Here is a 288,358-nt window from a genome sequence, read left to right as displayed (position 1 = left end):
CAAGAAACATCGATGCCCTGCTTTGAAGTTAATGAGAAAACTAGATTAAGCCTCCCAACCTAGCACGTATGCCTTGGAGAGAGCAATCTATCTTATCAAGCTGCATTAGGGCTACTAGAGAGTCTTGTTGATCTATTTACACACGTGCACAATGGGATCATTTGCTGCAACTTCTTTGGATGTCCTCCCTCCCTATCATGCTACTTCACATCAACATTGCCTCATCCTCTATAGTGTATGATAAGATTTTTCTTACTATTTCTATCAGTTCTACTTCTTTGATGGAGTTGATATCTAGTATTAAATCACCAACTTAGCTTAGATGTTGCTTTACACTAAATGTTTTTTGTGTTTTGACATGCACCTTCAGACTGAACACAGAGGGAATATCTTCAATGGAGCGTGTAATATCAGTGTCACCAACGTGGGCAAGCTTGCCCTCATATGAAAGTTTCACACCAATGTTGATATGATTGCCACTCCTTCCACATGTTCAGCTATTTGGGAGAAAATCTCTTACCCAACTCTTAGGCTATAGGAAAAGTGTCGAGAGTGATGCAAGTGATAACAAGAGACATTCTAATTGTGAATTTGCTACTTTATCCTATAGTGGTAATCTTCAATCATTCAATGGGAAACAAAACTTGGCAATAGAATGCTTGGATGCACATGTTGTAGTTATCATCACCATGTTGGTAATGGTGCACAATAGGTTTGTCTCGAGGCCCCCTGGGAGATGTGCTCGGTTGAGCTGTACTATCTCTCCTTTATCTTTCCTTTGTGTGTGCCTCTCCTTCATTTGATCTCCCCTCTTCATTCCCTGTTGAGCATTCCTATCCCATCTCCTCAATCGCAATTCATAACAACATTGTCATCTCCTCATTCTGGCACACTCAACTCATCCAGCAGCTCTTTGACCTAGTGCATTATGGAGCGACAGAACCTAGTTGAGTGTAGGGTTGCTAGGCAGGATAGTGCTTCCTAGCACCTATGCAGGCCGATTAAAAGGAGGTTATGCTAGGAAAAAGAGATAAGGAAGCAATGGGAAGTGCAAAATAAGATACATTGTGATGGAGGCTTGTTTTAAATTCCAAGGGACATGCCGACGATGAATCACCATTGTAAAATGCTTTGGGCAAGGCACGGATCATCCTTCTTCAAGACACGTGGCAACTCTCCTCCTCTCACTCATCGCCACTATGTCTTTCTTTTATTTTTTTCGTGTCCATGGTTAATAGGTAATAGATATGTTATCAGTATCTATTTGAAAGATGTATGAATGGTTGAAGCTACAAGTGTATGGAAGGATCAATCAAGCATTTTCTTTTATTATATGCTTTTAAAGTATTTCATAATAAGCATTAAAGTTTGTAATGGTAAATTTGAAGTTTGAAGTCTAGATAGTTTATCAAAACATTCCATAATATTTCTTGAAGCCTTATATATCATTTGACACTTGGAGATTTTATAAATATTCAAGAGGGCACATGAGCATTAGCCCAGCAGCCATGAAGAAAGGGTGCAGCACGTGCAAGAGAAAGTGACCTATATTTTAGAGATTTCTAGCCAAGCTTGAAGTGATGTTACTTTGATTCTCAAAGGCAACCAAAATTCTAAGATGGAAAACACATTTAGAAATGGTATGTGCTAATAGAGTGACCACACCGTAGGAGAAATATAGTTATGGAGAGAATGGCTTCCTTCTTTGGGAGATCTCCTATTATTTTTAAAAGGAGGTGTGATAGTTGTGGAGAGAATGGCTATCTTCTTTGGGAGATCTCATGTTATTTTTAAAAGGAGGTGTGATAGTTGCCATATCAAGAGGCTTTCCAACCTTGCAATAATGAAGAGTAATACCCACATAGCCTATGTGAATATCTAGAGTAGAAAAACCCATAGAAAGGATGCCTTAAGGCTTAAAGTAGCATGTGTCATTGCTTGCCATGTCTATCTCTCCACATAGATTTGTGTCTCATTGGTGTTAGCCCATGAGACAAGTTCATGGTATGCAAGTGACAAATTCATGGTATGCAAGTGTTACCTATTCCTCTAAATTCCAAGTATAAGAAAGAGAAAGATCCACAATTTACCCACACTGATAAGGCAGCCAAGAGGTTCTCCATATTTTGATATAGGAATGACACATGGAGGGTGTAATGGAAAAAGAAATAGTTATATGGTGAATGATAAGTCCACCCATAATTTTTGAATAGCTCACAAAGAATTGCAAGTTACCAAAATGTCCGTCCCAACATGCATAGTACAAGCCTTTGATAGCTAAAGGCTAAGAGAAATTATGTCTGGACATTATCAAGTATAATGTGAATTCAAGGGTTGCTGGCATAATTGTTTTGAACACCATGCAAAGCTCGAGGCTTTTACTCCACGAGCATATAGTCATTCTAAATAGCATGTAGAGCTCAACATGCGAGCTCTAAGTATAGTCATTCTATATACCATGCAGAGCTCAACACTCCACACCTTTGCTAGGGAATATACTATGTGACAAGTGATGGACCATGGAATAATGATCGCATTGGTTCTTGTGTGTGACGATCATTTAGCATTTTTAAGGATATTTAAAGCCAACATGGTGGTCATGCTTGCCCACCATGCTATTTTAACTTTTTTCATTTGCTATTTTAGTCAGAGAAGTAAATCAACTACTATTTTCCCAAAGCTATCTTATACTTACAGCAACATACATTTTTTAGAATTTTAGAGCTCTTCTAGTGCATGCTCATGATCGTAGAGACACTAATATTTAAGAATTTAAGAGCTTTTTTTGGGTCTCTTGATTGTATCAAAAAGAGATAAAAAACTACACTATCACATGCATTCAAGAGGTATATTGGAAATCTCTTAGTTTCTCAACCATGACTATGGCTAGAAAGCATTTTCTGGGCAATTTTGAATACTTTTAGGGATACATGTTTGCCTAGGAATTACAAACTGGTAATACTTAGACATAGCTTAGACACAGGCATAAAAGAGCACCCTCATCTCCATGTGGATCATTATTTCTCCACTACTCATTGGCTATTTTCCAACTTTCATTGGCTCCCCTGTTCACCATGATATGAAAACTCTTTCTCATTGCTTTTTACCTATTTCTCTGTTTGCCATGCCTATTGTTAACAACATAATTGCTATTACCAACAATAAGTCTCCTGTTATAAACATCATCCCTCTTCTATCTTCTTCTTTCTACAAGGTGGTCATGTTGTATTGCAAGCATTTTTAAATACCGTGTATCATGCTCAAGCTTTGCATCCTCCAACGGTTTACGAGTTGTTCTAGATGCATGACATCGGCCTATATTTAGTTATTTTCTATGGAGCCAATTTAGATATTGATCTAGGAGTTGGCATTTTTATGGAAGAGTTCATGCATTTTGGTCCTTTTTCTTATTGGCGGTCCTTTTGCATGGCATGGCTATATTCTTTCACAGTGGAACTCCACTAGTGGCCTTGTTTATGTCCAACCTCCTTTGGGATGCGCTACACCTCATCCAATTGTAGGCCCAAAGAGCTCGATATTTTCTTGCCACACTTTTTAACATAAATTTTGTCATAATACAAATATATTTCTCTTCTCTTATATTCTCTTACTAAATGGTGAATCTACTTAGATTGTCATAATAAAAATGTTGTAGCAAAATGTGATTTTGTAGTTGAGTATGGGGTGATAGATTTTGAAGGCAAGAGTAGATGGTTTTGGCCCATTATTGGGGTGTTAAGTGAATTCTAATATAGCTCCTGAATGCATGGGATAGTCTAGTGTTTGACATATAATATGAGTGTCTTTTTGCGATCATGAGCATGCTCTAAAAGTGCTAAAAAGTATTGGCATGTCCAAAATTTAACAATCATAAGTGGACTTTGATCAATTAAAGTCAATATGACCCTTGAGGGGTCTCCTTTAAGATCAAGGGGCAAGTTGATGAGCCATCTATGTCCCAGTGGCATCATTCACCTAGCAAACCATTGTGGTGGACTTTGATTAATTAAAGTGAATATGGCCCTTGAGGGGTCTCCTTTAGGAGCAAGGGACAAGTTGATGAGCCATCTATGTCCCAGTGGCATCATTCACCTAGCAAACCATCGTGGTGATGAGTAACTCCATGTAACCCATCATGGTGGGTGGAATAAGACTTCAACTGCTCTTTTATGCATATGTCTAAATAATCATTAAGTTGCCTGCACTCAATCTAAATTCGAGCTGAATTAATAATGCGTGCCAGTAGCATGTACAAATAATGATGAGCTGCCTTCAATCAATCTAAATTTGAGTGGAATTAATCACACATGCGAGCCCACTTGCATATCCAAATAATCATTGAGTTGCCTCAAACAATCTAAATTCAAGCTGAATTAATCATGCATGCCAACCTAGTGGCATCTGTAAATAATCATGTGTTCAATGCATACTAGCCAGCTGGGCCTCCAAATTAAATGTCCGTGATTGGTAATTAACTACAAGCTCAATGATGCATGTGAGCCCAATGGTGGTTATCGTGGTTGCAATTTCAATCATCATTACATTCTTTAATTGATGAAACCCTTGCATAAACTACTCATAATTAACTACTAGCTCTACATATTATGCATGCAAGCCCAATGGTGCATGCAAGCTAGTGGTGTCATTGTAACACAAAAATTATTAAACGTGCTCAAAATATTTGAAAGAATTAATTACATTCTTAAATTGAGCCATATCCTTGCGTCCAATTATACTAGCTCCATTTGAAGCTGATTTGTGTGGTGTTTTTCATGCATTACTAGATAGTTCTTTTCTCTAGAAAAAAAAGTCTTGCATCCATAGCCAACAAAAGTTCTTCTAATTTGGAGAAACTCTTATGTTATTCTGCCAAAAAAAATTCACAATAGTTATAACTCTCTACTTAGGTCATTCTTGTATCATATCAATGCCTAGAGTCTACTTATATTGGGTTGTATTTCTTGTACTCTATAGCCAATCCCTAGAGTCACATGAGTATCTTTAATGGACAAGATCTTTTGAATGTGGTGTGCCTAAGCCATTTTGTGTTTGCTCCATAGGTAATGCCACCCTCTATGCACCCCCCACATTGCCATCACTCAAGGTATAGAATATAGTTTGTTAGATATGCAACTCTTGAAGGATTGGTAGAGTGGTTGAATTTAATAAATCCTTTGGTGCAGGGTAAAGTTTTTAAAGTAATTGTTTTTTGTGGTGTTACAGATGACATATTGTCACTCCTTTAAATGCTTCCATAGATTTGACACCACAAATTTACTCTTCATTCTAATGGGAATCCTAAAATTCATGTATTTGCTTCCTTGGAGGTCTACTTCTCTACCAAGATATAGTTTTGTAAACATTGTTTTTCCCTCTTCAAACATTGCAACAATGCCTTCTGTTTCCATTTAGATATTGTATCATCAATTCCCCCCCTTTCCCCCTATCTCTTCAACCTCCTCCTTGTAGCTTGATAGGTTCTTATGTTTCTAATCTTTCATCCTCTCTCTAGCACTTCTGCAAGCTATGATAGGATATATTGCACCAATGCATATATTCCTTTAAGGAAAGTGAGTCAAGACTGAAGAGTCTTATACCATCTAGCTTATGAAGAGAAAAAATAGGAATAGATGACGAGTAGATGACCACTTACATGAACGATCCTTCACCCTTTGTGGTTACAACAAATCAAAATCCAAGTACATGCCCTAGGGGAAAGTAGATGGAGAGGTGGAAAAGGAGAACAAAGAGGGGGAATGTTCATAGAGCTAGCAGCTTCATGGAGGAAAAAATGATTTTTAAAAGGGAAAAAAGCAAGGGCAAGGAGCAGGTGCACAAATGAGAAGAGAACAAGATAGATTGTATAGTATATTTGGGAGTTTGAAATTTTAAAGGCAATTTCATACATGTGAAATCAACAAAACACATCACCAAGTCACATTTTCTAGTTTTCCCTAAAACAAGTGCAAAGAGGCCTAAATGATTAAAAGACCAAAATGAAAAATGACATATTAAGCTATGGGTTATGAAATCTTATAGTATAGGCCTCACAAGGAAGTTCACATAAAAAGAAAAGCAATGCAAAATGATAAAATTATGTTGGAGTTATTCAAAGAACATTGCACATGTACGAATTGAATATTTTCAAATACATCCATTTTAGGGTGAATCATGGTATGAATATTACCAAAGATCAATGTTTTAAGACCACCATGAATAACTCCATAGGTATGCAGTGAGTATCTTTGAAATTTTCTAATTTAAAAAAAAATAAAAGAAGCGATGGAGTGTACCCTCAAATTTGTGCACATAAGTTCAATCCAACATTTCATACCCCATAAACTATGGCAAAGGTTGTTTCATCTCCTTTGGTTTCTCCAAATATCATGTGGTGAAATGTTTCACTGAACACTTGCTTGCATATATGTATAGTACAAACTTATGATTTTGTAGATGTGGTATGCATTATGCACTATATTTTAAGATGCAGGCAAGCTGTAGGTTGTAGCATGTTAATATCCTATACAACTTTAGAGACATGTTGATTCACATGTAAAACAACATTTGTGATGGTTCAATGATCTCATTAAAGGAAGAAATTTTGTCATGTTTTGGTCTCATATTCATGTTTGGAATGTGAAGGTTATCTTAGATACCAAGTTTTTCAAGCTCTATTGTGCAACACATAAGTTATGGATTGAGAAATCTCACAACCCATGTGTAATATGTTCCATGATCTTTATGAAAAGTCTAAAATATGGCCCATATTTTGTTTCTACCTGCACCTTTTTTTGTACATATTTCCATTTTTGTACAATTGGGTCCTTTGTTCATGCTTTTAACCCTTTAGATCAATAAAGAGTTGGTATCATGGGGTGTAAGAGATGTGAAAAGAGGTGGCATGGATCATCGATATAAGTGTTAAAATTTTCCAAAAATCAATCGTACATATAAGCATTGATACACTTTTGGTACAAGATAAACTCAAAACAAAAAATTATCTTACCTATTACAGATCTACATGATCATTACTAAAGAACCTCTATTGTATCTACATCATCTATTATGTCAATAGATGGAGTTAGATCCATGCATCAATATGATGGCTAGAAATCACTAGAATCGATTTGCTCTAATGTCAATGAGTCACTAGGATCAATTTGTATTGAGGTTGATGAAAGTGCCACATGCTGAGCGCTTACCATCATATGTACATGATCAAAAATTGTGGATTAATCCATGCAAGCATATGATGCATATGTGTTGAATCTCTCACGAATAAATATGTGGCCTAATTTTTTGCAAAGTATCCAACATGGTGGCTGAAATAATCATCCCCATGATGGTTGTGTTTGCTACTCTGCCAAATCATTATGCTAGTTAATTTTTCAAGGGTTGCACTACAAGGAATCATATGCATTCAAGGGATATTTCAAAAACTCCTCACCTAAAATGATCCACCCAATAAAACCATGTTACTTCAAGAAATGCAACAAAGGGATAAAGGATTGAATTTCCAAAAGCTTTCCTCTTAAGAAATGATAGCTTGGGTGTCAGGTCTATCAATGCCTTGGGGGTAGTGTGTGCCTAACCTTCATAGCATTGAGCAACTTAAGAGGACCACCTTAGTGATGATGTTTTCCAAGAGAACAAGCATGAAACTTCAAAGTCAATTTGAATCAAGGATGCTATCCAATAGAGCTTGGAGCAATGGGAATCTAACAACTTGGCATAGAGATGAAGGATGTAAGTAGCTTATTGGTGATGGCAACATCCACTAAAAATAATCTAATAGCTCAAGTATGTCTAGGTGATATATTCACCTCTCCTATTCCAACCCATTAATAAATTAGTTTTGGTGCATGGAGGCTTAATTAACCTATGTTTATCTATGGCTTAATCTCTTAATGCTTTAATTAACCTATGTTTCTCTTTAGCTTAATTTATTTATGCATTAATTAACCTATGTTTCTCCATGGCTTAATTTATTTTATGCATAACTAAGCTATAAAGTAATATTATATGCCCCATTTCTTATAATAGTATTATAAATCCCCCTCCCCTTTTGAGATGTCCTTTCCTCTTCATTAGTTGTCCCCCCTCCCCAATCTCACACCTCCCGCCCTCTTTAATGCCCCTCCCCCTCTCCCCTTTATTTAATTCAAGCTCTCCCCCTCCCCACATGTGGAACTAATTATTGCCCCTACCTCCCCCTAAATATTTAGCCATCATATACCACCCCCCCTCCCCCCACACCAACTAATTAATTAATAGGGGTTTTTTTCACACTGGGGGGACCAATTTGCATTAACGAAACTATTTTGGCATCAAATCCCAAGAGTATTTTAAAATAAGAATTATCCCCAACAAACTTTAATAATTATGTATATCCCCACATAAGGAGGATTTCTATATGAACCAAATGCGAGCCACATTGTTCAAAAAACCACATCACCCAATTGTTTAACACAATTCTTTTTTAAAAAAATTGGGGTCCAATGTTCCTATGTAATTTAGTAGGAAGTGTAAGCTTTCCCATTGAGATGCACAATATTTATATGCAATGTTATTTTGACTAGATGCTTTTGTTTGTACTAATTTTGTTGGCTCATCTCCCATTCCATGACATAATGCCTATGTTATTAACTTCACTTTCAATGCTACTCAATAGAACATTATCTTTATGCCTATGATTTCAATTGCAGATGTAAACAACATTGTATGATAGAAATGTGTTAAAGACCTCATACTAGTGGTGGATAATATGATCCTACACTAATATATACAATGTTGTTTCGATAGCTAGTTGGGTTTTGTCCCATTTCAATGAATTTGACACAATTCATGTACTATTATATTTAATTCAACTAGAAATTAGATAGCAATTGGATGATCTGATATGATTTTAGAATGATTGATCCGATATTTTAGTGAACATTGCACATTGTAATACCTTGGATATGCAATGTTACATTCTAGTCACTAGATTGACTCATGTCCTATTACCTTATATGTCACATCTTTGAAGAGAGATCATCACAATGAGAGATGATTTGTACTACCACTCATATCGAATCTCAATCCACGCACCCCACATGTCTTTGAGTCTCATCTCCGATGTGTATCCACAAACTATAAGCAAAGATGCTCTGGGCTCTAATGGTTCTCTATATAGAAAGTTATATCTTACTCCATGTACCGTAATTCCAAATAATGCAAGCAAGGGTTTTTGGTGTTTTGCATCTAATAGACCCATACCCCTATGTAGTTGGACCATCAATTGCAATTGAAGGCCTATCAAAAGCCACCCATCTCGAACCATAAACCACTTCCCCTCCTTGTAGGCTATGTCTTGCTATCATAGAAGGGCACGCCTCTCCTCTACCTACAAATGTATGAGGTCCTCATCTAAATGGATTTGAGGGGGGTCTCATAGAAGTGTCCATGTGAGTAGTGTTGCTAGGTGAGCCTAAATGTCCTTGGATCGAATGATAGGAGGCTACTCTCAAGCACGGTTGCATCCTATGCACCATGTGCCCTTAATACCATGATCCAAGACTCTCAAGGTCGAGGCCACAAAGCTGGTCACAATGTCAATCATGGTCATGTTAGAGGTGCAAGGGATCCCCTAGACTTTGATGTTGAGAGCTTTGTTGGCTCTCTATTGTTGCACTAGAATGGTGGCCAAGATAGTAGTCTTTGTAGCCTCCCATTTTATGATGTCCACCCATCTAGATGTCTCTACAATAGCCAATTGCATGGTGGCTAGTGTGCCTCCACTATTGATGCACTACTCAAGGATGTCGCTATGGCAACAATGTCCTTACAAAGCTATAGTACCTCTTGACCAAGGCTATAAATAAAATGTAAGTAGTGAACCTCCATGACAAGATGCTTCTAGCCCTCAGGTGAAATTTGGTGTGCATGATTTAACTCATGGGACTAGTATAGATAGGGTTCAAAGAGGGGCTAAGCGAGTGGGATAGGAGATAGGGTTAGAGTGGTGGGATTGTAGAAGACTAAGAGTAGTATGGGGACATCTAGGAGATGGTAGAGGTGAGTCTAACTATAGAGGGACAAGGTGGCATGTGTGTGCACATGCGCATGCATTCGTGCATGCGTGTGTGTGTGCATGCACGTACATACATACATACATACATTATATATATATATGTATGTATGTATGTATGTCTACATAGACACACACACATGTATTTGTATGTATGTATATGTGTGTGTCTGTACACATACATACATACATACACACATACATGCATGCATGCATGCATCCATACATACATACATACATGCATGCATGCATGCATACATACATACATGCATACATGCATACACACACACACACACACACATACATATACATATACATACATACATACATACATACATACATACATATATATATATATATATATACATATATATATATGTATACATATATATATATGTATACATATATATATATGTATGTATATATATACACATATGCATATATACATACATATATATATATATATATATAGGGAGAGAGAGAGAGGGGGGGGAGAGAGAGAGAGATGCATAGATACATGCAAAGAAACAAACACATGCACAAATGAAGATAGTAAAGAAACAAAAGCATACATATATACACATATGCATACACACCTTGTAGTCTCATATCGGTCCTATTTATATTCTGATATAGCATGGCATTGATTCTTATACTCTCATATGGCTCCAAACAAATCCTTATGGGACCTTATAGTTTCATTACTATTGCATATAGCACCTTCAAATCTATATGGAACCTTATAAATGTATTTTGGTACCTTACCCATCCATAGATACCCTTACATACTACAAGGGTCTGCATGATTTCGGACAAATTTTAATGGGTCCCTCCAATGATATATACATACACCTTTATGGGCCTTAAAGGGTGCTAATATGACTTTATGCATCCCAGTCATATATACATACACCTCATTGTGATTTGTATGGACCCATCTTGCTACAAGGTAGCTAGGATTACAATGGAGATTTTTTGGATCCTTATGGACTTCAAGCTCCTCAAAATTATCATAACAATGTGAACATCACATGGAAAAAAAAAATCTCACACTCAGTCTTGTCTCATTGACTGGGATATTAAGAGTTTCCTTTGAAACTTCTATTTTTTCTCATTGATTTGTCATTGTCTCATCAACTGGGGTAATGAGGAGTTGTTAAGTTCCTTTTCAACTTTTGTTTCCACTATATAAATGAATCTCATTTTCCAAGTAGGTAAATGAGATAAAGACAAATAAATTAGTTACCGACTCTCCTAGCCATCCAAAATCATTGGATGGTGAGTTTAAGCTTTTTGTACATTGAAACTAGTATGTTTGATTGAACATAATAGCAACTACTGACCATCATATATGATATCATAATGTTGCTCACAATATCCTCTTTTAAAGCCACCTTGACTGCTATGAATCTACACAAAGATCCGAACCATATTTAAATAATATTTAAATACTAAATTTCTATGGGAAAAATATTTTAATCCTAAATAAGATACCATGGAAAGCCCTCAAAGTTTGTACAAACAATAAAGCAATTTAAATGAATCAGTGAAGACTCACTCTAAGAGGATGGGGGTCCAAGTACCTAGAGAAATATGTGAACACCATTCACTTGTATTTAATGTGCAAAGGTCTAAGTATTTGATTTTATAATCCAGTGATGAAGAGCTTAAGCAATACGTTACTAAAGTGCCAAAGGAAAGGAAGACCAATATTTGAGGCTTAAAGCATGACTATGGTTATGTAATGAGGAGATGAAAAAGAACGATTCATTTTACTAAACTTCTTTGATGTCTTGATAGCAATGTAATATATATTTTTCATAGTATGATGTTTTTTGGTAGAAGTTCTGTTGTATATGTTAGTAGCCCTGACCTGTTTGAATCATACGTTAGAGTGATATCTTTCCTTTGATATTGACCTATGGATCCATTTGTCAATTTCATTGCTATCCCTTTCTAATGTGTAAATATTCCCTTCAATATAAGTGCATATAGATGATAAAATACTTAATTCTCTTAAGTATTTGACTTTGGTATTAGTGGCTATGTGAATAGGTAGAGATAAAGGTTTGGGTACATGTGCAAAAGATGGAACTTCAAAAAAGTCCACTTTACTTTTGCATAATAATCACCAAGCTCACACTTGAATTTGTGTGCACCAGTTAGATGAAGGCTATAAATTTGAGATTTTATCTTGGAAGAGGTGTATCTTTTCGTAAAACTTTCCAATCAATAATCAATGGTTGAAATTATGACACATGGCAAAATGAAAAGGCAAAGATGTGTAAAGCTCTTTTTAAAAGAAGTTTAATTAATTAAACTTGGGATGATGCCTAATGAGGTTGTTGAAATGGTCCAAAATGTTGGCATGGAAAATGAGTTAGTAGATTTTAATAAAATTCAAGGTAGCACAGTGGATGATGCCCAGTGAGATGGTTGTTGTGGCCCACTAGACTAGCATGGGAGAATTGAATTATTGGCTCTAAACATGGTTACAATCAAGATAGACAATTTCATTGTACTGGATGATGCCCAGTGAGGTATACCTAACAAGGTGGTTAACAGGCACACTAGGTTTGGCGTGGGAGAATCAAATTAGCAGATAGCATGGTGGGCTATTTGACTATTCTGAGTGAGACACTAACATCGATGTGTTCAACTACTATGAACACTAAGATAAACTTAAAATGGGATATGGCTCAAAATATGATTGTAGCTATTGTGGTGGATGACATGGTTGACCAAGATTTCTTGAAGAATGGTTTGATTTAAGCATGGTGATGATGAATCAAATTCCATTTGAGGACATGGATGATGTGCTTGGATTTTGCAAGCATTACATCTAATCTAACCTTAAATGTTGGGCAATCTCAAAAGATAAAAGTAATGATTTAAGCATCTAGAAGATGAACAAATCGGCAATGTGAGGAAGCTAGAAAAGTAGAAAATTATGTCAAAATTAGAGGACTAGAGATAAATTTGATCAGACTAAACAAAATTGTATCTTTGATATTTTCTTGGATTTGTAGGAATTATCAAAGGCCATCAAGTAAGACATGCCTTCAATGCAAGCATGGTTATTCTACACAAGCCTTATGGACAAGATTTATGATGTCTAATGTATTATAGCTCATATAATGAATAAGGCAAAGGTCTACTTGCATGAAATCCAATATGTGATTCACCACCCTCAACGTCCATCCTTGCACTTAATCTCATCTTCCACCCTTATCCTCAAGCTTGTCTTCTAAAATCTCTCCTTCCACCCTCCTCCTCAAGCTTGTATTTCTTAAGCTTGTGTTGCACCCTCATATTTCCACTCATTTGCAAGAATGTAACTAGAATTATAAAGCCTTGCACTTACATGCATAGAGGCTTGTGGCTCCTTAATTTTCTACCTCATGGTTTATTTTGGGCCCATGACTCGTATCCCTCCTTAGATCTATCTATGAGGATCTAATATCACAAAATGCGGGCATGATGCACATATACGTGAGTTAGAGAAACAAGCCCTATACTTGGTGGGGCCTCCTCCTACTATAGTGGACACACTATGTGGGAGCGATTTGGAATTGCAAGAAAGTGACCCTTTAATATTGGATTTTGCAATTTTATGGACCGTACTATTTGAGATCAAATATACATGTGCCCTTTTGAAAAATAAAACCTCAAGAATTACAAGATAAACCCTTCTTCTCTTGTTGTGCACAATTAACAATCCCCAACTAATTGAAGAATATTTTTTGCTAAGTGGGAAGACAAATTGGTCCCTCAATGAGGTCATCAGCTATCGTAGCATTGCATTAAAGAAGCACAATAAATACCTAATACAAGGGGTTTTATTTTGTTAGCATGTGAGCTCAACACAAGGGGTTCAATTTTTGTTTGGAGTTAAAAAACATATACATACATAAGGGGTATAAGGGATACTTGAAGTCTCTTCTTTTGAGTGCACATGATGTGGGGGAATTAGACATATTGAATTCCTCAGGGGCAAATAGAAACATTTGGGTATCTATTGATGCTTTGTCTGATCAGTTACTTTTTTGCAGTGTGATGCTTCCTTTACTTTTTTGTGCACACCGTGTTCAAAGTTTCAACATATCCTCCCTTTTTCCACCTTTGTGATACTCGCCTCTCATGATTCTAAAAAAGGGAAAATGTGGCATATGATCTCCTATTATTAGCACTGTCCTTAAGGGAAAATGTGGCATATGAGCCCCTTCACGATCCATTAAAAAGGGAAAATGTGGCATATGATCCTCCTTGTTATTAGCATTGCCCTTAACATAGAGGTAATAGAAATGTTTTGATAATTTTATCCGGAAGAAATCTTAAAGTCCTCCACCGAATAATAGGTGTCATCATTAGGTTGTTTGCCTCTTCCTATCATATACTCTAGTGCCTTGTAGTGTTTTCTCCCTTCATAAGCTAGATGATCTAAGACTCTTCATTCTTGGCTCACTTTCCTTAAAGGAATATATGTAATGGTACAATGTATCTTATCATAGCTTTTAAAAGTGTTAGAGGATGCAAGATCAAAAATCTAAGAACCTATTAAGCTGCAATGCAGAGATTGAAATGGCAGGGGCAAGGGGGGATTGATGATACAATATCTAAATGGAAATGGAAGACATCATTGCAATGTTTGTAGAGGGATAAAAAATATCTACAAAACTACATCTTTGTAAAGAAGCACACCTTGAAGGTAGACATTAGAGGATGGAAATGCATGCATTTGAGGATTTCCATTGGAATGATGAACACAAGCTGTGGTGTTAAAACCTATGGGAGCATTCTAAAAAGTAACAAGTCATCTATGTGACTACCAAGACCACCTCTTCAAAGACTTTCACCTGAACTAAAGGATTCATTGGATGACCACTCTACCAATCTTGCAAGAGCTGCATGCCTAACAAACTACACTCTATTGAGGGATGGCAATGTGAAAGGGGTGCATAGCTCAGATTTACTAGATGCAAAGAGGGTGGCATGACCTATGGGTATTTTCTATGTAACAAGCACCAAATGGATTAGGCACACAACATTCAAGAGACATTTAAGGTGCTATTGTGACTCTAGGGATTGGTTATAGAGTAGAAGAAATGAAACATAATATAAGAAGACTCTAGGCATCAAAATAATGCTAGAAAAGGATAGATGACCTAAGTGATGAAGTTATGGCTATTGTGAAATTCTTTTGGAAGAATAAGATGAGAGTTTCTCCAAATAATAAGAACTACCTTGGTACCTTAAGAGACTCAAACATAGGAAGTTACAGTGTGCTACAAAATGCACATAGAATTAGACCTAACTTGGGAAGATTTAAAGTTGTTCTTGGAGGAAATAATGGTAAAGGGTCTTTAAATATCATAAGCACATCACGGTGTGTCTTGGAGCCATTGAGGACTAATCATACGCATTGAGGGGTTGGACATGAAGAGGATCAACATGAAGAAGTAGAAGAAGTTATACTTATAGATTCTCTTCTATTTGAGGTTTTCGTAAGCGTGCTAGATATACTATAATCTCTTGAGGATGAGGGTACATAATGGAAAATGGAAATTTTTTGGTGCTAACAATGCAAATAGATCAAGCTTCTTTGTTCATATTCAAAAGAAACCAAATGAGCACTTTGCACGGAGACTTTATGAGGATGCAAAGACAACTAAAACATCTACAACCAGCATCACTATACATCTTATGTTATTTATCAAATCTCAAATTGAGGATCCTATTTAGCTCACTCTTTGAATGCTCCAAGCTTTTAAAACCTTCCCAAAAAAAAAATCTATGGAGTGTACCCTCAAATGCAACATTTTACACCCCGTCTCCTTTGGTTTATGCAAGATCAAGAAGTGAAAATTTTCAATAAACACTTGCTTGCATATATGTATAGTATAAAATTTTCATATTTTTGAATTAATGTTAATAAGCTATATAATTTAAGATACACGTTGATTCACATGTAAAACAACATTTGCAATGGTTTAATGGTCTCATTTAAGAAAGCAATTATGTAATGTTTTGGTCTCGCATTCAAGTTGGGAATATGAACATTAGGACATGGTGGTAGATCTCCCACCCATGCATGCAATTACAAACATGTATCTGATGACTACCTATTGGGGAAAATACATCAGTTTCCATTTTCAAAAGACAGAACCCTCGGTGTATCCAAAAATTTGAACCTCGTACATAGTGTTGTATGTGAGCAATGTGTAAGGTATGGATTGAGACATCTAGCTACCCATGTGTAATATATTCCATGGTCTTGATGAAAAATAGCTACACAATGTCCCACCTTTTGTTTTCACTTGCACCATTGTTTAGTACATATTTGCCATGTCTAGAATTGCGTCCTTTGTTCATGCTTTCAACCCTTTAGATCAATAACTAGTTGGTTGCCATGTACCTAATCATTAAAAAATGTATCAAAATCGACACACTAATTTAGTCAAGATGGAAAAAGAAGACATGGTGAAAGATAAAACATAGAAGAAAAAATACTCAAGATGTGTGCAAAATTGCTCTGGTACTCCAACAACTATGATCAACAAAAAACTCTCCAACTTGGAAGATCCCAATAGAGGAGTCATCCCACTATCTAAGATGTTGACTAAATAAGCATAGATTTTTCAAAATACTTGTTCAACTAGAAGAAAGATATGTTTCATATGGCAAGATTTAAGAGGTCTTTAAAAACCAAATTCCATAAAGCACTATAATAATGGGTGATACTATACAAGGCTAGAAAGAAAGGCTAGCTATACACCTAAACAAGCTTTGTATTAAAAAATCCAAGTCTAGATACTAATTTCAAAAACAAAAACTATAAAAAGAATCTATGTAAGGATACCTTTACAGGTAGAACATAAATCATCACTAGAAAACTAAGAACAAACACGCTTAACTTGGAAGTCAAGAAACCAAAAGAGAAGATGGTAAAAATAAAGCACGTAAGATTAAATGTAAAACATGTGTTAAGGGAAATATGGAAGACACACACTTATTCCCAACATCAATGATCGCACCAAATAACTCTCCAACTTCTACCAAATCAAAGAATGTCATCCCATTCAAAGCAATCACTCACCTAAATGAAAATCTCGCATGGGTACAATTAAAAAGACACAACAACTTAACGACTTCAAGAGGCAAGAAAAGAACTAAACGAACAAATATTCACATTTACTTTTTTCACAAGAAAACAACCAAAGAAGTTGTCACAGGGACATGAAAAGTCCAATGTAACTCATCACGGGGTTAACTATGGTTAATTCAAGTAATAGTTTGGTCGTGAGGGACTAGCTAGAGGAAGTAGAAACTTCCTAGAAGTTCCTAGGAGCAAATTCTAGGTGTACCCACTAGGTGCTAGGGACATGGCAAAGGTATTAAAGAGGGGTTTTTAAGTTGGGCCCAAGGACAACCAACGTTGTCCTTGGTCAGGTGGGTTAGGACTTTAATGAAGGGCCATTTGTCATGCATGTGCATGCCTATGCTTCCGCCACCTACCATCTCTCTCCCTCACTCTCTTGGACCATTCCCTGCCTACAAAGGAGGCTAACAGTGGCTTGCACACATTAATTTTTGATTTTGACATGTTCAGGCAGTTATTCCTCCTGTTGGCATGCATTTTGAGTTGCAGGCTACCTCTCCCACGCTCTAGGCCGGTGCACGCTTCTCAAGGCAGTCCATACAGCTTGTCCCGAATGTTGTATAGTGCACTAACTACGTTGTATGGTGGTGCATTTAAGAGAGGATGTACAACTGTACGGACTATGCAAACCTGATGCTTGCCATTCAAGGCATCTGCACGGACATTTGGGCACTTGTTTTTGAGGTATTGTAGTTGAGGAACAGATCCCGAGGTAGGTCATCTCGAGGACAAACACTTTGGGTGCATTTTAGGGTAGATCTATTGCCCAAACCTCTATATCCCTTTCTTGTCTTCTCTCCGCTCTCTATCTATTCATTCTCTCTTCACCTAGAAGCTGGAAGACTTCTGCACCTTGCTGGGAGCCTGGACAAGGGATAGGTTCGAGGACATAGCTTGCCCCTCTGCCATCAACAACGGTGGGTATTTGGTTCTTGTCTTCGATTTGATTGCAATTTCTTGATTTGAAACTATTTGCATTGCTTTTCTTGTGTTTGGAGTCCTTTATGGTTCCCACAGGCTCAAGTGAGCACTCAGAAGCAAGGGTGTGCCTGGGGAAAGGCTAAAGGGCCATGTTGATGCATGTGATATCCTTGAGGCTACTTTGAGCACAGTTGCAATTGGTTTGGATGCTTTGATGCTTTCAGTTAGTTCATGTCAAGACTCTGAATGCCTAATATTGCCTTGTCAGTTGGATCCCAATGGTGTACTATGGTATAGATGCCCAGAAGATAGTCAGAGGAATTGCAAGAGGAACAGTGCAGGGGTGAGCCCCCTGGTGTAACTCTTTTATGTTTTAGAAGTATAAATAAATATTAAAAGGGGCACCAAGGCATTTGGGACCAGTGGGTGTCTTGTGTACTATTTTACTGAGCAAGGGCACTCTAGCCTCCACACAATTGTTATTCAATTTATTTCTAAGTGAATTTAAGTAAAGGATGTGTTTGGGTGATGCATTGTGGCATTTGACAATTTAGCAAAGGTACACTACCTTTTATTCCTAAAGTCTAGTTACAGAAGTTCACATGGGCAAGGGTTTAAAAGGCAAAAAAATTTGAGTCCTATAATGGGCTATGATGGCACCAATATAATAGGCCTCATACAAGATTGAAAGAACTGGCTCAAAGGCTAGGTAAGCACCTAAACAATTCACCTATAAAAATGTCATGCTTCAAAACTAAACAATTCTCCTACAAGAAGATCATGTAGAAGACATTAGCATCAAGACACACAAATTGTGGCTGAAACATATAAAGCATTGAGGACAAAATATGCAAACAACTCTCTAACTTTAGGATCACAACCAAGACTCCTTGTCCAATCAAAACCGCATTGCACACACTACTATGCAAAAAAAATGTAGAAAAGCAAAAAACATTCACATTTCGATAGGCACTGAAATAGTTCTCAAAATTGTAACCAACTACATCAGTTTTTAGGTCAACAACTAAGTGTCATTCCACACTGAAACTGGTTTGTCATTCTAGAATCCACACTGAAACTAGCTAACTTATGGTTCATCAAATCAACTTTGGAAGGGTGAATGCACAGAGTTGTTTGCTTTCGATTCCCCAAAAAAACAAACAAATAATTGCGCGCTCTTTTCAAAAGAAAATGATCCACCCAAGTCAAATTTCAATTGTAGAAGAAAGCTAGAAACCATTCACATGCATAAAATTATGAAAGATAATGAAAGGAAAAAAGGAGCATGATGAAAAGGCAAAGCCAATATCAAAACTAGAGAGCACATGGAAGAGAAAAAAACTACTGGGACTGACTGACATTACTGTCATTTTTCTTGTGAAATCTGCACTGTGAAATATAACAACTATGTTGTCTAACAACCGAGCCAATTGACATATGATCCCTTGTTTGAAAATCATAGCAGGTAAGAATGTCTTATGTGAAAAGCGAACACTTCGTATGATCCCTAGTTTGAGAATCATAGCGGGTGAGAATGCCTTCTATGAAAAGTGAACACTTCAGAAAAAACTGGAGGAAAATCAAGTGCATTTCTATACCTTTGTAAGACTAGAACATATCCAATCATACAAATTTAAAGAATTTGTTGTTCGGAAGTCCAAAATTCAACAAAGAAAATAAAAGAGAAAATGAAAGAGAAGAAAAAAGAGGTAACAATTTGTTTTTTGAAAAACAAGAGGAAGACATACTTAGCAAGCAAAGCAACTCTTATGTCGTCACTACTGCCAAATCATAAGCAGCTATACTAGGTTTCTAAAGACCCTGCTTACTAAAATATGTCCCAAATAAAACAAAACCAACAAGCAAGAAAACAAGAAATAAAGAAGTAAAAAGGTGACTTAGCATAACTAAACAAGCAAATCAAGAAACAAAATTGACCAAAAAACAAGAATAAAATCTCTCTCTCTCTCATGTAGGAGTGAAAGAAAGAATTTATAGATTGAATGAATTATTTAAAACATATGAACCTCCTACACTTATATACCACTTCCTTAAAGATGCAAAATTACATTTTTACCTTAGAAAGCCAATGCATACTCAATCAAACTCTCTTTTAAAACTAAAAGAAAAACGGGCTGTTCAGCTCCCCACTATTTGTTTTCAGCTTATATTCAATCATTCTAAACATGCCTAAGGCCAATACACCATAGATTAAAAGACTTGATATCTAAGATTGTGTGTACTTACTTTTTTCATTTTTTTTCTTGGATTATACCTCTTGTGTATTAGTAAATTGATCAAATTACTACATTAATTGATACAAAGGCGGGAAAATCTATGGAATTGGGAAGAAATCAATTCATATTTTGCCAAATCAGAAATGTTTTGAGTCAATGTGAAGCATTTTTATAATGTGTAAACCAACCTCTAATCCTACAGTGGATTGAGAAATTCTAAGATCGAAGAAAACACAAGAATCCTCTCTTGAAGTGCACTTAGGCATTTATATATCATTTTTGGCAAATCCAAGACTTCAACATAGACACTTGCACTCAAGCATCGAACAGCTGCAATGACTTTCATGATTTTCTAAAGGATTCCAAGGCCCCAAGCACCTCAAAGGTAACAGAATCATCACCCAGGTCATAATTGAAGCTGCCAACGGTTGTGCAAGTGTGCATAGGTGCATGCATGCATGAAAAGATCATGTCAAGCCTAGACCAAACAAAGAAAGGGCCATATTGATTTCGTCAAACTCATCCAATCATAAAGATCCCATCACTCATCATAACAACGAGTGGGCATATGTGAAATCAATGTTTGTACATTGATACCCACGTTGGTAAGTCATCAAAAAAATGGGAAGACTTGTCCATAAGAGAAGCACGAAATACTCATCCTCCTCTTGTAGGCTAGAAAGGGTGCAATTTTTACATGTCATTATGAGATCAACTCTTTGCTCTAAAAAAATTAACGAGTCAAGTATACACAATGAGAAACCTGATCACGATGACACATGCTCCTAACAAGTACTTAGTACATAAATCTTCCACTACAGCAGCAGGCCTGTATTCATCAATGTTCTTGTACAACACAAAATCCAGAACACTGATGAATATAGGCCTGAAGTTATTGTATGCACTCTTTGAGAAGCATCAGAGTGCCACACAGACGGAAATAAAAAGAATTGATTCAACAGAAATTAACATCGTTACAACTTTTTTTAAAGCCCATCTCTATTACATTATTACCCATTTGACGAGTGCTATAGAATCCTTTTGAAGTCCGCAGTCAAATCAGAAGCCTCTGCATGAGACACATCTTAGTGTCAAATTATGATTTACATCTTTTAAAGGGATCAACCTTGCTATAGATATATGTACTGCATAATCCAGCTTGTGCAAGCTTCTTGAAAGGAAACAGGTCTTGTAAACTATTGTACACTTCCAATATGACTATGATCACAATAGGGGAGGCCATCCCTCAACTGTTCAACAGTTAGAGAACTCCTTCCCCTTGGATGGTGTAGCACACTCGTGAGAAATTGACTCCTACAAATACAACGTTTTTGCACCCGTGCAAACACATCCCCTTGAATATAGCAGAGCCGTAGCTGCCGTGGACACAATACATACCATACTAATTTGCAAAAAAACTACCTTTTTGCCAAAAGCAAAAATGTCAAGAGGAATGATGGGGCTCCCATTATCCAGCTGAGAAAAGCCATTGCAGCTGCAGCCTCGTATTTTCCACAGTGGTTTTGATTGCATTCATTCAAATCATTGTCAATAAGAACTGTTATGCCAGCAGTAGCACATGCTGCTGCAAAGGTTAATGTTGAAGTGACCTGTCAATTGGACTTCTATTAATAAAAAGGATTTAGTTGTAACTTACCCAGGAAGAGAAAGGCGGGGGGGGGGGGGGGCATGATCTAAGAAGCATGAAAGACATAAGATTGCAGATATTCCTTACCCCATCGCCGACTGCAAAGAGGCTGACCAAAACTGAATGGTGCAGACTCCTCCTAACTAACAAGGCATATATGTCTATAGTAGCCAAAATCAAGCTCCACAGGCATTGAAGAACAGTTGCCGCAATAAGATAGCTGCAAACACATTATACTTCAGGTATGTTAATATGCTGAAAACTTTCAATGCAGTCAGGCTTGGCCTCAAACGGCACTTATGAACAAGATATTTATCTTATCTCGACTTGAGTGACATCCACATGCTCAACTGTATGTTTCTCCTCTGCATAATACAAGCAGAGAGTTTGGAACACCCAAATTTCAATAGCTTGAACGACTACCAAAGCCTTCATTTCCTCCTCATTAACAATGACATTGAGACAAAAACATTGAAAGCAATCTCTACAGCCTAAAATGTAGTTCTCCTCCCTGCATCATGTATGCTCTTCGAACAAGTACAGGTTTCGAAACACCCAATTTAAAGCCAAAACCAATTGACTTCATCCAACCATTTCACATTTACCCACCTGACTTCATCTCTCCTTCAAGAGGAGAGAACATAACCATCATGCTCGGTAGACCATTCGACCTTTAAAAACAGAGTTCAACAAACCCTCCTTGCTAACACACACTCTTGCCTTTTGGTATCTATGCTTCATACCTTATATTACCCGATCGCATATGCAGCTAAAGTAAAAGCCGCTAGCAAAGAAAAATTGCAGACAAAATCAACATAGTTAACTGTAAATTTCAGTTCATGTAACTATCTGTATTATTTTCCCATAATTTCCAAACGTTTGCTAAGACCTTATATATACCTTTGTAAGACTAGAATAAGTCCAATCATACAAATTTAGAATTTTTGTTGTTCTAAAGATCAAAAATCTACAAAGAAAATAAAAGAGAAAATGAAAAAGGAAAAAAGAGGTAAACAAAAACTTTCATGAAAAACAAACGGAAGACATACTTAGCAAGCAAAGCAACACTTATGTCGTCATCAGTGCCCAAGGATAAGCGGGTTTCTAAAGACCCGCGGAGTCTCTTGGGCAAACCCAGTGCTTACTAAAATACGTCAACTAAACAAAAGAGAATGAAAACAAGAAATAAAGAAAAAAGGAAGCTGGTGACTAAGCAAAAATAAACAAGCAAGTCAAGAAACAAAAACTTCCAAAAAACTAGAAACTCTCTCTCTCTCTCTCTCTCTCTCTCTCACTCTCTCTCTCTCTCTCTCTCTCTTATTTAAAATATAAAAAGCTAAATGGCCCTTTACACTTATGTATCGTTTCTACAAAGAGGCAAAAATACATTTCTAACTTAGAAAGCACAAGTATACTCAAACAAACTCTCTTTTGAAACAAAAAGAAAAACGGGCTATTCAGCTCCCCGCTTTTTGTTTGCTAAGACCTTAAATAGAGTTCGTTGTATAATACTTTTAGCATCAAGCTATCAAGGGAAAGGAATTTGCCACTTTATTAAAAAAGAAATCACCTGCAAGTTGAAGATTGGATCATGGGCCTTACTGTAGTTCCAATGAGGTTATTTATATGATAGCTAAGGTAGACACAATTGTTGGAATGGTCACCTCCCCATCTGTAAGCCCCCATATGAGGAGAGCGTGGGGGAGGGAGACCTAGGGCAGAAGATGCCCAGAGAAGAGAGAGGGACGGGGCTGCCACATGGGCAGCACCTCACAGCCAATAGAGGAGGATCCCTAAAGGAACAGTACGGGACCTGCAGCAGCCTGATTGCGGAGGGATTTCCAGCAAGGACAGATGGCGCTTCAGTACGGAGAAGGTACGGAATGCATACATGGCTGTACTGGGTTGGTATAGGCCTGGCAGGAGGCAAGGATGCTGCAGCAGGTAGGCGCCTGCATGAAGAAAGATGCGGGGCAGATGGGAGAGGCCATGGGCAGGTGTGAGGCCTGCAAAAAGGCCCTGAATCTAGGGCAGTAGGGCCCTGGCCAGTGGCGCAATGCCACGTGGCAGGTCGGCCCTGCAAATGGCCCTGAAGGGGCCTAGTTTTGTGAGCCCATGGGGAGGGCTGCTGGGTTGGCCAGTGGACCCCACAATGGGTCAGTTTTGAGCAGACTGGTCGGCCACTAAGGGGCTGCCAGTCGGTCACTTCAAGGGGCCCGTGAGGGCCTATAAAAGGAGAGGCGTCGGGCCTCATTTATCATCCAACAGTCCAGCAAGTTCAAGAGCAGCCAGAAGCCACTCCCTTGGGCCTCACACTGGGGGTGAAGGAGAGTGGAAGGTGAGCTGCAGACTGAGTTCCCTAGAGGCTGGACCTTGGCTGCCTTCTAGGGCAGCAAGGTGTTGTGATCATCATATCTTCTGGAGCAGCCATTCACAAGCAGGTTGGAGCAGCGGAACAGCTATCTTGGGGCCTACATTCAAGAGGACCAAGGGGACCTGTGTGCTGCAGACAAAGCTTGGCAAGGGCTGCCCACCTAGGCTGATTCACAGGCAATAAGGTGGAGAAGAACACACTAGACAGAAAGTCTACAGACGCTTGAGGTGGAGCACGCGGGCTCGAGTCTAGAGATAGCCAGCAAATAGGAGAAGTACCTTGTGGTAAGATCAGAGGACCACACCATTGGTGGGACTCTGGATCTATCTCTTTTGTATTGTGTCCATAGTTTTGGACGGAAATATATCATTTTGGTGGTTTCTCTATCTGGCTGGTTCATTGTCTATTGATGAGTCTGCACATCTATTTTATGCACATAAGTTAAGAAGTTTGTGATTCCACATCCCACACCACACTGTGTGAGCTCCTAGGCATTACTATCAGTCTTCCGCTGTGCGTACCCTCTGTTGGGTCATTTCTAACAACAATAGTTGTGGAACTAGACTAATACATAGGTAGTACCCACTTGCAAGAGGTTATTTATATGATAGCTAAGGTAGACACAATAGTTGTGGAACGGCATCGTTTTGTGTGCAATGACCCCTCTTGAGCTCGTCCTCTCAAGACATCTGTTGGAAGAGGAAGATCATTGGAACCAAATGGGTGTACAGAATTAAGTACAAGTCTGTTAAGGTTGAAAAACAAGCTGACAATCAGATAGCTCTTGGAACATGCTGGACTCCCACCTGCTAGCCTGCTCTTCTTCCCTTTGGCCACCTCCTTCCCTCTACCACACATTCTCTTCCCACATGCCTTCTCTCCGTTTCCTTCCCAGTCCCAGCCCTTGACAAACAGTTTACAATTCCATTTCAGCATATTAACCAGCCTGTTTCTTCTAGCCACCCCCCGCCTCTGTTTTTGCCATCCTTGGCTGGCCTTTCAGCCCATTTTTTCGGCTTTGGCAAGCCTTGGACAGGGTCTCCCCCCTGCGCTGCCAGGTACCAGTACAGCCCCCCACACTGGTTGGTATGGCATTTCAGCCCTATCAGCCCTTTTTGTGACCGCAACCCTACCATTCATTCCCTTCTGCCCCTAGATCAGTTTTGCCAACCCTAGGGCTCGTCCTTTTGCCCCTCTTCGGACAATGTGCAGGCCTGTCATGTGCACGGATTGGTATCTGACGTGTACTGGGTACACAAGACTAGCTCAGGTAGCCTGGGGAGGCTTAGAGCTAGGCAGGCTTGATTCTCGGGTTGAGTGGCAAGGGTACAAACCAGTTAGAGGTCTTCGCTATTTTTGGCGCTTGGGGACCAAGTCTATATAAGGGGCCCAGAGGTTCAGTTCTCAGAGAGCCGATGGGAGCAAGTTTCGTTCCCAGGTGCTAGGTCTGATCCTGGATTGAGTCGCGGACGCGCGCCTGCATCATAGCGTAGCCCAAGGCCCAGTAGCAAATCCCAAGCTTCACAGCGCCACCTGGTGGTATGGGACACCAGGCTGGTTAGGAGTTCGTGCCAGTAGCTCAGCTCGTGGCTCGGAGGGGACATCTCCTAATTCGGGATCACATCTCGTAGATGTCATGGTTGGGTGGTGGAGCACCCTGCTTTGTTTCCTCGCATTGGTGTGTTCTTGTGTTTGCTTGCAGATCAGAGGTTTCAGGAGTGCTGGGGATGTGTTAGTTGGTATCAGAGCCAACTCCTGAGGTAGGAACTTCTGTTGCGAGAATTTTGGACGATTTTTTCTCCAAGTATGCCCTAATTTCGAAATTCGTGCTCAAACCCTGGTTTTGGGAAGTGGTTAAGATTTAGGGAAAGAAGGAAGGAAGAAGAGAGAGAGGGTGAATTCGAGGCTGATAAGTGGGGTTAGGTGAGAGAGAGTGTGAGGTGTAGCTAGGAGAGAGTGGAGAGGATTGTAGGAGAGGCGTGAGAGGGGCCGTTAGGCAAGCGATGGGTTGAGGGGAACCCTAGGGGATCCCGTGTACGGTCAGGGCTGCGCAATGATTAGGTGACGCATGTAGGAGAGTGTAGAGGGGTGCGCCATAGGCTGGAGCAGGATTGCAGCCAGGCTGCTGTTCGGGGAGGCTAGATGCTAAAAAAAGCACCAACCCTCCAAGTTTGGGAGAGTGGGCATGCTAAAAAAAAGCACCAACCCTCCAAGTTTGGGAGGGTGGGCTATGTGCTATCCTTTTGGTGCCAAGGATAGTGGGGCTTTTTTACAATGTGCTATCCTTTTGGTGCCAAGGATAGTGGAGCTTAGGGAGGTGTTGGCATGGCCATTGAAGATCAAGGATGCACATTGAGTGCATTTGGACCGCGTGTTAACATGCGGTCCAAATGCACTCAAAATGCTATCCTTTTAGTGGCCAAGGATAACACGCGGTCCAAATGCACTCAAAATGCTATCCTTTTAGTGGCCAAGGATAGTGGGGCTTAGGGAGGTGTTAGCATGGCCATTGAAGATCAAGGATGCATGAGCTTGTAGGCCATCTTCTGGTGGTTCTAGTGATGCCCTATAGGCAGGCCATGGTATGTGCCTTGTAGGCATAATTGTAGGCACTTATAGTGTTAGTGCCTTTTAGGCCACATAGGACACTTAGTCCTATGTGACACCTAGGACACTTAGTCCTAGGTCTAGGTACAAGTACTTTGTACTTGTGTGTTATCATCTATCTAAAGTTTGACGTGACTATTGATCTATTGACTCGTTACGTACTTGCACTCTCTTCGTTCCATACCTTCAATGGTATCAGAGCGCTACTGGACCTATTCCCCTGCCTCCGGATCTGCATCACTCACAGATTTCAACAGCCTGCGCTCCATCCGTACGATTGTACGGAGTTCCGTACAGATCCTGAATCTTGCCGCCCAGCTACGTCGCTAGCTGTTCTGCCCATCACACCTGCTCCGTACAACAACACCTATAGCGATAAATCCGTCGTACAATGATACCTGCGCCGTACAACCGTACTTGCACAGAAACTTCTCAGTACAAGGTGCCTACGTCGTACAACTGTACCTGTGCAAAAACTTCTCTGTACAACTGTACCTGCGTAGGAACTTCTCCGTACAAGGTACCTGCACCGTACCTATTCCGTACAAGGTACCTGTTTTCCGTACGATCTTCCGTACATGTATACCTACAGATCAGTCGTCAGCAGCTTGTACCAGCTTTCCGTACACATGTACATGTAGAACAGATGATCGTACAGCTTGTACTTGCTCTGGGTATTCCGTACAGTTTCACACGTGCGAATCTACCTACAGGTTCCATTTTGGCATTGGCTATGAACCAAGTTCTTGGTTCCTGCTTGCTATAACCCTTTTGGGTCTCACTGCAGTCATCTACAAACATTTGCAGTTTTGGGGCTTCTGCAGGACATTGGCAAATTTGGGGCTTTCAGTTCTTTTCACCTCCTTTGCTTGCAATTTCTTGCAAAAATATTGGAGTTTTGGGATTTGGTCTGCAATTTCTTGTTTAGATTGCAGTACATTGGGTCAGATTGCAGGACATTAAGTTACATTTGCTGGACATTGAGTCAGATTTGCAACATTGGGTCACATTTGCAAAAATTTCAGCAAAATTTGGGGCTTTTCTGCATTTGCCCTCTTTCTGGCCTACTTGCCCTCAATAAATTTGGGGCTTTTGCCAAAATTGCTGTTTTTGCAGTGAACATTGCCTGTCACAGTCACATTTGGGTCAGATCTGCATTTGCCCTTTGATTTGGGTCTGAAATTTGCAGATATTTGCTGTCATTTTTGGGACAGCCAGCTTTTTGCAGTGATAGCCTTGAGGCTTTTGGGTTTTCAGGTCTTTTTCAGGGTATCACAGTTGCTATGGCTGGGAACAATCAAGATTTATTCGGAGTTCTTCGTGAAGATGATAAGTTGGATGGCACCAACTATCCAATGTGGTCTTATTTCATGAAACATATTCTTGTTGCAAAGCATTTGTGGAATATTGTTTCTGGGGCTGATCTGAGGCCAGCCAATGCTACAGTGGTTGTTTCTACTGCTGGTCCTTCTGCACGGGGTACTCCTCCTGATGCCTCTTCCTCTAGCACTCCTGCCGCTGCTCTTCCAACTCAAGAACAATCAAGATGGGTTGCAAGAGATGCAAATGCACATTCATGCATTGCTTTATCATGCAAGAGAATCATTATTCCACACATCCGGTCTTGCAGGACAGCAAAGGATGCTTGGGATAAATTAGCTTCTCTCTATAAGATTCGCAATGAAGCTCGTGTTGCATATTTGAGAAGGCAATTACAGGAAGTGAATATGACTGAAGGTGAGTCCATGGATGCATATTTGACAAAGGTCAAGGACCTCATGGAACAGCTTGCCAACATTGATGAGGTGGTGCCAAATTCACAGCTTGTCAGTACCACATTGAATGGACTGCCAGATACATATCAAGGGTTTGCTACAACCCTTAGATTAGTGGCCATGGGTAATCCAGACCACTATTCTTTTGACCAGCTAGTTACTTTGCTTTTGCAGGAAGAGCAAAGTGCTTCACGCGATTAATCACCTGAGGAGTACAGCTAAGAAATGTAAATGATCTTACCCTTGCATTGACACGGCCCTAGAGCTGAGACAGGTTCTCAGCCTCCTGCTCCGGGATGCCAAGGTCTTTCGCAAGGGGATCTGGTCGGGCAACACCTATAAGGATGAAATCTGCCAAATCATATGACTAACACAGGCTCCAGCATCACCAGCCAGACGCTGTAATTGAGCCCATCCAACTGCCGGTCTACAGGGAATGTGGGCAACACTGGAATTCTTGTCTTGTTCTTCTAGGGCAGCCATGTGGAAAAAACAGGAGAGAATACAGAGAGTGGTTGGAAACAATACTGATACAGGCAAGAAGAGAAGTGAAGGGGCTGTCGAGGTCGTTGGAGAAGAAAATCTGCAGCAACTCCACCCTCTTGTCCCACCTCTAGATCTCCTCACGCTGAGAGCCTCTAGGCGCCTCAATCTCTGACACTCCCAAACAGTCCACTGCTCAATCAATCTCACCTTGAACACCACACTCTGCTGGTCTGCATAGATCTATACAAGGAGGGAGGAGACAGGGTGGAAAAAGAAGAGGTTTCTGGCCGAAAACAGCAGCCTCTGTAACGCCCACTCTTAAGCCCGTGTCTCCCTCGCAAATCCTCTACACAGAAAACCGACCCAGCCCAAGGGGGGGCTGACCCGCATCTGCTGCATGGCTGACTGCTCCTCCTGGCCACTATATAAGGCCCACCAGGGGCTGGCCTCCACCTGCCCTATAAGGGGCTGTGCTCCAGCCTAGGTGGCCGACCAAGAGGTTGGCCCACCTCTGCTAGATAGCCGACCTGTAGGTCGGGCTATCTGCCCCAAAAGGGTGGCCAAACTGGCCCCTACACAAGCCCATCCCATGGCGCCTCAGAAGGGGCTGCCCCGTGGCAGCAAAGCAGGCCTCAGGAAGGCCCTGAAGAGCCCCGCACATGGACAGCAACCCCTCCAGCACAGGGTATCCTGCCAACAGACCCAGAGGACCCCAACCTATGCCATGAGCCATGCCAAACCCTACTCACTCACTGGGCGGGCACACCCATAAGCAAGGCCCTCTCTCTAGGTGACATCAGGAGATGTTGACCTCTAACAGACACATGCCGTTGAAAGATGCAACATCTGGCAAGGACAAGCAATCTGTCAACCAAGCCACCTGATAAATAAGGCAAAGTGCACAAACAGTCCTCCACAATCTACCTGCTGATCAGAACTGCAGAAGGTCAACTATTTATTTGGCCTGGGAGGTTAGGTGTTCCTCCTTCAGAAAGTTTACTGCACATGGGGCTAATCTACACATTCTGAGACTCTGGTGCTTTTTTTATACTTATAAAGATAATAAGCGACTTCTAGCCCGCAATTTCACAAGGTGAAGGGTGGATAGAACACATTTGCAAAAGGCTAATCAAATAAAGCCCATCTAGCCAGAAAGTACCTTCTCTATGAACAAATCAGGAAAATGGTCTTACACGGATATATTTTCATAAGACTGAAATATATCCAATAAGAATGTACTAAAACGAAGGCAAGACAGAGAATAGACAGATGGACGTAGAGAAGAGGAAAAATGAAAGGAGGACAGAGAGAGAGAGAGAGAGAGACCAGACAACATCAAAAGATGAAACACAAAACTATTTAGTAAGCAAAAGCCAAGGCATGAGCTGCCCTCCTAAGATTAGAAAGATTCCAGAATCTCTTCGCCAATGCTTTATTATAACATGATATAATAAGACATGAACACAAGCACACATATATTTATAATTAGAGCAGTCAATAAGGTTTCGGAGGGTTTGCAAGTCACCATATATTTATAATTAGAGCAGTCAATAAGGTTTGGGACGGTTCGCAAGTTACCATTATATTTATAATTAGAGCAGTCAATAAGGTTTCGGAGGGTTCGCAAGTTACCATTATATTTATAATTAGAGCAGCCAATAATGTTTCACAGGGTTTGAAGTTACCTCTAGCACATGGACACCCCCCGTGTCCGTTTCTTCTTTCCTATTACAAGATACCAATTTTGGCTTCCCCCAAAACGAGGCTTTCAAGCAAGGAATTATCGACTAGCATTTATTTTCATGTGAACGCCGTACATCAACCATTGAAAAATGCAATTAAAATCGCCGGCAGCCATTTTGATCTGGCAAGAAAGGTAATGCGCGCACGCACGCACCTAGAACCATCTCTCGAATATCGAAATATAGATCACCGATACCGGAATTTCGGTTGTGCTTTCCAACAAATTAAAGACGTATGCATACGAAATCCTTAGATCTAACGCAAAAATTGCCTGGAAATTTACCAGAAGGCAGTGACCTGTGAGAAGTCCGGGGTCGAAATCATAACACTGAAAGAGAGTACGGCAAAGCCCAGTTGGCCAAGTCGAAGAGCTAAACTTCCGAGGGTGCCGGGCATGCCTTGGTAGTCTTTCATCCTCACGCGAGGAGGAGGCTGAACGAGGGCTAAAGCGGGCGGGACGCCAACGGGGTGGACACACGGATGGCTACCTTCCATCTGCCAAGATCAATCGGCAATGGGGGGAGGAGGGGAGGACTATGGGAAAGGAGGAGGGGAAGGGAATTGGAATTGTGGAAAGGGGGGAGGGAAGATCAGCATAGCGAGGAGATGGAAGAGGCTGGCTATGGCGACGGAGATGGAGATGGAGATGGAGAAGGGGGGAGAGGGTGGCTACGGCGATGGAGATAGAAGAGCTGCTCGCCTGCACCCAACTTCGCGATCACACGTGTTTTGTCTCCCTGTCTCCTAGTGAGCTCTCACACGTGTTTTGGTGCCTCCTCTCTCTGGCTCCTAGTGAGCTCTACTTCTCGGTCCACTCCTTAGAACATTTAAAAAAATAGTGCATCCATCGTGCACGCTGGACGATCCGTGCGTGGCTCAGGTTGAACAGAGGCTCGCTCTATGGCGATGGAACTAGAGACGCGTGGAAGAGCTCCACGCCTTCTTTGGCTCGCGTTTTAGTGCCTCCCTTTTGGCTCCTAGAGCTAGCCACTTGCTCATCGTCCAGTGCCCAGAGAATGGATGGGCACTGTGTCGTTACACACAGAGTAGACACTAGAACATAAAAGAGAAGTACATTAATCCCGCAAGTCGGGGAATGCCCAAGTGGGAAGAGGCTGGGTACGACAATGGCCTACACCCAAGTTTGCACAAGCTCAAGGTCACACACGCTTTAGTGCCTCTCTTTGGCTAGTTAGTCACTTGCTGGTTTTGTTCTCTTGTTGTTTTTCCTTTTTCTTTTCCTCTCCGACTCACACCCCCAGAAGGACACATTTGCCTCGGGCTTACACTGCCAAGCAGCAGGAGACATCCCGTAAGATTCGAATGCCCCCAACCAGCTCAAGTGTGTGAATGGCCTACTAACTAAGCTATGGCTGCTCCTCTAGCAAGAACACTTATATGTTTTGTGTTGTAATGTGCGTGTGTGCGCATGCACATGAGTGTGTGCACGCGTGCAATCCCTGATCAACTTCATCTTGAACCTAATTGGCATGTGCTCCCCCCCACTCACTCACCCACACACACAAACAACCATCTACGAGGGGCACAATCGCTCATGCCTATGCTAACAGTCTTCCCAAGGGAATCAAATGCAAGCAACCAACTTAGGTGGGCAAACGCCCAAACCGTGTGAGCTGCCATTACTCCACCTCTACCTGTTCGCATTATTGCTCCAAAGTTTTACAAGTTCATGGCAATCGTGCCAACAAGCCAATCACGTTCTTGCTCACTCACTTTTATCATCACCTATTTGCAAACCAGATTCACTTCACATCAATTTTTGTCAAAGCTAATGATGTCCTAAGATTTATGGACGTATGAATAGGCATTCTCGAACTCCTTGTCATCAAGTTTGGCCCTTCTTTGAAGTCTCTAATATTAAATCAAGGAACAAATGGCTAGTACCCGAGTAGATCTCACCAAATCACATGTTGCCACATCAACCTTTTGATTTAGAAATACTCATAGATTGGAACTTAAATGCATAAAATCGTGCAAGTGGGCACTACCTATGTATTAGTCTCGTTCCACAACTATTGTGTCTACCTTAGGTATCTTTTAAATAACCTCATTGGAACTACAGTAAGGGCCTATGATCATGTCTTCAACTTGTAGTCTTACTTCCATCAAATCTAGTGCATGTTCCAACCATACCTAACCAAACTGAGTGCATGTTGCTTGCTCTCTAGTCATAAACATGCTTTAAACTAGTGCCACACAAGTCTTTTGGTTGTCGTCACCTTTCAATCGTATCACCGCTTATTTTAATGCATGTTGAAGGAGTAATTGATAGCGTTAAAAGGAATTTGCACTAACGAGACCTTACATTTTGAATGGCTTTTCTGGACCCTATCAAAGGTTCAAATCTTACACTCTAGTTAGCCTATCATGCTTTAATCTCCCATAACCCACATCTCCCCGCATGAGGGTGCCCCATTATTTAAGGTTCATCTTTGTAGCACTTGCTCATTTTCGACAAACTTGCCAAATGATGCTTGCCTAAGTTGAAAAAATTGCTCATATTTAACTCCTGCCTTTCACATGGGCATCTAATGCTAGTTAAGCTTGTGCACCTAATGCACTAACAATTTCCCAACACACATCCTCTACTCATTTTGCACCATTTTGCTTTTCGTGCTTGCATATATGAATCTTGGGCTCATGTAATCTATGCATTTTAACATGCATGTGTGCTCAAATCCTCAAGAGTTAGGCATGTCCACATAAGTCCTCATAACTAGACCCCTTAGCATCAGGATCCTATTGTTTTGGTTTTCGTTTGTGCTATAAGAAGGTTTAGCTCCTCCAAATATTCCCTTTTCAACCAAGCATTTTCTTAGTTTGCACGAATTGACTTTTTACGTAACCATCCAAAGTATATTATTAATGTATATATTGTATGTGGGGGTCACCTTATAAACTCTATCTCAATTATACTATTATTGCGTTTCATTTTTTTATACATTTTTTTCACCTACTTTTTCCCTAGGTTTTTTGATTATGTAATTTTCCAAATGGATTAGAATTCCTAGATTTGCCTAATGGTCTCTATCTTCAAACCCAATTCTTTGAAACATATTGCATCCTTGTAAACACATACAAAGACAACGATGAACAATGATATTAACTAAAGGTTGGAATAATCTTCTAGAATAGAATACCCTTTACCGTTCATGAATCATACTCTCCATATATACCCATTCTTATTTTTTATACTCTCCATATATACCCACTCTTATGTTATATTCGACTCTTTTTCGAAATTATTCTACCCCCACAATCTCCCTTTGTCCTTGGCTTATTTATGTTATTCATTACTTTCCCTATTATCTCTAGCATTCTTTGTCCTCAAAGTTGACCTTTGAATTGACAAGTAACTCGTCTATTCAAAAAGCAATAAAGATTGTCGATCCTCGTAAATAAAAATTTGATGCTCCAAAGAATGATTGCATGGAGCCTGATAAAAACATGGAGACAATCAGTGAAGATGTTAAAAAGTGCATATTTATAAACCACACATAGAAGAGCTCTAAGAGGGCAATAGAAAGGATAGCTCTTAGAATAAGAAGAAAGTGCACAAACACATCTAGAAGAGGGTTTCTTGAAACAACATGTGTTGAAAATAAGATCTAAAATGGGAGGACACATTTTTTTTAAATGGAGTTTGATTTTAAAGTTACAAGACTTGAAAGTTGTGCTAAGTCTAGCTTTGTGTTGCTTGATAGAAATAAACATATTAATTTAAAGACTTTGTGGGTGAACGTTTTAAAAATAAGGCATTTGATTCATAAGATTGCACATTGGCTTTTAATTAGTGAGTGCAAATCTATAAAAATTTGAGAAACTATTTGAGAGACTTATAGCAAAGATTGTTGGTTCTAGAAATGTGACAGCTTTAGCCCCTAACCTTAATACTAACCTAAAGTTGATGAATCTTTATATTTCCAAGAGATCTTGACAATGCTTGCACCGTAATTGAGTTTTTATTGCAAGGGTCTTAAACCCAGCTAGGATTACACCCTAGGATTTTTGAGTTTTCATTTTAGCCTCTCTTTCTCAATAAAGTGGCTCAACGAGTTATTTTTGCTCCATCGTTTTGCAACTCGCTTCTACTTTTGATAAATTGGTATCAAAGTAGTTTGCCCCTTGCTCCAACGGACTTCTATCACAAAAAATTCACTTTTGTCATGCGGGTCCTCATTGTCTAGCCTTGTTTTATATGCATCAAGAAAGCTGAGGATCCCCCTTTTCCAATAGAACTCGCAACTATTGATAGACCATGCTATGGGATACAAGAAATATGGGTACTTCAACTTGACTCTATGTCCTTAAAAATGGAACACACAACATCAAGCATGAAGTCCTCAATTACAAATGTTCCTCAATAAAGAGAGCTACACACCATCTTGGTCAATGATGGAATACCTTCAACGTAGAAAAAGAATCGAGGCCATGAGATCCAAAGTACAAAAGATATAGGGCTACATGTATTAGCAAAGACAAATAAATTAGCAGAGGGATGCATCATCAAAAGACGTAACACAATCCATCCATCCATCATCCAAAATGGAGAGATTACACTTTTGCAAGATGAATATCCACATATGAACTCTAGTCTCAACTATCTATACTAGTCCAGCTCACCAACATGCCTTATCAACTCAAGGACAAGACTAGAAAAGCTTAGGACAACATGAAAGAAGTTTCTCTATGAAACATTGGTGATCTTGGTCTTGAAAAAAAGAACAAGGATAAAAATAAATAAAGAAGTGGCATGTGGTTAAACTCCATTTGGGGACCGAACCACAAATAACAACATGGTTTCACAACCGTGTTCTCTAGTGACTAAAATTGCAAAGTAGATTCCGTAGAATCTTGCAACTCTCTAAGTTTGAATGCCCAGGCACATACGTTAGGTCCACAAACACATACATGAGCACTTTTACTTTAGACATGGTAGATGCACAGATAAAACCCCATTGAATAGGAGGGGCACCAAAATTTCAAGCACTCAATCTCAAAAATCAAAGCACAATCCTCAGGAGTCCTTAAGTGACTAAGTGTCCATATTGAATATCTATTTTAGTTAGCACAAGACACCAAACAAGCTCTAAGCATGCACTTTCATAGACCTTAGGTGACAATATGAAGTTGATATGAGCACAACATATGATAGTAATGCAAATAAGTACAAAAATAGGTACACTCAACTCAAGTTTATTGACATAATCAATACCAAAAACTCAATCATGGGCTCCAATCCATACATACAAGTTCCAAGCCCCATCATCGATAACCATATCCTTTTCTCTCTTACAAGCATTCCTCTCGACAAACAATGAATCAAATTCCAAGATCCAAGGAGACATACATTCTATATAAATAAGAATACAGCAAGTAAAAGAGTATGTTTTTGTGAGCCAAATTTGATGCCAAATAATGTAATCAAACACAAGGCCTCTCAACATGTGCATCTGAGAGTGCTCTCAACGGAAGCAAGAACGGAAGAAGGAGAGAGAGAGAGAGAGAGAGGGGGAGACAGAGAGCCACACAAGTTTTGGTGGGTGCAGAACCACCCTAATCTTCTTTTTCATTCATTTATATATGTGTTTGAGTATATGTGTTTGAGTATTTTGGTGATATTTTACTCTATTGTGGCATACACATTTGGGTACACCTAGTATTTGGTGTGATTCTCTCTTGCAGGCACTAGCATTTGGGATTTTGTTTCATTTGCATCATGGCATCCTCTTCCACGTCTGAAAAGGAGTTTTTCAGCATTAAAAAGTTTGATGGGACAAACTTTTCTTTGTGGAAAGAACAAATAAGGGATGTGCTTATTCAAAAGAAGCAGATTAAACCCTTGGCAGGGATTGAAGCTAAGCCTGCAAATATGTCTGAGGATGATTGGAATGAGTTGGATGCATTAGCAAAGTCTACTATTAGACTTCATCTTGCAGAGTCAGTTTATTCACAGTAGTAAATGAGCAGACTACTGAAGATTTGTGGAAGAAACTGTGTGCCACTTATGAGAAGGAAACTGCCTCTAATAAAGTTTACCTCATGAAGAGGTTGTTTGAGCTGCAAATGAAGGAAGGGGTCTCCATTGCTTCTCACTTGAATGAATTCAATATTATTTTCAGCCAGCTTCAGGCTCAGAAAATGAATTTTGATGCGGAGACTAAGGCAATATTTCTCTTATGTTCATTGCCATCCTCATGGGATACCTTCCGTACAGCTGTCAGTAACTCTGCACCTGGTGGAGTACTGAAATTTGATGATGTTGTGGGTAGCTTGTTGGCCGAGGAGATTAGACGAAAGTCTATGGATGGCAACAAGCAAGATACAGCCTTAAATGTGCAAAGGGGTAGATCACAGTTCAGGGGGAAGTCCCAAGAAAGAGGGAAGTCTCGTAGCAAATCCAGGGCACGGAACATTGAGTGTTACCATTGTGGCAAGAAGGGCCATATGAAAAAGGATTGCTACAAGCTGAAAAGAGAGCAAAAGGATAAGAAAAAGAATGCAAATTGGGGTGCAAATCAAAAGGAAAAGAGTCCAAGGGAGGACAAAGGAAAAGTGAAGATCGAGGAGATCAATGCAGTCACACATGATAGTGACAATGATGTTCTCTTCATGTCTAGTTTATCTATAGAGTTGCTTACCACTTCAGATGATGCATATTCCCAAGATTGGATTTTGGATTCTGGTGCTTCATTCCATGTTACTCCCCATAGGGAATGGTTCTCCACTTATGATAGTGGAAACACAGGTTGTGTGCATCTTGGAAATGACTATGCATGTGACATAGTGGGAGCAGGTGACATAAAGTTTTCTTTTGCAAATGGGTCTGCATTTGTTTTGAAACATGTGAGACATGTGCCTAAGTTGACCAAGAGTCTTATTTCAGTGGGTCAGCTAGATGATGCTGGTTTTCACACCACTTTTGGCTTTCAAAGTTGGAAAATTCAAAAGGGCTCTATGCTTTTAGCCAGGGGTGCCAAGTGTGGGACTTTGTATCCCTTACATGTATCAGGGGTATTTGATCATGTTGTTGCAATAACCGAGCAGCCAAGCACTTCTTTGTGGCATTGCAGGTTGGGGCACATGAGCCAGAATGGAATGAAACTCTTATGCCGTTTGGGTTATGTACCGCATTTGAGTTTCTCTGATTTTGAATTTTGTGAGCACTGTCTCTATGGGAAGTAGACTCAATCAGCCCATAAAAGAAGGGGAAAGAAAGAGTTTGAAATGCTTGATTTAGTGCATTCAGACGTATGTGGTCCCATGCCTACACGGTCATTAGGCGGGGCTGAATACTATGTGACATTCATTGATGATGCAACTAGGAAAGTGTGGGCTTATGCTATAGCTCGAAAGAGTGATGTGTTCCAGGTATTTCAGAAATGGCTGGCCTTGGTTGAGAATCAGTCAGGTAGAACGCTTAAATGCCTGCGGACTGACAATGGTTGAGAGTATCTCTCTCATGACTTTCAGCATTTCTGTGATAGAAAAGATGAACCGTACCATTCAAGAAAGGTTGCAATGCATGCTTTCCAATGCAAGTCTTTCTGGTGGTTTTTGGGCTGAGGCAATGAAGACTGCAGTGCATGTGATCAATAGATCACCTAGTAAGAGTTTGGATGGTGGTATTCCTGAAGAGGCATGGAGTGGAAAGAAGCCCTCTTACTCTCATTTGCGTATATTTGGGTGTGAGGCATATGCACATGTGCCAAAAGAGCTTCGAAAGAAGCTAGATCCTAAGTCTAGGAAATGCATCTTTCTGGGTTATGGTGAAAGTGGAGAGATGGGCTATCGTCTCTGGGATCCAGAAGCAAAGAAGATCATACGCAGCCATGATGTGGTCTTCAATGAGAAAAAGATGCATAAGGCACCCATGAGGGATGTGGAAATGAGAAAAATAACTTTCCAGGATGTGAATCCACCTACACATGTTGATAGACAGCAAGCTGTCCATGCACCAAATGTGCAAGAAATGGTACAACCAAGTACTCCCACAGGTATACAATCAAGGGTAGATGATGGATCATCTATTGGTGGAAATGATGAGCCAAATGTGGCTGATATGCAAGTGGTACAGCAAGCTGAAATGCCCTTGAGAAGATCATCTAGAGTGTCTAGACCGCCTGATAGGTTTGTTCCAGGGGTAGACTATGTGATGCTTACTGATTGCGGGGAGCCTTCTTGCTGTAGAGAGGCTATGATGTGTGAGGATCAACGCAAGTGGGAGTATGCTATGCAATCAGAGATGAGTTCACTTATGAAGAATAAGACTTGGGACTTGGTTTCTTTGCCACATGGAAAGAAAGCATTGCCATGTAAATGGGTCTACAAAATGAAGGTCACAGGTGATGATGTGCCTAGGTACAAGGCCCGTTTGGTTGCTAAAGGGTTCAAGCAAGAGAAGGGTGTGGACTTTGATGAGATATTCTCTCCGGTTGTGAAGATGACCACACTTAGATGCATGCTTGGACTAGTGGCATCAGAGGATATGGAGCTTATGCAGATGGATGTCAAGACAGCTTTCTTGCATGGGGATTTGCATGAGGAGATTTACATGGTGCAGCCGGAAGGCTTTGAAGAAAAGGGCAAAGAGCATTTAGTTTGCAAGCTAAAGAAGAGTCTCTATGGTCTTAAGCAAGCACCTAGAGAATGGTATCAGAAGTTTGATGCTTTCATTCGGTCCCAGGGTTTTAGAAGGAGTGAAATTGATCACTGCCTCTACACTAAAAGGGCTAAGGATAATAGCCTGATAATCCTGGCACTATATGTGGATGATATGCTATTGGCTAGCAAGAATACTTATGAGCTAGATGCATTAAAGGCCAAGTTGCATGAGGCCTTTGATATGAAGGATTTGGGACTTGCAGGTCATATTCTTGGTATGCGCATCACGCGTGATCGGAGTAGGAAACTCCTTTGGCTTTCACAAAAAGAGTATGTTACAAAAGTATTGCAGCGTTTCAATATGGAGGGGGGGAAGGCAGTGAGTACTCCATTGCCTCCATATGTGAAACTGAGTCATACAGATAGTCCCAAACCCTTCACATCCACACTCCCCCACCCTTTCCCTCATCGCTCTCAATTCATCACTCTGCCCTGTTTCACTGAAAGGGCCATGATGGCCAAGGTTCCTTATGCATCAGTAGTTGGCAGTCTTATGTATGCTATGATAGCTACTAGACCAGACATTGCATTTGCAGTGGGAGTTGTTAGCCGGTATATGGCTAATCCAGGAAAGAGGCATTGGGAGGCAGTTAAGTGCATCATGAGGTACATGAAGGGTACCAAGGAGATGTGCATTTGCTTTGGTAAAGGAGACATGCGTGTACTTGGGTACACAGATTCAGACTATGCAGGGCATGTGGATAGTAGGAGATCCACTTCTGGTTATGTGTTCACCTTTGCACGTGGTGCAGTGTCGTGGATGTCTCGTGCACAGAAGTGCGTGGCTTTGTCTACCACAGAGGTTGAGTATGTTGCAGCCACAGAGGGTTGCAAGGAGGCTATATGGCTTGATCGGCTAGTGGGAGATTTGGGGATTCATACAGGTGTACCGACATTGCATAGTGATTCCATGAGTGCTATTCAACTAGCACGGAATCCGGTCTTTCATGCAAAGACCAAACACATTGAGGTCAGGTACCATTTCATCAGGGAGGTACTTGAGGACAAGCGCATAGAGCTTGTCAAGGTTCATACGGATGATAACCCTGCAGATATGCTGATGAAGAGTCCACCTAGTCAGCGGTTTGAGTATTGTCGTGTATTGATGGGCATTGGATAGTATGCTCACTGGTTGTTCTCCCTTAAAGGCACATTGTCCTTTAAGTGGGAGGTTGTGGGGGTTAAAGGTCACTGTGCCTTAACCCCGGTTATGTACAATACTCAAACACATATATAAATGAATGAAAAAGAAGATTAGGGTGGTTCTGCACCCACCAAAATTCAAAGCTCAAAGCATCAAAAGATGCATCTGACTCATGTGCATATACTATGCATCCATATGAGCAAATCTGGCCCAAAAGAAAATGCCAATAAGTGCCAAATGACTCAAGCATAAACACCGTCCACTGGCATATGCATCAATAATGTCTCATCCAAGAGAGCATAGCACTATCAGTGCATCACCTGCAATGTGTCAAAGCTGTCCCTCAGCATAAAATAGCATCCATGTGCAAAGCGTCCATTAAAAAATAGCATCCCACAAGGCAATTTGGGCCTATCAGCGCATCCAACAAGGACCGCAATGCATCCAAATGGCCTATAAATCATCCACTGCAACCCAATGCATACCACGAATGAGCGCACACTGCTCAAACTGCAACCAGAGTGATCTGCATAAGGTATGCTCAAGAAATCATAGTCCCACGGTAATGAGCGCTACTGAAAATAGAACCTGAGATGCCTCAAAACATGGGTGCCATTACATAATCGTACTCAGCAAGAAAATCTGCAAATATCTCTCTTCTGCCAGAACTCCAAAATCCCAACCGATGAGTGAGAAATGGGAGTCAACACTTATCCACTGCCATGTGGCATAAATCTAAGGTTTCAAAACCTTAGAATGAAAAATGCATAACAGAGAGACGAAATCGTATACACAGAGATCTATAACTCTGAAAATCCTCCACCGAATTGCGCAAGAACTGACAGGTAGGGGTTTTTGGGCGTCCGGAATGCAATGGGACAGACGGTTTTGGAAACCGTGGTCTCAATCACTGGGTCCAACACACGGACTGAAAAACGTTTTTTGAAACAGAGCTATCTGTAAACTCCACCGGAGTGCGAATGATGAGCAACATAGAAGTTTTAGGACCTCCTGAGTCCACCGGAACTGATAGATCTGTAAATGGTTGCTCCAAACTTGAGTTCCAACACCCGGGCAAAAAAACGCAGGAATTGACACAGTGAGTCAGAAATCCAATGAAATGATCCCAGATTCAAGAATGAAGGTGTTTCCAAGCTCCTGAAGTGAAGTGGACACCAAAGGCAAGCAATAGTTGCCTCTACAAGTCAATATGGAGTCTCTGTCATCGAACGGAACAGGGAAAAGCTCAAAAAACGACTTTTTCTTTAAAAGCTCTTAACAGGCTCTCAAAACCACTTTGCAAAGCCAAAGTGACTTTTCCAAAGGTTTCTCCAAGGTCTCTACACACTCGGATGCAAGTAAAGTCGCCCACAAAGCTTCCCACAGAGCTTCTCCTTCCTCCCACAGAGCTGCTGAGCTTCCAAGCATTCACGCACGCTCAACTAGATCACCCGGGCTCTGATACCAGTTGAGAGTGCTCTCAACGGAAGCAAGAACGGAAGAAGGAGAGAGAGAGAGAGGGGGGGAGACAGAGAGCCACACAAGTTTTGGTGGGTGCAGAACCACCCTAATCTTCTTTTTCATTCATTTATATATGTGTTTGAGTATTGTACATAACCGGGGTTAAGGCACAGTGACCTTTAACCCCCACAGCATCCACATGCCACGTACTAGACCAAGAAGAGAAACGCCAAGCACTCTCAAAAGGAAAAATTAGGTACACATGATATTCCATACCCTCAACATCAAGTACCAACATTGTACCACATTGTCAACATACAAATTATTTTTATGCACTCTACGAGAAAAGAGGCAATTTGGACGTACTCAACAACAAGGCAAGAATTACTTCGACGACAACATCACATCAAAAGATGGTATATCAAGCCATTCTCGACAACTGAAAACCTCCATTGAAGGAACAAAATTCCCAAAAAAATCTAGAAGAATACAAGAAGTGCACACAAATTTTGGAGCTTTTCCTACAAAGAGAATCAATACCAAGTGAGATATTCTCCTCCTCTCATAATGTGGAAGATATGTGGCACTACCTCTTATTAGTAAGGAATACAAGAAAAATTAAAGAGAGAGATCAAATTTGGAGGGTATAAGGTATGTCTAATGAGTCTAAACTGTGGTGACTATATCACCTCTATGCATTTAACATCTCCACATATTTAGTTTATGGCATTGTGCACATGTTTGCTCTAAATCTCTTTTGAAATTACATTTGTAAGCTAATTGAAAATGCCACATTTTATCTGAAAAGGAGAATTGATAGGGCTATCAAAAAGGTCACTAAAAATATCCCAAAGTCCATATGTAATACATATATTAAGTATTATCATTTATTCTCCTTTATCATACTCATATATGCATGCAATTTAAGGTGTCTTTTTATGATAGCAAAGCAAATTGGGTATTTTTATGCTATTCTAGATCATTGGACAAGAAAACCTAGCACTCTCTATGGAATTTAAAGGTGGAGGAGTATCAAAAGTTCATCCACTGGTGTTTGCAATATATTGTTGAAGGTACATAGGAACATGATAAAAATATTGTGATGCTACGTTCTAACTTGGCTCATATGTTTTACAATCAATGAGGAAACAAGGATGGAATTGTGAAGACTTGAGTGTGGTGAGGACATTACTTAAATCTCAAAGAATTCTCACTGAAGAGAGGAAATATCCTAACAAAGCCCCATTGCAACATGTTGCAAATATAAATTATTGTAGCATGCTCTTCCCTATGGTATTTCTAGACATTTTCTAAATTCCAATTGATCAACTCTAACCAACTTGGGGTGTCTTACTATGGTTTGTAGGGTTGTTTATTTGTTGTTTTTCATTGTATTGAATGCCCATATTGTATGTGCAATGACAACCTCACTATATGGACCACTTTCCATAGGTGGCTATACTTAGCATAACTTGAGTGCTATTGAGCTCAATATAGCTACTGACTTTTGCAAAATGACTTTTGCAATGATTTCTTTAGAGTTGTTCCAACACTTTTGATTTGACTGCTGCTATAGGTCCCTCAAACTGTGAAGAATGCCTACCATAAGAGCAGTAGTCTGTACCAATTACATGTTCTCTTTGTTAAGATATAATGGGATGGGCATCAATTGCAAAAGCATGCTGGCATCCTACTGTATTCTAAATAGGATAGATGCATGTGACTTATTTGCTTTTTTGACTTGCATTTAAACATTGGACTTAAGCATATCTTGTTTGCCAACTTATTAGTCATATTGATTTATATTATTTGCATAGGAAATGCAGAGATGCTTGATGACATCATGAGACATGAATTGCATGATGTTTATAGGTGTTATAGTTTTAAAAGGGAAGTATCAAGATATTTGCCGATTGCAATAAACAATAGATAGAATGACAATAGCTACCTACTCTATTCTAGACTCTTGCAAGAAACTGAGAAGGATGCAAATGGACTCTTACCATTTGAAAGAGCCTTTATAAAATTCCATAATGCACTTTTATAGCTTGAGTGTGTACTTCAAGAAACTATGGACACACTTTCTCATAGAGCTTGGCATGGAAAATGTGTATAGTGGTTTGGTTTCATCTCAGGGTTTAACACATACGTTATAGAGGTAGCACTTTCCTTACCTTGTTATCTTTGTAAGAGGCTCTTTCAAATAAAAGTATCCTAATATCAAGTACAAGACAAACATGCTGGAAGCTTCTAGCATACACATGCAATACTCAAAGAAATTTGGATGGGTACAAACTTGCATTTCGATGGCATGGAGTAAGAAATAAGAAGGGATATTTTTTAATTTGATAAGATTCTATTAAATGGTGAATTGTACAATGTAGGAGACCTTGTGATGATTAAGGGAGATGGGCTTGAGCCTGGTGCATTGCACACGAGGAGTGCAAATTCATTATTTTAAAATTTTCCTCCCATGAGCATGAAGGTGAAATGGAAGTTATTCTTTGTGGAGAAATGCAAAGACATATAGAAAATATGATGGATGGTGTTTCTAAAGTGTTGCTATATGACGAGACAAGAATGTCATTGTATGCCTAATAGAACTTGGTATGCCTGATTGTGCCCCAAAAAGGCACAATCATGTACACATTGTATTAACTTGTGTGGGTGCAGCACTTGACATAAAATGATTTGTACATGTGCATGTTATTGTTAGAAAGTATGCCTCTAAGAGCCCCAACCTAGGAATGCAATGATGCTTGACTGAATGTTATCCATCTAGGACTTAATGTGTTTGCTACATGGTTTGCATGTAGCCCAAATCTTAGAGTGGGTCAATACGGAGGATTGCCACATGGATGCCTTGCCGTTGTGCCCTCATCAAGGCCCCGCTAGGGGGACTATCATGGGCATGTGTGCATTTGCAACTCATGGCATGCCTCATCTACACCAAGGTAGATGTAGTAGCTATACAGAATCGTATAGAGCCATCCATGGTAGTAAAGTAGTCAGGGCATGTCAGCATTGCCTGATTACCACATGGCAAGTCATGGCATGTGTAGTAGGGTCGGGGGTGCTACATGCCTGTTAGACATCTACAGATTTAGACTATAGTCATAGACTCGTTAGCTAGTTCTATAGATTGGTTGGCTAGTTTCAAGAGGTTGGGGGGGATGGGGGGGGGAATCTTTTGGTAAGCTTTTTTACCATTTCCTTTTTTTTTGCAAGATTTTTGAAAAATCCATACATGTTTTTTTTTTTTAAGATGGGGAGGTTAGAAAAGGGGGGGGGGATAGAGGTTACGTTCATTTTCATAGCATGTGGGAGAGGTGTAAGAGTGGATATTATGCAAAAAGAGGGCATGGGGGGGGGGGGGGGATATGCATGGGAGAAGGAGGGAAAACATATGAAAGGTACATTCATATTCAAAGGAGAAGGGAGGAACTATGGGAGATATGCTCATTTTCAAAGTATATAATTTAATAATTTTGACATCATATTTGGATTCCTTGTTGAATTTTGATCATTTTGAGTACCCACATGAACATATTCCAATAAAAATTGAACAAATGGTGTTTTTTCATGAATTCAATTTTGGCATGTTTTGGGCCTATTTTGAATCTACGCCAACCAATCTATAGAACTAGCTAACCAGTCTCTCTAACTATGGTTCTCTGACTATGGTCTAGAAAATTCATGAAAATTGAAAAAAAACTCGTGACAAAAAGCTCACCAAAAAAGCACACCCAGGCGAGGGGACCTTTAAAAGTAGCTTCTCCCCTCGTTCAGGACTATCAGCAGTAGTCTCACTTCTAGGATTAACAAGAGCAGCATCAGTTTTAGGAGCAATTGGTACAATAGCACCTCTAGAAGCAGTAGTAGTTCACATAGAAAGAAAAATACAATAGCAACACTCTCATCTAACCATATAATATTGCTTAACTAGAAGCAACAGTAGCTCTAGTTGCATCATCCCTAATAGTTATTACAGGAGCAAGCAGCAACATGGCAACAGATGACAACAACCCCAACCTCTACATGTCCTATCCTATCATGGGATTGGTCAAGACTAGATACTACATGTAGCATCTTGAGTTGCAAGTGTTTCCAATGAATGCGTACTCTTCCTTCGATGTGATCCTTTTGCTTGAGGACTGCAACAAGATCTTAGGATAATGCCATGGTGCCCTATAGCAACAAATCTTAGGATAATGCCATGGTGCCATGTAGCAACAAATCTTGTGTTGACTCCTCTGCATCATCATTGTCTTCACTTAGGAGCTGAAATTCCAATTTAGAAATTATTGCCTTCTGATTTTGCACCTCTAGATACTTTTCTTTATACTTACCCAGTGTTGAGGTGTAGGCATGCTTTATATTATTGAGCTTCTTTTGGCTGTCCTAGCAACTAATCATTAAGCATGTAGAGTTGGAGTATCTCTTGTTCTTGAGCATCCAGTTCTACTTTGGCATTCACGATTGTCTCCCTTGATGCTATATCATTCCTTCTCTAGTGCTTGAATTTGTTGTTTACCATCTTTGAGGTTTTTCTGCAACTCATTGTTGATGTCTGTTATGGCATGGAACTGATCCTCTTTAAGTAGTAGGATTTCATTTAAGTGCACCATTTATTTTTTCAGATCATCATAAGAGACTTGCATTTGGGACAAGGATAGCTCAACCTCTTCCTTCCTACTCAAGGCATTAAATAGCTATAGGTGTTTTTCTTGTAGGAAAATTGTAGCTTGTAATGCATCCTTTCTACTTTTTGCTAAAGCATTTTGTACAAGGAGCTATTGTTGCATTTGCTCTTCCATGCTTTCCTTGAGCTTATGAATATCAGCCTCTATACTCTACAACTTTGTAATTTGGATCAATAGGATCATATGTCTTTCCTCTCAGTGCTACTCATCTGATGCTATGCTAGCAAATAATTATGACCATTATTGCAATTGCTAACTGTGATGCTATATGATTTGGAATGTGGTATTGCCTTGCTTGTATTGATCATATAGTTGGATCCCATGCACCTATGTCATACCTTGATCTTTTTTCTAAATAGTAGCCTGTTGTAGAGTGTCACAAGAGATGATTTGTGACTATGGCAAAGGAGCTGTACAATCGCCTCAACATTACTGACTTGTGATTCTTGAAGAGGAACCCTGTCTGGCCCACTTGTTAAGTCATTGTGAGGCGTGGCTCCCCCTTGTATCTTCCCATGAGTCAATCTATTGTGGTAGTATTTCTAAAGTGAGTTGCAAAGCTCTTTGGCAGAGTTCCACATTGTCAACCTCTAGAATTCAATTGGATTGTTAACCATCCATGTGATCCGCATTGAGAGTGGATGGGGGCTCTAGTTCCATTTAGGAGATAATATTAGCATTTCAAAGTCTTCTATTCCTTGTGTTGAGAGGGGTGTAGAGGCTTCCTCTTGTTGTATTGCAAACCCAATTATAATGGGCCAATAGATGGGCAATGTAAAATTTGCCAAATTTATGCATGTAATAGCAAGGATATGTGTTGAGCCCACTTCTGCAATATTTCCCTCCCAATCAGTGTAGCAGTTTTACTTGACATGTAATTTTTTTATACTCCTGTATGATTGAAAATTTTGCCACAAACTTGGCTACGTCTTTGCATTTTGGGTCTATATATATCACGATGTATTTCTCGATCTTGAGACTTTGTGCCAAGTGTGAACCAATCTTGAATTTCTGAGAATTTTGCATCCAAATGCTTCATTGGATATACTTATTATGCCTCTAGAAATGAGAAGGCTTTTTGAATTGTTGATCTACTAAGGTAGATTTGTAATGGCTTTTGATTATGTGTTATCATGCCATACTTAACCTTCTCCAACTCTCTGTTTGATATGATGTTATGAATTGAATGATGTATTCTCTCATAGCAGGTGTTGGTAAGAAGGATTGTAGCTTCTCAAAAAAGTTCCCTAGACTGTTGGACTGCAAGAAGTTGCATGCATTGGGGCTAACATGTTGAATGTTGAGACTCATGGCCATACAAGCTATATTGTTCTCTCTATTGTTAGCTCCTTATTGGCTTGGGCATCACATTGTTCTATGCCTGCATCCTACATAGTCGATGGCTCTGCCTCCAGTTGTCTGCCTCTAGTTGTCCTAGATCTACCTCCAATTATCCTAGCTCTAGGGTCTCTAGGTTCTGTGGCATATCCACTTGGCATGTTGCATTAATTCCCTCATCACGGTCTAGAACCACCAGCCATGGTTGTTTTGGTGTTAACCTCTGGGTTGGTGATCCTAGATCCTATCCTTCTTCAAATCTTTTTCCCATATTATTGAGCTATCTTTAGGCTGGCGTTTTACACATGAATTAGGTCCTCTAACATTGCCATGTGCTAATAGTCCTATGTGATAAGGTTCCATGTGCCAATAGTGAATGTTTTGTTTGCAAGCAGCTAATGTATTTTACTCTTTTTGTGATGACGGTGCCGTGTGTCTAGACCAAAGCAAGTATCTCTTGGGGATTTTATTTGTGCAACTTATTAGTGGTGCTCGAAATGTGTGGGTGATTTATGCAGGACTAGTGAGGTGGGAATTCTTCCTATGTGCTTAATTTGCCAGGGAGTTCATAGGGTAGCTAGGACTCAATCACCACCTCTAAGCCCTAGGTTGAAATCGATTGAAGCTACCTATATGTGTGAAGATGTACATATCCCATTGAGTGCTTGTGATACAATATAATGCTAGCTATGTAAGAATAAGGGTTCCCAAATCTTTATTATTGTCATGGATGACTTGTGTGTTGATGTAGTAGTGCTTTAGTCGACTCCCATTGATTGTTGTGCCATACACCAATTGAAAAGGCATAAATCGGGTATTGACATTTAGTGTGGTTTGATATGTAGCCTATGTATGCTTTTTCTATCCATAAAGCTAGACAAAAGTTATTGGATTATCTCATGTGCCTCTATCTGACACAATTTCAATGGGGCATCCAAATTGTGTAATCACATTTTCATACAAGAGCTTTTTTGTGCTTCTGGCATCTAGTTTTCTTGCTACTTTAGCTTTAGCCCACTTTGTGAAGTAGTTTGTGGTAGCCACAATGATGTAGTGTGATTTTGTTCCATTTGTGAATGCATGTATGGGTCCCATGAAATGAATCCCCCATTTTTCAAATGGTCGTTGAGTAGTAAATGCTGTCAGGGGGTTGAAACCCTTGTGCTAGGTTTTGATTACTTTTTTGCATACATTTTTTTACATAGTTGTAGGCATCTACCCAAAGGGTTGGCCGCAAATATCTGTGTGTGTGTGTGTGTGTGTGTGTAGTTTTTGATGTAGGAAACTTGCTTGTGAAGACAGAACTAGATTTTGATAAATGATCAAGATATTACCAAAATAATGAACAATAGTATTGGAAATTAGTGCAATAATTATATATTTTTTTAATGTGCAAAATGTCTCAAAAATGGTTTGTCAAGGGATCTCCTTGCTGTGAGAGTAATTTTTAGTCTCTTTCTCTCTCTTCTTCTACATTGGAGTTTTCTCTAGAACTCTCCCTCCTCCAAGCCCAGTGCTTACAAGTGGTGCCATGTGTCCTTCATTAGACACTACTCCTCTAGCCCTTACTTGGGCCTATTAATGGAAAATTGAATTACCAAGCATGAAAGGTGAAAATTTCAATGTCCCAAATACTTTCCAATCATTCGAAATGAATCGTTGTCATGTGTGCTTTTTTTGGGTGAAAAAGAAAATGGTTTACTTATGTGGGTATTTTATTAATAGGTCCACCTCCTATCTTCGACATGAAAGGCCATGTGAGAATGATATGTGTTTTTCAGTGCTAAAGACTAGAACATATTATACTTAGAAGTAACATGTTCATGAATTTGAAAAGTGCGTGTAGAAATGCTGAAAAAGTATAATATTGATGGTAAGCTTCCCATTTATTTTTCCCTTACGCTTTATTTATGAAAATTTGTTCCACAAAATAAGGTCCCTTATGTGCAACTTATGCCCTTCAATAACTCAAAATATGCTACCTAATGCCTTGTTCTAGACCATACAAAATTCATATTCCCATGTCTCGTAATATGTTTTTCATGAATAAAGTCCTTTGTGTCATTAGCCTCCATGCCCAATTAGGAAAAATTGAATAAAATATTGCTCCAATCATTGGCTCTTGACACAATAGAATCGATTCAAGCTCTTTTAATGGCATATGCCCTTAAAGCAATATGAGATTTACATTATTAGCATATTGGCAAAACAACTAAAATTTCCCAAAATTTCATACAATGATTTGAATGGGACATCATTTTCAAGTCTACATTTCTACCTTGATCAACATTATAAAAGCCAATACTAAGCCTCAATTTTCATGTCTAAAATTTTATATATGAACCATCACCTAGTACACAGAAAATTGTGCATCCCCTTAGATTTAGGAACTGCAAAATAGTATCATTGTTTTGACTCTTTGGCTTCTAAATCATCACTGTAATCAACAGAGACCATCATTTTCAATTCTTATTTACAACTCCGTTAGACCCTATCTTTACTAAGATATGAATCAGAAGCATGGAGAGCCTTCTCTGTTCGATCCAAATCACCACCTTGCTTAACATAAATACCATTTTCAGCTTTTCTCTATAAACTTTGCACTATTCACCAAAGTACAAAATGACTATCTGATTTGTATAGGGTTGGGTATCCTTTAGAATGTGTGTCCACATCCAATCAAAAACAAGGAGTACATAGTAGTGAAATAGGTGATTTGTATCTTCAAAGTGTTCAAATAAGTATCTATTCATTAAGAAAAGGGTTACAAGAAGTAAAATGACACTCTATCATTGTTGCAGTTCATACCCTTTCAGAGGAAGAAGATGCCAGAAACCATATCATTGCAAAAGAAAAATGCATCAAATTAACATAAAGTTTTCAAATAGTAACACAAAAAGAGGACGGAATTACAACCAAAATTTGAATTCTAACTTGCTCTTGGAATAATCATATAGATGAACATGGATATTCTTTCACCAATAGAATGTTACTATTGTTGAAATACAACAGCTACACACAAAGACCCATCTTAATCATACAAGTACATTTGATTAATAGAATGTTCCTTTCCAAAGAAGTGCAAAATTGCAAGGAAAGATATCATGTAGGCCACGTAGCATCCACATGACCAAACTAATGTTCGAAAGGTCATTAACCCACTTGTGAGCCCCTCATGAGGAAGGTATAGGGTACAGTGATTTGGGATAGGGTGTAGGAGGCTACTTGGAAAAGTTCTTGTAGTACGAACTGTCTTGGATGCACTAGAGACTATAGCATTTGCAGTACAAACTGTCTTGGCTGCACTAGAGACTGTAGCACTTGCACAACTTGTAGGGTTAGTTCATTATAGACATTATCATGGGCATGGTATATGTCATGGTGTGGGTCTTCTATGGGAAGATTTGTTGCTAGACCTGTAGCAAAAAAGCCACACAAACACCCATACTGCCATGTAGGCTACAGTGGGTACAATAGCATTTGTTCCACATGTCACATGGTAGCCACAAAGTTGCCATGTCATTGTGGGGCGGCCTACAAATACCCTTGAGTGGCACACAAGCTGCCATGTGTTAGTGTAGTAGCAAATGGACATTCCAAAGAAGTTGGGCAGCCATAGCAGACAAATGGTCATGTGGCATACGATATCCCTTGAGGGGACCAGTAGTAGCCAAGCCCATCCAATGACTAGGATTCTCTTTTCCCAAGGGAAGTTCCCATCAGTCAAAGGGAGAAATCGGCTCCTCTTAGTTTGCGTTACAGCAGGAAGTGGGCGCCAAAGCCATAAAAGCCCAGTCCCCTTCTTTCTAGGGCATCATCAACCTAGTAGCTCAGCCCCTCAGGATAGCATGCCCCCTCCTTTGCCTCTTCAGGTTTCTATCATCTAGACAATTGTAGCAATGAGACTCATCTCTAGCAATCTGCCTTCAGCCATAGTTAGATACCAAAAATCAACCTTATTAAGGGAAAAGATATATATGCATCGATCTTACCATGGAAATTCTATAGTTGTATTCTTTGGACAATGGATGAATGCTAAGGTCCTAGCTAATGGCCTAATACGAATCATCCATTGAGCACTAATCAATGTGTATGTGATAAGGTTCTTATGTATGTGGATGGGGACCATCTCCTCTAGATAGCATTCACACCTCTGCACTTTGTAGATAGCATGAGAAGGGTGCTCCATCCTTCAATGTCTGTGGCAACTCCAAGCAATCCAAGCAATTCTACTAGAATATGGTGACAATAATACACTCTAGCAAATCCCCCATGGACCTTGCATACAGTACTAAAGTAGATCAAGAATGGGGTCCCCACTCCCTAGGAAACCCACTTCCATCATGGAGGTACCCATCACTCTCAAGAGCCTTGGTCATAGTGCAAATGATCACTTTGTTTGTATTATTGTGGTCACCTCCCCACCTATGAGCCCCCATTGAGAAGGACATGGGGGTGGTGTATCAGGAGAAAGATCTAAGAGAAAAATGGAGGGCTACCACATGGGTTGCATTCAGGCTACCATGTAGGCAGTAAGAATAGAAACAAGTGGCTACTATTAGAGGGCAACACTAAGATGCTGTTGTGCCATAGATGGTGGGAAGAAGGGCCTACTGATGGGGCAGCTTACAAGGGCAATAGAAGCCTTGTACTTAGCAAAGCATAGGTAGGCCCTATAGGCTAATAGTAGTGTAGCAACTTGCAAGTTGGGTTAGTGCCACAATAGGCAAAACCAGTGATTGACTGCCACATGGCAATCATATGGAAAAAATGGAGGGATGCTAAAGTGTAGCAAAATATGTGATAGCAAATGGAGAGCAAGCCTGTGAACTAAGACAACAAAGAAATGAGAATGCAAAGAGAGGAAACTACATAGAAATAACAGAGAAACCCTCTCTTGAAATAGCTGAGATAATTTCCACAGAGGTGCTACAATTTGAAGGCAAAACTATGCTACAAGATGATGAGGTAGGACTGCACCTCACAACTCCCAAGAGTAGGAAGGGAATTGCACCACAAATATGCCAAGACGAGGTTGGGAGTTATGCCAAACAATTACCAAAAACTCCTATAGCAAGTACAAATTTAGGGCTCCAAATAACCCTATTCATAGTGGGGACTGGCAGAGAATTGACCAACTAGGTCTACAAACATGGATGATAGACCAAGTTTGGTTAGGTTAATCAACTTGGTCAAGTCGATTGATTTGACACAGGACAAGGTACTAAACTGGCATCGAATCAGCCTCACTGATTAATTATCCTTAAACCATGATGTATTCATCCAGCAGTTGACCTTAGCAATGTGCCCTGGCCACACCCCCAAATAACTTGTAGAAATACATGAGAAAGGACTCAAATGATACTCCTCTCTCTAGGCGATCACACCCACTTACAAGCCTTCTCTCAAATAATATTCCTCTCTCTAGGAAGTCACACCACTTATAGGCCCTCTCTCAAACCATATTCCTCTCTCTAGGTGGTCACACCCACTTACAAGCCCTCCCTCCCTAATTAACAAATGGGAGATAACTAACTCTGACCCCCCTTCTCAACTCCTTAATGTCGAGTGTAGAACCCAAAGAGCTGGAGTACTTTCATAGCAACTAAAGAAGCTTCATGTCCTTTGTCAAACTCACCTCTTCATGAATTAGCCTTCGTAGCCATGCCATCTCTTTTGCAACTCCATAACCAACTTGGCTCTCAGCCTCCATTGATGACAAGGCTAAAAAATTCATGCCACTCCACGAGATTTCTCTTGGACCAAGGGTGCACCTATTCTTTGCTCTCAACCTTCTTTTGATTGAATCACCTCCCCAATCAAACTCACACATAGTTTGCAACTTCACTCCCACTCGATCATTGGCACTTAGATGAGTACGTATAATAGGAGAGCACAATGGGTTTGTAGATCCCATCATCAAATGCTCCTTCCCATACTACCTGACATGTCAGTTTGTCTCAGATGGCCCCACTAACTCCACATGCTTGCCAATATTACATATTTGATGTACTAACAATAGGTGGTACCCAAGGACTGGTACATTTAGAGATTGGAAGGTATGCTTCCTTCCTCTACCATTGGGAACCATTTGTAATTTGCACTCACCTTCAACTAGAACAAGAGAGTTATGACCAATGCAAATGTCACTTGGTCACCACCGTAGGTCATGGAATTGCTCCTCAAAATGTGTCATTTGCCTAGAAGCACTACTATCCATAATCCACTCTCAGACTCATCAACGATGTGCACTGCCCCTCTCAACGTGAAGAAGAACTCGTGTATCTCTACGTGTATGAATGCTAAGGTTTATTGCAATTGCTGTGCTAATGAACTGGTATCCTTCTTGTGACTTTGCAGAGGGCACTCTCTCCAATAGTGACCCTTCTTGCCATAGTGATTACAACTCTGATTCACCTATAATGCCTCATGATGAGCATCAAACTTCTTTTCAAAAGACATTCCTTTACTTTTGTTGCTGGTAATTCACCCTTATCAAGCGTGGTGACCAAGGATTCCCATCCTCCTCCTCATGAAATTATAGTCGAATCACTCCTCCTGGTCCAACACCATCGGCACCAACTCCTCCCACATGAGCGCTCAGTCTCCCATTCATGTGTCGAATGTTGCACACACAAGGTAAGATGGGGCTGCAACATGATGGCCATATCCTTTGAAGAAAGCTCCTTCCTTGTTTGACGGACCTCCTACTAAAGTGCTTGTAACTTCTTGATATGCTCCCGCATGGTTGCCAACTTTGCAAGGTTCAACACTCTCATTTGCACTTCCAAGGGGACCCTCTTCATGGGTGAGACCCTATTATAGAGCAATGCCAAATACTCCTTACCAGTGTGAAGCACTTCATAGGGTTGATCACCTGAGGGGTACAATTGAAGAAAATGAAGGAACAAATGCAGGCATTGACTCCATCATGAAATTGGGCCAAAGTCTCCTACTCGTTCTACTTAAGAATGCCAATATCCTCTTCCTCTAGATCTGACTTTTTAACTACAATAAGTATTAAATCAGCTAGGTCATATGATTGCAACACTTGCTCTATCATTACTCTCCACACTCCATGATTATTTCCATCCATTTGAGCAGGGATCTTCATTGGCCTCTCAGCCATCTCTTGTTCTCTAGGGCAGAAAGATTGTTCTTGAAACAGGAGGGTGGGCAGTAGAAAGAAGGAAAGGTAGGGTGGGTGGGAAAGAAGAGAACACTAACCAGGCCACTTTGGGACCCTAACTAGGGTTGGTTCAATCAACTTGTCTAGGTCGAGTTAACTTGATAAGACCTAGTTGGGTCAATTGGCTAGGTTTGCAGACCTAGATGGTCAATTCTTTACTAGTCCCCCCCTATAAATATGGTCATTTGGGCCCTAGTTTTGCAGGAGGTTTTGGCCATTATTTATAGTTCCCAGCCTAGTGTTGGTGTGTTTTTGGCACAATTTCTTGCTTACTCTTAGGAGTTGTGAGGTGCAATTTTGCCTCATCATCCAGTGGCATAGCTCTACATTGGAGTTGTACCACTTTTGCATAGGTTTCTCATATATACACCCTAGTTTTCCCTATTATTTTTGTGCGATTCCATCTCTTGCATTCACATTTCTTTGTTGTCTCAGTTGTAGAGCGTTTCCCCATCCTTGGTTCTCATACTATGCTACACTTTGACATGGTATCAGAGCTCCAAGTTGACTTTGAGATATTGTTGCTAGCCATGTGCCACCCACCGTTATAGTGTGGTGACTGTGCATGTAACATCAGAGCACAATTTTTGGTAAAATTTGATCTAGGAGAGCGTGAGGGGAAGACAAAAGTTGCTGTTGATTTCTAAATGTGTGGAAAGCATGGGAAGAAGGTGTACCATTGACAAAGGTGTTCTAAAGGCATGGACAATTCAAGAAGAAGTCAAGCACGTGTGTTGCAGACATGGACAGTGTATGAGAAGGAGATGCACTAAGTGTGGCCTTTACCATGCCCCAAACGAGCCTCAACAATAGACCTACTAACTCACCCTGGCATTGTGCCTTGGCTATAACCCTACCTAAATTGTAGATATACACTAATACAAGACACAAACAATACTCCTCTCTTGGGCGGGTAGACCAACGTAGAAGCCCTCTCTCCCTAACTGACAGAAAGGAGATGACTAACTCTAATAGCAATGTCAGTCAACAATTCAAGTCAGTCGGTTAGCATACTTGGTCAGCTATTTTTTAGGGCATCCAGCCCTTGTCAAGGGACCAGGCCCTACGCCCTCTTATCTATAAGCTGCCTTGCAAAGTTGCAAGGAGACCAAGAGTATTTGGAAGGGCCTCAGGCTGCATTGTAGAGCAGCAAGGAGGCCCAAGAATTTATATATACCTTCATAAGATAGAATATATCCAATCTGACAAATTAAATTTTAAGAACAAGCAAAAGAACAAAGGAAAAAAATTTAAAGAAATTAGCAAATGAGAAAAATAAAAAAGAAGAAGAAGAACTTTGTAAGCAAAACTACAATCAAATTCTCATTAATACCCAAGCATAAGATGCCATTTGGGTTTTGAACGATTCCAACATCTCTTGGGTAAACCAATGCTTACTAAGCTTTGAAATTGCAACCAAACAACAACAAAATTGAAAGCCAAAAGGAAGAAACAAGCGCAAAATTAAAAGTAAATAGAGAGAGGTTGCATTGTAGAGCAGCAACAAGGAGGCCCAAGAATTCATCAATCTAGTCTGCAAGTCACCTTCTAGGGTGAAGAGAAATTCACTGTAGGGGATCATTCAAGGTGTCTTGTGCCTCTTCGATTGGATGCAAACAGAAGCAACAAGGAGTTCAAGAAACCAAAGACGATAGTAACTCCTCTTTGGGCTATCCATTGGAGCAACAAAGGAGGTCTATTTCAAGGGCATCTACTCAGCCCACTAAAATGATCTAGGAGAGCACACGATGAACTATTTTGAAGGTTCTAGGAGGAGATAGAAGAACAATTTTGTAGTGCCAAAGGCCCACGTCTAGGTTTGGGCTAGCACCTTTCTTGCAGCAAGCTTGTTATGTGCATTCAGCTATCCTTTGCATGGGTGGAGCAGGTTGTTTCCTTATGCCTTTTGTGAATGGTAAAGATTATAGGGGTTAGTTGTTGCACATAAGAATCATGAAAACATAAAGTAGGTGAAATTTCTTGAAGTCCTCCTTGTCCTTGGGCAAAGACACATTTCATATACAAGAAGTGAATTGTTTAATAGTTGGAGGTGTGTTTTTGGTAGGTGGATTTGCTCAAGCTAGGATTTTGGAATTTGCAACCACTAAAAAAGTTTTGGAATTTAGCAAAATTGGAAGATGTATTTGATTGGCTTATGGCAAACTAAATAGAGATCAATTGGTTACTTGAGGTCACAATCTAGGGCAATCTTGAATGAGACTTGTGACAATGATGACAAAGGGGACTGCACCTTTCGCACCATGACCTTAACAAATATTGCACACTCTCCATCTGAAGAAGATGATTGATCTCTTGTTGTTTGGGCAACATTGAGGAGCTTGAATTGGAGCAAGTACATACCATAAGGGAAGCTTGAGTCGGAGTATACACAAGGGGAGCTTACAAGAAAGATATACTCCTTTTTTTATTGTGTACATAGGTGAATAAAGATCGATGCCAATAGTTATCGAACTATGCACATGAGAGTAGAGACACTAAATATCTATATTGCTTCTAAGATGTAAAAAACCTTGTACGAAGGTGTGCACAATGTGCCACCATTTAGTAGCTAACAAGCCAAAACTGTTTATCTTGAAAATGATTGAAGCCGATAGTTTGGGTGAACATCTCAGCAACCTAGGAAATTTCTTGCAAGAAGTAATCAACTAGGAACAAAACCATGAAATTTTTGGCAAGAGTTAATCAACTAGGAACAAAACTTACTCCCAGTTTTGCTTATCATCCTCCTTGTCATAGACAAACACTGAGAGTCAACAAACGGATGGAAGAAAAACTTATTTTGACAAAGGTCATGGGATAGGTGGCTTTGTCTTGCAGAGTTGTCATAATTTGACGAGAGATACCTCCATTGGAATATCACTCTAGCTCTCTATGGACGCAAGGTCAAGCTACCATCCACTGCAATACCTCTGTTGGAAATGTCACTCTTAGACGCAAGGTTAAGCTGCTAGTAGATAGATTTCAAATCGTAGTGTTATTGACAAGTTGAAGACAATGGATGCATTAAAGGAATCATGACCAAGGCTCAAGCTAGAATGAAGTTTTATACTGATCAAAAAAGAAGGGGTTTAGAAATTCAAGAAAAGGACATGATGTATTCTAGGCTACATGAACATAGTCGCAACTTTGATACAAAGGCTTTATGGGTCCTATAAAAATATAAAGGTTGCTTTTGCACCCAAATCATGTTTCCTATATTTCTTCGCTCAAGGGCACGTGGGTTGCAATATTAGAGCCTATACATTAACAGCCCATGGATGAGAGTATTCAAATAGAGTATGTTCCTCTGAAAGTCATGAAATTCCATGAGCGTGTGCTCAAAGTGCTTGTTGAATATTGCATCAAAAGGAATACATGCCTAACGAAGGCAACCAGTGCAATTTTACCCCCAACGATTGCACCAGTACTAAACTACTCTCAAAGCTTATCTTTACATAATGAGATCCCACACAATCGACAGTGAACCGATTGTCTTTGACTTGTCTTACACAACCAACAATAAAATAATTATTATGCAGACTTGGTTCCTACGAGATACATTTCCTGTAAATCCTTCATCACTCACAGCATCATATTTTGAGAAGACAATATTCTTCAAGAGGGGAAAGTTCATAAGATATATACCTAGATGAATCTAGGAACATTCCCAAACTCATCCTCTAAAAACACAACATAATGCAATTTCAATCTCACGATAGTCACTCATAAGATTGAAAACCATAAACTCCATCACACATAGCAACTTTGACATACCCACTGAGGCCATCGACGCCCAACAATGGGTGTAGACCATAGTATAAAAATATGCTCTCAACCATACAAATCCACACACCCACACATGCATGAGCATCCTTTTATACAACGTCTTCGTATTGAGTTTCTGTTGGCACTCTGAGGTGAAGGGCAAACTCAGCCATGATGAAGGCTAGCATTAAAGGAGAAGGCTAATCAAAAAGTAGTCCAAAATCTCTTCATTTAAGCTACAACTGCTTGTGAAGTCTAAATGATTTCAGTTTAGTCTCTCCCAAACGAGCATCTAAGTCTAGCTGATAGGGCAACCCACCATTTGAGATAGAAAGAATTATCACAATACCAACATGCCGCAACTTGGACGAAAACTTCATAAGGTGAAATTTGCATGTTTGCTAATACGACAAAAGCATATACCTAGATGAATCTAGGAACCTTCCCAAACTTCATCCTCTAAAAACACAACATAGTGCAATTTCAATCTCACAATAGTCACTCATAAGATTAAAAACCATGAGCTCCATCACGTATAGCAAGGACTAGCTACTATGACATACCCACTAACGTCATCAACACTCGACAGTGGGTGTAGACCATAGTATAAAAATATGCTCACACATACAAATCCACACACCCACACATACGTGAGCATCCTTTTATACAAAGTCTTCGTATTGAGTTTCTGTCGACACTCCAAAGGTGAAGGGCAAACTCAGCCATGATGAAGGCTAGCATTAAAGGAGAAGGCTAATCAAAAAGTAGTCCAAAATCTCTTCATTCAAGCTACAACTGCTCGTGAAGTCTAAATGATTTCATTTTCCCAAACGAGCATCTAAGTCCAGTTGATAGGGCAACGCACCATTTAAGATAGATAGAATTATCACAATACCAACATGCCCAACTTGGACGAAAACTTCACAAGGTAAAATTCGCATGTCCGCTAATACGACAGAAGCATATACCTAGATGAATCTAGGAACCTTCCCAAACTCATCCTCTAAAAACACAACAAAGTGCAGTTTCAATCTCACGATAGTCACTCATAAGATTGAAAACCATAAACTCCATCACGCATAGCAGGGACTAGCTACTATGACATACCCACTGATGTCATCAGTGTGACCAACAGTGGGTGTAGACCATAGTATAAAAATATGCTCTCACACATACAAATCCACACACCCACATACGTGAACATCCTTTTATACAAAGTCTTCGTACTGAGTTTCTGTCGGCACTCCGGAGGTGAAGGGCAAACTCAGCCATGATGAAGGCTAGCATTAAAGGAGAAGACTAATCATAAAGTAGTCCAAAATCTCTTCATTCAAGCTACAACTGCTTGTGAAGTCTAAACGATTTCATTTTAGTCTCTCCCAAACGAGCATCTAAGTCTAGCTGATAGGGCAACGCACCATTTAAGATAGAAAGAATTATCACAATACCAGCAGGCCGCAATAGAAAGTTCATAAGATAGGTTAGCTAAGTGACTTCTCTAAAAGATGTCGCTACATAGGGCGCAGGAGTAAAATAGCTTAGAGTATTCAAGTGTTTACAAAATGCCTCCTGCTATCACCTTACATTTGTATCGCGTGGTAATTCACAAATGACTGATATTTGTACATGCAGCGAAAATGTCCCATATACACATGGACTTTGGTTAACCCTCACTATGTATAAAAGGGGAACCAAACCCACTACTGCACTCAGCAATAGAAAAGCGAGCTTGGACACATGAAAGTTCTTGCTTGTTTTCAAGCCCTTGCTTATGACTACCTAGCCATTGGCTAATGACTGCTGAGTGTTCAATCAGCATCCCTACAATTCAAGAGGTGCTTGAACACCTCCCATCTGTCCTTGATAAGTCATTCTATATTTCCGAATTGCAATGCTAAAAATAAAGAGTTGCAAGCGTTATAAGCACTCTACTTAACAGCAGACCTGATTTGTAGGGCTAATGCTGTTACATTACATAATTTTTCTAAATCCCAAGAGTTCTCATAGATATCCTCAAGCCAGGATGCTAAAATCACACCTTGTGGGCAATTACTTAAAGGTTTGGCGCCGCAGCCACCCTCCTGATTCATAATGGTGTGCAACTATGTCCAAAAGTCATAGGATAGTTGCAGGGTCAAAGAAGACACATGCTTCATTCAATGGGGAAAGAGACAGAGGCTGCCCCACTCATGCGGAAAAGTAAAAGGATGTAGATCTGTTGAGTCCTTACCTCCTCCATTACAAATTACCTCCAATTTATGAGATAATAGGCCCCATCTTTACCCTTGCAGCTCTTGTAGAGGAGGCCGAACATCATAAACAGAAGCACTACTGGTTGCTTTGTCAACATCAAGTCCTTGACTATTTGTTGCAGGGGCTACCCCTGTACATCTAAGGATCCCTTCCCGCCAGCTTTGCACTGCCCGTGCAAGAACCCAGGGCCATACAGGGACAAAAACAAGGAGAAATGGAGATGCCACTCCTGACATATAATTAATTGAGTGGCACACTTCACATGCGCATTCTACTATGCAATCATAAGTCACAACTCATTCTTTTAGGAAGGCATAACATGCTTCGTCCAAATCATCCTAGCCACCTCGGTATACCAAATTACCCATCATAGGCCAGTCTCTCTCAGATTCTTCTCAGAAACAGGTCTTCAAGCGTACATATATCACAGCTCTGATGCCAACTTCCCCTGCTAGGGCAATACAATGTTCTAAAACCTTCTATCTTAACACGCCAACAAGGTCCCAAAGCAAGTCTCAGATGCTCAAGCGCACACAAGAGAGCTACAGTACATAAAACTTAGCCCATTGCATCTTCTTAGACCCTCTAAGATGTCACCTCATCCCCACCTCCTCGAGACAAGTTAAACCCTTAGCTTGGAGATACTGCAGCTTAAAACTGTGAGCTCTCTGTTATGATAGGCACACTTAGGCTCTCCCTTGACCACATTGTATACTTGTTTGTCCTGTAGACAATATTGCGTGAATACCAATAGTAATCGCCCCCCCCCCCTTCTCACACTTTCTGCCTTCTTCTTCACCTAGTAAAATCTCTCTCTTCCCCTTCTTCTCACACTTCCTGCCCTCTTCTTCACCCAGACAAATCTCTCCTCCCCCTTTATTTCAAAGGTCCCACCTCATTGAATTGAGCTGCATGACCCAATCACATGAAAAAGCAATAACACGCAGCTGCTCCAAACCAGTAATAGTGTGTGCCCCTTTCCCACCATGCTACCTGTGGCCTGTCTGCACACTCCCATAACAATAAAATAAATAATAACTGTGCAAATTAAGTTCCCACCCGGACAAGGGATGGGAAACTGGGACAAAATTAATATTTGCATAAGCACTAGCATACTTATCAACTCAAACCACCTCAGTAGACTCCCACCAAATAATAGGGAGCCAAAGACATACTGCATCACATGTAAAGCCTGCACAGCTTGGTTAGAGATCCCAAATAGGAGCCGACAAAAGGAAAACTGCATGGCTTGGCTAAACATCATATAGGAACAGCAACATGTAAGGCCCACATGATTTGGTTAAATATTGCACACGGGTTCATATAGGTTCAACTGCATGTCAACAGCATGTGCTACCAGTGCGATCACTGCTGTACAGAAAAGGACCCAGTATAAGAGCATCAATACAGGTCTCACACCAGCTCAAAAGCATGTAAGCTGTCTGGCCTGCTCTTAAAAACATTACCTCTGCGATCACTGTTGTACCAGAAACACTGCTGTACCAGAAAAGATCCAATATGATTACACATACTTTTTAGTAAGCTGTATAGAACAAACAAGATATTAAAGCTATCTGACCCAACATACCAGCCTGAAAGTACCAAACGGTTGACTTGTTAGTGAGGCATATTGTTATAATGTCAATAATTCTAAACTGCACCTACAAAGTCCACCTGAAGCCTGTGGGCCATCTGTAAATTAAGAGAAAAATTTTATGGACTGTGATGTCTTCAGCTTTCTCAAGAATCTTCATGCCTGTGAGCAGGGACCGTTTGATTACAATTGTTCCAGAACAAAAACGTTTTAACCAAGTATCATACAGCTGATGGGTTGAAATTAAGTAACCATACTCCTATCCTCAAATAAAATAGCCCCTTTCCATTGCACCAACTACAGCAAGCAACTAAGGTCCTGTACAGAGTAAGATATGGACTATAGTGCTTTCTGTTATAATGATAGGCTTAGGGTAGAACCAATAGCCTGAGGTCTCTACCAAGAAAATCAATCGCAGTCTCTACTTCATACAAGTCTAGCAATGATAAAGTTACAGCGTGTACAGTAGTAACAAGGCCTCTCAATCCAGTCAGGGATCCGACTTCAGCTAGATACTTAATTCAGAATAGCCCTACAGTCCGGTCAAGGATCCAACTGCAGCTAGATACTAAATTAAGAACCATGCTTGGAACGAGCTCTTTTCTTTACCGAGCCTACCACACTCCCCGTTCTTCAGAGTTGTAGCTTGCAAAGTCTTCACAACTTTTCAAATATCGGAATGGCCACTCATAAACTGTCCACTTACAGGGGCTGCAACAATGTCAGATGAAACGTCAAATTGATGAATTCCTAAACCAACTAGCTAAACTCCATGTATAACCATCATAGTTCACGAAACACAATAATTGCACAAGGATGTTGCAATCAGATAGCTTTGTGCATTTAGAAGTTACTAACCTAAAATGTTTGGACAGTGTGTAAAATTGCACCACCTTGTTCAGTTTGTATGAACGCTTGACAAATTTCTTATATTATGTCCATAAATGCAGCGGAAGGTATGAGAGGTCATTCTCACACCTTCATGCACTTACTACCTGACAAGAACCGCCCCCATGCCCTCTCTCTCTCTCTCTCTCTCTCTCTCTCTCTCCACGTGCACACGCCTTTGTGTATGTGTGTGTGTGTTATTCTGGTTTTGTGAGGGAAAGAGGGGAGTGGAACGATGGGAGACAAAGAGAGAGCGAAAGACACAAGGGAGTGTGGGTGTGTAAAAAATGTGTTGAGCCACACCACAAACTCAAAGGTTTTATTAGGATTAGGGATTCACCCTATGACTGTCTTAAGACAGTCATAGGGGTCATAACTTTTAAAGGGTGGCAATGTGCCTTTACCCCAACAACCTCCCACCTAAAGGCCAATGTGCCTAAAGGGGAGAAAAGAATAAAAATTACAGCAATATACAGTTACTGTATACAAGACCATAAAATAAGAATGGTCTCATCCTAATCCCATGATGTGGTGACAATGTGCAAACCGCTCTGTAGGCAAGCTCTTAGTGAGCAAATCTGCAAGATTATCATCAGTATGCACCTTCACAAGCTCAAGCCGCTTGTCTTCCAGTACCTCCCTGATGAAATGGTATTTCACATCTATGTGCTTGGTCTTCTGATGAAAGACCGGATTCTTTGCCAACATGATAGCACTCTAACTATCACAATGCAAAACTGGCATATCTCCTGTAATGCCCAAATCTCCCACCAGCCGAGTAAGCCATATTGCTTCCTTGCAAGCCTCAGTGGCTGCAACATATTCAGCTTCAGTAGTTGACAGTGCAATGCATTTCTGCAACCGAGACACCCATGATATAGCACCTCCTGCAAATGTGAAAATATAACCGGTAGTAGACTTCCGGTTATCTGCATTCCCTGCATAGTCTGAATCTGTAAAACCATGCACCAATGCATCCTGCCTACCATAACATATGCACAAGTCTTTGGTACCCTTGAGATACCTCAAGACGCCTTTCACTGCTTCCCACTGCCGCTTGCCTGGATTTGCCATATACCTGCTGATGACTCCCACCGCAAAAGCAATATCCGGAGGAGTGGCAACCATGGCATACATCAAAGAACCAACTGCAGATGCATACGGAACCTTGGCCATCTCAGCCTTATCATCATCTGATCTAGGGCTGTCCTTACTGCTGAGTTTTAAATGAGGAGGCAACGGGGTACTAATTGACTTCCCCCCCTCCATTTTAAACCTCTGAAGTACTTTGTCAATGTACTCCTTCTGTGACAGAAACAAAAGTCCCTTGGACCTGTCACGAATAATCCGCATACCAAGAATATGGTTTGCATCACCCAAGTCTTTCATGTCAAAAGACTTATGCAGTTGCTTCTTCAAAGCACTAATCTCTTGCTGAGATTTGCTGGCAATCAGCATGTCATCCACATATAGAATGAGTAGCATCAAAATGCCATCCTTTGCCCGTTTGGTGTACAAGCAGTGATCGGTTTCACACCTATGATACCCTTGGGACTGCATGAAGGCATCAAACTTCTTGTACCATTCTCTTGGCGCCTGCTTGAGTCCATACAAGCTCCTCTTGAGCTTACACACAAGCTGCTCTTTCCCTTTAACAACATATCCCTCTGGCTGACTCATGTAGATCTCATCATGGAGATCTCCGTGAAGAAAAGCAGTCTTCACATCCATCTGACACAAATCCATGTCCTCATGAGCAACAAGAGCTAACACTGCTCTCAAAGTAGTCATCTTGACTACAGGGGAAAAGATCTCATCAAAGTCAATGCCCTTCTCCTGCTTAAATCCCTTGGCAACCAATCTGGCCTTATACCTCGATAAAGCATTTGAATCCACTTTGACTTTGTAAACCCACTTGCATGGCAAAACCTTTCTGCCTGCAGGTAGTTGCACCAAGTCCCATGTATCATTTTGAAGTAAGGAGTCCATTTCTGACTGCATGGCTTTCTCCCACTTCCTTTTCTCTATTCTTCCCATAGCTTCCCTGAAGCTGGAAGGCTCACCACAATCTGTCAGCATGATAAAATCAGCCACATTATTGGCTCCTGGAACAAACCTGTTAGGAGGCCGTTGTACACGGGTGCTCCTAACAAAATGTTCCGTATTAGGCTGCTGTCTAGCCTGTTCGTCATGCATGACGGGTGGCTGTACCACCATATCTGGCTGTTCTACAGCGCCATTTGCTGGCATATCCAGTGGTGCATCATTGGCAAAATTGTCTGGCTGATTTTCAGCCTGTATACCCTCTTGAACAGGGTTATTTACAGCAGCCTGCTGCTGCATATTAATGGGCATTCTTTGCTGTCCGACATCATCATAAACAACCCTCCTGTATTCCACAGGTTGCATGGGTTCTTTGTGTACACTATCCTCTTTAAAGATGACGTCATTGCTGCGTATAATCTTCCGTTTGATAGGATCCCATAACCTGTACCCCATTTCACCTTCGTCACCGTAACCCATGAAGATGCATCTGAAAGACTTTGGCTCCAGTTTGGTGCGCAGTTCTTTGCGTACATGAGCAAAGCACTCGCAGCCAAACACACGTAAGTGCTTATATGAAGGTGGCTTGCCAGACCACACCTCCTCTGGCACTTTCAGCTCCAAAGCCTTGTTCGGCGACCTGTTAATTAGGTGAACTGCTGTCTGCACGGCTTCTGCCCAAAAGCCATGGGGCAATGCAGCATAAGACAACATACATCGAACTTTCTCCTGAATAGTTCGATTCATCCGCTCACTCACACCATTTTGAGATGCATTATGAGGGGTTGTGAGTTCCTGTTTAATGCCCTTAGCTTCGCATAACTGTACAAAAGCATGTGACACATACTCACCCCCATTATCGGATCTGAGGCATTTCAGCCTGCGTCCTGTCCGATTCTCAACCTGAGCGACAAACTTCTTGAAGGCATCTAAGGCATCGCTCTTATGCTTCAAGAAATAGACCCACACTTTGCGTGTGGCATCATCAATAAAAGTAATGAAATACTTTGCACCCCCTAGTGATAGCTGTGGCATCTCACACAAATCAGTGTGTGCACTAGATCAAGCGGTGCTCTATTCTGGGGAGTTCTCCTCTTATGAGAAGTCATAGAATGCTTTCCAAAAATGCAATGATCACAAGTAGGCAAATCTGAAAATGAAAGAGACGGCAGATAACCCAAACGTGACAGTTCTTGCATTCCTTTAACGGACATGTGTCCCAACCGGCTATGCCATAATGAAACCTTCGGCAGCTCGGTTATGGCAACAACATGATTACCTACACTGGAAACATAAAGAGGGTACAAGGTATCACTCTTATAACCCTCAGCCACTACAACCTGGCCATCAATAATCACCCATTTGGAATCCCCAAATGTGGTGTGGTAACCACTGTCATCCAACAAGCCAGTGCTAATCAGATTTTTCTTGATTTGCGGCACATGGCGAACACCATCAAGCATAAATATGCGTCCATCAGGGAATACTATCTGTATACTGCCAATCCCTGCAATCTGACATGCATAGTTGTTCCCAAGGTGAACAACTCCATGAGTACCTGTGTAGGAAGTAAACCACTCCCTATGAGGCGTAACATGAAAAGAAGCACCTGAATCCAAGAGCCAAGTGTGCATGTCATGGCCATCAACAACCAATGTATGTGCAATTACAGCAGAAGAACATAATACATCATGTCTGTCACTGTCACTGTCACTGTCCTCTGCTGCAACATTCACTGCATCCAAGTCATCTGCCTTTGCCTTTGCTTCCACTGCCTGCATCCTTTGTCTCAGCCTTCTTGGCTTTCTGATCCCGTATAAACTTGAAGCACTTAGACTTCACATGTCCCTTCTTGCTACAGTAAAAGCATTCAATATCCTTTTTGCCACGGGAATGACTGCGGGATTTGGACTTGCCAGCAGATCTCCTCTTCTGCTGAGTCCTACCTCTTTCCTGTACCTGCAAAGCATTGGAAGACTTGCTGCCCATATTGTTCTTCCTGCTCATCTCCTCCATAAGGAGAGAGCTCTCCACATCAGCATACATAAGAGTGACATTTGAATTTGACAGAGTGGTCTTGAAAGTGTCCCAACTCTCAGGCAGGGTACACAACAAGAAAGTAGCCTTGAACTCCTCATTAAGGTTCAATCCCTGTGCAATAAGCTGTGTAAAGATGGCATTGAACTCACTCAAGTGTGAGGTCATAGCTGTACCTTCCTTCATGCGAAGATCGACTAGCTTCTTCAACCAATAAACCTTACTGGCTGAACTCTTTTGGGCATACAACTCTTCTAGCCTCTGCCATAGGCCATAAGAGGTCTTTTCTGCCTGAACATTGAACACAAGAGAATCAGTGAGAGTAAGCATGATAGCTGCCCTTGCGGACAAATCAAGCTCCTCCCACTCATCATCTGCCATCCCAGATGGCTTGACACCCTTCACCCTTATGGGCTTAGAAATCTTCTTTAGCAGAAGTACATTCAAACACTGTTCTGCCCATAATGCATAATTATGTGCCCCTTCCAATTTCTTTATGTTCAGTATTGCGGATTCACTTCCCCCTGATGCCATATTAGACAAGGAAAGTGTCTGACTCCCTGTAAGTCAAAAAAGATGACTAAATAAAATTCTGATTTCTCAGAAAACCTGCTCTATCAAGAGCCAGGAGCACTCACAATAGTGCTGTTTTTTACTGTCAAAAAAAAAAAAATCCTGCAGCAAAACAGAAAATTTTCCCTCCAGTCACTGTACCTTCTGACACACTGTACCGTGCTCAAATAGGCATAAACCAGTAACTACAGAATTGCTGCAGCAGTTCCACAAGTGTTTTATCAGTGCATCATCATCTGACGAAGCACAAAACACTGCTGTCCTGATCACTTCTCCCACCTCAGATGAGGTATTGCACTGATTTTATATGCATAAACCACTTGTCATACACTGTTTTGTCCACTAAAAACAAGCTCCAAACACCTCAGCCTGTCACAAATCTGCAACAAAGTATGGGACCAATCCCAACCAATCACCCTTCTGCCAAGGGGATAAAAGGCATCTGAAGTTCTCAAACAGTAACTCAAGTGCTCACAAGCAAAATCTGGGCAAAAGCCCCTTGATTTGATACCTGTACCAAGTGATAAACACCCTCAACACTGAGGTAGCATACAAAATACAGCGCTCTCCTGGCACTTTCACCTGACAAAGTAATGCATAAACTACCCTGTGTACACAGTAACAACACAGATCCCAACCTACAAACACTAAAGAGAAAATCTTTTGAGCACTGTCAACGATGGACAGTTAGGGACCAAGTAAACTCGATGCGCCCTGGCCAAGCGTGGCTCAACTGAGATTTTCAAAGTGTCGTACACAGAATGTGACCTGCAAGAAATGTCATTGAGTACACTGCGGAAACAAGACCAATGTGGGCACCCTAGCTCCACACTGCCTCAAGGCATACACTGCATACACTTCCAGGCAAAAGCCCTTTGAAATTGTCACCCGAAAACTAAGATTTGCACTTAGCAAAAGCATAAAAGCCCTCTGCAAATTAAGGCATCTGACCTTCCCGAAACAAAATAACTGTGCATCCACCACACACTGTGGCACTAGTCACCTCAAGCACGAGGGACACAAGTGTACTTGCTGTACCTCAAACACACAGTTTTAGAACTGAAAAATTCTGGGAATGCATCAAGAAAAACCTCGTACTTCTGTACTTGCGTGTACTTGCAAGTATCACGCAAAAGGGCAGAGTGCTCTCACTCTTTTCCTTCTTCCCCAAAAAAAAATATGTGCTTGCTGTACCTGCGAAGGATACCTGCTGTACCCTGTACCTGCGAGGGCACGGATCCCAAAAAAATCGTCGAAATTCTGGCTGAGGGAACAGCCGGTACGGCTGTACCTGTACTTGCACGCGTCCTCACCCGCTGATGGAGGTCGGCTGCCTGTGTGCAGCCGGCTGCTGCTGGTCACGCGACCCAGCAGCTAAAAGCTGCACGGCCGGCTGTTCGTCGCGGCGTCCGTACAGCCGGTACGGCTGGCTGTACGGCTGGTCGCGGCTGCTGCCTTGCAGCCGGTCGACTGGCTGTGCGCGGCCGGTGCTGCGCGCTGCGCGCGCTGGCTGCGCCCGCCTGGTGGGCTGCGGCCGCCGGGTAGCGGGTAGCAGCTAGCAGCAGCTAGCTGCTGCTGCAGCTATGGGTGCTGGCGCACCTACTGCGCCCTGCTGTGCCCTGCGCCCTGCTCGCGCTGAGGGCACAAGGCCCGAGGGGAGAGGGAGGGGTAGAGGGAGGGGTAGACCGAAGTGAGAGGGAGAGGGTGGCTCTGATACCACTTGTGAGGGAAAGAGGGGAGTGGAACGATGGGAGACAGAGAGAGAGCGAAAGACACAAGGGAGTGTGGGTGTGTAAAAAATGTGTTGAGCCACACCACAAACTCAAAGGTTTTATTAGGATTAGGGATTCACCCTATGACTGTCTTAAGACAGTCATAGGGGTCATAACTTTTAAAGGGTGGCAATGTGCCTTTACCCCAACAAGTTTTGCCCATCCTCCCGTGAGTTCCTGGATTTTCTTCGACAGCGGTTGAGAACGAGATTCCCAACTCCTACTTTTGGGAAATTCTTCTGGCTCTTTGGTTTTCATCCGCGCACTCAAGAGTTTGATCTTTTCTTTGTTTCCGTTCGTAATTGGGCACTTTGGACTTTATGGATAGACAGGAATTGTAAAGTCTTTGGTGATCCACAATTTTCTTTGTTCGCTTTCTTCAAGTGTTCTCTGCAGCAATCTTTTTTTGATTGTTTGCAGACTCGCTACATAGATCATGATGTATATTTAGCATATACAGAAGGTTTTCAGCTGATGTAATTTATAGCTCCTCGCTTTGAGGTGGCTTTTCTTGTAATATAAACAATCATGGCTTTCACTTTAAAAAATGTGTGTGTGTGTGTGTGTAGTACAGCATATCAAAAGTCTCCATGTTAGTTGCTCACAAATTTTACACCAATATTCCCAGCCTATCATGGCAGTCTGAGTTCAGGAAAGGTAAGCACTGTTGCCCCAATTTAACACTAAAAGGAAACAAAAGAAAGACTTCGTGAACCTGAAGTTAACAAGCAGAGGGCCATGTACACTAAACAGGTAACAGCGCCAGAATTGGATTACAAAACAGAAGATTACCACCTGGTACATACTCTTGTACAAGAGTAAGCTTGCAAAATGAGACTTAAGTCCGCATTACTTGGGGCAGAACAGGGATAAACTTGATAAGGAGACTCACCAAAAGGGTCTGACCTGATTGTTTCTTAGACAGCCGGAATCACAGGACCTATTACTCTACTTTCCAGCACCTCGTTTGGTAAAACAATAGGGAAGATGCGGTGCCACTAAAACAGGGGTTATAGACACTAAACAGCCTAAATAGATGGCCTGACCTCACTCAATAATGTCAGAAATAACTCCAGCACCTACTGTCTTTCCACCCTCTCTAATAGCAAATCTCATCTTCTTCTCTATAGCAACAGGTTGGATCAGCTCAACTGTCATCTTGACACGATCACCAGGCAGCACCATCTTCGTCTCCTCACCAGCATCAGTCTCCACAGTTGCAACCTTACCCGTCACATCAGTCGTCCTCATGTAAAACTGCGGCCTATAACCAGCAAAAAACGGAGAGTGCCTCCCCCCTTCCTCTTTCTTTAAGATATATACTGATGCGACGAATTTCTTGTGCGGTGTGATCGTTCCAGGCTTGGCAATGACCATTCCTCTCTGAATGTCAGCTTTCTGGATACCTCTCAACAAAAGCCCGACGTTGTCACCGGCCATGGCCTCATCCAGCAATTTCTGGAACATCTCAACTCCGGTAACAGTGGTATTTCTCGTATCCTTCAAGCCTACAATATCCACTGTCTCCCCCATTTTTATCTTTCCTCTTTCAACTTTGCCTGTTGCGACCGTTCCGCGACCAGTAATAGAAAAGACGTCCTCAACAGCCATCAAAAAAGGAAGATCAACCTGCCTCTGGGGAACGGGTATGTTTGTGTCCACGGCATCTATCAACTGATAGATTTTGTCCACCCATTCATTCTCTCCCCTCTTTATCTTTGGGTTCTTTTCGAAAGCTTCGAGTGCCTTTAACGCAGACCCGGCGACAACAGCGACATCGTCTCCAGGGAATTCGTACGACTTGAGGAGGTCTCTGATCTCAAGCTCCACAAGCTCAATAAACTCATCATCGTCAACTTGGTCAGTCTTGTTGAGGAAAACAACAATATGAGGAACACCGACCTGCTTGGCCAAGAGGATATGTTCCTTAGTCTGCGGCATGGCGCCGTCCGCCCCAGACACCACCAAGATAGCTCCATCCATCTGAGCAGCTCCGGTGATCATGTTCTTGACATAATCAGCATGCCCTGGGCAGTCCACATGGGCGTAATGCCTGTTGGGGGATTCGTACTCCACCACAGCGGTATTGATGGTGATACCCCGTGCCCTCTCTTCGGGTGCGGCGTCAATCTGGTCGTATCGTTTGGGCTGGCTGCCGAGCTCAGAGGCCATGGCCATGGTGAGGGCGGCGGTGAGGGTGGTCTTGCCATGGTCGACGTGGCCGATGGTGCCGATGTTGACGTGAGGCTTGTTACGCTCGAATTTCTCGCGAGCAGCTCTGACGAAGAAGGAGAGAGGGGGGAAGGAGGAGGGGGAGGGGAGGCGGAAGGGGAAGGGGGAGAGGGAATGACGGAAGGAGGAGGAGGAGGAGGAGAAGGAGGAGGAGGAATGGGAGGAGGATTTGGGGGGGAGGAGGAGGGAAGGGAGGTCGAGGGAGGAGATGGAGCAATGGGTGGCGAAGGCAACAGAGAAGGCCGCCATAGCTGAGCTCCAAGAGCTCAAACAGAGCAGAGCTCAAAAAATGAACAAGATGATCAAAATAATAAAGAAGATGAAGATGATGAAGGTAGAGCTATACAATGCCCCTTCCCTAATCTCCACCGTCCGATCTCTCATCATCCACGGCTCTGGCCTCTCCACGTTGCCTCCGTCAGAGGCCTTTCCCGAGTTCACCAGTTTGTTAGCAGTGCCCCGCTTGCGGCAGGCTGTCGCCAGAGGAACTTGCCCCGTCTAAACCGGACTTGCTAAGATGAGACTTTCCAACTAGAATGCTTGGCCAGCTGCTAAGTATATTGAAAGTAGCTAATAATAGGCCAATTGATCTACCGGCTTAGAATGTGCTACATGGCTTCGTAGGATTTTAGAGTTTCATAAAACGCTCTAGTGTTGGCCAAATAATAAAAAGGAACCATATTTGAGGGCAGTGCGCATGTCATGCCTCTTGTTCTTCTCTTAGTAAAGAGGAGTAAGAAGGAGTTCGTGCAAAATGCTATTATTGTTGACATTGATTGCACTCGGCCACTCATGTATCCTCTAGCATATGTCTACTTTGCTTATGCTCATGCATAAGCATAAGCATGAGCATAAAAGTATGCACCAGTGTGCTTCTAGCATATGTGCGCATGTACAATGTGTATGATAATTTGAGTAGGTCTTAATGAGACTAAGATCCTTATGCTTGATATGGATTAGATATTATTTTCACGGTTGGGCATGAATATTTCCACATTTCTTACCATGTGTCGTGCATGAGTGATAAAAATATGCATCGGTGTGCTTCTAGCATATGTGTGTGTCTCCAATGTGTGACTTACACATTTGGGAAATATTAATATTGTGGCAATGCATAATAGTATGCAAAATATCCAATTGCAAAACAAAGAACTGAGTGTTGCACCCTATCTATATCTGCAAAGACATTTACAGCACCGGACCATCAAAGCTCAATTCATGGATTTATACAAAAGGTATTCTTATTGAGATCAGGCATAGATGTGTATTTCATTTTTGGGGGGAGTAGGTAGTTTATTGGCCTCCCCCATAGGGGGTAGGGTATAGTGACAAGCACAATAAAATTCAAGCTTTTATTTTTTACAAAAATATATTTTGTGATTGGGTTAAGTTACACTTGCTATTTGTATCCCTTAAAGTCCTCATCTTGGTATTTTTACCCCTTGAAATCCTCCATCTCTCTCTCTCTCTCTCTCTCTCTCTCTCTCTCTCTCTCTCAACTTTCAATTCACCCCCTTTTTGGCCTGCCCTGAGGAGGGAAGGCTTTAGTAAAGGCTACTTCCCTTCAAAAAGAAAAATGACAAGGATTTCTGCTATTTTTGTTCCCATTTTTTTCTCCCCCTTTCTCTCTCTCTCCTCTTCTTCTTCTTCTTCTTCTTCTTCTTCTTGCTTGCTATTTTTATCCCCATTTTTTTCTCCCCCTTTCTCTCTCTCTCTCTTCTTCTTCTTCTTGCTTGCTATTTTTGTCCCCATTTTTGGCCTGCCTGTAGGGAGAGGGGAGAGGCTATAGTAATCGTTTTGCACTCTCAAAGATGATAAAAATCCTATTTGGGACTGGCCGGGTGGCAGAATTTGACTGGTGGTGGATTTTCTTTGTTGACTCGTGCAAACGGGTGATTGGCTATACACCGTTGCTATTTTTGTCCTCTGTTCTTGCTATGTTTGTCCCCACTTTTCTCCCCCTTTCTCTCTCTCTCTCTCTCTCTCTTCTTCTTCTTCTTGTTGCTTGCTATTTTTGTCCCCTTTCCCCCCCCCCCCCCCCCCCCTCTCTCTCTCTCTCTCTCTCTCTCTCTCTCTCTCTCTCTCTCTTCTTCTTCTTCTTCTTCTTCTCTCTCTCTCAGCTTCCAAGGCAGGCCTTTTGAATGTATTCAACTTGTTCGCACACCATTTCATGCAAGTTGTCCCTAAATTTTCATCGCTTTTTTGTGATTGGTTGGGACCATGTGATCTCCACCATTCCCTCCCTGTTTTTCTCTTCTTTTTATTTTTGGCAGGCCCAGTGAATGCCATTCACCTTGTTCTTTTTTAGCTAACTTAGACATAGTGGGCAAACCATCCTTTATTATGCATGCATGTTCTTTAAAAATTGTTTCGTTGTATCCACCATTGCCTTCAAATTCGAATGAAGTTTCAAACATCCATAGCAAATGCAAGCATATTGTTGGGTATCTTCTATCCTACTTGCGTGATTTGTAACGCTTTTACATTGTCTACCTCATGCTCATAAGATATAGGGTTGCTGATTATATTGCACTTATTTTCCTCTTTTTTGTTCTACTTGCCTCCTTCATTCGATATATTTTCTTAGTGATGGATTGTAAGGAATGCCTTTGGTGTGGACAGTTTTCTTGTACCAAATTACAAATTGTCTTGTAGTAAACCCAAGCGATGCTTCCAACAACACTACAAGTTCTTTCTCGTGTTGTTCCTGCCAACAAGTGCACACACGCTTCTCAGTTTTCAAGAACAAAGATGTTACAATTGTATGGCCAAAAGACTCCCCTAGTAGAAGTATCTGAAGAACTTTATTTTGGCCACCATTGATGTGCAAAAAAATTGTGCATGTACCTTCGCTATACCATAGTATTTCAAGTGCATGATTAAATGTGATTGCGGAGTGGAGTGTGTAATCATCAAGCAATGCTCGTGAACCAAAGCATTCTCAACCAGGGTGTAGAGTATACTAAGGTGGTGAGGCTTTGATGTTAGTGTTGCTGAGAATGCATCTACAAAGAATTTGCGATAGTGAAACATATGTGCTAGAAGGAAAGAAATTGATGAAACACATTACCACATCTGTGTTGTATCGATGATGCTCCTTGAACATGTTTCTAGAGATCCACAAAGTTATCCATGCTTTGAAAATTGCTACTATGCTGTCAAATCAATTTGCATGCTATACTCACTAATAAGGAAATAATTTGGAGACAATAGATTTCATTTTTTGAAAAAGATTCCCTACCTAGATGAGGATGAGTATGTAATGGCCTTGCGTATGAGGCTTACACAACCCACCTTACTCCTTAAGAGTCAAAATGGTAGACATATTGAAAAACAATTTCAAATCGACATTGTCAAGATTGTTGGGAGCCAATACAAGTGTGCAATTCATATTATAAACCCATATGGTGCTGCCTCATATTGCACTTCATATATGACTAAAGTAGACAAGACCACTAGTGAAGCTATGAAGAATGCCTTGTCACAATGTCTTTAATGGCCTTGCAAATGAATGTGTGTGAAAAATAGGGAACACAATCTTGAACACACAACACATCAAGTGGTATACTTGCCATTGTCATTACCACAATAAGGGAATTTGCTTATGTCAACACTAGCCTACATGATAAGAGAATGTTGCTTTTGAAAATCCAAGAAACTATAGAGAAGATTCTTGACCTAATCAGAGTTGGCATGCAAACTCAACACTATGATCTGACGAGCATAGCGTCAAGGAAACTACCTTTAAAGCATCATGGATACTCCAAAGACAAGTCATGTTTCATTTACAAATCGAGCATATGCATCATCAACTCCTTATAAACCACAAAAAACCATGAACTTTGAAGCAAGCAGATAATCTATTCATCAAGTCGCACAACACCACCTAGAACCCTGAGCTAATAACAAGGGCAATAACTATCAGCCCCCTACCAATCCTTGTTGAGGTGATAACTTTTGATCCAAAAGTCGGATTGATGCATTTGTAGCAAAAAAAGTTGGAGCTTTCAATATTACCTACCATTTCTTTCTAAAACTCATGACAAAATTCAATGTTTGGCTTTAGATATGTTCTCTACACCACTCACCTATCTAAAAAGCTTCATGTACTAAACAACATCCAACAACTCTCTTGCGTCAAGAAGCGATCCCATGTAGCCTTTGGACCTCACAAAACCACCTCTTGTCGAAAAAACATGGGTGCCCCCCAATGGCTTCAAAATTAGCTCTACAGGCAATAAAACTACCTCATATCTATTCTAGTTGACCTACACCTATGCAACCTCCACTTTTTTTGTTTTCGCTAAAGATATCTCCAAGTAAACCACAGGATCACATGTAGCTAACCCACCCTAGCCTAGATGTGCCTAGTAATGCTAATACCACCTACTTATTAATGTTTTTTTGTGTGATATTTACAATGATCAAGAATTCTCAACAAACCTGTCAAAAGTGTATCTAACACACAACAGATAGGCTATGGAGTATATGAACTTAGGAGATACTAAACCTCTCACATTGCATGGATGTGTTAACATATTTTTGCATTTGAATCAAAATTTTCTTAGTGTATCTTGGGCTGAAAGTGCGACTGAAATTGCAGGGAAATTACCCCAAACTTTCAAAAGTAAATTTACATATTAACATATTCATGGGTTTAAATCAGCATTGCTTCAAATTGTACGCTGGGCTAAAAGTCTAACTGACTTTGCTGTAGGTTATTGGGGTTGAAAATCCTTGGGGTTAATTCTACTTTCTACGAGTCCATGTGTGTTATTTGCAAGGAGGCTAAAATTTCAAGGCAACTTGATAAGATCTTTTGTATGGCTTTTGATAAACATACAACATTTCCAAAATTTCCCAAGATCAAGGGTGTTATAACTACAATTGAGGGAGCTAAAATTAAAGTGACATGAAAGATGCTATAGTGGACAAAGTTCTCCAACTATCCTCTCCATTCATACAACTGCTTGAGGAGAATACCCAATACCTTATGTCCCAGCTTTTCACTAACAAAGTGAAGAGTCAATTCCTGAGAAATATGTTTGGTTTGGTGATAGGTTTTATTGCTGCAAAAATTGAGCTTGAATAAAGCTATTAGATGTAATGTTTATCAATGAGCAATTGCTCTTTTTCATTTCTTGGTCACTTCTCTTGGATGTTCTACATTTCGTAAGAAATTGATCTCCATCATCTTTCCCATATTATGATAACAATGTTTTCTTTGCAATTTGGGCATAGTCCACTAAGTCTTGCAGCATTATCTTGTGAGCTTGTTGAAATTTATAAATAGTAATATTACATTCATAGACGTAAAAGCATTGTATATACATGTTTCATGCTATTCACTCAGTAATAAGAGTACTTCCAATTTGAGTTTTATGTTCTTCATTTCTTGAATAGAAAACTCTAAATTGTTAGGATATCATGTTCGATTGAAGACGTGTAGCTTAGGACCTTGGGTCGTATTCGTATGAGAGATGTAGGCTCAAGTGTGGGAAGCAAACATTGCACATGCTTGTGTGAAAGGAACACTCATCAACATGGTTGGAGAAATGAAGGCTTTCACCTCCATTGGGGTTTTAAGGTCAAGAAGGAGTTTCAGGGTTCAAAAGGAGGCTCAGGGTTGAGAGAAGGAGGTTCTAGGTTTCCAAAGGGAGTTCAAGGTTAGAAGGGGGATCCAGGGTTTAGAATAGAGTGCATGGTGGAGAACTCATAGATCATGGAGGTCAAGGGTTGAGGAACTAAGCTAAGACGGTAAGGGTTTAGGGGAAGCATAGGAGTGGGAGAGAAAGAAGGTGTAAGAGCATGGGGGTGGGGGAGAGAGAGGAGAAGGAAAGAGGAGAGGGAGAGGAGGAGTTGCAAGATTGGAGGAGAGGGGAGTGGGAAACAAGGTTAGGACATGCTTTTGGATGTGGAGTGTAAGGGAGCATGGACACTTGGAAACAATTGGATAGAACACCAAAATAGAACTAAACACAATGCCCCAAAGAGTGTGGACTTCATTCATCATGGGATATTTATACAAGTTGAAGAGCTTCTCTCTTTGCATGTAGGAATGGTAGGACTTTCTCTCTCTACATGTAGAACTTTGATCTTTGATAAGCTTGTAGAAGTTGCATGTAGGAGTTTCATGTAGAACTTCCATGTAGGAACTCAGCGGCTAATAAATAGAATTTAGGAGTTTAGCGTCTTAAGGTTGTGTTGTGGATACAATGAAAATTGATTAATTTCATGTTGGTGTTTCCTCTACTGATCGGATTATGTATGAGATAAATCTGTGTGGAAAGATTGCTATTTCTGGTGGTTAGTGATGACCACCAAAATGTCATATGTAGAACTTGAATGTAGAACATGCATGTAGGAATCATATGTAGAACTTGCATGTAGAACATGCATGCAAGATTCCTAAGGGAGATTATTTTAGCCTTATGCAAGTACAAGCAGAGCTTTGCCGCTACTACACATATAGATTCTGTGCTACTTGAGTCCATGTTGACATAGAGTTAACAAATGCTTTAAGTACATGTTGATGGTAGGCTTAATTGTAGGAAATATGCCTCTTGAATCTACTTTTATTAAAAATTAAGGCTACTGCTCTCTAGCATTTCTTGCTTTGTGGATAGCTTCTTTGTAATTTCTCGAGACAATGGGATAAGATCGAGTGTGATTGTCAGATTATAACAAACTGTATGTTCTTCTTACCCACTCAAAAGACCTACCCACTATCTTTGCTTTTCAAGGAAATCTATAAAGCTCTCTTTCTTTTGCTGCAAAAAAAAGCTTTAATCTCCATGGATAATAAAACACTTTCCATAATGGACCTTTCCACTATAGCCAATCACTTTGACTTATATTCCTCTTTCCTGAAGCTGTATCCATTTCAAGAGCACCGATCAAATTTCAATTGTGTATTCTAGAGTAGATCATTTCGTGTTTGCAAGGATTGTTAATATGCCATTGACAACAATAAGATCCCCAAATATTTTACACCTACTCAATTACAAACAAATCATGAAATACCTGAAGTTTCTATATAAACACAATAGAGGGTCTCCAATAATAGCTTTCACACAAATAAGGGAACTCACTTTTGATGGACAACTTGGTGTGAAAGGTAGAATAGTTAATGTTATGGCGGACACTTCTAGAGTACAAAATATGTTACCACTTTTCGTGGATGAAGATGCCAACATTTAGTTGAAATTAAAAAGAAAATGTAGTACAAATCATGTTACATGATTGGTCATGCTTGACCATTGGTTCTAATGTTTGCAATGAAATTAATAGAAACTTCTCTTTACAAAAGCAAACAACGTTATTCTAAACAATGGACGGTAGAAAAATAAAAGACATAGGAAGAGATGGATTATGAAGAAACAATGGAAGTTGAAGAGAATAATGAATTAGAAAATGGCACTTTTGTACACAACCTAATTTATGTAGAGCAGGTACTAGATTATGAGACAACAATCCACTTCATTTCCCCTTGCAAGGGACAAAGGCCTTTAGGAATAATCCAAGACAAGCATAGTGAGGAACTTAATTTTGCTATGCTTTTCTTTGCCCCCCCTAGAATTATTGCAGACAAAAATTTGTCATACATGGACATTGTGAAATGGGAGCTTACCCATGAGTCATTAGAATTCAGTCAAAACATCCCAAATCTATTTTTCAAGTCAAGAAAGGTACTTATCCATCAAGTGATGCAATCCATATGGGTTCACGGCAAGGGATGCCATGAATAGCACAAACATAGAAAAAATTTTGAATTCTCGCATAGGCTATAGAGACTTTGAGTCTCTACGAACTTTGCCATATTATAAAGAAAAGCTTCGCAAAGAAGCATTTGTGATGATGCATAAATTGGGGCCCCCAACTTTTTTCATAGCTTTCTGGGACCCTTTATTGACTTGCTTGAGAACCCACTATGATTTGCATGAAAGAAATCAGGAAGGTGAGGCACTTAGAAGACTCGTTAGATAGCTTGTGCAAGAGAACCCGATAGTGTGCGCAAGAGATTACAACCACAAGCTCCGTTGAATGATTTCCATGCTAAAAAATGATAATGAAATTCTAGGGAACATAAAAGATTACTTCTTTGTTATAGAGTTTCAAAGTTGAGGAAGCCAACATGAGCACTATTTGCTTTGGGTGGACAATGCTACGATTTTCAATCACAATGATGACAATGCCATTTGCACATTCATTGATAAATACATAACATATGACAAAGACCTTCTAAATGACAACATGAAAGACATTCAAACATATAAACATACATCAACATGCACCAAGAGAAACAATAAAGAATGTCGTTTTCATTACCTTAAAGCTCCGCTACCTCAAACGGTGATACTCATGCCCTTGAATTGCCCCATAAAACCTTACTACAATGAAATTTACCGAAGGCTGCATGGCATTGTGGCCTCCACATCATCAACATTCGAAAGAATACATGTGTTCTATCCATAAGATCACAACTAAGAAAGCCAACTTTGTTCAGACAAAGACATGTTCACAAATGCTTTCAATTTTATGGCAATCGAACATCAATATTCAGTTATTATGGATCCATATGGTGCTACATCATATTGTACTTCTTATATCACAAAAATGGATAACACCATAACAACAAACTTGCAACAAATTATGAAAGAATGTGTGCACGAAAGTACAAACACACAAAATCGATTAAGAAGGATGGGAAATGCATTCTCGCACGCACAACAAATAAGTGCACAACTACCTTTTATTTCATTATCATTGCCATTGCACAGAGCTTCATGTGAACTTCAATTTATTAACACAAATGAGCATAACAATAGAGCATTAATATTAAAGGAAGCATCAACTTCAAAAACTATATGTCAATCCAAAGAACATAGCGTTAGGGTATGGAAGAGGTTTGCCTTGCCTCGTTTGCTCCTAAGTACAACCATTCCGCCAAACCTTGCAAGAGAAGATAAAATCCGAAAATAGTAAGATTTGTCAAGTTCAATAGAGCGAAAGATGCAAATAACCATTATAGGGAACAACTTCTACTCTATTGCCCATTCAAAGATGAGGAGTGTCAGCATCTTAACAAATTTGGTTCTTGGAAGGATGCTTACCATATGAACGAAGATATTATAATACACAATAGAAACAAGTTCAACTTCAACTATGATAAACTCTTGAAGAAAGATGAATACATTGATGACGGAGTGGTCCACATGAAGTCGACAATAAAGAGAATGCACCAATCCCAAATGACCCTATAGATGTATATGATGTTGGATTGGATATGCCAATCGTCGAAAAAATTCCATGAATTGACAATTTCGTAATACCCACAAAGAAAATCATACTTTTGCCTAACGAAGAATACTTCATGCGAATTGAAAGTCTTAATAAAGAGCAAAGTGATATATTTGATGACATCCTTTTGCGAAAATGAATACACCCAGATGAAAAGATTTACCTTTTCCTTATCGAAGGAGCTGGCACAAGGAGAACTTACCTTTTGCTTCTTCTTGTTCAAGGGTTGCTTAGGTTTTACAATCAAATCATAATTTCTAACGACATAAATTTACCCAAGGCACTCTTGCTTGCATACATTGGCAAGGCAACTTATATCATAAATGGCACAACCATCCACTCGTCTTGCACTTGCATGTGCATAGCAAAAATCTCACCTCTCTCTCCCGAGAAAGACTATATGCATTGTCTAGCCTCTACAACCAAGTGCAACATCTTGTCTTCGATGAGATTCCCCTTGTTGGACGACGAACCCCGAACTTTCCCAACCTTCGTATGCACTCTTTTAGCATAACTTTGAATATCATTTCAGTCACGGTGATGTAATAACTTGTGGGGATTCTACCAAGCCAAACCTGTGAAAGATGCCTAGGTGTTAAAAAACAACGAGGATACATTAGTCTCCATGGCCAATACCTACTTGATAGATAAAGTCAAATGTTATGAGCTACAAAAAACTATAAGGCAACAAGACGATGGTTTCATCAACAGTTTAAACTCATTCAAGAAGTGTATCCACATAGAACAACAAGTTGACTACATAAACAAAAAATGACCACACCTTCCTACACCTATTATACACAAACATGCAAATGAACATGCATAATGAGTCTATCCTAGAAACATGCAAATGAATATGCATAATGAGTCTATCCTAGAAACAATTCAAGGAAGAAAACATACATTGAATGCAATCGATCATCTCACGGAGTCTCCGTGCAATAGTTGAAAAGTATTGGACGATCCAAAAACAACTGATGGTCTCAGGACAACAATAGAGATCAAAGAAGGAATGCTTGTTGAACTTGCCTGAGGGAACCTAGACCAACATGACGGGCTTATGAATGGAGCTGATGGAGTCTTCCAAGGGATGACAACATACAAAGGGAAAGATATAGTATGGCTCAAGCTCGCAAACGATGACGTAGGCAAACATGCAAGAAACAATAACACAGGCGCCTATAGTGTGAAAATACATCAAGTTGGACACCTATTTTTCGGATTGCAAAGGAAGTTCAAATAGGACCGTCAAAAACTAGCATACTAACAAGGGAGCAATTCCTAATCTAGCCATGAATAGCACACACCATTCGCAAATCCCAAGGACTGACTATGGAGTGAGTGGCTTTCTCACCCAAGAAAGTACGTGGTCACCGACTAGCTTACATTGCCATATCACGTGTTAAAAAGATTGAGAATCTTTACTTGTTGGAACCAATACAAAAGGGACAACTTTCATGTTGACAAAGGTGTCCAACAAGAAAAACAGAGACTTAACAACACAAAAATGGTACACAATAAAAGAACAAATGCCAAAATCAATATACTACTTTCTTGAACCTCTTAGAAGACATAACATAAATCAAAACAAGAAAAATATAGTCCTCGGTGACTTCAACATCCATATGAATAATACAACAACCTCCTCAACAAAGCTACAAAACATTATGCACAAATACAATTTCCACGTGCATATCACTATCCCTACCATAATATACGGTAGCATTTTGGATCACATCTGAGCGAACAAACCCTTGGATGAGACCTCAACAAGAACGTTGTTTGCTTACTGGATTGACCACTCCATTACTTACACATCTACATACACTTGTAAAGTACATGCCACAAATCCCTAACGTCATGACATTTTCATTGGCAGGGCCTCTCTGGCTTACCACTATAATGGAAGACCATTATTGGGTTAAGGCTGGGTTTGCTTAAGCGAGACTAAAGTCAATCGAGATTAATCAAGTGTCTTAAAACTATCGAGCGCCATAGCGAGAGTTCCTTGTTCGCTATCGCCATAGCCGGAGCTCAGCCAGGTTCTTTGTTCTCGATCCATCGACTCCTTCTTCATGGCGGCCGACATCGAGGGCGCTCTCCATACTGCTGCTTCCATCTCCGATCAGCGCCAAAAAATCGAGCAATATAAGCTTCTCCTCTCTTCAATCATCTCCACCAACAATGTTGCCCATGCCAAGGCTTTCATCGACCACAGTAAGATTTTTGCCTTCACGCGTTTTAAACCTTCGTGGCTTCCTGGAATTACCATGCTCAGTTCATGCTGAAAATCATCATAAGATAGGTTGAAGGACACCATGGTAGCTGTGGGTCTTTCTTCGGGTTCCTACAATCGCATGCGGAGGTCCGTTCATGTTTAAATCTCGAAGAGAACAGGGATCAGTTCCTATCAGATTGAATTGCTGCTTCCTGTTCCCTATTCTTTGAAATGTGCTACGATATTTCTCTCACAATTTGAAAGTAGGGACGACCTAATACATACAGAATTTTCGCTCTGCGAGTCTCCGTGTTTTAGCAGAGGTCGCATGGCAGTGAAGCTAACCTACGCCACCTCTTTCAGCTTTATCGGATTACTTATGCTCCTATTTCGCCCATTGCAGTGGTCTCAGATGAGGTCCCTTTGGTCGCATCCCGTCAGCTTCTCCAGACTTTTGCTCAGGATCTAGTGAAATTAGAGCCAGAAGCTCACAAAGATGTCGCTCAGTATGCTTTGGCACAAATTCAACCTCGAGTGGTTTCTTTTGAAGAACAGGTGCGTTATTGCCGTTCGTGTGCTCCCTCCGCAGCTTTGGTGCCCCTTTTTTATTATTTGATCGTTTTACAAATGGTTCCGTCTTAGTGTATGGTCTAATTTATAGTGTTCTCCTTTCTCGTTGAATATCTAATAATACCAGAGATTCTGGTTTCTGCGCCATTCCATGTCATTGTTCTGCTGTGAATGAAGTTTTGGCCTCTCAAAATTGCCGTGACCATTGCGACATTCAAAGTAGCGAGGTAATAAAATGCTACACCGTTGTAGCAATGCAGATGTAAAAGACTTTATGTAACACACCATCCCTAGTAAGTGGACCTTGCCAACGAGCTAAATGTGGGTCACTGTGCAACTTTGTCATCTCATAGTGCGGATTTTCTACAACCCAGGTTTTTGCTCTTCAGATCTCTTCATATGAAAAAGCCTCCAAAACTCTGGGCCTCACACCAGAGCGGAGTTTCTTCATTACTTTTCTTGTATTATAGCCCTTTTGAAGAAGTGATAAGATAAAAGCAAGTGGACCTTCAACTGCAAATCCTCACAGTTAGACTGGTTGCTTCCAAAAGAGCTAGGGGTACAATATATCTATATCAATATCTATATCTATTCTTGGAGGGTTCTACTGGATTGAGATGGCACTATCAGCCACAATCCTTTCTTTTTGGCTCAAGCTTTTCATGCATTGCATGGTGTATCCAGTATGGAGCTTGCTCTAATGGTTTTCTTTAATACTTAATAGAAGTCTCTTTTTGCAAAAAAAAATCTATATCTATATATATCTATATATACAGATCTTCACGAAATTTTGTGTGGAATCAGCTACAAGAGAAAAGAAAAGCTGATTTGATGCTTTGGATGTGTGTATATCAGCTTTAGCCTCCTTGTCATGTCATGTTAGTTGCCTACAAGGTGCTTTTGCACTGTGGTTTTGCATGTTTGCTTGCAAGCCAGCTTCATGGCTATCAATGGTATAGTGAAACACCGGTACAATGCTATCCTCTATGCACAAGCTACCTGGCAACATAATTAGAGGTTAGAACACAAACACAGGGACACACATGTGTAGGCTAGTGTGTCACCATCCAACCACAGAGCCTCGCAAAGTATCACCCCTGAGCTAGAGAGCATGCAACCTGTGACCAGTAAACTCGCAGCTAAGACTACGTGTCCCATACCATGCAGTCTCATGTGCACAGCGATGTCGTTAGGGGGACATAGGCTTTGATAGACTCCATCCTTGCTGGGTATTCTCAGGAGGCCCCACTCCCAAGAATGTCCCACATGAGCTAAGGCTCACACTTCTATGGGCAGAGGGTGTCCTCGGTGTCTCAACCCTAAGACTACCCTAATTGTACTAAAGGTACGTCATGTCCTAACTGTTTCAATGTCGGAGAAATCAATACTTGTGATCAGCATAAAATCGTGCTCTATCTTGAGTATGCTTTCCCTTGCAAATTGCAAGTTGCAACATATCTTGTTGCTGTTGCAATGACTCAGCAGCAGTGTCAACCTCGACTTTTGGCAAGCCACCTACCCATGGGGCTCTAGGTTGGTATCCACATCAGTATGAATGCACTGATTTGGGTGGCCAAACGCTTAGCACTATTACAAGCAAACTCCAAAGGAAGATATTCTTCCCAATGAGATTGCCTCCAGGAGACATAAGCTCCTGGGCAACTTCAGATTATGATCTATTTTCTCAGTCTGTCCATCAGATTCAAGATCATCAGTCAAACTCATACGGAGCCGAGTGTTTGATGTTTCTCAAAAAATGCTTAGTAAACTTAGCATCTCTTTCACTAACTATTTCAGCCGGCAAGCCATACATGTAAAACAACTTTTCAACGAACAGGTGGGCAAGCTGAGTGGCTCAAATGTCTCTCTTGTGGAAATGAATTGTGGCAATTTGGTGAGTCGCTCAACAGTTACCCAAATTGCATCATGCCCAAGAGATGTTCATGGTAATCCTACCACAGTGTTGGAGGTCAACATCTCCTGATGTCACCTTAGAGAGAGAGGGCCTTGATCGTGGGTGTGACTGCCCAGCGAGGGAGGGTAGCATAGAGAGAGAGGGCCTGTGTTGTGGGTATGCCCACCCCCCTGAGAGGAGGACTTGATAGCTTTCCTGCATGCTTTTCTGGTCCATGCATTGCCACGATGGCCATGGAGGCTCCCGGGAGGGGTGCGGGACTGTCTGGGCAGATATGTCCTGTTGTGCAGCCATGGGTTTAGGTGCCCTGTAGAGCAGAGGGTGGAGGTCGGCCACCTTGGCTGGTCTCAGCCCCTTATAGGCTAGGGGAGAGCCTCCCCTTTATAGGGCTGTGGGCAGCGCTAGGGCTGGGTCGTCCCGTCTAGATCAACTGACCAGGCAGGGGGGGCTGCCTTATATAGGCCCCCCATTCTCCTTGTTTTGCACCACCTAAAGGAGCAGCATAGCACTGCAGTCCACTGCCTTGTGGAGCAGCATAGTCTGCCTTGGTGAGCAGTGTTAGGGCAGAGCTGTGGAGCAGTTCTTCCACTCTCCGAGCCTCCCGTTTTCTTGGTTGTTGAGCTGTTTGTCTGAGCTCCTGAGCAGCCTGTTGGCTCCGAGGTTTTCCCCTAGTTGTAGCGGGGTTTTCTCCAGAGATCACTGCTGGTATTGTGATAATTCTTTCTATCTTAAATGGTGCGTTGCCCTAATCAGCTAGATTTAGATTTGGATGCGTGTTGGGGAGAGACTAACATGAAAACGTTTAGACTTCACAAGCAGTTGTAGCTTGATTGAAGAGATTTTGGACTACCTTTTGATTAGCCTTCTCCTTTAGTGCTAGCCTTCGTCATGGCTGAGTCTGCCCTTCACCTCTGGAGTGCCGACAGAAACTCAGTACGAATACTTTGTATAAATGGATGCTCAAGTATGTGTGGGTGTGTGGATTTGTATGTGTGAGAGCATATTTTTATACTATGGTCTACACCCACTGTTGGGCGCTGATGACGTCAGTGGGGATGTCATAGTAGCTAGTCCCTGCCATGATGGAGTTTATGGTTTTCAACCTTGTGAGTGACTATCATGAGATTGAAATTGCACTATGTTGTGTTTTTAAAGGATGAGTTTGGGAATGTTCTTGGATTCATTCAGGTATATCACTTACAGTTCTCTTGTGCCTCTCTCTCTTGCTCTCCCTCTCTCTCTCTCTCTCTCTCTCTCTCTCTCTCTCTCTCTCTCTCTCCCTCCCTCCCGCGTTCATTTCTGCTGCACTTCTCACACAAAGTCTCTGGAAATACTCTGCCATTTCTTCCCAGGTGTCTCTAAAGGATGTAATAGGCCACCATGTCTCAAGCGCTCGGCTTTATCGACTCGGAACTGTTGGATATAGTTCGACATCAACCTTGAGCTTAGGACAAAAGAAGGTTCTTTTGACTACATCCAAAGCTCTTTGTACCCTTGAGTGTCTAGTATTGGGACACTCAAACAACATACAATGTCTTGTATCTCTCATCCCGATGCACAGACCAGCAAACCTTTTTGAGTGGAATACTCTTTAATTTTGCTACTAAGAGGGGCATTCCATCCCACACGTTTGAAAGAAATCATCCTTGGGATGAAGGCGCCTGTAAGAGAGTCATACATGTTGAATATGGGCCTAACAGCCTTGGTACCCCCCTCATGTGGCTTGATTAATTTTAAGGGTAATGGGCTCTCTTGTGTGTTGCGTGACACATGTACAATAGGGAGATTAGTCCCATAGTCATAAGTGCACTTGTGGGGGCCTTGTATGTATATGGGCCTAACACCTTTGGTACCCCCCTCATGTGGCTTGATTAATTTTAAGGGTAATGGGCTCTCTTGTGTGTTGCGTGACACATGTACAATAGGGAGATTAGTCCCATAATCATAAGTGCACTTGTGGGGGCCTTGTATGCATGGCCTTGGTTGAAGACCTCGGTCGACCTTTTGGGGTGTAAGGAGGTGCGGCTACACGGCGGTATGGGACCCGCACCTAGCGCATGGTTACCATGTGACTCACTCTGTAAGAGCTAACAATACAAGTAATCTCTGTGAAGCAAAGTTGATTCCTCTACCAATTTTGGTCAAGGCATCTACTACCTTGTTGGTAGATCCTTCTCGATGATAAATCTTGAAGTCAAATTATTGCATAAGCTCCAACCACCAGGTCTTCTTGTCCCATAGCTTAGAAGTATGCAAAAGTAGATCCATGTAGATAATGTCTTCACTTTTTTAATGCATGAATAATAGCATGTAGCTCTTTTTCATGCATTTGCCACTTATACTGTGGCTCAATTAGCTTTTTGCTTTCAAAAGGTACCGGTCTACCTTCTTGGAAAAATGCTGCACCAATAGCATCCATGATGAGCTGATGTAACCTCATGTTTCAATTGCTTGGAGCGCGCATCAAGCTCCTTAGTCCACACAATCTACTAGTAATTGTTGTATTTCTCTTTTTCCACCCTTTAGACAAGTCTAATAGGGGTAATGCTGTCTTAGCATAATTTCAGATGAAGGTTTACAAATCCCAAAAAGGATTAAAATAGGCCACTCACATACTTTCTCATAGTCAATATGGGATACCATTTATTGAAAGGATGTGTCAGAGGTATGTGAGTTCATGTTTCAAGAATTCATATTTGCTCGATGGGATTATTGAGAAGTTTTCATCACTAAATTCCCAAGAAATAACACTTGTTGGCCCAGCTGTTTGATATACTTTGTTGGATGCAAAGCATCAAGCGCATGACGAGCCTTATCAAAGGCTCTATGAGCATAGTGTTGAAGCTAGAACTAGCCATGATTAAGTAACACTCGGACAAGTATTATTCTCTTTGCTAAAAAAATATTGTAATTTTCACAAAAAATTAAACTTGAACTTCTTATGGACAAAAAAAACTATGGAAACATAACACACCAAGCATCAAAACATGATGTCGGTCTAAGGGACACTACCAATACATGCGTTGCCCATGGGATTATTGAGAAGTTTTCATCACTAGATTCCCAAGAAGTAACACTTGTTGGAGGTGAGCCCCCAACTGTTTGATAGACTTTGTTGGATGCAAAGCATCAAGCACATGACGAGCCTAATCAAAGGCTCTATGAGCATATTGTTGAAGCTAGAACTAGCCATAATTGAGTAACACCTGGACAAGGATTATTCTCTTTGCTAAAAAATTATTGTGTATTTGTTAATTTCTACAAGAAATTAAACGTGAACCTCTTATGGACAACGAAACTATGAAAACATAACCCTCCAACACCAAAACACGACATCGTTCGAGGACACTACCAATACATGCATTGCCCTTTCAGCTAGATTGTCTAAGCATTTTTTTGCTTAGATGCTCGTTTGGGAGAGACTAAAATGAAATCGTATAGCGTTTACTAGTAGTTTTGGTTGAATGAAGAGAATGTGGACTTATTTTTTATTAGCCTTTTCCTTTAGAGCTAGCCGTTGTCATGGCTGAGTTTGCCCTTCACCTTCGGAGTGCTGATAGAAACTTAGTATGAAGACCTTTGTATAAATATATGCTCAAGTATGTGTGGGTATGTAACATGCGGGGACTAACTGTGCGGAATTTAGATGAACATACATGTAGGAGAACTCAAGCATGAGAGATTAGAGATCTTCCTAATCATAGTTACAAAAATGAGCTGAATATTCCCCCCTAACTGCGATTGAGAGAGAGGGAGCTATGTTGCTGAAACTGCTGGCTGAAATGCACTGGGAGCTGAATGCTGAAATGAGGGGCAAACAGCCCCTTATATAGGGCTGCTACATGGGCCGACTTGGTCCCTGTTGAAGGCTGCCCTTGGACAACCTAGTGGCCTGCCAATTGGTTGCCAGTTGCCCCAAAAGGGCTTGCAATTTTGCTGTGATTTGATGGCTGTACAGCTAGTTGTCACTGCCACCGAACTGCTCCGCTGTGGCTTGTGACTTTGAGAACTGGGAATGGACCCCTGTAGCTCGTGCCTAACTTGTCCCTGGACTAGGGCTCACAATGGGGTCACAGCGTACGGCAAATGGGTCAAACTGTGTGTCACAATGCTCCCTAGTGTAGGGGTGCATGTGGCATTCTCTCCTGCCTAAATTCTGGATGATGATAGCTGCTGAGGTTCTGAGTGAATCTGCCAAGCGAATGCGATCTTGATCACCACCAACTAAAATTTGACTGTCCTCTTAAAGAGCTGGGGAATAACAGTCTGGCACTGGGACTGATTCGGTACCGCTCCAAGAGGCGGAGGAACGAATTCTCTGCTATGATAATGCGGCGGGTCAATAAAAACTCCCGAGAACCGGCAATGCCACGAAGACTGGAAGCCGAATTGCTGAGGCCAGTCGTCCCACCATGCTACTACTGCGAACTCCTGATCTTCTGTGGTATGCACTCTGATAGGCTCTTGGAAATATGAATTGCATGTGAATTGCTGAGGACTGACTGGGCTGTTGTTGTGGAGGCATTGCATTGTGGAAGTCCAATGGCATGAAACTAGCTACCAACTGTCGGCATGCATTTTCCTCACTGCAGAAGATCCACTGACATAGAAATGCTGGTGCTACTCCAGGAACTGCTGGGGTGATGATAAAGCCGTTGAAGCTAGGCAACCAAAACTGAAAACCTGGTAACTCCAGAATACTCACATGCACACCTAGAAAGTGTGGTACTGCTGTCTGCATGATTGCAGTGTTGGAAAGGTCACCTCCCCATCTGTAAGCCCCCAAATGAGGAGAGCATGGGGGGGGTGAACCTAGGGTTTGAGTGTCTGTCACATGGGCATCTGATTGGATGTCATGTGGGCAAGAATCAAAGAGATGGTGGGTACCTGGAGCTAGGATGGATCTGCAGTAGCAAAAGGCGAAGCAGTAGCCAGCACAAGGAACCCGTACGGCACAGGACACGTGGCCGGGAAGAGGGCCTGGTAGAGGCACAGACATTGCAGGGAGTGCAGGCCCAGATCTGCAGCAGGAAAAGTGGCTGTCAGTGGGCAGGAAACAGGCCTTTTATAGGCTGGATATATGCCTTGAAAGGAGGGCCAAAGGGCCCTGGAAGTTTGGGCCAGAAAGCCCTGGGTTGTGTGCCTTATAGGGCTGGACCAGCCACAGACTGGTCGGCCAGTCTGTACCAGGCTGGTCGGTTTTTATCAGCCCCCCCTGGGGCCTATATAAAGAGGGCATTCAGGCCTCATTTCATTATCACTTGCAGCAGCAATTCCAGAGCAGAAAGGAGCAGCAGGCAGCCACCCTCTGGACCTACATTCATGAGGATAGAGAGGTGCTAGCAGGGCTGCAGACTTAGCCAGGAGGCTGCCCATCTAGGCTGGTTTCCAGACAGCAAGGTGGAGAGGATCATTCTAGACAGAAAGTTTACTTACGCTCGAGGTGGAGCACGCGGACTCTAGTCTAGAGATAGCCAGCAGATAGGAGAAGGACTTCGTGGTAAGATCAGAGGACCACACCATTGGTGGGACTCTGGATCTGTCACTCTTGTATTGTGTCCATAGTTGTGGACAGAAATATATTATTTGGTGGTTTCTCTATCTAGTTTGGTTCATTGTCTATTGATGAGTCGGCACACCTATTGAATGCACATAAGTAAAGAAGTTTGTGATTCCACACCCACACCGCACACTGTGTGAGCTCCTTGGCATTATTTCCGCTGCGTGTACCCTCTGTTGGGTCATTTCTAACATGCAGTAAGGGAAAGCTGGAATACACGTGCCTCCTCTATTGGCGTGATAATTGATGAGGGTAAAAACTCTGCCACCTCTTGGAATCTGGAATTGTGGAGGTAAATGTTTATCGAAGAACTTGCATGATGCCATAAACTCCGAAAACTATAGCTGACTCTCTGAGAAACTCTGAGAGGTGGTATTATGCATGTCTCCTCAAGGAGCTGAGAGGTGATTGGCATTGTAGAGCACCCCTCCAAGGAGTGGACTGTACTGGCTGCTCTTGAAGGAAGGGAGGAGCTTCTGGGCACCCCTTTAAATCAACTGACTGGGATGCTGCCTGAAAGAACTGTGAGATGTCTGGAACTGCTGGAGAACACCTTGTCTACAATGAATGACTGATATGCCTCTTGAAAGGACTGAGAGATTGATGCTTCCTGAATTGAGCCCGTTCCTTTGAGGTACTGAGGAAGGACCAAGGCTGATGAGCACCCCTCTGATGAATCGACCGATTTGCTGTCATCACCAAGGGAACTGCGGGTGTAGACCAGTCTTCACTGGTACTGCTGGTGGCTCTGATCTGATGGAGAGGACACTGTATGATTAATCTCCTGGAGTGCAAACACAATAATGGGAAGGCCTCGCCAACCTCTCTGCTAACTAGTATTGCAACTGCTGCCTCCCTAAAGAAGTGAGGAAGGAGAGCTGCAGAGGGAACCGCATGACTATCCTCATGGACTGCAGAGGAATCATCAACCTCCGTATTGCTGATAGCTACACCTGTGACTCCAACGATGAGGGTACTCCCTCCTACTAGGCCTCCGGCAAATTCCTGAGACGCCTTCTCTTGCTGAGCATCAAGGCCAACGGGATTGGAAACTGAGCCCACTATTCTTGAACACTTCTGCTGAGAAGGTGAAATGTTAGTCATGCCGACTAAAGCTGATGTGGCCAACAGAGTTGATGAAGAGGCTTGATGGATGGGAGACCCATCACCCTTGTCTATTGCATCTGGGGTGTCCCCTTGGGTGGAAGCCCCAAGAGAACAAACTATGCGAGCTAGACAAACCCGTCCGGTGGTGGACCCAAGAGGCTCATCTTTTGCAACTGCTTAAGGGATGGAAGGCCCATCCTTGATAATTGTGAAAAGTATTTGCTACCCTGATAAGCTGATCCAGCGGGCTGAGCTCCCAGGGTGGAAGACCCAGAGGTACGAACTGGACATGTTAAAGCTGATCCAACGAACTGCGCTCCAGAGCTGGAAGACCCAAATGAACGAACTAGACATGATAAAGCTAGTGGACAAGTAAAAGACCCATCCGATGTAATTGTACGAACTGAATGATCCCCTCAGGTGGGAACTCCAAGAGAATAAATTGCTGAAGCTGGATGATCCCCATGGGTGGTAGACCCAAGAGTCTCATCATTTGGGCGTGCTGCATGAGCTGAGCTGGCCCCAGGTATGGAAGACCCCTCAGAGCTGGTTGTGGAAATGTTTGCACTACCCTTATGGGTGGTAGACCGTGGGGCATTGCATGGAGCTACTGTGGAAATCAAATGGTCCCCTGAACTGGTAGATGCAAGGGAAGCCACTGTCTAAGGTGCTACAAACTATGCTCGGAGATGGAAGACTCTCGAGCTGATAAAGGACGGCCTGCTGATGAAGAACTGTCTGTGGGTATGAGTGATATGATAAGATTGAAACTGGACTGTGTTGTGTTTTTAGAGGATGAGTTAGGGCATGTTCCTGGATTCATATAGATATAGAAAAGCCTTCCACAAATTCAGCTTCCTTGCATCTTAAACCAAGTTTTTTAAGAATCAATCTTGACTATCGGTTCACACATTGTAGACGCAAATGGATGAATAACAATAAACCTTGCATAGATTTTCACACAGAGAATCCACACATATGTGAATAATACATCCCTGTTTTACTTAAGCACATCATAGCCTCTCGAATGATTTATGATTGTATAAACCTGCACAGGTTTCCAAACAAATGTATATTATAGATCCTTGGTTGTCCTAAACGGCCTCTCTAAAAGCTTATGTGAACGTATCCATTTGAGAACATGCTACGTCCTAATGGGAATGTAACACTTCGTTTATTCAACAAGTACTCACGTCAACTCATATATAGAAGCATCATACCAGGCCTGTGTTCTGACAGAAATAGGAGGATATTAGAATCCTAGGCTCTCAGGGTGGCAGTGTTTTGTTCTGTAGGCTTTCAATGCAGTTTCTGCTTAGGTGTACTTGGGCAGGTGTGAACGAATTCTTGCTTTCAGGAAAAATAGCTAATTAAAGTGCTTTGGATTTGAGGGCAAGATGTTCCTGCTCTACTGTAGCGATCGATTCCACCTATTTCTTAGTCACATGGTCTAGTTAGGTGATCATTTACTATGAGCGTCAGCTCCTTGGTTGTTATAGAGCAAGGTATTTCAGTTTATTTTATTCATTGCCATGCACAGAATTATTTTAGGGGTTTCCAAGTATACTTATTAAATGCTCAGTAGCAATACAGGTATCTGTGATTCGTGAGGGATTGGCAGAGCTTTATGTCAATGAAGAACAATGGTCGAAAGCTGCACAGATGCTTAGTGGCATTGATTTGGACTCAGGAATCAGGTTAGTTTGGATATGCTCTCATGTATTTTGTAGAATATTAATAGGCTGATCAGAGGATGGATCAATAAATTTTTGGCTTGAAATTTGCAAAGTTGCTTCTCAATGGAGAGTTACAGAACCAAGAAATTGAAATGAGACCATAATGAACTTTTGAGCATGCTTGATAGAGCTGCATTAAACCAGTTCAAGAATTTCAATTGACGTATCTGTTACAATTCTGCAGGATGTTGGATGATACATACAAGCTTTCTAAATGTGTGAAAATTGCTCTTTTATACCTCGAGGTAGCACATTCTTTTGCTGCTTCATTTATACAAAGAAATATGTTTGATTGACGCTCCCTTGTAGCACAGGACAATTGTTTTCTTGGTGTCATTGTTTACATTATGTGTGAATTTCTAACTTGTTGTGGTAGCATCCTGTGACTTGAGTAATGCTTTATTTTTAAGACATGTCCTGAAAGCTTGCCTCTGCTGTATTTATTTATCAATGAGAGATGCATTTCAGGATGATGATGCAGTAAATGCAGAAACTTTTATCAAGAAAGCCTCTTTTTTGGTTAATAACACCAAAGATGAGGCTCTAAATCTCCAGTATAAGGTGTGTTTCTGATCTGCATTATTATTGATGACGAAATCTTGTTATGTAGGCCTTTGCATGGATATGCATTTGTGCATCTGAAGATGTAGACCTGCCTTGGGGATTTGGGTTTCTTGTTCTCCTTCTGGATAATGAAGTTGATGGTTTCAATCTTATAAGTGTGTATCAGGATTCATGAGATTAAAACTTACCTTTTGTTTTCTGTCAGAAAATGAATCAGGCAATGTGCCTCAATTTATCTATACTATGCATGGTTGCTGTAGGTGCTCTGTAATGTGTTGTCACCTCTTAAAAATGATATACACATGCTTATTGAACTATTTGACAGGTTTGCTATGCTCGTATCTTGGATCTGAAGCGGAAATTCCTTGAGGCGGCCCTTCGATATTACGAGTTTTCACAGCTTGAGAAGCGAGAGTTTGAAGGGAGGTTTGTCATCCTTCATTTCACTGTGATGAGTACGCTATAATTGGACATCTGCACACTGCCCAGTTTTCTTGATTATCACAAGTAACTAGTGTTCTTACTCAGCAGCAGATCTTATCTATTTATTTATTTATTTCGCAAGAAGAGATTTCTATAAAATATAAAAAAACCAGAGTAACTCCTGTGATCATCAACAACATCCCATATGGTAGGTACACATAATCAGTGTGAAAATGAGATTGGCGCAGCCAAGTCAGGTGCCTAAAAATGTCATGAAGGGCCTGTGGGGTGTCTATAAAAATACGGTCCTGACAGTGTGAGCCAGGTGATGGATCTCCATGTGAATATATCACCTCTCCAAATCCTGGCAAACAAGTAAGCAATGCCATGCCAGACTCTGTGGGCCTACGTGCAACTCCATAAGCAATGCTGTATGGTTCAACCATTGTGAGGCCTCGTGGGCATGGGGGATGTGCTCCAAGTACTCTGTCCAAAGTTTCATTGGTAGGTCACCATGCTGAATAACCAGGAAAACCTGGAGATTTGTCTCCTCCTGTGGGATCTCCAGTGACGTCGTTAGAAGTAGGTCTGTAGGGAACAGGTGATATCATGTCTCTTCCAGTGTGCTCTCCTAGTAGGTTTCTACTGCATATTCTGGAGCTGTGATTGCATGACATTCTTGATTGTATTGCTGAAGAATGATAGGGTCCTGAATGGGATTCCGCATCAGTCCTCCACTCTTCTTGGGTCCATGGTAAATGCTGAAGGGGCCAGCTGCCATATAACCAGGATTGCCATAGATGAAAGAAGAATGGGGATCTATATACCAGCGGACCTCACTGTTTGAAAGGTCACCTCCCCATCTGTAAGCCCCCAAATGAGGAGAGCGTGGGGGAGGGAGACCTAGGGCAGGATGTGCCCAAGAGGAAAAGAAGAGAGGGGACTGCCACATGGGCAGCACCTCACATCAAAGAACATGGAAGGTACCCGGAGCTAGGATGGATCTGCATGGCGCTGACATCAGCAGTGTACGGAATTGTACGGCGCTGGAGAAGAGCCTGGCAGAGGGCAGAACCAGCAGGACAGAAAGGCGCTGACATGGCAGGTCAAGAGCGCAGGTGTACGGGGCTGCATGGGGCCTGGTAGAGCAGCAAATGGGGCTGTCAGTGGGCAGTGGCATTTAAATAGGCTGGGCCCCTGCCTTGATTGGAGGGCCAAAAGCGCTAAAAGTGTGGGCCATAAAGGCCTAGTTTTGTGAGCCCTTAAAGGGCTGTTTTGGGGCAGACTGGTCGGCCCAAACAGACCAGCCAGTCGGCCCATTTAGGGCTGGCTGGTCGGTTAGTTCAAGGGGCCCTTGGGGCCTAAAAAAGGAGAGGCTTGTGGCCTCATTTCTCATCCAGCAACCAGCATTCGAGGAGGCAGAAAGGAGCAGCAGGAAGCCACCCTCTGGACCTATATCCAGGAGGTGAGAGGGTGCTTGAAGGGCTGCAGACTTAGCCAGGATGTACCCTGTGTTGGGTATTTTTCTAACACTCACTCTATCCAACAACCTTGCTGGTGTGAAAACAGCATCGTGGATGGCTCTTGAGTAGTCTCCAACTCTCTTGGACTGCATCGAGAACTGTATCACCTTCCTGGTCCCAAAGAATGAACATAACCTGTAGGGGATCTCCTGTGCCATAGAATTTCCCCACCAATGGGTGCATTTCTGTCTCCCTGTCTGGGTGGCCCTCTATATCTTCATCCCGAGAGATGGCTGTATCAATCTGTGGGGTGCAGGCACCAGCGCCTAGAAGCTCCTGAGTGATGAAGTCCCTATGGGTGAAGGCAACTCTCCAGGTACTGCTCTCTTCCACATGTAGCCTGAATAACCCAAAGAACGGTCTCTCATTCCAAATGGCATCCTTGGACATAATGGGCTGCATGTCAATCTCATCCTGAGTCTGTGGCATGGCCCATGTAAGTGAGCATCTGATTTGGCGCCATGAGAGTCACTCGTGGATGTGATTGTGATTGAGAGTGGAGGTGCAGCCTCCACGTATATAGCCCAAGCAAGGGCTAGGCAGAGTTACCAGCCCTGGACCTAGACTGCTGACCCAGCCGACCTGTAGCCAACCGTAGATCGACTAGAACAGCTGATGGCCATGCGGCTGATGCCACGTCATCAATCAACTATGCCACGTGGATGCGCTTTCACTGCTCCATTTGGTGGCCATTCTGCCACACATTCTACCTTCTGATTGCCAGATGCCACATCATCTTCTCAGTTAAAATATATGAGGCTGTATGATCTTTCCCATGGATAGCAGAGAATTGTCCCAACATGTAGCCTCCTCCATCATGGAGATGGGAGGCTGATCCTTGATCCATCTGCATCCCTTCTTCACCTGTGCTACCATGCTCCTAGCTTCTCCCTATGAGGGAGCTTTACAGGTGGGCAACTAGGGCATGGTAAACGCTGACGGGGAGTGGAGCATTGATCATCCGACATACGCTTCTAAGCCTTTTTGCTCAGACATACTCATTTGGGGGAGACACTCAAATGAAGTACTTGTTAGAAATGGCTCAACAGAGGGTATGCACAGCGGAAGACTGATAGTAATGCCTAGGAGCTCAGACAGTGTGATGTGGGGTGTGGAATCACAAACTTCAACTTATGTGCATAGAAGAGATGTGCAGACTCATCAATAGACAATGAACCAACCAGATAGAGAAACCACCAAAATAATATATTTCCGTCCAAAGCTATGGACACAATACAAAAGAGAGAGATCCAGAGTCCCACCAACGGTGTGGTCCTTTGATCTTACCACAAGGTACTTCTCCTATGTGCTGGCTATCTCTAGACTCGAGCTTGTGCGCTCCTTGTTGAGCTTGTGTAGACTTGGTCACCGTGCCTTGATGTCTACACCTTGCTGCCCTGGATGTCAGCCTAGGTGTGCAGCCCTAACTCAGCTTGTCTGCAGCTCTTCAGCCTCCTATACACCTCCTGAATGTAGGCCCTATAGGTGCTGATCTACTGCTCCAATCTGCTGAGGCTCTGCTGCTCCAGATGATTGAGTATGAGGGCCTGGAGGCCCTCCTTTTATAGGCCCCCAAGGGGCTGGCAAAAACCGACCAGTCAGGCTGCCTATGGCCAACCCAAACAGGCTGACCAAGCCCTGACCTGGTCTGCCTATAAATGCCCCTTTGGGGCTCTCTTTTCTAGGGCCTTTGGCCCACACTTCAAGGCCGGGTCCAGCCCCTAGTTCTGCCCAATAGCTGGCCTGGTTGGCTGGCTCCAACCAGCCCTAACCAGCCAGTTCTATGGCTGACACTTCTGCTGGTTCCCCCCGCCATCAATGCGCCATGTGCTGGCCTTGCTGCTGCAGACACCTGTTGCAGGTCTATACCCTGCCCATATACCTTGCCAAGGACCCCGTCATGCAAGCGCCTCTTTTTTTGGATCACCACGCAATCATGCTCCTCATCGATCCTTTCTGCCAGGGCAGATCCAAGACATCCTGTCCCCACCATCTCCCTTTCACAAAGGTGTCTTCTGACGCAGCCATGCTGATCTCTCCAAGTAATTCACTCTTTGTTGTCTGACTAGCACCCACATGGCAGCCAGGATGCTGCCCATGTGGCACTCCCTCAAACCCTAGGTTCACCCCCTCCATGCTCTCCTCATATGGGGGCTTACAGATGGGGAGGTGACCTTTCCAACACCCCCTCTCACCGGCATATCTCGGCCCAATGCCAACATGTCGATGATGATGTTCCAGTAACTCCCTGGTCGTAGTCCTCTGGAACTTTTCGATGTCAAAATCTTTTTCTGGCTTTTCATCTAGGTACTCTCCTGGCTTCAGTAAACTTTGCCATCACTTTCTGGCAATCTGTGTCCGAGATTTGAAGAAGCACTGATACTTCCCCTTCTGCCTTCGAAGAAGGCCAATTCCTTCCAATCTCGTATCACCTGAGACAAATGAAGAGCAGAGTCTCTCCACAGCATGCTATAAAGACTCAAATGTAAAATATCAAGTACATACCAGACTGTTGTACTGCCTGTGTGTTTGCCCTGAAGGCAAACCCTGTACCTTATTGAGGCACCCACCAAGAGCTTGTGTAATCCTTTACTGTCCCCTTTTGAAGTAGAGCATCCATCTGACCATGAGACCCCAGGGCTTTGCATGGAATCCACCCTCGTGTTAGTGTCAACAACCACGCACTTGGAGGGTACCAAGCGCTCCATGCTGTCCTTCACCTTCACAAAGGCATCTGACTCCTCGTCGACCCATATCTCTATGTCAGACATCCTCACTGTTATTTCTTGATCAACATATCCGACCTCGGTAACACTCGGTGATGTCACCAGGAACAACTCTTTGATTACCACATTTGCTTTGGCCTCTCCCTCTGAATCTGAGTTAGACTCCTTTTTGTTTTTCTGATCTACCTTTTTCTTTTTGCAATCCTTTACAAAATGTCCTGGCGTATCACAGTAGAAGCACTTCTTCTACTGCTTCCTCTTGGAAGTCTCCTCGTCGTCAGAGTCGTCTTTCTTGGACTTGCCACCGTTAGGCTTGTCCTTTCCTTTGCCAGCGTAATCCTTCGCCAGCATCGCCTTGTCGTCTTTGTCCTTGTTGTAGAGCTTCTCTCAAACTTCCTCCTATAGCAGTAATGGACCCAACTCCTCAAACGTCAAAGGTTTGGTCCTCTGTCCTGGTGTCACAGTCGTAACAAAGCTCTTGAAACTCCGAGGTAGTCTCCTTAGTACCATCAAGGCCAAATGGCATGAGTTTGTCTTTTGACCAATTGCTGCCAACTGATCCCTCACCACCTTGACCTTCGTCAAGTGGCTATGTATCGTATCTCCTTCTTTCCATATCAAGATTGTAGAGTTGATACTGAAGAAGCAAAATCTAGGAGGTGTTGTCCGTCTCGTACAGATCCTTCAGAGTGACCCACGCCTCTACTGACGTCTCGGCCATCTGGATATGTGAAAAAACAGAGTCCTCCATGGTCCCTATGATTAATGCCAGGGCATGGGCATCTCTGTCCTGCCAAGGTTCGAGCTCCTCTTTGTTTACTGCCATGACTATCTCCCCTTGCCTGTCCACCATGTCCTCCGGCTTCGCCTCCACTCCCGTGGTCAGCTTCCACAATTTTTGAGCCACTAAATGACTCTAGATCTTCACTTCTCAGATTGGGTAGTTGGTCTCATCCAGTTTCCTAGACTCTCCAAAGTTAGGGGTAGTGAATGAGAGAAAACTGGGGGAGGAGGAAGGGAGAGCAGGGGCTGAAGAGGCTATTGAGGTCCACATCTCTGCTGTTTATACCACACAACAAAGTCAACCAAACTCAATTTCAGTAGACCAGAACTCTGAATGCACCTGACTGAACCTGAGTCACCCTCCTTCTCGCAAGGGTACAATCCTCCAGTCGTGGAAGTCGATTCCTTAGAGCCTTGAATCAGGGTTGTCCTTCAGCAAGGTCCCTGCCTTCAGGCTCCCACATCTGTGAGCCTCCTACTTGGGCTTTGATACCATGTTAGAAATGACCCAACAGAGATTACGCACAACGGAAGATTGATAGTAATGCCCAGGAGCTCACACAATGTGATGTGGGGTGTGAAATCACAAACTTCTTCAACTTATGAGCATAGAATAGATGTGCAGACTCATCAATAGACAATGAACCAACTTGATAGAGAAATCACCAAAATAATATATTTCCGTCCAAAGCTATGGACACAATAGAAAAGAGAGAGATCCAAAGTCCCACCAACAGTGTGGTCCTTTGATCTTACCACAAGGTACTTCTCCTATTTGCTGGCTATCTCTAGACTCGAGCCCGCGTGCTCCTTGTCAAGCTTCTGTAGACTTGGTCACCATGCCTTGATCTCTACACCTTGCTGCCCTGGATGTCAGCCTAGGTGTGCAGCCCTAACTCAGCTTGTCTGCAGCTCTTCAGCCTCCTATACACCTCCTGAATGTAGGCCCTGAAAGGGAGTGTAGGGGGAAGAAGAGCAAGAGAGTGAGAGTGAGAGTGAGAGAGAGACACTTAAGTGCGGGTGTGAAAAATGATGAGCCACACCACAAACTCACTTGTGTTTTATTAGGATTAGGTTTACCCTATGACTGTCTTAAGACAGTCATAGGTGTCCTATCTTTTAATGAAGGGTTGGCAATGTGCCTTTACCCCAACAACCTCCCACCTAAAGGCCAATGTGCCTAAAGGGGAGAAAAGAAAAAAAATTACAGCAATATACAGTTACTGTATACAAGACCATAAAGTAAGAATGGTCTCATCCTAATCCCATGATGTGGCGGCAATGTGCAAGCCGCTCTGTAGGCAAGCTCTTAGTGAGCAAATCTGCAGGATTATCATCAGTATGCACTTTCACAAGCTCAAGTCGCTTGTCTTCCAGTACCTCCCTGATGAAATGATATTTCACTTCTATGTGCTTGGTCTTCTGATGAAAGACCGGATTCTTTGCCAACATGATAGCACTCTGACTATCACAATGCAAAACTGGCATATCTCTTGTAATGCCCAAATCTCCCACCAGCCGAGTAAGCCATATTGCTTCCTTGAAGGCCTCAGTGGCTGCAACATATTCAGCTTCAGTGGTTGACAGTGCAACGCATTTCTGCAACCGAGACACCCATGATATAGCACCTCCTGCAAATGTGAAAATATAACCGGTAGTAGACTTCCGGTTATCTGCATTCCCTGCATAGTCTGAATCTGTAAAACCATGCACCAATGCATCCTGCCTACCATAGCATATGCACAAGTCTTTGGTACCCTTGAGATACCTCAAGACACCTTTCACTGCTTCCCAGTGCCGCTTGCCTGGATTTGCCATATACCTGCTGATGACTCCCACCGCAAAAGCAATATCCGGACGAGTGGCAACCATGGCATACATCAAAGATCCAACTGCAGATGCATACGGAACCTTGGCCATTTCAGCCTTATCATCATCTGATCTGGGGCTGTCCTTACTGCTGAGTTTTAAATGTGGAGGCAACGGGGTACTAATAGACTTCCCCCCCCTCCATTTTAAACCTCTGCAGTACTTTGTCAATATACTCCTTTTGTGACAGAAACAAAAGTCCCTTGGACCTGTCAAGAATATGATTTGCATCACCCAAGTCTTTCATGTCAAAAGACTTATGCAGTTGTTTCTTCAAAGCACTAATCTCATGCTGAGATTTACTGGCAATAAGCATGTCATCCACATATAGAATGAGTAGCATCAAACTGCCATCCTTTGCCCGTTTGGTGTACAAGCAATGATCGGTCTCACACCGATGATACCCTTGGGACTGCATGAAGGCATCAAACTTCTTGTACCATTCCCTTGGCGCCTGCTTGAGTCCATACAAGCTCCTCTTGAGCTTACACACAAGCTGCTCTTTCCCTTTAACAGCATATCCCTCTGGCTGACTCATATAGATCTCATCATGGAGATCTCCGTGAAGAAAGGCTGTCTTCACATCCATCTGACATAAATCCATGTCATCATGAGCAACAAGAGCCAACACTGCTCTCAAAGTAGTCATCTTGACTACAGGGGAAAAGATCTCATCAAAGTCAATGCCCTTCTCCTGCTTAAATCCCTTGGCAACCAATCTGGCCTTATACCTAGGTAAAGCATTTGAATCCACTTTGACTTTGTAGACCCACTTGCATGGCAAAACCTTTCTGCCTGCAGGTAACTGCACCAAGTCCCATGTATCATTCTGAAGTAGGGAGTCCATTTTTGACTGCATGGCTTTCTCCCACTTCTTTTTCTCTGTTCTTCCCATAGCTTCCTTGAAGCTGGAAGGCTCACCACAATCTGTCAGCATGATAAAATCAGCCACATTATTGGCTCCTGGAACAAACCTGGCAGGAGGCCGTTGTGCACGGGTGCTCCTCCTAACAAAATGTTCCGGATTAGGCTGCTGTCCAGCCTGTTCTTCATGCATAACGGGTGGCTGTACCACCATATCTGGCTGTTCTACAGCTCCATCTGCTGGCATATCCAGTGGTGCATCATTGGCAAAATTATCTGGCTGATTTTCAGCCTGTATACCCTCTTGAACAGGGTTATCTGCAGCAGGCTGCTGCTGCATATAAATGGGCATTCTTTGCTGTCCAACATCATCATAAATAACCCTCCTGTATTCCACAGGTTGCACGGGTTCCTTGTGTACACTATCCTCTTTAAAGATGACATCATTGCTGCGTATAATCTTCCGTTTAACGGGATCCCATAATCTGTACCCCATTTCACCTTCGTCACCATAACCCATAAAGATGCATCTGATAGACTTTGGATCCAGTTTGGTGCGTAGTTCTTTGCGTACATGAGCAAAGCACTCGCAGCCAAATACACATAAGTGCTTATATGAGGGTGGCTTGCCAGACCACACCTCCTCTGGCACTTTCAACTCCAAAGCCTTGTTTGGCGACCTGTTAATAATGTGAACTGCTGTTTGCACGGCTTCTGCCCAAAAGCCATGGGGTAATGCAGCATAAGACAACATACATCGAACCTTTTCCTGAATAGTTCGATTCATCCGCTCACTTGCACCATTTTGAGATGCATTATGAGGGGCTGTGAGTTCCTGTTTGATGCCCTTAGCTTGGCAAAACTACACAAAAGCATGTGACACATACTCACCCCCATTATCGGATCTGAGGCATTTCAGCCTACGACTTGTCTGATTCTCTACCTGAGCGACAAACTTCTTGAAAGCATCTAAGGCATCTCCCTTATGCTTCAAGAAATAGACACACACTTTGCGTGTGGCATCATCAATGAAAAGTAATAAAATATTTTGCACCCCCTAGTGATAACTGTGGCATCTCACACAAATCAGTGTGCACTAGATCAAGTGGTGCTCTATTCTGGGGAGTTCTCCTCTTATGAGGAGTGACAGAGTGCTTGCCAAATATACAATGATCACAAGTAGGCAAATCTGAAAAAGAAAGAGGCGGCAGATAACCCAAACGTGACAGTTCTTGCATTCCTTTAACAGACATGTGTCCCAACCGGCTATGCCACAATGAAACCTTTGGCAGCTCGGTTATGGCAACAACATGATTACCCACACTGGAAACATAAAGAGGGTACAAGGTATCACTCTTAAAACCCTCAGCCACTACAGTCTGGCCATCAGTAATCACCCATTTGGAATCCCCAAATGTGGTGTGGTAACCACTGTCATCCAATAAGCCAGTGCTAATCAGATTTTTCTTGATTTGCGGCACATGGCGAACACCATCAAGCATAAATGACCGTTCATCAGGAAATACTATCTGTATACTGCCAATCCCTGCAATCTGACATGCATAGTTGTTCCCAAGATGAACAACTCCATGAGTACCTGTGTAGGAAGTAAACCACTCCCTATGAGGAGTAACATGAAAAGAGGCACCTGAATCCAAGAGCCAGGTGTGCATGTCATGGCCATCAATAACCAAAGCATGTGCTATTACAGCAGAAGAGCATAAAACATCATGTATGTCACTGTCACTGTCCTCTGCTGCAACATTCACTGCATCCAAGTCATCTGCCTTGGCCTTGCCTTTGCCTTTGCTTGCATTTCCTGCATCCTTTGTTTCAGCCTTCTTGGCTTTCTGATCCCGTATGAACTTGAAGCACTTAGACTTCACATGTCCCTTCTTGCCACAATAAAAGCATTCAATGTCCTTTTTGCCACGGGACTGACTGCGGGATTTGGACTTACTAGCAGATCTCCCCTTCTGCTGAGTCCTGCCTCTATCCTGTACCTGCAAAGCATTTGAAGACTTGCTGCCCGCATTATTCTTCCTGCTCATCTCCTCCAAAAGGAGAGAGCTCTCTACATCAGCATATATAAGAGTGACATTTGGGTTTGACAGGGTGGTCTTGAAAGTGTCCGAACTCTCAGGGAGGGTATACAACAAGAAAGTAGCCTTGAACTCCTCATCAAGATTCAACCCCTGTGCAATCAGCTGTGTAAAGATGGCATTGAACTCACTCAAGTGTGAGGTCATAGCTGTACCTTCCTTCATGCGAAGATCGACCAGCTTCTTCAGCCAATAAACCTTACTGGCTGAGCTCTTTTGGGCATACAATTCTTCTAGTCTTTGCCATAGACCATAAGAGGTCTTTTCAGCCTGAACATTGAACACAAGAGTGTCTGAAATAGTGAGCATGATAGCTGCCCTCGCAGACAAATCAAGCTCTTCCCAGTCATCAGCTGCCATGTCAGATGGCTTGACACCCTTCACCCTTATGGGCTTAGCAATCTTCTTTAACAGAAGTACATTCAAGCACTATTCTGCCCATAATGCATAGTTGTGTTCTCCTTCCAGTTTCTTTATGTTCAGAATCGAAGAATCACTTCCCCCTGATGCCATATCAGATAAGGAAAGTACCTGACTTCCTGGAAGTAAAAAAGACTGAATAAAAACTCTGATTTCTCAGAAAAAACCTGCTCTATTCAAGAGCCAGAAGCACTCTCAATGGTGCTGTTTTTACTGTCAGGAAAATCTGCAGCAAAACAGTAAATGACCCTGCAAATACTGTACCTTCTGACACACTGTACTGTGCTCAAAGAGGCATAAAAACAGTAATTTCAGACTGCTGCAGCTGCTCAACAAGTGCTCAACAGTGCATAATCATCTGACAAACCACAAACACTGCTGTAAACACTGCTGTACTGACTGTACTGATCACTTCTCCCACCTCAGATGAGGTATTGCACTGAGTTAAATTGCATAAACCACTTGGCAAACACCCAAAAAAAAAAAAGACACTTCAGCCTGTCACATAACCTGCAACAGTAAATGGGATAAATCCCAAGCAATCACCCTTATACCAAGGGGAGAAAATGAATCTGAAGATCTCTGTCGGTAACCCAAGTGCTATCAAACAAAGTCTGGGCAAAAGCCCCTTGATCTGACACCTGAACCAAGTGGAGAACACCTCAACACTGAGGTAGCATGCAATATGAAAATCTCTCTGACACTTTTACCTGACAATGTGCAATGCATAGACTGCCCCTGTGTACTCTGTAACAACACAAATCACAACGTACAAACACCAAGAAGAAAATCTTTTGAGCACTGTCAACGATGGGCAGTTAGGGACCGAGTAAACTCGATGCGCCCTGACCAAGACCAAGCGTGGCTCAACTAAGATTTTCAAAGTGCGTACAAAGAATGTGACCTGCAACAAATGTCACCAAATGCACTGCGGAAACAAAGCAAATGTGTGCTCCCTGGCTACACACTGCCTCAAGGCATATACTGCGAACACGTCCAGGCAAAAGCCCTTTGAAATGGTCACCCAAAACTGAGAATTGCACTCAGTAAATGCATAGAAGCTTCTGCAAAACAAGCATCTGACCTTCCTGAAAGACAAGTAACTGCGCAAACACCACCAGTGTGGCACAAGTCACCTCAAGCGTGAGGGACACGAGAGTACCTGCTGTACCTCAACAAATGCACAGTATATAGCTGAAATGCTTCAGGAATGCATCAGGAACGCTTCATGTACTTCCGTACTTGCGCGTACATGCATGTACCACGCACAAAACAGAGTGCTTCAGCACTATTCCTCTTCCAAAAAAAAATTTGTGTGCCTGCTGTACTTTTCTGTACCTGCAGAGTACTCGCTGTACTTTCTGTACCTGCAGTAGGCACGCTTCCCAAAAAAAATAAATCTGTCGAGTCTTTTCAGCGAAAAATCGAATGCTGTACTTGCCTGGCTCTCTACGCGCACACACGCACGTCAAAGGAGATCCAGCTGCGCGATGCCTCGAGAGGCTTAGCAGCTAGTAGCAGCTGCTATGCAGCTGCTGGCTGCTTGCTTGATGCGGCGCCTCGAGCTGCAGCTAGCAGCTGCTATGCAAAGAGGCCCGCGACCCGTGTTGCCGCCCGTGCCCACGCCACAGCCCGCGTCCGCCAATGCGCCGCTGCCCTGCAGTGTCAGCGTTCCGTACGACTGTACGGATGACGTACGGCCGTACGACGCTCGACGTATGTCCGTACGGAAAGGGGTGGGTAGGCTAGGGAGTGGAGGGGAATGGCTTTGATACCAGTTGAAAGGGAGTGTAGGGGGAAGAAGAGCAAGAGAGTGAGAGTGAGAGAGAGACACTCAAGTGCGGGTGTGAAAAATGATGAGCCACACCACAAACTCACTTGTGTTTTATTAGGATTAGGTTTACCCTATGACTGTCTTAAGACAGTCATAGGTGTCCTATCTTTTAATGAAGGGTTGGCAATGTGCCTTTACCCCAACAGGCCCTATAGGTGCTGATCTGCTGAGGCTCTGCTGCTCCAGATGATTGAGTATCTGGAGGGCCTCCTTTTATAGGTCCCCAAGGGGCTGGCAAAAACCGACCAGTCAGGCTGCCTTTGGCCAACCCAAACAGGCGACCAGGCCCTGACCTGGTCTGCCTGTAAATGCCCCTTTGGGGCTCTCTTTTCTAGGGCCTTTGGCCCATACTTCAAGGCCGGGTCCAGCCCCTAGTTCTGCCCAATAGCTGGCTTGGTTGGCTGGCTCCAACCAGCCCTAACCAGCCAGTTCTATGGCCGACACTCCTGCTGGTTCCCCCCGCCATTAATGCGCCATGTGCTGGCCTTGCTGCTGCAGACATCTGTTGCAGGTCTTTACCCTGCACCTTGCCAAGGACCCCGTCATGCAAGCGCCTCTTCTTCTGGATCACCACGCAATCATGCTCCTCATCGATCCTTTCTGCCAGGGCAGATCCAAGACATCCTGTCCCCACCATCTCCCTTTCACAAAGGTGTCTTCTGACGCAGCCATGCTGATCTCTCCAGGTAATTCACTCTTTGTTGTCTGACTAGCACCCACATGGCAGCCAGGATGCTGCCCATGTGGTATTCCCTCAAACCCTAGGTTCACCCCCCCCATGCTCTCCTTAGATGGGGGCTTACAGATGGGGAGGTGACCTTTCCAACAGTACTCTTCTTCACAAGGAGTTGTAGCTTGAATGGAAGGAATGTCGACTAAGAAACCTGAGCTTTTCCCTGACTCCTTTGGATTCAGAAGGCTTTTTTTGTTTGGTGAAAGATCACAAGTGTACTGCTGCTATCATCAAAAGTTGGTTGTCTGTTGCCTTTCTTCTCGACATTCTGTTTTTCTAGGGTTCATGTGGGTTTCCAGCGATCCTCTTCTTGCTTGCAGATTGCTTGTCACACCCAACAGTTAATCCTGTCCTTAAAAAAAAAAAAAACATTCTGATTGCTTTATTGCAATGTTTCAGACAGATAGATGAAGAAGAGTTGCAACAAGCTCTCACAGCAGCAGTCACCTGCACCATCCTTGCTGCAGCTGGTCCACAGAGATCAAGAGTGCTTGCAACCCTTTACAAGGTTGTCAAATTTGCATGATTTTTGGAACATGTAGTTGCAACATGTTGGATTCTATGGTCAAGTAACTGTGGTGTTTCTAAATTTACAGGATGAAAGGTGCTCCAAGCTAAAGATCTACCCAATTCTTCAAAAGGTCTTTAAAGCAGAAAATTATTGTTACTGGAACAGTGTTGTAGAGATTTGTTAGATGTTGAAGCTATCTCATTTTTCCAAGACCTCCTGAAAATTGGCTGAATGCTTCTGATGGCCTTGACAGGTTTATTTAGAACGAATATTGCGGAAGCCAGAAGTCGATGCTTTTGCTGAAGAACTTAAGCCTCATCAGGTGAAGGGGGTACTGTTAAGATATCTTCTGGAATGTAAAAGGTAGCTCAATTTAATTAGTTTGCAGGTCAATGTTGTCAATAACTGTTTGCTATCACTCCTTGTCCAGAAAGCTCTTCTGCCTGATAATTCTACAGTGCTAGATCGTGCTATGATCGAGCATAATCTTCTAAGTGCAAGCAAACTGTACACAAACATCAGGTTTGCAAGTTATAAAACCACCTCATCAGGCTGATGGTGTTGATGTTCCTTTTGCATTTGTTGAGCTTAAAAAAAAAAGCTGCTCATGTTCATCTACCCTTGCAGTTTCGAGGAGTTGGGAGCTTTGCTAGGCATTGAACCCCAAAAGGTGACTTTAAAGAAATGCAGTTAACTCTTTGTCATGCAGTTAATAATTTTGTTAGATTTGAGAAGGAAGAGTATTCTGCTTTATGTGCAGAACTTAATGTTCGCAATGAGTGCTTTATTGGGATGATGTGGGCTGTATACAAATACTTCACATGGTTAATACATAGTCATCTAGATTTTTTGTTGCATTCTGTTGTGCTGTCTTCCCTCTCTCTCACTCTCTACTGCATCTTTGATGGATCAGAGCTTTGGAGTTTTCTCCATTAAGCTTTGTTTGTGCATAGTTGAGTAGATTTTTTGTTGCTTTCTATAGCGCTGTGTTCCCTCTCTGTCACTCTCTACTGCATTCTTTTCATGGTATCAGAGCTTCAATGTTATTTCCATTAAGCTTAGCCCCGTTTTGAGCTTGCAACACCATGTGTAGTCTTGTGGAGTTGACAATGCTGAGAGAGTGACTTTCATTTTCTATAGCTTGTTAGGAGTACCGGAGGAGGTGCTATCCATGGAATGTGACACAGGACTGCCAGAGAGAGATCTCAGTTGCGTGGATTCCTGTAGGTGCGGTGAGTGTGGGAGCAAGCACAAGAGTCGAGGCTGAAAGGCTGTCACGTCAACTAGATAGAAGAAAATGAAAGTACAAGGTACATGAAGATAGACCCTAGGACTAAGTGTCCTAGGTGTCACATAGGACTAAATGTCCTATGTGGCATAAAAGGCTCTAAAACCCTAAAGTGCCTATAACTATGCCTACAAAGCACATACCAAGGCCCATAGGGCATCACTGCAACCGGGAGAAGATGGCCTACAAACCCCCCTCCATGGTATGGGCTGAAGTATTTTGGAAACATCTCAGAATACCTGGTATTTTCTGGTCATGGTGGCACATGTTCATCCAAAAGGATATAGCCACATATAAAATCAGCACTAAGAAATCAGATCCACTCCCACGGACATAAAGAGTGGGCTCTGTGGGGCTATTCTAAAAACCAAGGGATAGTAAGTGTGCATGAATTTTGGCATACCATGCCTTGGGTGCCTACTTCAAACCATAAAGGGCTTTTCTCAGGTGGCATACCTTGTTTTCAGAACCAACCTCCTCAAAGCCAGGAGGTTGTGTCACATAAACTTCTTCCTGCAGATCCCCATGAAGAAAGGCAGTCTCGATGTCAAGCTGGTGCACTTGCCAATGGTGATGGGCTGCAATGGTAATAACACATCTAATAGTAGTAATCTTGGAAGTGGGAGCAAAAATCCTCAAAGTCATTGCCTTGTTGTTGGGCATACCCTTTTGCAACAAGACAGGCTTTGTGTCGATCTATGCTGCCATCATATTTCCTTTTTAACTTGTAGACCCACCGGGTACCAATGGCATGCTTGTCGGGAGGGAGATCTACTAATTCCCATGTCATTTTTGGCAATGGATTGTAACTCAGCTCTCATTGCATCCATCCACTCTTTGCTGTCAAAAGCATCTTTATGGCACAAAGGCTCTTCATTGCAAGCTGTAGCAAGGAGTGCAAACTCAAGAAAGTGACCATGTATTTGTCTATTCCCTGATCTTGTCCGGGCAGCAAGAGGTTGATCTTGTTTGCTGTCCCTCAATGTGTCAAGAAGCCATCTGAGAACTTGCCTTTGCTATCTATTGACAGCTCTTTCTTCAATCATTGCATCATGAATAGTGGAAGAGAAACGTGCAAATCAGCATGGGGTACTGGCTGATCATTGCTTGTTGGAGGGCTTGCATGAGGCTCATGTTGCTGATCAAAGGACCCTCCCTCTGAGGGAAGCAGAGGTAACCAAGAGTCAAAGGCATCAAACATGTCAATCGGGGGCCTTTGGCTTACATCATCATTTAGGTCACACACTAGACACATCATAGCATTAGATGTGGCTCTACAACACACACACACACACACACACACACGTGACTCCCCTAGATGCACACATGCACCATAGAGCAAGCCCTTGATCATAGTTATCCCAACAAGCCAATCTCTGCCTTTGTTGTTCATTGTAGGCCTCCTTCATTTGCAATTCCTTGTTTGTCTACTAATGAAGACATAATCGCTCCCAGTCCTCTCATGACTGCACTTCTCAATATAGGGCTTAAAACTTTAAGGTTGAGCTAGAAGTTTGTGCATGGAAAATCAGGTTTTTGGTAAATTTGTCCCTTTGTTTGTATTTGTTTGACAATGGTTCTTGATATGTTGCTGCTTATTTAGTGTGAAAAGGGTGTATTTATCTCTTGTTTTTTGGCAGGCTGAGAAAATAGCTGCTAGGATGATATCTGAAGATCGGATGAGAGGTTCTATTGATCAGGTATGTATAGTAGTCATTTGGTCCCTCCCCGTCTTCACCTTTTTCTACTAGTCTCTTTAGTTGCAGTCTTGTCTAGTCTTGTGTTGTAGCTTTACAGGCCTTGGATCCTCTTCTTTCTCTACTTGTTTCTTTGGTTACAGTCTTGTCTAGTCTGTACCTTGTGCTGTAGTGTAGCAGCCCTTGGAAAATGAAAGTTGATTCATCCAAAGTTTGATTATCTAGCATTGGAATTGTGAAAGAATGGGATGTTATCCTGATGTCTATACCTATTGCGAATCTGTATGCTGGTTTAGGGCCTTTGGCTGCATGCCGATTTCTGGGGTTTTCAAATGTGTGCAGTTCATGAGCTGGGGGAAAGGAGCTGCTTTGCTTATTCCTATGCTTAGGTGCAGCCTGTCCATACTAGTACAGACCATCTTGGTAACTTCACTGGCTGATTTTGTTGATTATTTGTGCTGATCTATGGTTTCTGCTTTATAAGTCTGCCGCATATGCAACATTACACCTAGTAAAGCATTGAGTACAGGTGGTCCCACACCCTCCGCCTCCTAGCATGCAGATCACCTTGAGCACCTCTTTTAGCAAACGGTGGGTGGGATGGTGTCCATAGGAGGTATAGGGCTTTATATATGAGGGCAATTTAGATACATCTTTGCACGTGGGACAATTAGAGTCCCCAAATCTACGTCATGCACCACTTTGCATAGGGCCTTTTTGCCACCTTTTCCATTAGTCACATTACATCTATTGATGCACCCAAGGGGGGGCCTCCAACACCGTCCCAATAGGCCTATGCCTGATCAACCTTGTGAGTGACTATCATGAGATTGAAACTGCACTATGTTGTGTTTTTAGAGGATGAGTTTGGGAATATTCCTAGATTCATCTAGGTATAGGCCTATGCCTGATCAAGCTTGGGGTCTCCATGCAGGGTCAGATTTAGCCACCCACTCAGGGCCAGGCCACCCACTCAGGGCCAAGTCATCACAAGTTTGAGATCAGCCACCATGGGTCATCAATTTTGGGAGGAGCTGCTTTCAAGTGCAACAGGCTGGTTTAATGGCCCAGCTGATATCAGCCTGCCACCATGTTTGTCATGTGCACGGATTGGTATCTGACGTGTATTAGGTACACAAGACTAGCTCAGGTAGCCTGGGGAGGCTTAGGGAGGCTTGATTCTCGGGTTGAGTGGCAAGGGTACGAACCAGTTTGAGGTCTTCGCTATTTTTGGCGCTTGGGGCCTGAGTCTATATAAGGGGCCTAGAGGTTCAGTTCTCAGAGAGAGCCGATGGGAGCAAGTTTTGTTCCCAAGTGCTAGATCTGATCCTGGATTGAGTCGCGGATGCGCGCTTGCATCATAGCGTAGCCCAGCAGCAGATCCCAGGCTTCACAGTGCCACCTAGTGGTATGGGACACCGGGCTGGATAGGATCTGGTTGGGAGTTCGTGCCAGTAGCTCAGCTTGTGGCTCGGAGGGGACATCTCCTGATTCGAGATCACATCCCGTAGATGTCATGGTTGGGTGGTGAGCAGCCTGCTCAGTTTCCTCACGTTGGTGTGTTCTTGTGTTTGCTTGCAGATCAGAGGTTTCAAGAGTGCTGGGACGTGTCAGTTGGTATCAGAGCCAACTCCTGAGGTAGGAACTTCTGTTGCGAAAATTTTGGACGATTCTTTCTCCAGGTATGCGAAATTTGTGTTCAAACCCTGCCAGTGTCTATTGGTTCATCGCTTAAGGGAAGGGGTATTAGATGGGGATAGAAGGAAGGAGAGAGAGAGAGTGCAGGGTGATTTCGTTGCAAGAAGTGATAGGTTGAGAGAGTGGGAGAGAGGTGTAGTTAGGAGAAAGTAGTGAGGTCCAGGTAGAGGCGTCAGAAGGGAGTCAGGAGAGAGCGTAGAGTTGGGGCGAACCAAAGGGGATCCCGCATGTCGGCTGGCTGCTCAGGGGTTGCGATGGCAGGTAGAAGGGGAGCGTAGGAAGGTGCGCAACAGGATAGGGCTAGTTTGCAATTTCGGCCAGTTGCTTTTCGGGGGGGGCTGGAAGCTTAAAAAAGCGCTACCCCTCCGTTTTTGGAAAAGCAGGGCTTTACTAAATGCCTGCTCTCCCGCTATAAGTTCGGCCAAATTGCCTTCTTCCATAGTCTGCAGATTGCGCAGAATTCCAGCCCCTCTACACCTTCACACCCGGGAGCCACAACACTTGTACGGCCTGCTACAGCACTTCGTACGGACAGCTAGGAGCGGAGTCCCAGGTTCAAGAATCTGAGCTGAATCGTCAGCTCAGCTCAGCCAGCTTACCTTCTTCATCGACCAGCTTTCCCTTCTTCCATCGCCTCCTTCTTGGCCAGCTTTCACTTCGTTTCTACTTCCTAGCTCCAAGGCCACCTGCTTGTTTCTCTTCTCTAGCCTATCTTCTTCTCAGATCAGATTTCAGTCATGGCTGATTCTGTAGACCCTGAGCTTGCGATGGGAGACCAGGATATGAACTACCATGTGGAGGATGACCAGGGTCTCTACGATGATCTGATTACGAAGAAAGCCTTCAGTGAATTCACCACTGCTCTTGATGGAAAGTTTGAGTAGGTTAACACGAATCAAACGGGGTTGACACAGCAACTCCATGGGATTCAAACTACACGCACACTTTTGACTAGCATTGTTCAGGCGCTCACGCATGTGGATGCCATGGCTTCAGTGTTAGGTCCGAACATCACTCCAGATCCTTTTCCCGGAGATCAAAAGTCTCGTACCAAGGAGGTTGTTGACACTTGGTTGTACAAGTGGCAAGTACACTTTCAATTTCACCCTTATCTGGATGACAAGAAAATACAGCTTGCAGCCGGGTTTATGTCAGGAAAGGCTTCATTGTGGTGGAAGGAACTCCAACCCAAGCTTGCAACATGGATAGAATTCGAAGGGGTCTTTAGGAAAGAGTTTCTGAAGAAGGAGGAAGATTACGATATCGCAGGCAAGCTCAAAGCCCTCGATATGTCCAAGCTGAATTTGACTTTTGAGGTTTATCTTCAGAGGTTTCGGGATTTGTAGACCAGAGCTATAAAGATGGATCCAGTGACCTTGTTAGGTTTCTTTGTGGATGGTTTGCCTGACTCATACAAGTTACAGATCAAGAACAACAAGTGTACCATGTTGCAAGAGGCCATGAATTACGCGCGTATTTATGATGATACCATGGCCAGTGCAAAGGGAACCACAGTTGCCGACACGGGTGGGAAGAACAAGAGGAAGTTCTTCCAGTCTACCACAAGTACCGGGGAGTCGAAGTCTTTAGACAACGCCTCTAAGAAACATTTGACTCAAGCGAAGAATGGTCGTGCTCGTTTTCTTCGTACCTTAAAGCTAAAGAAAGAGGGATGTTGCTTCATCTGCGAGGAGCGGGGCCACACTAAGAATGATTGTCCTAAGCGCAAGAACCAGAAGAAAGCGTCAGGATCGAAGCTCCAGGCATGATTGGGTACCAAAGCTAAGGGAGCTAATCAAGTTTCGATGACATGTATTTTTGTAAATGTCATTACTTGTCGACTTTCTTGTAATTGCACTTTTAATACTTCGTTATTTGGTTTCCATGATCTTTTTCGAGTCTTTGGAGAAGTTAGGGACCAAAGAGTTCACATTCTTTTTGACCCGGGCAGCTCTCACAACTTTGTTAATTACAAACTTGTGCAGAAGATGGGGCTGTCTACGATTCCTAGCGATCACACCTATGAGGTGCAGCTTCTAGCTGGGAAGTTGTTTTGGAATCGCAAGATTGAAGCGCTTTCTATCTGGATTCAAGAATACACAGCGGCTCTTACGTGCTATGTCATGCACTTGGAGCATGTGGACTTGTTAATTAGAATAGAGTGGTTTAAAACCCACGATATTCGGATTGGATGGAAGGATCATACTCTTTCTTTTTTGGATAAGGACACCCAATTTTGTATTCAGTGTGATAATATTCCTTCTTCTCAGGGACCTATTGTATCTGCGATGCAGCTTCAGAATATAATACTTCTCATTATGATGTCTATCAGTGTGTTTTGATTCCGCTTTCTTCATTTGTTGTCTCTCTAAATAACAAGAATGATTTAAGTGTGTTTGAACACCGAGAATTGAGAACGTTGTTAGATGATTTCATGGATGTATTCCCTGCTCAACCGTCGGAAGATTTACCTCTAGAACAGGCAGTAGACCATCGCATAGATATAGTACTTGGGGCTCAACCTATTAGTGTTCCACCTTATAGGATGTGCCAGCTTGAGGAGGATGAGTTAGCTTCACAGCTACAAAATTATATGAATATGGGCCTTGGGGAGCACCTGTTCTCTTAAGAAAGAAGAAAGATTCTACATGGAGAATGTGTATAGATTATAAACGATTGAATAAAGTGACAATTAAGAATCGATACGCTGTATCTTGTTCTGATGATCTAATAGACCGTTTGGCTGGAGCGAAGTATTTCACTAAGATTGATTTGCGTACGGGTTATCATCAAATCCTTATCTATGCTAAACACATAGATAGAACCGCATTCCGAACTAGGTATGGCCACCACGAGTTTCTCGTATTACCTTTTGGTTTGACCAATGCTCCTGCCACCTTCCAGCAAATGATGAACGATTTGTTTCGAGATTTTCTGGGCAAATTCGTTGTAGTGTTCTTAGATGACATCTTGGTATATAGCCGAGCGCTAGAGGATCACATAGGACACCTCCGGATTGTCTTAGTTCTTCTAAGACAGCATAAGCTCTACGCCAAGATGAGTAAATGTGACTTCTTTATGAAGGAGATCATTTACTTAGGACACAAGATTTCTTTTAAAGGTATTAGCATTGATCTGGATCGTATTCAGAAGGTTTTAGAATGGCCTATCCCTCAGACTGCGAAACAACTTCGTTCTTTCTTAGGATTTACGGTATTTTTACGGAAGTCTGTGCGTGATTATTCACATATCACGGCACCCCTAACGAACATATTGAAAGGTCGTGGACGCAGGTCTACCCAGTCGATCTCTTGGAGTGATGCATTGAACAAGGCTTTTGAAACCTTGAAGTTAACTATCAAGGAAGCACCCGTTCTTGCATTACCCGATCCTACCCGGCCTTATGTTCTAGAGGCCGATGCGAGTGATTTTGCGATTGGGGCAGATTTATTCCAAGAGGACAGACCTGTAGCTTTTGAGAGTAAGAAGCTAGACGACACCCAATATCCAATCGTGTATGCACTGAAGGTTTGGAGATACTACTTGTATGGTTCGAAGTTTCTTGTATTGACCGATCATCAGTCAATCAAGTATGTGTGTGATGGGTCTGAATTGAGGGGACGGAAAGCTAGATGGGCATAATTAATGCAAGATTTTGATTTTGAAATACGTTATCGAAAGGGTTCGTTGAATAGTGTGGCGGATGCCTTAAGTTGAGTCAAGTTTGTAAATGCTATGTCATTTACGGAAATATCCTCAGACCTATTTCAATCCTTGAGAGGGCTTTGCGCAATTGAGAGTCATTTCAGTTCTTATTTGCAGAAACTCCAGGATGGGAGCTCCATGGTTGACCAAGACTCGGGGATTGTGCCACCTACGGTATAGGCGGCGGGAGGTCAGTGGATGATTAGATGATTAGGAACTGCTTGCTGTTCCGGAATGGAAAGATTTGTGTCCTAGATGTTCTGGAACTTCGATCCAAGATTCTCTGGGAGTGTCATGATGCTCCTAGTGCTGGACATCTGGGTATACATCGGACTCTGTGTCTTGTGAAGCATACCTTTTATTGGCCTAAGATGCGTGCATTTATTGAAAACTATGTGGTAGGTTGCCGGGTTTGTCAGGTTACTAAGGCAGAACGACTTAGAAGCGCGGGTTTATTACAGCCATTGCAAATTCCAGGTAATAAATGGGAAAGTATTTCCATGGATTTTATTACTGGTTTGCCTCGAACGCGCAAGGGTCATGACTCCATTTGGGTCATAGTCGATCGTTTGACCAAAATGGCTAGATTCTTACCTACTAGAACAACTATTTCAGCTGTTCAGCTGGCTCACGAGTTTGTGAACCACTTGTTTAAGATATATGGTTTGCCCTCTGACATAGTCAGTGACAGGGACTCGAAGTTTACAAGTAACTTTTGGACACTTGTTTTTGAGAAGATAGAAACTACTCTAAGTATGAGCTCCTCAGATCATGCACAATGCGATGGCAGTATAGAGAAGGTCAATCAATTGGTTGAAGATATGCTTCGGGCATATGTTTCCAAGAGATAGTCTTCATAGAAAGATTATCTATCTATGATAGAATTTGCTTATAACAGTGCAAAGCATTCGAGTATTGGCTACAGTCCTTTTATGCTTATGTACAGGTTTCAACCTAAGTCACCAGTTATGGTTGGGTTAAAGGGAATCCAAAATGATGCTGCAAAGACCTTCTTGCTAGATATGCAAGAAATGTTGCAGTTTGCTAAGGAGTCTATTAGAAGTGCCCAAAATCGGGACAGATTTTATGCTACTAGACATCGTTCACCTAGAGAGTTCTCTGAAGGAACGATGGTATATTTGCGAATTCCCAAGGAATCCATAAGCCTAAGTACTGGTTTGGTTCCGAAGTTATCCCACAGATACTGTGGTCCCTTAAAAGTTATTAAAATAATTGGACTAGTTGCATATAGACTAGAATTGCCTCCTGATGTTAAAGTACATCCAGTGTTTCACGTCAGTAGACTGAAAGAAGTATTGGGTGCGGATGATCAACTTCTTTCTCCTCAAGAAATAATAGAAGTTACAGATTTGACTTTTATTCCACACGAACCTGAGTGTATTCTTGAATTTCGTGAAAGACAAATTCGTAATAGAACTATCACGGAATACAAGATCAAGTGGAAGGATCGTGTTGAGGAGGATGCAACATGGGAGACATTACAGAATCTCCAGAGGACATTCTCGGGTTTTTTAGCGAACTCAGGAGTGAGTTCTTAGAGGAGGGGAAGTATGTCATGTGCACGGATTGGTATCCGACGTGTACTGGGTACACAAGACTAACTTAGGTAGCCTGGGGAGGCTTAGAGCTAGGCAAGCTTGATTCTCGGGTTGCGTGGCAAGGGTACGAACCAGTTAGAGGTCTTCGCTATTTTTGGCGCTTGGGGCCCGAGTCTATATAATGGGCCCAGAGGTTCAGCTCTCAGAGAGAGCCGATGGGAGCAAGTTTCGTTCCCAAGTGCTAGGTCTGATCTTGGATTGAGTCGCGGACGCGCGCTTGCATCATAGTGTAGCCCAAGGCCCAGCGGCAGATCCCAGGCTTGACAGTGCCACCTGGTGGTATGGGACACCAGGCTGGATTGGATCTGGTTGGGAGTTCGTGCTAGTAGCTCAGCTTGTGGCTCGCAGGGGACATCTCCTGATTCGGGATCACATCCCATAGATGTCATGGTTGGGTGTTGAGCAGCTTGCTCAGTTTCCTCACGTTGGTGTGTTCTTGTGTTTGCTTGCAGATCAGAGGTTTTAGGAGTGCTGGGACGTGTCAATGTTGATATGCCTGCTGCCATGGGATGCCACCTTCTCCGGCAGCTGTAGATGTTCAGGCTGCAACCTGTTTCTCATCTGATCTGCCCAGTCAACTGCATAGTATGCCATGCTATATAGAGAATCGCCACGTGCTGCCACATTGTGGGTGGGTGCCAATAGTTCTGTCCAGCTGTACACAGTCTGCTGCAGGCTGTCAGAAATGATGGCTAAAACCGAGGTCTAGTACCATTTATAAGTCTGTCGCAGTGTGCCACATGGCACCAAGAAAGTCTTGAGTATGGGGTTACTGCACCCTCTGCCTCCCAGTCACGTGGATTGCCCTTAGCGAAAGGCTGGCGGGATACGCAGTGTAGAAGGTAGCGTTCTTTATCTATGAGAGCAATTAGTACATCTTTGCATATTACATCCATTATTGCACTCAAGAGGTAGAGGTTTAGCTTCATCATGATTGACGTTGACAGTATAATGCTTGCTGCTGCTGCCTATGGACCCACTTGTGGATCATGCTTTTATATCTTGTCTCTGCTGTCTTAGGGTTTTTCAATTTGGTTTCTGGTATGTTTCCTGCAACTAGGGTTTACTTGCCTAACAAATCTGTGAATAACTGTATATAAACATTATATACGCTAAAAAAATGTTATCCTTAATGGAATTAATGCCTTAGATAATATGATTAGAAAGCCCCACTTTGAAACATGCATGGTTTGCAATCAAGTATGCCTTTTGAGTACAAGTTTTGAGATTGAAGCGGCATCCATAATATAGTTTCTTTGCAAAGGATTATTCTTTTTGTGATCATAACATAGGGTTGTTGTCCTGTGATAATGTCGAATCTGAGCTGCAGGTAGAAGGGGTGATCCACTTTGAGAATGATATTGAAGAACTGCAACAATGGGATCAACAAGTTAGTACTTCATTTTGACAATTGCGGTTTTTTGCTTTTGAAGTTCCATTCTGTGACATGGGTTCTAAGAGATATTGGGATTTCCTTTTTTTTATATAAGACTTTCAGGTGATTATTACTTGCAAAACTTTGACTTCCGAGCTATGTGGCTGCAGATTGTCAGCATTTGTCAAGCGCTTAATGATGTGCTCGATAGCATGGCAAAGAAAGGCCTGCCTGTCTCTGTATAGTAGCTGTATGTTTGAAGGGCAAATTTTTAAGCAGAGCCCATATTTTGTAAATCATCAGCCCCGAACAAGGAAATATCAATCTCTCTTGCACCGAATTATTTGTCAGTTCTTGTAGGTGGGTCCATGTAGATGGATGATAATAAATCTGTTGCGTAATGAAGCAATCCTCTAATTTCGCATGCCCTGATTTGGATTAATTGAAAGTGCGTCCCGGTCCCCAGCCCCCTGCCCCCAGCATGGTTAGGATGCCATAGTTGATTGTGTGTGTCGATTTTTATAATTACAAGTATAATTTCCAATTTACGGAATGGGTCATGTTTCTGACTGAAGTTTTGCAAATGACTTTATTCTCACCTGGAACTGACTCTTGACATTTATTCCCTGAAAGAGACATATTCAGTGGCATGTGCTTTTATATTTTGACATTTAGTGCCATTTTGGGAATGAAAATCCTGTGAACAACCATCAGGCATTGCCCAACGGCACATCTTTATTCATTCCAATGAGGCAATATAAATGCTAAATTTCAGTTTCTATTGTAAGTCTAGAAACAACAAATTTCTACTTTTGTCTCTTTATGATGAAAAGGTAGAGTTCAAGCATTGTTGAATAGAGATCTTGTCGGGTTTCCTTAAATCTTTTTTGCTTATGTACAATAAGCAATGGCTTAATATTATTGTACACAAATTTCCTTGCAATTTTGAAGCTAATTTAGAAGACATTAATCTACTTAGAGGTTCAATTCCAAATTACGTTCTTAGTCTATCAAAGGGTAAACTTACTATCTTAGTTTCTCAAGATATGAGCTAAATGATACTGAAATGGCCCCGCCCGCCCCCCCCTCCCCCCTCTCTCTCTCTCTCGCATGTGCGCGCTAGCTCAACATGGTTGGCATGTATATTTCACATCTTGCTAAATGGTGCGTGTTTAGTACACTTGCTATCAATCCTAGTTGGTGTCCTCTCTTTTTTATTTGGGATTGGTTGGTTTTTTGGTTGTTTCCTTGGAGGCCAAGCATATCAAGAGGGGACTTTGTGACATGATAGATCGGGCCACAATTATATGTGGACAAAAATGTGTCAAATACCATTGCATATATCAAACCCAAACAATTTGATTGAAAGATTTATTGAGTGGGAGATAAGGTTGAGATAGTGGGTAAGGTACACCTTGAGTTTGCTTACACTCTCCCCAAGTTGCCCAATAGGCCAAGTCACTCATGGTCGTAGAAGGCACCAACTTGTGAGGAAGGAGTAATGATTTAGTAGGGGAGGACTCAAAGTGTTTGTGATACTCCTCAATGGTTGCCTCTATATGCATCAATCTTTACCATATCTTTTCGAACCTCTCCTCTGACCATTCCAAAGAAGATCCAGAGAGGACTTTTTCTAGTTCAGGTACTTGTGGTTGTATGGTGAGAGGAGGTAACCCCCGTTGGGAAGTGAAATAGAACGTGAAACCATAACAAGCAATGAGAGGAGAATTGGCTCCCTTATCGTGTGCCTTTTGAAGAACAAATTGGTAACTCATAGGTAGTGGCTTGGCCAAGGAGACCCACTAGAGCTAGTCTTGCCAAGGCAATGTGATTGCTTATAGACCCAAACTTAGGTGTGATCTAACCATGACTAGGATGAAGCTTGGGCGAAGCATAGTGGAGGTTCGAATTGATTGATGTTGAAAATTAGCAAAGGAATTGTTGTATTACACCTTTGGATGTAGTGAAATATTAGAATCCCTTGATTGATACGTGTGGTAAGCAAGGAAGATCAATAGCTTTTCTTTTGTGTTCAATTCTCATGAATCTGGGTTTCAGGGAATGTATTGTTGACCTCTTTTACGTCAACAAGATTAGAGAGCTATTGTAGTTTACGAACCAAGGATAGGTCTCTCAAAGAGCTCCCTTCTTTACCACATGTGAACTCCTCATCCAGTTTCCTCTTTTTAGGTGCTTCTTAGATAGAGCTCTCTCTCGAGCCTTTTCCAATGCGTACTCTACATCCTTCTTGTAGTAAGGCTAATGTGTAAGAAAGTTCTCTAATTTTTTGAAGTATTAGGAATTGTCCACAATACCTAGGAGATAGCTTTGGACATTTACCTGTCTCTTTAGCTTTTTGATGATTTTGGCACCAAATTTTCTTTGAACTTTGACTTTCTACATTGGGGGTTTGCATAACTTCTTGTCCTATCTTGAGCCTTTCTAATGCTCTCTCTTGAGCCTTTCTATAGTAGGGTTTTGCATAGCTTCTTGCTCTATGTTGAGCCTTTCTAATGCTATCATTAGCTAAGTTGAGCATATGATTCATATCTTCAAGATAGTCTTTGATTGCTTGAATTTTCTATTTTTTGAGTCCTACCGGAATTGGGGCTTTAGGTTGATATCCATATATCATCATGAATGAACTAAAACTTGTAGTTGAAAGCTCGACACTATTACATGCAGTATGGGCAAATACTATTAGTTTGCCTTCTACTTACATATGCTCGAAGCATATCCTTAATGGCTTGATTGACCCTTTTAGTTTGATCATCATTCTGTGGATGATTCGTAGTGCTCATATTCAAAGTAGTGTCTTGTCTTATGAATATAGTCCTCCAACAATGGTGGTTAAATTTTGCTATCCTAGTCACTAATAATACCGGCTAGAGCCCATACAATCTATAAATTTGCTCTGCAATAGCTTTGCTAATTCATGAGTTTTAACCTCTTCAGTAGTTGGAATAATCTGATCCATCTTGATCAACCAATGTACAAATCAACCACAAAGAGTCGTGCCTCCTCTGTGTCCTAGGTAATTCAACAATAAAATCCATGGAAATACTTTCCCATTTGCTAGATGGGGTCTCTAAATGGGAAATACTTTCTCATTGCTAGATGGGATCTCCATAGCTCACTGATCAAGCGCTCTTGCGAAGGACAAATTGATGTAATGGGGTGTACCTAGGGGTACAAGGTTTGTGTGTGTCACCACATGGTGGTTAGTTGGACCAGGTTAGTTGGTAGAAGGTTCTAGTAGGTGTGATCGATTCATGGGCTTGACTGAGAAATCAGTGGAGTGATTTGTGGATCTAGATGCTCTACTGAGCTCACATATGATGTCACTCTTGGATGCAACTCGTGCATATATATTGGCATATCTCTCATGAATAAACTCCTCCATTTTGCTTCATTTATTGAATGCTTCTTGCTACTCCGACATGTGGTATCAGAGCTTGGTTCACCGTCCTCGAGCCCTCCTTGATTGCCATGTCATCTTCTTCACAATGAAGGATTTCTCTCCTCTTTCCACGAAATTTGCTTAAGCCTGCTCTCCAATATCTGAGCCATTACCCTTGTCCTCTGAGCTGAAGTATCCTTATGTTAGGGAGAATCCATGGCTAGGAGGAATTAGGAATCCTGCAAACATTCTACTTGGTATTTTGATAATCTTTCCTTCATGGCTTTGTATTCATGGAAAGATAGTCTTTGAACATGCCTTCTTTGTGGTTTTAGCAACACTCCATGTGTTAGGAAGATGAAGAAGAAGAAAACTCCAAGATATAACAATAGGAAGGTCACTAAACTCCAAGGCAAATCCCAAGACCCTCACTATTATCAACATGCAAATGACGTTGGCTTTTCAGATTTCATTGCTTGTAACATGCATCTATATGGTGATGGCTCTTTTTGAATTGTAAAGGACTAGACACTGGCACATCAGTGGTAAGATCTTCCCTATGGCCTCCAAAATCAAGATAGATAAGTTTGAGGGAGAGGGTTTTCATACTTGGCAAACCAAATTGAAATTTATTCTCATGAAAAAGGGGATCTAGAATGTGGCTAATGGAAAAGAAAAGAAACCAACCACTAGGGAGGGAGAAGCTTTATGGCTTCCTAAGGATGAAAAAGCAATACCCATAATTGCTCTTGGATTAAGTGATTCTTTCATCCATCACATTGATGGCTGTGAGACTGCTCATGCTGCATGGAATCATCTTATCTTTGGAGCACAGGGAAGGTGTTCCAAGTTTATCTTGCTCATCAAATTCTTTGATCTGAAATTGGATAGAGGAGAATCCATCTCTTCTCATTTAAACTCCATGAAGAGCATACTGACTCAATTATCTGGCATCAAGTTTGATCTTGATGATGACATTGTAATTGCTATCTTACTCAGAAGCCTAGCTTAGGAATTTGGCACTATTGTCACTACTCTCACCAATATACCAGAGATTAGTTTGGTGGAAATTGAGGCATCCCTCTTGGAAGAGGAAATAAAAATCAAACAGAGAAATGACTTCAAAGAACATGGGGCATATTTGGCCAAAAGCAACTTCAAGGGCAAGAGCAAGATGAAGTGCAACTTTTGTGGAAAACCTGGACATTTTGAGAAAGAGCGCTATGCAAAGAAGAAATGTTTAGCAAACCTTGTGGAAAAAGCAAAGACAGAAGAATAAGAAGAACCAGACGATGTTAAAGCTCTCACTGCTTTCACCACCCAAGTCAATCTTGATAAGGGTGATGACCCATATGTTTTCTAAGTTGTTTGTGTGTGTGGTCAATATTGGTTCTCTACCGTGGATAGTCCATTCTTGAATGCTTGTTAGTCCTTTGTTTGAGTCTTAGCTTGTTGGACCCATGGGGGTTTCCATACATAGTCATTGTCTATCTCCTAGTTGTAAACCAAGAGTCTTAGGAGTGAGTCACAGGTTGGGGCCATGTGTGTTGCCACATGATGGTGGGCAAGCCATGGAGCATCCCATGTACTACTGCTGAGGGATGAGGTCATCAATTTGTGGGGGGGAATGAAGGACAAATTGATGTAATGGGGTGTACCTAGGAGTACAAGGTTTGTGTGTGTCACCACATGGTGGTTAGTGTGACCAGGTTAGGTGGTAGAAGGTTCTAGTAGGTGTGATTGAGAGATTCATGGGCTTGATTGAGAAATCAGTGAGTGATTTGTGGATCTAGATGCTCTATTGAGCTCACATATGATGTCACTCTTGGATGTAACTTGTGCCTATATATTGGGCATATCTCTCATGAATAAACTCCTTCATTTTGCTTCATTTGCTGAATCCTTCTTGCTACTCCAACAAATACATAATCTTAGACATCCTTGCCTATTCCAAGCTAAAAGATTTGTCTTTTAAGACATACATATGATTATCATGACATCGGGGCCAACATGACACTCAAAAAGAATTTGGTGCCTAATGTCATTATGATGTCGGATACATACTATATCTTTATAGAGTAGGTAGCCATCTTTAGTAATAAAACTTTTCACTTGAGTTCTTTATCACCAATTTGTGGTGTGTCACCATTTCCACGTGACTCCTCAATGAAAGCTACTAGACCTATTGGATCCCTCCTCATAATTGCTTTCCATATTTCAGAAAAGTGAGGATTAAACTAGCATTTTTCTTTTAAAGACTCTAGAAAATCATTTTGGAATTGACTAAACCTCAATTCATTAACCATTGGCATTCGACTTAGGGAATCTACTATCACATTAAATTTCCCCTTCCTATATGTTAATCGGATATCAAACTCTTGCATTATTGCAGCCCACCGAGCTTTTCTTACTTTAAGCTCTGGTTGATTGCAAATCCATTTGATACTTTCTTGATAAAAGATGATCTCAAACTTAGCACCATACAAATAGTGTCTCCATGTCTTTAAAGCATAACTATAGCATACAGTCTTCTCATATGTCACATAATTTTGTTGAGCATGGTCTTTTTTCATTCAAAAGCTCCTAGTTGACCCACTAGCATCTATTTCAACCATGAATGGTTCATTGGGATCCACTACCTTTAAGTCTGGAGCTACTACTATTGCTACTTTTAACTTTTTTGAGGTTCATCCCATATGAAGGTACTTCCCTTTCCTTTAAGTTGATCTGTCATTGAAAAAAATATTTTAGCATATTATTGGATGAATTTCCTATTATATCAAGATAAAACCAATAATATTTGTAATTCTTGTAGTTTTGTAGGATTTGCTCATTCCAATATGGCCCTTGCCTTATTGGCATCCATAAAATCTCTTTTTAGGATATACTATGTCCCAAGTACCTTAGTTCTTTTGCAAAGAATCGGATACTCATATTTATTCTGATTTATTTAAAGCTCGATATTTATTTTTTCCTGTGATTTATTTAAAGTTCGATAAACTATGCATAAACGCACAGTACCATCCTTTTGATTTACCAATAATACTAGACCAAGGTGAGCTACTTGGAGGAATCTAGCCTTTCTACCTCACGTTCTTTCATTTGACTAAATTTAAACGAGGTTTACAAATAGGGCTAAATCGAATAAATGTATCTATCTTGTGATCTATTTCTCTCTTAGGGGCTAAACCATCAGGAAATTCAAACAGAAAAACATATTTAAATTCAACCATTAAATTATTAAAAGAGGCTTATTGCTTCTCAACAACATCAAGTAAAAGTTTAATTCTTTCAAATCTAGAAGAAATAAAATCATCATCTAACTAAAAACACAAATATGTATCTCGCATTCTTGTTGGTGTGGAAGTCATTAGAACAAATAAGTGGAGACATTATGTTCCCCTTGGATCTAGAAGGCCGGCCCTACCATGTGTTTCAAGATGAAGGAGCCATTTAAATCACTCTATTACGGGCAATGCCCAAAACAACAAATATTATGTCGAGATGCATAGTTTGGCAATACAAGGCATCTAGATAACCTTGAGTGTGGTGTCTCTTGCAAACGGTAGTGATTAGAAACTTTGGGACACCATGGTGCAGAGAAGGACATATCTATGGGCAATTGGATGCAACTTAATTTCTTAACTAACAAGTAGTTTGAGAAATTATGTGGCACATAATCCTTACTTTTTTCCCCTTAATACTTCCATGCATCCTCATTAAATCATGAGGACCAAAGGTGGGCTACCACATGACCGATAATAGGCAACACGTATGGGTATGCTCATAAACTCTACTTTTATATACTTTTCAATACCTTTAAGCATAATACTTTGTGAGTTCAAGCAGAATGTTCTTGCCTAGATATTTAAAACAAATATTTTATTACTTAGCCTTCTTATAATCCTCTCTTTCAATCCTTCTCATAATCATAAGGTGTTTGAATTTAAGAACCGCCTCCCTATGATTATACATCTTAGAATTATCCCATGCTTCCCATGCACTTTCCAACTCATTTTCAAATAAAAATTCACTAAAAAAATTTGGTTCAAACTCATCCCAATACTTTGGAATTCTATTGGTTTCTCTAAGGTTTATCCACCATTTATACACTTTATTTCCAAGGGAAAGAATGGCTTCTATGACATGTTTTTTAGGAGGGGTACTCTTGAATTGGTGGAAATCTTGCCATTTTTGCAAGAACATATTTATAGCATTCTTGTTTCTTTCTTTATATTCCTTGTTATAAATTAGCGGCTTTAAATCCTTTAAAATATTTGAGGTTTCTCTAATGTGGGAGGTAGATGTATCAAATTAGCATGGAGGAGTTGGTGATTTTATGATAGGAGTGATCAATTGAGAATCTAATAACTGAGACATGGATTCAGTTAGAGTTTTTTTTAATGAATCATTAATAGACTCTAATCGGGTTTCTATATTTAGTATTCAATTTTCTTTTTTGTGAATTTCCAATAAGAAATCTAGAAAATATTTGTGTGTGTCTCCTCTCCAACAATGGACTTTACTTTCCTTGCCCTTTTCCCCACTTTCAGTAATTATTCTCTCTCTTTGGACTTGTCATTATGAAATGAGATTTTTTCAAAATAATAAAGCAAAGAGCTTTAGCTACAAAAGAACAATGCGATGCCCACTTTTTTCTTATTCGTTTGAGATCTTGGGATTCGAATTTAAATTTGACTCGCTCTTCGTGCCATGCACAGATTTTGATTCTTCGATCCCGCTCTTCAACTTCAATCCACCAAGTCTAGATCTGTGATCCTCTCACTATCAATCTTTGATGTGTTGGTCCTTGTGTTTAAAGTCAATGAGGCTAAGCGCTTACTTAAAGGATTGACATAAATAAAGAGAGATTATATTTGGAGATAAAGAAAGGGGGCATAAAGGCCTGAAGACAGCTTTTTAAACAAAATAGTACTAAAGTAGCTTTGTAGATTTTTTTTTAAAAAAAGTACTAAGGTAGCTTTGTTTGACATGTCCATCTCTCTTTTTGACCTTAGTGTAGGTCGATGAAGCAAACCATGCTAACTCAAGATCTTCTCTATTGCATCTTCAACTTGCAAATGCAAATGCGTGTAGCAAGTCAATTTGAAGCTACAAATTAGGGATAGAAACAAGTCAGAATTGCTCTTCTAGCACCAAATTGTCAAAAAATTATCATGGGTTCATTAAAGTGCACGATGAAACTATACACGAGGATAGATTATGGAAAATACCTAGCCTTCCTCCATAGCTTATAGCCATGAATGTTCAGAGCTTTACTCCATAGATTATATCTATGGACGTTCAGAGCTCTACTCCATAGCCTATCGTACCAAGATGCTATGGGTAGCAGAGAGGAGCACGAGTGTAAGCAGCTTCATGTCCACAATTCCATGAGTTGAAAGTTCTTTACTAGAGTTTGTGACATTGAAGAAAGCTTAATATTACTGCACAATTTAGAAACATATTTGCAAATTGATGGCTAGATCTAAGAGATTACAGGCTGCTAGCTGCAGTAGATTTATACTGGTTGGCTGGGATGTAGTTATGTTCTGCTTAAAATGCTTATCTATTGCCTTCATTTATTGTCTATAGTTTCATTTAAGTTTAGTTTGTTTTTTGCAACTCATCGAAACTCAAAAGATTGTAACCTACTATAGTACCATTGTAAATACTGATTTTATGTCAATAGGATTAGAGGGCTACTATAGGTTAGAGAGGGATGTGAACTATAGGTCGCTCTTTTTAACTTCTTCTCAAATTGAGTTCTCTCTAGAGACTTCCCCCATGCCTAGTGCTTGCCACTTGGCTTACTGTTTGGTGTTGCCATGTCCTATAGGATCCTTCCATTAAAGCCCTCTCATGGCTTCCCTTTGCACCTTGTCACATTAATGCTTAAGCATAGGATTATTCTTGAACCCCAGCCCAAAACCATTGAGCCCTCATGGTTTCTTACCTCATCATAAGAATAGAAAACTCCTAGAATTTCAAATTTGATGGCGGGTATATCTCTCATTGTGAATTGGATACGAATATAACGGTCTCCCCAAGTAAGAAATGGGGAAAATTCCTTCTCATTTATCAAATTAATTGTAGCTCCTACCTACATCCCAAAATAATAGACACACAAATAGAATCCAAGTAAAAGATGCTCTACACTAGTGGGAATTGATCCTCCCTAGATCGCCAACCTCCCACAAGTGAATGGAGGTTCGAATCAACATTATATCTCACTTGAATCACCTCATCTATACTCCCAAGGGGGAGTTTGGTCCTAAGACCTAGTTGAGTTAGGAAGAATATGCCATGCTAACATTCCTTGGACGATCCACATTTTTGGGTCAAGCGCTGATGAGCACAAAAAAAATGTATTCTCAATCTATTCCAATGGGTACAAGACTACAAGTGACCACAAATCAGAGTGAAAATATCTTCGACTTTCATTCTCTATAATCCTAGAAGAGTATTTCAAAGATTCCATAAAACCCAAGATGGAAACTAATAATTGTAAGATTATGGCGAGATGTTAGCATTATTTCTATTCATTCCATTGGGCTAATCTCCATTAAATATCAACCTTATGGGAGGTTTGGTATTTAGTGATGTTGTAAGACCAAACATGTATTATCTACTTTTATGCGGGTTAGTCAGAGATACTCAAACATGTACCTCATAAGAAATGCATTTGTCAAATTTACAATGAATTCATACATAGAATCATTTAGATGATATAAGTTTCTCATAGGACTATTAGATAGTCATATGTAAATGATCTCCGACAAAGAAAATGAATCCACATATGATCAGATCGAGAAATCGCAAATTGTCCTTTAAATTTCAATATGAATCCTTCGAGACTTTTTTTTAATTTTACAACAATTATCAGATTAGGAGGGATGGAAGGTGTCACATACTTGGTATATTTATCCTGATAAATGTTGATTGTATTTCATCCAATTAACAAATGAAAGAGGTAATATAGGGTACTCCTCAGCATCAAACTCAATCGATACGAGATATAACAATACGAAATGAAAATTTTCAAATCCAACTCATTTTATGAACCAAAATAGAACAATGAGGGATTTTTTGATGCATCTCATAGATATGATCAATAGGTCATAAGCTGAAAAAATCAAGCTGAAAAAATCTTGAGGTTCCTACAATGGTCGATCAAGCTAAGCTCTATTAAACTTCCTTTGTCATCTTAAGTAGATATGCGCATAGTCTTCAATACAAGTTAGAATAAGTCAAACAACTCAATTACATTATGATTGATTACTTATATTTTCATTTTTATTGATTCTATCACCCATTGCCATGGTCGAAAAGATTAAAGCTCTTATGATTTTTATGTGAAAGAGTTAAAGACTATATAGAAATGCAATTTCGAAAAACAAAGAAACTAATTTAAAAATGTTGAACATCATGTGTACATACATTATCATTTTAAAAATATTGCAAAACAATTTAAAAATAATTAAATCTCTCTATATCTCTCTCTCTCTCTATATATATATGTGTGTGTGTGTGTGTGTGTGAATCGTGCCCTCGACCTAGAATATGTGAGTCACTAAGCGAGAGTGCTTCTAGCCCTACTTGAAAATGATGTAGACCTCGCCCATGGCTCGGACACCCTTACCTCAATGGTACAGGACGTTGCCATTAGCTCCTTTCCCACAACTCGATCCTCACGGGTCCAAGATGGGAAGATGCCTCAAAACCCTTGGTTTGACGACGAGTGCAGAGAGGCGAGAGCTCACCTCACACGAGAGTTTAGCCCTAGGCCATTTGTCGACATCTAAGGCACAACGAGTCTTCCGAAGACTGACATGAGCCTTTCTCACACACGAGATGGATGAGACTATTATATCATTTTGAGGAGGAGACCCGAACACTGAATGGGGGCTTGTTGTGGGGGTTAAAGGTCACTGTGCCTTTACCCCGGTTATGTACAATACTCAAACACATATATAAATGAATGAAAAAAAAGATTAGGGTTCTGCACCCACCAAAACTTATGTGGCTTTCCGTTTCTCTCTCTCCCTCTTCCGTTCTTGCTTCCGTTGAGAGCACTCTCAACTAGTATCAGAGCCCGTGTGATTTAGCTGAGTGTGAGTGAATGCCTAGATGCTCAACAGCTTTGTGGGAGGAAGGAGAAGCTCTGTGGGAAGCTTTGTGGGTGACTTTACTTGCATCCGAGTGTGCAGAGGCCTTGGAGGAACCTTTGGAAAAGTCACTTTGGTTTTGCGAAGCGGTTTTGAGAGCCTGTTAAGTGTTTTCAAAGAAAAAGTCATTTTTTGAGCTTTTCCCTGTATAACAGAGACTCCATATTGACTTGTAGAGGTAACTATTGCTTGCTTTTGGTGTCCACTTCACTTCAAGAGCTTGGAAACATCTTTATTCTTGAATCTGGGATCATTTCATTGGATTTCTGACTCACTGTGTCAGTTTCTGCGTTTTTCTACCCGGGTGTTGGAACTCAAGTTTGGAGCAACCATTTGCAGATCTGTCAGTTTCGGTGGACTCAGGAGATCCTAAAACTTCTATGTTGCTCATCATTCGCACTCTCGTGGAGTTTACAAACAGCTCTGTTTTCAAAAACGTTTTTCACTTCGTGTGTTGGACCCAGTGATTGGGACCACGATTTCCAAAACCATTTGTCCCATTGCGTTTCGGATGCCCAAAAACCCTTACCTGTCAGTTCTTACGCGATTCGGTGGAGGATTTTCAGAGTTATAGATCTCTGTGTATTCGATTTCGTCTCTCTGTTATGCATTTTCTTGCTAAGTCCGATTATGCAATGGCGCCCATGTTTTGAGGCATCTCAAGTTCTATTTTCAGTAGCGGTCATTATCGTGGGACTATGATTTCTTGAGCATACCTTATGCAGATCACTCTGGTTACAGTTTGAGCAGTGTGCGCTCATTCGTGGTGTGCATTGGGTTGCAGTGGATGATTTATAGGCCATTTGGATGCATTGCGGTCCTTATTAGATGCGCTGATAGGCCCAAATTGCCTTGTGGGATGCTATTTTTATGGATGCTTTGCACATGGATGCTATTCTATGCTGAGAGACAGCTTTGACACATTGCAGGTGATACACTGATAGTGCTATGCTCTCTTGGATGAGATATTATTAATGCATATGCCAGTGGACGGTGTTTATGCTTGAGTCATTTGGCACTTATTGGCATTTTGGATTGCCATTGCAGTTTGCAATTTCTTTTGGGCCAGATTTGCTCATATGGATACATAGTATATGCACATGAGTCAGATGCTTTGAGACATGAGTTTTGGTGATATTTCACTCTATTGTGGCATACACATTTGGGTGCACCTGGTATTTGGTATGATTCTCTCTTGTAGGCACTAGCATTTGGGATTTTTACTTCATTTGCATCATGGCATCCTCTTCCATGTCTGAAAAGGAGTTTTTTAGCATTAAAAAGTTTGATGGGATAAACTTTTCTTTGTGGAAAGAACAAATAAGAGATGTGCTTATTCAAAAGAAGCAGATTAAACCCTTGGCAGGAATTGAAGCTAAGCCTGCAAATATGTCTGAAGATGATTGGAATGAGTTGGATGCATTAGCAAAATCTACTATTAGACTTCATCTTGCAGAGTCAGTTTATTTCATAGTAGCAAATGAGCGGACTACGGAAGATTTGTGGAAGAAACTGTGTGCCACTTATGAAAAGGAAACTGCCTCTAATAAAGTGTACCTCATGAAGAGGTTGTTTGAGCTGCAGATGAAGGAAGGGGTCTCCATTGCTTCTCACTTGAATGAATTCAATATTATTTTCAGCCAGCTTCAGGCTCAGAAGATGAATTTTGATGCGGAGACTAAGGCAATATTTCTCTTATGTTCATTGCCATCCTCATGGGATACCTTCCGTACAACTGTCAGTAAATCTGCACCAGGTGGAGTACTGAAATTTGATGATGTTGTGGGTAGCTTGTTGGCCGAGGAGATTAGACGGAAGTCTATGGACGGCAACAAGCAGGATGCAGTCTTAAATGTGCAAAGGGGCAAATCACAGTTCAGGGGGAAGTCCCAAGAAAGAGGGAAGTCTCGTAGCAAATCCAAGGCACGGAACATTGAGTGTTACCACTGTGGCAAGAAGGGCCATATGAAAAAGCATTGCTACAAGCTGAAAAGAGAGCAAAAGGATAAGAAAAAGAGTGCAAATTGGGGTGCAAATCAAAAGGAAGAGAGTCCAAGGGAGGACAAAGGAAAAGTGAAGATCGAGGAGATCAATGCAGTCACACATGATAGTGACAATGACGTTCTCTTCATGTCTAGTTTATCTGCAGAGTTGCTTACCACTTCAGATGATGCATATTCCCAAGATTGGATTTTGGATTCTGGTGCTTCATTCCATGTCATTCCCCATAGGAAATGGTTCTCCACTTATGACAGTGGAAAGACAGGTTGTGTGCATCTTGGAAATGACTACGCATGCGACATAGTGGGAGTAGGTGAGTGGGAGTAGGTGACATAAAGTTTTCTTTTGCAAATGGGTCTGCATTTTTTTTGAAACATGTGAGACATGTGCCTAAGTTGACCAAGAGTCTTATTTCAGTGGGTCAGCTAGATGATGCTGGTTTTCACACCACTTTTGGCTTTCAGCTCTATGCTTTTGGCCAGGGGTGCCAAGTGTGGGACTTTGTATCCCTTACATGTATCAGAGGTATTTGATCATGTTGTTGCAATAATCGAGCAGCCAAGCACTTCTTTGTGGCATTGCAGGTTGGGGCACATGAGCTAGAATGGAATGAAACTCTTATGCTGTTTGGGTTATGTACCACATTTGAGTTTCCCTGATTTTGAATTTTGTGAGCACCGTCTCCATGGGAAGCATACTAAATCAGCCCATAAAAGAAGGGGAAAGAAAGAGTTTGAAAAGCTTGATTTGGTGCATTTAGACGTATGTGGTCCCATGCCTACACGGTCATTAGGCGGGACTGAATACTATGTGACATTCATTGATGATGCAACTAGGAAAGTGTAGGCTTATGCTGTAGCTCGAAAGAGTGATGTGTTCCAGGTATTTCAAGAATGGCTGGCCTTGGTTGAGAATCAGTCAGATAGAATGCTTAAATGCCTACAGACTGACAATGGTAGAGAGTATCTCTCTCATGACTTTCAGCATTTCTGTGATACACGTGGGATGAAGAGGGAGCTCACATCCCCTCGTACTCCAGAGTAAAATCCAATTGCAGAAAAGATGAACCGTACCATTCAAGAAAGGTTGCAATGCATGCTTTCCAATGCAAGTCTTTCTGGTGGTTTTTAGGCCGAGGCAATGAAGACTGCAGTGCATGTGTTCAATAGATCACCTAGTAAGAGTTTGGATGGTGGTATTCCTAAAGAGGCATGGAGTGGCAAGAAGCCCTCTTACTCTCATTTGCATATATTTGGGTGTGAGGCATATGCACATGTGCCAAAAGAGCTTCGAAAGAAGCTAGATTCTAAGTCTAGGAAATGCATCTTTCTGGGTTATGATGAATGTGGAGAGATGGGCTATCGTCTCTGGGATCCAGAAGCAAAGAAGATCATACGCAACCATGATGTAGTCTTCAATGAGAAGAAGATGCATAAGGCACCCATGAGGGATGTGGAAATGAGGAGAATCACTTTTCAGGATGTGAATCCATCTGCCTATGTTGATAGATAGCAAGCTGTCCATGCACCAAATGTGCAAGAAATGGTACCACCAAGTACTCCCACAGGTATACAATCAAGGGTAGATGATGGATCATCTATTGGTGGAAATGATGAGCCAAATGTGACTTATATGCAGGTGGGACAGCAAGCTGAAATGCCCTTAAGAAGATCATCTAGAGTGTCTAGACCGCCTGATAGGTTTGTTCTAGGGGTAGACTATATGATGCTTACTGATTGCGAGGAGCCTTCTTGCTACAGAGAGGCTATGATGCACGAGGATCAACACAAGTGGGAGTATGCTATGCAATCAGAGATGAGTTCACTTATGAAGAATAAGACTTGGGACTTGGTTTCTTTGCCACATGGAAAGAAAGCATTGCCATGTAAATGGGTCTACAAAATGAAGGTTACAGGTGATGATGTGCCTAGGAACAATGTTTAGTCGCTAAAGGGTTCAAGCAAGAGAAGGGTGTGGACTTTGATGAGATATTCTCTCCGGTTGTGAAGATGACCACACTTAGATGCATGCTTGGACTAGTGGCAGCAGAGGATATGGAGCTTATGCAGATGGATGTCAAGACAGCTTTCTTGCATGGGGATTTGCATGATGCAACCGGAAGGCTTTGAAGAAAAGGGCAAAGAGCATTTAGTTTGCAAGCTGAAGAAGAGTCTCTATGGTCTTAAGTAAGCGCCTAGAGAATGGTATCAGAAGTTTGATGCTTTCATTTGGTCCGAGGGTTTTAGAAGGAGTGAAATTGATCACTGCCTCTACACTAAAAGGGTTAAGGATAATAGCCTGATAATCTTGGCACTATATGTGGATGATATGCTATTGGCTGGCCAGAATACTTATGAGCTAGATGCATTAGAGGCCAAGTTGCATGAGGCCTTTGATATGAAGAATTTGGAACTTGCAGATCATATTCTTGGTATGCGCATCACGCGTGATCGGAGTAGAAAACTCCTTTGGCTTTCACACAAAGAGTATTTTACAAAAATATTGCAGCATTTCAATATGGAGGAGGGAAAGGCAGTGAGTACTCCATTGCTTCCATATGTGAAACTGAGTCATACAGATAGTCCCAAATCAGATGAGGAAAGAACCATGATGGCCAAGGTTCCTTATGCATCAGCAGTTGGGAGTCTTATGTATGCTATGATAGCTACTAGACCAGACATTGCATTTGCAGTGGGAGTTGTTAGCCGGTATATGGCTAATCCAGGAAAGAGGCATTGGGAGGCAGTTAAGTGCATCATGAGGTACATGAAGGGTACCAAGAAGATGTGCGTCTGCTTTGGTAGAGGAGACATGCGTGTACTTGGATACACAGATTCAGACTATGCAGGGCATGTGGATAGTGGGAGATCCACTTCTGGTTATGTGTTCACCTTTGCAGGTGGTGCAGTGTCGTGGATGTCTCGCGCACAGGTCACTGTGCCTTTACCCCGGTTATGTACAATACTCAAACACATATATAAATGAATGAAAAAGAAGATTAGGGTTCTGCACCCACCAAAACTTGTGTGGCTCTTTGTTTCTCTCTCTCCCCCTTCCGTTCTTGCTTTCGTTGAGAGCACTCTCACTTGTGTCGGAGGGGAAGCCACCTATTCCCATCATAGATCCGTTTGTGTGTGGCACACTTATGCATGCTCTCTATATGATGTTCCAATGCAAGCACCACCGGACATGTCCTCTATGCCCATGCCCACTACTTGTCAATTGTCCACTACACAGAATGTACAAGCTACACTCGTCGACTACACAACCGAAAAGCATAAAATCATGAGGGCCTACGGACTGAGCTTTTGCACACGGGAAAGAGATGTTAGCCATGGTTCTAGCATAGATGTTCAACCCTGATGTATGCCATGGCTTCCCACCTACTTGGAGCACTACCACTATTTACCGATACACAAGTAGGAGACCCCATGGATACTAAGAATTATCGCACCCTCGTGATTGGCCACACATTGGCCAAGATTTATGGATCAATACTGGAGAGGGGGACCAACAATCATACAAAGGCTTGGGGGCAACGGGCACGAGGACAGGCATGATTCTAAAGGCGGCATTCCACTCTAGATCATATCTCACTTTGAGGGCTATCATTAAGGAGGCGAAGTCTAAACAACAGAAAGTTTACGCTTTCTTTGTAGACTTTTGGAAGGCCTTCGACACCGTCCTGCGATCCTACATGATCAGGAGACTACAGGAGATGCAGATTCCAGAGACTTTGATTTGGGGTGATGACCCTTTATGGGAGAGTTCGTGCCCCAGGAGGCTTATCGGATTGGGTCAAGAGCACAATAGGGTAAAGCAAGGCTACCCCTCTCACAGACTCTCTTCGGGCTCTACGTTGATGAGATCGCATCCTTCATAGACCACCTAGGAGACAAGGGATCACTATTGGCTCCCCATATCATCCTAAATGGAGGGGCTGCAGAGACATCTGGACACCTTAGAGGTGTTCTGCAGAGAGAGACCTGATAGTCAACCTTGGGAACACCAAGGTTATGATCTTGAACACCTCGTGCAATGCTTCATTGATATAGCTCCGCTTACTTTGGTGAGCCGCAATGCTACACGTACTTGGGAGCAATCTTCACAAGACCCATCTTCACGATGGCTCATGCAACTACGGCACAACTCACACAGGGGTAAAAAGCTTTGGCCCAACTAGAGAGAGAGTGCTCCAAGCACATTTTCAAGATCCACCAACGAAGGGCTAGACACTAGTGTGCGGCCGACTGCCATGTATGTAGCACCTTTTGGGGGAGTGATCTCCTAATGACACAGTGGAGGAGATTTGAGTGACTACAAGTGACTATGGGATCTAGGATGATTTGGAGTAAGCCTAGGTCCCACATGAGATAGGACATACAGAGTTCACCACGACACCTCTCCAAGTTAACGCCATCTTTTAAACAGTGACATTCATCCACATAGTTTGGGACTTGCCTCCTACCGAGGCTGGGCCTGAGTCATTCAGGCAACTGGCAAAGCACGGAGCAAACACATGGTATGCATATATATCCACATGGTTTGCCAGGCATGTCATCCAGATGGATGGACTTCCCCCCTTCCAATACAGCGTGGACGTGCCACCTGAGTCCGATCCCAGAGATGAGATCAATCGTACCATATGGCTAGATCTTTGCAAGGGGACTACGAACTCCCCACCAAGTCCTAGTTCTATCGCGACCCTTTCCTAAGAGTATCGAAGGAGGGTTTCATCATTAGACCCTAGTATCTCGAGGACAGAGAAATTCCATTGGAGAAATGCGGGTTTCACCCCATCAAACAACTGATGCTTGAGGCGAGAAGAGCCACAGGTATACCCAAAGAGCAATGGATCTGCATGTTATGCACATTGGAGCATTTTCTATGTGTGCGTCCAACCTACCATGAGATCTAGGGACACTACCTCTGTCTGTACCTAGAGGGGAGTGGCTTCGGTCCACTCTCACTACTGATCCACTTCCATGATCAGGTCTACATTGGACTCTATCTGATGGAGTTGCGCTGACACAAGGAGACACTACTACAACAGATCAGAGAGCAACAGGAGGCGAACGACCGTAAGTGACAGAGGTTAATTAAGCAACACGACACGTCACAAACTTCTATGCATTTGAGTCTAGCTCCAAGACAACGAAGTAGAGGAGGAGGAGCTAGCTGATATGAGAGCAACCTGGGTCAACAGACACAAGGCCATCAAGAGAGGGACGCAAGGACCATGTGCCACATAAGACCACCTATAATATAAAACAAGCATGTGATATTAGAAAGTTAGTCTCTAATCTTGTTTTCCATGCCATGTGACATGTCCTATGTGGTTCTTGTCCTTCCACATGTGGTCGGTCTCTCTCTCTTTCTCACACACGCGCGCACGCACTTACTCAAACTCAAACTACGAAAATCAAGTTATAACACCCACACCTAGAACTTGCAAGAAATTATACAAGTTTATTCGTTGCAATATTCTGCATTCAAAGTGTCAAATTTTTCAAAGCCTTCCTTGGCTATTTAGTAGTATATGAAACTCATAATAAAACAGACCAACTTACCACCTTATAGGACCTCAAACACACACGCCTTTCGTACTAGACTTGGCCCGAGGCCCATCACATTTGCGCTTAAAGAAATATAAAGAAAATGCACCCTCAAAAAAAGATTAGCAAGATTCCATTTATACAAATGGAAGCTATAGAAAAACAAAAACCAAATTATTCCAATACAATAGATACATGGCCATCAAGTACAAGGTTTCCTAGTTTTTTATATTTGCATGTGCACTCTACTCATATATACAAATTACCAAAAAATAAATTCTAAACTATAAAACAACAGAAAATGCCATATAGATACATGGCGATGACCAGGGTTTGCTATTTTTGTATACTTTGCCAAGGACACAACCCCTACATCTTGCTCTATTGAACAAGTACTTACCCCCCAACACCCATGCAACCCCACATATGTGTTCACCACAAGCACAACACCGATGCATGCATGAATGGGTGCACCACACACAAGGATGCATGCACATATACTTTCCATGGCTCATACAACATAAAATCCATGCATGTACGACCGTGTACAATGACAAACACCACCTACGTGTGCATAATTTCCATGACTCAACGACTAATTTAATCCATCCCAAAAGTACTATATCTCGTGACCTGGATTTTCACAAAAGAGATCTTCAATTGCTATGAATGGTAGAAGCCACTTTTAGAGGCCTCAAAACTTCAAAATATGCTTTCCTGAATTTCATTTCAAAACAAACTCTCTGCATTTTCCAATTGGGTCAGCCATGTTACAGAAAAAACAGACAGATATAGACGGCCCACGTAACCTAAGCTTAAAATTTTAAGAAACCCCTCCAAAAAGCACTTTGACAATTACATCTGAAGGTGCAGTTCAATACATCAGCACCCTTCTGAAGGGGACTAAAACCAAGGATAACCTCAGCAATGAATGAAATTTTTAAAGAACTAATATACACCAGGGCCCTTCTTTGTTCACTGCACAGTGCCCGTACAATGAATGAGGTTATAAGTGACCTAAGAAGACTAAAGCTACAAGCATGTGGATCGCAAAGAAAGAGGTGCAACCTCTCCTTTTCGAAGCCACCACAAGCTCCACTAAGCAGAGCATTTGTAGCCGATTGTCCTCTGATCTTGGATATCAGAAACTTACAAAGCTTGAACTCCTTGCTAAGACGAGTCCACTTCTGCTGCTGACGGATTGTAGTCACTTCTCCAATAATTCAAATCATTGAAATCAGGATCACAGACCCCTTCATTAGTCAGTGGCTCATTATCATTCTGTGGCACATGCTTCACTGGATGAATTGGTCCAGCTTCTCCAACTATACCTTCCCGCAGTGCCTGCTCCATAGCCTTAGCAGTCCCTTCAATCTCAACACCTACAAACTGTAATGCCCCTTCAAAAAGAGGAGCTGCCATCTGATCACCCCTGGTATTATCCTCAGGTCCTAGAGAATTAGCTTCAGTTTCCTCCGTCATTGAATCGTCATCACATTGACCTTCTGGCCCTGCTTCAGGCATTGAGCTGGAGATGTCAATTGTTTCAACTTGATTTTCTGTTTCATCTTTAAATGGATTATTATTGCTGAAAGCCATCCTTCCAGATGTTCCTTCTGATGACACTTCTCTCCAACCGGTCCAATCCGGTGGCCTTGCAGGAAATAAATCATTATCCAATTGCTCATTTTGAAAAAACGATAAATTATCTGAGATTCCGACTTTTCCCACGTCTAAATCCAAACCTTCTACTCCACTTTCTGATTTCACCCCCCCTGCTACTGCACTACCATTACCAACAACAGTTTTAGAGACAGCTGGAAAAGAAATACTATCAGATGATGTAGCCGTATCCACTTGATCATCATCCTCGCCGACCACCACTTCATCATCACTGCTACTGCTATTAGGAGAAGAAACATTATTGTTTGCTTGTTCATCTTCAAGTTGCGAAGATGAGGAGGTAACTAAAAATGAACCCATAGATTGCCTTGACCTATCATCTTGGAATGCAAACCAATCCGGACTGGTAAAGATGCTCTCCTTCAATCGGCCACTGCACAACAAACAGATTAATTCAGAGCATGAAGTCTGGGGCACAAAATATGATCTTGGAAAATGTCAACTACTACTACAGAGAACTTGTGCAATTAAAAAACCTACTGAAAAGTTCAGGCGCTACTCAATAAAAATGGCTGGGTGGTGAGCTTGGCAGCTCCTACAACCTAGTCTTTCTAATTTCTGTGTTGTATTGCGGGTCTCCGGATCCGAGTGAAACCTGGACTACACCCAGGCTTGGGCCTAGCTAACCGTTGCCTTGGGTGGCCATGATGGCTTCCACATGGGCATATGTCTAGCTTCCATGTCGGCAGCACATAACACCACTGCACTGGAACAACAGGAGCCCAGCCACGTGGGCTGGAAGGACATCTCTTGGATGATTTTACAGGGCCGATAAGCTCAGGCTAAATGACCCAACAAAGGGCTGGAATAGGCCAGGCCGCCTGAGGATTGTGGTATTTAATGAAGCTCTATATAAGGGATCATTTGGCCTTTGTTCTCTAAGTAGTCCACTAAATCCTGCAAAGGTACAAAGACACCAGGGCGGCGATAGGATCCTTTTGTCCACTTTTGTAGTGCTCAGTTTGTGACAGCACCTTGGCTGTATGTAGGTCAGCCTCATGGATGCCTACGTGGAGTACTTGTAATGATCACTTTTGTACCAAACAAGTCCACAATAAAGCAATCAATGCTTTACATGTGGATAAAAGTGGACAGCAAAGCACAATGTGGTGTGCAGAACAAAAACCATGGGGTGGGCATTTGGAAGCAAAAAGTTTACTGAGCCTCAAATGAGGTATCATACACAAGAAAAGGAACGAGTTCATGCCTTGAAACTGTGGAGTATCTGGTTCGTCTGCATGGACGATCAACCCTTCACCAACACCAGTAAAAAATGAGTGCATCCCAAAGAATAAAGAGACTTCAAGCCCAGCTAAGTCCCTTGGGAAGCTGGAGGACAAGTTGACAAGGGAGAAGGCTGACGAAAGGTAGCTTCGTATTGAAGATGATGGGTATGCAGAGAAACCAATCTTAGATTTGCTGCCCTTCACTTAGTATATCAAGAGTCTTTTGGGAAGGTCCATGAGACAGCCATGACAAGTGCAAATGAACTCACACATCAAAAGTTTCAATAGGAGAGATGCCATGGTACAGTGGGATGTTCGCAGGCAAGGACAAGATGAGAAGGTCAACAAACACGGTTCAATGCCTTTGCTGGACCTTCTCAAGGCGCACACATTCAAAAAGAAGTGAAACGGACCAACCAAACAAAATTCAAAACATAAAATAAACTTTTAAGATGTTGAAGAGACTATTGATGTTGCAAACTGAAAAGGAATGTTGTCTCCCTAAAAGACGTATGTGTCCTACCCAGCACGATATTAGAAGGCACTACCTTTCCACTTAAACAGTCTCTATAGATTTTAGAGATCCAAGCGCTTGCAAACATTCATCAATCACAACGACAAATGCTAAGCAAACCAAATAGTTTAACCTAATAGCTTAGCTATCTTCTGCACCTAACATCCAAGCCCCTACTACCATGGGTTCAATATGTCAAGCGACCCCAAGCATAAAGTCTACATCATCTCTAGAGTCTAAGTAGCCTGCCTAATAGTAAAAATATGCATCCATGGGAAAGAACCTCACTGCAAAGGATTACAGTGCTACTCTAAGGCCACACTACCAAAAGAGGAGAGGCGTGCAAGTTCCATCTCTCACTGGGGGAAAATCTTCTCAAGACATGATCAGGCTCGCTGCACTATATCTAGGGATGTCGCCTCATTCCTATGAAACCCAAGAAAATCCTGACAGACTACAAAATACATAAGTTATTATCACGAGAAATTGATATTAGAAACAGACTAGACCACTACAGAAGCATGCGCATATATAAGAGCGATCATACAACTGGCACGCGTTCCCATCTGCCAGGCAGCATAATGCAGCAGACTGCAAAATAAAGAAGAGGTTCAAGTAGTGACCTATCCTGTTCTTCGCCTAGCCTCAAAGAAGAAATCACCACCTCAGCTGACTCATCGTCAAAGAAAACATCCTGCATTCAAAAAACACATAATCAACAAAAGTCTCTCTCCTCAGCATGGAGTTATCTTCCATAAAGCCTCACAGAATTCAAAAAATAACAAAAGATTTCTCGGAAAAACAAAGATCAGATCATTGCATGCTGCTTGTGATGACTTCATAAATAATTCCTACCTTGGACAAGTTCGCATAGAATCCTGATTGCAAAAGATTTCACGCTAAAGTGTTTAATACAACCATATGTGCTTGGTTTTATGTAGAAAGATAATATGGAAACGCCCTAAAGAGGAATAAAGAACAGTTGATTGGGTTGAATATTACAGGATAGCACAGAACTTAATGACTGCGTCAAGGAAACCAGACTGCTTAAGAGACATCATCTTCAAGCTTTAAAATTAGGTTATTGGTACGTAGAGAGTAGGCTCCCATCACCTGGAAATTAAAGAGATGAAGGGGGACAAACGACTGAGAGAAGTTGCTGCTTATACAAGCAAATGGAAATGGATCCTCTCATCCCTACCACAAGCCCATTCTGCCTTGCCCTTAAATCGTTACGGCAAAAGTATACACTCTTTTTTTCACATGGCATCGCCTTTAAGATCCTAGCTCTCTTGGAACAGGAAAAGACAAGTCTCTGATTGTGTCAATCCATCGTACAAACTTGACCAAAGATTAGTGTATTTATCAAACAGGGGAATGATGCACTTTGGCATAAGACAAAGCAGCCTTGAGTGTCTGGCATCCTGGTAAGAAGGGTGCATTCTATCCAATACTTGCAAGAGATTTTATAAATGTGGGATACCTTTAAATTTACCCATGTTATCTTACTTCAGGAGATGTTAAAGTTGATAGCTAAGTCTGAGGCTAGATATACTGCTACTAATTATGATGACTTACATAAACTTGCAACCGATTCCTTCGCAACAAATTGAGTGTGTCATATGAATGGGTGGACAAATATTAGAATAATCCTGCCAAGGTATGATTTTTTCAAGCATGCCATTTTGTGAATCTTCAGGTAAGATAAAGTGAATCTTCAGGCAAGATAAAGTGAATCTTCAGACTTAAGCAGACCACTTTTCCATCAGATCTCCCCCCCCCCCGCAAAGAAAAAGAAATGCCCCATTCATCATGACAAATGCTTGAGTTCATAAAACGGTAATAGAACATTAATGAGAGGCGGTACTACTGATCTCAAGGATGCTCATTGATATGAACTCTCTTAGTCCCTCGTTTTCAAACACACTAATGGACACATTATGACTTGCATATTACATATAAGCATCCTCAGATACACGAGAATCATCCGACCTGACCGTGTGAGGATGGTATATTTTGTGAGCTCTTTTGGGCTCATAGATCATTTTTCTCTTTTAGGCCTAGATCATTTTTTTGTCTTGGAGAATTTTTTGGTCTATTTTTTTCAACCTTTAGTAGCCCTTGGTTAGTAACAAGTATAAAGTTGAGCTTTCAGTTGCCCTTCGGTCCTTAAGCATTTTTTACTTGCTAGACCTATGAATAATGCTCCCTTTGATTTTGTTACTTGGCTCCACGAAGATGTTGAAACTTTGATCTTGGAGGTTTAGTTTTTCATCTAGATATTCCATAACGAGTTTGAAATGCAATAAACATGAGGGCTTCCACAAGCACAAATCCTCAAGTTTTTCAAACAAGCTCTCACTTCTCTGAAAGCAAGATGTTTCAATCATGCCCATTTATCTATGTGTCATTCAATTAAGCACATGAGGCAGCATTTCGATAGTTCAATTATAGTCTTAGAATCCTCCTCTATCTCTTTAGAATGGTGCTGACTCTGATTTTCCATGTAATGTGTGACATCGAAAATCCATGTTCATGGTACAATTGAGAGCTTATCTTCCAAATGAGAAATTCCTTAAGAGATGAGAGAAGTCCACAACACTGTAACAACTATTTGTAGAACATGTATGATGTCCTCTTCAATACCATTGGCATATTCCATTGGCTATTAATCATTTTGATACTCATCCGCGCATTCTCAGCAAAATTTTGGCATGTCTATCTAAAATAACCCACATTTGCCCAACGTCTATCCCACCCCTCGCTTTGACATCTCCCTTATCAATCCAAAATGGTTCTCTTGTGCATCCCCTCCTACGCACCCATTTGCAAATGGGATTGCAATCACCGAGAATTAGAACTTCCTTGAAGGCTGTGGCATTAGCTCCTAGGCATCTAGCACTGCTTGCACTTTATCACCCAAAATCTTGTGGGTGAAGCAAACAAAAATGCTTTCCCTCCACATATTTGTATTGTTCTTTGGCATCCAAAGTAAGTACAATTCATACCCATCAACCATGGATATCTTTACATGAATCATGGTCCCATGTTTCAGTCAATAAATTAATATATGCACATCCTCCAACCAGCCCAAATCATATCCCTTTATCTATGGCTAATGACAACATCAAACAGCATGTTGCTAAGGCACCAAGATGTCGCATGACCCCCTAGGCCAAAAGTCACCCTTGGGCTCCACATTGTTAGTGGAGCATTGTGTGCATTAGGGCATTATATGCACTTTAATATCTAGGAGTGAGCCAAGCCAATGGCATCATCCCTTGCTTAACAAGCCTACATATCATCTTCGCCCTTTTTTCCCAATTGATAGGCCCAATATTGACCAACCCTTGCAAAGTTGCAAAATATCTTCACTAAATGGGATTACTCAATGTCCTCTTCTTGAACTCCATGCATTGCCAAGTTAATTTGCTATAAGCTGCCTTTCTTGTTCCTCCATTATGTTCGTATGCATGCTGTGCAAAAAAGAGACAAGTGAACATCTCCTTTTTCTTTTTACCCACTTTTGCTCATGAGACTACCTTCATCCAAGTTCGCTACTCCAGCCTCTATATTTCGCTCTTTTCCCACCCATTGAGCCTTCTAGGTGTCAGCATCAATTTATCAAATCCTAGTTGGCATATTCACTCTTTGATTACTGCCTCAGTGTGCTGAGCTTCAGTAATGAGCTCCACAAGCATTCAATGCAATTTTCTGCCAGCGTTAACATTACCTCACTGTGTTTCACTAGCTGCTCCCCCACAGTAAATGCTCCGAGTGAGCATCATGTGAGCATTTGAACGCTATTCAAAAGCTGGTTTAACAAGCTGAGAAGCAATTGCCTTGTTGCTTTTCCTAGTGCCACCACACACACGCGTCACTACGCCAGCCCCCCAAGGTCCCGCGTCGGTCTCAACCCTGTCGTGCCCCGGAGCACCCGAGTCTCATTCACAAGGGGCAAATGGTTAAGAGCAACGTTGAACTATTTTTTTACCAAGGAATGAAACAAATAGAGATAGTTGTCAGAACTAGAGGATGTCACATGACAGCAAGATGCAATGGTGGGAATGTCAAATATGGACGTTTATGATGCCACAAGACACCTTTAGGTCCTATACTCTCTCGTAGAATTCCAGCACAAGCCAAAGACTTTCCCCTGGTATCTATTGCTCATGTAGTCTTGACCGAATGGGTGCACCCTACAAAACCAAAAGCCTTCTTGGAATCCACAAATAGCAATACATCTTCTGACAATTTGCCTTTCCCTCATTGATGATTGCCTTCAGACTGAATATAAATCCTCCCTGCCCATGTACCATGTCCTACCATTTTTGCATCTCTAAAATATGTGATTGAATGAAATCTCTGGGATCGTTTAGTATTGACTTCCTCTCCGTTTTTTACGGAAGGTCAAAACATTGATATTGCAGGGTTTGACAGCCCCAAAAATGCAAATTATTTCAGCAATGCAATTGGCCCAGGAACTCAAGAACGAAAGTGCCATTTACGTGTGTCAGTACCCCAGATGGGAAGCATTCCCATGTGGAGTATGTTGATATGCAGCAGCTGCTCTCAGTTTTTGCTGATATATTTTCTGATATGCCACCTAGAGAGCATCATCCAGGAGTATACCCATCTTTACTAGGCTGATCAGCATCACTTTGCTGTCTCAGCACCCTTGTCTGTCAGCCACAGTATGTAATTTTGAGGGCTTTCTATGGGAAGGGATGGCTGTAGCGAAGGGGGGCAAAGGGACTAATGTAGTAGTACCCTGGTGAGAGTTAGAGGGGATTGTGGAGGGGACAATGTGAATGCAACCCACCACTTTTGTATGAACTTTGACGTAACATCTAATCTTATCCTCTTACTCTCCTCCCTCCTCCAACATTCGTACACCTCTCCCAGTACTGTCCTCAGAGTAAAACTGGTCTCATACCAATTCAGTAACAAGAGAACTCAGGTTTCATTTCTCACATGCATGATGTAGACCAACTCTGCAACGGCAGACTCACAGAATTGGAGTGAATGCAGCAGAGAGATACAGACAACACACATGTAAGTGTATGGCCCCCTAGTACTAGAAGCACTGTTTGCGATAACACCAAGTGGCTGAAGTTACAAAAAAAGGAACTGCAAAGAAAATGATCAACCTCCTACGAAATCCCTGCTGAACAAGGCCATCACGCCTGAGTGCTCCTCTCCTTAAGGCTGTTCAAGACTGAAGTGATCAGGCACCTCTTGAAGGACTCACTCTTGCTCTTATTTTACTAAGCTGTGCAAGGTACAGCTGCTGCCACTTGTCAGATCCAAGTTTGTGACTTCCAACACCAATCCTATTGCATGCGATGCAAACTTGCATAGAAAATATTTGATTGTTTTTGTCCCAATATATAGATAGAGTTCTAACATGCTTCCTATTACGATCGGCCTCACTCCTGAAACAACCAGATATGAAGTGCCTGCTGCAAAGCTATGAGCACTGTTTACGATAACACCAAGTCTGAAGTTACAAAAAAAGGAACTGCAAAGAAAATGATCAACCTCCTATGAAATCCCTGCTGAACAAGGCCATCACGCCTGAGTGCTCCTCTCCTTAAGGCTGTTCAAGACTGAAGTGATCAGGCACCTCTTGAAGGACTCACTCTTGCTCTTATTTTACTAAGCTGTGCAAGGTACAGCTGCTGCCACTTGTCAGATCCAAGTTTGTGACTTCCAGCACCAATCCTATTGCATGCGATGCTACCTCACTCCTGAAACAACCAGATATGAAGTGCCTGCTGCAAAGCTATGGAATCGGAGTAAGTCATGTGGGACATATAGTGATAGTACATAAGACTCAAAAAACGACAGAACAACATCATCCACGGCCCCCATGTACATCATCTGCCCTTAGCTTATCTTGCACAACTGGCAGCTGTGAATGGACTATTGGAAATTCCCTTCCACATTTCATGACCTTGGATGTCTCAAACTCATGATAGAAGATCGAAGTGTGGCATGTCCGATCCATACCAAGATTATGCTGCTACAAACAAACGATCCCCAAGATCACATATGCATCCCATAGGGGTGAAGGCTCCCTCCCCATCAAATGTGGAGGTTTGTCTCTTATCTAATCCTCATATCTTGACTCCCCTATATGCCCATGTGATGCTCTACATAACAAGAAAGTGTCCGGTTTAGTGTTGGCTTTGCCCTCAAAGTCACAGTTTCGTGATCACATCCTCAATACTACAATTAGAGCTACTTCCCATTGCCCCATGATAATTTACTCCATTGAATACCTATATGTGCAGTAGGGAGCACAAGTTTCAGGTTTCAACTTGCAAGCTGATTTTTTGGTTGTTTCGAGCAGTTTTTAGCCACAATTTTAGATTTCCTAGGACTACCATAAATAAGGGACATATTTGACACAATTTTCCTACACATAAAGTACAACCCCAGTTTTCAAAACCCAGAGTAATTTTTGAACATTCAAAATGCCGAAACATTTCACCTTTTGTGTGATTGTCTAGGGATGCAGATTGAGAAAGTATCGTATGGGATGACATGGAAAATGTGAGTTTGTATAAGGCCTTCACATTTGTGTGCTTGTATAACATGCGGGGACTAGCTATGCGGAAAATAGATGAACATACAAGGAGAACTCATGCATGAGAGACACAAGAGATCTTCCTAACGATAGTACATTGCTTTATTAATACTGATGGCATAAATGCCGTGACTTCTGTTGTACATGCCAAATCGGCATACAAAACTGTGCTGAGACCACTCCCCTAACTGCGACATGTGGGAGATGGAGCTACGCTGCTGAAATAGGACCCCAAACCTTGACCATACCTGGCTGAAAGGTGCTGCTGGACGCTGGGAGCTGAGTGTTGAATAAGGGGCAAGGCCCCCCCTTATATAGGAGCTGGAAGGCCTGTTTTGGCCGACCCACCCAGCCCTATTTAGCCGACCAGCCAGTCGGCAGGTTTGGCTGGGCTGGTTGGGCTGTTTGCTAAACCTTGGCGCCCACCTGGAGGGGGTTGAGGCTACCTATAAAAGGTGCCTCCCCCAGATCCACTTACTATGGGCCTAGAGTCAAACCTAGCCCTTCGAATTACACATTCAGACATAGTACATGTGTTGTGTATCAGTACAATTGAGGACAGTCAATCATGTATACCTTTGTAAGACGAATATGTCCAATCATACACATTTAGATTTAATGTTGTTCTAAAGTCCAAAAATCTACACATAAAATAAAAGAGAAAACGAAAGAGGTTTAAAAAACGTTTTTGAAAAACAAAAGGAAGACAAACTTAGCAAGCAAAGCAATGCTTATGTTGTCATCAGTGCCCAAGCATAAGCAGCTATATTGGATTTCTAAAGAACCGCGGAGTCTCTTGAGCAAACGTTATTGGCCAGATGATAAGGAATATGATTGTGAAATTCAGAAACCAAGCAAGGTAATATGACTTGCCTAAATAGTACCAATGAAGTAATAAAGCCGCCCATCATCCAAAAACCTTTTAAAAACCAAAATTTAGGCCAAGAACCTTATTTCATTGCATAGGAAGTATTTCAAAATGTGGTCACATTTTGACACATTTGGCACGCAAGAAAACCATCATGATCATTTGCAATCTTCGGAGATAATGGCATGCACCTTTCTTGAATAGAACATCAATACAATGCAGCCTTCAAGAAGCAACTGCTATAAGTTTTACGAAAACATCTCATGGTCCCTTTTCCATCATATATCTAGATGAATCCAAGAACATGCCCAAATTCATCCTCTAGAAACACAACATAGTGCAGTTTCAATCTCATGATAGTCAGTCAAACCATAAACTACATCACACATAGCAAGGACTAGCTACCATGACATACCCACTGACGTCATAAGCGCCCAACAGTGGGTGTAGCCCATAGTATAAAAATATGCTCTCACACATACAATCCACACAACCACACATCAATCCACTCCTTCAAAGAGTGTCACTAATCACTTAGAATATCAGCAACCAGATAATTTGGTGGCCTCCTCACTTTTCAACTTCTCCCCTTGTACCAAGAGATGCAATGTCTCTCTATATAATTGCATCGATACACTTCAACCCAAAACCTTTTGGCTTGCAAAACTCTCAGCACTCGCGTACAGCAATATTCTACCAATGAAGTATCTAATGCCAACTAAATAGAAGAAAAAGGTCCCGAGGATCCAACAGTAGTCACAAGTCTTTCGAGTAGCACATTCTCACAAGCCTAAGATCATGAACAGGATAAAATAGCTAAATAGATAAACTCTTTATTACAGACTTGAGACCGTCCATCATAAAATGTAAGTGCTCATTATAGACCAGCCATCACACAAGCCACGAAATATCCCTTATTTGTCACCCAATGACAACTGTTGGGTGACAACTGTCCCAAACGGACACCTAAAAGGGCAGCTTTGTATTATTCTCAGCCCTCTTCATACTTCCACACAAATTCCATCCAAAGTAGCTACGTGACCCTATGTTAAAACCCATTTCCACATAGAAGGAATATGTAGAGGTTATCTGGCTAAGTATTAAAAACTATCAGGAGAATTTTATCATACATCAAAATCTATATATGTCAAAGGTGTTGTATTTGTTTATATTTTCCAAAAAGCCTTAATTACATAGTTTAGGCATCAAAGCCATTATGTTCACAATACTTATTTTTATATAAGATAACATATGCAATACTATGGTATGCTTTTCAAAGAAAGAGATCTTTAAAAGGAAATATCCAAACATTCTTACATCATCATCTCTGCCAATTGCCCCATGACCCTGCAAAAAATGCATTTTACTGTTAAAAGTGTACAAAAGCCATATAACAAAAGACGTAAAGCTTATAGCTCCCGTTGCAAAAATGAAGTGAAGCTTGCAGTTTTTTGTAATATTTGTTATTATATGCCTCACGTGACTCTCTAAAGCATGACCTTGCAATTATTGACAACATGTTTTGCTAAAACCAAGCAAAAGCAATTCAACTAGAGGAATTGCATAACTCCTTTATAACCCCTCCCTTTTCCATAAACACTTTATAATCCCTCCTTTTTTCATCAAAATCTAACGTTTTTTTGCATGCTTTTACATGAAAAATATGATAAGACGAATTAAACCAATAGAAGATATGACAAGATGAAGTAAACCACCAACATGATAACCTAGGGGTGTGTATCTAGTCTACTTTCATTTTTTGAGGAGAAAGAAGCGAGGGGTGGAGCCTTTAGCTTTTGAATGGTAGGGACATGGCTAATAAATTAGCATAAGTTACACATCAGTCGCAAACAAAAATCACAAATGTTCAAAAGGGAAGAACAAAGGGGTGAAGATTCCATTGGGGAGACATGTCAAAAATAGCGTGCCAATCTTGTTCCTCAAAGAAGAGAACAAAGACCTCAAAATGAGCTACCATTAGTCATAAAAACCAAAAAACGAAGCAACAAGACGAGGTACGCTAACAGGATATGGCTAACCATGCAAGGCTCAAGCACACATTCAAAAGGTCCAATGCAACATAGAAAATCCAAACCTCTTCAAGAATTCAAAACGCACCCTGGCTAGCATAAATGGGCAACCAAACAACTGATGTACTTTTAGACATGCACGTAACTCTTACCTCATCTGCGTCTTCATTGTCAAACATTCCATATCTGAATATGTCTCGCGTTAGGTCGGATGCCAGTGTCGATATATCATAGTCTTTATCACGATAATCATCCTCATCGCTATCAACAGGCCGCTCCTGCACAGAAGTGGGTCGTCTGCAGCAAAAGATCCAAAGTAACCATCAAAAACATAAAATAACAGAATATCAAACAGCACAAAAGGGATTGAAGAAGTGAGCAAGCTAGCCTCACAGCACATACTAAATAAATCCACAGACGAGTTACAGTTCACAGGAAGAGAGCATGGTTGCTACCAAATGGGTCTTTAAAAAGGGAATATTCCATGGATACGTTAGTAAATTTATCATTCAAAACTGCAGGTGATTTTGAAAAAAAAAAAAAAGAAGCAGCTTAAATAGTAATGGAACATGGATAAACGTGTGGCCTAGAAGAGCTGCATAGCCTGAATTAGAGGCTGGGCGGTTACACAAAAAATGAACATAAAACGCTGCCTGGAAGGCAGTGCTAAAAAGCAACCTCATTGATGGGTATTGTTTTGTGAAACTCAAAACTAGCCACATAGCTTTCCCCCATTCATAGCATATTTGGAGTTCAGTGTATCTTCAGTCTTTTTAAAGATTCAAGAAACTGGCATAAGAATTCAGGATGGTGAGAGGCTTTGAGTTATCAGCCTTCACTCTACTTGCCTTCTTATGTATCAGCTTAAATAAACCAAGATTGACATGCTTGAGCCAACCTGCATTTTTGGTGAGAGATTTTCCTAGAAATCCTCTCTTCTTGTGACTCATTGCATCTTTGTCCATATTTTCTATGTGATGCCATGATGCACAAGAACGACAACTTTCATCTGCGAATGTGCCTCATAGGACCTTAGCTTCCTTGGAGATGTGGTCCTTTGACTAATCACTGTCTTTCTTGATAACTTCTTTGGGAACCTAGTGGATGGTCCTATATATTTCGCATGAGGTGTCACTGTCAAAGTAAACTAACTTGCATTTACAAGCATGTGACATAAAAATTGAATATAATGTGTCGCTATGGGACCAGCTGCACTACAACCAGAATATAAGGATTTTGTACATATTTGATCAAAGGTAAAAAATAACCAAGCAGTCAAGTTCGTTCGAGACTCTTGTAGCAATTTCCACTGTTTTGTTCGTATCATTGATTTTTTCATTGCCGTAGCTTAATGTTTCAGCTGATGTAAACATCAGAACATTAGTACTATACCGAACCAGAGCCTACACTATTTCTTGCCAAGGAAAGAATTCCCTGCAACCAGGAAAATAACCCACCCCCATGCTTTCTAAGTTGCAGGAATAATAATGACCTCAAATACATCTCAAGCTTTCAATCTAGTGATAGGATGGGGGCCACCTAGGTCAATCAGGTCAGCCTGGAAAAAGAGAGCTCATCACATCAAGCAGTCATCCTTTTACAAATGAGTCAGCTCAGGTAAGTGGATCAGCACAGTCTGAAGTGGGACATAGTAGCTGTAGAGTATGTAAAGGGGGCATAGCCACTCATTTGCATAGGATATGCATTTTGGGGACCGCTCTATTTCTTAGAAAAAAAAAAGATGTCATTAAGTGATTGTTGACCTGTAGCTCCACTTGTCACGGGCATCCACATGCCCGTGTCCATGCTAGCTAGTGCCAACGCACGCAACCAAGTCAACGGCCACGTAGGCATCCCTACAGCCATTCAGGCAGCCCTGCACAATCAGCAATCAGCACACAGTCAACAGGCAGTCAACGCCACGTCATCACAGGTAAAAAACGCAGAGTTGACTTTTTGGTCAAAAGTCAACGCAGAGTTGACTTTATGATGCCCTGGTCACCGGTCGGCATTCACCAAGTCATCCAGGCTGACTTATCAGCCTATAAAAGGGCAGCCTTTGGCCCTCAACTCTAGTTCTCAGTACGATCCTAATTTCCAATCCTGTTCCATTTGATTATGGCACAGCCAGGTGTCCCATCATTCTACTGCAGATGGCCAAACAGCCACCTGCCCAAAAGGTCTACAGCTGTCTTCGAGTGCTACAGCCACTTAGGACACAATATAGTTACAATATAAAGGCCATATTGCAGAGAGGATGCACATGGCACTTTCTGTATGATGTGTTCCAGTTTATCAAAACACTTATGCATATGCCTGCATATGTGTACACAAATACAGATTGGTATGTTCTTCTGTACTGTCTTATTTCAAGAAACCAACAGCCACACCCTAAATAGACCCCTCAACGTGTCGAATGGGAAAGAAGCAGCTCACAAAACCATTGGCTTCTCGCAATAGCTCATCTTACAAATGCACTTCACATATTACGAACTGCCACATTTCACTTGCAACAAACATTTCCAAGACTTTACCTCACTACTTCTACAAGCTATATGTGTTTATGAAACCCACATGCTTTTCCCCATCCTTAGACGATTAATCAAAATATTAGCAGTCTCTACAGACAGGTAAACCCATGATTCTACAATACAGATGCACAACCATGGGTGTCCCTATGCAGAACAAAGAAGTGCAATGAACACCTAGACCAGACATCTGCAATAGCTAGTATTTAACAGAAAAGAACATAAGTTATTGTAGACTTTCACAAGAAAAAAAAATTCCCACATTTCATCACTTAATTTCTCAACTTAACCCTCAGGCTTTCAACCACTCACCCACAAGTCCACTGAAAGACATTCTCAATGGAGTTGCGGCTTTGCAGAACATTCGATTGCCATTCAATCCATTTTGCATTGGCCTGGAATAAACAACCCGCAGATTTATAAAAATAACCGCTAAGAAATTATAATAAAAACATATGCATAAGATAAAGGGGTAAAAAAGAATAGAAAAAACACTATTTCTTTTGTCGTTCTTATAGAGACCTACACTGCAGACATGCTAGGTTGATGAAATACAAAAAATGAAGAGCATCACTTGCCACTCCAGCCCCAAAAAAAGAAAAAAGACAAAGAAATGAGCGATAGCAAGAACCTTCAAGTGAGCTTGTATGTCGGGGTGGTTGTTTCCAGCTCGGACAAGTAAGTTTGCAATTTTTGTTAGATGTCCAATGCTCCCGATCCTTAGAGGGACCTTACCACATGTGGGAGCTGTAGGCTGCTTTGACACAAGTTTACATTTCTCCCTTTATTAGGACAAACACATCATCTATGTAAACAATCTACAAAAAATCTTTTTCTCGTACTTTAAATATTTGTGTCTTTAGCAATAACCAAAACAAAAGAGCACAAATGGACAAAAATTCAAGTTTATACCTTTACAGAGATGAGAAGGATGAATCTTAAATTCAAGGGCGGGCAAGGGAAGACAAAGAAATGCAGACCATGCAAACTTCAGTACCTAAATCAAAGCCTAGCATCGCCCTAGTATGCAAGAATGAGCCATAATAGCGTTTGATAGGAATTTCGACTTTCTAGCAAGGAACTACAACTAATGTCAGAGAAGAGAGTGTGAGAGCAAGAGAGCTGAACGTAGTGCTTGCAATAGAAGAAGTGTCTAATACAAGAAGTGGGATGGGTTTTGTCTAAGTGACAAAACCTTATCCTTCACTAACTAACTGTGGTTAGGGGAAAAAACCTCTAAAGGAGGGAAAAGTGCCCCTAACCTACTTATTACATTACATTGGTCACTGCTAAATTATAATAATAATTCTAACACCCCCATGCAGTGCCAATGTCATGTACAAGGAAATGATCAATCACCAAAAGAAGATAAGTTCAGGGCACTACGAAATGCCTCAAACTTTTCACGTGGAAGTGCTTTGGTGAAGATGTCTGCAACATTGTCATGTGTTGACACATAGATCATACTGATCTCTCCTGCATGCAACTTCTCTCTGACATAGTGATAGTGAACCTCAATGTGCTTCGTGCGAGCATGAAACACAGGATTCTTTGCCATTGCCATAGCACTCTGACTATCAGTGAGAATCGGAGAAGGACCCTCCAATGAAAGATGAAGATCAGCAAATAAACGACGCAGCCAAACACATTCAACTATCGCTGTAAAAGCTGCCCTGTACTCAGCTTCACATGAGGAGGTAGCCACTGTAGACTGTTTCTTGCTCAACCAAGAAATGCAAGCGTGTCCTAGAAAGAAACAATTCCCACTGGTGGACTGCCTAGTATCATAGTCTCCAGCCCAATCTGAGTCACTGTAAGCATGCATCTGCAAGTCACCCCCCCCTGTGGGAAACATCAAGCCAAAAGACTTTGTACCTTGCAAGTAAAGGAAGATGCGTTTTATAGCCTGCCAATGCATAATCTTTGGGCTGTGCATATACCTGCTCACCGGAGAAACTGAAAACTGGATATCGGGTCGTGTATTATAGAGATAAATGAGGCATCCAACAGCCTGACTATAGAGTGTGACATCAATTGATTCACCCGCATCATGCATTGTAAGCTTCAGCCCCGGCTCCATGGGAGTAGACATAGGCTTGCAATCATGCATGTTGAATCTGTCCAAGAGCTTTTGAACATACTTGGACTGAGACATAACAATGCCACGTTTCTCTTGAATAAACTGGATCCCCAAAAAGATATGTAACAAGCCCAAGTTTGACATATCAAATGTAGCTTTCAATTGGGCCTTGAAATCTGCAATTATTTCCTTATTTGATCCGGTGAGCAGCATGTCATCTACATAAAGAATGATGACCAGAATATCCCCCCCATCCTTCTTGATGTAGAGGGTGCTCTCAGTTGGACTATTGTGCAGCCCCTTGCTGATCAGAAAGGCATCAATTTTGGCATACCATGCACGTGGGGCTTGTTTCAGCCCATACAAAGCTTTATTCAGCTTGCATACCTGAAGTGCATTTCCTGAAATTTCAAAGCCCGGAGGTTGTTTGACATAAACCTCTTCCAACAAGTTTCCATTAAGGAAAGCTAATTTAATGTCCAACTGATGAACATTCCATTCAAAATTTGCAGCCATGGCTATAACTGACCTGATGGTGGTCATCCTAGATGTAGGAGCAAAAGTCTCCTCATAATCTATGCCTTTTTTCTGAGCATATCCTTTTGCAACCAGCCTTGCCTTGTACCGATCAATGGACCCATTTGGCTTTCTTTTGACTTTGAAAACCCACCGTGTACCTATGGCATTCTTACCTGGTGGCAAATCCACAACATCCCAAGTCTGATTTTTATGAATGGACTGCAACTCATCGTGCATGGCATTCATCCAATGCACATTATCTTTTGCTTCTTCAAATGTCTCAGGCTCCTCCTCATCAAGAAGAGTACCTGCATACGCTGATTCAACTGAATGAGCTCCCCCCATGTGCCTTAATGCACTACGAGTTCTGCCAGGCAATGGAGCTTCAAGCCTACTCTCCCTCAGAGTCTGAAGCAACCAATGCGGGACTGTTTTGGCTGGGTGTATCTCTCGAATTGCTTGCCTGACAACTTCATCCACACCCTGAGGTTGTACCAATTCAGCTGGGGGCTGAATCTGTACTTGTGGAGCTGGCGGAGGTTGCTGTAAATTCTGAGTTTCAGTGGGGGAACCAAATGCTATAGGAAGCATCCCCTCAAACACATCATCTGAAGAGGCCGGAATCTCAAATTCAGCATGTGTATGTGCAGAATTTTCAGAGAATATAACATCTCTACTGACAAAAATCTTGCGCGTAGCAGGATTGTGTAGAGACAATAGCCGTTGCTTTGTGAACTATATCCCACAAAAATGCATTTCAGTGCCTTATCTAACAACTTGTGTCTGAACTCCATAGGCACGTTAGCATATGCTACACAACCAAAAACTCTAAAGTGGTCCACTGAAAGCTTTCTCCCATGCCATGCCTCATAGGGAGTGATTGTCTTCAAAGCCTTTGTAGCCCGATTTAACATATAGTTGGCACACATGAGGCCTTCCAACCAAAACCTGTGAGGCAACTTCTTACTAGTAAGCATGCATCTATCCATTTCCATGGCGGTGCGATTCTTCCGCTCAGCTTTGCCATTCTGTTGAGGTGTAAGCCTCACTGTAAGCTTATGCATAATGCCTTTTTTCTTTCAGAAATGTCTCAAATTCATGAGACATGTAGGCCATCCTCTGGTGGTTCTAGTAATGCCCTATAGGCCATGGTATGTGCCTTGTAGGCACAAATATAGACACTTTAGTGTAACTGCCTTTTAGGCCACATAGGACACTTAGTCCTATGTGACACCTAGGACACTTAGTCCTAGGTCTAGGTACTTGTACCTTGTACTCCTCCTTTTTCATAATCCAAGATTTGACGTGACGGCTAACTCATCGCTTCTTTAGCTACCTGCACTCTCTCTCTCCTATCCGATCCTACAGTGGTATCAGAGCCACGTTTAGATTCGTCACCTACACCCGCTCCTTCATCCGTACAGTACAACTCCATGCCTATTTTCGACTAGACTACGTACGTCCCTTGTACATGCTACGTACATCCTCTGCTTCGTGCTTCTCCGTACTACATGCCTGCACTGTAAGTCGTCGTACTCACTCGCAGTACCTGCTACAGCCGTACGCTCTTCACCGTATAGTGTTTCGTACTGCTTTTCGTACCTTCGTCGTACATTTCGTATAGCTGTACTTGCACTCCGTACAGGCACAGTACCTGTTCACTACCTGCTTCCGTACAAGCATCGTACCTTTTTTTTGTACTGTACTTCCGTACATTCACTGTACAGTGCTCCGTACAACGTGTCAGAATCCGTACTAGCTAGTATTGGCTGTGAATACGGACATTGGCAGTTCTTGGGGCTTCCAGTTCTTTCCACCACCTTTGGTTGCAATTTCTTGCAAGAACATTGGGGCTTTGGAGTTTGGTCTGCAATCTCTTGTCTGTTTGCAGTACATTGGGTCGGATTGCAAGACATTGAGTCACTTTTGTAGGACATTGATTCAAATTTCCATACATTGGGTCACATTTGCAAAAATTTCAGCAAAATTTGGGGCTTTTCTGCATTTGCCCTCTTTTTGGCCTATTTGCCCTCAATAAATTTAGGGCTTTTGCCAGATTTGCTATTTTTGCAGTGAACATTGCCTGCCATAGTCACATTTGGGTCAGATCTGCATTTGCCCTTTGATTTGGGTTGGAAATTTGCAGATATTTGCTGTCATTTTTGGACAGCCAGCTTTTTGCAGTGATAGCCTTGAGGCTTTTGGGTTTTCAGGTCTTTTTCAGGGTATCACATTTGCTATGGCTGGGAACAATCAAGATTTATTTGGAGTTCTTCATGAAGATGATAAGTTGGATGGAACCAACTATCCGATGTGGTCTTATCTCATGAAACATATTCTTGTTGCAAAGCATTTGTGGAATATTGTTTCTGAGGCTGATCTGAGGCCAGCCAATACTACAGTGGTTGCCTCTACTGCTGGTCCTTCTGCAGGGGGTACTCCTCCTAATGCCTCTTCCTCTAGACTCCTGCTGCTGCTCTTCCAACTCGAGAAAAGTCAAGATGGGATGCAAGAGATGCAAATGCACATTCATGCATTGCTTTATCTTGCAAGAGAATCATTATTCCACACATCCGGTCTTGCAGGACAGCAAAGGATGCTTGGGATAAATTGGCTTCTCTCTATCAGATTTGCAATGAAGCTCGTGTTGCATATTTGAAGGCAATTACAGGAAGTCAGTATGAATGAAGCTGAGTCTATGGATGCATACTTGACAAACGTCAAGGACCTCATTTGAACAGCTTGCCAACATTGATGAGGTGGTGCCAAATTCACAGCTTGTCAGTGCCACATTGAATGGACTGCCAGATACATATCAAGGGTTTGCTACAACCCTTCGATTAGTGGCCATGGGTAATCCAGAACACTATTCTTTTGATCAGCTAGTTACTTTGCTTTTGCAGGAAGAGCAAAGTAGAGCTAATAGACAAGCCATTATTCCTAATCATGCATCTGCTTCATAGCAGACAGGAAGAGGCAAGGCTTCCAAGCCTATGGGCAAGCCAAAATCTGCACATAGCAACTGCAATTCCTCCCATGCATCTAAAAATACAGCAGATAAGTCGAAGAAGAAAAGATGCAACTATTGTCGCAAGCCTGGACATGACATTTCAGAATGCACGAAGCGCATTGCTTCGGAGAAAAAGAAAGCATGATTGACAGTTAATGCCTCTCATGCTATTGAATCCCATGAGCCAGAAGATGCTTCACATGCACATGCTCTTCAGGATGATTGGGCATGGGCTGTCCATTGCTCATTTGATCCCTCCAAAGCTGATGCATTCTTTACTGCTAATGATGCTCAGTCCTGGTACTTTGATAGTGGTGCTTCCAAGCATGTCACATCTTGCAGACAATTGTTTCATTCTTTAGCTGATGCACCTCGAGGGGGGACTGTCACATGTGCTAATAATGCTTCATATGCTGTAAAAGGAATTGGAGATGTGGAGCTCACATCCATTTCAAGCCATCCTGTTACTCTGACAAATGTTCTTTTTGTGCCTGGAATTGAAGTCAACTTGATTTCAATTTCAGCAATTGCTACTTAAGGTTTCAAAGTGATTTTTGATGGCTACAGATGCCTAGTTTATGATCTTTGTGATGACAATGCCATAGTTCTCACTGGCACTTTACAAAAAGGGCTTTATCACCTTGATCATCATTCAGCTACACTTTCTATTGAAGCATTGGCTATTTCAGATTCACAGCTTGTTGAAACTCATCTTTGGCATGAGAGAATGGGCCATCTCAATTATAGAGCTCTTGCAAAGCTACATTCACAGCAGATGGCAAATGATGTACCTCAGACTCACACAATTTCCAAACATGTGTGTGAGGGTTGTCTTTTGGGTAAGATGCATCGATTTCCTTTTCAAAAGAATTGTCCAAAACTCTCACAAAGGAAATTGCAGCTAGTACACACTGATGTCTGTGGCCCAATGAGGACAAATGCCATTGGGGGGTATAAGTATTTCATGGCTCTCATTGATGATTTCTCAAGATATTGATGGGTATATCCTTTCAAAGCCAAATCTGAAGTTTTCTTATGCTTTCAAAGATGGCTGAATATGGTTGAGAATGAATCACGATGCAAATTAGTCACCCTCAACACAGATAGGGGGGGAGAGTATATGTCTAAGGAGTTTGATGCATTTCTGTCTTCACCGGGCATTATTCACTCGTGCACTACTTCTTACACTCCTCAGCAGAATCCTGTTTCTGAAAGGAAAAACAAGTCCACAATGAAGATGGCCAAATGCATGCTTAAGGCCAAGTCTTTGCCCAATAAATTTTGGCTTGATGCAGTGATGTGTGCCAACTATGTGCTGAATAGATCACCTACGCGGGCATTGAAGACTGTTCCACCTTATGAAGCATGGAAAGGCAGGAAGCCTTCACTTTCACACATGAGAGTTTTTGGGTCTCTTGCATATGTTCATGTACCATCTCAGCTGAGACATAAGCTCGATGACAAGGCCATCAAATGCATATTTATTGGTTACAGCCAAGAGAGCAGAGGGTATCGGTTATATCAACCAAATACTTGGAAGATTATTGTCAGTAGACATGTAATCTTTGCTGAACATTCAGCTTCTCCTCTTGTGGACTGCAAAGCTAAGCCAGATGTTGACATGTTTGATGCCTTTGAATCTTGGTTACCTCTGCCATCCTCAGAAGAGGATTTGGACCAGCAACATGAGCCTCCTGCAGGCCCTCCACTAAGCAATAATCAGCCACAACCTCATGCTGATTTGCAGGTTTCTCTTCCGGCACAAAATGATCCCACTATTCATGATGCACTCATTGAAGAAAGAGCTGTCAATAGACAGCAAAGGCAAGTTCCCAGATGGCTTCTTGATACATTGAGAGACAGCAAACAAGATCAGCCTTTTGCTGCCCCGACAAGATCAGGGAATAGACAGCATGGTCACTTTCTTGAGTTTGCACTCCTTGCTACAGCTTGCAATGAAGAGCCTCTGTGCCATAAAGATGCTTTTGACAGCAAAGAGTGGATGGATGCTATGAGAGCTGAGTTACAATCTATTGCCAAAATTGACACATGGGAATTAGTAGATCTCCCTCCCGGCAAGCATGCCATTGGAACACGGTGGGTCTACAAATTAAAAAGGAAATCTGGTGGCAACATAGATCGATACAAAGCCCGTCTTGTTGCAAAAGGGTATGCCCAACAACAAGGCATTGACTTTGAGGAGACACTTGTCATCATCAAAAACAACCTGAAATCCTCCTCTATTGAGTGAGAACACTGAAAGCAAATTCTTCTTTATACCTATCACATAGTACTAGTACATCTGAAATTCTGAAATCTGTGCCATCAGTGGATGTGAGAATAATGTCTCCCACTCCACACACTGAATAAGAAGAATTATTTGCACAAGTTACCTTCTTCTTGGTGGGTGAAGAATGCAGAGTTACAAACAGATTTTTCTTGGAAGTGATGTGCTTTGAAGCACCACTATCAAAATACCGAGAGTATGTAGTGTCTCATCAACACTGAAAGAGCATTCATCCTTTGAAGGATCGTAACTGCAAGTCAAAAGAGCATATGGGTCATCATCATTAGTCGCTGTAGTATCTGAACTACCCACTGAAAAATCTGAAGTGCAAGACAAAAAGGCATAGTGTTCTTCAACCAAGTTGGCTGCAACATCTCCTCCATCATGGCAATGTGGACCTGATGCATCTGATACAGCCATACCGGAATCCCTTTTCTTTTCTTTGGCTATGCGCTTCTTGCACTCTCCAATATAATGACCTGGCTTCTTGCAATAATGACAGATGCCCTTCTTTTTCTGCTTGTTTGTATCACCCTGTGCCTTATAAGAAGGCTGTCCAAAATCAGCTTTATGCTGATGTGTGGGCTGATGGGCATGTGGCTTTTGCTGCCCTTTACCCTTGGGCTTGAACTTAGAGAGCATAGCATGCTCGCCAGCCCGGGTTGCCATATTTATGCGTGTTTGTTCCTCCTGCAACAGAAGTCCTACCAACTCGTGAAAGGAGAGAGGATTGTTGCCCCCCCTCAATGACAAATTCAACGAGGTGTGGAAACCGAGATAGGACTCAGGAAGAGAGTTCAAAGTGGTGGAGATCATCTCTGAATCCGGAATGACTTCATCAATGTTCAGCAATTGTTCCCTGAGATCCTGAAGCTTTGTGAGGTGAGAATTCATGGAATCTCCCTCCTCCATATGTGTATGGAAAAGTTCTCGCTTCAGAAAGGAAACTCTGGCATCGTTCCTTGCTGCAAACATACTCTCAAGTATTACCCAAGCTGCCATAGATGTCTTGCATGACCGAATATGAGGTATAATGAACCTCTTGACAGAAAGAGAAATTACTGAAAGAGCTTGTGCATCTCTAGAGTCCCATCTTTTCTGCTCTGCTGTGGGAGCTCCTGGAGCGGCTGCTCCAATCACCTGTGCTGTATTTGTACCTCTACCCCTGCCTCCAACTGTAGGAGTGACAAGTATAGACGTTGTATCTAGTCTTTCTTCATCTCCATTGACATAATCCCAAAGATTTCTGCCAACCAAGATATTACGAACCATAAAACTCCACAAGAAGTAGTTGGTGCCATCCAACTTATCCTCCTGTGTGAGAACCCCGAACACCTCATTTGAGTTGTTCTGAGCCATTTTCACCGGATAATTTCAGAAAAAAATACAGCCGACGGACCGGGTGAAATCCCTTCTTGGGATATAAGATGCACAAGTAAAATTTGCAAAGAATAATATGCCCACAGTTTTAAATACTATCACAGCCTGTCAAAGGCTCAAATTGCACCACACTGCTCTGCTCAATGCCCCAAAAATCTGCAAAGAGAATCTGCAAAAAGTGGCAAAAGTCTGCAATTTGACTCGTACTGAGTCCAAAACTGTTTGCCAACTTCCAAAATGCCCTTTTACCTGCAAAATTGCAACCCAAATGCAGAAGGCCCAATTTCTTGTGGGAAATTGCATACAAAAGAGGGAAAATGATCTGAAAGCCCCAAATGTTGCACAAATTGAACTCTGCCTGCAAAAGCCCAAATTTCATTGCAAAATTGCAGTGTAATTGCAAAAGCCCCAATTTTTTGCCAGAAATTGCATCCAAAACAATGGCTCACTGCACAAATGCACCTGTGTGCATATGCAAACAAAAGAGCCCCAAAATGTACTTATAGTACGGAGCTGCAACCTCAAAGCAGTACCTTGAAGTCGGGAACAAAAGTATATAGACAACTGCTCGAAAAGTTGTACGGTCGACAGTGTACGAATGCCAGTGTACGTACGTAATGTACGGATTCCTGTGTACGGAGGTATGGCCCTCCTTCCTGTACGAACAATCGACGCATATCTGTACTAAACACGTAGTACGGCAGATGTACGGACTAGCTGCGAATGTACGCCGAATGTAAGGCTGTACGGAACAATCCGTACGACTTGTACGGACATCATCGCAGGAGCAACGTACGGACGACGAGCTGCAGTATGGAAGTCCGTACATTGTACGACGACTGTACGGCGCAGGATAGTACGACTGTACTAATGGGATCTACAAGCAGGGAGCTTCGAGCAGGGAGAGCTTGTGGGCAAGGAGCAGGGAGCAAGGCAGGGAACTAGGAGCAGGGTCTTGCTGCTCTGATACCAAATGTTAGAGAAGAGAGTGTGAGAGCAAGAGAGCTGAACGTAGTGCTTGCAATAGAAGAAGTGCCTAATACAAGAAGTGGGATGGGTTTTGTCTAAGTGACAAAACCTTATCCTTCACTAACCGTAGTTAGTGAACTAACGTGGTTAGGGGGAAAAACCTCTAAAGGAGGGAAAAGTGCCCCTAACCTACTTATTACATTACATTGATCACAGCTAAATTATAATAATAATTCTAACAACTAAGGGGATCAAACCACAAAATCATCATGAGCAATGCATAAATCCAAAGAAACAATCATCACACAAAAATGCACACATAACCCAGATAGAGAGAAGGCCCAGATGAAACAGAAAGCTCCTATACTGAAAATGTTCCGGAGTCATTCTGACTACTAGTAGAGCCCCAGCACGTTTACAGCAAGGATTACTGCAGAGATCCATAGCGATCTATAATACAACCCAAACTCACAAAACATTTACCAAAAACAATTTAGAATGAATGCTGTCAGAGAAGCTGAGATAAAACATGGTCTAATCCAAAGGAAAATACAATGCATCGTGGCCCTCCAAGTAATCCCCATGCTAGGGCGATTCAGGCTCTAATATATAAGAAAGGTGAAAGCTACAAGAGGGGAAGAGGTAGTAGAGGAGCAGAAGCGAAGGTAGGGGGAGTTAGGAGGAGGGGAAATGGAGAGGTGAAGAGAAATGAGAGAGAGAGAGAGAGAGAGAGAGAGAGAGAGAGAGTCTCTGAAAGGGGAGGATAGGGAGCTTTAAGTACATTAAGGGAGAAGGGGTCAAATCAATACATGAGTGCAATAATGCAATAGAAAGGGTTGCTAGCTGAATATTTGTCCCGTCCCTTCATTACACAATTTCATCATGATGTCTTATGATTCTCATCAACCACTTCCCATGCATATTTTGGATGATTTTTATCAGATTGCCGATCTGCCCCTGTTTAGATTGCTTCTAACTCGTTGATCTCAAAATTGTCTCCACAATCTATACTTCTAATCTCTTTCTCCCTCTCAAGAGTCCATATATTATCTTCCTCTCTTTCTCACATACTGAGTTTTCTATCTGATAACATTTCTTCCCATGTTGTCTGCTGGACACACGCAGACAAGCGCACACGATTCAACATTTAAACTGCAAATCCTTAGATGGACAAACCTTGCTTTGCGCGCTAGAAACAAAAGGATTTTCATCTGCTTCTAGTAGTCTTGTAACCAGATCGCAGTCTAATAGAAGGTGGTCGACCAGCAATTTATTGTTGCTTTCAATGCAAGAAGTCACAATGTTCTCCACATGGTGATGCAGCAGATTATTAAATGGGTATCTGCACAACAATTAATCAAACATCTCAGTCAATTTGACAGACATGCCAATAGTAGCAAACCTTAGCCACATCATTTGGCTTCTGCAGCTGATATCGAGGGATCACATAAAGAATCCTTTAACTTATGCTCTTGTTTCCAATGAAGAACTGCATTCATGACTGTAAGCAACCATACAAAAGGCACTTTCTTTCCTTATGGTATCATAAAGAACCGCAAAGATTTCAGGTCAAAAAGGACACATGTTACAAGTGGAACAACAGCAAAGAAATGGCCACTGTGATCACTGTCTCCATATTTACTGAACCCCACTTACTCAAAAAATAATTTTAGCACAGTCTGGATGGCACCCAGCCGAACCAACTCTTGTCTGGCCCCCTCACTGTTCGTTCGAAGTAAAACAGCAAGGAACTCTACAATCTGCACAGGGGGCGGGGGCGGGGGGGAGGTTCAATAAGTAAAACACCACTCTACTTTATACATGGAGATGCAAAGTGATCCTTTGTTAACAGAACCAGAAGAACCTAAAAAATCACTGATTGCAACATTTGCCCACTTCACCACTTTCGACAAACCATGACTAATAAAAGGGCATATACAAAATAACATTATGGAATGTATTGACGGACACAGCTACCCCTTCACACACACACCCCCCCCCCCCAAATCCTCCCCAAAAAGTCCAAGACATGAGTAAATTAAAATAGAAATCCCAACCGCTGTGTTTTGCAAATGAAAAATAATCTTCCTCCTTTCTTACAGATTTGGCGTTTGCTGCTGGCTGCTGAGTATTTAAGTATGAGAATACTGTTTTAATTATGGTCCAGATTACCCTTTCTCCCTTGCAGCTTTCACATATGAAAAGATGGACTAGAAATAGTTTTTTCTAAAATAAGGATTTTAATCTATATTTTTTTATTATGTCACGTTGTGGTGTGAGAGTTTCCCCCATGATGAGTTGTGCCTGTTTGCAAGAGAGGCATAGGAATTGTGTTTTTTAGGCTACGTGGAATTTTTCAAACCTTGTCAAGGTCTAACGTAGAGTCTCCACCAATTGACTTAAATTTTATCTGGAGGACAAAGGTCAGTTTGAGTTTTATTTGGTCAGTGTGGTACTACCTTTATGGCATGTGGCATGAGTGTGTATTAGCATACAGACACAAGTTCTCCACCCCTGGGTTCAATTTTGCTTCTGGTTTTTTTCCAGGAATTATAACTGGATTCCAGTAGATGTGGACTTCCCAAACACCTCTACAAACAGAGAGCGCTAACACACTTCATCCAGTAAGACTTAGCAATCCTAGGTTTTTGGGATTCAGATCTAGAAATTCGGTTCTTAGACACCCAGACCACAGCACCGACCATGAAACTCTGCCCAATATGGTCTTCCAACTAATTGCCAGACTGACAGTTACTAATAAATTAAAGCAGGGATCTGTGATCTAAAACTTGTTTGGCAGTACCAGCATTGTGTTTTTTCCAAGCAGTTGAACAAACATAATGATGTGCCTTTCCAAGATATGTTCTTCATTGAGGCATTGAGGTATCAGAGCACACGTAATCTTGCACCTCTGCATAAGACCCCAGTTCTCTGGGTCTTTGCTACTTCAACCCTCTGATTGACATAGTAGCAGAGGCTAATCAAGGTCTCTTCTGCAGCTGAATTGGCAGGCCCACAGAGGCTCCACGTCACGCACCAAAGACTTAAAAGAACAAAGAGCACAGTCCGAGCAGCAAAGAGGAGGGAATCATGGCGAGGTGCTAGATGGAGTAGGCACAGGAGCAGACAATTCAAGCAGGGAATGCAAATGGGCACGCAACTTCAGCCAGGGGTGCCCAAGTGAGTAGATGGGACTGCAAGGGTCTGTTGAGCAGGGCACAGCAAGAAAGAAGAAGCTGAGGGGACAATCTCTTGCTTCAGAAGGTAGAAGGTTGTAGAGTCCAGGATGAAGAGGCTTGCTGGTAGCTCTCTTAGGTTTGCCCATGGTTGGCACAGTACCTATAGTTTGTTTTTTCCCTTTTTTTGTTTCTTGAAGGGAAGGTGCCAGGTTGAGGGGCCATGCCAGGGGGTGGGGAAGCACATTCTTTCATTGTTCCCAGCTAGACTTCACACAAGTTGGACGATGTCATATATTCTTTCCAAGGAGAGGACTCCACTATTGCATGGGAGCTTCTCTCTAAGGGGAAGTCACCTGTCCCCATTACGAGCGTCAGGCACACATACACGACATCGCTCTATGACATCCCAATCCATGCACCACCTACCGCATGGAAGTTGGCCAGAAGGAGATTATAACATGTCCTCCCTGCATTGCATCGGCTCCGCAACCTGAGAGCCCAAGATCACGAGGGGCTGCAGACTGAGCACTTTGCACATGGACAGACGTTCAATCATTCTATATGCCACGGGTTCCTCCCTGCTTGGAGTACCACCAACATCATGCCAATACGCAAGCAAGGGACCCTATGGACACAAGGAACTACCAAGTCACACATTGGCCAAGATTTACAGGTGGGCACTAGAGAGAGATCAGCTCTTATACAGAGGCACAGGGACAGCAGACTTTGAGAAAGGCTGGATTCCGGAGAGAGCATTCTACTCTTGACCACCTCTTCACTATATGGGCCATCATCGAGGGGACGATATCAAGATCCCATAAAGTCTACGCTTGCTTTGTAGACTTTCGGAAGGCCTTTGACATAGTACCATGGTCCTGCGTGATTAGGAGACTTCAAGAGATACAAATTCCAAGAGACATGATTTAGGGGAGGATGAGTCTATATGGACTGGATTGAGAGCACAATCAACGTAAAGCAAGGATGCTCCCTCTCCCCGACACCCTAGAGCTCTACATTGAAGAGATCATGACCTTTGACCGCCTAGGAGGTGAGGGATCGTTGCTTGCTGATTTGATGATACAAATACTATTGTACACAGATGACATAGTCCTCATATTCTCCTCAACGGCAGACCTACAGAGACATCTAGAAGCCCTAAAGGTGTTTGAGACTTGACAATCGACCTTGGCAAGACCAAGGTCGTGATTTTCAACACTTCCCTGGCAGTACTTTATCAACACAATTTTCCTTACAAAGGGGAGCTACGTTTATCTAGGGCAGTCTCCACAACCAATTTTCACCATGATTCATGCAACTAGGGCATAGCTTACATAAGAACAGGGAGCTTCGGCCCGGCTACACTAGTGAGGCCAACAACCATGTATGCAACATCCTTTTAGGGGGTGGTCGCTTGACGACTGGTTGGAGGAGATTTGAGAGACTACATGAAACCAGCCTCAACAACGTAAAGGATGGTAGGATCCACTTAATTACAGCATACATAGTAAATTGACAAATAATTATGCACCACAGATCAAATCACAGGGGAGCTAGAGCTCTCCTACTCAAAAACAAGGACACCGATTGGCCCCAAACTTGGCGCGCCTTGCGGTATTTATTTGACATTCATTTGAAGCCAAGCGGCTGATTACAAAGGTCTCTAGGAAGTTGCACCACAGGCAAACCAACGCCGCTAGACTCCCCGTCCAGCCCACCCTGTAATTCCCTGCTCAACTTCAAACGGTGAACGGCATCTAATTACTAGACAACCTCTTGTCCTCAGCCAACCAAAGCATGCAATAGAGACCCCAAAAGCATCCACTGTCTGTGCCACACCTGCAATTGCACAACCAAGTGCCCAACCAACCAGACACGGCTGAACAACTGCAAGACAAAGCCTTCAACAGCCAAACTCGGGTGCAATCAATCAACAAAGCTCTTCCCAATGGGTTGCCTCAATCTATAGCCTCTCTAACCACTATCCAACAGCATAAATCAACCTTTCTTCGCGAGGAAAGAAACCCAAACGCAATAACTAGCCAGCAACCAATCAGGGAACGGAAAAAGCAGGAAAAGACAAGCCTTCTTCTACCCAGTATCCACAAAAGAAAGGTCACCAGGGCTGGAAAACCCTAGATCCTGCAAAGAAAAGCTGATTCTACCCTGGCACAGCCCCAAGAGCAGCTTAGAAGCGAACACCCACGCCTGGAAAGTTGCCAAAATCAGCAGCAACGCTTGGAAGTCTCCAGAAATCAAATCGCAATCTTCCCTGCAGAGCTTGGACAGGCTGAAAACAAATCGCAATTTCCTGGGACAGCCTGGAAACACCTGGAAACAAATCCCAATTTCATTTAGCAGCAGGACGCAATCACCTAGCACAGCCTAGAGGACCTGGAAGTGAAATCGCAATCTACAGAGGACCCCTGGCTGAAATCGCAATCTGCAACAAGCTCTTGGATCAGGGGCGATTTCCTCTAGTAGGCCGTGGATGCACTGGAACTGGCCCTGGCTGATGGCGATTTTCCTTGACAGGCTTTGGAAGCTCCTGATAGATAGCGATTTGGCTCTAGCAGCACCTGGCAGGCTCTAGCAGCTCCCAACTGATGATCTGGCTCTTTTGGAACTGATTTTGGCCTTCTAAGTCCAAGAGAAGGGCTCTCCCCCTCTTTTTAGAAAAAATAACAATTTTTAAATGCACCACTCTTTTGGCCCCCTGTTGCACAATTTGGCCCTAGGAATTGATTGCCTAGTAATTGGGCGCACATTCACTATTTCCAAGGGCCCACTAGGGAATTTTAATTCCCCAAGTCCCGCCCCATGGCCAAACCCACGTGCCCCAGAGGCTCAATGCAATCACGCGCAAATTACGGGAGTCACAAATCAAAAGTCCCATAATTTCACGTCCTCGTGACACTACATGTGATTATAGAATCCCAACTCATTTAGAGTAAGCCCTCGGTCCCTCATCACATAGTACAAACAAAGTTTGACACCACTCCAAATTGATGCTATCTCATAGGGTTTGGGCTTTAAATAGCTGGAAACTACCGAGGTCCGCACTAAAGTAATCCAGACAACTAACAAATAAAGGGGTTAGCACGGCCTAGTATGCACATATATCCAGATGATTTGCCACTCAAGGTATTCACATGGATCAACTCTCCGTCTTCCCAAGTTTGGAAGCCCCGACTTCCCTGACTCCACAAGATGAGATAAACCGTACCATACAATTGGATCTACTCCAACTCCATACATCACAGACTTTGGGGGGAACCAAGAGTTCCCCACCAAAATCCAATTCTATAATGACAACTTCCTTAGAGTATCAGAGGATAGAGTGATTATCAGACCCTAGTACTTGGAGCACAAACGAAGCTCACATTGACTAAAGATTGCCATTGGATAGATGCAGATCTCGTCTCATCATTTACCATTAATAGAAAAATTCTCTTTAACAATAATCTAGCAAAGAAACTATAGCATGCATAAAGAACAATACAAGAAAGCCTTCACATAATATGTTCCCACTCGGGTTCTGTCTCCAAGGACCAATCCTATAGTAGGAGCTTTTGGATGAGTAGAAATAGTTGGACCAGGTGGTGCTGAGAAATTAAAAACAATATCCTCATAATCACCACAATCATGATCATTCGTCTCCTTCTAGAGCTGATAATACGCATCATTGTAGTTCACAAATGCCTCATGAAGCCTTTCAGATTCCTATTCAGCCATACATAAAAAAGATCCTCAACATTAGTCTGCACATCACTAATTTGTAGATTATTTCTAGTGATCCAAATGTACCATAATGCATGAGATCTAATTTGTATCCATAGTTCTTGCTTCAGTTTTAAGGCATCCCCAAGCAAAATTGATATCTAGTTAGTGGGTTCCCCTACCAATATATGTACTAATTTCGCAACCTTTCTAGCATTGTGGGAGAGCCACAGCCACACCTAGAGAGCAATGGATCTACATGCTATACACACTGGATACAAAGAGCATTTCCTATGTACTTGCCTTGAGATCCGTAGACAATATCATTGACTATTTCAAGAGAGACATGGTTTTTCACCACTCTCTCGGCTGATCCACTTTAATGACCAAGTCTGTGTTGGTCTCTCTCTGATTGAGATACGCCGACACGGAGAGACTCTATGAGACAGATCAGACGACGAGAGGCGACATTGCCACAAGAAATAGAGATAGATTGAGCACAACAGCATGTCACAGATTCCTACAAATATGAGTCAACCCTAGGACATAGTGGAGCGGAGGACGAGCAGCTAGCTGATCTGCGGGCATAGCGGATCAATGGGAAGAGACAACGCAGAGATGTGGAGCCAGTGTAGGTGTGTGCACATTGCTTTTACACAAAGTCATGATACAAAACATCCCTTAGAAATCCGTGTCATCACCTTTGACATAATACTTACAAATATCCTATATTAGAGAAAGGAAATTAGGTGATACCCTAGAAAAAGACACAAAGTAGATTATGCTATCCTACAATTGCAATGAGAATGAGCAAAAACGTGTCTGGCTTATATTTCAGTGTTCAATGACATTCATTGGTTAGACATTAAAAATGGATTTATGTATAATCCAAGCTGCCAATTTGATAGATCTAAGGAGAGATGTTGATTTAAGTTCATAGGCTAGACATGAATAACATTGGTAGGAATATAAGCAAAAACATGTCTGGCTTATATTCAGTGTTCGGTGACATTCACAGGCTGGAAATAAAAAATGGATTTATATTTAAACCAAGCTGCCAATATGATAGATTTAAGAAGAACTTCAACCTTAGTTTTTCCATTACAGCCATTTCCTCTTGGAAACAAACATCGAGTAATTACGCTGTTGTTGAAGAGAGGCTCAAACCTGTAATAAATGTCGACCTTCTAACCCCTGACCGACTTCTTAATCCACATGTCATTTTAGAACCACTCTATGCAGCTATGCTTATAATGTATCCGTGCATTCCAAACAAACATAAGACATTAAACATGATACAAAACAAAGCAAAAAATTACGTCACACAAACAGAGACTCTTCTTCAAAAAACATATATAAAGCCCCGAAATTGCCCATATGCTTCCAAAAAGCCAAAAGAGAAAAACAACAAGCCCACGAGCCTTTGATTCAAGTCTGAAAAACCTTTAAACGATGACTCCCAAGCGGGGGGCGTAGTTCTCCATATGTGGTAGGCAAAACTGTCTCATCCGCAGAGACATCAAGAAGATTCAACAAGTCTCCTGCCAAGAAACAACAAACAGCCAAAGGCAATTAAGTCACAACTCAGCATTGCCTTGATTATTAAGCCTCAACTCTTGTCACTTCTCTTCACAAAACACATATCCACTTTGCTTGGTAATTCATTTATTGAATATCTCTATTTTTCTGAAATTTTCAGTTCTTTAAATTAGGATGTTTATACCTAGATGAATCCAGGAACATTCCCAAACTCATCCTCTAAAAACACAACATAGTGCAGTTTCAATCTCACGAGAGTCACTCATAAGATTGAAAACCATAAACTCCATCACGCATAGCAGGGACTAGCTACTATGACATCCCCACTGACGTCATCAGCGCCCAACAGTGGGTGTAGACCATAGTATAAAAGTATGCTCTCACACATACAAATCCACACACCCACACATACTTGAGCATCCATTTATACAAAGTCTTCATACTGAGTTTCTGTCGGCACTCCGGAGGTGAAGGGCAAACTCAGCCATGACGAAGGCTAGCACTAAAGGAAAAGGCTAATCAAAAAGTAGTCCAAATCTCTTCATTCGAAGCTACAATTGCCTGTGAAGTCTAAACGATTTCATTTTAGTCTCTCCCAAACGAGTATCTAAATCTAAATCTAGCTGATAGGGCAACGCGCCATTTAAGATAGAAAGAATTATCGCAATACCAAAAGGATGTTTGCCAAAAGAATGCATATGTGAACATGAAAGAGTCTTTTACAAGACAAGACGACAAACGAAATAGGCCTAATAGGCTATGTGAGAAGCCAACCAAACTCCTAGACTAATCCTTTGGATAGAGCTGATCACCCAAAATGAATTTATTAGTCAAGCAAATAGAGACAGGTTAAAATAACCTTAGTCCACAATTTCAGCCTGTGACACACGGCATGCTGATGTGGCAGACAACAGGACAAACAGCAGCCTGTGGATGGCATAGGACGTGTGGAGGGCCATGCATGACCCCACCACCTGTCACTGCAGGAGCTCAAGTCCCCATCCAGCCCACGACCTTCCAAGGGAGCCATACCTCCATGCCAGATTTCCCAAGTTTGAAGCAGGCCTCTTCATGCATCTATAAAAGAAGAACCCCCCCCCCCCCCCTCTCTTTTCATTGGCACACCCTCTCCTCCTCTTGCTGATACATACTCTCCAGCCTTTTGCAGCAGTTCCTTCTCCAAACAGTTCTGCAGCAGCCCCTCCTTGGTGCAGCTCTGTCCCCAGAGTCCTGCAGCAGCCCCTCCCTGTTGCAGCTCCTTCTCCACGCAGTTCTGCAGCAGCACTTTCTCTGCAGCATCTCCTATACGGCTCCTGCAACAGCTCCCCCTTCACCAACTTCTCTTCTTGCAGCAGCATCTTCTTCTACAGCAGCACCTCCTGCTGTGCAGCCTCTTTCTTTGCAGAAACTCCTCCTACAGTAACTCTTCTCATACAGCAACTCCTCTTGCAGCAGCCCCTCCGGAGAGCTGTTTCCTACACAGTCCTGCAGCAGAACTTTTCCCTATGCAACCCCACTCAAAACAGATTTACATTGTTTTCTAAACAGCTTTTGAAATTGCATCAGAGATCTAGAAGCACACAGTTATGCTAAATTAGAATCTCCTTTTCAATCTTTGGATAAATGTTACTGTTGTGTGGAAGCAGTAGTAATTGAGCAGGCATCTTCCCTCAGCATTGGAGAGCCCTTGGAGCCTCAAGTATGTATATAGACTTACTGCAATCTTGACTAAAGCATGGCATGCTCGCTAATGTGTATCTCGAGAGCTGACCCATATACCTTGGCCATCAGATGGCCTGTCATGATAGTAGTTACTTGCATCCATCGGGTCCCCTATCTTGTGAATGGGTATGATGGTGTTGGTAGTCGAAAAAGTCAAAAGGCTATTGCACAAAATCTTCATCGAACAGCTTGGCTAGGATGCACCAAGCACTTCCATCTGTGGGTTGGGAGTTATGCTTTGAGACCTGATGGCTTACATGTCATGATAAGGGGTGGAGGTGATAGGGCAAAAGGCCATTTTCCACATGGTTTTACAAAGGAGGCCGTTGGTCCGCTCCGTTTGTCCCATGGATACTAGATGATAGATGCTAGAAGTGTGGTGATCAATACCCATGCGATCCATGAGCAATTCCACTGCTTCATTTAAGAATGGACTCCCATGGTCAGATACTATTTCCATGGGTGTCCCAAACCTTGTGCATATACGTTCAAATATGAAATTTGAAACTGCCTTACCATTTGCAGCAGCGGGGAGGGCGATAGCTTCAGCCCACTTTGTGACATACTGAGTGGCTACCAAAAGATACTTCTTTTTGCGGGCAATCATGGGCAAGGGCCTGACAAAATCTATTCCCCACTTCTGAAACGGATGGATGGACATCACTGGGTGATGTTGTCCAAGACGCAAATCCTTCCTACCAAAGAATTGCCATGGTTCACAGGTTTTACAATACAAAGTGACATCCTTGAACAAGGTCGGCCAATAGTATCCAGCATGTAAGATCTTCTTAGTTGTATAGTCACTGGCATAGTGGCCTCCACAAAATCCATCATGATAATGCTGGGGGCTGTCCAACTCCTATATAAGGAGCCCCATGTGAGGCTTCTGATATCATTTGTGCTCATCCCGAGATCACCTCGGAGCAATGGGAGCCCTGTGATCACCTTGAAAAGTTCTTGCAGGAACATAAGCTGACACCTGAAGCAGTCCTATGTGCAGAACTACTCCTTACTATTGCTCTGTGATCACCTTGAAAAGTTCTTGCAGGAACATAAGCTAACACCTGAAGCAGTCCTATGTGATAAGGATTGCAAAGTGGCCAGGATAAAGTTGAAACTAATGACAGATGATGAGGAACGTAAAAAAGCAGAAAGGCTCTTCTATACACTCACTCGAAGAAAGAAGAGGAAATATTTACTGAAAAAGGAATGGGAAGACGCTATCAATTTTGCTAAAAACCCAAAGGGGACATGGAGACGCACTAAAGGTAGACCAAGAGACATAATAGGGGACTTCACAGAGGAAGAAATGCTGCAATATGTCAAACAATTGTATGTGCACACCCAAGCCCCACCTATGACAGCAGAGATAGCTCATTGTAATGGCCCAAACGTCTTTTCATTGGATGATGTGAATGAAGGGCTGAAGAAGATGGCTAATGGAGAAGCATCGGACACAGTGCAATTGAGTGCAGAACTTATAAAATGGACAAATGAATACACACGAAGATGCCTAGTAGGGCTACTCAATGATGCAATGCTCAATGGTTTTCCACCCGAATGGCAAGAGAATTGGATAAAGCAATCAACTTACCAATTATAGAATTGAGCCGCAATCAACTTACCAATTATAGAACCATAATGGTGAGCTCCACAATGGCAAAACTGTTTAGAACAATAATTGAGTCAGAACTCAGCCTATGGGCAGAGTTGCATAAAAAAAGGGCCATTGAACAAGCAGGCTTTAGGAAAGCTCACAGCACTGTGGATCATCTGGTCACTATACGAGTTTTAATGGAGGAGAGTAGGCTACAAGGCAAAACCCTTTTTTGTTGCTTTATAGATTTTAAGAAAGCATTCGATATGGTGCCCAGAAACAGTTTATGGGAGAGAATGTTGCAGTTGGAAGTACCACACCAACTCAGGATAGCAGTTTTCAGGCTATATGAGAAGGCAACATGCCAACTCAAGGGAAAAAATGGGCTATCAACAGCATTCTACAGCAATATGGGGGTGACACAGGGATGCCCACTGTCACCTACATTGTTTGGCTTATGCATTGATAGACTAGAAGAATCGGTCGAGGAGACACTACAAGAAAAGAGCATAGACAGCCCCCAAATCTTGGGATATGCTGTATTACTGCTGTTGTATGCAGATGATGTTGTTTTCTTCTCACACACAGCAGAAAAGGTGGGATGGATGATGCATGTACTTCATAAATTTTGTGTGGAAAGTGGCTTTGCTGTTAATGTCAACAAAACAAAGATGATGATAGTCAAAACAGTACAGCCAGCAAACACACCAAATATTATGTACAATGGCCAGCAAATTGAAAGAGTGCAAACTTTCAAATACCTAGGGGTCGATATACCAGCAAATCACAGGTGGAGTGATTGTGTTCAAAGAAAGATTGATGCAGGGTGGGGTAAGTACTATCAGTTTGAGAATGATTGCAAGCATAGTGACACTATAAGATGGGGTATTAGACAAATCCTTTTTGATGCATATGTTGTACAAACAGTGTTATATGGGGTGGAATTTGGGGAGGAAGTATCTCAGCATCAAAATGGGATGATATTGAGAAGATGCAAAAATCATTCATCAGAAGGCACTTGGGAATCAAAATTACCACACCCTACTCAATCATGCTTCTAGAGACGGGCACCAAACCAATTGAAATAAGGGCATTGGAAAGAGTTTTCAAATACATCAAGAAGGTCAAGGCCATGGACATACACAGACTACCAAGAAAGGCATGGGAAGCAAGTAGAAGACTTCAAAAAACAAATAAGAGTAAGATATTATCCTCAGGATGGTGGCTAGATATTCATGGCTGCTTCCAAAGGTGGGAAGTTGCCTCATATTTAGATAGCCCCTCAGACAAAATGGATGAGGAGGCACTGCAAAAAGCGCTCCTTGAAGCATTGCATCATAAATGGCAATCAGCTAAGAAAAGAGCTAAGTTTGAATACTATTGCCAACATATTAGTCCCAGCTATTGGAGCACATATGCTCAAGCAAAGGATAATGTTCAAAGATACATAAGCATGCCCATACCTATTAATGTCAGGCATAATATTGCAAGTATGCGTACCCGTTCTCATATGCTAGAGGTGGAGAGAGGAGCCTGGGGAGATACTTCAAGAGATCGACGAATTTGCCAAATGTGTGATTTGCAGGACGTGGAGACAGAAGCACATGTTTTATTGACATGCCCACAGTATGGCCACATAAGGAAAGATTTTCAGAATGTCGTAGAGAGGCACTCAAATCTTGTGAGCCTACTCACGCATGTACATCCTCCTATCTTGGGCACATATATTGGTAGGATTCTTAAGCACAGAGAACAATGCACGATGTCGTAGGCTATAAAGCAGTGATACTGTGTTACTTTATCGCCCCTTCCTCTTTGGAGGACAAAGACTTCCTTTTTTGTATCTTCTCTGATCAGATGAGGTCCCATGGGTCGTTTTTCGGCCCCCAGAGGATAATAATACAACATTCTATTCCATTCTATTCTCCTTACTGTTAAGTAAGCACACCACCCATTGAGAGTTGTCTTTCACATTTGTGTGTTGCATTCTCAGGGTATCTGCCGCTAGGGGGAGGGGGGAAGTTGGCCTATAGCAAGCAACCTCCCTGTGTTTTTCTACAGGATCAGCGCACATATGCCGATACCTCTTACAAAATTGTTTGAAATGATGCATTGCTTTCCTACATTGTGTTATTTTCAAGGCACTAAACCCCATCTGTGCTATATGTTTGTGCAGACACACAGCAGCCCTCCTCTTCCCTGCTTGCCTCTGCTCTTCTTTTTCTCCCCTTTCCTCTCGCCTCGTGTGGTTTTTGTGGGCATGTGCATGCCTGTGCGTGTGTGCATGTGTATGTTTCCAGTGCAAAATATATCTTGGTGATTTTTTGGAAATGTTGAATCTCTTCCTGGATTGTGTTACATCCATAGCTGCCTGGGAACACCATTTTCCATCCTTGGAATGGGGAAGGCCGTTCCAGATGAACATAGTACATGGGAATCACTGAGAATATGGGGGGAATGTTAGGTGGAGGTACTTAGAAACTCTGTTAAAGGTGTTCCTGGAGTGTTGAATCTCTCTCACCACTTTCATAGAGCACAAGATGAGCAACCAGACAAAGATGCCAAAACTCTTCTTCTTACTAATGCAATCCATAGTACAGCAAAATACTACTTCCCATACACAATAGAAAACATGAGAAAGTCACCTAAGGGGTCCATACCTTAGATAGCTAGTATGATAATGAGTGCAAAGCGCCTAGGCAATGCCGGCGCTCTGAGACCAAGGACATTCTCATCAAAAATCAGATTAGAAAAGAGTATTTGACGTTTAGTGTGACAGAACAAACGACAATGTCACCACAATGTAAATATCCTAAGTCAAAGTACAGTTGACCATTTATCTGCTCATAATTAAAGAGTTTTCTATCTAGGTTAATTATGGTCAAAAGAGTTCTTCTATTGGTCAAAGAATTGACTACGGTCAAAGATACTTGACTTAGGTCAAGTAAGCTTGATTTCGGTCAGGAAGACTTGGTTTATATCAAGAAGGTTAACTGTGGTTAATCAAGATGTGCCAACTTCAGTTGGAGAGTTGTGCCAACTCAGTTGGAGAGACTTGACTATAATAAAGTCGCCTCGACCCTTGGTCACAAGCCAACCAGATCTACTGTTCCAGCCGTCCTGTATCTTCTTGTACTTGCCAACCAGTACCTGATGTCTGCCGTACAATCCTGCTGCACTGTACACCAACTTACTCCAGGGTCTTTGCCAGACATTGCTGCTGACCAGGGTGGCCTTTGAGGCTGCCCATGGTATGCATTCTGCCCATGTGGCAGCCAGTCTGCTGCCCACATGGCAGTCCTCATTCTACTCTCCCTATCCCATCTAACAGTGTATGTCATCCTCCCCCATTTCGTTCTCATATTGGGGCTCACAAGTGGGAAGTTGACCCTATTATTTCAACAGACCAACAGACAAGAAGGGTGAGCCAAATAGTCCAAAGAAGGGGGTTGGCGGAGAGAGACCTATGTTCACACTCCATATTTCCAAACAGGAGCTGTGAGAATTGTCTTTTTCATCAATTGATTTTTGTATAATTTTTCTCTTCTGGGTTGGCAAAAATGAGTAGGACTGGGTTTCCTTTCTATAATAGCTTCTGCATGTGACTCCAAAAGCTAACATTGGTTGCTCTAGCAAAAACACTCAACAAATCCATTGAAATGAAAATAGCACGACCAACCTAGTCTTTGTAGCATGCCTTCAATTGTCTCAGGATTGGCTGTTGATGGGGAATCAGGGATATGTTGCCCTCTGCCCATTCCCACTGGCACAAACTTCTTTGGATCCAGCAGTGAAATGCATACAGTCAAAGAATGAACAAGAGTAGATTTTGAATCCGGATCTTCTAAAGCATGGTGAAACAATCTTCCAATGAAGCTGCAACATATACCCCCACAAAAACCAAAAGGAATCAGAATATAATCTGCCACTCTATGAAACATCAATCAATCTGGCACAACATGGAGAAGAAGCACCATTTCTATATTCCCCAATAGAAATAATTTTTCATGCTACAGCTATGTGTCTTTCACTAGACATGCCTCAGCCAATGGTCAGAAGAGAAACCTGGGACTTGAAAGCTTTGAGGCTAAGGCTGACTGAGTGAGGCGAGAGACGGCGGAGAGGGTCTCCGCAGCATTTGCATGTGCTTCGGATGAATTCTGGTAAATTTAATCAGTCAGACAAGGTACAATGAGATCTCAGTGAAAACATACTAAGGAAAAAACTAGGTTCTGACTAGGTTTGCTTAACTTTGTAAAATACAGATCCTCCAAATTATAGCTTACAGGGGGGCTAAGCTTATCCACAAGCATTTCGAGCAAGTCTGTATCAGCTAACCAATGAGGGGAATCATCATGAAAACCATAAATGTTGTCATCTGCTCCCACGAGCCGTATTAAAACCTTACACATCAAGAACAAGACTTAGTACCAATCATTGTGTATATTATCTGCAATTGCTCCATCAAGCATATCAAATAATGTACAGAAATGTTGAGGGAGACCGACATTCTTCACAGATAGCAATAATCTAATGGTTTGCTCACCCAACTGTCAATTAAATCAGTTGACAATAGCTAGAAATGATTATCACCTCCATTATAGATGTGATGGCAATCAAGTCAACCAATTTCTTGAGGATTTCTTGATGCACCTGTGAAAACAAGACAAATTACAACATACATCTTCCATGCTGGAGACCCCCCCGCCCCCCAAAACAAAACAAAAACAATAACAAAAGCAAAACAATAACATTTAATACCATTTACAGATGCATCAACAAACCTAAATTAAATAGGCTTTACTTAGTCTCAACTATTAATTATTTTATCCTATGCACACACAACAAAATAGAAAAAGGTATTGTGTCCTTGAAAAGGTTCTAAGAAGTTCACAACTGTACACAGAATTAGGAAATCCTGAAAGTCATGAACATAACTTTAAAGGGTCCAAAAATTACTCATGAGATACCAAGATCTGGATATCGCTAAAGGAGTATGAATAATTAGCTTTGTAAAATGCACCTTCAAGAGCAGCCAGGCAATGAGAAAAGGGCGTGCAGTGGTGGGTATGGGGGACATCTCCTTGAAAATGAATGGAAGCTTATGAAAGGTAACCTACTAACCAGTTGGAGCTTCAATGTTTTATAATGTGAGATTCAATAAAAGGTCACCATAAAGAACTTCAGAAGTACCATGAATAGGAAATCGAGAGAGTGCAAAAGTTATTTAATAATTTATTACATGCCCCACACCACATTCCATATCATGAAAGCCTAAGCATAGACGACACCGCATTCCATATCATGAAAGCCTAAGCATTCTAGCATAGACAGAAGCAATTAATTGTTTGGCACAGAGACTTGCAGGTCTTTAAGCGCACACTGCTTCAGCAGATAGTAGCTTAGAAAATATCTGAGTTTGTTTCACTTGGGTGAAATTACAATGTACTTAAAGAGAATCAATGGTCAACAACTTCCTACAGTAGGACTACAATGCTCAACATCTGGTTAGTTTATAACAGTGATGTATCATCTTGCTCAAGTTGCACCTCTTGGAACAAGCTGTTGGAGGAAAGCAAATCTCACGTGGCTTATTGTGCATGGCCATTACGTGGTAATTCAAAACATTGCATGAAGCTGGATATTAGGTCCATCAACTCCGTGATTTCTGCTCACTTTCACGAGCTCATATGGCGCCATTCTCTCCTGGAATATAGCTGCTAACCAGCTCGATTCGGCTGCTCTCTTCACCGACTACCTAGATACAACAGTCATCTTTCCTCCATCAAGACCTCTGTGTGACCTGATGATCAACCATGGCAATAAGTCTGGTGTTAATACTAGAAAAAGGAATTTTTGATGTCTTTATTGTGTTGAGCTATCCTAGAATGATATCTTGCACATTTTGCTGGATCAAACGATAGTGAGCAATGTGCTCAGGTCTAAACCTGCTTGCCCCAAGGCACACTTTCCATTTTCTTTCAGCCCATGAGCAGACTTTATTTTCCATCATAATACATGGAAGTTCGGTCTTTGTAGAATCAACCACTATAGTGCCGTAACTAGTTACTCGCTATCTCCCAACCCAAGAACACCATGTTGAATAGCTTAGTTAAGCATATCAAGAATAAATTCCATGGAAGGAGATCTTCCATGGATATATCTCCTTCCCAATACCATCCTTCCGAGCAGAGCTGCATACTATCTGCTACCTTCCAGATTTGCAAGTTTCTTCAGTCCTTGCTACAACTCTCCATTGAGAACCAGGGATCCCCCTAGTTGTCTACCCAAATGTACACAGGCATTTTCTCAACCCCCCAATGCTCATATAAAGTTTTAGCATGGTCAAACATCTCCTCTGCTATGGGACTTCCAAGCACATTCTCCCTCCTCCCCTAAGTTCTATGCCAAATGCTCCTAAGGTCTGTAGCCCACTTTATGGGCTTTTGCAACCTCTCGTTTTCCATTGTACCTCTTGCATCTTGCCAAATGAATACATGCCCACTTCATAACCTTTTCCTATCTGCATCAAATGTGTCCACCCCTTACTCTCTGTCCTTGCAATCATCATCGGACCACCTGCTCCAAAAAAAAAAAAGGTCTTGCTCCCATTTTGCCCCCCTCCAGTGACACATGACTTTGTAGCAGTCACTAGGACACTCACAAATGATTCAGGCAGGTCTCATGTCAAATATGTCATCTTTCCTGAGGGTGGGATTGGAGACTACACACACACACACACCCCCCTTTGTAAGACTAGAATATATCCAATCTTACAAATTTAGATTTAATTTGTAAGAATCCATAAACTTGAGTATGGAAATCCAAGCCTACCATTGTGGGGCTTATGCTCTGAGCTACTCCTGTGGTGGGGATTATGCTCAACTTGCTCAGCTTGTGATATTCAATCTAAGTTCTCCCTCCCAAAACGAATAATTTTGTAAACCATAATCTAACTTGTGTGGATAATGAGAGGAGTATTTTGCAAATATCTGATCCAAGTCATGATGGAACAACTAAATATAGATGATCAAAGTCTATAGGGTACTGACAACAATGTTTTAGGAAGAGCCAAGAGGCTTTACAAGAATGATGTATGTGCAGAAACCAATTGATCATACTGATGCTTGCTGACCTAATGCGAAATGAGGGACTCCAGGCCTGCTTTTACAGGCTAATCGCAGACTAGGGACTGACCCCCATCCTGGTCTGCTGCTGGTTGCTGACGTAATGAGAAATGAGGAACTGGAGGCCTATTTTTAGACGCTAGTCGCAGACTGGGACTGACCCAACTGCTAGTCTGTTGCACTAACCTGACTGCTGTCCTGCTGTGTGCCTGCCTGCCCAGATGTCGGTTTGATGGCCTGTGTCATTGCATGGGGTGCTCCTGCTGCGGCTGCCTGCTGCCCCATGGCCTGCCTGTGTGGCAGCTGTGTGCCCCTGCTACTGACAGGCAGCCTTCATGGTAGGCATGACTGATCTGGCAGCCCTGTACCTATTGCCTTGGCCCATGGTGAACGAGTCCGATGCCCACAGGCTAAAGGATGCCTATACAAAATAAGTCTTCCACTCTATTACAGTCATCTTTTACCAAAGAATTATGCCCCCAAAACTACGACTAGTGTCTGTCTAAGAAAATCAGCAGCTCATAACATGAATTCTGTCCATAATGAACAAATGAAGCTCATATGAGTTCCCTGCCAAAAGGGAAACTTGAGACTTCATATAAATTCACTAGATCACATAGATTGCATAAACATATTCCAGTTTCCTACTGATCGTTTGATCTCCGAATCGATGACAAGGAGGCATCCAGTCATCATTGAAAAGTGTTGACCTTGACCTTGCACAAGAGGCAATCAAACATGAAAGTATACATTGATATGAAAATTTCCCCTGAACTTTAATAAAATCAGCTACTTTGTGACAAAAGAAAACTATCTTTGATGTCTACCTCCAAGTAGCGCATCACTGCAGCCGTTTTCCTCATTAGGAGGCAAATAACCACCTGCTTGACAAAATATCCAGGTCACATAAATATCTGAGATGTAACACCAATCAACAAGTAAATAGCAGAGAATTCTACTAATAATGGCGGCATAACTCTGACCAATGCGTAAACTGAGTTATTACCCTTGATGTAAAATTGAGTACATACACCATTAACCCACCTTGCTAAAATAACCAGCGAGTAAAGTTCCATGTAAACGATCTGGATCCAAAAAGGAAAATAGCAATTCCATCACCTGCACACACAAGAAAATGAACGTAGAGCATGACACCAATCATTAAGCACTCCTAAGAACTTTGTGATTTCACACGTATTCTCAACATGCTTTTTCCTTTTGCTTTTCCCTTTTTTTTTGCAGAATCGGGCTGAAGCATGGAGGGCAGTCACCCACATCACAAGCTCTAACAAGCTCAAAAACATGTCAAGACATGGCCATCAAATCCGAAACAATTGTATTTGTGTCTTGCTTCAATTCATCCCCTTCTTGACATAGTATGTATCAAACTCAATTCCAAGTTGAAGATTTGTACCTTAAGAGACGCAGAATTACACGACTTAGTAGTAATCCAAAGAAGTGGGCTTTTGCAGTCAAGAGGGGTGTCACCACAATGTAAATATCCTAAGTCAAAGTACAGTTGACCATTTATTTGATCATAATTAAAGCGTTTTATATGTGTTAATTATGGTCAAAGAGTTCTTTTAATGGTCAAGGGATTGACTATGGTCAAAGATACTTGACTCTAGTCAAGTAAACCTGACTTCGGTCAAGGAGACTTGGTTTATTACCAAGAGGGTTAACTGCGGTTAACCAGAGAACTACAGAGCTGACTACGGTCAGAGAGTGTTGACTTCGGTCAACAAGACTTGGCATGCGCCAAGAGGGTTAACCCCGGTTAACCAAGATGTGCCAACTTCGGTTGGAGAGACTTGGCTATAATTTAGGCGCCTCGACCCTTGGTCAAAGCTCCTTAATTATAATCAAGAGTGTTGACTCCGATCAACCAGAGAATAAATATATATTTTTATATTTTGTTAGGTGTGCACATGTGTTCAGTGGGGACGCCCACCGTGACTAGAATTAGTCCACAATGTGTTATTTGCATGCAAAGCGCTAACAATTAATGGGTGCCATGGTGGTGCGCTTAAATTAATTGTTGCAGGTACTAGGAAGAGTTATTTTTCCTAAGCGCTACGGGAGCCTAACAAGCATCTAGGAGGCGGTTCGTGTGACCAAGTGCTTTGAAGACTCCAGAATGGCCCTTAGTGGCATGTAATAGGACTTAGTCTAGATTTTAGACAAGTGGCATGTTGCCAATTTGAAATGAGCTTGAAGCTCTTGTAATGAAGGGATTTTCACATTTTTAGGGGATGTATCAGATAGCTCTACGCTGAACTTTTGTAACAGATTCTCTTCAAGTAATAAAATACCTTCGGGGGGGTCCAGCCCGACATGTTGTCCTGGGCCCTAGTGTCTTTGTTGAGAGAGGGAGAGAGGGAGAGCAAATGAGAGTGTCTCTGCTGTCTTTTACGAGAGCTAGTATTGCATTGGTATCAGAGCTTGGGATTCGCCATCTTCTCAGGTGGTGACAATCCAAGAAAGGCTTGAGGATGTGTGGTTGGGTGATCAGAAGATCATTGGACCTCTCGATGCTCTATTTTGGCTGCCTGCGAATTTCGCCAAACAGTGGGCTACGAGTTCTGGTTCTCAAGCACTAGTTTTTTTAAACGTCTCGTGACCATCTACAATTGGATGCACCGACGAAGGCTATACGCAGGACGGTGGCCAGGCAAAGTGCGAAAGTTCATGGGGTCCTGCAGTTAGTAAGTTAGAGTAACTAGCCAGTTACTCCATCTGGTTACTGTTCTTTCAAAAAAAAAAAAGGACAGTTGCAGAGACTGTTTCTGCTAGCAGATTTCACCTGCCTGTCAGACTTTTACTGTCAGAAAAGTAGCAGAAAAGCAGAGAAAACAGAGAAAACAGAGAAAGCAGACTTCTACTGTCAGAAAAGCAGCAGAAAAGCAGAGAAAAGCAGAGAAATCAGAGATTTGCAGAAAAAGAAAATGCATGCCTTTGTACACTCGGAAGATGAATCAGATGCTTCTGAGTGCTTTTTGCAGTAGCCAGAAAAAGGGCAATACAATTGTTGATGCTTTAGCAATTTTGTGGGTTTATGCTTCGAATTGATAGCCCAATTACTGGCACAAGTTGTGAATGCAAGACACCTCTTGTTGAGGTATTTTTCTGTCAGAAAAGCAAATGTAGTTGTGCATCAGTTACCTACACGGTGTATGAAAAATTTGCAGATCTCAGAATATGGATCAATCACCTATCAAGTGGGATTCACAAGATAGGGATGTACATCCAAGACAGAGAAGTGTGCAGCAAACTCAACAAGAATTTGAACAGATGGTACGTGCTCGTATACAAGAGATGGAAAATCTCAGAAAGGATCCAAGGGCTCGACGCCAAGTTCGACTTCTGTATCTTCTTCTTCATCAGATAAACCATCAAGGAAAAGAAGGAAACACAAGAAGTCTAGGAAGAGAAAGTCTTCCAGAGAGACCAAGGAATTCAAAGAGGGAGGTAAATCTGTCAAGTTTATGACCTACAATGGACAGTATGGTCATACAGACAAAGCATTGCAGTTCATCAGGTAGTTTGATGCTGCATTCGGCACAGAAAAGTTTTCAGAATCCTCCAAGTTAAGAATGGTCAGTTTGCACTTGACAGCGACAGCTCGTGCATGGTGGAGTGCACAGACCACAGATGGGTCAGCCCCAAGGAAGTGGAAGGACTTCAAGAAAGCCTTCTACCAGCAGTTTATGCCTAAACAGTTTAGAGACCATGTTCTTCAAGATTGGGACAGTTTGCATATGGATGCAGGAGATACAGTGGATGTGTACAACCAAAAGTTTTAGGATGCTTATTTGCAGGTTGCACCTTTCAAAAAGATCTCCAAAGGGACCCAAATGAGAAAGTACAGAGCAGGTCTCACTCCAAGAATCCAAGCAGTAGTGAATGCTTTGGGGGCAAAGAACATTCAAGACCTTATGCATTCAACTTCAGTAGCTAGTCTTGTGCCGTTACAAGATCCATCCACGGTACTATCCTTGCATGCAGGACGTGCCGAACGAAAGAAAACTGATTTTTCAAAATCAGAAAAGAAAGAGTATCCCAAGGTTGAAAAGAAAGGGTTTCAGCCTCAGAAGCCGAGGGGTACTCAGTTTTCAAAGGTTTATAAAGGCAAATCTCTATTCACCCCTGAATAGATAGCTGAATTCCGTAGAGATGGGAAATGCTTCAAGTGCGGCAAAGAGGGGCATGTGGCTGCCTAGTGCCCAGAAAAGCCTTCAACTTCGAAGGGAAAAGAGGCAGAGAAGCCACGAGAACCGCAAAAGCCAATGGCGGGAGGGATTCCTGACATACTGGGTCATGTTTCAAACCCAGAAGAACGAGAATTGCTGCTATCATGGGGCAAAGTCACAGACCAGCAAGCGCTAATTTTATTTGATCCAGGGGCTACTGATAATTTCATATCAGAGGATATAGCCCTGAGGCTGGGAATAAAGACGGAGGAGTTGGGCAGGGCTTTGGATGCCGATCAGATGTTCTGTGGGAATCCTGTGCCAATCACTCCCTTGATAGGGAAGCTCTGTCTTCATGTACAGAGTGATGTGGATCAGGAAGACTTCTTCATTTCTCCACTGAAACATCATGATGTAGTCTTGGGAATGCCTTGGTTTCATCGCAAGGCAGTGAAGTTGACTCTTCCTGAAAGAGTGCTAGAGTTTGTGCATAGGGGAAAAAATCAGCGTTTAGTTGCCAGGAATAAAGGGGACACTATCCCCATTGTATCTGATGTTACATGTGGTAAAGCAATAAAGTCTGCAATTTCTGCGTACATGGTTTTTGTAAAAGAAAAAGAGAATGATATGCATGCTGAAATGAATGATGCAGACAAAGATAAGTTTCAGTTTCTTGTAAACTTTAAAAATTGCTTTTTCAATGCTTTGCCAAGGGAGTTACCCCCAGAGAGACCAGAAGATCATCAGATAGAGTTAATGCCTGGTAGTGAGCCACCAAACAGACCACCTTATAGAGTCAGTGCGACTCAGAGAGAGGAGATTATGGCTCAGTACAGGACTTGCTGTCCAAAGGGTTGATTCAGCCCAGCTCGTCTCCTTTTTGTTCCCCTGTACTGCTAGTATAGAAGAAAGATGGTTCATTCCATATGTGCGTCGATTATCGCGCACTGAACAAAATGACCATCAAGAATAGATTCCCTATTCCGCGCATTGATGATGTGCTGGATCAGCTAAATGGAGCTTCAGTTTTCAGCAGGATAGACTTAAAGAGTGGCTATCACCAAGTGAGGATACAGCCTCAGGATGTGCACAAGACAGCATTCCGCACTACATTCGGGTTGTATGAATACTTAGTGATGCCTTTTGGGTTAACAAATGCTCCAGCCACATTCAATAGAATGATGGATCGCATCTTCTGAAAGCACAGGCATTTCACGGGTACTTTCTTTGATGATATCCTAGTCTTTTCAAAGACAGAGGAAGAGCACAGAAAACATCTTGCTGTAGGGTTTCAAGAGCTGAGAAATCATCAACTCTACGCAAACAGCAAGAAAAGTGAATTCTTCTTGGAAGAAATCCATTATCTGGGGCATATAATATCCAAGAATGGGATACAAATGGATCCAGCAAAGATCCGTGCCATTCACAAATGGCCAGAGCTGAAAACTGTGCATGAAGTTCGAAGTTTCCTAGGCTTGTGTTCTTACTACAGAAGGTTTATCAGGCATTTTGCTGATATCGCAGCTCCATTACATGACCTTACTAAGAAAAATGCAGCCTTCACATGGAGAATATCACAGAAGAAAGCATTCAATACACTCAAGGAGAAGTTGACTACAGAGCCTATTCTTGTAGTCCCGGATCTTTATCAATCTTTTGATGTTGATTGCGATGCTTGTGGAGAATGTGTTGGGGCTGCATCGCATCAGAATGGTCATGTAGTGGCCTATGAAAGCAGAAGACTTCGGGATGCAGAAAGATATCTAGGAATCTATGAGAAAGAGTTATTGGCTGTAATTCATGCCATCCATACATGGAAGCACTATCTTTTGGGTGCAGATTTTACTGTTAAGACAGATCACCAAAGTCTGAGGTACTTTTTGACTCAGACCAAGCTTTCCGAGAAGCATATGAAATGGGCAAACATGCTGTCAATGTATCATTTTCAGATTGTCCATACCCCAGGAATTCCGAACAGAGTGGCAGATGCCTTGTCCCGAAGACCCCAAGTCAATAATGTGACTATTGCTTATCATCAGGACCTAGAAGGCATGAGGGAGCAATATGCTCGTGATGCAGATTTTGGTGAAATTTTACGGCAAACCCAAGAGGGGCAATCCACCAGTCACTATTCCCTGAAAGATGGGTATCTAATGAAAGATGATTGCCTATGCATCACCCAGGAGATGAGGAAAAAGATTTTGGAGGAATGCCATGCACCTCCCTATGCTGGACATAGAGGATTTACAGCAACAACTCTAGCACTAGAGAGGTATTTCTTTTGGCCAGGGATGCGGAAAGATATACATCACTTTGTTACTGAATGCCTTACGTGTCAGAAAGTGAAGTATGATAGACGGAAGTCACCTGGCCTACTTATGCCTCTTCCCGTGCCTTAGGCACCATGGGAAAGTATTACAATGGACTTTATTTTTTATTTGCCAAGATCAAAGTCAGGGAATGATGGGATTTGGACTATCATTGATAGATTCAGCAAGCAAGCTCATTTCATTCCGATTCGCAAAACCATAAAGGCAGATCATATGGCTAAGCTTTTCATGGCACGCAAAGGCCCTCAGGGTAAGGAGTTTTACAGGTATCTTGTAAAATTCAAGAATTATACGGCATTAGATGCCAAGTGGATGGACGAAGACATGTTATCCGACCATCCACAACTTTTGGATGTTTACAAGGAAGCTTTTCAGTTGAGGTCAACTGAATAGAAGCCGAGGGGATGTCACCACAATGTAAATATCCTAAGTCAAAGTACAGTTGACCATTTATTTGATCATAATTAAAGTGTTTTATATGTGTTAATTATGGTCAAAGAGTTCCTTTAATGGTCAAGGGATTGACTATGGTCAAAGATACTTGACTCTAGTCAAGTAAACCTGACTTCGGTCAAGGAGACTTGGTTTATTACCAAGAGGGTTAACTGCGGTTAACCAGAGAACTACAGAGCTGACTACGGTCAGAGAGTGTTGACTTCGGTCAACAAGACTTGGCATGCGCCAAGAGGGTTAACCCCGGTTAACCCAGATGTGCCAACTTCGGTTGGAGAGACTTGGCTATAATTAAGGCGCCTTGACCCTTGGTCAAAGCTCCTTAATTATAATCAAGAGTGTTGACTCCGGTCAACCAGAGAATAAATATATATTTTTATATTTTGTTAGGTGTGCACATGTGTTCAGTGGGGACGCCCACCGTGACTAGAATTAGTCCACAATGTGTTATTTGCATGCAGAGCGCTAACAATTAATGGGTGCCATGGTGGTGCGCTTTAATTAATTGTTGCAGGTACTAGGAAGAGTTATTTTTCCTAAGCGCTACGGGAGCCTAACAAGCATCTAGGAGGCGGTTCGTGTGACCAAGTGCTTTGAAGACTCCAGAATGGCCCTTAGTAGCATGTAATAGGACTTAGTCTAGATTTTAGACAAGTGGCATATTTGAAATGAGCTTGAAGCTCTTATAATGAAGGGATTTTCACGTTTTTAGGGGATGTATCAGACAGCTCTACGCTGAACTTTTGTAACAGATTCTCTTCAAGTAATAAAATACCTTCGGGGGGGGTCCAGCCCGACATGTTGTCCTGGGCCCTAGTGTCTCTGTTGAGAGAGGGAGAGAGGGAGAGCAAATGAGAGTGTCTCTGCTGTCTTTTACGAGAGCTAGTATTGCAAGGGGTGTCTTGTTAGACCATATAATTTCCAAAGAAGGCATGGCCATAGACCCACAGAAGGTGGAAGTTATTCACAATGCTCCTACAACAAGAACTCTTAAGCGGTTGTCACGCTTTGTTGGGTAGATTAAATAGCATATGATTTTTTCGTTATCTTTCCCATGTTTGTGCATAAAAACGATCATCCCCCCCAAAAAAGGGAGTGATGTACAGGAAAACTTAGTAGACTATGGATTGTGATCCAACATCATTACTGCCCCCGTGCACAACACAAAAAAGAAAAAGAGAAAAAAAGGCTGATATCCAAATGCAACTTATAGCCTAGGACAATACAATAGCAGCCATTCCTAGGCTGAAGCAAGCGCCCCCTCCCCCCTTCCCCAACCCCCAAAAAAGTGTGAGAAAGAGAGAGAGCAACAGTGAGAGCAAGAAACGGGAGAAGAAGAAGAAGAAGAATATATTATCGTCCTCTGAAGACCAAAACCGGCCTATGGGACCTGAGCAATACAATATCACAAGTACATGAAAGCTCCTCCCGAAGATGGGAGGGTGGAAAGAGAAACCACCTTCTAGGATTCAGGTGGATTCCTATGCTTGAAGAGCTTATACACAAATGTTCCTAAAGCTGAAGGTGACCCTTTATGCAGCAAATCAGCCAGTTTGTTATGTCCCTCAAGGAGGTGATTGAACTCTTCCCTAATGTGTGCATAGTGAGGGCATATCATTACCATGTGTTCTTCTGTTTCAACCATACCTTGATCACATAGTTGGCATATTCTACTCTCCCTTGGCATCTTTTTCCATCCCCCTGTTTCTATTTGCAGCTGGTGTGATCGGGTGCGAAGTGAGGCTAAAGCCCTCCGTTTATGCACTGCTATAGGTGTACATATGTACTTCTGCGTTGTTGTCTCCCTTCTTGTATAAATTGACCAATATTCGGGGTTGATATATGTGCGATAGTACTCAAATTTATCTTTGTTTTCTGCTGTTTGCCATTTCCTGTGTAGTGCATTCAGCAGGTCATAATGAAAAGCCTCTTCATCAATCTCCTCTGAAGAGTAGTTTAAATACTCTTCTACTTCCCACTTCTTGAACCATTTTTTTAGGTCCTGTGCCCATCCGGATGTCAAAATCTTGCCCTTGTTTGTCTTTTGAAGCTTCTGACTTTCTTTCCATGCTCTCTTTGGTAGCCTTTCATTATCCATGCCCTTGACCTTTGTGATGTATCTGAGTACTCTCTTCAGAGCATGTAGCTCTATGGGTATACATCCTGTCTCTAGGAGTAACAAAGAGTATGGTGTAGTAGCCTTGATGCCCAGGTGCCTCCTAATGAAAGACTTTTGCATTTTCTCTATCTCATTCCATGTTGATGGAGATATACTCCCACCCCATACCTCTACTCCGTAGAGTACTGTCTGTATCACATATGCCCCAAAGATCATATTTCGTACTTGCCACCTTCTCGTATTGCTATTGTTGCACTCATTTTCAAATTGGGAGAGAGAGAGAGAGAGCTGAAAGCTTAGTTGCGAATAGATGAGTGTGAGAGTAATCCAACTGAAGGAGTGAGATAAGGTTTTATCCTAGTGACAAAACCTTAGTAGTCACTAACCATAGTTAGTGGACTAACTGCGGTTAGGGGGGAAAACCTCTTAAAGAGGGAAAAGTGCCCCTAACTAGCTTATTAAATTACATTGGTCACTGCTGAATTATATCTATAATTCTAGCACCCCCCTGCAGTGCCAATGTCATGTACAAGGATGATTAATCACCAAACGGATATAAGTTCAGGGCACTGCGAAATGCCTCAAACTCTGCACATGGAAGGTGCTAATTCAGTGGAATCAGCATATGCAGGTACTCTTCTCGATGAGGAGGAGCCTGCAACATTCGAAGAAGCAAAGGACAATGTGCATTGGATGAATGCCATGCACGATGAATTGCAGTCCATTCAAAAAAATCAGACTTGGGATGTCGTAGACTTGCCACCAGGTAAACATGCCATTGGTACACGATGGGTTTTCAAGGTGAAACGGAAGCCAGATGGCTCCATTGACAGATACAAGGCAAGGCTGGTTGCCAAAGGCTATGCTCAGAAAAAGGGCATAGATTATGAGGAGACTTTTGCTCCTACATCCCGGATGACCACCATTCAATCTGTTATTGCAATGGCTGCACATTTTGAGTGGAATGTTCATCAGTTGGACATTAAAACAGCCTTCCTGAATGGAGACTTGTTGGAAGAGGTTTATGTCAAACAACCTCCAGGCTTTGAAATTTCAGAAAATGCACTTCAGGTATGCAAGCTAAATAAAGCTTTGTATGGGCTGAAACAGGCCCCTCGTGCATGGTATGCCAAGATTCATGCCTTTTTGACCAGCAAGGGGCTGCACAATAGTCCTACTGAGAGCACCCTCTACATCAAGAAGGATGGGGGGAAAATTTTAGTCATCATTCTTTATGTCGATGACTTACTGCTCACAGGGTCCAATGAAGATAATATTGCAGATTTCAAAGCGATTTGCAGACCAACTTTGACATGTCAGATTTGGGGCTGCTTCACTTTTATTTGGGGATCCAGTTCTCTCTCGTGGCACTATTATGTCTCAGTCCAAGTATGTGCAGAAACTCTTGGACAGATTTAACATGCATGATTGTAAGCCCATAGCCACTCCCATGGAGCTCGGGCTGAAACTCACAATGCATGATGCAGGAGAATCAGTTGATGCCACATTTTACAATCAGGCTGTTGGATCCAAGGGAGTGGCTTTGGGCATTGGACAATCAAAGAGGACAAAGGAGGTGGTTGCCTTCTCTTACACCACCCACATTAGTAACTGGATGCCTCATCCTAGAGCCAATCACGAGAGCAACATTCGCTGGAGCAGTAGGTGCTCCTTGAGGTCATTACCACATTTTGATCTCGTGTATGGAATAACTTTCACCGAAGTAAGATCTCATACTCCTTTTGGAGGCTTATCATCGGCCTATGATTGGAGCAAATAAAAGAGACCAGGCTTGCCATTGTCACAAGGCCAAAGACCTAGAGACGATTACCCAAGCCTATGGAGCTGCCCTTCAGCCTGGAGAATTTAACAATGCTCTCTCAAAACTGTTGCCCAGTTGAGGAGGATCCGTGGGTCTTCACCTAGGGTATGATGGCATGGGTAATGTAGGGGAGGCATACTTTCTCCACAGATATGATCTCCCTAACTTTGAGAAAATCATCATCAGGATATTCCCTCCTACTCATTGGCACCTGACTCTTTCATCAGAGGACAGCTTCTTGGAGACAATTGCTAGCATCAAAGCCTGGAATATCTGGAGATATGTTTAGATTTATCCTTTCTGGCCTCACTTAATGAAATCCGCTCAAAGTACTTCAAACACACGTTCTCTCCATCTCCGACATGCCTGTAAAGATATGTGACAGTGACTGTGCGCTTGTGTATCGATGCATGACAGTAGTTAGCAATCCAGAACTTGATTCAAATCTTTGTTTTGTTTTGAAAGCCGGCTTTGCACTTACACCCACCAGACAACTCATGGAGAACTCTTTCCCCCCGCCTTATGTGTTCGGCACCACGTTATGTATTTCTGACCAGACTTCACTCTCTCCATTTCCTCACCCAAAAAACTCCCCTGGTTGCTTAAAAGCATCAAGAGCTATCACCTCGACCTATCATGTACCAAAATCAAGGGCAGCTCTAGTGATAAAAATAGAGTAGAAATAGATGGATATCAATATTATAGCTTCACACTCAGATACGTAAGATACATAGGAAAGGCAAGTATGGCACTGTATAAAATTCTTTAAAACCCATATTTGAAATGGTATAACTATCAAAAATTTACAGAGATGTTAGCACTTGAACAGTAACTGAGTAGAAAGTCCACGCTACAGAGGATCCATATTTGAGTAATCTACCTTATATATTTAGAAGAATCCAGGAACATGCCCCTCTAAAAACACAACATAGTGCCACTTCAATCTCATGATAGTCACTCATAAGGTTGAAAACCATGAACTCCATCGTGCATAGCAGGAACTAGCTATTATGACATCCCCACTGATGTCATCAGCGCCCAAACCATGGGTGTAGACCAATGTGTAAACATATGCTCTCACACATACAGAGCATCCATTTATACAAGGTCTTCATTCAGAATTTCTGTCAGCACTCCGGAGGTGCAGGACAGACTCAGCCGTGACAAAGGCTAGCACATTTAATTAATCTACCGTAACTCAATAATACTATGAGAATAGATGAGACTGCTAGCATAATAAAAACATGATAAAACAGCATCAGCATGTAAATGAGAACCAAGGGAATATCAAACTCTGGTATTGCTTTGTCTTACATGAAGATATCGACCACTAACCTCTTCATCCTCCACAACTGTCTTGAGTATAACTTCAATTTCACAGGTAAAAACCTCACAAGCAATGAAAGGGAACCTGAATCACAAGTTGAAAATCGAGGTGCATCAGCAAAATAGATCTGTAAGGCTAATTCATCATTTGACCTGAATACTAACAGAAGAGCACCTACGACACAGAACAAGCAAAACTCCACATTCCCGTCAAACACAGTTATGTCCTTGTTTGATTTAATACTAACACATGAACACCTACAACACAGAATCAGAGATATGCGATGATTACTTGAAGGCCCGCTTATTTTCAGCTCCCTCTGGTGGTTCTTCAACTACATATCGCAAAAGCTGCAGGATTTGTGCTTTACCTCGTAAGCTGGAAAAAGAAAGAGGCAGACACATGGATCGTTAACAATGTAGCATACAATTTTTTTCACAATGAAACAGTTTGACATACAGCAAGCATTCTTCATATATCATCTACCCCCTACCCCCTCAATCAATCAATCAATCAGTCTACAAGAAACGAAAAATCAAAATGTGATCAGATGCAGCATGATGTGCTCATGCTTTAGACTACCTAGTGGAAATCGTACATGGACTCTCTCTCTCTCTCTCTCTCTCGTGGAAATCGTACATGGACTCTCTCTCTCTCTCTCTCTCTCTCTCTCTCATATCCTACTGGCCGCCGAGACTGGTATGATACCTCTCAAAGGGGAAGCATTATGCCAATACGTGGTCTACGTTCACAAGCTTGAGAAATGGATGCAAGCAAGATACCACACAAAGCAATAGAAGCTACAGCCTACAAAGACCACTGGATGGCACAGAGAGAGAATGAAATGGATGGAATTGTGGGGCATAACGGCTGCTGATAGACAAGAAGACACATGTGAAATCAGAAATTCAGTAGCACAGAAAATGCTACAGAAGCTATGGCAAGACCCAGGGGCAAAAATGCAGTATTACAAACAGGAAACTAATTCCATGGACAGCTATGAAACATAAAAATACCTCGTTGGAAGGTATATCAATGTTCAAAAAGCATAAATAAGGACCAGCTCACATGACCTAGATATGAAAAGGGAAAGAGGACAAGACCTAGGATCCCAAGAGAGGAAACAAACTGCAAGTAGAAAGTGCTCCTAAGATGTCGAGCCTATGCACATGCAGGGGCACCATGAAAAATCTGTTGGAACAACCAGCCAAAAAGCTAGGGAGCTACCTAAAGGAAGTCTTGGAACACCCCCGAAAAATACCCGCGCTTGCGCACAAGCCAGCTGAGCAAGTACTCAACATAGCAAGCTTTGCAAAGTTTTCTTTCCCTCAATGTAAAAGACCACTATTAGTTGACAGTTATCACCAGTCCCGGAAGGGTCTCAACCGGACTTTGATACAACTATATCATATCATCTCTCGCACGGGCAACCGCCCATCGGAGCAGTTCACCTTTGACGGAGCACACATGGAGATTGTTGTATCCTATACTCATCTGGAGGTTCTCTTCTCGAGCCCAATCTTCACGATGCAACCAGACATGCAGACTCGTTTGAGGAACCATCTGATTCGCTTGCCCCGCCCGGCTGGGATGTACGGCAATCCCTTTTGGCCCATATAGTCAAGGACTTTGGTACGACATCCTAATAGTGCAGATTGCCATGGCCAGCCCTGACTTCATCTATGACACAGCAGGCAGAGGGAGATCAAAGGAGCTCGTGTGCTCACACGCACACAGGGTTTGCAGGCTTGGGATTACAGATAGACAGACTGCCACTGTTTCAGTATAGCCTTGAGGCTCCATCCATTCGGCGCACCAGCTAGAAAGTGAGCCAGTGATCAGGGAGGATCTATTGCAGATCCTAATTGTTGGTATGCCCACATAGTCATATGAGTTGAAATTGTAGATTCACAAAGGAAGCTATGCCTCCTTTTCAGTCCAATGTTTTGATTTCAGAGCTATGCATCTTCACACGAATGCTTGCTTAGGGGGTCATTTGTATCTCAACTAGCTATGAGTGTAGGGGAGAGTACGAGACATTTACTTTGGTTTACTATGTATCTTGTCTCTCTCTCTCTCTCTCTCTCTCTCTCTCTCTCTCTCTCTCTCTCTCTGTGGGAGGCTGAGGAAGAGGAGCTTGATGAGCTGAGAGCATCACAGATTAGCAGTGAGTCTCTCCCCCATGATGCTGCCAAACGAGAGGCACACACTCCCAAGAAATAAAGAAGAGTCTTTATCAAATTGACTATGGTCAAAGAAAACTGACTTTGGTTCACTAGAATAAGTTTTACTGCTTTTACTTTTGCTTTGCATTGGTAAAAGAGAACTGTGAGGACACCCACAAGGGACTAGGATTAGTCCAAGAACTAGGAATGCATGCATTTCGCTAACCTTTAAAGGGTTAAAGTGTTCGAGTTTGTGTAGGACTTGGAAGAGTGCTAAAAGGCTCAAAAAGCTGGAGCAAGTGGCAAAAAGCAGGTCCCACAAGGCAAAAAGCACCCAGGAGATGGCGCCATTAAAAAAGACCCCACGGGATTCTAGAAAAGGCTTAAAAAGTGGCCCCACGGTGGGCAAAAAGCAAGAAAGTATATTTTTTATAAAAAGTAGCTATTAAAAGCAGGTCTAGCTTTTTGCTGGCCCAAGTCTATAAAAGAAGGGCCTCAAGGCTCCCGGATCATTCAGGAGTTGTACTCAGCTTCAAGCTCTTTTCAGAGCCAATTGTACAAAGTATTATTCTATTCTTCCCTCATCAATAGTGGTAGGATGAGTACTCTCACTTGGGAGCAATTGGTGCCTATGGTTCTGGATCAAGAGGACCGGTTTCAAAGTTCTCTCCATGGCGGTCGATGCTATGGCAGCCCCGCAGTCACGTAAGTTTCAAGGACGCCGTACCCCTGATACAAGGACTGAAGCTGAGAAGGAGACATCGAAGGCGAACAGGTCGTGTAATCACTGCGGCGAGAAAGGTCATTACTGGCGGAAGTATCGGGCTAACAACAAAGGCTCCGATTCTTCCAAAGGGCCAAGTTCTTCCTCTGTTGCTATCACTCCCGCTTTTGTGCACATTGAAATGATTGATTCTCTTGCATCCTCTGTTGGAAAGGGGGTTATGTCTCTCCAGAGTCCAAGCCAAAGATGTCCGGACCTGGATCATTGATAGCGGGGCATCCTGGAATATGAGTCCTTCTTCAGCTGGGTTGAAGGATTTTGTGATCTCCAGTGGTGATGTCTATATTGGTGATAGCTCAACCATCAAAGTTCATGGTGAAGGCAACCTTGACATCATTCCCAATGGAAAAGGAGGGATGCACTCCTCTCGAGTTCTATTCATTCCCTCTCTATGTTGTCTGTCTATGAGACTTGCCGACTTGGAACCACGGCATTGTTTGATGAAAACTTTGTGGAAGTTCGAGATAAGGCTACCAGTCAGGTGATACAAACTTGTACAACTAGTCATGGAATTTACACCGTATCCGCACTTTCCACGATCACGTCGTCTCTTCAAGGAGATCTCTGGCATTTTCAGTTTGGTCACTTGAGTGTTGATGCTCTCCGGCGTGCTGCTGGAGAACAAATGGTCCTCGGACTACCGGATGTGGGCAACAAGCATGGACAGTGCCGGTCATATATCCAAGGCGAGCAACACCGAGATGTGTTCCCGAAGCAGGCTTCACAGTGGGCTTCCTTCCCTTTAGAGCTGATCCATGTTGATCTCTGTGGGACCATGTCTATTGCTAGTCTTGGCGGGGCTCTATACTTCATGCTCCTGGTTGATGACTTCAGCAGGTTTATGTGGATATACTTCTTGGCTCAAAAATCTCTAGCGTATTCTCGCTTCCAGGAATGGTGTGCCTTAGTTGAGAATGAATCTAACTTTCATGTAAATGCTCTTCGGTCTGACAAAGGCGGTGAATTCTGTACTCATCCATTTGAGGAGTTTTGTGTGACGAAAGGCATTCGACGGGAGTTTGCTAGCATCGGCACTACCTCTGAAGCAGAAGCTGTTGAGCGCAAGAATCGCACCGTGGTAGAGATGTCTCAGTCCATGCTCACTCACCGGAAAATTCCTTGATTCCTTTGGGCTGAAGCCACTACCACGGCAGTTCATATCTTGAATCGCTCTACGACCTCTCTTGTTCCCAAGTTGAGGCCTATTTTGGCAAGAAGCCTGATGTTTCCTAATTCCGCATGTTTGGATGTGATGCCTTTGTACACATTCCCAAGAAGCTGTGAAGTTCACTCAGACGATAATTTGTTGCGTACAATTCCCAATCTACAGGTTATCGACTATATGACCCTTGCAGGAAGGAGATTATCCTTAGCAGGGATGTTATCTTTGATGAGTAGCTTCCGTCTTCCGCCATTGATGTTACCCCACCCCTTCTTCAAGAGGCCGTGGATGATGACAATAGAAGTGATGAATTTGTGCCCTCAGTACCCCCCGTTCCGATAGTTCCTGAGCCTTCTCCAGAGAATAACCTAAAAGTGATCCAAATGATTCCCCACCTCTCCCGGCCGCCAGGGACAGTTCCGGGGCAGGTTCTCAAAAGGTACCTCATTGGTTGATTGAGACTCTTCGTGACTCAGGTGTCACTGGTGACTGATATTCCTTCCTCATGGCTTTGGGAGGAGGATGGACCCCAGCGATCACATCGCAATAAGGAGGACCCCAGCGATCACATCGCAATAAGGAAAAGGTTCTGGAGGTAGTTCCACTTCACGTCAACTATTCCTTGATGACCCACATCCTCAAACACAAAGAGCCTTTGAATGTCCAAGAAGCCCTCTCTCAGACCCACTGGAAGCAGGCTGTGGAGCTGGAGTTGGATTCCACTGAGCAGAATGGATTATGGGACCTGGGAGCTAGTAACCCCGCCCGCAACAGCGTTCCACTGAGCAGAATGGATTATGGGACCTGGGACTTGTTGCCAAAGGATACTTGGCGCAGCAGCTGCTTAGCGATCATTCCAACTCCCTCCGGATGATTCATGATCCAGGAGCTGAGAGGGGGTGTTAAAGTTCATCTCCTGTCTCGGGCCTTGGTTGTGGGTCTGCCCGCCCATATGAGGGAGTGTCAGGGCCATTGTTGTGGGTTTGCCCGCCCTAGAGAGGCAAAGGGGGTTCACCATGGAGGTCTACATGTTCCTGGCCCTGGGCATGGCTGTATGCCCTTGTTTAGAGGTCACGGAGGGGCCATCATCTGTCCGGAGCAGTGCGGGGGTCTGCAGGCCTATCCCGAGCCTGCTAGATGCACGCAGTGGGGCTCGTACAGCCTGCCTTGGGAGCTGCCACCAGAGGGCACGTGTGCGCCTGGTTGGCGCCCTGGTTTACGGGCCCTTTGGCCGCCCAGAACCCGCAGCCCCACAGCCAACCTGCTGGTCAGTCTGCACAGGCAGGGGTCGGCCCATTCAGTCGACTACCTACCCACCCTCAGTCAGTTGCTTGGGGCAGGGGGTGACCCTATAAATAGGGCCCCCTCCCTCCCTTGTTTTTCGTCTCAAGTCACACTTGGGGCAGTCACCAGTCGAGGGTTTTTCTCCAGCAGTAGAGGAGGTTTTTCTTGAGATCCTGTGCAAGTCTCTCTTGTCCTCCTGCTTTCTCTTGTGAGTGTTTGCTGTTTTCTCTCCGTTGCTGCTCCGCCTCACTGCACTTCTCACAGATTAACATTGGTGGAAGCCTATGTATGACGGGCACTTGCCTCTGCAATGTCACGTGTACAAATGTGCTGAATGAAGCTTTAACTAGTAAATACATGCAAGATACCTGTCGTACTGAGATTTGTCATTTGGGAGCATCATATATGCATGGTATTTTGGCTATCTATAGAGGTGGACTGTATGCTCTCTCGTATAATTGTGTGCACACAACTTAAGGTGAGATCTTAAGTATAGTGGGATCTTGGAAACACTCCACTCTAGCAAGCTAGCCTCCACTATCTAACAAGCATCACATCGGTATTCCAACTGCAAGATATTTATCTTAGATATCTATCATCTTCACGCATTTCAATAATGGTTATTACTTTCAATCATTTCACAAAATTTCAACACAGAACTTGTGTGTTAACGTTCTCTACTAAACATTAACACAAAACTTGTGTCAACCTTGATCCATGAGGTATATGCCCAAAAGAACATATTAATTCAAACATTACAAAGTTCAAAAGTTAGAAATTGACAAAAATAAGAACCCAAATAGACATGGAAACATCACTCTCGAGAGTAGTTTAAGATAAAACAATAATCAAACTAACCTAATATCAAAGCAAAGCTTGCAATGCATATGATGTTATGTGAATCTTGAGAGATACTACATGTTTAACATACCAGCTAGAATAATACATAAAAAGACAATTAAAATGCAACCTCTAGATCGACAAAACTTTTTATTGCCAAACAGAAATGATGAGCAGTCCTATATGCAACAATTGTTAGCACTAACAAACAAATGAGGTGAACTTGCAAAATGCATTGAATAAAGTCACTTACAAATTTATTAGTCGTGTATTCAATGCTTTGCACTCTTGAATAACTTCATCCTCATCCAAAAGTTCTTCCAAAGTGAACGACTCTCTATCGAGCAACGACTCCACCTAACATCACCAATTTCATAGAAATAATTGTACCTTAAACAAACATTCTTATCAATAATGAGCACCCAAAGATTAAGACTCCCAAGTATGCCAAGCATAAAATGAAAACCCTTACATCAATGTCAACTCAGAATCTAGACGTATTTATTTGAATAGCTGAGTACTTGAGTCACACAACTCAAATCATCCCTCTTGACTTAAAAAATAAATTACTCCTTCATGCTGCCAAACAATGGACCCCTTGTTCAAATGGATCGAGCAAGGTTCAAATGTGGCCCCTCCTTCCCATTTGATGGTAGGGTCATTCCAACCTTAATCATAACACATACTCTTGCTCACAAACCACACACAAAAAAGGAATACGTAACTACGATCTCAAAAAAAGAGAGAACAACAAAACTACAACTTATCAAAACAAGGCTTGGTGTACTAAAAATTAATGTAACCAAAAAGCTTTATCACTACATTTCAAGTGTACATAAATCCCACTTGATGAAATCTAATAGGCGTCCATCATAGTCTTTAGAACAAAACTACCAAAGCTAAAAAGACCAACCTTATAAAAATGCAATTGTTGGCCGATGGAATTATCAACCCACCTCGCACAACAATTTTTAAACCAAGCCAAGCCAAAATACAATTGACCCCATATAATCCCATATCACCATCAAGGTTTTCTTATTGGCCTTTTCTCTCGATTTAAAGGCCTTCAATGGACCATGAGTCTTAAGTTCATCCTAATCAGAAGTCAATTTAAAGGGTGAGATATTAATATAAAAGACAACATACAAAATCTTGCTTTTATGACATGCGATCAAAAAGAAATATATCCAAGGTATTATACCTCCGTACGCAGGTGCACAAACGCACACACATTATTTTTGTACATAGGTATAGATAGACATACATAAAGAAGAGAGGGGGGGAGAGGGAGAGAGAGGGGAGGGAAAGACCACACACACACACACACACACAGTGCTTGAATAGAACTAGAAACATAGTCAAACCATAAGCAATAAGACTTGTCGTCTCTGAAATCCACACGAGTGCCCACAAACCTGCACTAAGATAGAAGCTCACATTTGAACGTAGACAACCACAAAGGGGCAGCAAAAGTGAAGTATGAGGAAGGGTAAGCCTCTCTTTCCCATGCTCTTAAGTGGAGATAAATCAGAATGGAGAGGAGGACCAAACCCCCCAAATCTAGAGCCAAGAGTGGGGGGCTAGGCAAACCGACACAAGCCTATGGGCCAACCACGAGTAGGCTGACCTTACTCGAAGCCTTGCAGACCCAAATAGACACAATATATAGGTTGGCTAAACTGAAGGAAGGGTCCCTCTTAGTCAGCCGACCAACCACTAGACCCTATGGCACATGCAAGGCCCCAGACTTTGGACTATATAGCCGTCTAAGATGGTTCCGACCCCAAAGCAGCCCTCAACCCTAATTACCCCATTTGCACTTTCATATTTGCTTCCCTTCTATGGGGGCAATTGTGTTGACCAGGGCCTGTGAAAGAATCATCTATGGCAAAACGCCCAGCAAATGAAGGAAATTGTGCTAGTCTCTAGCGAGTGCCTTCTTCATATGTGGCTGCACTTATTGATGGTAAGGCAATACACAAGCTCGTTGTCTTTGCTCTAGATTCTCTCCCATACAAAATGTCATTGAACTACAGCATCATTTATTTACTCCTTTCGACCCAAATACATACATAGCATGTAGTGGGCATGCCCCTTATCTAATAGGACTCTAGGACAATGAGTAGGTGGATCCAAGATTGAGTCACAACCATGAGAAGTTGCAGAGCACCCTATATAGAGGTCTTAGACGGTACATCTTTGGGGCTTCAATTACGAAGGAGAGGGAAAAGGAGAGCAGGAACTTTATGGACACGGAAGGATGGCAGCCATTATATCAGGTCTTGCATCAACAACCAATTGCACATCACCATAAACTATTCATCAAATGGATGTCAAGTTTGCTTCGAACGATGATCTAGACATGGAGGTTATGCAGAGCATCTGCCAAGTTTCTAGGTTGTTGGTTTTAAAATAAGTCGTGCACACTACAAAAAGTAGTATACGATCTTCAAGAGACCCCCTGGCAACATATGTCGTATTGATGAATACTTTCGAAAGGCTGGTTTGACGAAGAGTGCCTAGGATGCAAACTTTTTGAGCAGCATCTAATTCTCATTTACATGTCAATGAGCTTATCCTTAAAGGGGATAATAAGGAGATAATTGCAGCGACATTGTTTCTCTTGACGCTTCAGTTGAGGTCATGGCCCTTGGACTTCTAACTTGCTCAGCATTGAGAGGCTTTGAGGACGTCTTTATTTCTCAGCAATATGCCACGAAGATTATTCAAACTTTCCAAAATGACCGTTTGCTATCCATGAAGATTAGTTGACGAAACTTCCCCATTGCTTCAACAACTATACTCAAAATTGGTTCGCTAAATGAGTTAACACCAGCCACATTGTTGAGGTATTGATTTGGTTCTCTACTCAACTAGGGGAGAGTGACTGGAAAGTCGAGATGCTAGGTTTCAAACTATACATACTTACTACCCATCCTGTAATGATACCCTTGATTTTGGCATCAAGGATCGATACCACGTTCAACGGCTTTTGTGATTGAAATTGTGCAAGCGACTCAAATTTGAGGTGTTTGACTTCAGGATATTAGTTAATACTTGGACAAAGTTACATCTTTCGATTAAGGAGCAACCTATGTTGGAGAAGTGAAAGGAAAGCATGGAGCTGAACACAAAACAAGAGAATGCTTATCGAATGAAGAAGGGTGAGGTCCATATGTAGGCACCTCTACATGAGCCACCAAGCTCCACAATCATCTCTTCAATCAGCTCCTAGAATCTCTCAATCAGCCTATGTGACATCTACCACCACCTAACAGTGCTTATGGGCACCTAACTGTGCCTCTAGCACACATACATAGAACCCAAGGTGTGCTTGGGGCATACACCTTGAGATATCCCAACAAACCCCCCCTCAAGGGCATGCCTCAGGCTATGTCAAGGATACATCTAGTCACATAGTGTCTCAAGCCATCTCATGGTGGTCAAGGATAAATCTATGGCTAGGATCTCATGCTAGCAAAGGTTCCCAAGGGTGTGATGTCAAACAAAGGGATACATAAGATTCCCCCAATGGTTATCTCCCCTGCATGTACATACACACAATGTCTGCAAGAGGTACCATGGAGCTAAACACATACACATGGCCTACATCATATGGTGACCAGAGGTGTTTAGAGCTGGTTCAAAAAGCATAATCATCATAGGAGGCCTCATCTTGTGGAGACACATCAACCGAAAGTAAATTGGCAGTTTCTAGTTTTGTAGTTGCTTCCTTTTTGGCCTTACAAAACTTTTCATGGTGATTGTTTTTGCCACAATATTTACAAGGATTGATCTTGAAGCAATCTTTTGAGAGGTGATTGGTCTTCCCACAATGTTTGCAAGGTGGAAACTTGCCCATTTGAGTTTTTATGGCATAGGCTGTGTCATTGCCTCTCCGGAGTTCCTTGTGCCTTTCTTCTTCTTGAAGGGCACTAATAAGACCTTCAAGAGTAGGATTAGGAAGATTTTTCAATGTGGTGACAACATGATCATAATCTTCAGGCATACTTTTGAGCAATACTGCCATTGCATCATCCGTGTGATTGGAGAGTTGATAGAAGCAAGTTGAGTCATGAGACTCCGCATGTGATTGACATGGGCAGCCAAGGGAGTGCCATTAGCCATCTTCAATTCAAAGAAAGCAGTCTTAAGTGACAATTTTGAGATGTGAGAGCTAGCACCAAAAAGAATATCACGCTTTTGCCGAGCTTCAGAAGGAGACTCCATATCAGAAATGTGATGAATATAGTCATCTCCTAAGCCAAGAGCAATCATGCCATAGGCTTTCTCCTCTTTAGCAGGATCTCGTGCCGGGCGTGTAGGAGCTGAGGATTCTTCAGCATTAGAGGCTGTTGAAGAAGAAGTTGAAGCACGTTTGACAAGCCCCCAAAGGTTTTCCCTCATCAATGCAAACTTAATTTTCATCTGCCATGTGTGAAAGCCTTTACCATTGAACTTATCAATATGCAAGAAGGTAGCCATGAGAGGGTCTAACCCAAAATGGGCAGTGTCTACTCTCTTACAAGGCTAGAAAAAACTGAAAAGCTTCAAAGTATAAGCATTTGGTGTAGAAAAGACTTGCAACCAAATTCCATAATAAAAATCATAGTGGAAATGATACTTCAACTTGCATGCTTCATAGAGGTTGCTAAATGAAAGTATTCCGAGCAAATCCAAGTATAGAAACCTAAAAGAAAGTTGTAGCCACAATTGTACTGATGCTATTCAACACTTTAAAATATCAGAAATGCCAAAGTAGCATCTAATGTAGCACCAAATTCATAATACTGTCAAAACTGTCCAAAACAGAGGCCTGATCTTGGAGGGCTTGGATCTCCCTCTTCAAAGCAAAGAAAAGAGAGCTTTCTAGCTCAAATGAAAGCTCACATATGGGCGAATCTCTAGTGCAGAGGTCAGGCGTAATGTCGCGCGGCGTTGCTGGCTGAAACGTCGTCAATGTCGACTGGTTTTTGGCTCTGTTCTCCTCGAATATACAACCATTGCTGCTCAAACTTGGATACAAGATAGTCCAAAGTATGGGAAAGCTTTCCCTAAAAGGAATTAGAAAGAGGTGGAGCAGAGAAGGAGAATACGCGAAAGAGAGCTTCGACAGAATTCGGGGAATGGCGACCAGCAGCGACGATCATTCTCTAGTTCGTTGCATGTGGAAGGTCGTCTATACGAAGGGTCTCCCTAGCCAGAAGGACTCTAGAAGAGGTTGCCTGTAGGAGGAGAATTAAGCCCTCCAAGTGGTTGGGCAGAAAGGGGCAAAATGGAGACGAAGGTGGAGGTGGGGAAGAAGATGATGACATGGCATAAATGGGCTCAAGGAGGATCATAGTGCTCTGATACCATGTTGGAGAAGTGAAAGGAAAGCATGGAGCTGAACATAAAACAAGAGATGCTTATCGAATGAAGAAGGGTGAGGTCCATATGTAGGCACCTCTACATGAGCCACCAAGCTCCACAATCATTTCTTCAATCAACTAAGGAATCTCTCAGTCAGCCTATGTGGCATCTACCACCACCTAACAGTGCTTATGGGCACCTAACTGTGCCTCTAGCACACACACATAGAACCCAAGGTGTGCCTGGGGCATACACCTTGAGATATCCCAACAACCTAATATAGGGTTTCCTTTGCAAAGCAGTAGTATAGACGAGTAAGCTTTGCAACATGCAAGATAGTATAGATGAGATGGATCTGTTAGAGGTGCCATCTCCTGTATCACGATTCACTGAGTGAGGGCCTTGGTTGTGGGTCTGCCCGCCCATGTGAGGGAGAGTGAGGACCTTGTTTGTGGGTTTGCCCGCCCAGGAGAGGTAGAGTGGGATCACCACGATGGCTCCTCAGCCCAGCATTCATATGAGGTGTACGGAGCAGGTGCAGGGGTATACGGAGCCCGTATCAGGCCACCATCTGTCTGCAGCTGCTACGGACCTGTCCAGGGAGCTGTGGCATCTTCTGTGCCTGCCTTGAGCCTGCTATAGGGCTACCACCAGGTCGCATTCATTGCCCCTAGGTGGCGCCTTAGTCGGGGGATACCCAGGCCCCTAATCAGGGTTACAGAATCACATGACCCGACCAGCTGATCGGGTAGACCTGACCCTGGGTCGGCCCATCTCAGCCCCCCTCTAGTCGGTTGGTTGGGGCAGGGGGTCGCCCTATATATAGGGCCCCCTCTCATTGTTTTCCATCTCAGTGTACAGCAACCGATCCACTTGCAGTTGAGGTTTTCCTCTCTCGTCTTCTCTGTTTTCCAGTTCAGTCTTGTGAGTAGTTTGCTCTTCTTCTCTGCATTGTTGCTCAGTTCTGCTGCACTTCTCACATGGTATCAGATCCAAAGGTTGGCTAAGAAGACTTGTGCTGTGGAGAGGACTTGGAACCAGCAAGCTACAAAGCCTTTTGGATGTTCGAAGAGGAGAATAAGAAGGTAAGGCCTGTCTTTTGGAGAATAGAGCAGGGCATCTACTTTTAAGGGCGTTTTCAGATCGGAGTGGTGGACTGTGTGAAGGCCAGACTAACGGAGCTTTGAAGGAAGAAGTCTCTTCAAGCCTCTCTCTCTTGTCTTTAGCTCTTCCTCCCTCCTTTTCTTCCTTCGCACCCCTTTCTCTTATCCTCCCCCCCGACTTTCTCCATTCTTTCCACTTCTGTCCAAATGGCTTCTCTGGCGGAAATGGCAGAAAATAAGGTAAAGATTCCAATGTTACGCACATTCCCTATAGATCGTCAACTGGACAGGAACAACTATGGTGTTCGCGTGTCATGATGAGTCCGTCCGTATTGCAGTCCTATGACTTAGCAGACTTGTTCTAGTGAGTTGTCAAACGGCCCAAACCCCTGATGAGAGATTAGGTGTCCTAGATCAGGAGGAGGCCGAGAATTTGGCTGAGCTCCAGGATAGAGTCAACGCAAGGGTACATTCATTTTTCTGGACTGTACTTTGGGAGCACCTGGCATCCTTATATAACAGGACTTTCCCTATGAAGAGGGTTTCTCTCGTAGTTCAGATGCGGGTATTGGATCGTGCCAAGTCTTCATCGATGCAGGAGCATATCAATAATCTTTAGGAACTTCAACACGAGACTCTTCAAGCCGGAGGATATGGCCAATACCCTACTCTCTCACTTGACTTCTCAGTACTCTGCCTTCTATTCATCATTAATCACTAGTGGCGCGATGAACACTTTGACTTGGGAAGAATGGGTGCCAATGGTGCTAGAGCCAAAGGAGAGGTTCCAAAGTTCTTCCCATGGCGGTGCCTCTGATGCTCTAGCAGCTCTGCAGCCAGGAAAGAATCAAGGTCGCCGGACCCCTGATACGAGGAAAGAAGCAGAGAAGGAAGCACTCAAGGCGGAGCACTCATGCAATCACTGTGACCAAAAAGGCCGTTTTTGGAGGAACTGTCCTCTACGACCACCACCAAGGGTACTGGTTTCTCCTCTGCTACCATAACTCCTGCATTGAAATTATTGATCCTCTGGCTTCCTCTGTTGGAGAGGGGGGTAGTGGCTCTTCAAGCCAAAGATTCCAAGACCTGGATCGTCAACAATGGGGCATCTCGTAATATGAGTCCCTCTCCAGCCAGACTCAAGAATTTTGTGATTTCGGGGGGAAATGTCTATATCGGCGACAATTCTATCATCGAAGTACGTGGTCAAGGCAGTCTCGACATAATTCCCAATGGCAAAGGAGGGATGCACTCTTCCAAGGTATTGTTCGTTCCCTCTCTTGGACTTAAGTTGATGTCTGTTTATGAGAGCTTCCATCTAGGTACCACTACTCTATTAGGCGAACACTTTGTGGAGGTCAAGGATAAAGTTACGACCAAGTTGTTCAGACTGGTATGATAAATCATGGGATTTATCCTTTGTCCGCGCTTTCCTTGATCATGTCCTCCCTTCAAGGCGACCTTAGGCATTTTCGTTTTGGTCACTTGAATATCGAAGCACTATGTCACAACGCCCGAGAACAATGTTCCTTGGTCTACCTCATGTGGTAGCAACATGGCCAGTGCCGTTCTTCTATTCAAGGGAAGCAACACTGAGATGCATTTTTGAAGCAAGCCTCACGGCACGCTTCTCTTCCTTTGGAGTCGGTCCATGCAAACCTTTGTGGACCTATGACCATTCCCAGCCTTGGAGGTGCTCTTTATATCATGCTGCTAGTGGATGATTTTAGGTTCATGTGGAGCTACTTTCTAGCTCAGAAGTCTCTGGCTTATCCCGCTCTTGAAGATGGTGTGCTCTTGTTGAAAATGAATCTAACTTCCGGTTAAACCCTACGATCTGAAAAAGGAGGAGAATTAAGTTCCCATCCCTTTGAAAAATTCTATGTGACAAAGGGCATTCGGCGAGAATTTGCAAATACCGGCACTACCTCAAAAGCAAGTCTAGTTGAGCAGAAGAGCCAAACCATGGTAGAAATGTCTCAGAAAATGCTTGCTCACTGGGAGGTTCCTCGGTTTCTCTCAACAATACATATCCTTAACTGTTCTCCGATGTCTGTTGTTCCTAAAGTTACTCCCTTTGAGGCTTATTGTGGGAAGAAACACATGAATCTTAATTCCGTGGGTTTGGGTGTGATGCCTTTAACTCCTTGTGAGTCAGATGTCACAGAAATCCCTTCTTCATGGCTTTGAGAAGAGGACGGTCCGCGTAGATCCCACCAGAATAAGAAGAAGGTTCTAGAGGTAGTTTCACTCCAGGTTAATGACTCCTTGATGTCTCGCATTCTCAAAGACAAGGAACCCTCGACTGTCTGAGAAGCACGATCTCGGCCACACAGGAAACAACCATGGAACTGGAGTTGGACTCTATTGAAAGAAATGGGACTTGGGAGTTAGTACCTCGACCCAAGCGCCGTGCAGTCATTGGTGTCAAATGGGTTTACAAGATCAAGTATGCATCCGATAGTACTGTGGATAAATATAAATCTGGACTTATGGCCAAAGGATACTCACAACTACCTAGGATCAATTATGATGACGCCTTTGCTCCTAATGCCAGGATGGCCACTCTTCGGACAGTATTGGCGGTTGATGCTCATGAGCAATGGCCCATTTACTAGATTGATGTTAAATCTGCCTTTCCCAATGGAGATTTAAAGGAGGAGATCTATGTGGAACAACCTCATAGGTTTACCAAGTTAGCAGGGATGGTTTACCAGTTAAGGAAAGCACTGTATGGGCTTAAGCAAGCTCTACGCGCCTGGAAAATAGATGAGTTCTTTGTACAAAAGCATTTCTGGAAGTCCCGAGCTGATCCCAATCAGTACATATTCTATCAAGATGGTCTTCTTTCCCTCATCATTGTGTATGTTGATGATCTGTTCATCAAAGGTAGCCATGTTGCCCATACATCTTGCAAGGTCCAGAAGGCTACTTTGTGTCACAAGAACGGTATACTTAGGAGCTTCTGGAAGCCTTTCAGATGATGGAGCGTCGTGCCATCCCATCAACCATGGACCCCAGTACCAAATTGTCTAAGTATGACCCTAGTTAGCCTGTGGATGCAAGCAAGCATCGCCAATTGATCGGATCACTGATATGGCTCTGCAATACCAGATTGGATCTGTGTTACTCCATTGGTCTACTAAGCTCATTCATGCAGACACTAAGAAGACCCATTGGGATGTTGATATGCGGATCCTTCGATATCTTCAAGGTTCTCGCAATCGAGGGTTATTCTATGAGTCAAGTCAACAGTCCAAAATCCAACTACTAGGCTGGGGTGATTCAGACTGGGGAGGAGAGTCGGACACTCGTCATTCGACCACTGGGTATTGTTTTACTCTCGGCTTAGCAGCTATCACTTGGAGCAGTTAAAGGCCATCCACTATAGCCTTGTCTTCGACCAACGCTGAGTACCGTGCTGCTTGTTCCACTACCTAGGAGGCAGTTTGGCTCCGCTGGTTACTAGGGGAGATCGGGTTCCCACATATCATGATGCTTTTACAGAATATTGGGCCAGGCTTGATAGATTGTATCGTATTCATGCTCAGCAATATGATGATTATACATGTCAAATGTGGACAGACTATTCTCAACAATTATCTGATCACACTCCACTTTGGCTGAACTTTTCATTTGGCATGCCTCTCGATGACATGCAGCTCTCTTCAGTCAGACACTTACAGGTCAATCAATTATATCTTTCTCATGAAAAATTCCAGCAAATGATTCAATTGGCTTGCAAGCCATTGTTATCTCATGCTCAGGAGGATATTGACTTTGCTTGGAACTCTTTTGTACATCATATTCAAAATGTCATCAAGGAATATGGAAGATGGTACATGGCAGAAACCAAGCATCATATCCAGTGGGCAAAATCATACAAGCAGTCCTTGGTACAGATTAGCCATCAAAGGTCCCTTTCTGATTCTGAGCACAATTCATTGTCTTGTGCTTCTTCCATAATTGATGCTAATGATAAACGCAAGCTTTCCAAATGGCAGACAAGGGCTAGAGTTAAGCCTATGCTAGATAAGGGCTGTTCCTCAAAATCTTTCTTTCGGAATTTACATGCATATAGACAAAGTCAATCTAACATGAGAGTCAGAAAATCAGATGGTATTTGGACCCAGACTTTATCTCAGCTAGAAAAACAACGTTTGGATCATTTTCAGCTGCTTTTTTCTAAGCCATCTTCTTCTACTCCTCAGGTTGAATTGGCTTGGAGCAAAATGAATTGGCTTGGAGCAAATTTATTGATCTTGTTTCTACTATTGTTTCTTTGCCAAAAGCTTCATTGCTGGAAGTGTCTTTTTCAGATATTGAATTGGATGAAGCCCTCAAACATTTGGGTAAACATAAATCCCCTAGCTGGGATGGTTTGACGGTTGAATTTTTTGTAAGCCTTCTGGGCTGAATTGAAGGGTTCAATCTTGAAGCTCATTAATGTAACATGGCAGCATCAACATCTTCCTTCAGCTTGGAAGCATGGTCTGGTCAAGCTTGTGCCCCAAAAACTCCTATGTGAGACTATGGCTGAGGAAGGCAGTCTTTAGAGACCAACAACTATATATATCTAGATGACTCCAGGAAAATGCTCAATAAAAATGGCGAGTGTTTGCCTTCTTCATTTGCTTCGTGTCAATTTGGCCATTGAGAAGGAGTGTTGCAATTGAATTCTCCCATAGGTCCTAGCCAACACATAATGCCCAGTAAGGAGGAGCAAATGGGCTAGTCATAAGTTAGGTTTGAGGGCTGCTTTGGGGTCCCATCTTTAAGGGACAAACAGTCCTCACAAGTGTTGGGCCTTGCATGTGCTCATAGGGCTTAGAGGTTGGTTGGCTATTCGAGAGGGGACCCCTTGATTCGGCCAACCAACTTGTAAACGATCCACATAACACCCATTATGTGAACCAAACTAATATGGCTGGCATCTAATATGTCACCCTAATGCAGCAGGTTTGTCCAGAAGAGCGGTTTGTCCAGTGCATCCTTGCACGCAAAGAACGCGATTTGTTAGGACTATACTCCTCCATTGGACTCAAGTGCCACATACTGCTTAGATCTGTCTGTTGCAGCTCACGCAATGAAACCTGCTGAAATTTCCCAAGTTCAACCATACTGTTCCGCTCCTGTTCAGCATGCATTATATTGGTGTGCAGCAATCAGACCAACTCTCTTACCATCTGTCTCTCGACCAAATACAAACATTTCGGAATCTTTAATGGAAACTCATCATTGAATATGGGCCAGCAGGAAATAGCCTCCAAGACTATTATACAGTATTTTTCCTGCCAAGGCTTCAGGAGTGACACTTAACAATGGAGCACACAGCCTGTCAATTCTTTTACCTGCATCGATTGTTACTCTTATGGGGTAACGAATCTCCCAAAGGTATTGCTGATGTGAGCAAAACTTGGGACACGTTCTCATCTGCAACTTTGCAATAGAATTTTCAAAGATACTGCTAACGTGAGCAAACTTGGGGAATTTTCTAGCCTGCCACTTTGCTGCTAATCTTTCATCGGCAACTTAAAAAGATGCCTGCACCCAGATAATGGCATGCCCACTAATCTTATTATTCATTTGACGCACATTTGGTCATAGGTCGACCTAGTGCAGCAGACCATTCTAGAGCTGTCTCGCCAGTGCATCCTAATACATAAAGAATGAGGGACTGAGTGACTACTCTCTCCAGCATACTCTCACGTTGTGCCACAGTATGGTCAACATCTGTCTGTTTTTCATGTAATGCACCATGCTGACGTTTCCAAACAAAGAGCTCTTGCTTTTAAACCTTATGTTCAGCCCTGCATTATGTTGGTTGCAGCAAACCATCTCTGATACCATGTATTTCTGGACCTGATACCACCAATATTTGAATTTCTAATAGAGAAGCAGTATTAAACATTGGACTGGCACAGAAACATCATATACTATAGTATCAACATAGCTTTCCTGCCAGATGCCACAAGAGCTTCATAAATGACGCTTAAGAATGTAGCATACAGTTTGTCCGCATTCTTTTACATCCACCAGTTGTGAGGCAACAGAATCTTCAAAGATACTGGTAATGAAGAGCAAAAACTTGGCACAAGTTCTATTCTGCCATTTTGCTGCTTGCAATTTTTTGCAACAACTCACTGAGCAACTTATGAAGATGCCTGCTCCCAGAAGATGCTTCAACCTTTTTGCAGGCATCCTGATAACGCTGTGATATGTCAAGCACCGCAAAGTACTGCTAGAAGTGTCATTGAATCGTGCTCTCTCCTGAAGCCTCACGAACTTGCTTCCAGAGGGGTCATTCTCCAATGCCCCTGCCCCCAACCACTCTTGTCTTGTGGCTGATTATGTATCCAGTGTTTCCTCTGATGAACGGGAGTTTGCTGAGGGTAGCTGTTAGTGACGTCCAGGCTTATCGCTGCTTTACTTATGACCCTTGAATTGACAGCTGGCTGATTTTGCTCCAAGTGACACTATTTCTGCTGCCATTTCACTGGCTCCAAAAGGCACAAACCCTTCGGCTGTTCTACTCCCTTCAGGATCCCTAGCCTGAAGAGCAATCACACCTATCGTTATGCAGAGACGGACAGCAATGTCAATGAGAGGTAACGCATAAAATTTGTGAGGCCTGTCATTTCCAAGATGCCACTTTGTGGTCATTTCCTCACAGAACGAGGTATCAGATTTCACTACTCAATTTTTTAAATTCAAGACGCATGTCCATTTCCGTTAGAATCTGTAATTCATTTTTTTACTGCAAAAATGCAGCTACTAGCTGACAATACATCGTTTTGATGCATCGAGAACTTTAAGATGCCCCTTTCGGTGAAATCTGGGGAAATTCTAGAACGTAACTGTGTTTCGATCACGCACTTTAGAGATACACCTTTCGCAGCTATGGCTACCACAAATCATTTTTAGAAAAACGAACAATTTGTGAGCAAATTACATGCGGCTTTGAAGGTGGATCTGGAAAATAAAAGTGACAAGCTGATATAGTTCATGAAATGCAGAACCAAAACGTGTTTTCCCTAACTAACTCAAACGCATGGTGAATTAAAGCTCTTGCTCGCATATTTGATTGTGGTTCCATCTCGTCCGTCGGTTTCCATTAGACAAGCTCAGCGATACGTCAGAGATAACAAACAAGCTGAGGGTTGTTTGGTTCATTAAAAGGGATAAAAAAATATTCTGTTGTAAAGATATTTATCTAAAAAAGTAGTTTTGCATTGATATCATTTTGAAATTCTGCCCACTTACAGGGGAAGTCGTAGACAAGCCGGCCAAGCGCCAAAACATCTTCCTCGAGTATGATTGCACCGACGAAGCAGTCCCCCGGATTCCCTGCCGCGGTACCTAGAAGATCTTGCACTCCCAATTTACGACAAGCTGAAGAGGCCGAGTGTGAGGCGTCTGGGAGACGAAAAGAGAGGGGGGCATGGAATCCGGCAGCGTGAGAGCCACATAAGAGAGTGAAAAGAGCAAGAGAGGAGGAGGAAGGAAGCTACCTTGCGACGGATCGAGCGGAATTGAGCTGGGGGGGGGGAGAAAGGGAAGGAATGGGAGCGTAGGGCGGGGGAGGGGGGGAATGTGGAGAGGAAATGGGGAACCCTAAGGGGGAGGGGAGGGGAAATGGAGCAGGAGGGGGGGGGGGAAGGCTATGGCGATGGATCTGAGGGGAGGGTTTGTGAAGCTGAAAAGAAGAGGGCATCGAAAGAGAAAAGAGAAGAAAGGGATGATCCAGGCCATGAAAACAACACTACTCACACACATCAAAATTCCCCCCCTCCCACCACACACAGTAGACTAGACGCATCCCCTTTCACTAATCCCCCCCTCTCTAACCTGTACCCCAGTCCATACATAAAAAGCCGCATTCATCAATTTGTGTCGTTCGGGGTGATTGATTAATGGTAGCCGATTCGAAATGCTGCGCGAGATTTCCTTAATGATTGATTAATGGCACCATGGTATAAAGACCAGGGCAAGCTGAAGGGAGATGTCTCAAGGACTGCAATAAGCAGCAATGAAGAAAGGGGGAACGAAAGGGGAGGAACGGGGGGGGTCAAGCAAAGCGAGAGGAGGGCAAGCAGAGAGGGTCAAAAGGCAAGGCGATGGCGAGGGCAACAAAATGAAGCTTAGCTTAATTCATAGATTTAATAATTAATGAGGCCTTTTAGGTCATTATTGTTGTTCACTACTGGTTTAGCAAGGACCCCCACATCGTTGCTGCTCTACGGCACAACAGGATTTTCAAGGCTCTTAAGTGTGATGGAAGTGATTCTAAGTTACCTGTGCATGGCATTGAAATTTTCAGTGCGCAACGTGAAGCTACGTGGTAGGCACACAATCGCCTTCTCTACTTTGGCACACACAGCGATTCAAATTTTGGTGGGTGACACATAGCCACATGGCAAGCATGCGCAACCACCGTAGTCCCTTTATGCAAAAGAATAAGGCATCAAAAGGGGTGATCCAAGCCATTAATAAAACACATCGAATTCCCCCCCTTGCAGAGCGACAACAAAATCTTTTCATCGTTTTACTAATCCTCTACAATCTTTGTCATTACTCTTAATTCCACCACGATCATTATTGTTGATTCACACTTGGTCATCGTGCAATCATGGTACACTAACCAACACTCCCAAGGTGTTCTACTCATGATGAGGGTTCAGGGAAAAGCAGTTCAACTTAGCATCCAGTAGGTTACATTTTCAAGTTGGCTAGCTGGATTGCAGTTAATAGGAAACCAACCAGTTAGAATTTTAGGCTTTTTAGATATATTGTTGGTTAATTTCTCATGGGAATTTCAAAATTCCCAATTTGATACATTCTCATGACCAATGGAAGTCAACAAGGATTGACTAGATGGGTCACCATTCATCACGAAGGTGGGAGGCCGATTCGTACAATACTTGCTTGTCCCGCCCTCTGTCTGGACACTTTTTTGCCCCAAATCTGGTCCTTTACCTGCTACAAATAGTCACGTGTGACTTGCAATCATTGCACCTCTGATCTGTGCTGATCTATCCTCCAAAGAGCCTCTAACAAGCGAGGTAAGTTCCTCAATGTGCTACCCACATGGCAGACGAGGTATTGCCCATGTGGTAGCCCCCCCTTCATCGTTTTCCCTCTGGGTTTGCTGCCCACATGGCAACCAAGGTATTGCCCATGTGGCAATCCTAACCCTAAGTCCACCTCCCCCATGTACTCTTCATTTGGGGGCTTATAGATGGGGAGGTGACTTCTCCAACGTGGAAAAGAAAAATTGGGGAGAGGGTAAAGTTTCAAAACCTAAAGGAGTTGAGGGATTGGAAGGGTGTTTAATAGGAGAGTGGCTTGCTAAGCTTTATTTTTTCTCGAACACTACTCATGATGCTCCACTTCAATGTGAGTCGTTCACTCTTACATGTGAGTCAACCCTTGAGATGGTGTCAACCTTGTGCCCTTCTCCTTGCCCTACCCCATCGCACTAGTTGAAAGATCCCTTGTGCTTCACCATGAGGCGCCTAAGAGTAGCATGTTGCCGCCCACCCCCTCTCTCCCTCCCATGCCCTCCTATTGTTTGGTGTTTATTCCCAACCACCTCCCAATCAAGCTCATAATGGTAACCATCATAGGGTTGCCCCTATAATGATTGGCTAGAGACAAGTGTTTGGGTTCCTCTACTATCCATTTGGCACTTCCTTTCTAGGGTACACTACATTTGGTGGAGACATCTAGCTCATGCCACATAGAAGCCTTGTGATTTCATAATAGCTTGCCTGGATCATTAATAAATCCTATCTTATTTTGTTGCTCCAACTATAGTTTAGTCACTATCATTGAAGAAAAAATTATACAATTCAAGGTGTCATCATAATTAAGCCAACTCTAAATGGATGGGGGGGGAAATGAATGATGGATCCATGTCTTTAAAAAGATGCTATAATTCCAACTATATTCATCCAATTTATTCAAACAAGGACAGAACATAATGCTAGACAATGTATGAAAATTCCCTGTCACTAGTCCATAATATTGTAACTGAAACGAATTTAGACACCCAACACTTTACAAAAATGGTAGGGTAATCTTAAGTGAGACATGCGAGTTAAAAGCATTACAAAATTAGACCAGCACTCGTTAAAGGACCATCATCAAAAGATGTGTACAATTGGTTAAATCAATTCAAACTAAAGATTAACGTCTTAACGAGGATCAAACAACTCGACAAGGTAAAAATTGTGCTTCATGGCATTTTTGCAACTTGGTATATGTACTTAGGTGCATAAGCAAAAAAAACATGGTATAGTGATACATTTGTCAATTTTGACACTTTTCAATCACATATAGCTCACATTAAAATGATGAAGCATTCAACAAAGGAACCAATAAGCCATAAAATAGAAAAATCTTTTTAAATGCATTGATCCCAATAGGGCTAAAATATTTAAAACCTTATTTTTTCTAAAGCAAATTTAGACCAAACTTGCTTGACAAAGTTCAATGTTAAGGTCAAAAGTCATTCATAGAAGCAATGCAAGTGGTATGAAGAATCCAAGACTAGCATAACTTGAATAAATCCATCCATCTTATGTAACTTGTGCCTAGTTTGGAGGGAGCAATACCTAGGGACATTAATCTACTATAACACGTGTATCTGTAAAGGCCGTTGAGAAAGATAAACTCATACAAATCAAAAAAGCTACCATCTCAAGACTTGTCAAAGAGACCAAGCTATTTTAATGCAACGAGTAAAATATTCCAAATTGAAACAATGTGCATTCTTCTAAGCATGATTTTCTAGAGCATTATATTTTTTGAACACGTAGGGGAAAGGTGAAGACCACATCATAAATAGAGTTAACCACTCAAAATGGTTGGTGTCAATGCCATAGTGAAAAATGTGTTTCCTCTCCAAGTTGCTCGAGGTTGCAACCTCCTTAGATATGTTAAGATTAACAGGCTTGCGAAAAAGAAACCATGAGTGAGAATTAGTAATCCACCTTAAATGATTATTCTTGTACCTCGTAAAGTGCCTATCAGATATTGCATTATTCAATTGCCAACCTTGAAGAATATTTCTCTCATGTATGTGAGTGAAGGATTGGGTTTTAGCCTTATCAAACATAGCAATTTTGTCAATAGTTGTAGAAACAAAGTTTGTGTAAGTGCATCAATTTCATTCTTAATGTATTCACTTTCAAGGTAAACTTGCAAGTCCTAAACAATCTGAGCCTTCTCTTTAAATAATCCTTTAGGAAACTTCCATGCATTAGCCTTCAAGCATTCATATCTATCATGGGTGTCCAACTTCAAAACCAACCTTTTCCAACTATCGACAATGACTCCAAAGGTTTCATTTATTGAATACTTTTAGTGGGGGCACATGATTAAGTCATTTTCCAATGTTATTATGTACAAAAGATAAGTTGAATGCCACCATATCTTTCAAACGTTGGTTTATATAAGTTCCAAACATGTCTATATTGAAAAGGAAAATAATATCAATTGGGTCTCTAAAAGCCATTGAGAGTTTTAATATACAAGTGAATATAGATTCCTTATTCAGAAGTGTTGCACAATTGGATTTATGAATAGCAAGTGCATAAAAGGAAGGCCTTTCTTGAGCTAGGATTTTCCAAATAAAATATGCCATATGGAAGCAAATTAATTTGTTTCTTTGTAAGTTACATACTTGCAACCACATCATTGGATTTGATTGGTGCTTCCCACCTCACAATACACTTATAGTACATGGTGCCCTAATCAATGTTGATGCACGTAGGTAGTGTGTTGCTATAGTTGACAATCATTCATGCCTTTCATAAATCTCCTCTCCCCACAATCCTTGCGCTTTTTGCAAAGTTTGTATCTCTATGTACTAAAAGTTGAGGTGTCCTTATGATCCTTCCACATAGGATGTCACCTCAGGTAGGTTGGTGGGAGAATAGACTTGAAGAGTCATTGGAGGACTTTGTGATAGTCGCCAACACTACATCCCTTATGTTAGCTTAATGTAATACAAACTTTGATAAGAGGACTCAGTAAAGTTTTGTAGTAAAATAGAAAATAATTAAAAGCCACTTTGAGGAGCATATCTAAGTGAAAAGCTATCAAATTATTAACCATATACCATAACGCATGGTCTAGCTGAAGGAAAGTAGCATCACATTTTATCTCCACACATTGGCATCTATATTGGTATAAAATGACAAAAGAAAAATCAAGCAATTCAAACCATAGAGCAGGGAAAAAGAGTTTGGGAGTCCCAACATCATAAAAACATCCTACATCATTGGTGCTATAGGTTGGGCCAACCCAAAAAAAAAAAGAATTGCAAACCCTTTTCCTTCTTATGTGCCCATAAAGTGTACGTCGCATTTTTATCTCATTCTAAAAGGCCTACAGTACTAGCGATGTAAGTGTTCCACATGATTGTGGGAGGCCTAAAAAGCATCCAATTTTGTTTGTCATTTTGCCTTCCAATACCCTTAATAGAATGCACAAGCAAAATGGATGAGCAAATATACGAACATCAACTCTTTAGGCAGGGAAGCTTAGCTATTTTACAAACTTGCATGTGAATTGAAACTCAAATAGCCCTCGATTAGCTAATTCAAAACACAAAACTAATAGATCTTGTTTGTAACAATTCCTCATGTAAGAAATATTGCCCGAAGAATAATCTATCTTGAAGTTTTGTAATAGTAATAAATTTGTAGAACTAGTTGGTAAATCCTTGGCAAAGTGAACCTTATGTATTGATAAATAATTCACTAATTGTTAATGGAACTAGATTTGTAGAACTAGTTGGTAAATCCCTAGCAAAGTGAACCTAATGTATTGAGAAACAATTCAATAATTGGTTAATGGAAGGATACCAGGTAAGCTAGACCTCCTTTCTCAACCCAATTCACCTCTTCAAGTCTTCTATGGAACAAGAAACCATAAACTTCTTTTTTTCTTGGTTTGAGTTGCATAATATCTATCCAATTGTTCTAAGTAGTATTGGGTTGTGAGTACCCATGCTCATGTGTCTTTCACAATCGATGCATGAGAAGTCGTATCATACCTCATATTTAGTGGAAAAACCTTCAAGTATCTTCTTCCATAGTCAATGTTACAAGACAATGTCATCAGCTGAACATTAGCAAGAGACATTAGACTTCCTCTATAGTAGTTCCCTAGGTTCTTCATAGATACCCCTAATCGCCATAATTATATCCACCAAAACTTATTGTGATATCTAAAAATCAAACTTAAGACCAATGTAATGGAAATTTGAAGAAGATCACACAAAAAATGGATGTCATCCAACATAAGATAGTTGAATCGTTTAGATGCTTTCAAGCTACTAAATTATAGTTGGTCAAGACAAACAATAAATCAACCCCATTTAGAGAAGATTCCAATCCCTAAATGTAGCATTGAACCAAACATGTATCATGTTTCTCAAATCTATGATATTATAGACAAGGTTCAAAAAGGGTCGGTACTCAACTACAGGTGATCTTGCATTAGGTTATTGGAGAATTACACTTTATTCCAATGAGAAAAACAAAAAAATTTAGCCACTTTATGGTATTTTAATGGATTTAGTGTCACGTCATGTTCGTCAAGAGATGCTCCATCAAATTTTAGTGGGTAACATACTCATTCCTAATAGACCTAATACATAAAGGGGTGTATACTATATCATGAAGTATATAGATATTTACTAAAACATGGAACATGTTTAGATTTGAAATGACAACCTTACATCAAAATGGCAACTAAAAGGTATCTTCTCAAAATAATCCCAATAAATGTTTTACAAATAAGTTACTTCACAAAATGTGCAATTTTTGCATGCTAAGACTTCTTAAAACATTTCGATTTGAGAGACACGTAGTTTTTCAAAACATCACATTATTTTTCATAGTTTTCCAAAACATCACATTATTTTACATTGTAAATTATTGAGGAAACACTAAAAGACCATAGTTTGAACAAGAAAATACAATAGGATTTTGCAAAATCTATGAATTCAATGTGTCTATAGCTAAAAGGTCTCCCACTACAAAACAACCTCCTCTCTTCTAGGGCTTTTTGACATGAAAGTGCTTGATCTCTCTACTGCCTTGCTATTTACATATATCTACACCATTAGAATCAACCTCTCTAGATGATGGCATTTGGCTCCTTGTGGATGGTCCCCCCTTGCTATTCTTCACACAAGCACCCCAACAAAATGAGGTAGGTTTTGAGAAATTGTATATTGTGTTTTCTAGAGGTGGCATGCTCTTCATAGCCCTATTGGCTCTACCTCCTTTGTCTAATAATACTACCATTTTCAAATTAATGACCAATTAAAGCCCTATTGCCTCTACCTCCTTTCTTCATAGCCCTATTAGCTCTACCTCCTTTGTCTAATAATACTACCTTTTTCAAATTAATGACCAATCAAAGATTTAGTAAACTTTATGAAATATTAGCGCAACTCAATGTTGATTGCTCTTTCATTCTCCTTGTACATTTTTTACTCTTTTTGAAAATTCAAAATGTCAATTCATGTGGTTCACTTGATGCTAAGAACTATAACCACATTTCCAACTTAATATCATTGATTGAGCCACTCCAAATTTGCACACTTCTCTACTTTGTCCTTCTTGTTTGAAGGTACATTTCCATTTCCACTTAACGAATGATTCTACTTAAGGAAGGCATTATAGAAAATACTTGGTACACATGAATGGTTCTAATACTTCTTATCCACGCTATGCTTTGAAACTACTTGGCAACACTAGTGATAGCCTCACAATAGCCTTGTGGATCTTTGCCATGCAAGTCTTTGGATTTGCTTCCTAGATTTAATGACTTCTCTAGGTGCTTCTACAATAGATTTCAATGGCACTTTTTTGAGAAGAAAAACCCTTTAGGTATGAACTTCAAGAATGAGTGCAAAAGGAAATGAGTATACTTCCCCCCACAACAAAGTTTTCGCATTTGAACCCTTTATTAAAGTTCCAATAAGTCAAAGGATTTCAAACATGAAACTCAAAACTTTATAGCAAGAATTACATTGTCCATTGATGCTAGCATCAATGGTTTGGCTCTTTTGATTCAACTAGGTTGCGGCAGGCAACCTTTCCATCATGGCTCTAACTCCAAATTGGTCCTAAATCCTCACTATCATCCAATTGGGGTTTCAGTAGTAGCAAGGTAGTGAGCTTTGTCCAACAATTACTCAATCAAGTGATGGCAAGAAAGAAAACATGCAATTATCTCCCTCCTTATATAATATACTTGCAAGAAGAATGAATAAAAAAGTATGCTTTTGGGTCAAATTTGGAAGGAGTGTTTTAGTCCCTTAGGTTAATCTAAAATCAAGGGCCTAAAATTGTACACATGGCTTAAGGAGAGCTCACAAAAGTTTGCTTTTCTAGAAAGCACGTTTCAAACCCTTGGATCTTCATAAAGATCAATGCCTATAATTACAACACATGGCTTAACGAGGGCTTAGAAAAGGAAAACTCATAAAGATCAATGCTTATAATGATGACACATGGCTTAATGAGGGCTTAGAAAAGGAAAACTTCCTTCTAGGTTGCCTACCATAAACATTGGATTCTTTTGTATGATTTGGTAGCTAGTCTATGCTAGCATTAACTACATACAAAATTTTAGACAAAGAATGGACGAAATAGGATGACTAGTTAGTGCTAGCATTGACTACATAGGAAATTAGAGACAAAGTATGGACAAACTAAAATGATTGGTTGATGCTAGCATCAACTCATGGGGGCAAAAAGCTAATGAATAAGTAGATTTTTATAAATATGTTGATAGAATTGTTAATGCCATCATCAATGATCGACTCTAAAAACTTTTTCTTTTATAGCTTTTTGCTTTTTGTTTGCCAATCCTTCATTAAAATAGTGATAGTTGTCTTGATGATTGATGCTTGCCTTGATTTGTCATTTGAAAGTAGCTTCCAACTAGATTGTAAGTAGACATTTGCGGGTAGGTTTCTTCATTTGTGGGTAGGTCATTGTTTGTTTGCCTTGATTCTTTGTTTGTAGGCATTTGGAGTAGGTAGAGAATATACTAAGAACTACTACGACATCCTTGTCATTCATATTTATGCTAGTAGCCTCTCTCTCGATCGCAAAGCTTTGTAGACGATGTCTTTGCTATAGTTCTTGTTTGACATGCACTATTGCAAGAAAGGAGCACGAGTCCATATTGTATCATAGTTCATGCTAGACATGCTTTTGTTTTGGTTTATGCTAGATACAGTGCACGAGTCCATTTTTTATTATAGAAGTCATTTCCACATGCACAAGCTGGAACCACAAGCTAGAAAAGGTGAGTTTATAATTTGGTTAGTATACTCGAGCGTGTAATTTTCCACACGCTATATGATATATACTATTAGCATCTACTTTCTTTGTAGGCAAATTGACAATAATTTGTGCCTCTTCTCCTAAGCAAGTGGCTATTCTTATCCTTCCAAGTAACTATCTAGCCCACCTTCTTTTGATCTATTTGCTTTGCATGTGCAACTAGGAGCTTGCAACTCCTCTAAAACTTTTTTCAAGCCTATCGTAGTGCTTAAAGATAGCAAGTATAAATGAACATGACCTTTGTGTTGATCTTGCTAGCCAATAAAGATGACACAAAAGGCATTGCATTTCCTTTCTTGTAAATATTTTTCTCAATAATTGATGCTAACATACCATATGAGCACCATGAATGCTTCCATATTGTTTTTCTAAAGGTGACATGAATTGCATGCTTTTTAACCTCTTGTGTTTGATGTTAGTATCAATTATAAGATGGCATCAATTATTTCAAGATTATCATCTTGGACTTGAACACAAAAATTGTCTCCATGCTTAGCTCACCTTCTAACACTTTTGTTGAAGAGTTGAATATCAAACAAATAGATTCTATTGTATTGTTTCTGACCAAAATATGTCATAATACATCATACTTTTTTACCTTATAATAATCACATAAAGTGGTGGGGTCCCTAAAGCCTAAGCAATGATGAAGAACAATGGTTGGCAAATACAAATTTGGTTTTTACTTTTGACGAAGGTTCTGTGGAACTCACACATTCAATCAGTTCCTTCAAGAGCAAAATGAATCAAGTTGATATACTCTCAATGATTGTCCTCACCTATGATTGATATTATTATCCCTCCTTTTGCAATGAAAGTTAAAGATACATCCTCTAAGGGTGAAGAGAAAGAGTTTAAAAAACTATTTAATGACAATGCACATGGAGAGAAAGATGTGTTGCATGTACTTTCCAAACATCAAGAAGAAGATAGGGATCATCGAGTGCAAATATAACTAATGGGACCATTTGAACAAACATGAATTGTACCCTATATTAGTTGGAATGAGTAAATATATACAATCCCCTTTAGGGTTAACGTTAGGGTTTTTGTCCCTTTTTCCTTTTCAACACCCTTTTGTATGCTCAATATAAACATGATATTTGAGATGAACCCTCAAGATCAATATCATGAAGTAGGCCTTCCCTTGAGATGATGATTATGGAGAATAATGAAGGACTTCAATGTTACATTCCATCACATCCCCTTGGTGGGAATGTCCTTCCTTCGAGTCAACCCAAGAGCGTGTTAGTGTTGCTCAAAATATATTTCCCAAGTGGTTTAGTAAAGATGTCTGCAACATTATCTTCAATGTCACAAAGTTGCAATGTGGTGTCACCAGGTAATACTCTTTCTATGATGAGGTGCTCTTCGACATCAACATGCTTTGTCCTTGAATGATATACTAGATTCTTGACTAAGGCTTGACCAAGGCTTGAGATGATTGATTAGCAAAGTATTTTGTTGTTGGATTTGTGTCATCAAAGTAGTCTATTTTTTACAATATTCTTCCAAGCCATGGCCTATATAGCCTCACATGCACCTGCTATGAGTGCTCTACATTTTGCTTTAATTGAAGACAAGGAAACAATTGGCTATTTTTTTGACAGCCATGATATAGCACATATAGGAATTTTGGGATCTTTTGTAAGTTTCAAAATTCTGCTGCATGGGAGTGGCTACAACCTTGCAATATGTTGTATGAAACATCTGTAGGTGACTATCCATATCTTTTTGTTGCTAGCTCATTAAAGGTGCCATTTGAGTCTCTACAAAACTTAAAGCCAAGACACATAAGTCTGGTATCTTTCATGTCAAACTCTACAAATAAGCCTCGTTTTTGTTAGAGATGAAGCTCTCATTACTTCTTATCACAATCAAACCATATACATACAAAACAATGGTGACGTCTTACCCATGATGGCCAAATCAACAAAATATTTGTCAATTTTATTGTACCAGCTTTTAGGCACTTGCTTTAATCCATAAAGCCTTTTCTTAAGGTGGCAAGTTGATTCTCATTGCCTTGTTCAACATATCCTGGTGGTTGTTTCTAAGTAGACATTGAGGAAAGAAATTTTGACATCTAGTTGGTACACATTCCTCCTTCTGTTAAGTGTGGCTAGAAATCACAAGTCTTCATTGTATCTTTCAATGCATCCATCTAGATTGTACTTGACTTTGTAAAACCACTTGTTTGAAATTGCCTTCTTTCTTGGTAGTAGTTTGCATTGTCACCTACATCCTCAACATACATTAACTCTTTTGCGGCCATGAGGGGAGCAATAATTTGGACTTCTTCCTTTCTAAGCATCTATAAGCTTAGGTGGTGGTCCTTATTCTCTTTTAGACCATCTAAGTATTTGCTCTTCTAGGTGTTCTTCTGGCATTGATTATTCTTCATGTTAACCTTCTATATATATGTCTTAGTTGTTGGTGTGACTATCTATTGTGTATTTAATGACCCATTCTCATTCAAATACTATGTCTCTAGAGATAATAACCTTTTTATTAATGGGATCACAAAACTTGCATGCTTTGCTCTCATCATTGTGGCCAACCATGATGCATTCGTGTGACTTTACATCCAATTTTATACAGTGATTGTCATGTATGCGAGCATATGCTATGCATGCAAAAATGCAAAGATGCTCAATGTGTGGCTTATATCCAATGAATTCCCTATAAGGTTTCATATCTTGAATGGGTTCAATCAAAAGTTGATAGTTTGTAGTGTGGATTGCATCTGCCCAACATTGATTTGGAAGATGCTTCTCACTGCATTGCTCTAGCACTATCTTCTAAAGTCATGTATTTACTCTTCGCTAGGGCATTCTCATGGGGAGTATCTACATATGTAAGTTTTCTTTGGATTCCCTTACTCTTGCAAAGCTTCATGAATGCAGAAGACATGTATTCACCTCCTTTATCTGATGTGCGAACTTTGATCTTTTTGCATGTTTGGTTCTCTACTATGACTTTGATCTTTCTGCCTGTTTGGTTCTTTACTATGACTTTGAACTCTTGAAATTAGGCAAAAACTTCAATTTTCTCCTTGAGATAATAGAACCAATAATATCTATTGTAGTTGTCCATGAAAGACATGTAACATACCAAACCATTTCTATTGCCGGTTTGTGTGTAGCACCAAATGTCTATGTGAATCAAATCAAGAGTACCTCTTGCTTTAGAGGTGCTTCTTCCAAAGTTGGATCTTGATTGTTTGAAAACCTTTTTAATAGATTAAAGTTCTAAAATGCCACTGATCACATTTCAATTTCTCAATAGCATCAAACTTTTGCATTAGCATGTCCAACATGTCATGCAAGTGTAATACTAAAGCTAGCATTTTGAGTAAGTGTCCTTTTATTGCTTTTCCAACTAGCTGATTTCATTATGATTTTCTCATATTGTACATTCATCTCTATCAAAGATGAATCTATAGTTATGTTCTGCCATTATCCAACAAAAGACTCTTGCTGAGATTAGGAACATAGAGTATATATAATCACAAGATACATTCCTTCAGGTTGATTAGCATAATGACTATGACTTTACTATCCTCCATGGTGATTCCCTCTTCCATAAGATTTCCTCTATTGTTGCTATATTGTCCTCCTTACCTATATAGCTTCTTATGGCAATCTCTTTTATACTATGACAGTAGTTTTACTACATGTTGAGATGAATCCTCAACAACATTCAAATTAAAAAAAAATCATATGCATGAAAAGATGGAACAATAGAATTTGGTGGGTAGGCAAATATGTTTCTTGAATATCAATAACATTATTCATCCACCAATAGCATTATGTCCTTTAAGATATGTAAACACTATTCAAAGCATCTGGAAGATTTGAAGCAAAGGATGCAAAATAATCCCCATGCTATAGTCGTAGATTGGGATGTTTTCGCTGATCCTACTTAATGTCCTAACAAAAACTCAATTGATAGAAAGAAATTAGGTGTATATGGGTAAGGTGGATGGAGAATAATAAGGACAAACATGTTTTATAGTGCATTGTGTTTTCTAACTTATAGAGAAGAAAATATTATGGTAACTTACATCCTTATGAGGCACTAAAGTATTCTATTATGGGAAAGTTAATCTAAGAGGGGGGATGGAATTTATAAATTCAATGTGTGAGCTAGAGGAGAGTCTTGTTAAATAGTAATGCGAGAGATATTTAGGAGGAGAATTCCCAAAAAATATATTGAATTGTATACCATTCATGAGAGTAATAAAGACACAATAAAAAAGAGGGAGCGTGTATAATGTTTTTTAAATATGTTAATGAATATTAATAAATAAGGAAAAACGAGTCAACTAAATCAAGCTCTTTTACATATTTTAATGAATGGGTATGAAACAAAACATTAAAAAAAAATTATGAATTCATTTGGAGTCAAAAAATAAATTCATATTTTAACAAAAGCAAAGAGCGTTTGTATATCAAGTAGGTTGTAGTTATAGAATTTCAATATTTTAATTGCATAGTTAAGCAATAACCAATGTGCATAATTCTTAGCTACACATATATAAATGGATAAGTTTTAAAGAAAAGGAAAAAAAAATTATTAGATGAACATTTTTAACATACACATTACATGTATGGTGTTGGTACTATGCAAAGAAAGTAAAATACCTTAAGAGAACAACTATCAAACAATAGTGCACATTATACATAAGTCACAATGCTATAGTATAATAAATGTTCCATCTTTCATGCTCATAGAGATAGACAATGATTTTTCTAAAATATAATTATTGGTTTGCAAGCATACAAATTACTCATATGAGGTTTTGTTTGAATTACATGGCTGAAAAATTATTGAACTTAAAGTGCAAGGTAGCACTTAAAGTGTTTCCATATCACAATAGAATTTCATGTCTTTGTCCTTGAACGTGATACAAAAAATTCAAAAAATCTCAAGTACATGGTTTACAACTTATAGATTTTGAACTCCATGGCAGCACCTAAACTATTCCCATATCATAATGAAATTCCATGTTTTAGCCATGGTACAACAAACTTAAAAGGTCTCATTTTTAGTACCTTTTAACTACTAATATGCAAAAATTTCAGGATTGTACAAAATTAATCAAATTCTAGTTTTTAAATGGAATCTTTAGATAATGCAAAATGATGCCCTTGTAATGTTGCCATTTAAATGTAACCCAGTTGGGATGAACCTCTCAAAATTCTCAAAGAAAGTATGAAAATATTTTCAATGTATGGCTTAAAATAAACAAAAAAAGTGTAAACAGGGATAGATTAAGTTAAGACTTATGGGGTTCTATGTATCTACAACACGTATTGGAATTCATTCTAGAAACATAGCAGTTGTCCATGAAATTAAAGTCTTGATAAATGGGTTAACATTGAATTAATTCTAGGGTCTTGCCACACATTGCACCCACCTCATCTGGCTTATACTTCAAAAGACCTCTTTTAAAAAAATACTAAAGAAATACAAATATCTTGATTGGGATAAGAAATGCCAATAAACTTTCCAATGATTAAAATATATGCTAACATAGATTGTTCGTCACAACTATCTAGACCTTATCAAGAAAATGCATTAGGCAATTGGGATTTGTTGTCATTTTGTTACAATAGAGGCAAATAATGAATCCACTCTAAGTAGTTACTTTATTATGTGAATAATATCTCCTTATAAAACTATATATATAGCACTAGAGAAGGAAATGTTAGTAGTGGTTGTGGAAATTTTTAAGCAACATGCTTATCTATATGGAAGGGATAATCAAAATAGTCACAATGCCATTACAAATTGAATGGCAAAACTCACATAAAGGCACGTTGTCAAGGCAAGTACTTATACTATAAGATTAGAACTCCATTTTTCAATACAAAAATTAATCAAACAGTTATCTCTGATGCATATAAAACAACAAAATCAAATTCAATGTCTGCCATTAGTGCTTCCGAGAATTTGAGATATGCCATAAATTAGCAAAACAAATAATGTATGGTGGCAACCATACCAAACCAATTAGCTAGCACATTATCCCATTTGTTTCTTGAGAAGCAAGCTGAACAAAAAAAATATATATGACAAAGGAACATGTTCTACTTTTAATGTCCTACAAATATTTGCAACTCTATAAGAGCTAGAAAATCATTAATTACCTCATGCTGCCCTTAAATAAATGGACTCACAACTATATGTATAAAATACCAAAGTGCATACTTCAACTAGAGTTACATCTTACACCCTCCAAGCTTGTTTTAAAGGGACCTATTTTTTCCTACAAATGTTCAAAACAAGGGCTTACATTCTATGTTCTTTTAGCAAAGCTTTCAAATCTTTAATTGCTTAATGCAAGTTTAATTTATGATTCCATAAATATGGATGTCAAAATCAATGACTAAGAGAAACTATCCAATCCAAACAAAAAATATAGTAGAAATCTTCATGCGCAAGTGGCTAGAATCATACATAGTGACCAAAACCATTATAAAAGTTTCATCTTCTACTTTAGAGAGATTCCAATAATAAGAACCTCTTGCATAGGCTCTTACACAATTAAAATAGAAATTTATCATTCATGAGATTAGAACTAGAACTAGGTCATACATAATCCAATTCTTTATAGTGATAAATACTACATTCCCACCAAGTTGAAGCATGTGTGAGTTCCTCAAATATAACATCTAGTATAGGTGTGATTGTGCCTAAAGTTGCCTTTGAGAAGGGTGCATTGCATTTGAGTGCTAACACATGATACTATCAAGAGAATCTTTAACATGGGATGCACCCATAATAGACACACAAGCTCAACATCAAAAGGTGTGCAATCAACATCAATAGAAACACATACTATCCCATTTCCCAATGGGTCAAAGTGGAAAAAACCATTTGGATCAACAAAAATGGCTCTTATTGTTACAAGTGACTCAAATCATTTTTATTGGGGGGGAAGGGAGGGAGGAGCATTGTTCTAGTGGCTTGAGCTAACTTGATATAAGCAATGTCACCCAAATCATATATGATGAGTGGCAATAATCACCTAGATTGTTCAACTAGATGGTTAAGGCCTAAGAATCGCTATAGAAGGCTCCATACTAAAATAAGGCAAGGAAATTGTGGCACAAACAACTTTTTGAGTTTTAGCTTCTACGTTACTCTCTCAATCCCTTGGTCTGGGAACTAGCGTATCCCATTTCTCTCTCTCTCTCTCTCTCTCTCTAGTGTTGGGGTTCCTCACGGCACTTGATATTGAAAATATACTTATGGCTAACAAATAGTCCCAATTTGTTCTTATATGTCAACCACCATCATTGGTTGATTGGGTATCAAGTTCAAAACTTAACTATCATTGCATTGTCGATATCCATGAACCAAATAGGCCTTCATTGATGGTGCTCTAATTGGTGTCACATAGACATACACAATGGACATTGCATGCCCCATATCCACAAACCAAATAAACCTTCATCAAAGGTTGCATAGTCATGCATGATGGTAACCATAAGTGCATCAGATGGGAGCAAGGACAATTATAAAATCATTCTAGAGATGGGTTAGCTTGTTAAATTATAGTGTATTTCAAACATATTTTTACATCACGTCATATTCAATATGCGTGGAGTGGTTAAAAGACAAGCCTTAATCTTTGACTTCAAGTAGCTATTGTTTAGAGGTGACATTGTGTAGATGCAATGCTCAGGCTCACCATTTTCGATCCACCACAATGCATCATTTGCATCAAGAACACATCCCATTCATGTGATATGGAAAAAATCATGACTATAAGGTTTAGCCTCAACATTGTGGGGGCCTAAGGACGATGAGTACTTGTACATTCCATATCTCAACCTAATTTGGTGAGATTTATTTTACAAGGATAGCATGCATGTTGGAGCTATGATGAGACTTTTGTGAGGATAACATGTACATTGGTCCTATGATGAGGTCCCCTTAACCTAATCAATGTACATCATCAATGTACATCAAATGACCCATGGGTTGTGTCACATTGAATTGAGATCTCTAATGATTGCACATGAGAATGACTGGGAGGGTAATAGCCCATCCGAGAGCAAAAGCAAGGTTCATAGCATGATTGTATCATCTAACCATTGTGGGGTCACTTAAGCAAGGATCATAGCATGACTTTGTTGTCTAACCATCACTGTGGGGTCAATTTGACTAACCCCACATGACCCATATCAACCATCCAACGACCCCTAGGTCAGTAATGGACATCTAAATAGATATGTCAAGTGCTTGAGAACCACTATAGGATGTAGCCATGCTAGACGGTAATAAGGAGATTGTGGAAGGGGATATTTTACCACAAACTTGACCATGCTCACATTTGCTTATGGGATATAATATATTTTGTGGGATGGCTTGCCATTTCAATGATAACCTCTAGATTGGAAATATCAAATCTTCTTTTGTTTATCCCATTGTAGTTTAGTTATAATTAGCAAGGCAAAGACACACCATTCAAGATGACATATGAATTAAGCTCATCCTAAATGCATGATAAATAAAAAAAATTATTTATTACTTCCTAAGCAATCTGTGGCCTTGATTATAATACAAAAATGGAAAAATGGTATGAAAGATAATGGAGAGATTTTTATGGTGCATCCATAACATTGTGAATCAAATGAATATAAAAATTTTGGAAAATGTCAAATGAGAACTTCAAATTTAAGCAATACCAAATTCAAATTAGTGCTTCTTCATTTGTTCCTTTTAAAAGACTACCATTAGAAGATGTGTGCAATTGGTTAGATTGATTTATACCATTGATGAATGTCTTAACTAGTAGCTAACTATTGCATAAGATCAAAATGATAAATATCTTAACTAGGAGCTACCTACTGCACAAGGTGGAAATGATTAATATTTAACTAAGAGCTAACAATTACATAAGGCCAAAATTCAAACGAGGGCCTTCCAAAGGACTACAGTTAGAAGATGTGTACAATTGGCTAGATTGGTTTATAGTATTGTTGAATATCATAACTAGAAGCTAAGAATTACATAGTGTCAAAATGGAACTTTAGGGCATTGTTCCAACTTGACATATATAATGCACAAGCAAAAGAAATGTGGTTGTTCACAATAGCCTTTGTTAAGAAATTTAAAGATTTGAACACTGCTCAATCAACTATACCTCAAACTAAAATAGAAGGGTTTCCACATTAACCCATAAGTGTGCCTAAACAAAGTATTGGAGATTAAAATTTTTATTTTTTTAAACTCAAACTAAAACCAAAGTTGGCTAGTCTAGCATAAAATCTTGCTCCATAGAGATTCACAAAAGCAATACAAGTTGTATGAAGAATAGAGATGAATCAAAGGCCTTCTAAGAATCAACAGACCAAAAGTATAATTAATGTTTTGATTTGAGAGCTTAAGAGTGAGCTATGACCCAAAAGGGAGTGGTCTTGTCTTAGGATGCCACTTCCTCCCTATATGTACTAGTTTTGTCTAAAAAGTCCTCTCTTCATCCCTCCACTTGAAATTACCCTACGAGTCTCTCTCCAATATTTCATTCCCAATCTCCTCCCACAGTTTTTTATCTCTCTTCTACCAATACCAAATCAACTCCTCATTGACTCCCCCTCTAGTTCCATTGCTCTATCCACCTCCTCTATAACATTCCCCCTTACTATCCCCATATAAGCGTTCCTTCTACTATGCCCCCTTGGGGCTCCATTCCCCCCCCCTATGACATTTCCCCTTACTATCTACATATAACATTTCCTCCTACTTTTTTCCTTGGGACTCCAATTCCCCTATAACATTTCCCCTTACTATCTGCATATAACATTTCCTGCAGCTTTTCTCCTTGGTACTCCATTCCCCCTTCCATACTTATGCCTCCTCCACCTAGCCAACCTAAGGGGAAATTTTGTCCAAGGTCCTTGAGACTTGACACCTTCACCTTTCACATAAGACCCTCAACCATTTTTCTCTCATGTCCTTGATCAATTTTCCCTAATTGCTCTATATTTGGCATCTCTTCCCCTATTATATCATAGAAGACCTTCTTCCTACCCTATCTACTACCTATCTACCATAATGGAGGCTAGACATTCCTCCTTATGTCTTGGAATATGTAAAAGAAAGTAGGGATGGCTCATTCTTTAGTGAAACATTAACTATTTGAGAGAGACAAGTGGAAGAAGAGGAGTTTGCTATAGGATAATGAGTCAACATAGCAAGACAAACTTGAAAAGAAAATGGCATAAATGAAGAAGGGAATGTTAGTAAAGAGATAGACGGCCAAGGACCAGATCTTAAGAAGATGTGTAATGCCTCATGAGATCATGCCAATCCTGAGTGAAGTCCATGAACCTCTCATTTGACACTTTGACAAAGTTGTTTTTTGTTATTTTTTATTTGAGTAGGTAGAATAGCACTCCCCAGTGCTCACAAGCTTGCACAAAAGTTCAAGAACTTGCAAGAATCACCAAAAACAAATCAGGGACATCAGACTGTGTGTTGTTGCATTAAGCTTAACACAACAACTATAGAAAGTCGTTGCATTAATAACACAACGACTCATTGCATTAATTGATTGTTAGATAGCTACGTCACCTACCTCATCTACCTGACACATGGCATTAAACCAAATCAACCTATCAAATCAAATGTCAACTCGTTTAATTAAGAGCAATGTAGTGACCATTGAGTTGTTGCTAGAAGTTGGTGCTATGTACAACCTGCTATGTTAAGGGCCTTTTGCATTATGAAGTCATTCTTATAAGTCAGCTGCTTTGCTACTACTTTACTAAAGTCGTTGCCATACCAAGGTCATTGCTATATTGAAGTTGTTGCTTTAGGAGTCACTACTATAAGGTTAATGCAACGTAGTGACCTCATAGCACAGTGACTTAGAAGCTGTTGCTTTAATGCTAACATCAGGATGAGGATTACCAAAAAGTGAGCCGTGGGAAGTGAGATGAGCAATAAAAGCGAGCCACAAAAACTGAGTCAGCAAATTACAATTTGAAATAGAGAACACAAATTATTAAACTAGTCTTAAATAATTTAATTACTATAAGCCAATGAGAGGCCAAATTGCCAACCCACAAAAAACTTTTCATAAAACATGCTACTAATTCATATACAAAAGTAGATGAAATCTTGCAACCCTAACCATTTGATTAGTCAAATACCAAAATCATTCTTTACTGATTGCACATGAAAACTCTCACTTATATTGTTTGGACAGTAAAAACTTTCCAGCTCTTTCCAAAAACACTTGTCTTTTAGCCATGCTTTTAGACTATACATCAACTACTCAAGGCAATCCAAATCTAAGAGCTCTGGTGCTAGAGTTCATGGTGAATGGGAATTAGAGCAGCATCTACATGGGGCCTATGACGTTTATAACAAGCCAAATTTGAAGCAAAGGGTGAATATAGCATTGAACGTTGCAAGGGCATTGTGGTATTTGCATCACGATGGGGGGTAGTAATCTGGATGGATGAGGTATGGTCAATTGTCTAAAGGGCAAACAATTCATCAACTCGGTTGAGGTATGGTCAACTGTCTAAAGGGCAAATAATTCATCAACCCGCCCTACCTCTTAAGTTATGCCAAAGCAATTAGATAATAGCTCATGCATCCTTGATCTTCAATGGCCATGCTTACACCTCCCTAAGCCCCACAACACGTGGTCCAAATGCACTCAATGTGCATCCTTGATCTTTAATGGCCATAACACCTCCCTAAACCCCACTATCCTTGGCACCAAAAGGATAGCACATTGTAAAAAGCCCCAGTATCCTTGGCACCAAAAGGATAGCACATTGAATGAATTTACAATGTGCTATCCTTTTGGTGCCAAGGATAGTGGGGCTTAGGGAGGTGTGGGCATGGCCATTGAAGATCAAGGATGCACATTGAGTGCATTTGGACCGTGTGTTAACACGTGGTCCAAATGCACTCAAAATGCTATCCTTTTAGTGGCCAAGGATAGTGGGGCTTAGGGAGGTGTTGGCATGGCCATTGAAGATCAAGGATGCATGAGCTATTATCTAATTGCTTTGGCATAACTTAAGAGGCAGGGCGGATCGATGAATTGTTTGCCCTTTAGACAGTTGACCATACCTCATTCGGATTGATAAATTGTTTGCCCTTTAGATAGTTGGCCATAGCTCATCCATCCAGATTACTACCCCCCATCCCACGCTCGTGATGCAAATACCACAACGCCCTTGCAACGTTCAATGCTATATTCACCCTTTGCTTCAAATTTAGCTTGTTACCCACTATCCTTGGCACCAAAAGGATAGCATTTTGAGTGCATTTGGACCCCGGTGGGTTAACACACGATCCAAATTCACTCAATGTGCATCCTTTTGGTGGCATTGTTGGCAATGCTTTAGTGCATTGCTTTGAGGATCATAGCAAGGCAAACCCATTGGCAGTTGTGGGTGACTGTGAGGAATGGCAAATGGAAAGCACGGATGAAAAACACAAATGGGGATTTTGTTTTAGCGTCGACTAGTGGTTGCCACACAAGATGATCACATCGGATGCAATTGTCGCAGCATACGTCATGTCCTCGGATTTGCTGAATTTTATGCCTATAAATTACAAATGCGCTCCTGCCGGTTGTGATGCCTCTGCATCTGAGATTCAAATGCTCTACATTTTTGGAGCATTGTTGTGAGTCATAGCTCTTCAATGGGTTGGTGAGTTGTAGCTCAGTACTAGTGTCTAGACCAGCTAGCCTGATTTTAATCAAGGGCCCTCCAAACTTACATATAAGTAATATTCATCTCTAATGTTTCAAAGATTTGGATCTAACTCATAGCCCCTTCTAATTTACTTCAGTTCTCTAGGATTCACCTTAGAGTTTCATAGCTAGTCTTTAGTATGCTTTTGTTTAGTCATAATATGCCCAAATAGTCGAGTCTACTAGGTTACTATGCTTCATCATTTAAATATAGCATATCTAATGCATCATTTGAAATGGCATATCTACTAGTGAGCCTGAAAATGAATCTTGTTGCATTGCTTTGAGAGTATGATTAGCACTTTAATTTCAAGGCAATAAAAATGTCTTCTTTGTATGCTACAATGTCTTGGTTTTGGGCATGCTTGGGAGCCTAATAACTCTGGCCAAATGCATGCATTTTGCATGATTTTGGGCAATAAAATGGTTATCTTCTGTTCATGATTGGGAATTCAATTTGCATGGCTTTCATAGGCAAAAAGCTTGAAAAAGGCATGCTTTTGGCCTATGAAAAGGTGTCCTTAGTATGCTCCTAAGTTCATATTATGGGAATTGCAAGCTTTAAAAAAATGTAAAGCACGAGCATGCCAAAAGCAATTGTTTAAGGCATTGGAGTACTTTGCAAATGTTTATGGAATTGAATGCATAAGAAATTGCAAGCATATGCTGTCCAAAAGCTTCATTAAGAGGGCAATGTAGCATCTAAGGAGAGGATGATATAAAGCTTCCCGAAAGTGCATGCTTTTGCATTTAACATTGCACTCAACTCACACATTTATGCTCTACCTATATGCTTTATATGCATGTTGGTTGAGTTGCAAAATTCTTGACATGAAGCTTCATTAAGAGTGTAGTTTGAGGCCAAAAGCATGCAAAGGACATGCTTTTGGCCTCTACATTACCCCTACTCATGTTTGGTTCATGGTAATTTCCTTTCATTTTTTGATGATAGATTTGTTCTCATTTTTCTACACATGTTGCAATAGAGATGCCAAAAGGTTCTAGAAAGAGGTTTTTAAAACTAGGACTTAATCCTAAGGAGCTAGATGTTCATCCTCATGCTGAGGAATGGGGAAAGCAAGTTGTTGTGGCCTTAAGTGTTCATCCTCCTAATATCCTTGTATATGAGGAGGAAGATGTGTCTAAGGAACATTCAATGACAAAGGTTGGGCATTCAGGTGAAGCAAAAAAAGATGAGGATGAATTTGCTGAGATGGACATGGAGATAGTAATTGGTGGGAATGTGATAGGGAAGTGCATATTCCTTGGGTTTGATGAATGCCCTAGGATCCCCTTTACAATTGATTCCTTATGCTCAGGTTAGTGGTTTGAGAAGCACCATATTTGCACTAAAGAGTGCTTTTTAGTATGAGGGTTACTTGCCTGAGAAGGGGGCAATCATTGTGTCCTTTTGCAAGTGTGATGGAGAGGAGAGTCCTGTTACAAGTGCAATTGTGAATACATGGTCACAAGTATGGAAGGATGTGGATAGTGAATTTGAGGAGGTTGCAAGCAAGAGTAAGTGGAAGTTTATGTCTAAGAAGATGCTCTATGTATGGGAGGGAAATCATAGGACAATTCCATGGATGGAGCTGATTGTTGAGGCTTACATGGAGACACAAGGTCTAGACACATAAGAGTGATGTGCACATTGATAGTCCCTAGAGGACATTTGAAATTGCATTGTTGTGGCTGACTTCATAAGGGATCTTTCAACTTTCTAGAGTTCTATTTCAATTTTTTGGGATTAGTGTTCCATTGAAATGTATTCCTTTCTTGTGGAATTTTAGATTGGATGAACATCCATTTCATTTTTTGGGATTCATGTTTGAGTGAAATGTTTTTCTACCTTCTTGAATTTTAGATCGAATGGACATGAAATCATTAAGCCAATCCTATGGGATACCCTTATCAATACCTGTGAATGTGATCCAACATTCTTCATGAATAGTCTGACAAAGGAGCAACAACAAATGATTGAAAAGTCTAGATCAAGGGATGCATCACCCCCCATGTCTATGTTTGGTTTAGTAGTAGGTGATTACATTACCATGGGATTAGATTTTGCTACTCCCTAGAAGAATGATGCCTACACAAAGGTACATGAGTTCTTTCTTGGAGTTGCTAGCAAGGGGAGGGAGTATACTAGGATGGGTAGGAAAGTAAAATGGGCCGTCGACTTTATACTGCTAGACTGCCCTATGGGTTTGGTGATGGAGGGACATGTTGGGATTCCCACATGGAATAAGCTTACAGAGGACCATGTTAGATATGGTAATAGTGTAGCAACTACTACACTTGGCAATGATGGATGGCTAGTTCTCTTCTATACTACATGTAATAAAAGAAATTTAAACATACTGTCTCAATTGAATGAGATTTTTCCTAAGGTAGGTCTTTCTAACATGTTGGAACAATCTTTATTTGAAGTCCTTGCATTACATGGTTGGGGAAATACATTCATGGTTCAGGGCTTAAGAGGTTGCACAGTGTGTAGTCTTGAGGGACAGAGTGCCTTATGGACATGTCATGGAGAATGTAGAGGATTTATGGTTGATTTTCTTTCTTCCATTGTTTGCTTTTATCACAATAGGTAATAAAAGTTTAGTAGTATTCAAACTTTCATGGTTTGTATGCAGATGCTTTCCTTCATGGTAGTATTTGCTAGATGTGTGGGCCGTTGTCCACTCATGTTCTACCAGGATAGCCAAATATTATTTGATAGACTTCACATCAAGCAGAGGAGTGACTCATGGACTCACTATGTCCCATATGCAGAGAAGATGGTAGGATCTTCATTGAGTAGGCATGCTAGAGGATCAATGGAGAGGTCCACTAGTTTTGTGGGTTGCATTTGATCTTGTTGTGTCCTATATGTGGCCTTTACATGGAGATGGGATGTGGAACAACACCACTTCTATGAGCATGCCATGCTACTAGTTATTCTTGCTTTTCTTTTGATAGTGATAGTAGTATTGCGCATTCCATTATGGAGCCCCTTGTGCAGGCATCATCTGCAAAGAGAGCTAGGTTAGATGTAGGTACTATAGAGGGGGATGAGTCTATGAATGCCTTGATGCCTACCACCAATCCATATGATCTCATAGTGAGACATTGGTGACTTGGATATAATATTTTTCTATGTTTCATTTTTTGATATTTTGAGACCTTTAAAGTAGTGTTTTCTCTTTTTCATATTTTGAAACTTTAAAAATGTAAAATCTAATTTTGAGAGTGGCAAATCCATATGGACTATATCTGATATGATATCTTGATTGTGCTTAAGAATTTGTAGTGAGTTGTTTTGTGAGAAAGGAGACTATATTGGTAATTGAATAATCTATAACTTGAAGAAAGTTTCTGCTTATTGGAATGTCAAGTTGACTTGGGCTCTAATGTTGATTTCTACAGCTTCCTACCATGCTATGAGGAAGACATGGCAAAGCAAGTGGGAAATATGCTAGAAGGATAAAAGACAATAATGTTGCTCAATTCTTGTTTGTCGATGATGAATGCTCTGAGGTGTAGCACATGCCTCACCTTCCACTGTGAGGGTAGCACATGCCTCACCTTTCACTCATGAGGAATGATCTCATTTTGGCTTCTTCAAAAGAACTCCATAGCTTTGATTTCCAAAGGACGTTGTATAAAGTTTTGACTTGATGAACATTTAAAATAGCTCTGTTGGTGGATGAAGTTTCTTGGCTCACATTATTCTCCTTTATTGAGTATTATGGTTGTATATTCCATGTTATGGCATAGAAGTCAGTCATGAAATTTCTTATGTCACTCAAGTAATTTGTTAAGTCACTAAAGTTCATGATATGGCAATAAAGCCAATAATGTAATTTATTAAGTCACTCATGCTACTAATTCAATCAATGAAGTTAATGAATTTGGCAAGAAGTACAATTAATAGCAAGAATTTGAGAATAATGAAAATACTTTAGAGCTTAAATTTATGTGCTCGTACATATCTTCGCTCACTTTTGGTGGCTCAATTTTCTACTTGGCTTGCTTTTGGTGGCTTGGCTTTCTGACTATCTCCACCGGAACTTTTTGCTTTAAGGCTAGAAATGCACAGTGACTGAATCTAACTAGAGCAACTTGGTAGAGTGATCAAAGAGTGCTAGGTGAACCGAGTGGCCCAACTCAAGGGAGGATTGAAAAGAGAAGGCTAAGCAATCCTCACCTATTTCCTAGACAAGATAATGTGTGGTGTGGACTCTAGATGGGCAACCACCCAACAAATGAGCTTGTGCTCCAAGTCACTATAGTTGCCTCCATAAACGTCATCATTTGGCACAAAGTCTTATTAGAGATTTTGGCATGACCGTTCCCTCTAGGGTAGTAATAGGTAGATTTTCTATGGACAATTAGAACTCGCTCACATTAGAATATGAATCGCTCACATTAGAACTCGCTCACATAGATTTTCTATGGATGATTAGAACTCGCTCACATAGATATTCTATGAATGATTAGAACTCTGCTCACATTAGAACTCACTCTCATTGATAAAGTGAGTCCCTCGATCACTAACAATTTCAAGTGGGAGGCCGAAGTGTGATATAACATTCTCATGCAGAAACTTGGTAGTTGGCATTAGCCTTCGTAGTGGCCTTGGATTCTGTCCACTTTGCAAAATAGTCAGTAGCCATGATGCTATGTCAGGCTTGCATCCCTTTGGCTACTGGACTGCTTGGACCTATAAAATCAATGCCTCATTTTTTGAATGGTTGATTGGTAAGAAGTCTCGTTAGAGGCATATAATCTTGCTTAAGAGGTATACGGAAGCTTGCTAGCAAGGGTTGTAGTGCTTAACAAATTTGGTTGCATCCGCAAAGAAAGTGGGTCACCATAAACCTACTCATAGCACCTTGCAAGCCATGAGATCTCCTACAAAATGTCCTCTTGCAATGCCCAAATGGACTTCTCCCATCACCTCCACAAATTCCATTTTATGGACACGGTGGTGCATTATACCATCCATACCCATTCGATAGAGTTGGCCGGCTATCAGTTGGTATGGTGTTGCATCTTGATGAGTCTTCCTATCCTTATTGAGGGCCTTGTCTTATGGGAACCCATTGGCAAAAAAGTGTCCAATCTCTTGAGCCCATTCCAGTATTAGATCTATAAGGAATAATAGGGCATCTAGGAGATCATTGTCCACTCCCATTGTAGATTTTCCATTTGGAATTCTGGACATATGATTAGCCATAAAACGGGTGCATCCATTTTGTATAGCTACGGCTTTATGATGCATCCAGTCATGTAGGTTTATTCACTAAATATAGGAGGGCCTCGTGGTCCACAAAGAACACTTGTTTGCTAACAAGTAGTGTCAAAATTTCTTTATGGCATAAACCAACCCAAAATTGGCATTTGAGAGGGTTGAGGGAGATCCTATAGAGGCGACACTGTTCAAAAACAAGTTGAAGATATGTAAGGTGATCATCCCATGTGGAACGTGCCCTCTAGGAAATCTCTCAGGTACTCTTTAAAGTTGTGATCATCAATCGTTGGAATGTTGTGGGAGCATTGGTGAGCTTGAAGATCATCACCTTGGAAGTGTATACTCTACATTCCATGGTGAATAATGTCTTTGTTGATCTATTGGTGCTATGGATACTTGATTGTACCCCGAGAATCCATCTAGGAAGATATAAGCCTCCTTTCCTATGAATCTTTCTACCATGTGCTTGATAAAGGGCAATAGATAATGGTCTTTTCGTGTCGCAATATTTACATTTTTCAGATTGACACATACTCAGATCTTACCATTCTTTTTCAAAACAATGAGAACAGGAGGAGATACCCAATCTGTATGTTTGGTCTCATAGATGAATCCTACTCAATTAACTTTTGTATCTCTTCTCTCACAATCATCGCATATTTTGGATTCATAGGGTAGGGTCTTTGCCTCACCACCGTGATCCAATGTCATCCATCATCGGGATGGTATGTTGCATGACCTTGAGTGGCACACCCTTCATATCAGTGTACATCCAAGCAAAGCAATCTTTGTATTTCATGTAGGAGGTCAATTAGGGCCTCTTCTTGCCCGGTTGTGAGGTCATGGCTATGTAGACCAGTTTAGAGTTTGGCTTCTAATGCAAGATCCACTTCCTTGAAGTTAGGCGGACTATCAACCATATTGATTCCCCTCCTCGTAGTCATTTTTTCTTGCTCGGGAAGTATTTTATGGTCTTGGACCATGTAGGCTTTAAATGCTTGGGGAATTGCCACAAGTTAGCCTCCTCTTCTTTGTCATCCTCCAAGGCTTTTGGAGCACGTTGCTTCTCATTAAGAGAAGCCTTTGTGTTTTTAGCCCTTGGGGCCTTATCTTTCTGTGGATATTTAGTTTCCTGTGAGGCTTTGCTTTGGTTAGAGGGGTTTCCTCTACCTTAAGGGATCCTAGGGGGGTCTTAATTTTGTCTAATCTGGATCCCCAAGTAGAAGAGAACTGATCGTGTGTCGTAATAGTACCGATGTTTCTCAATCAATGGAGGTCAATCTTGACCTTTTGTATCCCCTTCCCATCCTCATGCGCCCTCCAAATATTAATCATATTTAGGGGTACTATAGCCCCGAGCACCTTGGAATTGAATGCCGCCATTCATGTCCCTATCTTCTTGACCACATCTATGGTCACGAGGACATGCATCCAATTTTGTGAGAACTCGGGTTTTGGCAGTAGAGCATACTAGTGTTCATTCTAGTCCACTCTTGTGTCCCTCTCATCGCATGTTTATAGAGGTTGTCGATTGTGTGGTATTGGACTCAGCCGCCACAAATAAATTACTGGTCATAGGGTGGGCCTTCCAAGTTTGAAGGTTGACCCTCACAATTTGCTCATCCTTGTGCAAATACATTCTATTGGAGGACCAATTATGGACTAGACCTGCTATAATCATAAAGGGTCTTCCTAGAATGACGTCATATCCATCCGGCTATCCATGGAAATCCATCACAGCAAACAAAACATGGTAGGTGAGGCTGAAATTTTTTATCTTGATATCCCTCAAGAATCCTACTGATTGGGCTGTCACTCCATCCGCTAGCTTGAACACCAGATTGGTACTTTCAATTTTAGGACTTCCCCCCTTGACCTAGCTCTATTTGGTGACGATGCTAACACCCACCCCTCCATCTAAGATTGTAGGAGCACTCTTGTTTTGGTAGGTGATTGGAAGTACAGCATTACTATCGTCACTTTCAAAGTACTTACCTAGTTTATTGATCGGTATCTTAAGAAGGTTTGTATTGTGCCCATTCTGCTAGATGGTAAAGTCATGAGACATCTCTCAATGTCGATATCCCAAGGTCATTCCCTAGCCTATGTATCTATGAGGTGGCCCCTGACCTTACCCACACCACCAAACTAGTATAATCAGGACCAACTAGCCATACAAGGAGCCCCCTGAGCCAACCAAGGGCAATATAGGGCTAGAAACCTTCCATTGCAACCACCCATTTTAGGCGCTCAACCTCCACCACCTTGGATTGCCCCTATGAACTGGGTGATAATTGAGGAGCCACTTAGTGAATGTGAGTATCTAGACTATGCCCTTGCAACTCAAGTTTTTTTCTCTCCACATGAGAGTTTCTTATACTAGTCCAGCCAGATAAATCATTATATCATGCAGGACGAATAATACATCCAAGTGTACCAAACGACTCCCACCACACAATGAGCCCGGAACATGAATATCTTGAACTGTAGACTAGCCATTCAATGCTATACCTGTTAAGGACCACACTAAGCTGGTGATTGTTCCTACAAAATGCCAACCAACCAACCGGTAGCTTGCTATAAATGCCAAGGACCTCACTTCCTGAAGGACCACCCTATAAGTATGACCACCCCTTGTCGGCAACAACAATTGTTACAAACACAAATGCTCCATTGTGTTCGAGCTACGGAGTGGACCACCTTTACAAGGACTCTCCCATGAGAAGGACTTTTAGAACGGCCTCAGATCTTAAGACTCGCATTAATCTGCTGAGTATTGAGAGAGGCCAAGTGTCCTCAGTGTCTTTGAATTTGATCACTAGGGTCTAGGCTAGGGCAATGAGTAAGAAACTATGAAAGGAGGCCAATAAAGATTAAGCAACCCAATCTAGTCTAAAGACAAGGGCTGCATGGGTGCACTTAAAGTAGGAAGGGATTGGACAAAGTCATTATCGACATTAGGTTTGATGAGGACATGGCTATGTATCCACTTCCACATCTTCAAAACACACCTGGTCGGTGCTAGATCGCACCAACCCTCTGCCTAAGGAAAAGGATAAGGGAAGTGGGGTACAGTCACACAAATAGAACTCAAACTCGACATGTCATAACAAATATCCCAACCCCGCTATTGAAAAGCAATGCCTTGTAGAGGTACAATAGTTGGTCCTCAATTGTCGTCGATAGAAATTGAGTGAAGGCTTAAGACCAGCAGGGGCATGAATATTGTTCATACAAACTGCCAGGCCCTAAACAAAGTCCTAAACTCTATCTCACCTTGGAAAAGGTAGATGAGGAAGGTTTGGGTGACACATCGAGGGGATGATCTCTCTTAAGGAACAAAATGTTTGAAGAGGATCCCATGTGGCATCAAGATGCAAAAGAGAACCCTATGTCCTTTTATGGTTTTGATGAGTTGTAGTAAGAAGGCTGAGAGCCTTTTGCCCAACCTCAGGCTATGGCAGAGCTAGCTCCATTCTTGTCCATGGAAGTAAAAATGCCTATAGCAGTCCTATTAAGAGGGAGCCCATCCTTTCAAGAGATCTCTCAAACTGGATGAATGGGTAGATGGTCACTCCTGAGGACATGGACACTGTTGAGGTAGTTGAAGCCCTATGGAAGAGCCTCAGACTCTATGATTACCATGACCTACAAGTCCAACAATGCACCTACAACATTGACCTACAAGTCCAACAACGCACCTGCCCTAGCAACACTTGGAACCGTAAGTCCACTAGCCATGGTCAAAGCTTCCTCATCCACCCTTGTAGACACCAAGGTGGTGCTTTCTTCCTTCAACGATGATACCATCATGGCATCAAGAGGAAAGGAAAGAAGGCCACTAGTAGTTGTATCCACCATATCGGCAACTCAACCCGTGGCCTCAACCCCTATCTCTTCATCAAGTCAAGAGAAAGGGTACGGCTGGCTTCCCAAGGGTATGCTCCCCGACCAACACTCTCCAATCTCCAGTGGATCAAATTCATTGTGCAGCCTTGCTCCCACCCTTACTTCTTGCACTAAATCAGGTGCAAGCTACCAAACCAAAGAAATCTCAAAGAAGGAGACATGCATCAAAAAGAAAAAAGCAAAGAAGCCATCCCACATGGATTCCTAAGAGACTGCTTGAAGCTCAAGGATACTATGAAGGCAATGAGTATATTTAGGTGCCTAAGACCCACCACATAGCTAGTCCTCCTTCCTTTGAAACCCCCCATTAATACCAAGTAGTCTTGGAAGTCATCTAATGTCGAGGTAGTAGTAGCACCACAAGGACCTCCCTCTAAATTGGAGGTAGCACCACAAGAACCTATTGCTAGACCTCAAAGAAAAATATCACTAAGGTAAAGTCACAGGCAACTCCTTCTACTGCGAATTCTCATGTTACAAGGGAGGATGTCATTAACCATTGTAGTAGTTACATAAGAACCTACTGCATCAAAGGAGAAGTTCGAGGCCAATCACCTGGTGTGCCCCGATGGGTTCCCAAAAGCAAACCACTGAGTACCATTTCTACTTCTACTTCAACATCAACAGCTGGCATGGTAGACCCATAAGAACCTACCCCTAAAGATGGAACAGTGCCACAAGAACCTACCATCGCCCCTATGCTATAGATACCAGCTTCAGACACAGACATGCCCACAAGTGCCATGCAAAATTGAGCTATTCCTAAAGTTTATGAAGACCTTAAGGCCATACTGCTTGCAATAGATGCTGGTCCCTGAACCACACAATTCAACACTGATGAGCTGGTAATGCCATTTTTTCACAACTCCACGATGTAGATCTTTCCCTCTTTACATGTGCACTTAGCAAATATGAGGCTTTGAAGGAGGCTAGGTACTCTAAGTCCCCACAAATTTGATTTCATTGATCATATCTTGTGTCTAGTTGAAAGTAGGCAGTCCATGAATTAGGTGAAAATAGGGAGTCTCTACAACAAGTTTGACCTTAGGTGAGAATAACACCCTTTGCTGGGTGTGGTCTACACTAAGGAAGTCATCTTAGCACATGTTCTCTTAGGTGACTAGGGTCATGAAGTCAGCAAAAGTACCATTCTAGGGTCCCTAGATCACCCCATCGCATTCCAAGTCAACATGGCATTTTGTGTTCATGCATCATAGTCGAAGTGTCAGCACAACTACCCCATTTCCTCACAAGCACATAGGTGAAGCTAAAAAAAGTTAACGTCAATAGTCCCTCTCCAATCCCAAATGGTACAATCCAAAATTCAACCCCCACATGAGCCCGAACAATCAGCTATATCGGTGTAATGCTAAGGGCTTTCAGCTATACTACCACAATGCGGTGAGCTACCAGGCGCTTTAGGAAAGTGGCCCCTCTTATTCACGCCATGGGCCTTCAGTTAGTAGCGGACCGGTTCCTATGCCACCTAAATCTTTGTTAGATGGTGGACTTTATAAATAAATTCAACAATGCCTCAAAGATAATGGGATGGCTGCATGCAGATGAGACATGTAAATTTTATCAATTCACTTTTGCTACAGTTTAAAGGGAATTTGGGTTGCTCAGTGTCTTTAAGCCATATGCATAGCTCCGTTGCATGGATTAGAGCCAAGGGCTAGTTCAATATGACACAAGAATCCATAGGAGTGGGATCCCTATCAACTTGATCCATGACCTTATCACACTGCTAATGCTAGTGCTACATGACACAAGAATCCATAGGGGTGGCATCCCTATCAACCTGATCCATGACCTTATCACACAGCTAATGCTAGTGCTATATGACAGAAGAATCCACAGGGGTGGGATCCCTATCAACCTGATCCACGACGTTGTCACTACCAAGGCCACTAGGGGAGTTACCTTGCTGACATGAATCTCCCATACAGAACATCATAGTGTCATACTCCCTAATCTACTCACTTTTCTACATCAGCCAGAGGAGATGAATTGGGCCAAATTCTTCTACGCAAAGTTGCCCAATGTCTCCACCCACTCGAAGGATCAAATTGGGAATTTGATGTCTTTCATGCCAATCATACATTACTTATATGATGATCCCGTACTTGATAATTTTGGTGATGCCACCAAGGGCAACACACTATTGTCAACTCCAAAAACACTATGGTAAAACATCCAAGAGTGTTTTTAAAACGTAACCTAGCAAACATACGTACCAATCCTTTTGGACCACGACATATAAATTTATGGAAATCTAATATGGACACTCAATATATCTTGGAGTTGTATGCAACCGCATCGTACTGCACATCGTACCTCACAAAATGCAACAATACAGTGACAAAAACTTTTAACACAATTATAGAGAAATGCAAGCACGAGCATTGTGATGCTGGTACATGTATCTAGCAACTTGGTTTAGTATTCCTAAACATGCAACAAATGTCTGTTCAACAAGCAATGTTTATAATACTCTCATTACCCCTACACGATGCCTCCAGATCATTCCAATTCATCAACACGGCACCTGTGCAAGACCAATCTTTTGTGCTGAAATGCAATTACGAGCTCCAAGCCTTACCTAACAATTCCACGGACATAAAGTGCACATCAATTATAGAAAAATAAAAGGCACGTCCCTCTTGCCTTGACAATTGTACCCTATCCGACATTGTTGCATTTTATAATTACAATGAGAGCTTTAGAAGGAAAAAAAAAAAAAGAATCATAAGATCAATAAAATACAATAGACACGGCGACCCCAAAAACTACTATAGAGAGATGATCTTACTGCATGTACTGAGCATGTACCTTTTTGACAGAACGAAGAGAATTTGAAAGGTTCATATACAATGTGGAAGGACTTCTACAATCTCCACATTGATAGTATAACAAATAATGCAAAGAAATACAAACATGCTTATTGTAATAACGAAGAATCTAGGTGGAATAACTTTGAAGAAAATGCTAATCGATTGTCAAAAGACAACAATGACTTCATAAGCTCAACACCGCTCGACTTTCATGAGAACTATATCAAGTTAACCAATGCTACAAATGTCGAGTTATATAACTTGACCTATTGAGAAGACAAGAAAAGCCCAAACGAAGCATCCCACCGTACCAATTACTAAAACCAAAAGGACTTACTTTATCCTTAGATGAATACTACAAACATATATGACAACTGAATCCACAACAGTGCCAGATTTTTTATGACATCGCATTCAAGTTAACTTACCAAGAAGAACAACAATATATACATTCATCATAGGAGGAGCCGGTACCAGGAAAACAACTCTCTTAAAGGTGCTTGTTGAATTCTTAACAAGAAAATTCAATTCAAATAAATACGCTGATCGATTGAAACTAAAAGTCCTGAAACTAGCATACACTGGTAAAGCTGCATACAATATAGATGGAATAAGACTACACTCAGCTTTACATATTCCTATCAACCAAAGAGAAAGTCACAGATACCAGATGAATGATTAGATGCGCTCACAAAAGCGTACTCCGAACTACAAGCAATAGTCATAGACAAAATATCCCTAATAGGAGCATGGATGCTTACAACACTAGACAAGCGTTTACGTGCAATTAAACATGTTTGACATTTGCCATTTGGTGCAGTGCATGTTTTCTTCTTTGGTGACTTATATCAAATCCTGCCTGTGTGTGACAAGTGGATATTCACACGAGAAGGTATACTGCCTACAAACATCTGGACACATAATTTCAAGTACTATGAACTCTCACAAGTTATGCGGCAAACTGATATTGAGTTCGTAAACATTCTAAAACAAATTTTAATAAAACAAACAAACACAGAAAGAAATTAATACGATAAATGAAACATGTTTCCGCCGTGAACCTCCAGATGACTTGATAATACCACGCTTATTCTACACTCAAAAGACTACAAACTAACACAAAAACATCGTTTTCCAAAAAACCCAAAGTGAAATTCACATTTTCAAAGCAAAATACTTTTACAACAATGACTATTTTAAAACAAACATAATGCTACCAAATAATCCAAACAAAACAGCTGGTTTACATACAATGCTAGACTTAAAGCCATCATTGTTAGTAGAACTATGTACAGGAAATTATGACACAACAGATGCACTAGTTAACAAAGCAGACGACTACTTTTGCACATCAACAATAACAGATACAAATGATCCAATTATTTGGATACAATTCCTTCAATCACGTGTAGGTGCACAAACATGAGCTCGACATGCAAACTTATATATAGATGGCATACAACACCATTGGACATGCATCTTTCCTATCTTGAAAGAAATACAAATAGGACACCAGAACACAAATATAGTAATAAAAAAATAGTTTCCAACACAAAGAGCTGCAGCTCTGCAGCTCGTCTTACAATACATCGCTCGCAAGGATTGACTCTAGAGCAAGTAGCTTTCTGCCCAGCAAACGTTACTAAGCATGGGCTAACATACACTGCACTATCACGTATAAGAGCAAAAGAACACTTATATCTACTATCACCACTGACAACTTCGAACTTTCATGTAGACAATGCCGTCGAGGAAGAAATTGAACGACTACTAACAAAATCCTCGTGGCAATAATCAATCTTACAAATACAAGACTTAAACGCAGGTCACCACAATATATTGACATTAAACACTCGTTCTTTATCAGCACACGTAGACGATCTAAAGGCACATTACTTTATGAAATATAGTCATGTCATTTGTTTAACTGAAGTTAACATGCCTCAATTAACTGCATACTTCACCCAGCAACAAATACAAATCCATCACAGCTTCTAGTAAACACGCAACAACACTTCTCTATGACAGTAAATATAGTTTAAAAGAAAAACACTCGTAGAAACAATAGCCGATTATGACATAATTGAATAGCAATATATCCTTCACCTTCTAGTAACCAAAAAGCTTTCTTAACAGTACTGAGCAACAAGATAAAAACAAAACCAACTAATTCTCTAACATTCATCCTTGGTGACTTTAACATTGATATGCTCATGAATAGTAAAGAACAGAGAGTGTTGCAATCATTAATGTCTGCAAATCATCTAGTGCTAGCAAACATCTTATCGACAACTAATTACAAACCACTTCTAGATCAGCTATGGACAAATGCATCGCTATTAGAATTAGTCACCAATAATATACTGATCTACTAGTCAGATCATGATGCAGTTATGCTGTCTTACAAAACACCATCGTATATGCCTTCATTTAAAATAGCACAAGAAACTTGACAATAGAAAACTTCATACTTGGGAACTTGAAACTTGAATATGAGATAGCCAGAAAAGTGGATTTCTAGATTCCTATTCCACGGTTAAGATGATCGCTAAATTGCTCGCTTTCTATTAATGCTAAATACATAGACAATCGATCCCTTCAAGTATGCTCGTAAATAATTCGATCGACAATCGATCCTTTCAAGTACGTTCATAACTAATTTGCATTAATAGCTACTTAGATTGTTTCCCTTTCTTTCACATCCTAACTTTTCTTGAACTATAGCCACTTTTACTAAACAAGCAGTTCTCTTTACTAGCAAAGTTCCAATGATACTAAAAAAGTCTTGCTATATTTCACAGGAAAGAAGTCAACCTCCAGCAACAAAAAAGCCAAAAGACCTGAGCAATAAAGTCACTAATTAAAAGACAGGTAAATTGCATGCAAAGTAATGTGTGCGTTCTCTCTCTTTGAAGGTATAAAAACTTGAATCATGGCTACAATCTAACTTGCTTTCTTTTAACTCGTTAACAGGTCGTGTCAACAACGAGATCAATGATAGTAGCGCAGCAACAAAACTGCAAGCCCAAATCTGGAATCTATTCACAAACCCTATAAGCAAAGCATGATTTGCTTCTTCGGGAACATCAAAGTTCTTAGCCACATTAAATGATTGCATGATATAATCTACAAGATTCGCCTCTTTGACTCTCACTATACTATCACAATCAAACACTTCAGTATGACGTTTTTAAAGCTCCACACAACTTATAACTTTCTTCAAGTTCCTCTTTCAAAGTTGTAAATTTCCCTTTTCCCTTTAATTAATGTAAATTTCTAACTCAAAAAGATCCTTGCAAAACAAGGTGGCGATACCACTCTGGCCTTGCTTGGAACCTTCGCCTTCATCACTCACCATCTACTATTGTTGCTCCTGCTGCTCTTCTGCTGCTTGCTATGCAAGGCTAAGGGGGTAGGTACTAAGTACTTCAAATAAAGGAACTTGCTAAAACAAATTTAGTAAGATCTAGGTTAGTTCCTATTTGGGTCAAACAAATTTGGTAAGATCTGGGTTAGTTCCTATTTGGGTCAAACATTCCTAACTACATCATTAACCTAAGAGCCGACCCTAGTCCCCACTAACCCGATCAACTTGACCGACTACTCACAAACCCCCACTTTCCCAACCCACCTCCCAAAAATCCACTCATCCGTTAGACCCTTTACAGGGCCAAAAAGGAGAGACTCTTAAAAAGTTTATGAAAAGTTTGGTTCTATTCTTTCCTGTATGGGCAATGCTTGTTTGGCTGCCCAAAAGTTACACCAAAGATTTGAAACACCAAATGCAAAGCCCAAATATATATTTGCAAGGGCATGAGCAAATGTAAAGACCAGCAAATGCGAGGTGAGTTCAGATTATCTGCAAGCAAGCACTCTGGTTCTGCAAGGGCGAAGTGAGTTCAGATTATCTGCAAGCAAGCTCTCTTGTTCTGCAACTGCTCTTGGTAGAGATGCCGACTCTTGCTGTTGGCGTGAAGGAATCTGACGAGTTCCAGTTTTATCAATTCCTTGCCGAGCTTAGTTTCGGCATATCTGTGAAAGAGGCTCTCAAACGCAAGGTGTATGCCTCCTTGATACCGACGCCTTCGCTATTCATCGTGCGGAATTTTATGAGATTTTATTACCTTGCAGAACCTGTGGCGATATTATTCGTGCTTTTTCTCCTGCCCAGCGTGTCAGGCAGGGTGAGACCATACATCGGGGCATCTGGGATAAGTACATGAAAGCTGCGAGGCGCGCTTGGGAGACCGAGTATGTTGTCTCAGAGCCAGTACATGACTTGGTAGCAAAGAAGCTGGAGGATTATTCCTCCAAGTGGGACAAGCATTGTTGGTATGCGCCTGTTGTTGCTTTGGTTCAAAGCAGTGGATGGGGCAAGTCACGGTTGATCTGCCAGCTTTAGCTCAAGGAGATCTTTGTATTCTATATATCATGTATGGGGGAGAAGCAGAGCGGGTTTCCAAGACGAACCTGGAAGCTCGCAGACATTTAACAGCGATCGACGGCCAGTGAGGGAAGCTTTGTGGCACTTGTTCTTAGCATCCTTACGGTTTTCAATAAGCATGCTGACATGACAGCTGAACAGTGGATTCAGGCACAGGAGAAAAGTAATGAGATTCAGGAAGAAATACATGCTGTATACGAGCAAAAACTGCTGGACATTACTTCGCATGATCAATTGCAGCCAGCCGAAGCCGAAACACAGTTTGAGCTCTGCCTTAAGGACGAAATAAATAAGCAAGAAGGGCATAATGTGAATCGTCTTTTGTGTGTTGATGAGGCTGGGGAGCTCGGTGACAATTTTGTGAAGTTCAGGAGGTCACTTAGAAGTATTCCCAAGGGGAGGAGCTTCTTTTGCATTGTGCTTGGCACTGACAGGAAGGTGGCAGACTTAGCAGCAGCTGCAGAGGACAATCCAAGTCCGCGTTTGAGACTGGCTAGCCCTTATAATGTGTACGATCCATTATATTTGATTGGGAAGAGTGACATTTTTGCTAAGGCTGATAGCAGCAGTGAGGCTTTAACAAGCACGGCTCCAGAAGCTGTGATACGATATGGGAGGCCACTCTGGCAGTGTACTATGACTCAGTGGATGATGCGAACAAGCTGTCTGCAACCATCTAACTCGCATAGATGAAGTTGCTGGGCAAGAACATCAATACCTCAAAAGCAGGTTGGGTGAATCGGGACATAGCAGTAGCGGTTTTTGCCTGTATTGTGAGACTTGAATGGGGGAGGCTACCGCAGCAGCTTGTGGCAAAGCACATGAGGACCATTCTCAATAGTTCAAAGGATAGGAGAAGAGTGTACACAGCAGCGGCTGTGGAGCCGGCTCTTGCCGCCGCTGCTGCTAAGTTGCTCCATGCTAAGAATGATGCTTTCCTGGGTAATTTTTTGGACAGGCTGATTGAGGTTTTCCTAGATGATGCTAGCTATGCATGAGTGCACAGAGAGTAGGGAATATGTAGACCCTGTCACATTGGCGACCTTTTGGAGAAAATGTTTGGGAAGAGGATTGTGGACGATTTGAAGGCCAATTGTTGTAACTTGAACGAACATTTCTTGCTCAATTCTTTTACCCCAATATCTGAACAACCTTGCAAACAACTCATAGATGCAGCCTTTGCCAGGTGTACTGCACTTACTGCCCGGAGGAATGAGTTCCCAATTGACAGTATCCTCCCTAATCGAATAGGGTCCCCAGATTTCCCTTTGCAACCGGCCTTTGATAAACAAAAGGAAAGTGATCTGGTCTGCTGTAATTTTCTTTATGACGGGAATGAAGTGGGCCTGCTTGCTGAATCTGCAAATAATGGTCCATATTCCATCATGTCCACATGGTGTACGAGGAAGATCAAAGATAAAATCCATGGCAATGCTCTGCCAAGGTCGATTGGGAATAGGTAGAGGCTGCAGCAGTCCAGCCGGCTTCTGCTTGTCATACTTCACCTTTGGCAGGTGATGCATGTCCTGACATATGCCTCGACGTCTTTCCTCAATGATGGCCAAAAGAAATAGTGCTCCACAGCTTTGATGGTCGCGTCAATGCCTCTGTGTCTTGCATAGGGTGGAGCATGACTCTCTGTCAACACTTTGGGCCTCAACTGTTTCGTGACACACAATCTGCTATGATCATCAGAAATCCGTCTAAGAGAGTATAGTGCTCATGCCTTTGTCCATCAACCAACTGATCATAAATCCGTGAAAAATCAGCATCATTGGCATATTGATCCTTCATGGCATCAAGCTCATCATGATATGTAATGGTCACTGCTGAAACTTGTGGCTTAACAGACACTGCATCTGGAGTGGGCTTGCGTGAGAGTGCATCTGCAACAACATTCTTCTTCTGAGGCACATGCACAATCTGAAAACATATGCTTCTCAGACAACTTTCTCTGAGTGAGGAAGTACCGTAGTGATTGATGATCGGTCTGAACTTGAAAATCAGCATCCAAAAGATAATGCTTCTAGGTCGAAAGAGCATGGAGGACAGCCAACATCTCTTTCTCATAGATGCCAAAATTCATTTCAGCATCTTGGAGCACTCTACTCTCGTATGCCATGACTCTTCCATCCTTCATAAGTACCCCTCCTACGCTGTTCCCACATGCATCTGCTTGGACAACGAAGGGTTTGCGAAGATCTGGCAACATAATCACAGGATCTGAGCACAGTCGCCCCTTCAGTAGGTCAAAAGCTGCAATTTCTTTGGGACCGCATCTGAAAGTGACCCCTGTCTTCTGTAAGGCATGTAAAGGAGATGCAATCTCTGCAAAATACCGAATGAACCTCCTGTAGTACGAGCTCAAGCCCAGAATGCTGCGTACTTCATGGATGTTCTTCAGGTGTGGCCAATTCCTGATGGCCTCTACCTTGGCAGGGTCCATCCTAACTCCATCCTTGGAAACACTGTGCCCAAGAAAATGGATCTCATGCATGAAGAATTCACTTTTCTTGGCATTGACAAGCAGCTTATGCTTCCGTAGCTCCTCGAGAACAATTGCCAGGTGCTTCCTATTTTCAGCCTCATCCTGAAAGAACGCATTTGAAAGTGACCCCTGTCTTCTGTAAGGCATGTAAAGGAGATGCAATCTCTGCAAAATACCGAATGAACCTCCTGTAGTACGAGCTCAAGCCCAGAAAGCTGCGTACTTCATGGATGTTCTTCAGGTGTGGCCAATTCCTGATGGCCTCTACCTTGGCAGGGTCCATCCTAACTCCATCCTTGGAAACACTGTGCCCAAGAAAATGGATCTCATGCATGAAGAATTCACTTTTCTTGGCATTGACAAGCAGCTTATGCTTCCGTAGCTCCTCGAGAACAATTGCTTGGTGCTTCCTATGTTCAGCCTCATCCTGAAAGAACACGATGATGTCATCGAGGAAAGTGCCAACAAAGGCTCGGTGCTCTCTAAAAATCTTGTCCATCATTCTGTTGAAGGTGGCAGGTGCATTGGTTAACCCAAATGGCATGACAAGAAACTAGTACAGACCAAATGTCGTACGAAATGCTGTTTTGTGAACATCCTCTGGCTGAATTTTGATCTGGTGATAACCACTCTTCAGATCAATGTGGCTGAACATTCCAGACCCCTGTAACCTATCCAAAATATCATCTATCCGAGGTATAGGGAATATGTTCTTAATGGTAAGCTTATTGAGGGCTCTTTAGTCAATGAACATTTGCTAGGATCCATCCTTCTTTTGGACCAAGAGCACGGGTGAGCAGTAAGGTGAAGAGCTGGGCTGAATCAGCCCCTTCTCCAGCAGGTCCTTGACTTGGTTCATAATTTCCTTTTGCTGGGCTGCACTGACCCTGTAAGGAGGTCGGTTAGGAGGACTGCTACCAGGGATTATATCTATCGTGTGGTCTTGTGGCCTTTCAGGGGGCAACTCCTGTGGAAGTGAGTCAGAAAAACAGTCCATAAACTGAAATGGAAAATCTGTCCGCTGTTTTTCCAGCGTAGAAAAATGAGACTCTTCTTCTACTAACTTCTTTTCAGATGCAAACACTAAGTACGCTGAAAGATGCTTTTTCATTATGTTGCCAATGGCAGAAGCAGATACAACAGGGATGGATTCCCCCTTAAATTTAGCATCCAGAACGTGGGTCTTGCCACGGTGAGTGATTGTGATTGTTTTATTTTTTGTATCCAAAACAGCCCCAACGCCAAAGTGCCAAGGTATCCCCAGTAACACATCACAACCATTCAACGGCATAATATAGAACTCTTCTGTGTCCACGTAGCTTTGAATATGCATCCGCAGCTTGCCTATCACTGGAGTATCCGACTGGCTGAGTCCTGGACAAGCCATATTTGCATCACACAAGGGACCCATCTCTTCTAGCCTTATTCCTAACTTTCCAGGCAGCTGTGGAGAGATGAAATTGGCCTTGGCTCCTAGATCGAAAAACATCAGAGCTGTCTAGTCTCTTATCTTGCCCCATGCCCGGCATAACTTTGTAGCATTTGTAATCTAAACAGCCCCAATCAAGTATGGCAAAAGACTAGCAGTGGGCTTCGACTTTTTATTCTTCTGATCAAAGTCCTCTTTTCCTCCTTGTGCTCACCCTGCTCAGGAGGAGGGAACTTCTGCTTCTTATGTGGGCATACAAAAGCCCTGTGGCGTTCCTCCTTGCAAATATAATACTTATTGGCATCATAGAGAATTTGCTTTTCCTCATCAGACATGCGGGTTGGTACTCGCCTCTGTCCTCCAACAAACTTTGCCTTCATGGGCTGCGAAATCTTTCTGAACTTCTTAGGGGATTCCGTCTTGTTGCCCTTTGACCTTGATGTCTGCTGTGAGCTTCCTTTGAACCCAGAAACTTTCCCTTGCATTAGTGCATAAGCTGTAGTGGCATTCTCAACCAACTGAGACATATTGGAAACCTCACGGTCAAACCATTACAACACTTACCCATGGTTGACCTTGGGTTAAGCGTAGGTTGAGTTACGAAGATACTTTACGTCACTTTTCACGTCCTCGTGACATACCCTCCTCTTAAAACAGCAAACTACCTAGGTTGCTGCTGAAAAAGTACAAATAGGCAGAAATAGCCCATACCAGAATATACATCATCTGTAAGATACAACCTGCAATGATAATATGGGTTAGGAGAGATCGAGAGTCCATCCATACATCAATGCATCCTCTATGTCGAGTGCCGCGAACACCCATCATGGAGACCTCACGGCAGAAATACTATCAGCAAGTAGCATCTCGGGTGAGACAATCGGTGCCACCAAGCGATCTCCAGATATATGAGCAGTCTGAATCAAGGAAGGGGAGGTGCTACCCTCCTCTTGAGCACTAGGCAATGCTCCAGATCTCTGCTCTGTTGAACCTGTAGGAGCCTGTACCATAGTTGGCGCAAGCTGAAACGCGTTGAGGTAGAGCTGCAAAATCTGAGGTGAGTCTGCCAGGTCACCCTCCTTCATCCACCTCGCATCCAGTGCATGATAATTCCTGAACTTCACCAGATAGCGACGGGAAACTCTACCTTTCACTTGTCTTTCCATATGTGCCAAAATAAGTTCTGAAACCGATATTTCATCCAACTCTTCTACCTCGGGCTGATCCTCATGCAGCAGGTCAGCAGGCACATCACCTTGGAAAGGCTTCAATAAACTCACGTGAAAGGCATTGTGTATGGTCCAAGTGGCAGGTAGCTTCAGCCTGTAAGCTACATCATTAATGCGTTCAAAAACCTGAAAAGGACCATAATACCGCATCTTCAGGTTTGTGTACACTTTTGTCTTGCCTTTCATCTTCCTGAGTCGTGCTTTTTGAAAACGCAGCAGCACCCAATCGCCCTCTTTCAAGAGTAACTCATGGCGATGCTTATTGGCCGCCCGTTTGTGCTTCTCTTGGCTTTTCTGGAGGGCTATTTTGACCTTCTGGTAAGCAACATCCAAACTTTCCACATATCTGTTCGCTTCAAAAATCTTCTCTTTCGTATGCAGAATGGGAGGTACCTTCCGTTCTCCTGCCACAATTTCCAAGGGGGCTTTCCCCGTGGATGAGTGTACAGTGGTGTTGTACGCAAACTCAACAAGTGGCAAAAATAGCTCCCATTTCGATTGCTAATCCGAAACATAGCATTTGAGAAGATCAAGGGCAGTGGAATTGGCTTCTTCGGACTGCCCATCAGATTGAGGATGGAAAGAGGATGAGAAATTCAGCGTGGTACCCATGTTCTCAAAGATACCTTTCCAGAAAAGACTTGTCATCCGCGGGTCTCTATCATTGACAATGGATTGAGGCATCCCGTGATGTTTAAACACATGAGACATAAAGAGTCTTGCCATCTAGTCTGCTGTAATTTTACGGGAATGAAGTGGGCTTCTGCAAATAATGGTACATATCCCATCATATTCAGATGGTGTGTGAGGAAGATCAAAGATAAAATCCATGGCAATGCTTTGCCAAGGTCGATCGGGAATAGGTAGAGGCTGCAGCAGTCCAGCCGCCCTTTGCCTGTCATATTTCACCTTCTGGCAGGTGATGCATGTCCTGCAGGACATATGCCTCGACATCTTTCCTCAATGATGGCCTAAAGAAATAGTGCTCCACAGCTTTGATGGTGGCATCAATGCCTCTTTGTCCTGCATAGGGTGGAGCATGACTCTCTGTCAACACTTTGGGCCTCAACTATTTTGTGACACACAATCTGCCAAGCATCATCAGAAATCCGTCTTTGAGAGTATAGTGCTCATGCCTCTGTCCATTAACCAACTGATCATAATTCCATGAAAAATCAGCATCATTGGCATATTGATCCTTCATGGCATCAAGCTGGCTTAACAGACACTGCATCTGGAGTGGGCTTGCGTGAGAGTGCATTTGCAACACCATTCTTCTTCCTAGGCACATGCACAATCTGAAAATGAAACATAGAAAGAAAATTTGCTCACCTCATATGCTTCTCTGACAACTTTCTCTGATTGAGAAAGTACCGTAGTGATTGATGATCGGTCTGAACATAAAAATTAGCACCCAAAAGATAATGCTTCTAGGTCGAAAGAGCATGGATGAAAGCCAACATCTCTTTCTCATAGATGCCAAAATTCAGTTCAGCATCCTGGAGCACTCTACTCTCGTTTGCCACGACTCTTCCATCCTGGCATTCCGGGTGGCTCTGCAAATGGTCGCACCATTGCCTGAAAAACTGATCCCCCTCCGAAATATCCTGGATGCATCGTGGGACGAGGAAGGGCTTGCTTTCCTTGATTGATTGAATGAAAGTTATTTGCATTACCCGCTACAGGGGTGATCGAGGGCATCTTTGACGGCTGTCCGCCGAAAGAAACATGCCTAGGAGTCTTCTTGTGCTTCTTATGTTTCTTCTGAGATGACTTTTTGCTTCCAGGGGAATCAACCATAGGGGGAGGAGAGCTTGCATAATCTCCGTGACAGCATGTTGCAACTGCGACAGCGCTCCCGCTACACTTTGCATTCGTAGCTGAAAAAGTGCATCGGGATCAAGCTCCTCTGCCTCATCTACCTCATCCCGTGAGTCCTCCGTGGCATGCTCAGGAGAGACTGGATGAGCCCCACTGTCTTGCTGGTCATTACCCCCGATGGTACTATGCTCCTCTTTAAAGCTCTCTGATGCTTTGTCTTTATCCTGCCCCTCCTGCTATGAAATGGTCAATGACCTCTCACGGTGTGACATGCTTGCTAAGATTGATGGCTATAGCAACAATTGCACTGAAGGTGTCCTTCACCCAACACTACCAGGGCTCACCTCTGTAGGAAGATGGTGACTATCCCGGCAATGGAACCACTAAAACCGGCCTTCGATAAACAAAAGGGAAGTGATCTTCTTCTACTCAATCATAAACTTCATAAATGGCCACAATGCAAGCTTCAGTCACTTCAATCACTTAGCACAACTTAGAAACAAGCTTCAACAACAACAAAGGTGAGGCTAGAATGCCCCTGCTCAATGAAAATAGTACACAGTGCACCCACTGGTCCCAAATGCCTTGGCACCTCTTACGGTATTTATTTAATGCTTCTGAATGGAAATGCTTTACAACAAGGGTTCAACCCTGTTCCTCTCTGCAAATCCTCTACTTGTCTTCAAGGCATCTAATTCAAGTGCACCACTAGAATTCCCATTTGCAAGGCATACTCAGGCATTCACTTCTGATCTGACACAACTTGAGAGGCATTCAGGCATCCAAACCACTGGCAAACTGAGCTCAAGGCAGCCTCAGGGCTATCACATGCATCCACACTGTTCTTAGGACTTCCATAGGATCACCCTTGCCTTTGGGTCCTTGCTAGAACCTGTAGGAGTCCTGAAAGGACTGCACATAACACGCATGCACTGCAAAAAGCTGCAAAGCAAGAAATAACAAGGAAAAACAGAACCTGGAACCAACTCCCGCTGTCTGTGGCAAAGGGGCGAGCTCCTTCCTCGCACCTATCCTTTGTCTAGGCTTCCTGCAGGGTGCAGGTGTCTTCCAGTAATCAAGAGAAGAGAGAAATGAAGGTAGAGAGTGGAGGGTGAACAAGAAAGAGCTGTAGAGGAAAGATGGTTCATAGATTTGCCCCGAAATGATTGCCTTGGGATCTGTGCTTGAGTCCTCCTAAGAGAGGGTGCCAAAAGCAGCAGGGAAAGTTCCTCCTACAGCCTGCACTGGTCCAAAAGAGCTCTAGAACAGCTCCAGAAGCCACCATGTAGCCAGAAACATGTGCACAAAGGTCCAGTACAGCAAAAGACAACCCCGGGCACCTACAAGAGGCAGTTGAACACGTCTGTACGGATTTCGTATAGTCGTACGGACGTCCCTACAGTCCGTACGAAAATTTTTAGAAAGTTCAAAAATGACTTCTGGCACTTCCTAGAAGTGTGTTCCAGCCTTGAGACAGTTAAAATAGGCTTAAAACGGTTGAAAACGGCTGAAAAAAGGCTTGAAACAGCTCAAATAGCTCAAACACAGCACAAGAACAACTGAAAACGTCCAACACCTTTGAGAGAGTGAGGGGAGAGTGATGGAAGGTGGGGGAAGGGCATGCATACACATGCATGACGAATGGCACCTCCTCCTTGCCATTTGCCCCTTCGTTGAAGTCCTAACCCCCATACCAAGGACAACGTTGGTTGTCCTTGGGCCCAACTTCTAGACCTCTCTTTTAAAGCCTTTGCCTTGCCCCTAGGACCTAGTGGTGCACCTAGACTCTGCCCTTAGGAACTTCTAGGAAGTGTGCACTTCCTCTAGCTAGTCCCTCACGGCCAAACCATTACAACACTTAACCATGGTTAACCCTGGGTTAAGCATAGGTTGAGTTATGAAGATACTTTACATTACTTTTCACGTCCTCGTGACATATCCTCCTCTTAAAACAGCAAACTACCTAGGTTGCTGCTGCTGAAAAAGTACAAATAGCCCATACAAGAATATACATCATCTGTAAGATACAACCTGCAATGATAATATGGGTCGAGAGTCCATCCATACATCAATGCATCCTCTATGTCGAGTGTCGCGAACACCCATCATGGAGACCTCATGGCAGAAATACTGTCAGCAAGCAGCATCTCGGGTGAGACAATTGGTGCCACCAAGCGATCTCCAGATATATGAGCAGTCTGAATCAAGGAAGGGAAGGTGCTACCCTCCTCTTGAGCACCAGGCAATGCTCTAGATCTTTGTTCTGCTGAACCTGTAGGAGCCTTTACCGTAGTTGGCGCAAGCTGAAACGCGTCGAGGTAGAGCTACAAAATCTGAGGTGAGTTTGCCAGGTCACCCTCCTCCATCCACCTCGCATCCAGTGCAGGATAATTCTTTAACTTCACCATATAGCGACGGGAAACTCTACCTTTCACTTTTCTTTCCATATGTGCCAAAATCTGTTCCAGAACCAAGATTTCATCCAACTCTTCCACCTCGGGCTGATCCTCATGCAGCAGGTCAGCAAGCACATCACCTTGGAAAGGCTTCAATAAACTCACATGAAAGGCATCGTGTATGGTCCAAGTGGCAGGTAGCTTCAGCCTGTAAGCTACATCATTAATGCATTCAAAAACCTGAAAAGGACCATAATACCGTGTCTTCAGGTTTGTGTACACTTTCGTCTTGCCTTTCATCTTCCTGAGTCGTGCTTTTTGAAAACGCAGCAGCACCCAATCGCCCTCTTTCAAGAGTAACTCATGGCGATGCTTATCGGCCGCCCGTTTGTGCTTCTCTTGGATTTTCTGGAGGGCTATTTTGACCTTCTGGTAAGCAACATCCAAACTTTCCACATATCTGTTCGCTTTAAAAATCTTCTCTTTCGTATGTTGAATGGTAGGTACCTTCCGTTCTTTTGTCACGATTTCAAAGGGGGCTTTCCCCGTGGATGAGTGTACAGTGTTGTTGTACGCAAACTCAACAAGTGGGAAAAATAGCTCGCATTTCAATTGCTGATTCGAAACATAGCATTTGAGAAGATCAAGGGCAGTGGAATTGGCTTCTTCGGACTGCCCATCAGATTGAGGATGGAAAGAGGATGAGAAATTCAGCGTGGTACTCATATTCTCAAAGATACCTCTCCAAAAAAGACTTGTCATCCGCGGGTCTCTATCATTGACAATTGATTGAGGCATCCCGTGATGTTTAAACACATGAGACATAAAGAGTCTCGCCATCTGGTCTGCTGTAATTTTCTTTCTGACAGGAATGAAGTGGGCCTGCTTGCTGAATCTGCAAATAATGGTCCATATCCCATCATGTCCAGATGATGTATGAGGAAGATCAAAGATAAAATCCATGGCAATGCTTTGCCAAGGTGGATCGAAAATAGGTAGAGGCTGCAGTAGTCCAGACGGCTTCTGCTTGTCATATTTCACCTTTTGGCAGGTGATGCATGTCCTAACATATGCCTCGACATCTTTCCTCAATGATGGCCAAAAGAAATAGTGCTCCACAGCTTTGATGGTCGCATCAATGCCTCTGTGTCCTGCATACGGTGGAGCATGACTCTCTGTCAACACTTTGGGCCTCAACTATTTCGTGACACACAATCTGCCATGCATCATCAGAAATCCATCTTTGAGAGTATAGTGCTCATGCCTCTGTCCATCAACCAAGTGATCATAATCCCTGAAAAATCAGCATCATTGGCATATTGATCCTTCATGGCATCAAGCTCATCATGATATGCAATGGTCACTGCTGAAGCTTGTGGCTTAACAGACATTGCATTTGGAGTGGGCTTGCGTGAGAGTGCATCTGCAACAACATTTCTCTTCCCAGGCGCATGCACAATCTGAAAATGAAACATAGAAATAAAATTTGCCCACCTCATATGCTTCTCAGACAACTTTCTCTGAGTGAGAAAGTACCTTAGTGATTGATGATTGGTTTGAACATGAAAATCAGCACGCAAAAGATAATGCTTCCAGGTTGAAAGAGCATGGATGACAGCCAACATCTCTTTCTCATAGATGCCAAAATTCATTTCAGCATCCTGGAGCACTCTACTCTCGTATGCCACGACTGTTCCATCCTGCATAAGTACCCCTCCTACGCTATTCCTACATGCATCTGCTTGGACAGCGAAGGGTTTGCGAAGATCTGGCAAAATAATCACAGGATCTGAGCAGAGTCCTCCTTCAGTAGGTCAAAAGCTGCAATTTCTTTGGGACCCCATATGAAAGTGACCCCTATCTTCTGTAAGGCATGTAAAGGAGATGCAATCTTTGCACAATACCGAATGAACCTCTTGTAGTTTGAGCACAAGCCCAGTAAGCTGCGTACTTCATGGATGTTCTTCAAGTGTGGCCAATTCCTGATGGCCTCTACCTTGGCAGGGTCCATCCTAACTCCATCCTTGGAAACACTTTGCTCAAGAAAATGGATCTCATGCATGAAGAATTCACTTTTCTTGTCATTGAAAAGCAGCTTATGCTTCCATAGCTCCTCGAGAATAATTGCGAGGTGGTTCCTATTTTCAGCCTCATCTTGAGAGAACACGATGATGTCATCGAAGAAAGTGCCAACAAAGGCTCGGTGCTCTCTAAAAATCCTATCCATCTTTCTGTTGAAGGTGGCAGGTGCATTGGTTAACCCAAATGGCATGACAAGAAACTCGTACAGACCAAATGTGGTACGAAATGCTGTTTTGTGAACATCCTCTGGCTGAATTCTGATTTGGTGATAACCACTCTTCAGATCAATGCGGCTGAACATTCTAGACCCCTGTAACCTATCCAAAATATCATCTATCCGAGGTATAGGGAATCTGTTCTTAATGGTAATCTTATTGAGGGCTCTATAGTCAATGCACATCCGCCAGGATCCATCCTTCTTCTAGACCAAGAGCAGGGGTGAGCAGTAAGGTGAAGAGCTGGGCTGAATCAGCCCCTTCTCCAGCAGGTCCTTGACTTGGTTCATGATTTCCTCTTGCTGGGCTGCACTAACCTTTTAAGGAGGTCGGTTAGGAGGACTGCTACCAGGGATTATATCTATCGTGTGGTCTTCTGGCCTTTCAGGGGGCAACTCCTGTGGAAGTGAGTCAGAAAAACAGTCCCTAAACTGAAAAAGAAAATCTGTCCGCTGTTTTTCCAGCTTAGAAAAATGAGACTCTTCTTCTACTGACTTCTTTTTAGATGCAAACACTAAGTACGCTGAAAGATGCTTTTTCATTACGTTGCCAATGGCAGAAGCAGATATAACAGGGATGGATTCTCCCTTCAATTTAGAATCCAGAACGTGGGTCTTGCCACGGTGAGTGATTGTGATTGTTTTATTTTTTGTATCCAAAACAGCCCCAACACGAAGTGCCAAGGTATCCCCAGTAACACATCACAACCATTCAACAGCATAATATAGAACTCTTCTGTGTCCACGTAGCTCTAAATATGCATCCGCAGCTTGCCTATCACCAGAGTAACTGACTGGCTAATAAGTCCCGGACAAGCCATATCTGCATCACACAAAGGACCCATCTCTTCTACCCTTATTCCTAACTTTCCAGCCAGCTCTGGAGAGATGAAATTGGCCTTGGCTCCCGGATCAAAAAACATCAGAGCTATCGGGTCTCTTATCTTGCCCCATGCCCGGCATAACTCTTTAGCATCTGTATTCTGAACAGCCCCAATCAATTCTGGCAAAAGACCAACAGTGGGCTTGGGCTTTTTATTCTTCTGATCAGTCCTCTTTTCCTCCTTGTGCTCACCCTCCTTAAAAGGAGGGAACTTCCGCTTCTTATGTGGGCATTCAAAAGCCCTGTGGCCTTCCTCCTTGCAAATATAACACTTGTTGGCATCATAGAGAATTTGCTTTTTCTCATTAGACATGCGGGTCGTACTCGCCTCTGTCCTCCAACAAACTTTCCCTTCATGGGCTGCGAAAACTTTCTGAACTTTTTAGGGGATTCCGTCTTGCTGGCCTTTGACCTTGATGTCTCCTGTGAGCTTCCTTTGAACCCAGAAACTTTCCCTTGCATTAGTGCATAAGCTGTAGTGGCATTCTCAACCAACTGAGACATATTGGAAACCCTTGTCTTCGTGCAGTAGTCCCGAATCTCCTTTGGCAACCCGCAACAATATCTTTCAATTTGCTCGGACAGCGGTACATGTCTGTAAGAATTCACTGGCAGTAGGGCTTCCCAAAACTTCTTATTGTAGTCCATGCATGTCCTGACATATCCCTCGACATCTTTCCTCAATGATGGCCAAAAGAAATAGTGCTCCACAGCTTTGATGGTGGCATCAATGCCTTTGTGTCTTGCATAGGGTGAAGCATGACTCTCTGTCAACACTTTGGGCCTCAACTGTTTCGTGACACACAATCTGCCATGCATCATCAGGAATCCGTCTTTGAGAGTATAGTGCTCATGCGTCTGTCCATCAACCAACTGATCATAAATCCGTGAAAAATCAGCATCATTGGCATATTGATCCTTCATGGCATCAATCTCATCATGATATGCAATGGTCATTGCTGAAACTTGTGGCTTAATAGACACTGCATCTGGAGTGGGCTTGCATGAGAGTGCATCTGCAACAACATTCTTCTTCGCAAGCACATGCACAATCTGAAAATGAAACATAGAAAGAAAATTTGCCCACCTCATATGCTTCTCAGACAACTTTCTCTGAGTGAGAAAGTACCGTAGTGATTGATGATCGGTCTGAACATGAAAATCAGCACCCAAAAGATAATGTGTCTAGGTCGAAAGAGCATGGATGATAGCTAACATCTCTTTCTCATAGATGCCAAAATTCATTTTAGCATCCTGGAGCACTCTACTCTCAAATGCCACGACTCTTCCATCCTGCATAAGAATCTCTCGCGGAGTGAGGATGTAGAAAACACCTACAGGCCAAGCCTTGCAGAAACGAGCATGCCTCTCGATAGTCGCCTTGGAGCTTGAAGTCCCTCGCTCCCAGGTGGACTGTAGAGTGTAAATGATATCCTGTCAGATGGCAACTATAGTAGCCGAGGGTGGAACCGGGTGCTCACCCATCACAAGCCTGGAGCGAGCCACCCAAATGTTCCAAGCTGTGATGCTGGCTACCACCTCTGAAACACTGTTCTCCCTAGGAGGAGGAGGAGCTAGGCTGTCAGGGGGGATTGGCTCATGGAGTGCAATCCTCTGGATGCTTTGACCCTATATCCGGTAGGGTGGGGAGATCTCATCAATCTGAACGCATGTCCTCCTCCTATCAACCAAGCCACCATCCCCCAGGTGTAGTCTCTATGAAGACTCTGCCATGATCCTGAGGGCTCCCATCCAGATCCTCACTGCACTACGACAGCTCCACAGGCAATGTAGGATAGTCTCCAGTACACTATCGAAGCAACAATGGCACTGCCCCTCTAGTCGCATCTGCTCCAACCACGGGCCGATGAGGAAGCCTCCATGGGCGACCAGCTAGAAGAAGTATGAGATCTTCCTTGGCCGCAAGCTGGACCACAACCGCGTCCAGAACCTGGAGCGCACATCCCGGGGCACTCTCTGGGTCACCCAATGTCTCTCCCTCGAGGGGGTCCACCTCGACGAGTCCATCTGAAGGCTCTTGCCAATCCGTGTGGTGTAGGAAAAGAAGGGCACCTCATCCACCGGCTCAACTAGGCCGCCCCTAGAGGCCCAGAACCATGCTCCCGGATCCCACTGGACCTCCCTCAGGGGTCTACCCTCCCACAGCCAAAGGCGCCATCTAGAGGCGTCTTGCTTTGAGATACTGGGAGGGTCAATGTGCCACTCCTTCCCCGTGCCAGTCTCTGCCATACCTTGTGAAGACTCCACATGAGGGGGGAGACCTTTCCTGTAAGGGGGGCCTCTTAGAAGATCCATCTATGTGAAGGCTGCCACTGTCCCCCAGTGTGTGGGGTGTTCCTCAGAAGCCTTCACTGTAAGAGGAGCTTCCAAGGCTCTGCACCTGGGGTGAGGCCACGAACCACCAACTTGCCTAGAAGGGCCTTGCTCTGCATCTCCGGATCAATGACACCCAAGCCTCCTAGTGCCTGTGGCATGATCACCGTCTGCCAAGCTACTCGGGCCTGTGTTCCTCGTGCCCGTCTGAACCTGCCCAGAGGAAGTTCCGTACCAACCGTCGGAGCTGCCCAATGCATCCTCTGTGAAAGCACTAGTAGGAGGCGATATACCGGGCCGTGGCAAGAAGGACCTGGTTTGCCACTAAGGCGTGATTTGCTAGGGAGAGTGTGGCCGAGCTCCAATAGAGAAGCTTGCACCGAACACTGTCAAGGATCAGGGCAATCTGCTGCTGTGCTGTGATGTCAATACCCACCTGGCATCCAAGGTATCTCGCTGTTTGGCCCTGCGGTATCCATCTGAAGCCAAAGTAACTCCCCCACTCATGGATCTCCTGTGTCTCCTCAAAGCCCGTGAAGAAGCGTATGGATTTTGTTCAGTTGATCAGTGCCCTTGAGGCCTCACATTAAATAGCCAGGGCGCCTCTGACTCTCTCTAGACTCGCTGTGGTGCCCTCAACATACAAGGCCGTGCCATCTGCAAACTCTGAGTCAAGTAGCTCCTCCTCCTGTCTGATAGGGAGCCTCAACCTTGTGAGACTCGCCACCTGTGATCTCAAATAGTAGCCCAAAGCCTCCGCCACAAACAAGAAGAGGAAGGGAGTGAGTGGGCAGCCCTGGCGGACCGAGCGAGAGAGAGGAAAGGCCTCGCCTGTGTGTCCTCCGATAAGCATGTGACTAGAGCTCGCTGCATATAGCACCGAAACTCCTCTGACCCATTTGTCTGAGAAACCCAATCTCTTCATAGTGCCCTCTAGGAAAGACCACCGCACCCTATCGTAGGCCTTCTCAAAGTCTAAGAGGACGGCCAGGGGCTGTGACTCCTCCCTGGACCAATCCATTGCCTCCCAGAACGTGAAGATGTTGTCCAGGATGCTGTGCTCCTGGACAAACCCAGTCTGTGTGTCATGGATGATGTCGGTAAGATGGGGCCGTAACCGCAAACTCAAGACCTTGGCGAGGATCTTGTATGCAGTATCAAGCAATGTGATTGGCCTTCACTGTCGCTTATTTGATTATCTCCCCCTTTCGGGATCAAACAAATCCACCCCTTGCTCAAGGACTCAGTGAGAAGGCTTGTGTCAAAAATCTCCTGGCAAGCTAAACGGAAAGGGGTGGAGATAATCTCCCAAAAGTTTCGGAAGAAGGCCAGAGTCAAGCCATCCTCACCCGGGCACTTCTGGGTCGGGCGAGCCTTGAGGGCTTCTCAGAGCTCCTCATCTGTGAAAGGCTTCTCAAGTTTGTTTCATAAATCCTGCGAGACTACTGTCGAAACGTGATCCCAAACTAGCTCTCGGGCCACAAGACCAACTAGGATCATCCTCTCCGTCTCAAAGAGCTGGCTGTAAAAACCCGTGCATGTCCAGAATCTCCTGCAGGCCAGTGTGCATGATACCCTTCGAGTCCCAGAGACGTCGTAGCTGTGTGCCTGCCAATCGGGGCCCAGTGGTCTAAAAGAACTACTTCATCATCTTGTCCCCCTGCTGCACCCATCGGGCCCGGGAGGAGTGATAGCAGAACTCAGCTCGTTGCGGCTCCGTGTCCTGAAGCTTGAGACGAGCGCTCTCAAATCTGTCACCAAGCCATTGAGAAACTGGGTCCTGCTCCCTGAGCCTCTTGATGGAGGCAAGGTCTCTCCTCAAAGCCCACTTACGCTCCTGAAGGGTTCTCCTCTGCCTAAGGGTGTGAGCCTGTAGCTCCTCACTGCTCCTCTGAATCGCATCAGCCACCCACGCAGCCCAACCCTCACCCGGTGCCATCTCTGACTGCTCCCAAATCCCTGCCATGACCTGCCCGTCCTACCACTGCCCTTAACAACTCCTGCCGGAGTATTAGGTACTGCGGCTGGCTACAAACACGGTCGTAGAGCCCGTGTATGTTCCAACTCACTATGGTCTAGCTCATGAGGACGGGGGAGTCGGTAACAAGGCTCTCCTATGAGTGGGTGCCTGTCCTAGAAAGACTGCCTTGTGTGATTTTGCCGGGGGTTTAGAGGGCGAGTAGTCAGTGTTTGTGTGGCGCCATACTAGGGTGGATGCTGGCTCAATACCGATCTTCCGTGCCCACTTCATCATGAAGGAGGCTTCCACCCCGAACAGCTCCGCACACTTTTGGAGGGGCCAGAAGTGTGGCTGCTCCATCTTTTCTTCCAGCGGCAATCTGATAACTCCTATCGCCAAACCACACTCCGGCTCCTTGCGTGTGAAGCTCAACTGAAAGTTCACCTCCACGCCATGGGCAAACCAAAGATCTAGTCCTTGTGGCCCCATCCACTTGTCCATCATGAGTGTAATCTGATTACCCAAAATAGCATCAAACACCTATGGGGACCACTTCTCCAGATCAAACCCCCCTTCCGGGGCTGAAGGACCATGAGCGTTACCTCCAATGGTAGAGGGTATGGGTCCGGAATCTCCAAATAATTCTAGGGTCCTAACCTCTAGAAGTCCCGCGGTAAGGGACGCCCAGGCTGGAGGTTGGGAGTTGCTGACTAGGAGGATGAGACTCGTCCCTCAGGATCCCTCCCTGAACGGACTTACTACTACGATGAGGAAGCAGAAGGGGGCGTCATCGTTCCCTTGCCTGCTGGCAAAGATGTCGAAGCGGAAGAATCTGCTACTGAAGTGGAGAGGGGGGCGGTGGGAGAGGGAGGGGTAGGGACGCGGGGGATAGAGGGAGGGGGACAGGTGGTGAGAGCGACCATAGAAGGGGGGGTTGAGGGGGAGGGAGGGGGCGGGGGGAACCCTAGAGGGGGAGGGGGAAGTGAAGAGGAGGAGGGGGAGGGCTCTGGGGGGGGAGGGGTGGTGAGAGCGACCATAGAAGGGGAGGCTGAGGGGGGGGGAGGGGGCGGGGGGAACCTTGGAGGGGGGGGGGGGGGGAGTGAAGAGGAGGAGGGGAAGGGCTTTGGGGGGGGAGGGGGAGGACGAGGGATAACGACAACCTCAAGCCCCCCTATTGATTAGGCTCACCAGGGCTCTAGATCGGCTCCTCCGCGGCTCGGTCCTCGTCGGGCTAGCGTTTGCGGCTTCCACCATCGTGGCTCGGCCCTTGTCGGGCTAGCGGGCTAGCGTCTGCGGCTTCCACCATCGTCGCATTTGGAGCTCCTGGGGCTCGCTGTTGCTGCAAGGGTGGGTGCGGAGGCTGAACCTTTGAAGCTGGAGGATCGGCTGGATGGGCAGTGGCCCTTGGCGCTAGAGGAGGTGGCTCCTACTATTTCTCCTTCGACGCCTCTTGGTCAACCCTTTCCCTCTCTCTGTGGTTGGGCCTCTACCTGCGGCGTTTGTGGGCCTTCTTGCTTGGTTTCTTTTTCCTTTTAACCTGTGTCCAGTCCCCTTCTGAGGGGGTAACCCATAGGGTCTGAGACTTGTTGCTCCTGCCTGAGAGGGCGCTGAACTCGGGTCTGCTGACTCTGCCTACTCTATGGAGGAGGGGGGGAGGTGCACGAGGGAGGCCACGGGGGCAATCTCTGGCGAGGTGATCCATCTGTCTGCACCGAAGACACTGGCTTGGTAACTCAGAGATCTCCACCCTCTAGCAAAGTATGCCCCCTTCTAGGGTCTTGAGAAGGATCAACTCTGGGAGGGACTCTGGGCTCTCAACCACTAGCTTGATCCTGGGGACTCCATCATCTGCTAGAACTGAGGCGGCCGACTCTAGCGGGGACTCGAGCATTGTGCCAAATGCCCGACCAATGGAAGGGAGGATGGCTCGATACTCCTTGGGGAGCCCTGAGAAGTGGAGTGTAACCAGAAATCGTGGAACATGGTGTGTTGTATCCATGTCCTCCACTATGAACCCATGATACCAAGGAAAGAGGTAGACAAGATGCGGGCCAAGGAGGATGGGGCTCTGATCCACAAGTGTCGAGGTAGTATCGGGGGAGCTTAACTGGATGAGGAAAACGCTTAATCCATAGATGGTGACCTCCTGGATGTGGTCTCCCTCTAATGCGAAGCTCGCCTGGATCCACTCTTGCACCTGTCTCCGTGTAGGCGTGAGGCCCAAAATTCTACCCACAAGCGACTTGTCCTGGAGGGACTGAACTGCCTATTGTACCTGTTGCTTGTCAGCTGGGGAAAGAAGAACTTTAATAGCTGTGGGATTCGAGGGTGCTACCATAGAGCCTCTTTGGCTAGACCAAGGGTCACCACCAAGGTTTTTCTTTCGCCTTAACAAGCACAAGTGCTCCTGCTGCAGGGAGGAAGAAGAAAAAGGCAGGGTGAGGAAGAAGAGCGTTAGAGGGGGAGGCGGAGACGAGGCGGGGTGAAGGAGGGGGCAAGGACAGAAGTGGAAGGAGGAGGGAAAGGAGGGCAGAGGAGGAAGGAGGGCGAGAAGGCGAGGAGGGAGAGAATGAGGGAAGGAGAGGGCAAGAGGGCGGAGAGGAGGCGGGAGGGGTGGTGGAGGTGGAGGAGATGGAGGCGGGAGAGGTGGCAGGGGAGGAGGCGGGGGGCTGAGAGGGGTGGAAGAGGCGGAGGTGGCGGGGGATGGAGGTGGAGGAGATGGAGGCGGAGATGATGGGAGGCAGGGTGACAGGAGGCAGCGGTGATGGGAGAGGGCGGGGCTGGCGGGGGTGCAGCAAGTGGAGGGGGAGGCAGTAGAGGAGGGAGCAGAAGGGGTGGACGGGGTTGAGGTAGCGGGAGCAGAAGGGGCGGCGGGGAGGGCGAGGGAGTGCAGAGGGGGAGCAGATGGGGCGAGGCAGCGGGGCAGCCAGGAGGGGCGTGGTGGTTCAGCAGGAGCTCACGGGGAGCAGCTCATCACCCCCTTCGCTTCTCGTTCCTGGCTGAAAATCTATTTGCTGGTTCTGCTGTGGTAGAATTCTTCCCCTTCAGACTTCAGTGTCACCCTCTCTATGTGCACCGGACACCAGCGACGAATGTCTGGAAAAGAGGCTTGTCCTAAAAATTTGAAAAGCAGTCCATGTGATAGATGTCATACCATCCACCTTGACTCTGAGGAACACTGCACTTCTCCCATAGTCGCCAATTACTTTTTGGGCATGCGATTGGGTGCCAAACAGAGGTACTCACACTTTGGAGAGTACATTTGTCCTGCTATATGCAGGACATTGGATTGTTATTTTGGACTTGGTCATTTTTGAAGGTGAATGTGGATGCCTAGGGGCATGCTGTTTTTGGGTATAAATGGCTTCACCTTTGTTTTGAAGCATTGCGTATGGTTCCAAGTTATTTTCCCTGTGTGGTGGTGGTAACAAGGTGACACAAAAATCTCATCTTGGCCAGTTTACCAATTGCTCTCTGAAATTGTGTTCTTGTGAGGCTTGTTTTATGGTTGAGGTGCTTGCATGTGAAGTACATTATATTCTGGGCATCTATGGTTTCTCATCTATGCACCTACCATTTTGAAGGTTTCTCACATATAGCTTGCGTGCAGGAAATTGGATTTACAGCTTTCCATTAACAGTGGTCATAGATTCGTTGTAATGAAACTGCTTGGAATTTGTAGTCAAAGTTGTGGATTGTTAAGTTTATGTCACCTGATGAAGGCTTGCACCATGCACATACATCAGCTGGTTCACATATACTTTGATTGTCACAAATTTGCATGTAATTTTCATAATCATGTCTCAATTTCCAATATGGTTTAGGAAAAATGAATGCTTCTTTGGTTAAGGCCCTTTTTTTAAAATAAGAGAGCTACATAGTGGTGGTCATATAATGGCAGTAAATGTGCCTTTTGGTAATAAGGTCACAACCTCACACCTTCCAAGCACATGCCCCGAGTAAATTTAGAGGTGCAAAAGTTGTGGCATTCAACGAAGCGGAGTCGCCTAGGTTAAGTAACCCCTGAAATTTTTTATAATAGTTGGTAGCATGTGGCAAGTAAAGGCCTTCATGTTGATGAGTGCATAGGGCAAAGCATTAGACCATGCCTTTAACCAATTGCCACGTGTTGATGACCTTAGTGTTGATGATTGCATAAAGCAATGCTTTAGACCATGCCTATGACCAATTCCTATGTGGCAACATTTAAGCTTTAGTGCAAGGAGTTCTTTGTATTCTATTTATAATGTATAAGGGAGAAGCAGACCTGGTTTCCAAGGCGAACCTGGAAGCTAGCACACATTTTACCGATCTGGGCGGCCACTAAGGGAAGCTTTGTGGCACTTGTTCTTAGCATCCTTAAAGGTTTTCAATAAGCATGCTAACATGACATCTGAACAGTGGGTTGAGGCACAGGAGAGAAGTAATGAGATTCAGGAAATACATGAGGAGTACGAGGAAAATATTACTCCGCATGATCAATTGGAGCGTGCCGACGCCGAAACACAGTTTGAGATCTGCTTCAAGGACAAAATAAATAAGCAAGAAGGGCGTAAAGTGAAGCTTCTTTTGTGTGTTGATGAGGCTGGGGAGCTCGGTGACAAATTTAGGAAGTTCAGGAGGTCGCTTAGAAGTATTCCAAATGGATTTTTGCATTGTGCTTGGCACTGACAGGAAGGTTGCAGACTTAGCATCAGGGATCCAAGCTCGCGTTTGAGACTGGCTATTTCATCAGGAAGAGTGACATTTTTGCTTAGGCTGGAACTGATAGCAGCTTTGAGGCTGAAACAAGCACGGCTCTAGAAGCTGTGATACAATATGGGAGACCACTCTGGGCAGCATATTATGACTCAGTAGATGACTCTAACAAGCTGACCCCAGCCATCCAACTCGCCAAGATGAAGTTGCTGGGCAAGAACATAATTACCTCAGAAGCAGGTTGGGTGACTCCAGACATAGCAGTAGCTGTTTTTACCTGTATTGTGGGACTTGATGTAGTTGCATGGGGTAGTTGCATTTGGATTTGTATGTGTGAGAGCATATTTTTATACTATGGTCTACACCCACTGTTGGGCGCTGATGACATCAGTGGGGATGTCATAGTAGCTAGTCCCTGCTATGCGTGATGGAGTTTATGGTTTTCAATATTATGAGTGACTATCGTGAGATTGAAACTGCACTATGTTGCGTTTTTAGAGGATCAGTTTGGGAATGTTCCTGGATTCATCGAGGTATATGCTTCTGCCGTATTAGCGGACTTGCAAATCTCCTTGTGAAGTTTTCGTCCAAGTTGCGGCCTACTGGTATCGCGATAATTCTTTCTATCTTAAATGGTATGTTGCCCTATCAGCTAGATTTAGATGCTCGTTTGGGAGAGACTAAAATGAAATCATTGAGACTTCACAAGAAGTTGTAGCTTGAATGAAGAGATTTGGACTACTTTTTGATTAGCCTTCTCCTTGAGTGCTAGCCTTCGTCATGGCTGAGTTTGCCCTTCACCTCTGGAGTGCCGACAGAAACTCAATATGAAGACTTTGTATAAATGGATGCTCAAGTATGTGTGGGTGTGGATTTGTAGTGAGAGCATATTTTTATGCTACAGTCTACACCACCACTATTGGGTGCTGATGACATCAGTGGGGATGTCATAGTAGCTAGTCCCTGCTATGCGTGATGGAGTTTATGGTTTTCAATCTTATGAGTGACTATCGTGAGATTGAACTGCACTATGTTGTGTTCTTAGAGGATGAGTTTGGGAATGTTCTTGGATTCATCGAGGTATAGACTCCGGACATAGCAGTAGCTATTTTTACCTGTATTGTGGGACTTGATGTAGTTGCATGGGGGAGTCTACCACAACAGCTTGTGGCAAAGCACATGAGATCCATTGTCAATATTTCAAAGGATAGGAGAAGAGTGTACACAGTGGATCCAGCTCTCGCTACTGCTGCCGGTGAGTTGCTCCATGCTTACAATGACGCTTTCCTGGGTGATTTCTTGGACAGGTTGATCGAGGTTTTCCTAGATGGGTTGGCACTTGAAGGTGTTAGGGAAGAGGAGGTGACCATGATTATCATCATGCTAGCTAGCATATGTTAATACTATGGTCTAGACCTATTGTTGGTCGCTAATGACATCGGGGATGTCGTAGTAGCTAGTCACTACTATGCAGCATGATGGAGTTTGTCTTTAACCTTGTGTGTCACTATCATAAGGTTAGTAGCTGCATGGTTTGTTTTCTCTTAAAGGATGTGTTTAGGCATCTTCCTAGATTCATCTTGATATATGTTTGTCATATTAGTGGACATGCAAATTTCACTTGTGAAATTTTCGTCCAAGTTACGACTTGCTGATATTGTGATAATTCTTTCTATTTCAAGTGACGCTTAGCCCTATCAGCTATCTTTTCTAAGCCTTTGGCTTGGATTTGTTCCATCAAGCATACATGTCAACGAAGGCAATTCTAATGATTACATATGATTCAAAACTTTATTTGAGAATCATGTCATGAATGAGCTGGCCTTGCTTGGTGTCATGCATTATGCCATAGGCTTCCAAAATACTCACAAATATAATTTTGCTTGGTTTTTTGCTGGTCTCTTGCATTTGCACAAAAAATTCAAGAACCCAAACAACTTGGCCATGTTCAGTGTGCCCCTCAATGAGTGCACTCCATGACACAACATCCTTATTAGATAATATGGTAAACAATTTTATGCCTCATATAAGCTCCTAGATTTTGCATACGTGTCAATTAGGCTGTTTGTAATAGGTACACATAATTCTAATGTACAACTGATGACTTGCTTATGTATCAGCTTGCGATGTTGGATGGATTCTATGCTACCACATACTTTTAAGATGCAAAAGGAATTTACAATGCTTAGTTTTATGCCATCCTCTTGCATTTTGTTAAAGATCAAGAAGACCATGCCCATGCTATGTGTAACCTGCAATCATAATATCCCATGATACAACATGTCTAGCTAGCATCTCATTGAAAATGTTGTCCCCCTCACTTTCATAGGAGTCATGCCCTCTTGTTGCATTTTTGTGGTGAAATCTAAGATCACTTTCTTATTTTCCAAGCTTCTCACGTGCAAATATATTAGCATTCCATGTATGCTCACTTGTATTTAATGCATTGTTAGATGCTCTTGTGCTTCTAGAAAAATCTCTTACATGAAGCAATCATGTGTTCATTGAGCCCCATGACACCAAATCATGATTTTGTGATTCATGAAATGCTTCGTGGGCCTCATTTAAACTCCCACAATTAGCATACATATCAACAAGGTTGATGCATATGATGACATCAGACTGAAGTCCACATCTAAGAAGCTTACTGAGTATTAGCCTTCCCTGCGCTAGGGCTCCCATATTACCACATGACTTTAAAATGTACATGAACATGACTTTGGAGAGCGGAAAGATTATGCCCCCACTAGGCATAACCTACAATCATAGCACCTCATGAAACCACATTTATATTTGGTAGCTTTTCAAATACTCTATGAGATTCTTCAAGCCTTCCACATTTGGCATATCAATAACGGAGCTTCCCAAAACCACATTTGATACTAGTCCAGTTTTATTGATCATATTATGTATCACCTTGCCATGCCCTTGGGCTCCTATGTTTCCACATAATCCATCAAAGAGGCTTACACCTTATGAGGCAATGCAGCAACTCAAGATGCTTGGTTGTGATGGAGAGTTCACTGTAAATTCTACAAGTCCAAATAGCAATTGGCTTTTATGTCTCATGACGCTACCCAACGAGTGTTACAAATGAGACTTAAAATGTGATATTATTACATCATTGTACAAAAAGATGGCTGAAAAAGATTTGCCTTCTATTCAATTAACTACTTTGCAAGGCTTAAAGCAAGGTCCATCTCTTCAATAGGCCACACATGCCAGTTGTTATTTGGACTCATAGAAATTGTTAGCTGAACCAAATTCAATCATATATCTGTATTTTCAAAAATAATTTACACTAGTTTGGTAGCTCAATGAGCCAAAATATCGATAGTAGAAGTGAGAGAGGGAGATAGAGAGGAGTGCACATGATATAGCTACCTGTACACTAAGTTGTATTGAACATGAACATGAAGATATACATGTGTGAATCGCTTAGGGTTAGGGTTAGGGTTTGCCCCTATGCCCTATGTAGATGGTGCAATTTACACCATCCTCACCACCCCCTCTTAAATTGCACTGGGTAAGTAGAGGGTGGATGTACAAGATCTTTTTGTGGATTTCGTTTGATGCATATGATAGCATCCAAACTGAAAGAAATCAGAGTAGTATGTGCATGTGTGAGCATAGTGACCACCATTCGCCTTTGGGAATAAAACCCAGAAGATAGGCTGAAAGGGAGAGGAAGGGAATATGTAGAGTGTGAAGTCCTCTTGGATCAAAGATTGGTCGGTCAAAAGATGACTGTGTGGAGAAGTGTGTGTATGGCTGCATGCTGAACATGTCATAAGTAGTCGTGATCTGTGCAACTACTCTATAGAAGAGGCATCCAGATGTGAGGCTAGTTGATGTAGTGATGGAGATGATATCTGATAGGTTGTGACATATGAGAGTGTCACCAACCCAAAAGAACTGACAACAATATCGGAGGTATGATGTAGTAGAAATATAATCTCTATCGAATGATGCGGGGTCGAAGAAGAACACATACTCAATGTGGACATAGTGATCTAGGGGCTGAAGGTGTAGGTATGATATGCTACTTTGCTAAAGAATAGGCCCGTAAAACTGACAAGGTACGGCAACCCATCAAACTTGTATGCTCAACTGTCGTGAGCTGAAGGTCATCTGATGTGTGCATGGCTAAACATCCATCGGCATGGGATGTAGCATCTGCCATAGGCTTGTCGAGAAGGAGATGATAGTGTAAAGGCCTAGAAGCCTGAAATACAACTAAGAATGCATGAGATGTCCTTGAGGCATATGAGGTGCCGAATGCTCATATCTATAGTCGTGGATCCAACCACTAATCTGCATTGATTAAGGACTATATACTACAGCCATAAGTGCATGCTGAAACACTGAGTCTCCCCAGGTTGCACTATGGATGGACCTAATGATGTCCACTGCATTGGGGCAGGACCGCACTGATGCATAGGTATCCTTGTGCTGAGGAATGATCTGCTGATCGAAAGAGATGGTGATTACTAGATCCACGGATGCAATGCGGCACGAATGAGTCAATGCTGGAATGTCTTGAAGACTGATCTATTGATCTGTACTAGTGAAGGGAACTGAGCCCAAGATATATTCTATATTAGAGGTGAAAGCATCAGGGATCAATACTGGAATGAAATCACATGAGGATCTGATGTGCTGTGGCATATATCTCTGCATGCGGCATAAGATGTGAGTACCTTGTACTGAGGACTTTCCTGTTGCTGAATAGCTTCATGATCAATGGTGAACTCCTGTTGAGTATCTATAGCATCTGTGGCAAAAGATGGAGTCGGATCCATGCATGAGAATGATGGTTGTGCATCATAAGAATCAGACTATGCTGCTGTAGATGAGACTGACTCATACTGAGGACTTACTATCGAATTTGCCTCATGTTGAGGGCTTATTGCTGAATATGCCTCGTACTGAGGGCTTACGGAGAGAAAGTCTCATGCTGAGGGCTTATTGAGGAATGCGCCTCATGTTGAGGGTTTATGGAGGAATGTGCATGATCAAAAACTGTGGATTGAAGCATCTACATTTGATCTCTCGAGACTAATGAGGCTCGAGTCAGTGTCATAAAATGGTACATACCTTGTGGCAATGGATGGTAGAAGAAGGTTCTCTTTCCCCTCATTGATCTCGTCTGGTGTCATGACTGGTAAATAATCAATGGGCGGTCTGGTGCTGTGTAAGAGGCTTACCTGTGTACCGATGAGAGTGTCTACCCATGATGTGATAAGTGTTGTCCAAAATGGGGATGGAGCTTAGCTACTACATGCACACCAATCCACCAAAAACATGAATGATAGTTTAGCTTTAGTTCCATTGTGAATGATGTATGTGTTGAGAGGACTGGATTAGGAGTCAAGTATTTCTAGGTGCTTGGATGAGAAGTATACCTATAAAATTATTGCTTAACTAAGATACCTTATTCAAATTTCATAGCTGGACTTACAAGCTGCTCTCTTGTTTGAGGAATCCAATCACACATTATCTAAATGCTCAATTGGCTCACCATGGTATGTTCTCTCAATACTTGAGAAAAACAAGGCAAATAAAGTGCCCAATCTAAACACCTTCTCTTGTGAGGTAGTCAAGCATGGCATCTTCTTTCTCCATCCTTATGGTGAGCAATCGATTTTGAAAACAAAGAAATAGACATGAAGAATCTTCATGTTCTAGTATTAAGCTACTCTCTACACCTTCGTCCCCCCAGCCATAGCCTTTCTTTAGCTGCCTCTACAACATCTTCTTTCTCCTTCCTCATGGTGAAAAATTGATTTTGAAGGTAAAGAAAGAGACATGAAAATTCTCAACCTTCCAAAAATGAGCTGCTCTCTACACCTTCCTCACCCCAACCATAGCCTTTCTTTATCTCCCCATTCCCCTCCCAACTTTGCCTATGTTATACCCTTCTTCTTTTCCTCTTTGAACAACATTTCATCCTTTCTTTATGCGCCATTGCCAATGTTTAATCCTGCCCTTAGCTAAAGTGTGGTGGGTCTCAGCGATGACTCACGTGTCATGGGGTAGTTGAAGATATGGACGGAGCTTCCACTCCCAGCTACTCCTTGTGGGAGCAATGCATAGCAGGAGCTGTCCACAAGTGTCACTCAAGCGGCCTCCGAATTGTTACAGTGTGGTTTCATGCGAGAAAGAGGGAAGGGGAAGAGGGGAGGGGAGAGGGAGAAGGGGGAGAAGGGAGGAGGAGGAAGGGAAGAAGGAGAAGGGAGTGAAGGGGGATAGAGTGACAACCACAAAGGCACTACAATGGAAACAAGAGAACACCCAAAACACTCTCTTGGAAGAGAAGAGGGAGCTTGTATTCAAACTTGTGCAAACAACAATGAAGACCAAAGTCAACCATTTGGCCTTTTATACAAGTCACCTTTTGAAGGGAGGGCCAACCATAATCTCTGTATACCACTCTCCCTTCTCATTCTTTTACCATTCTCTTGGGCCCATGTAGCTCCAAGACACAATCATGGCTCTATGGACTTGCCATTGTCCATCAAATCACCTCACTTAACCAGTGGTAGCGCATTGTTAACCATTATGTTAACATGCCCCCCTTCCTGATCTCGATCCAGTCCTCTGGGTCATGTAGCGGTTGTTGGAGCATTGTCAAGGAAGATCGTATAGGCTGATTCTTCTTTTGGTCCATTGCAACAGAGGGATGTAGTGGCTCCTTGTTATGGAATGGTTGCTGGAAGTATGGATGAGTGATTCTTATGGAGCTAGCACCTTAGGGTTTGTGTGAGCCGATTTGAGTACTTGTGACCATTCAAAGAAGGAATAAGAAAAAGGAAAAGAAAAATATAAGGGTTAAGTTATTAGGAAGAAGATGTTAGTAGGGATTGATGTAAGGTCCTAGTGGTGTTAGTGCTAGCAGAGTAAGTAAAGTGCATTCTCATGCTCCTCTTATGTCCCATATTTTATTTGAGTAGGACTTCTAATGGATTCTCATCAGACTATTTCCTTGTCATGCCATGTTTGAACATCTGGAGTTGTGCATGACATTTTGGATTGCTTCTCTACATTGAAGTGCCTTCAAAATCCATTTTATGGATTATATTTCATCAAGGGCGTTGCTCGGAAGTATTTGAGCCCGATAAGGTTGTTGCACCATTTGGAGCTTTATTTGTATGAGTCATCAAATCAAGAGGAGTTTGATAATACACCATACAAACTCCTAAAATGAGGACTATGGTTGAAGAGGTTTATAGAAGGGGGATTCTAGGAAAGGTTTCTAAGCTACAACTGAAAGAAAAGAAAAATAAAGAAAAGAGGATGAGTGGAAGTTAGATAGTTAATGGTGATGTTAGTAAAGGAATATGAAAAAAGCTTTGAGGGTCACAAGAAACCCATCCACACCCATCTTGGTGTAATCACCTTCACCCTGCAGTTAAATGCATCCTCGAGAGCTGCTTGCGGAGAACCACTTGTCATTCCATGTGTGAACTCAAGTTCAAGACCCTGATTACTTAGGCGTAAGTCCGTGGCCTGCTGTTCTTGTTTTGGCTCTACTGAAGGGATGTGTTGTTGATGCTGATTGGTGTGGCCTGCTGTTCAGTTGAGAAAGTTGTCAAGAATGAAGACAATTCATTGTTCACATTGGAAGGTTCTTGTTAGACTTTCGTTGTGATGGGCATTACTTGTGTGGCCGACTCTTGCGTAGCTTCCCTGATGATAGATGCCAAATTTCTCAGTAAGGAAGGTTCTTGTGTGGCTCCAAATGTGGATTCATATTTTATCTTGGCAGGTTCTTGTGTTACTGTCTCTTTTTTCAAGACAGGTTCTTGTGCTGCTGCCAATTGCCTTGAAGATGATGCAATAAATTGACATGCCTTTTGATAGACTTGCGGCAGTCGAGCAGGTTCTTGTGTTACTGTCTCCCTTTTTGATACAGGTTCTTGTGTAACTACTCGAGAGGAGGCAGATGAATTCCTTTGCGTATGATCCTCTTGCATTGGTGCTTTTCCCTTGTCCTTACAAGTAGGTTCTCGCTGTTCTTGGCATCTTTGGAGAGTAGGTTCTTGTGTGACTACTATTGCTACATTTGCACTCGTTGATGCTTTTGTATTGATAGATTTGGGGCTCTGTTCCTGCTTTTGTGATGGAGATAGCATACATTTAGGCTTAAGCAAAGCATGGATGGGCTGTTGATTGCTATGGCGAGGCTTGGGTACCCATATATAAGAGCTACCAAGATAATATCTCTGGGCCTCGAGTAGTCTTGTGGGAACCCATCGGTAATGTACCTTCCTTGTTGGATGGCGTCTTCTTTGTCTTTGATGTTGAGGTTTGTTGTTTGTAGGAGGGGGTGAATTCATCTGTTGAGGCCTCTTTGGAATCCAAAAATATGATTCACCCTCAAAGTATCCTTGAGCCTTCAATAGATCCCTTCGGACCCATATTTGCTTGGCTGCCTCTTGTCTTTATCTTCATCCTTGGTGGCGTCCTTGTCGAGGTGGGAGTTGCTGATGTTGATTCTTGGCTAGCACTTGGTGTATCTTGATGGGACGATTCATCACCAAATAACCCTTTGTAAGTGTCTCGGATCTAGCTTTCATGAAGGATGGTAGCTTTCGTTAAGGTACCTGCAGGAGCTACAAAAAACTTGCAAGGCACAATGTAATTGTCCAAGGAAACATTCAACATTAGCGAACCAACAACCTTAATAGAGGTACCCTCTATGGATTGAATTTCAAAATCACATACTTGAAGGTGTACTTGGACGAGATGCTTAAATGTCTCCCAGGAGATGAGGTTGTAGCTTGCTCACCCATCTACCTTGGCCTGTATTTGGCATGTTGCACCTACTGATGTCAGATTTACCTAAAGTTGGGATGGAGTCATATCTATCTCGTTAGGATCAAGGGAATTGTCAATTCCTAATTCAATTTAATTAGGTAGTACAACTCTTATGGTGTAAAAAGGTGTAATGGAGCTAAGTTGTTCATCATCAAGGTACATTGTCTGAGTGCCCTCAGTAGTTGGTGGATCTATTGTCGCCAGTGTATGCACCCAATCAATTGAGTCTTCTAGATTTGGTAAAGGGGCCCACCACGGTTCATCAAGACTCTTCTCACTCTCCTCTTTCTCATATTTTTAAACCAGCTTTACTGGCGGTATCCGATTTAGCTGCCTGCAAATAGATTTGCAGACATAGTGTGACACTTCCATGTTTGGAGATCAACCCTCATGACTTGCTGATCTTTCCTTAGATAAATATTATTGGAGCACCAATCATGGATCAATCCTGCCATACGTAAGAAAGGTCTTCCTAGAATAGCCTCATACCCAGGGTTGTTTTGGAAATCCATTACAACATGGCACACCCGATATTTGAGACCACAAGTTTTGATTTCAATGTCCTTGAGTACTCCTATGGGATGAGCTATGCCTCCATCAGCTAATTTAACTACCAAGGAAGTACTCTATCGATCGGGGCTTCCCCACTTTTCCCAGCATTGTTTCGTGATGATGCTAACACCTGCTCCTGTGTCCAAGATTGCCATAGCTTTCTTATCATGGAAGGAGATGGGTATCATTGCATTCGAGTCATCACTCTCAAAATATTGGCCCAATTTGTTGACTGGCACCCTTGGAAGGTCTTGAGCATGATTGGGAGATTCAACATTATCAAGATTTGTGGGTTGGGGTGTCACTATTTTCCCATTCATCCAATCAAAGAGGTCTCTCCATAGAGTAGGATTACTTTGTAATAGTATTGCGATGGGTATCTTGATCTTAGTGGACATGAATGAGGCTAATCTTGCGATGTCTCAAGGACCAATCATAGATTCCGTGCCTATTGATTTGGAGTCTTCTAAGCCATAAAAGGACATGTTCTCATCCTCCTTTAGTTGTTGCAAGGTAGGGTCTTCTTCAAACATCTGTTGCATTAGGGTGGATCCCTCTATTGAAGGGCATGACACACCTTCTTCCTCTACCCTTTCAGGTATTTGCAAGGCTTTTGGGGCTCAAGCATTTATCTCATATCTAGGATGAATTGTATCAGTACTCTTGCTAGCCTTGAGACTCTTCTGACATTCCTCTTGGCACTTGTGTACCAATTCATGCACCTCGGTGAGACCTTGTTTCCCCACCCATGGGTTGGAATATTCATCGTGACCCTTAGGTGTGGTGGTGGGTTGAAGCCGTTATAGGTGCCTCATTTGCCTGATGCGGGTGGTTATTGTTGGTACCATTTGAGAGAGTATCATCAGAGGAAGATGATGTTGGTAGGGAGGCTGTCTCTTCATCCAACCCATCTTGTCTCTAGGCTGTGACGCACTAGCTTTATCCCTTTTGGCTTGTTTACGAAGCTCTTATTAAGGTCTTTAGCTTGTAACCTCATGATTAAATCCCTTATATGGACACTCATTGGCAAGGTGTTGCCCTTGACACATATGGCATTGAATGGGTTGTGCCTTGGTCAAGTTGTTCCTATCTCCCATTTTTTGAGGAATCGGTGCCGTCTGGTAGACCGGAATATGTTGGTCACCTTGTATGATGTAGTGACTTATAATGTTGGACCGATTTGCATTGCCACCATTTTGGGGATAGTTGTGTCCACTGTAGGTAGGTTTGGGGTCTCCCCAATCACTAGGTAGCTCTTCCACCAATACTTGATTCAAGGGAGTAATTCATGGTGGCTGAGGTCCCAGAATTAGCGAGCATAATAGAATATTTTGAGCCCTAAATTGCCCTTGATTGGTTGATGTGGCTCCTTGTATTGCTAATTGTGCCTGATTGGGTGGATTGGACGATGTAGGCAATGGTAGATGCGGCCTTTGTTGATACATGGGTTGAGGAATCACCCTAGGATACTGACATTGGGATGTGCCATGATTTCCCTAATGAACACAATGGGCATAATAGAGTGTTGACCTGGCTCTAAGATGAGGGCATTCCTGAGTGGGACTATTTCTAGTGCATACCCCACACCATATGTTATCTCTTTGTGGAAATAGATGGGGGTTGCTAGGAGCATCTTTTGGTGCTTCAATATTCCATTGTTGGCTCAACTTACATAATAGTTATGTGTTCAACTCTTCCATGTTGAGCATCTTGGGCAGCATAATGCTTGCATCCCTAGTTGCTTTTGAGGTTGAAGCGTGTGCTATTTTGGGACATATCAAAGGAAGCAAATGATCTATCCTTTTGAGGTGTCTCCCTCATGTTATCCCCTAGGCGTATTGCCACCTTGCTGCATAGCTCAAACGATGTGGGATTCATAGCAAACAAATGATCATGTAGCTTAGCATCTCGTAGCCCTATAAGGAAGCATGGCAGAAGTTGCACATCACTCATCCTCTCGTGGGGTTCACATAGGGAGTTTAGACGTTTGATCCTAGTGATATAGTCTCTTAAGGACTCAGTGTCCTTCTGCTTCATCGGATAAAGTTGGTTAAGTGGGCTCCACTTGGCACCACTGGGGACAAACCCCAAAATGAAAGATCTACGCAATGTGTCCCAATTTATTTTCTCCTCAGGGTTTAAGGATCTAAACCATTGTCCAGCCTTGCCATCAAGGCTCAAGCTAAAAGCATTGACCTTGTCTAGATCCCTGATATCACCAAAGGTGTCACAGATTTGTTCAAACCTCTCAACATGGGAGACTAGGTCTCCTTCTCCTACAAATTTGGTGATTAGCTTAGAGATTGTGATAGGCTTGCTTCTTGAGGGATTGGTATCCCATCTTGGAAACATTGGTGGCGGAGCAGTGGCCCCCCTTCCTAGTGCTTGCACTAGGATTCTCATAGCTTCGTTTGTAAGGACCATTTGTGATACAGTGGGAGGTTGAGCAATGG

The 288,358-nt window shown here is 42.2% G+C and overlaps 3 protein-coding genes and 3 pseudogenes across 5 annotated transcripts; 3 read left to right on the top strand and 3 right to left on the bottom strand.

Annotated features, from left to right (window-relative positions):
• Positions 1-21,361: 21,361 nt before the first annotated feature.
• On the bottom strand, positions 21,362-31,738 carry LOC147904859 (CASP-like protein 5A1). The gene is made up of 3 exons (XM_087395966.1): positions 31,303-31,738; positions 22,122-22,254; positions 21,362-21,996 (listed from the first exon to the last, which is right to left on the bottom strand). The coding sequence occupies exons 1-3, from the start codon at positions 31,512-31,514 to the stop codon at positions 21,805-21,807; spliced, it is 537 nt and encodes a 178-aa protein (XP_087252092.1). The 5' UTR covers positions 31,515-31,738; the 3' UTR covers positions 21,362-21,804.
• Positions 31,739-83,980: 52,242 nt separating this feature from the next.
• COP8 (Proteasome component (PCI) domain protein) lies at positions 83,981-121,508 on the top strand. Of its 2 annotated transcripts, XM_087395944.1 has the most exons (15): positions 83,981-84,213; positions 84,618-84,769; positions 94,960-95,063; positions 95,287-95,347; positions 95,571-95,663; positions 95,992-96,092; positions 109,343-109,451; positions 109,540-109,584; positions 109,708-109,776; positions 109,885-109,976; positions 110,082-110,124; positions 112,383-112,442; positions 112,782-112,862; positions 120,792-120,851; positions 121,007-121,508. In XM_087395944.1, exons 1-15 carry the CDS (start codon positions 84,072-84,074, stop codon positions 121,079-121,081), a joined length of 1,287 nt encoding a protein of 428 aa, XP_087252070.1. In that variant the 5' UTR covers positions 83,981-84,071; the 3' UTR covers positions 121,082-121,508. The 2 variants fall into 2 exon arrangements, with proteins under 2 accessions (XP_087252070.1, XP_087252062.1); XM_087395936.1 differs by lacking the exon at positions 112,782-112,862 and having other exon boundaries at positions 83,983-84,213; positions 121,007-121,500.
• A 19,287-nt stretch (positions 121,509-140,795) lies between these two features.
• On the bottom strand, positions 140,796-217,230 carry LOC147904857 (uncharacterized). Of its 2 annotated transcripts, none has more exons than XM_087388758.1 (20): positions 216,970-217,230; positions 216,722-216,874; positions 203,257-203,360; positions 197,060-197,146; positions 196,777-196,852; positions 185,572-185,646; positions 185,355-185,408; positions 181,994-182,053; positions 181,687-181,803; positions 181,466-181,560; positions 181,080-181,276; positions 173,986-174,083; positions 167,303-167,406; positions 166,823-166,988; positions 156,033-156,155; positions 155,714-155,796; positions 153,026-153,170; positions 152,161-152,190; positions 144,007-144,077; positions 140,796-142,016 (listed from the first exon to the last, which is right to left on the bottom strand). In XM_087388758.1, exons 2-20 carry the CDS (start codon positions 216,758-216,760, stop codon positions 141,131-141,133), a joined length of 2,610 nt encoding a protein of 869 aa, XP_087244884.1. In that variant the 5' UTR covers positions 216,761-216,874; positions 216,970-217,230; the 3' UTR covers positions 140,796-141,130. The 2 variants fall into 2 exon arrangements, with proteins under 2 accessions (XP_087244884.1, XP_087244878.1); XM_087388752.1 differs by having other exon boundaries at positions 216,722-216,850.
• Positions 217,231-239,561: 22,331 nt separating this feature from the next.
• Positions 239,562-256,179, top strand: LOC147904856 (uncharacterized; annotated as a pseudogene).
• Positions 256,180-258,244: 2,065 nt separating this feature from the next.
• Positions 258,245-271,841, bottom strand: LOC147904855 (uncharacterized; annotated as a pseudogene).
• Positions 271,842-275,729: 3,888 nt separating this feature from the next.
• LOC147904854 (uncharacterized) lies at positions 275,730-277,934 on the top strand (annotated as a pseudogene).
• Positions 277,935-288,358: the final 10,424 nt, after the last annotated feature.

This window comes from Dipteris shenzhenensis, chromosome 2, assembly GCF_047967505.1.
Source record: "Dipteris shenzhenensis isolate YYH24624 ecotype China chromosome 2, Dip_SZ_1.0, whole genome shotgun sequence".
Classification (NCBI taxonomy): Eukaryota; Viridiplantae; Streptophyta; class Polypodiopsida; order Gleicheniales; family Dipteridaceae; genus Dipteris; species Dipteris shenzhenensis.
The sequence above is the reverse complement of the archived record's forward strand: the minus strand, read 5'-3'. Positions and strand labels throughout refer to the sequence as shown.

What these genes read in the sequence shown, in the direction of transcription:
- LOC147904859 (XM_087395966.1), bottom strand. Translation starts at nt 31,514, where the DNA reads ATGGAAGGTAGCCATCCGTGTGTCCACCCCGTTGGCGTCCCGCCCGCT. An exon ending in TCACAGGTCACTGCCTTCTG is followed by an intron (nt 22,255 to 31,302) that starts GTAAATTTCCAG and finishes ATGTGTTTGCAG; the next exon opens with CTATCTTATTGCGGCAACTG. An exon ending in TCTTTGCAGTCGGCGATGGG is followed by an intron (nt 21,997 to 22,121) that starts GTAAGGAATATC and finishes TCCAATTGACAG; the next exon opens with GTCACTTCAACATTAACCTT.
- COP8 (XM_087395944.1), top strand. Translation starts at nt 84,072, where the DNA reads ATGGCGGCCGACATCGAGGGCGCTCTCCATACTGCTGCTTCCATCTCC. An exon ending in TGCTTGCAACCCTTTACAAG is followed by an intron (nt 109,452 to 109,539) that starts GTTGTCAAATTT and finishes CTAAATTTACAG; the next exon opens with GATGAAAGGTGCTCCAAGCT. An exon ending in TGAGAGGTTCTATTGATCAG is followed by an intron (nt 112,443 to 112,781) that starts GTATGTATAGTA and finishes AAATGTGTGCAG; the next exon opens with TTCATGAGCTGGGGGAAAGG.
- LOC147904857 (XM_087388758.1), bottom strand. Translation starts at nt 216,760, where the DNA reads ATGTTTTGGCGCTTGGCCGGCTTGTCTACGACTTCCCCT. An exon ending in GCTTGTCTACGACTTCCCCT is followed by an intron (nt 203,361 to 216,721) that starts GTAAGTGGGCAG and finishes TGGTGATGTTAG; the next exon opens with GTGGAGTCGTTGCTCGATAG. An exon ending in CAATTGGCAGAGATGATGAT is followed by an intron (nt 144,078 to 152,160) that starts GTAAGAATGTTT and finishes TTTTGAATGCAG; the next exon opens with GATGTTTTCTTTGACGATGA.